Raw genomic sequence first — 252,054 nt, 5'->3', positions numbered from 1 at the left:
GATATGTAAGCTCTGGTAATTTTTTTTTTTAGATGAAGTTTCACTGTGTTGCCCAAGCTGGAGTGCAGTGGCATGATCTCAGCTCACTGCAACCTCCACCTCCTGGGTTCAAGTGATTCTCTTGCCTCAGCCTCCCAAGTAGCTGGGACTACAGGCACGTGGCACCTTGCCTGGCTAATTTTTTGTATGTTTTAGTAGAGACAGGGTTTCACTATGTTGGCCAAGCTGGTCTTGAACTCCTGACCTTGTGATCCACCCACCTTGGCCTCCCAAAGTGCTGGGATTACAGGTGTGAGCCACCATGCCCAGCCAAGCTCTGGTAATTTTAAAAGTAGAGTAAATGTCACCATAGCACAATACATACGGTACTCCACCAAACGCTGTAGAGTATGGCTGTACCCCTATTGTTTGTGGTTTGTGGATTAGCAGGGCAAAATGATGAGCACAGCATGTAGTCTCTTTTGCAGTCCCACAATCTTGCTATTTGAGTGTGAAAGCAACCAGAGACAAAACATAAACAAATGAGACTGTGTTCCTATAAAACTACCTATGGACCCCAAAATTTGACTTTTACATCACATCATGTGTTACAAAATATTATTATTCTTTTTTTAAAAAAAACAACTGAAGATCTAAAACTGACTCTTAGTTTCTGGGCCACATAAAAACAGGCAACAGGCTGGATTTGGTCTATGGGCCATAGTCTCTCAACCCCTGGTCTAGGGCAATGTTTAGGATATGGGTACATTTTTCCACTGGAATCAACTTAAGATAAATTAGTAAATGATGGTATGGGTAGTATTCATATACAGCAACAGTTGTACAGGTGACAGAGGAATGACTAACATTTAGAGAACACTATACAGGGAAACAGAGTGGAATTACCCCGCACTGCTGAGTAAGCCCTTGAGGTTTATGGTCATGATTTTAAAATGAAATCAGTCAGCTCAATTGTATGATTTTTCTCCTATATGTTTCAATTGTTTGAGAAAATGGAACATAGTTACCTTCAACCAAGGTCAGGGTTACGCCAGGCAAGTAAGATAGAGAGAGGAACAAGGTAATTGATTTACGAGGGAGTCATTATAATGATGGCTCATGGAATTTAAGCTGGATAGTAAAGAAAATGAAGATAGGGAGAAAATAAAGGAATATAAGAGCTTGAAAAAATAGAATAGGATCAGAGACTGAGAGGTCCTGATGAGGTCAGAACATTGTTGCAATGGGGCTATTCCAGTGAAGTGAATTGAAAAGACAGTAGGTGGTGGTCAGAGTAGGATGCTTAAAACCAGAGATAGTGCAGTTCCTGTTCTAGGCTGTAACCATGGGAACAGGTGGCTCCGTTGAAATATTGCAAAAAAAATCACTGATTTTGAGGGATGTCATCAACGTACTGAATGGCCAAGACTTTGGATGGGTCACATAGTTGGACATCGATGTCACCAAAGATGTTGATAGAGGGAGACAGCTAAGAGCAAAAGTCTTCAACAGATGTAGTACTTAAAAATTAGGGCTGGCCGAGGTGGCTCACACCTTTAATCTCAGCACTTTGGGAGGCTGAGGCAGGCGGATCACCTGAGGTCAGGAGTTTGAGACCAGCCTGGCACACATGGTGAAACCCCGTCTCTACTAAAAATACAAAAAAAAAGTAGCCGGGTCTGGTGGCAGGCGCCTGTATTCTCAGCTACTTGGGAGGCTGAGGCAGGAGAATCACTTGAACTCAAGAGGCAGAGGTTGCAGTGAGCCAAGATTGTGCCATTGCACTCCAGCCTGGGTGACAAGAGCAAAACTCCACCTCAAAAAAAAAAAAAAAAAAAAAACTAGAACAGATCCACGGAGTTGGCAGCTTTTTCCCACACAAAAACTAGCCCTCCTTTTTGGTAGCTGAAAATAACAGATTGCCCAGTGAAATTGTCGTGGTGTAAAACATTTTCCCTGCTTTAACCAAGTTGCCAATCACACCCTTAATTTAAATTGGATTATAAATGAGATCTTGTTTCATATATATGAAAACAAAAACCAGAAATACATGAAGTATATGAGAGATCTTGTTTTCTTTTTTTTTTGTTTTGTTTTGCTCAAGAACTACAATGTCCTTTTTAAAAAATACTGAAAGTTGGCAAGGTGTGGTTTCTCACACCTGTAATCCCAGGGCTTTGAGAGGCTGAGGTGAGAGGGTAGCTTGAGCCCAGGAATTCAACATTACAGTGAGCGAAGATTGTGCCTCTGCACTCCAGCCTAGGCGACATAGGGAAACTCTGTCTCTAAAAATTAAAATTAAAAAACCGAAAGTGAGGCTGGACGTAGTAGCTCATATCTGTAATCCCAGGACTTTGGGAGGCCGAGGTGGGAGGATCACGAGGTCAGGAGATCAAGACCATCCTGGCTAACACAATGAAACCCTGTCTCTACTAAAAATACAACAACAACAAAAAAAAAATAGCAGGGTGTAGTGGCATGCACCTATAATCCCAGCTACTCGGGAGGTTGAGGCAGGAGAATTGCTTGAACCCGGGAGGCAGAGGTTGCAGTGAGCTGAGATTGAGCCACTGCCCTCCAGCCTGGGCAACAGTGTGACTCCATCTCAAAAAAAAAAAAAAAATGACTGAAAGTCCTTGGCTTAACCCTGGACTTGAAGGCCCTCTAACAGTGGTTAAGTAGACATACCCTGGAGTAAGCGTGCCTGGTTCAAATCCTGTCTTTGCCATTTCTGAATTCCCTGATCTTGGGCAAGTTTCTCAACCTCCTAGGGTCTGTCCCTCATCTGTAATATAGAAGTAAATAGCAATCCATGCAGTTGCTTTGAAGATTAAGTTATTTAATATATGTAAAACGCTTAGTCTGGAACCTAGGACAAAGTACAAAGTAAGTATGAGCTATTAGCATTACTCTTCTAAAACAAAGTGGAGAATTCCCCAAAAGACACTACAAAGAAGGGCTAGAAAAGCAAAGTGTTTACTCTTACTCTAAATTACTCCAAGCTTTGGAAGATCATTGGCTTAATTTTCTTTTAAGTACTCAGCATGTAAGAATAAACTTTTAAAGCATTTTCTTTACTTTTGGAAAATAGGAATTTTAGAAAGGGGTTGGAGAAACAAGTGGTGCCTTGCCTCCAGGAGCTTAGAAATCAACTGGCCTCCGGGCAGGCGTGATGGCTCACTCCTGAAATCCCAGAACTTTGACAGGCCAAAGTGGGAGGGTCACTTGAGTCCAGGAGTTTGAGGCTGCAGTGAATTACGATCAGGCCAGTGCACTCCAGCCTCGGTGACAGAGTGAGACCCTGTCTCAAATAAATATTAAATTAAATCAATCAATCAATTGGCCTCTGGGCCAGGCATGATGGCTCATGCCTGAAATCCTAGCACTTTGAGCGGAGTGAACTATGATCAGGCCGTGGCACTCCAGCCTCAGTGACAGAGTGAGACCCTGTCTCAATAAATAAATAAATAAATCAGTTGGTCAGTCAGTCAGTCAATAAATCAATTGGCCTCATATGGTTAAACCAAAGCGGATATATGCCAAACATCTTATAAAGACATGCTATCTCCCCCACCAAGACAGGAATTTAACTAACTATATTAACACGTATAAGAAAAGAATTTGATAATCACAAGACAGTTATTCCACAATGGAAGCTGACTGGGAATGGGGAGGTTGAGAAGACAGTGGACCTCAAATGCCAATATCTTGTCCATTTGATAGCTTAGTTTCTCACCTAAATTAATAAAAATCAAGATTTCACCCTTCAGCCTACAAGCCTGTGGCTACAAAGCCCTCCCCAGGACTCCTCTTCCCTCAGGCTCCCTGTGCAGTCACAGGATGTGCCCAGGAGTCCACAGAACCAGATATTAAGGTCGCCATTACAACCATTGTGATGGCTAATACTGAGTGTCAACTTGATGGGGTTGAAGAACCCAAAATATAGATACTGGGTGCGTCTGTGAGGGTGTTGCCAAAGGAGATTAACATTTGAGTCGGTGGGCTGGGAAAGGCAGACCCATCCTTAACCTGGGTAGGCACCATCTAATCAGCTGCCAGCAAATATAAAACAGGCAAAAAAATGTGAAAAGCCTACACTGGCCAAGCCTCCCAGCCTACATCTTTCTCCCATGCTGGATGCTTCCTGTCCTCAAACATTGGACTCCAAGTTCTTCAGCCTTGAGACTCAGACTGACTTCCTTGCTCCTCAGCTTGCAGATGCCCTATTGTGGGACCTTGTAATCTTGTGAGTTAATACTCCTTAATAACTTCACACATACATATGATAATCACAAGACAGAGTATTCCACAATGGAAGCTGGTTCAGGGAGGGGAGACTGAGAAGACAGCAGACCTCAAATGTCAGTGTCTTGTCCATTTGATAGCTTAGTTTCTCATCTAAATTTATACACACACACACACACACACACACACACACACACACACACACATATCCTATTAGTTCTGTCCCTCTACCCTGTTACAACCACCAAGGCGAGATTAGTCAGGATTATTCTAAGGTAGCAATGAGAAAATGATATTGCTCCCACAAGTTGAAGTTCTAGAAAAACTACTGTTAAAAATTCCTCAACATATCATAATTTGCCTAAAATTCCGCTAAAATCAGCTGCAAAAGCAAATGTGGTTTCTAAATGAAGGAAAAAGACAGCTTCTTCTGAATCTTTAAAATACCCTTATTATTTTAGAAAATCTTATGGCTTTGGGTGGTGGTGGATTTAGTGTGGGATTTTCCTGACCCCATTTTAGACATGTGTTAGGTTTCTTTTAAAATTGCACCAACTTTCTTTCAAAAAGCAACAAATACTTCTTGTTTTTAAAAGCTGAGAGCGATGACTGTTTCTCATATGTACTTAACTGCCCTGGGTTCTCAGTGTTGATTCTAACTTCCTGCTGAGGTTTCACAAAAGCATTCAAAAACATTTCAGTAAGTCAGTAAGTTTTCTGATTCAGACCAGGCTAGATTTTTATTACCAGTTAAGGTCTAGCCAATTTTAAATATATATATAGTGATTCTCATCTTCCCCCCTTCAGAAACATCATCGTCCTAAATTAGTCTAATTTTTGGAAAGAGGCTTTATCTTCTGCTGATTTCACAGATTTAACCTCAATTAAAATACCCTATTTATAAACTTGCATTACTGGCCATAAATTTATTTGGTCTGTAAAACTTCCTCTTAGAAAAGAGAAAGAGAAGGAAGCAAGACACAGGAAGCTGAGCAATCAGCTAATGATTTTTTTAAAAATGCACACCTCAGCCTTCCCAGACACAGATGTGCCTTGAGATAGCTCCTAAAAGTGTTATCACTAGACACAAAATGCTGATTTAAGAGCATCAACTGCTTCTATTTCATCTGATAAATCAGCCTGCTGAATACAGAGCACTGATCAGAGGGTACAGTGAGTTAAAAAGACAGTAAAAGGTACTGAACTCTGTCTTCAAGTATGTTCAGATTAACAAGGAATGATAAGATTTGTAAAAGGGAAAAAACAAAATCCTCCCACCTTGGCCTCCCAAAGTGCTGGGATTACAGGCATAAGCCACCTCACCCAGATGACTTTTTAATTTTTTGTAGGGACAGGATCTCATTATGTTGCCCAGGCTAGTCTCAAACTTCTGGTCCTAAGAAATCTTCCCACCTTGGCCGCCCAAAGTGCTGGCATTAGCCACTGTACCCAGCCTAGATCTTTCTCCTTTTAAAGCCAATGAATCTTTGTTCAACTGGAGTCTTTTTCAGAACCCCGGTATTTGGAACAGATCAATTTGGAGATCCCTCTGTTGACCTTGGTAACAAGGGGTGAGGCTTTAGAGTCCCACTAATGTGCTTCTCCATGACCTCCATTGCTCATGCCACCCAGCATCTCCCAAGAACCTCCATGGAACCCCGGGTGCTCAGAAAAGGACAGGTTGAAAACCAGTGACCAACAGGACAAAGTGTGTTTCCAGAGTTGCATTTCTGATCTCTGGGAGATCTTACTATTTGTCCTTAAATAGTAATTTCTGGGACCACAGAAAGGGCAGAAGACTTGGAAGTCATTGGGTTCAAGGGCCAAGTCAGCCACTTACTACCTGTGTGGACCTTATTGAAGCTCTACTGCCTCACAGATCAAGTAAGTGTAATAATACCGATGTCATAGTGCTCTTGTGGTTTGCATAATGTATTAATTCTTCGATAAAGTATGACATACTTTGCAAAACATATGATAGAATACTATTTTTATGGGAGGCGATGTAGGTGGTCAGAAAAACGGTAGGCTGGGACCTCTTGACCTTGTTCAAATACAGGTTCTGCCATTTGTTACCACTGGCAAGTGTCTTATTCTCTCTGCATCATGTTATTTCATGTGTAAAATGCAGTAAATAGAGCATTGCAAGATAAATCTTTTTATTCCAGCTCTTTAGAGAATCTAAAGTGACCTTAATGGACAGTGGAAGAAATCACAACGTGGAATTCCTCTAATAAAAATTTACTGACTTTAAATAATTTTGGCTAATGTTACATATACACAATTTTTTTAAAAAAAAAGCCTCTTTACACTGTTAAAAAGAAAAAAAAAAAAGAAAAGAAAGAAAACCTCCAGAGGAAGAAGGGGGATATCTCTTTTCATAAGCTTTTTTATAAGAGCAAAAAAAAAAAGCTGGGTGCAGTGGCTCACACCTGTAATCCCAGCACTTTGGGAGGCTGAGGCAGGCAGATCACCTGAGGTTGGGAATTTGACCAACATGGAGAAACCCTGTCTCTACTAAAAACACAAAACTAATGGGTCATGGTGGTGCTTGCCTGTAACTCCAGCTACTCAGGAGGCTGAGTCAGAAGAATCACTTGAACCTGGAAGGCAGAGGTTGCAGTGAGCTGAGATGGCGCCACTGAACTCCAGCCTTGGCAACAAGAGTGAAACTCCATCTCAAAAAATACACACACACACGCACACACTCACTCATAAAATGTTTCCCAGAAGCTTCCAATCAGCTTGCCTTGGCTAGAACTGCATCCCACTCACAAAGCAATCATTGGGAAGCAGGAGTAGTACCAACATGTGGAAGGATGCTCAGACAAGATGGTGTCTGTACCAGCAAAAGGCAAAGAAAAAGACTTTTGTATAGTCATTCAACAATGCTGACTTCAATTTCTACCCTTGGAGTCCTGCTGCTAGGCTAAACCCCTCCATGTTACAAAATATTCCTCCATTCCATGAAGAATTTCTATATATAGTGTCAACCGTTTACAATGTGAAATTGTTTCAGTGGATTCTTTTTTGTTTTTTTTTTTGAGACGGAGTCACTCCATTGCCCAGGCTGGAGTGCAATGGCGCAATCTTGGCTCACTGCATCCTCTGCCTCCCAGGTGCTGGTGATTCTCCTGTCTCAGCCCTCCTGAGTAGCTGGCATTACAGATGTCCACCACCATGCCCAGCTAATTTTTGCATTTTTAATAGAGACAGGGTTTCACCATGTTAGTCAGGTTGGTCTCGAACTCCTGACCTCAGGTGGTCCACCTGCCTCAGCCTCCCAAAGTGTTGGGATTACAGGCGTGAGCCACTGCGCCCCACCAATGGATCCTTTTACCCAAAAAGAAGTTCTGGCCTCTTGTTCTTCATTACTAATGCATTTAATTATATCTTCAGGATTTGTCTTATAGAAACCATTTTAAACTTTTCATAAAAGGGATAAGCTTGCAAAGGTATGTCACTGTATAAGAGACACCACCAACCTGCTCAGTGTGGAGGTGGCAGTCATCATCTTATGGATGGAAGTCAAGATGGGACTTAGCCAATACTTCAATGAGTTAAACAGATTAGCAGAGAGAAAAGGAGTTTTCCATGAAGAAAACAATGACATAAGCTAAGTAGGAAGAAGGAAGTAGAATTTTCTACAAAGATAAAGAGCCATCTTTTGTGCACGATCAAATAGGATTGCTTGGTACACAGCAAAAAGCATAAGCAATTAGATCCTAAAATCACACACAGAGCTAAAAGTGAGTTTTCTGCTTATATGTAAGGACATTAGGTAGCAAAATGAATGAAAAGCTAGCCAGATTTTGTGACCTATCTTCCAATGACATACTTACTTAGTAACAGAGCTGGGACTGGAAGGACCCTTGTCCAAGTTACTGACTCTTTGAACCCATCTCAATAATGGAAGTAGCTGATGATTCTTCTCCAAGACCACAGTTATTTGGGTTTCAGTGGTTCAAATCACATTCCATTTGAGAAATGATAACCAAAAAAAAAAAAAAGAAAATTAATACATGCTTTTACAGATTAATGTAAAGTTGTACCTCATTTAATTTTGGTTTATCAGTAATGTTATCAAAGATCAGGCAGGAATTAGATTAATTTATATAAGTAGAATTTTGGATTTCAAGTTGAGAGCAAAACACAACTTTTCTATCATCCATTTGGTTAGAAGAGTGAGCCTGGTCAAATTATTTCCATCTGTTCACAAAAAGAATTTCTCTTGAAAATCTTACCCGCTGGCTTCCAGCTGCTTGGTGGCCTGAATCATCCTTTTCAATTGTACAAAAAACTCCTAATAATAAGGTTAAGGATGACTAAAGCCTTGTACACATGTGAAATCTTCTGTTTCTTTTAAAGATCTTTTGAAGGCACGGAGCTGGACAGGAAAGGCTTAGCATTAAGTGAGATTTGAGATGGGAAGAAAAAGTACACTATAATGCATCTCCTCTTTGCTTCAAAAAAAATAAATAAATGGGCCAGTGCGGTGGTTCACGCCCGTAATCCAGCATTTTGGGAGGCTAAGGTGGGTGAATCATTAGGTCTGGAGATTGAGACTGTCCTGGCCAACATGGTGAAACCCCATCTCTACTAAAAGACAAAAAAATTAGCCGGGCATGGTGGCACATGCCTATAGTCCCAGCTATTATGGAGGCTGAGACAGGGGAATGGCTTGAACACGGGAGGTGGAGGTTGCAGTGAGCCGAGATCCTACCACTGCACTCCAGCCTGGTGACAGAGCAAGACTCCATCTCAAAAAAAGAAAGGAAAAGAATAGAAAAATATTTCAAGGCTGGGCGTGGTGTCTCATGGCTGTAATCCCAGCACTTTGGGAGGCCAAGGTGGGAGGATCACTTAAGGTCAAGGGTTTGAGACCAGCCTCACCAACATAGTGAAACCCCATCTCTACTAAAAATACAAAAAAAAAAAAAAATTTGCCAGGTGTGCTGGCATGTGCCTGTAATCACAGCTACTGGGGGCACTGAGGCAGGAGTATCACTTGAACCTGGGAGGTGGAGGTTGCAGTGAGCTGAAATGGCACCATTACACTCCTGCCTGGGCAACAGAGCAAGATTCCATCTCAAAAGAAAAAACAAAAGAAGAAAATATTTCAAACATTGTAATGCATTACCTATCAATCAATCATTCATTGAGCAACTACTGTGTTCAATTGTGTGCAGGACAAATACACAGAAGACACAAGAAACATAAGACAAGTGAAAATCAACAAGCTAGAGGTGTCTCCTGTATGAACTCTGACGTTCCCTTTTATTTTCTAAAATGTTTAACAATGGGGTGAAGTAATAGTAAATAAACTGAAAGCAGAAAATGTGCCACACCAAAGAAAAGCAAAAAAGAAAAGTTCAGGTTTTACGGAATATTCAGGCGGCCACCAGCGGATGCCAGAATGTTAGTACCTTTCAGCAAGTTTGCAGTTTCCCTCGGGTAATCTGTAGGATTGAATGTAGTTCAAATTGACCAGAATTAACTTTTCTTTTTCCAGCAAAATCGTAAGATTGTGACTCAGGTCACATTGTTCACAGGAGACTGTGCTATGATTTGAATCTATCCCCTCCGAAATTCATGTGCTGAAACTGGTGGCCAATAGGATGGTATTAAGAGGAGGGGCCTTGGCCGGGCGCGGTGGCTCACGCCTGTAATCCCAGCACTTTGGGAGGCCGATCACGAGGTCAAGAGATCCAGACCATCCTGGCCAATATGGTGAAACTCCTTCTCTACCAAAAAATACAAAAATTAGCTGGGCGTGGTGGTGCATGCCTGTGGTCCCAGCACTCAGAAGGCTGAGAAGGAGAATCGCTTGAACCTGGGAGGTGGAGCTTGCAGTGAGCCGAAATTGTGCGACTGCGCTCCAGCCTGGGCAACAAAGCAAGACTCTGTGTCCAAAAAATAATAATAATAAATAATAAAATTAGCCAGGCGTGGTGGTGCACACCTGCAGTCTCAGCTACTTGGGAGGCTGAGGTGGGAAGATCTTTTGACCCTAAGAGGTTGAGACTGCTGTTGAGTGCACCACTGCACCCCAGCGTGGGCGACAGAGAGGGACCCTGTCTCAAAAAAAAGAAAAAGCCTTAATGGTATGACTCTGCTTTTTTATTTTAGAAATGTAAAAAAAAAAAGGTCTATACATAAAGAAAAACAGAAATATATACAGGGGTATTTGGAGATGATATTACACCGTTGTTTTTCTGAGTTTTCCCTCTGCTGCATTCATTTGCTGTAATTTCAAGGTATCACTTAATGCTTACCATGAATGTCAGACATTGCATGAGCACTTTATTTAGGTAATGACATGACCGCATAGAAGTGTTCAAAGTCTTCTCCACTCCCAATCTAGCAAAAATAAAAGAGCTTAGCGAGAAAAAGAGGAAAAAGTATGTTTTGTGGCAGACGAGGCTTGGCATTTGGGCAGAGAGGGCTGTGTTAGAAAAATGAGTGGCAGTGGAAATTTTAATAAGAACTTTGACCTGTGTTATCAATCCACTCTGGGTTTTTTTTTTAAATGCAAATAAAGGTTTAAACTGTGTTGCTTTTTGTGGCTGGTGCGTTTTCCTTTTATAGAAACATGACCTTGAGAATAACCAACTCGGATTCTGGCTTTATAAAGGTTCAAAAACATGACTGCATTTTATCAAACACAAACACTGCCTCGAATTAGTAAGAAAAGCTGAATCATGCCAACAAATCTTGTCCACTAGTTGTTTAATAAAAACACCATCTTCTGCATAATTATTTACGTGCCCTCCAGCTACATTTTCATCCAAATATACCTACAATACTATGTCTTGATCAGAATGTATTGCATTAAATTTATAAGCTGCACTGAGTTCATATGTAAGTGTGGTAACACTTTAGAAACAATTGAAGATGCTATTTTGGGAAAGTTTTCCAAGGCTGCTCAACTCTTCAGTTGAGCATCCACACCCATCCACACCCCAGAACCTCAGCTTTCTCACTGTGCTCCTCTGCAACCACGCCAAACGTGTAGGTAACATTTGTTCAGGTGGAAACAAATGTGTTGGAAGCAAGATGGGGAGAGTGTTGAAGGGGGCTGAAAGAAGGTTGGCAGAGCCCTGTCCATTTGGTTTCTCAGTCCCTCACTGTAGAGACCCTTACGAGGATTTTAAGCAGCTCCAAAACCAATGTTTTGCGATAAAAGTATTTATCCAAATTTAAAACTTTTGTGCTGCAAACTGGTATCATCAAGAAAGTGATAAGACAACACACAGAATTGGAGAAAATATTTCTAAGTCATAAGTCCAATAAGAGATGTGTATCCAGAATATATTTTTTAAATCTTATAACTCAGTAAGAAGATAATGTTTAAATGGGCAAAGGAATTGAAGACATCTTTCCAAAGAAGATACACAAATGGCCAATAAGCACATGCTCAACATCATTATTCAGTAGGGAGAAGCCAGTCAAAAGCATGAGTTCCTATTTTGCATGCAACAGTTCAGCTCTAATAAAAAAAACACAGATAATAACAGACCAGGCGCAGTGGCTCACACCTGTAATCCCAGTGCACTCTTGAGAGGCCGAGGCAGGTGAATCACTTGAGGTCAGGAGTTCAAGACCAGCCTGGCCAATATAGTGAAATCCCATCTCTACTAAAAAAAAAAAAAAAAAATACAAAAATTAGCTGGGCATGGTGATGCGTGCCTGTAATCCCAGTTACTTGGAAAATTGAGGCAAGAGAATCATGTGAACCCAGGAGGCAAGGTTGCAGTGAGCCTAGATCACACTACTGCATTTCAGCCTGGGCGACAGAGCAAGACTCTATCTCAAAAAATAACAAGTGCTGACAAAAATACGGAGGAACTGGGGCCCTCATGCATTGTTGGAAGGAATGTGAAATGGTGCAAACACTTTGGGGAAAGTATATAACAGACACTCAAAACATTACACAGTTACCATTTGATCAAATGTGAAGTGCTTTCTCCTGCTAAGCACTTTCACTCCTAGGTATATACCCAAAAGAAATGAAAATATATACAAATCTTGTGCATGAATGTTCATAGCAGCATTATTCCTAATAGTCAAAAAGTGAAAACAACCCAAATGCCCATCAATTGACAAATGAATAAAATGCAGTATGTCCATACAATGGAATAGTATTTGGGCCAGGTGCAGATCACAACTGTAATCACAGCACTTTGGGAGGCCAAGTGGATTCCTTGAGCCCAGGAGTTGGAGGGCAGGCTGGGCAACATGGCAAAATCCCATCTCTCTCTCTCTCTCTCTCTTTCTCTCTCTCTCTCTCTCTCTCTCATACACACACACACACACACACACACACACACAAAGTATTCAGCCATCAAAAAAGTTGAAGCACTTGAGTCCTACATAGAGTTGGGATTGACACATACAACCGATGAAGCTTCAAAATAAGCTAGTCACAAAAGACCACCTATTTTGATTCTACTTACATATAATGTCCAGAATATTTAAATTTATATGCTGAAAGATGAGTGGTTGCCAAGTGCTAAGGATAAAGGAATGGGGAATGACTATTAATGGATACTAGTTGGTTTTAGTGGTGGCAAAAACAACAACCCTGTGAATGTACTAAAATACTGTACCCTTTAAATGGATGAATTGTATTTATATTTCAATAAAGCTGTTTTAAAAACTCAACAGGTGAGGCTGGGCACAGTGGCCTTGCCTATAATCCTAACACTCTGGAAAGCTGAAGCCAAGAGTTTGAGACCAGCCCTGGGCAACATACTGATACCTCATCTCTACAAAAAATAAAATTAGCTGGGCATGGTGGCACACACCCATATTTCCAGCTACTGAGGCTGAGGTGAGAGGATCACCTAAGCCTGGGAGGTCAATACTGCAGTAAGCTGCGATCATGCCACTGCATTCCAGCCTGGAAAACAGGGCGAGACTGTGTCTTCAGAACAACACTACACATTAAAATTTAAAAATCAACTGGTAAAAACATTGGTAGGCCCTTTTCCTCCTGCTAAGCACTAAAAAAAATTCCACCTTGACCTGACTTCCTCTTCCTCAGTGCCACCTTTCCTGCACTAGTTTGCTTCCTTGCTCTTTCTCATGAGAGAAGGGGGGTGCTGAACTACTTCCAGTGCCGGAGCTCACACGGTGGCTATGAAGTCAACCTAAATATACAACTGGTTCTAAATCATCAAATGCCTATACATAATTCTAATACAGAAGCATTTTACAAACATACTCTTTAAAACAGGCACATGAAGGCGGGCACAGTGGCTCACATGCCTATAATCCCAGCACTTTGCGAGGCCAAGGCAGGCAGATCGCAAGGTCAGGAGTCCGAGACCAGCCTGGCCAATACAGTGAAACCCCATCTCTGGTAACAATGCAAAAAAAATTAGCTGGGCGTGGTGGCATGTGCCTGTAAGTCCCAGATACTTGGGAGGCTGAGGCAGAAGAATCACTTGAACCCAAGAGGTGGAGGCTGCAGTGAGCCAAGATCACATCACTGCACTCCAGCATGGGCGACAAAGCAAGATTCCGTCTCTAAATAAATAAACACCTAAATAAATAAATCAGGCACACATGTGGATAAACACACATGTATATAAATGTACAGCTTTATATAAACGTTTTCCAAAAAAAAAATTTTTAATACTTAGCAAGAGCACAGACTAATAACCTCATTTATAAATGATATTATTTAATAACTGCTTTTGGTAACATCTATAATACACATTATGAGTTTCTTATTATATAAATCTCTTTTTTAATCTTCCTTTCTTGACTTTTCACCACTGGAAAATAAAACCAATGAGATTTTCAATATAATTCACTTTATTATTTTAGTGCAACAAAACATTTTGATTTATTCCCAATTTCAGTTTCAAAACAAACTGACGTGAAATTTTTAGTATTTAATATCTGTGACAATGACCAATAAAATGTGCAAGAATATAAAAAATAAATTCATTCATTGTTGGTATATACACCAAATTCAATGCATAAGAAAAGAATCTTTTCTATCTAAAGCATTTTCCTAAAACTGCAAACTAAAAATCGTCTATTTCAAACATTTATGTGGTAAAATAATCTGATTTGATTATGGATATCATAAATAGAATATAAAAGATACTGTATTTCTTCAAATACTATTTGTTTCACTGCATTCAATTTTGAGTTTTCTAACATCCACACTACAGGTCAATCAAAATACAAAGGCGTGCAAATGAAACAAGCTATTGAAATGAAATAAAATTCAAGAAAAAAAGTTAGAATTAACTTATGAGGTAACCTTTATGTGCGCAAACATCCCAGTTGTAAGAAATGCCTCTCTTTACAAAGTCATTAAGATGTGCATTTTCATAGAGCCATCGTTTCACGAGCCCACAGTCAAACTAAAATGCCATGCTCCCTGGAATATTAAATAGCATGTGGTGTATTATTTAAGAAAAGAATAGGGTTAACTAACCAAAAGCACAACTCACTTATTTTTTGCTTTCTAGCCAATTAAAAATAAGTTAATCAAAAGCCCTTGATATTATGCATTTAACCCGAAAAAAAGCTGCTAAAATTCCAATATAAATGTAAATATCTGTAACTAGCTTCACCCATCTACCCCCAAAACAGTGTGGTGGGGCAAAATGTTCAAAACAAAAATCATCGAGCGTATGCAGATGGGCACCAAGAAGCTAAGCTTCCCAGAGCGCATCAGAGCTGCCAAGCGACTAAATTCACGTGCTCCTTTTCTGGGGATGAAAAGATCTGACAAATACACAACTGAGATTGTGTATTTGTCACATCTTTCTACACAACTGAGAGATCCTAAATCAAGTCAAAGGGGGCCATTGTACTGAAATATTCCGTATTTCCCAGTGGTCCACCAGCTGGGCTCAGAGGCCATAAGCTGCTCCCCTTGCCCAGGCTGCAGACCAACCTGAACTTCAGCTTTTAATGTTCTTATGGCACAGAGGGGTGCGGGATGGAAGCCATTCAGAGCCTGATGAAATGGAACAGAAAACTCCCATTTTCTGTCACCTGTCAACTTCCTGTAATTCAAATCACCCTTGAATAAAATTAAATGTGCCTTCTGTAGTTCAGCATATAAGTCGGGAGCAACCTGAGGCATTGCACAGTACTCATGAGGCAGAGTCCAAAATATATGATCGTGGTAAACCCATTTACCCATTTTAATATAGTCTTCCCAGTCGGCCCCACACTTGGACATCCATTTATGATTAGCATGTTTTACCTGTTCAATTAACCAATTAAAATCATGTACAGTAGTATCAGAAACAAACCATGGAATCATTTTTCCATAAAAATGAACCTCAGTAGCCAGTTTCGAGGACAACAAGAAGTTGGCTAATATTAAATCTGTAACAAGCTCAAATCCAGAATTATCGAGAACAATATACACACTAATAACAGAAGCTTTTTCTCTTGTTTTCTTGCAATTCCTAAGCAATGACCAAAGATGTTCCACATCATTCACTAAAATGAAAGGTTTTAGGTCTTCCAATGAATTGACTACATCAGTCTTCTGAGAACTACCTTCTCCAGCTGAGAGAGACAGATCACACTTATTTCCCCACAGTGAAATCTGAAAAAGAAAAAGTACAAAATATTCACCCTTCTTCTGAATAGCCAACAAAACTCTTATGTGTGAGGGGGTGTTGCTAAAAAAATAATAAATTATGTACAAAACTCTTTAAATGCCCATCAATTCTATACTTTCTCTAACAATACATAGACTTCGTTTCACATGATGCTGATTAACAAGATAAAACTTTGAAAACTTCTTTAAGCCATCAGTATGTAATGAACTTAAAAATGGGTTTTAATTATTTTAACGCTCACATTGTTTATTCAGAATAAAAGTTTTTGCAGCTTGCAGATATTAGAACATCATCAGATGCTGTGTAGAGGCTCAAAGCTGACCACATAATCCAGAGTCAAGAGAAAAAATACAAGTGTGTTTTTTCCTCCTGGTCCCTGCAGAACTGTCCAGTTTCTTTTGCCAATTGCGTAACCTTAGGACATGATCTCTGTCTGGGATTTAGTTCTCTCATTTGTAAAATTTTAAAATCTGTTTAAGGTAATATCTAAAGATGCTACTCTTTAAACAAGGTCATGTTAACTAAACACCCATTGTAATCAACTGTCTTATTCAGCTTTAAACTGAAGTAATACTCAATTATATTTTGCAGAAAATAGTATGTAGGCTTTTTTTTTTTTTTTTTTTTTTGAGATGAGTCTTGCTCTGTTGCCGAGCCTGGAGTACAGTGGTATGATCTCGGCTTACTGCAACTACTGCCTGCCAGGTTCAAGCAATTCTCTGCCTCAGCCTCCTGAGTAGCTGGGATTATAGGCACCCACTATCAGGCCCAGCTAATTTTTGTATTTTTAATAGAGACGGGTTTCACTATCTTTGCCAGAGTGGTCCTAAACTCCTAAACTTGTGATCCACCTGCCTTGGAGTCCCAAAGTGCTGGGATTATAGGCGTGAACCACTACACCCAGCTGTAGGCCTATTTTTTTTAAGCCATAAAATTAAACGTTTAAGACTGCAGGCTCTGGAGTCAGAAAGACCTAGGTTCAAACCCAGCATCTTCAATTTGTGATCACTGACAAATTACTTAAGATCTCTAAGGCTCAAGACCTGCAACTGAAAAATGAGATACTACTACTTACCTCACAGAATTCTTAGAATTTATATAATGCATGTAAATAATGTACCAAATACCTTGCATATAGAAGTACTCAATATACACTAGCCAAAACAGACTCTACTCTCATTTGTGATTTTTTTTTTTTTTATTAAAGATGGGGTCTCACTGTGTTGACCAAGCTGATTTCCATCTCCTGGCCTCAAGCAATCCTCCTGCTGTGGCCTCCCAAAATGCTGAGATTAGAAGCATGAGCCACCTTGTCACGTCCTCATGTGTGATTCAAAATAATGAGAATGCATGTTTCAATCAATAGGTTTCTTTTGGTTTTGTTTTGTTTTGTTTTTTGAGATACAGTCTCCCTCTGTCACCCAGGCTCACAGCAACCTCTGCCATCCAGGTTCAAGCAATTCTCCTGCCTCAGCCTCCTGAGTAGCTGGGATTACAGGCATATGCCACCATGACCAGCTAATTTTTGTATTTTTAATAGAGATTTTGTATTTTTGTATTTTTAGGGTTTTGCCATGTTGGACAGGCTACTCTCAAACGCCTGACCTCAAGTGATCTGCCCGCCTCAGCCTCTCAAAGTGCTGGGATTATGGGCATGAGCCACCATGCCTGGCTGAATAGTATTATTTTAAAAAGAGATAAATGAATAATTTTTTTAATAAGGCTTAAATAATAACTAACATGTCTAAGGTCACCCTTTTCTAGAGTTTGCTGAAGAAATACATACAGTGGTGGCCACAATGGCCTTCAGCAACTGAGAGCAGGTTCTGTGCTACCCTCCTGTACTTTCCCTTCACTCCGTCTTCCAGTTTAATGACAGTTCTTTGTGCAACTATGTGATTGACTATATTCCCTCAAAATTACAAGTCTTGACAGGGAGGATCAGCCCGTTTTGTTTTGTTTACCACTACATGCCCAGCACCCAGAATGCCATCTGACACAGTATCCCCAGAAATGTGCATGTGGACAGTGGGAGAGTGCTCTGACTTTTGAAAACAGATCAATATTCTCTGCAAACTAGAATGTCTTCAAGCTTCCCTTGAGATGTTAACCTGTGGCTCACTGTGGACACCAAGAGGAGGCTGAGGCAGGGGAATCACTTGAACCCAGGAGACAAGAGGCTGCAGTGAGCTGAGATCACGCCATTATACTCCAGCCTGGGTGACAGAGCAAGACTCTGTCTCAAAAAAAAAAAGAAGTTCTGACAATTTTTCTTCTGAACTAAAAATATGCCTTTTTTGTGACTTTGCTTGCCCTTGAAGCCTCAACAGGGCATTGTTACCACCTAGAATCTGTCAGCAAGTTCTGTGGCTTCTATGTTCAAAGAACACTCAGGCTCTGGGGATGTCGCTACCTCTTATGCTACTATCTTGGCCCCAACCTACCTCCCCAAGTTATTTTCACACATTTTCCCCACTTTCACCCTCCACCCTGGCAGTCTATTCTCAGAAACATTCCTTGAAATAGTTAAATAGCATTACCTCTCTGCTCAAAACCCTCTGATGGCTTATTTCGATTTTAGTAAAAATTTATTGAATACAAGCCACTCTGTGTCCCTTCCACCCTCCTCCCTCTCAGCAACTACAGGGTTCCCTGTGATTTTTCTCACCTCTCTATGTACTGCTCAGACATGCACCTGACTTACTCCTTCCCCACTTCAGGTCTGTGGCCTCGGCCTCCACAGCCCCTTCCCTGGCAGCCCTGATCCCCTTCCCCCACATTCCCGACGCCCTTTTCCTGCTTTATTTCTCTTCATAGCACTTTCAAACATTTATTTTTGAAAGTCTTTTTTTTTTCTGGAAAATATGAGAGCTAAGGATATTGCTATGTACCACGTTTCCTAATAGTTCTAATTCTAATAATGTGTTGTAAGTTTCAGGATGTTTGCATGAATTAAAAATTAAACTTAATACTAAGATAAACAAAGAAATGTAATGAAACTATATTAATGGGCCAACTGACTACCCGACTATTATCACCCACTGATAACAGCAGGCTGTAGCCCAGGCTCTGTGCTCAGTACTTCTCATGCAAGAATCTGGTGGAATTCTCACATCGGATCACAAAGTATACATCATCCTCCGCATTTAACAGAGGAGGAAACTGAGGCCCAGAGAAATTAAGTGACAGGCCTCAGGTCCAAACACAAATTAGCCACAGAGCCAACACAAAGCCAAGTCAGTTGGGAGACCAAATTACTCTCAAGTATTCTTTCAAGCATGATGAAAGCTGAGCAAATTACTATGAAATATTCTCTTAAGTATGAAAGAAGCTAGGAAGTCAGCTAACTTCTTTGTAACTAAGATCATGGCCAGTCAGAGCAGAAAATTTCAAACCCATTTCTAGAAATTAAATGGATTTTCATCTGTTAACACCATTATATTAGATAAAAAATGATCAATTATAGCGAAGAGAAATATTTATACATTTTCTTGTTAACTGTAAAGCAATTTATTTTCTGTTTAAATAAAGTACACTCAGAAGATTAATAATCATATTTACCTGCAGAAGTTTAAAGAACTCGTCTTTCAGCTGATTTTCATCTAGGTCTTCAATAGCTTTTATCAATTTTTGCAGGTGAGTACATAAAGCAATGATAGATTCCTGAGATTCATAGAAATTTTGCTCTTTTGATTCTTTAAATACATCAAAGTAATTGATTGGTGGACTAAAGTAGGAGAAAAACAAAAGTGAAACATTTTAGTATGCACATTTGGATACATGCAGTTCTTGAAAGAAAATATAGCACCATACAGTCTTAACAATTAGTGCTAATAGAAACTAGACATAACATTTATCTAATTGACTAGAAAAACTTGATTAATACTAAATAATCAATTACATGAAAATCTCTCAAACTCATTTTAGTTGTCAAAAGCTCCCCCGAAATCAAGTGTTTTTCTGCAAATATTAAATAATGATAGTGACTATGTTCATAATTATTTACCCAGCAGGGATTCCAGACAAAAGGAGGAGAAAGACAAATTTCAAGACAACTGCTTTAGTTCAGCATTTTTTTTTTAAGCGCCCAATGTGGCAAAATTCTAGTAACAAATTTACGAATATAAACACAATATATGTATACAATGCAGCAATCATTAACAGAATCAAACACAGAGTATGATGGAAATATGAGTACTTAGATAAATCAGACTTAATACTATTGTAAGTTTTAAAAGAATGATAATTTTTGATCACTAATATTTAGGTATTTTGGGGCAACTTTAACCAAAGGTGATATAGGGGCCATGGCTACACCTTCATGTTTTCCAATATGAGATTAAATCATATTATAATGGTCTAAGAAAATCACAACTAAGAAAATATAAATACTAATATAATAACCTTTACATAATTGAATATAAAAGATATTCAGAGTATTGGGTCTTCTAAATTAGCTACTTTTTCCATGGGCCATTCATGTTAGGGTAAAAACAATGTAAGACTGATGTAATGGGACTGATTTGATTTATTTATTTTTTTTAAATAACATACCAGTATTTAAACATCTGAATGATGGCTGCCTCCTTCCGGCCAGTGAGTAACCTCAGAAAGCTACACCCTTATTCCAAGGGCACTGCCATTGCTCAGAGCACTTTTGGAATTCCTCTTTTGGAATTTTCTTCAGAACCTGTGGCACATCATTAAACCTCCTGTCAGTGATCACATATCTTTATCTTTTAGAGTCAATTTATTTTTGGAAACAGCCAAAAGTCAGTTGGAGTGATTTTAGTAGAATGAGATGTGTGATCGAATTGAATAAAAACTTTTTTTTAATCAAAAACAAGTAACTAAAAAAACAGTAAGACTAATTTTCTTTCTGAGGCATGTAAACTGGCTCTGAAAGAAATTCCATATAATTCAAAGATGTTTTTAGCAATGGTAGCACTGCTGAAATCAATCAGTCTCTCAAGGTGACTTAAACGGGTAAAAATCACTCAGATGCACAGACCCAATCCAGCTACCACCTGTTTTGTCTGACTCACCATGCCGGGCTAATTTTGTATTTTTAGTAGAGACAGGGTTTCTCCACATTGATCAGGCTGGTCTGGACCTCCCAACCTCAGGTGATCCGCCCGCCTCAGCTTCCCAAAGTGCTGGGATTACAGGCGTGAGCCACCGTGCCCGGCTGGGTTCTGCCTCTTGATCTAGGCACTGAGTACACAGTATGTTCTTAAACACATAATGTGCATTTTTCTATATGTATATTACACTTTATTATTAGAACTTCTGATCTAAAAGCAAAATGGGAGGCCAAGGTGGGTGGATCATCTGAGGTCAGGAGTTTGAGACCAGTCTGGCCAATGTGGTGAAACCCTGTCTTTAACTAAAAGTACAAAAATTAGCCAGGCATGCTGGCGGGCACCTGTAATCTCAGCTGCTTGGGAGGCTGAGGCAGGAGAATTGCTTAAACCCAGGAGGTGGAGGTTGCAGTGAGCCGAGAGCGTGCCATTGTACTCCAGCCTGGACGACCAGATGAAACTCTGACTCAAAAAAAAAAAATCTGAAAAAACCCACATATTTTTAGATTATTATGTTACAATAAATACAGACTGCTTAATTTATCTGGGGTGGGGCCTAGGTATCAGTTTTTCTTTTGGCAGCTCAGGGAGTGATGATATCCACTGGTTCAGCAAACAGTTTGCTGAACTGGCATAGAGGAAAAAATGCAGCTTTAAGTTCCAGAAACTAGAATGTTACACAGTCACAGATGTAGAACTCTTCCCAGAGCGATTTTTGTGGCAGATAAAGAACCATCTATATGGAACTAGCACGAAAGTAGTTCTTAAATGTCTATTTTTCAGGTTCTTGTTCAGGGATTCAAAATTTATTTTATTCTAGAAGTCTTTATTAGAATCTTTAATTAAATCATACTTTATTTATTTTATGGAGACAGAGTTTCACTCTGTCACCCAGGCTGGAGTGCAGTGGTGCAATCTTGGCACACTGCAACCTCTGCCTCCCCGGTTCAAGCGCTTCTTCTGCCTCAGCCTGCTGAGTAGCTGAGATTACAGGTCCGTGCCACCATGCCCAGCTAATTTTTTTATTCGTAGTAGAGACAGGGTTTTATTATGTTGGCCAGGCTGGTCTTGAACTCCTGACCTCAAGGGATCTGCCCACCTTGGTCTCCCAAAGTGCTGGGATTACAGGCATGAACCTCAGGGCCCAGAATTTATTTTTAAATTTATCCTTTTACAATTTCAGAAACAGTATAAATTAAACATTTGCTAGTTGACAATTACATACATACCTCTGGATAATTGCTTCATGAATTCTACGATACATGTAACATTCTACGAACAACCACGGTGAGTAGAACCATCTTGATTTTCCATCACTTTCATTTATAAGACTCTGTTGATATTCTAGGTACTGATTCCATATATCAGTATCAACAAATTTCTCAACCAAGGGGATAATTGGTTTATCTGTTTGTAATTCATTTCGTAATTTTGAAAGGAGAGAGATAGCTTTTTTTTCAGCTTCCACGCCTTCCTGCAAAAATACAAGAAAAATAAATTATGTGTCTGCATGTGTCTGTGTCTGTGTGTGTGCATGTGCAATTCCTCTAGGGTAACATATTTTTACAGACCTAAACTTAAGAAGGAAAGAAAAATGTTCAAAACTATATTTTATATCCTTAAACATTACATTTAGAACTTTTTTTTTTTTTGAGATGGAGTCTCACTCTGTCTCCCAGGCTGCAGTGCAGGGGCGCGATCTCAGTTCACTGCAACCTCTACCTCCTAAGTTCAAGCAATTCTCCTGCCCCAGCCTCCCAAGCAGCTGGGATTATAGGTACCCACAACCAGGCCTGGCTAATTTTTTATATTTTTAGTAGAGACAGCGTTTCACCATGTTGGCCAGGCTGGTCTTGAACTCCTGACCTCATGATCTGCCCACCTCAGCCTCTCAAAGTGCTGGGATTACAGGTGTGAGCCAATACACCCGGCCAAGAACTCTTAAACTGAAAATCAACAAACACACACAGATCTCATATCAACATAATCATGCCTTATCTACCTAAGTTCTGGCCTTTCTGTATCTTCAGGGGGATGACAGTTACCACAGAGGGAAAGGGACCCCCACTAGATTTTCCATGTCTTTCATGCTTCCATATGTATTCTTCTTTCACCACTGACACCACTAGAAAAGGAATTGTGGCCTTCTGGGTTTCTTTTGGCAGCTCAAATATTTTTTTTACTTGTTTTCCACCAAGTTCTGGCTAGGTGAGAGATATGCTAACAAGGTGCTAAATATTATCTCACATAACAGGCCAATCGGAGTGGGGGCAAATGTAATGGGATCAGAATGAAGTGAAAATTACTTGGCACCTCTGGTTTTACAACAGCAAGATTCCTGCCTGATTTTTTTTTAAAAAAAAAGAAAATGTAAGCCTAAAAAACATGTATATAATAAAATGTAGGAAATAAAATCAAGCCTGAGTATTTTTATAAAATCACTTTTATCATGTTGATATGCAGTCCCTACTTTCAGACCTATAATTTTCTCAACGTAAACATCTCTCCAATCTTTCTTTTGTTCCAAGTAGAATTTATTTTGCTGCTAGAACAAAAGATTGAAGCTTTAGAGATTCTGCAGGTTCAGAAATAGAAGAAAAGAAGTTGTGGCTGAGTTTTTTGAGAGGAACTCCCCCTCCTCCAAATCTCTACCCTAAAGTCTTAAATTTCAACTATTTTACTATAAATTCTAACAACTGAGATTTCATAGGGTTTCAGGCACCAGGTACCCTTTTACAGAAGCATATACCTATAATGGCTAATGGATTAAGAGTTATGTCACTGCCAGTTTGTTCGCTTACTTGAACTGATTTCAAACATTTACTGAACGCTGTATGTGCCTGACACTAACCTCAGGGCCAGAGAAAGATGAATATAGCCTGGCCCTTTCTCCAATAGATACATATCTGCCAAACCAGGTAGTCTAAGGGGATGCACGTTTGACCACTGAGATGGAGGAAGAGAGAAAACTGTGTGGCATGGCTCCTTTGGAGACAAGCCTGGTCCTGAGATAGGTGGGAGCTTAGGGAGCTAGGAGAACACATGAAGCCCAAGGAGAGTGGCCATAGGCAAAAGAGAGGTATGGAAAAGGAGACAGAAAGGCTACCAAAAGCAGACTTCACCTGTGTCAACATTTCAGTTACATCTTGCTCTGTGCCCAGTAGAGTGTGAAATGGGGTAGGACCAGAAGGAAAATAAACTCTGTCTTCTCACTCTTACCCAGTACAGTCACAGGTTATTACGGGCATACAAGCCAAACAGCTATATACTAAGACTTCATTAAGTACTACATTCTAGATAACTCTGGTAGAAAAAACTGAAATTACAAAAGCATTCTGTGGCCAGGTACTGGGATCACTCAGGGTGGCTGGCAAAATATTAGGAAAATATTAGGGAAAGTTAGAAGATCATAGTCTCAAATCTTTTGGAAGGCCAAAAGGTTTTAATGGAATGGGCTGAAGGCAACCAGTTCACTACATTAGAATTTTAAATTGTAGGTAAGATTAGGATAATAAAGCTTCCCCAGTTGTCTGTTTACTCCACATTTCTTTGTCTCGACTCTGTTTACTCATGCAAACTTGGTGCTGATGGCCCTCTCAGGGGGAGGTGGAAGGGGAATCACCCACTAATAGTGTTTATACTGGGCCCTGAAACCAAGACCTTTTATCATTCATAAAACCACTCTTTTAACCATGTTAATTATCCACAAGCATGTTCACTTAGAACCTCTGTTATTAAATCTATACTGAATAAAAGCAAGGAGGAGACGGAATCATGGTCAGTTAGTTGCAATTACCCTGTGAAAGCAGCTGACAACCATCCCTACCCCGCTCAGATTCACTGTATTCTGGTGTGTGTGAGTGCATTTATTCATCCAGTTGTTAGGTCAGGGTCTGCAGGACACACCTCTGCAGGAGGTGATCAATGTCTCAGGTGGTGACCCTGACGTGATCGAGGTCTCAGCCAGGCACAGTGGCTCACATCTGTAATACTAGCACTTTAGGATGCTTAGATGGGAGATTTGCTGGAATCTAGGAGTTTGAGGCTGGAGTGAACTCTGATTGCACCACTGCACTCTAGCCTGGTAGAACAAGACCCTGTCTCAAAAAACAAAACAACAACTAAAACAAAGTATTATGGTAATTTGCTTACATATATGACCAATTACTCAAGTGAACTATCCAAAGGAGGTTAAATTATACTTGTGTGATAAAGGTGTGTCATTAATCAAAATTACATTTATGTGACAAACATTAAAACCATTCATCAATGGAACTGTCAGTGTCTAAATTAAGCTGGATTTCAGCAATAAGGAATAGGTGATCCCTGTGTTATGCCAAGATTAGTTTCAAAGAAGCCAATATAAAAGAAGTGGAAAGAAACAGAACATTACACTCAAACTGCCTATGTGTTGTCTTGCTCCATTTCAATTGGGCCAAGGAGAAAAGACCACCAACCATTTCCCTAAATCTTTGTTTTCAACTCTTTAAAAAAATGTACTGGTGTATGGATACTCTTTTACAGCCTACTGTGTAACAGAAAGATTACTGAACCTACAAGTTTAAAGACCTGTCTCTAACACAATACAGTTATTCAGATTTTTCCTCATTCATTAATTGAATGGACAAAGTGATTTCTAAAGTCATATTCTGTGCTGAATTCTAACGAGTCCCAACTTTAATCAGTGCAATGCATCCATCGATTATAATTCATATCACTGACCTTTGCATACCAGTTTGAGCTTCCAGGACTCAAGATTTCAAGTTAATAATATAAATACTGCAGCTCAAACTAAATTAGAAATTTAAAAAGCTTTTCTGAGCAACTCAATTGCTTAGTCACTTGACTAAGTCATTTGCAAGTCTGTTGTCTACTCACCAATTATTATTTTTATTTATTTATTGAGATGGAGTTTCATTCTTGTTGCCCAGGCTGTAGTACAATGGCACAGTCTCGGCTCACCACAACCTCCACCTCCCGGCTTCAAGCAATTCTCCGGCTTCAGCTTCCTGAGTAGCTGGGATTACAGGTGTGAGCCACCACACCTGGTTAATTTTTGTATTTTTAGCAGAGATGGGGTTTCTTCACGTTGGTCAGGCTGGTCTTGAACTCCCAACCTCAGGTGATCTGCCTGCCTTGGCCTCCCAAAGTGCTTGGATTACAGGCGTGAGCCACCATGCCCAGTGGAGACTAGTCACCATTTATAACATTGCATATATTAGAAAATATATTCTGAGGTCTAAATAACTAACAGAATTAATTGTTGGAATATAATTATTTTCTAAATTGCAGATTGGCTGTTCTATCTTCAACATATTACATTGAAACCAAATAAATACTTGGTCCACCTATTGATTTTTACATTTAAAGGAAATCTAGTACCTTTGATAACTATTTATTACATTTCTGTTGAGAAATTAATAAAAAAAAGTTGAAAAAATTCTTACCTCTCCATGTTTCTCAAAAAATTCACTTTTATGTCGATGCAATGTATCAATAACCTTAGTCAAGATTTGTGGTATTCTGTCTTTCACTGTAAGATATGCAAATGACCTAGGAAAAAAGTCACATGCAATTTATTACTTAATAGCATCAATACTAGAAGACTGGCCATCTTTTACTTTCTGGAACATTTCATGTATATTAAACTGCTCATACAACTATTAAAAGGTAGACAAGTATTGTGTGATTACTACGTTAAGACATAAAAAAACCTGAAAACTCATCTGGTATGTGGTGGAAGCAAAGTAGTCTTGGTGCCTCTCATCCCAGATTCTCCCATGGAGTCTGTTTAATCATTCTTTTCTTTCCTACTCTGTTCCTAAATCAGAAACTCCTTTAGCAATGTGATAGGATAGGGAATGGATTAGGCTCAGAAAACAAATAGGCTCTTGTTCCGGGCTACTATCTACTAAGTCACCTGCTTAGAAAGATGAAGTGGCCAGGCAAGGTGGCTCACACCTGTAATCCCAGCACTTTGGGAGACCGAGGTGGGCGGATCACTTGAGGTGGGGAGTTCAAGAGCAGCCTGACCAACATGGAGAAACCCTGTCTTTACACAAACTTAGCTGCCGTGGCACATGCCTGTAATCCCAGCTACTCAGGAGGCTTAGGAAGGAGAACCTGAGGGGAGGAGGTTGCCCTGAGCTGAGATCAAGCCACTGTACTCCAGCCTGGGCAAGAAGAGCGAAACTCTGTCTCCAAAAATAAATAAATAAATAAATAAATAGGAATGGAGCAATGCATCTAAAAATTTCCTGAAAGTGTCTAATGTGCTTGAACAACATAAAGAATTGAAGGAACTTAAAGCCTGTTTCCCTCGATTCTCTGTCTATATTCTAACTCAATTTTAATATTTTTCAAAGGTTTTCCCCTTCTCTGCCTTCTCTATTTGCAGACTCCTTCCATCCTATTCTGTCCCTAAGCAAATGAAGGCATGCTCCTCTCTCCCAGTCAAAAAATTAGAAATTTTATAGAAGTGTTCAAAGAATGAAGCAAGCGGGAGATGAAGAAAAATTTAAACCTGCATTAAAAAATTAAAGATATTCTTGATTTTATACATACAAAACCCAAGACTTACAAATTATGATTTTACATTTTAAGAAAATACATATAATTCAATTAGGAAAAAAACAAGCTTTATTTGGTAGTGAAATTCTGTGCAGTTTTAAACATAGAGCACAGAGCGTAGCTGACTAGCGTTTTTATCTTCGAATCTCAAGAGACAATTGTTAAATTATTAGGTTGTGGCCCGGTGCGGTGGCTCACGCCTGGAATCCCAACACTTTTGGAGGCTGAGGTGGGCGGATTACAAGGTCAGGAGATCATGACTATCCTAGCTAACAAGGAGAAACCCTGTCTCGACTAAAAATACAAAAATTAGCTGGCCGTGGTGACATGTGCCTAGAGTCCCAGCTACTCGGGAGGATGAGGCAGGAGAATCACTTGAACCTGGGAGGCAGAGGTTGCAGTGAGCCGAGATCGCACCACTGCACTCCCGCCTGGCGACAGAGAGAGACTCGTCTCAAAAAAAAAAAAAAAAATTATTAGGCTGTAACTTGAGCACTTCTTCAAAAGGTTTCCTGAAATGACAGCTATAGAGCTTACTTTCTGACTCTGAGGTGCTTTCAGTCTCACCTAGAACAGTCATTAGGTTTTAATGTGCATAATAACTACGTTGATTAGAATTTAATTTTTAAAAATCATTAATAAAATTAATCACTAACACCTCAGAGGGTGGGCAGGAACATTAAATCAACTGTCACTTGAATTTTCCCAGGCAGCAGATACAGTAAGTCGTTTTTTGAGATTTTACTTTAATCGGAAAGTACTACTGTTTTTCTAACTACTATATTTCCTGCACCTCTGGAGTAAAGTTTCTGGCCAGGACTGGAGTAAGGCCACAAGCCCTAGGGCACAAAATTGAAGGAGACACTCTCTATACTTGCATGACCTGAGACTGAGCGCCTGCTTCAATTTTGGGCCATTGGCGCTACTTCGGTGGCCTCAACCTACTTTCTGCCCAGGTTTATTTTCTTCAAGTGTTCTTGTCTTTTGTAATATTTTGAAGTACGGACCAATTTCATATATAAATTTGGCCATTCAATTTATGCAAACAGATGTTATTTGCACAGTCACCCACAACTTTACCCAAGAATCTGCAGCGGGACGACGATAAAGCAAAAAACTACACACATTTCTTATTGTGAGATTATGATCTGATCAACAGGAAGAAACCCGTTTCTTAATAGCTCTGAGATCCCCAACTCTTACGGAGAATTTTAACGGGCCCAAACGGCGTTTACCAAGTGAATAAGTAAAAGCTAACAGCCGGGAACAGACTGCGAAGCTGAAACCTGTCCTGATCCTTCCAAGCAGCCGCCGCGGGCGGACTCCCTCCCCGGGGCCGCCTCCCCACGCCTCCGAGTCAGTTCGCGAAACCCTCAAAGGCGTCCCAGGAAGCCGCGCCCGGCGACGGGAATGGAACAGCCGAATCCCCTGCAGCTCGCCGGGGAGTGGGCGCCCTCCGCTTCGTTCCCACAGGCTCCAGGCGAGGCCCGGCTTTCCGCAAAAATTGGGAGGAGAAAAGTGAGACGAACCCCACGTCCTGTCCTGATAGAGACGCCGGGACGCCAGCCATCACGAACTGCGATGCCGGCCGCAAAGCTCGGCGTTCAACCGCAACAGGAACAGAGGCGGTACCGCCGCGAAGGAGGAGCTCAGAATGGGGGTGATGAGGCTTTAAAAAAAAAAAAGTGCTTTTGAATAAAGAAACTTTATTTAGTTCCCGTACAAGCGGCAAACAGTGGCTGGCCAGAGGACCCAAACTTCCGGGGACGAAGGCGGGGACAGCGGAGGGCAATTAGAGGAGCGAATATGAAAGCGAGCGGAAGGCGGAAGCAGGCAAGGACCGGGAGGTCCCAAGGCCTAAGGAGCGGAAGGGGTCGCGGCGGCGCGGTCACGTGGTCAAATAGTCACGTGGCCAGAGTTGCTCGCACCCCGTGGGACCGAAGTTCAGTGCGCCTGCGCAGTATTGGAGCCGGGAGGGAGCGTCCTTCCGGGAGAGGGGGTGACTGTGTTAGTGGGAGGCTGCTGCTGCGGCTCTTTTCCTGCAGTCCTGCCGAGGAAGCGTGCGTCCCTGGTACTTACTTCTTCTCTTCCGGCGGAGAGGTTAGTGTATAACTGCCTTTCCCTAGCAGCTCCTGTGGTCCGGCTCGGAGGTCTGTGCCGTGGCTCCTGGCCGCCCGGAACGTGTAGCGTTGCGGGTTACGCAGTGCGGCTGTGACCCCTAGCCTCTTACAGTGATCTTTGGTAGACTTCGCTGGGAGTAAAAAGCACGCAGTCAATTCGTGAACCCTTTTTTTGAGCCAGTGCACCGCGATAACTGCAGAAATCGATAGAATAATTTTGGGTTTGAGGAATCGGACCGCATGCCCCCAAATATGAGCGCCACTTTTCCCTTAAATCATAGCCTAGCTGTAACCGATTTTCATAATTGGTATCATTGTTCTCTAAAAGTTGAAATGTTCCCGGGAACTGAGTAACTGCCTTATGTTTCATTTTAAAAATTCGATCGAATGCCTGCTATATGTTGGGCGCTATTGTCAGGAGATACAGTAGGAAAAAAACGCAAAAACACCCTTCATTCTTGAGGGAAAACCCACAGATCTGCCCTTTTCCTCTTTTACGGTTTTCCTTTATCGTTCTCTCTCCCATATTTTACTGATTTACCACGTTTTTGTCTGTCACTCCCAATGTAATGTAAGGTTCAAACGGTAAGGATTTTTGTTTTATTTGCAGCTATATAGGCAGCAACCAGGACAATGCCTGGCGCATGGTAAGAACTGAGTTCATGTTTGCAGTATCAATTAATAAATTAAAAATTAATGGTATGCAAGTGATGTTAATGGAGAAATGCAAAGTGGACGAAGATAGAGAATGGGTGCTGGTTGTGTGTTTTAAATGTAGTGGTTGGGGAAGGCTTCACCAAGTAGAAGGCATTTTAACAGACATTGAAGGAGGTGAGGGTGTGAGCCTTTCAGATCCCTGGGAGAAGAGCATAAGGAACAGTAAGTACAAAGATCCAGAGGCCAGAATCAGGAGGATAATAAGCAAAGAAGAGTGCTGTCAACGTAGTGATAAAGGGCGGGAGAATGTAGTGCCATGCAGCCCATTTTGGGGGCTTTGGCTTTCCCACCACCCCTAGACGAAGTCGCACACTGTTGCCCGGGCTGCCACCTCTGCCTCCCGGATTCAAGCGATTCTCCTGCCTCAGCCTCCCGAGTAGCTGAGATTACAGGCGGCCGCCACCACACTCAGCTAATTTTTTTTGTATTTTTAGTAGAGACGGGGTTTCAACATGTTGGCCAAGCTGGTCTCGAACTCCTGACCTCGTGATGATTCACCCGCCTCGGCCTCCCAGAGTGCTAGGATTACAGGCATGAGCCACCGCGCCCGGCCTTTTTTGCTGTTGTTCAGGCTGGAGTGCAGTGACGCAATCTCAGCTCACTGCAACCTCTGCTTCCCGGTTTCAAGCAATTCCTGTGCCTCAGCCTCCCGAGTAGCTGGGATTATAGCCCCAGGCCACCATGCCCGGCTAATTTTTGTATTTTTAGCAGACACCGGGTTTCACCGTGTTGGCCAGGCTGGTATGGAACTCCTGACCTCAAGTGATCCCTCCCACAGTGCTGGGATTGCAGGCCTGAGCCACCATGCCTGGTCGGAGGGCTTTAGCTTTTGTTGTAAGTGATCCTCAAGCCATAGCCAGATTCGGCTTGAAAGGATCACTTTGGTTGCTGTGTTGAGAAGAATCTGTAGGGGGACCAAAACAGAATCAAGGAAACTGGTTAAGAAGCTATTATAATAATCCATGGAAAGGATAGCGGTTTGGAACACGTAGTATTATTATTGATGATGAGCAGTGGTCCAGATAAGGCTTGTGGGATTTACTGACAAGTTGATTATGGAGAATAAAGAGAACAGTCGAGGTGGACTCCACGTTTTTGGCTTAGCAGTTATAAAGATGTTAATTAGTGCTCATGAATGGGGAAGACTGGAAAAAAAGGTATGCAAGGGATTCTAGGTGTGTAAGAGATTTCGATGGTAGACCATGGAATGTAAACTGGGTGTGGAGGAAGTGAAGTCATGAGGAGTCAGAGTGAAAAGGTGGTTGGATCATTGACTTGTGGGTCCTGTTGGGGTTGAAGAATTGTTGAAATTTAATAATAGAAGGAGTGAGATGCAAAGATAGGAGATAGAGTTTAGAGAGTAGAATGCATGAAATTGAGATGGGGAAGTCACATAGTATTGATAATGAGAAGAGAGCCCCATCTGATAGAAAAACAATGAAAGCCACAAATGTAATCTTAAGCTTTCTAGAAGCTGCAATGATAGTAAGAATGGGCTGGGTGCAGTGGCTCACGCCTGTAATCCCAACACTGGGAGACCTGAGCGGGAGGGGAGGGATCACCTGATATCAAGAGTTCAAGACCAGCCTGGCCAACATGATGAAACCCTGTCTCTATTAAATACAAAAAATTAATTGGACATGGTGGCAGGCACCTGTAATCCCAGCTACTTGGGAGGCTAAGGCAGGAGAATCGCTTGAACCTGGGAGGTGGAGGTTGGGGTGAGCCAAGATTGAACCATTGCACTCCAGCCTGGGCAGCAAGAGCGAAACTCCATCTCAAACAAAAAAACAGGTAAAATTTATTTGAATAATGTGTTTTATTTAGCTTAGTACACCCAGACATATTATTTAAACAAGTAATTGATGTAAAAATTGAGATATTTTACTTTAAAAAAAATTAAGGCTCAATTTATACAAGCCAGAGTTCAGTGGCTCAATAGCGATGTGAGTTGTCTAGTGGCTACTTTACTTGTTAGAGGATAAGGACCATGGGCATGAGTGGCTGAGGAAGAATGAAAAACAGGACCATTCAGAAAGGGAGATCAGGGAACTCAGAGGCCAGGGTATTGGAAGAATCATCCCAGCACTGATCAGCATGGATATAGAAATCATTAAGAATTATCACAATCATACTATTATCTGATTTTTTACATTCATTGTAATAGTGCTTCATGAAGCCTCCATATTAAGGCAGTCATTAAGAGTTTTGAGGTAAAGAATTTAGTCAAGGAGGTCAGGTGCAGTGGCTCATGCCTGTATTCCCAGCACTTTTGGAGGCCAAGGCGGGCAAATCATTTGAGGTCAGGAGTTGGAGACCAGCCTGGCCAACATATTGAAACCCCATCTCTGCTAAAATATATATATATATATATATATATATGTGTATGTATGTATTATGAATTAGTTGGGCTTGTAGGCACAAATGTGTAATCCCAGCTACTCCAGAGTCTGAGACAGAATTGCTTGAACCTGGGAGGTAGGGGTTGCAGTGAACTTGAGGTGTCACCACTGCACTCCAGCCTGAGTGACAGAGTGAGACTCCTCATCTCAAAAAAAAAAAAAAAAAAAAAATAGAATTTATTCAAAGAGAATGAAAGAATACAGGACAGTAGACAAATTTCTAAAATATTTTATAGTTAGGTTCTTCAGAATTAAGGGGTTCAACTGCATGGAATGATACCAACTAAAGGTGAACTACAGTAGCCAATTGGACTAGAATGAATGAAGCACAGAATACCAACTTTTGAATGGATTTTGAAAGCAGCAGGTTTTACCTCCTAAATAGCACCTCGGAATCATCTTTGTCCTTATCTGGAGAGAGGTAATAAATACAAGCTGATGGGTAAGAGTGCTGACTTTGGAATTGGGAAAACCTGGGTTTTATTTTAATTACATTTCTGCAGCTTCTTAACGGTAAACACTCAGCCTCTTTAAACCTCAATTTCGTACTCAGTGAAATGGGATCATTGTGAGGTGAAGCCGAGTCACTTGAGTGTAGAAAGCGCTCAGAGTGATGTCGGTGTCTCTCTCGTTTCCTCCTGCACATCATCACCAAAAATTTGTTTCATGAACATACATTTGACCATGTGAGTCTCACAGCTGAAAGCTCAGCTTTCTCCCCACCTGTGGAAACTCTTTAGGATGACTGTATAGATCCTTCGGTGATCTGGCCACCGGCTCTTTTTCGGTCTTTGTTTCCTGCACCTCACTCCTACCTTCCCTGAAATTGCACCCTGTTTGTGAGATACGGAACTTTATGCCTAGGGTGTTTGACTTGCTGATCCGTCTTGCCCTTTCAGGACTCAGTTCACATGTCACCTCTGTGACTTGGCCACACTCCTCACATGCTCCTTTCTCTGGACTAGAGCAGTTAGTGCATCTGATATTTTTCCTCTGCTAGGCTTTGAATTCTGAGATCATTAATTCATGTATCTCTAGCACATAACATGTTATTTTTAAAAAAGAATTATGGATTACTATAGTTTAACTTTTTTGGGGGCGGGTGGGCAGGAAACAGAGTCTTACTCTGTTGCCCAGGCTGGAGTCCAGTGGGGCGATCCTGGCTCACTGCAACCTCTGCCTTCCTGATTGAAGAAATTGTGTATCTCAGCCACCTGAGTAGCTGGGATTACAGGCATGCACCACCGTGCCTGGCTAATTTTTTTTTGTGTTTTTAGTAGAGATGGGGTTTTTGCCATTCTGGCCAGGCTAGTCTTGAACTCCTGGCCTCAAATATCCCCCCCCCCCCCCGCCGCCCCGACTTCAGCCTCCCAGAGTGCTGGGATTACAGGCGTGAGCTACTGTGTGTAGCCTACTGTAGGCTGACTTTAACACATTTTATACTGTAAGGGGGAAATTCTGTTTCCCTTGTCGGGAATATTCATGTGTGTATCTGACATGCCTCATGCACTCCCATGGCCAGCCACAATCTGAAAAGCCCCTTCCTCTTCTAGAATCAGCTTAGAACCTTCTGGGAGCCTTTCCTGATTTTGTTTTCCCTGAGACAGAAAAAAGCAGGCCTAGAGTGCAGTGGTACAATCATGGCTCACTGTAGCCTCAATCTCCTGGGCTCAAGTAAGTGGATATGCTAATGAAGTAAATGAAGTGGTCCCATCACTATTTTTTTTAAGGTTCTTGTTATGTCAGTAACTTTATAATCTTATAATCTTCCAGGAAGAAGACTAAATAAAGGCAAAGTGGCAAAAACATTGTACTTATTTTTTCAACCTTGTTCTTTTTTAGCTTAGGATGTATCTGTTTTACAAATTGCAGAAATATGCCTGTTACCTAGAGGAATATTATGTATGTTTTAAACATTAATTTAAGAACTTGAACTCTGAATTCCTTTTCTTTTAGCTTGGGATGTGGTAATGCCAGCCAGACTTCTCAGAGCTGTGGCTGGATCTCACCGCATATTATCAAAAGCACATCAGGGCCGAAGAATCGGTCATCTGACATTAAAGTCAGTTAAGGAATTTGGAAATACAACATGCAGCACACTGACAATACGTCAAAACTTGGATTTGTTCCTTCCTGATAAAACAGCTGGTGGTTTGAATAAGTCTCACATCCTGGAAATGAACCAGAAAAAATCAAATACAAGCATGCTCTCTCCATTAAATGCTGCTCATTGCCAAGATGAAAAGGCACACTTTCCGACCATGAAATGCTTTGGTACTCACAGGAGAGTGACCCACAAACCAAATCTATTGGGTTCTAAATGGTTTAGAAAAATACTAAAGAGGCATTTCTCATCTTTATCAACGGAAACATTTGTTCCAAAACAAGACTTCCCACAGATCAAGAGACCACTAAAAGCATCCAGGACCAGGCAGCCATCCAGGACCAACCTTCCAGTTCTGTCTGTGAACGAGGTAAATTTGGGGTGGCTGTGGCTCTTCTGCTCAGTGATCATTGCTCATGCTAAACAGTGTGTACTGCACCCCAGCCTTACCACCAGTGTAAGAGAAGTGGCAGTCAACTCAGACTTCTTCATCAAGATCTTTAAAGCCTAATAAATATCCAAAGGGATTCAAAATCTTAATTTTTGTTGTTTTTGTTGTTGTCAAGACAGTCTCACCCTGTTACCCAGGCTGGAATGCAGTGGCACAATCTCAACTCACTGCAACCTCCACCTCCCAGGTTCAAGCGATTTTCCTGCCTCAGCCTCCTGAGTAGCTGGGATTACAGGCATGAGCCAGTATGCCCGGCTAATTTTTGTATTTTTAGTAGAGACGGGATTTCACCATGTTGGTCAGGTTGGTCTTGAACTCCTGACCTTGTGATCCGCCCGCCCTGGCCTCCCAAAGTGCTGGGATTACAGGCGTGAGACACCACGCCGGGCCTGCCAAAATCTTAATTTTTAAGAATTAATAATAGATACAAAAAATACAGGCAATAAAACATGAAAATATAGTTTATGAAAGATTTAGTTGTTGGTCTAAGGAAACTGAAAATGAGGACTAGTATTAAGTCTAGTCTAAGAATGAGACTGTAGTTAAAAACCCATTAAAAAAACAAACTAGAAATTCTTCATCAAATTTAAGAAAAAAAATTGTAACTGCAGCCAAATCAGCCTTTTTTAGCCTGTGGCAACTGTGCATAGGGTGGTGAAATGACATGCTAGGATAAACTCCAAAAGTAGTGGTGGGGGGGGTGGTTGTTTTTTTATACTCTTCAGGTGTAAGGGCATATTTTTTTATTCATCTTTATGGGGTTTCTAGGAATTTTTCTGTTACAATTTGCATTTCTCCTTGAATAACAATTCAAGGGTCAAGTTAAGCCCTTGGTAACCTTTGTATCTTGCATAATACCTAGAACTGTGCCTTGTACTTAAATGCTTATTAAATTGGAAAGGATCAAAAAGAGGCAAGAGGATCTTTAATGTCCGTAGTCACCAACATTAAAGATATTTGAAACTTGATGAAGACGTCTGGATCTGTCAGAAAACGGGTTTGAATGTCGGTCTTCAAGTCTTGATTCTGAAAAGTAGCCCCTGAGCCTGTTGAATTTGTGCTGTGTTTTTATTACTGTGCAGCTGACATCCCTTGGAAAGGTATACATTACCTTTACTCATCCGCAGATTCTGAGCTAGGAATTAACACGTGGTTTTTGTGTTGGATTCTGGAATGGTTTCAGTTCTTGTGTGGTGTCTCTGAACCCAGGATGTGAAGGATGGAAGTGGGGTGCAGCTACTGCTGCCATTTCCTTCTGCTGGAGCTTTGGGATAACCTGGGAAATTCAGTATTTAGGTGTCCCAGTGCCAGTAAGTATGAAAACCTGAATTCATGGCAGATCCAAAAAAAGAAAGCTCAACTCCTTTGTTCTTTTGTTACATCTAGCAGCACAGTGTTTCTTAGGAAGAACCTGAGAGGGTCAGAGAAGCAGACTGTTTCTCTGGGCCATCCTTAGACTTGGAAACAATGTTCCTAAATACCATTTCTTATTTTTCTTTAGGATTTTTTTTTCTACTTTTTCCAGGAAAGAATTTGAAGTAGATTTTTAACATTCACCGTAGTTTCAAATGAGATAATAAATGCTTTACATATTAGAGCAAATTGTTGACATGAACAGAGATATGAATGTTATGAAGTACCTGAAATGAATAATGTAGTTGAACATTTTGTTTTGAGAAGCCCAGTAATTAAAAGAGGAAGTCCTCCTGGGATTTATTGTTGTTTATTGTTGTGGGGGAGACGCAGTCTTTTTTTTTTGGGGGGGGGGATGGAGTTTCGCTCTCGTTACCCAGACTGGAGTGCAATGGCGTGATCTCGGCTCACTGCGACCTCCGCCTTCTGGGTACAAGCAATTCTCCTGCCTCAGCCTCCCGAGTAGCTGGAACTACAGGCGCGCACCACTGTGCCCAGCTAATTTTTGTATTTTTAGTAAAGACGGGGTTTCACGTTGTTGACAGGATGGTCTCAATCTCTTCTTGACCTCGTGATCCACCCGCCTCGGCCTCCCAAAGTGCTGGGATTATAGGCGTGAGCCACCACGCCTGGCAAAAAATGTCTTAAGAGAAGTAACTTTTTCCAGCACTGAAATGAAGGAGTCAGTTATTTCCTGGGTCCTGTTATAGGAGACATTATGTAACATGATAGACAATGACCTCAGTTGGAGTTTGGCAAAAACAAGCTATATTCTGTCTTTCTGAAAGCACAGGAAAGTAATAGAAAATCATATGTTTCTGGCCGGGCAGTGGCTCACGCCTGTAATCCCAAAAATTTGGGAGGCCAAGGCAGGCGGATTACTTAGGTCAGGAGTTTGAGACCAGACTGGCCAACATAGAGAAACCCTGACTACAAAAATACAGAAATTAGCCGGGATTGGTGATGCGCACCTGTAATCCCAGCTGCTCAGGAGGCTGAGGCAGGAGAATTGCTTGAACCCAGGAAGTGGAGGTTGCAGTGAGCTGAGATCATGCCTACACTCCAACCTGGATGACAGAACAAGACTTTGTCTCAAAAGAAAAGAAAATCATATGTTTCTAGAGTGATCTGAGATAATATAATTTTGGAACATCATTTCATCATTGTTTGAAGATTTTACTTTTTTTTTTTTTTTTTTTTTGAGATGGAGTTTCGCTCTTGTTACCCAGGCTGGAGTGCAGTGGCGCCATCTCAGCTCACTGCAACCTCCGCCTCCTGGGTTCAGGCAGTTCTCCTGCCTCAGCCTCCCGAGTAGCTGGGATTACAGGCATGTGCCACCATGCCCAGCTAATTTTTTGCATTTTTAGTAGAGACGGTGTTTCACCGTGTTGACCAGGATGGTCTCAATCTCTTGACCTCATGATCCACCCTCCTCGGCCTCCCAAAGTGCTGGGATTACGGGCATAAGCCACCATGCCCGGCCAAAGATTTTACTTTTAATAGAGAAAGCAGTCTTGGCGTGACTAGGTAGTATGTTCCCAGGACCAAAGACTGACTTTCATCTGTCTTACATTGAGGGCCACTCCATGTTCATATGGCCATCATAGGGCTGGTAAACCCTTTATACTACTCTTGACTGAGATGAGAAAAAGACTGCCTTGGGTCAGAAAGCATGTGGCCTTTGTTTTATTCCCGTAGTGGCACCAAGCTCATCTTTTTAGCTCTACAGAGCAGCATGCGTCTGGAGTTGGCCAACTGAGGTTTCAGTCACCCTCTCTGTTGGAATTCAGTCCTTACCTGGTCTCATTTTACAGTTCAGAGTCTGAGATATTCAACCCACATCCCATTTGCTTACAATTGCTAAAAGCAATAGTGAGTGCAGTGGCTCATGCCTATAATTTCAGTGCTTTGGGAGGCTGATGCAGGAGGACTGCTTGAGGCCAGGAGTTGAAGACCAGCGTGGCAACACAGTAAGACTCCCATTTCTAAAAGACTTAAAATTAGCCAGGCGTGGTGGTGTGCACCTGTAGTCCTAGCTATTCAAGAGGCTGAGGTGGGAGGATCACTTGAGCCCAGGGGTTCCAGGCTGCAGTGAACCATGACTGCACCTCACTTCATCCAGCCTGGGCGACAGAGTGAGACCCTGTCACTAACAAACGAACAAAAAAAGCAATAATAGCAGCACTTCTTGTTAATGTCCTGTCTTTAAAGAGAACAGCAGAGGATGGGAACGGCGGATCTGAGTGGCAGGGAGCCTGACACCAGGGAGAGTGTTTTCAGGCTAATGGCACAGTGTATTACAAAAGCACTAGTGGATTGTTAACCATTTTTTTGAAAAATGAAATAGAATAGTAAACAGAATACAAGGCCGTGCATGGTGCTCACGCCTGTATTCCCCCGCACTTTGAGAGGCTGAGGCAGGTGGATCACAAGGTCAGGAATTCAAGATCAGCCTGACCAACATGGTGAAACCCCGTCTCTACTAAAAATACAAAATTAGCCAGGCATAGTGGCATACATCTGTAATCCCAGCCACTTGGGGAGGCTGAGGCAGGAGAATTACTTGAACCCAGGAGGTGGAGGTTACAGTAAGCTAAGATTGCCCGATTGCACTCCAGCCTGGGCAAAAAAGAGTGAAACTCTGTCTCAAAAGAAAAAAGAAAGAAAACAACAGAATACATTGCTTATTAATAAGTTAAATACTGGTTTGTGACGCTTTTGTGGCAATTTTGGTGTGTCAGCATAAATTTGTATACGTACTATGTATAGTGATTTCTTACAGGTTATAGTCAAGAAAACTTACAAGATAAAACATAATACTGGTCATGTAAATTGTATCTGTCTTTTTATAGCTTTCATCTCCAATCAGTACATTGGAGGAGAAAAGGTATTTTCCTTAGTGTGATCTACTCACGGTACTTCTGACACCAAATATGTAGGGGCCTTTTCCTCCTCACCCCAGCCTGTTCTCTAGTTCTCCAGACACTAACAAGGTGTCCTGCAATTCAGTTCGATTCCAGCATTAGTCAGTTAGTGCGGACCCCACAGTTAGTTAAGCTCAGCCCCAGAAGACTGCCCTCCCCATTGACACCTATGCTTCTGACCAACCAGCTCCATGGCCACCATGCCCTCTTCAGGTTTGATGATTTGCTAGAATGGCCTGCAGAACTCAGGGCATCACTTTATTTACCTTTACTGACTTTATATGAAGTATACAAATGAACAGCCAAATGAAGAGGTGCATAGGGTGCAGTCTAGAAGGGCCTGGAACTCAGGAGCTTCTTTTCCTTGTAGAATCGGCACGTGGATGCATTGATCAACCCAGGAGTTCTCCAGACCCCATCGCTGAGGTGTTTTTATGGAGGTTCATTGCATAGCCATGATTGATGATTAACTCATTCTCCAGCCCCTTGCCTTTCACCAGAGATTAAGGAAGGGGCTGAAAGTTCTAAGCTTCTAAATCAAAGTTTGGTCTTCTGGTAACTACCCCTCATCCTGAAGCTGTTCAGGATCCCACTGAGAGTCACCTCGTTAAAACAAGAGATGTTCCTAGCACTCGTGAAATTCCGAGGGATTGAGAAGCTCTGTGTTAGTAACCAACAGCAAAGATCAAATATTACAACCAAAAATGCCCCTGTCACTTAGAAAATTACAAAGGTTCTAGTAGTCTGTACTGGGAACCAGAACAAAGACCAAATTTAAATTTATTATATCACTATAGAAGCAACATTGCTATAATACACTAATTTTCTTCAGTAATACAGTGTAAATAAAAATACCATTAAAAAAAAAATGTTCTGATCAGAACATGTGATGCTACTAAAATGAGAATCATATGTAGATTTCTAGCCCCATCTGCTGGAATGTGTCTTCTGTAGCCAGAAAAAAAGCAAACATACTAAAATACAGTGGTTCGGGGTTTTTATTTTTTGGTTTTTACAAAAACATTTTGAAGTAGAAAAGCCCTAAATCTTATAACTATTATTGGTTGGTTTGGCACATCTATTTAAGAGCAAGTTGTTGATCCCCATCCTGAAACCCAAAATAGGCTTTATATGCATGTAACTAATGCCCAATAAAGATTCACTTTAAAAATCCAGAAAAAGATGTATAGAAAGGAAAGCTTCTCAGAAAGCAACAGCATTGTTAATAATAATTTTTTAAAAAAGCAGATAAGACATTCCATGGTTCTTTTTCCTTTTACCGAATAGACTAAAATAAAAACTTAAAGAAAACAAAACCAAAACAAAATGTCTAAAAAGTCAAGTTCATCTATTAATAGAAAAAGCCCACAACTGAAAGAGACTCAGATCTAAGAAGTTTAAGGAGAATACAGAAAGCCGTGTGGCAAACCATGTAAGCTGAATGACACTGGATAGAAACTTTTTGCTTAGGGAGATGCCAGGAGAAGGAAAGGGGACAGTTGACAGTCTAGAAAACCTACAGCAAAGATGCTTAGGATGGCTGAGTGAAAACAGATTGTGTTTAAAGATTTATTCATAATCTATTTGGAGCTTAGAATATATTTTCTTATAAAAATAGTGATTGAATGGCTTGCCTTGACCCGTCCTTGAGAGTTCAAAATAGTATGCATTCTCAATTTGTTGTTAGTTTCTGAATATTCACATGATTTGAAATTCCAGATTGCCCAAAACTCAGTTCTGAATATATTGTGCCCTTTATTTTTTATCTCCCAAGTGGCAGTTTTTAAAATTGGCCTTTTACCTTGATTTAAAATAACAGTGCCTGGCCAGGCATGGTGGCTCATGCCTATATTTCTAGCACTTTGGGAGGCCAAGGTGAGCAGATCACCCGAGGTTGTATGTTTGAGACCAGCCTGGCCAACATGGCAAAACCCCGTCTCTACTAAAAATACAAAAATTCATCAGGCATGGTGGTGCCTGCCTGTAGTCTCAGCTACTCAGGAGGCTGAGGCAGGAGGATTGCTTGAACCCAAGAGGTGGAGGCTGTGGTGAGCTGAGATCGCACCACTGCCCTTCCACCTGGGTGACAGAGGGAGACTTCGTCTCAAAAAAATAGTAAATAAAAAAATAGAATAAGATAATAGTGCCTGCCACCACCATCAGACAGGCCTTGTACTCTAATGCCAAGCTGTATATGGGACAGTTGCTGGCATGCCTTCATTGGCACTATAAAATGTGGCCCAGAAGACAGGCGCTGAGAGTAAGCAGTCTGTGTTGGTTAGGAGTAACCTTGTCCTGGCTCTGGTATAAAGCTCTCAAATGTGACTGTGTGAATCCAGGTACGATAATGGACACAGCTCTGTCCACAAAATGCCATTGTGCAGAGAAGCACACTAATGGATATGCTGTAAAATATAGTAGCTGAAATTAAATGCCACTATTTCAGAGGTGAATTAATGGACAGCCTGGTGAAATTCAAAGCTTTTTGATGTATAAAACTTGATAAATGGAACTATTCCATCAATAGGCAAAATATAACAACCTGTCTACATGGATAGTATGTAATTTCAGCACAAGTCTCTGTTTAGTAAATATATCACTGTGTATCAATCTGGAATATTGCTCCAATAAAGGAACTTAAAGTTTGTTTGTTTTGTGAGATGGAGTCTCGCTGTGTTGCCCAGGCTGGAGTGCAGTGGTGCAATCTTAGCTCACTGCAACCTCTGCCTCCTGGGTTCAAGGGGTTCTCCTGCCTCAGGCTCCCAAATAGCTGGGATTACAGGCATGCCCCACCAAGCCTGGCTAATTTTTGTGTTTTTAGTGGAGCCAGGGTTTCACCATCTTGGCCAGGCTGGTCTCAAACTCCTGACCTCAAGTGATCCGCCCCTCTAAGCCTCCCAAAGTGCTGGGATTATAGGTGTGAGCCATCGTGCTTGGCCAAGATTTTTTTTGGGAAAAAATAAAAGTAGTACACACATTTAGCGCAGATAGACTTGGCCAGTAACACATGATGGTGAAGCAGATAGGAGACAACAGGGAGAGGCAGAGACGGGGTGGGCTGGAGACCCTGGGTCCCCCACTCTATTCTAGTCCATTGTTGCCAGATCTTCCACTTGGTCAGAAGATGATGGAAACCTGGATTTTGTGTGAAATCTCTCCGATTATTGTTGACAAGTTAATTCGAATTTTAGAAATGTGATTAGGTCAGCTCTTGAGTTGGATGATTCTCTGAGCTGCCAGTTTACAACTCTGATTCTAGCAAAAGAGACACCTCTGCCATTTTCAGTACATCTACGAGAAGATCCTTATCTCCTTTTTGTGCTTCCTCCTCTTCCCACTTCAGATCAAACTATGCACATCAGCTACAGGGATCATAGAAGTAATTCTGACATCTTAATGTACTGTGATTTTCCCTAGCAAGCTTGAGTGAATTTGTCAGGTCTTGCAGAGTGGAGCCTGCCTGATGTCTCGCCTGATGCCCCCTGCTAGGATTCCTTTCTTTCAGCTAGCTGAATCTCTACACACATAGCATGTCAGCTCTTTTTAACTCCTTGGAGCCTTAAAAAGAAGTAGTGCTCACAGGTCTGAACCTTAAGCACATAACCTCTTCCCTGTACTCTGGTAACTCCTGATACATTTTTATTTGTATGTCCCTGTGTTCCTACTTTCTTTGTGACTATGGCAATTAGCTAATTTGGATGGGATTAGCAGTATCTGCTCATAAGGAGGGTACTGCATCCGCTTATCTCCAGATTCCCCAGTAATTTCAGCTTGTCTTTTATTTTTTCCTAATTGAATTAGTCTCATTTTGCTTATGAGTAGATACTTTATTGATTTGGGATTTTTCAGCTTGCATGGATCCTCAGGTTGCCTGTTATCCCTCTACCTTTTTTTTTTTTTTTTTCTTTTTTTGAGATGGGATCTTGATCTGTTGCCCAGACTGGAGTGCAGTGGCATGATCTCAGCTCACTACAACCTCTGCCTCCCAGGTTCCAGCAATTCCCCTGTCTCAGCCTCCCAAGTAGCTGGGACTGCAGGTGCACACCACCATACCACTGGCTAATTTTTGTATTTTTTAGTAGAGACAGGGTTTCACCATATTGGCCAGGCTGGTCTCAAACTCCAGACCTCGTGATCTGCCCACCTCGCTTCCCAAAGTATTCCTCTGCTTTTAAACCAGGCATCAGAGCTGTGGAACAGATTGAGGAAGGGCAAACAGGGTCAGGCCATTTCATGAGAAAGAGCCAGGAGTTACCAAATGGAGGTGGGAGAAAGGAATGAATGAATATATACTTACCCAGAATTTCATACTGAGAATGTAACAGAACGGGAAAGAATTGGGGAGCTGAGATGAGTAAGTCCTGAGAATAAATGTTGATTTAGTGACTCATAACTTCTTTTGGCCAACTAGGATGCAACAACCGTTGAACACTTGTGTTAGCCACAGTCCTGAGCAGTTTATATTTATTAGCTTATTTAAACTTTGCAACAACCCCATAAAGTAGGCATTCTTGTTATTCTGATATTCTTTTACAATTGTAACCAACTTCTGTGCCTAAAATCTTAACTCTTATGCCAATAGCTTTCAGACTTCATCGACCACATCTCCCAGTGAGAAATATATTTAACATTTTACATACATAGCGACCTGGAGTAGACATACAGATGCATATAACTGACAGAAAACTTTATAAAATAACATTTCCTATGAATAATGTGCTGTAATATTTTCTATTTAGTTTTACTAAAAAGCTGTTTTGGCCAACTAAACTGATAACAGAACTCACTAATGTGTCGTGACCTACAGTTTGAAAAAACACAGCATTGAGCCCTAGTGCTTACCATCTGTATATTGTATAGACACAACATGACTTTCCTCATATGTACACAGGCAAGATGGGGCATGAACCAAAGTACTAACCAAAACCAAGACCCATGCTCAGATTTACAGACCCTTTTGTTTAATGCTAACCAGAGTAAAAATGCTATAATTCCTTTGGAGATGTAAAGGAATCTGCCTGTACAAGAGTAGTTACAAATTAGAAAATGACCTCACATACCAACGTTGCTTTGAAAAAGAGTCATGGAGCCGGTGCAGTGGCTCACACCTGTAATCCCAGGACTTTAGGAGGCTGAGGTGGATGGATCACGAGGTCAGGAGTTCAAGACCAGCCTGGCCAACATGATGAAACCGCATCTCTACTAAAAATACAAATAATTACCTGGGTGTGGTGGCACGTGCCTGTAATCCCAGCTACTCAGGAGGCTGAGGCAGGAAAATCGCTTGCACCCGGGAGGTGGAGGTTTCAGGGAGCCATGATTACGCCACTCCACTCCAGCCTGGGCGACAGAGCGAGACTGTCTTTTAAAAAAAGGAAAAGAGTCATGGAAACTCAGGGTTGGAGAGACTTAACTATCATTCCATCCAGTCACCCATGTGATGCCTTAATCATCTCTGTATTTTTCATTCTGTTTGTGCTTGAGACACTACCAGTTGAGAATGGCTTCCCTTTCAGAATAATCCATTCCATCTTTTTGGCTGGTGGGAGGGAGGGAGCAAGTTCTTTTGAAGATTGAGCTGAAATTTGTCTGCCAGTAACTTCATTCTCTTTATCTTCATCCCATCCCTTCTAATTACCCTTTGAGGTGTTTGAAGAAAACTCTGGAGTTCTAGCTTTGCAGAATGGTGTCCCATAGGGCACTCAGCAGCCATCATGGATGCTTCAGCCTCTTGGTAACCTATGTTGTGCCCATCTCCCTGGAACAGGACCTAATGCACTGCACAGCCTTTGCAACGGCAGATGAGTATCATCTGGGAAATCTGTCTCAAGATCTGGCCTCCCACGGATATGTTGAAGTAACAAGCTTGCCTCGAGGTACTTCTTCTTGAACCGGGGGCCAAGTATGTTAAAATGTATTGGATAATTTTCCTATGATACTATCTTAAGTATGTATTTGTTTGCAATACATTTTCTTTTGAAAGGATTACATCATAAAAGTGGGTGTTGAATCTCTTCATACAGATGACAAAGATAAGAAAATAAAATGTGTTTACAGAGAACTTCTCATTAAAATCAGTATGATTTATTATTATTACTTGAGGTGGTCAGAGGTCGTACTATTCATTTCTATCACACTAAGAAGTTATTTTAGTATTACAGGGGAATCATGAAGTTGATAGACATGGGAAGATCTGTTAAGAAAAAGTTAACCAGCTCAATCCAGTACTTTAAAACAATTAGTTAAAAGATAAAATATGAAAAATAAGAAAATTAAAATGAAGTTAATTGAGGATTTTAGGGTGGTATCAGGAAGGATTCTTGAGAAATAGCTTGCTTTACATTAATTAAAAATAATATAGGCCTTGTGTGGTGGCTCAGGCCTATAATCCCAGCACTTTGGGAGGCTGATGCTGGTGGATCGCTTGAGCTCAGGAGTTCGAGACCAGCCTGAGCAACATGGTGAAACCCTATCCCTATTAAAAATACAAAAATTAGCCGGGCATGGCACAAGCCTGTAATCCCAGCTACTTGGGATACTGAGACACAAGAATCGCTTGAAGGTGGAAGGTGGAGGTTGCAGTGAGCCAAGATCATGCCACTGCACTCCAGCCTGGGCAACAGAGAGAGACTCTATCTCAAAAATAAATAAGTTACTTAGAACATTTTGGTGAAGAAACTTCTGCAGTAAAACCCAGGATAGCCCAATGCTCAGAACATGTATTAATTTACCTCGGAGTAGCAAAACTAGGTTGAAAGCCTTCCTACATCAGAAGAAATTCTTAAGAGTCAGTCCCATAGAAGATAGTTGAAGTACTGTGTTTTTTTGGTCTTGAGAATCCAAACAGACTGTGTGATTAGGTGACAAAACAAGCATTGTTGACTGAGAAGACAGAGCTATGTCTGTAGCCCCTTAGGATGAAAATTTGCTTGAAGGTATTATTGGCTGACTCTGAAGTCTGCCAGCTGTGTGGTTGATGCCTCTCAGGATTGGGGGCTTCACTGCCCTGGGTTTCAGTCAATTTTATTTTGCTTTTGGCTGCATTAGGCAAGCTCGGTCCTATGTAGGATGTAGTAATCAACAATTTACCAAAAAAAAAAAAAAAAAATCATAGTTTTGGTCTCGGTCTGAATTGCCCATCACCCACCCTTTACCAGGAATTTCTGAAGCTTTGAAGATCCTAATTTTACATTAAGTGATTACACATGACTTTTTGCAAGTTAATAATAGTATATTTGGCTGGGCACAGTGGCTCACGCCTATAATCCCAGCACTTTGGGAGGCCGAGGTGGGCAGATCACAAGGTCAGGTGATTGAGACCATCCTGGCTAACATGGTGAAACCCCATTTCTACTAAAAATACAAAAAAAAATGAGCCGGGCATGGTGGCACACTCCTGTAGTTTCAGCTGTTTGGGAGGCTGAGGCATGAGAATCGCTTGAACCCAGGAGGTGAGGTTGTGCTGAGCTGAAATCACACCACTCCAGCCTGGGCGACAGAGCCAGACTCCCATCTCAAAAACAAAAAAATAGTATGTTTATTTATTGATATATTAACATATTGGTTATAATTTATATTGTGGAATATATGCTTATGATAAATATCACTATAATATGTAAAGCAACTTCTTACGATGAATGTTGGTATGTTAGTATATGTTTAACAATACTTAGGCCAGGCCCCCTGGCTCATGCCTGTAATATACTTTGGGAGGCCAAAGCAGGCAGATGGCTTGAGCTCAGGAGTTCAAGACCAGCCTGGGCAATATAGTGAGACCTCATCTGTACAAAACATAAACAAACTGCACATGCCTGTAGTCCAAGCTACTTGGGAGGCTGAAGTTGGCAGGGGGTGGCCTTGAGTCCAGGAGGTTGAGGCTACATTGAGCTGAGATCATGGCACTGCATTTCAGCCTTGGACACAGAGCAAGACCCTGTCTCAAAAAAAAATAAAAAACTTTTTTAAATAGTTGCAGGTGGCTGCAGTAGTAGCCCTTGCGGTGGTTAACCTTGAAATTAGACATGTTTTGAAATGGTCAGTATCTTTATTTCTATGTATTTTCTATTGCCTTACTCTTTACACTTTAAAATTCAGCAGAAGGAGTAGTTTTGGAATAGTAAAATTACATTATTAATAAAATAGTATTTAAAGGAAGAGAATATATTCAAATTTTAAATTAATTTCATAGAAGTTTAATTCTTGAAGCTTAGTTGTATCGAACCTAAGACTTTGATAATTATCTGGACTAGTGTTATTGAATCAAAATGGGTATGAATGAGCTCTGATAATATCACAGGTTGAATGTTTTATAAACGTAATTGCATATTATTCTTTTGGTGTTCATATTTGCATTTTTATATATTAAATCCTTTCAGAGGCCTTAGTAAAAAGATGGTGATTGTGTTACAGAGCACTCCATGGCATATAAAGAAAGAATCTTAAGTAAAGTGTTTATAGGTGATTCTTACAGCTTGTGTTAACTTGACAAGCTTTTATGTTCATTTATTTTAAATCACAGATGCAGCAAATATTTTGGTGATAGGTATAGAAAATTCTGCAAAAGAAGGTGATCCTGGAACGGTATTCTTCTTCAGGTAAGAAAAGAAAGAAACCCCATTAGGTGATGGGTTGGGTCAATTAAGTGTGGTCTTTAAAGGTGCAGGCGCACCTTTCTTAACAGAATATGTATTCAAACTGTATTTGTGATTTAAGTTTATCATTTAATTCTTTTTTAATCTAGGAGAGTTTGTCACTTTTAGGAATCCTCTGGTAAACTCTCTTATGAAGTAAAGAGTTTTTCAAACAAGTGAACGATCTTCCCTTGTGTGTCTTTCTTTGTAAATATGGATTTTCATGGACTAAATTCCTGGAAAGCAGCCGATTTCCCATTCATCTTCAGAGCCCCTGGTCAGACTCTTGCCCCAGGGAAACTCCTGCTACCTCCCTGCTGGCTCTTCTCTCCATTTTCTTTCTTTTCTCCCTTCCCCTTTGGAAGCTCTTTAAAGTTTTAGCTTACCTCTCCAGAGGCTTTAGAGTAAGAGACTCATAAACACACTTAATCCTTTTATCTAAAGGCTGACTCAATACTAAATACTCCACAGTAGCTGCCTGGGAATGATAATGATGATAGAACCATGTGAAATAATCTCATTTATCCTCACCAAACTCAATGAAGGTCTGTTATTCCCATTTTGCAGCATAGGAAACTGAGGGCCATAGGGACTAAGTGAATTACTCATAGTCATGAGACTAGTACGTGACAGAACAGAAACACATGGAACATCTGTTGTGAGAATCAAAAGCTGAGTCAAGTTTTTGTGGTCATAATCCTTATAGTTGATGAGAAGTGGAAGTTCATTTTTCCATTCAATGCCTACCTTCCTTTTGACCCCATCTTTAAAGATAATCAAGATTCCAACATTTAATTCAAGTAGAGTAATAGCACCCCTGTTGTTCCATATCTGAGGGCCTCTAGATCAGCACAGTTCAGTAGAAATATAATGCAAGCCTCATATGTACTGATACATTTTCCAGTAACCACATTTTAAATTTTTTTTAAAAAGATAAAATTAATTTTGAACAACACAAATACGTTTCTTGAAATTAATTTTAACAATGTATTTTATTCAACCCAGGCTACCTAAAGTATTATCATTTCAACATGTTACTAATAATATTTCTTCACTCTCTATAGTAAGTCTTTGAATTTTGCTATGTATTTTACACTTACAGTGCATCTCAGTTTGCACCAGGCATGTTTTGAGCACCCAATAGCCACGTGGTTTCTGAGTGGGAAAGGGAACTGAGTACCATGTTGCATAGCACAGCTCTAGATGGAGGAATACACAATTCACCAGGCCTCTCTTCTGCCTGGAAGGGATTCTCTGAACTGATACTGTGGCTGTGGCTTGAAATACCTCTCAAATCCATATCCTGAAACCTTCTCCTGGCCTATTGTAACAGCTTACTTATTGTCTCCCTGCCTTCCTGCTCACCCACTACCAGTCTGTCTGTCTGTTGTAAGCAGGGTCATTCTTCAGTGGGCATTTCTGACAACTACACTCTCCTGCCTAAATTTCCATGGAATATAAACAAATTCTCTATCACTGCATAAAGTTCCCTTCAGGATTGGCCTCTACTTGCCTCTTTAACCTGGTTGCCCACTACTTGACCACATCTGCAGCCATGCAGCTACTGGCTGTTTCTTCTAAGATGCTGCTCTGCTCCCTCCCACCTGCTCTCTGAGCCTGTGTTTCTCCTATGCTCTGTTGTCTCCTTGTTTTCTCATTTGGCTACCTCTTCTAGTCCTTTGGCAGAGGGGTCCCTCTGGTGTACATTCCATAGTATACTCTGCATGCTCTTATAGCACTGATCACACACTATTGTAATTGGTGGTCTAAGTGCCAGTCCCAGTCTTTTCTAGATTGAGGATAAGATTGCAGTCATACTCATCTTTCTATCACAGATACTGAGCATGGACCCACACATATACTAAGCACTTTACTTAGAGATGTTTAAAGAATGACATGGGGCTATTAATTTTTTACCTTGCTTCTGTTTCCTCTTTTCCTTTCTCCAGTGCAGTAGCCCTGAGCCATAACTCCTGTTTTCATTTATTGCCTAAAATAGCTTCAACACATCAGACTTCAGAAATCAAAACAAGTACATTTATAGTGTTAGACCCTAAATAATGTCAAAGCCATAATCGGATTCAGAGGGTTTCCTATGGCTTCATTGTAGTTCTGTTCAAAGCACTATGAGCATGGGTAGCATTATTCCATAGAGGCTTTTAACCATCTGACACTTATATTAGTCTGACTAAAAGCATAACCCTTGGCCAGGTGCGGTGGCTCACACCTGTAATCCCAGCACTTTGGGAGGCCGAGGCAGGTGGATTACCTGAGCTCAGGAGTTTGCCACCAGCCTGGGCAACATGGTGAAACCCCGTCTCTACTAAAAAATATAAAAAATTAGGACTGGGCGCGGTGGCTCATGCCTGTAATCCCAGCACTTTCGGAGGCCGAGGTGGGTGGATCACGAGGTCAAGAGATCAAGACCATCCTGGCTGACATAGTAAAACCCCGTCTGTACTAAAATATAAAAAATTAGCTGGGCGTGGTGGCGCACGTCTGTAGTCCTAGCTGATTGGGAGGCTGAGGCAGGAGAATTGCTTGAACCCGGGAGGCAGAGGTTGCAGTGAGCGGAGATCGCGCCACTGCACTCCACCCTGGCACCTGGCAACAGAACGAGACTCTGTCTCAAAAAAAAAAAAAAAAATATATATATATATATATAAATAAGCTGGGCACAGTGGTATGCGCCTGTAGTCCCAGCTACTTGGGAGGCTGAGGCAGGAGGATTGCTTGAACCCAGGAGGCAGAGGTTGCAGTGAGCCGAAATTTCGCCACTGCACTCCAGCCTGGGCGACACAGCAAGACTCCATCTCAAAAAAAAAAAAAAAAAAGCATAGCCCTTTATTCTTTGCCCATTAGTCTGCCTATTGAGAGCTAAGACAAGGTCTCAGAACTTCCTTACTCTGATTTATGTGGATCAGAACTGAACCAAGTGTGAAAGAGTCTACACACACGAAGTTGTATAGTATTACAATAATAGCTATTTATTCTGCAAACCATGTGAGAAATCATAAATTTTTGGGAGGTCAGGTTTTATCAAGAATTTTATTTTAGCTCTTATATTAGCAAGTTCACCTAAGGACCATAATCTTAAACTAGTAAGTACATCATATTTTGAAACATTACATCTTGTATACATTCTAGAAGTTACATAGCTTTTTACATGACCCTAAAGAATGTATTCTACCTGTATCTTAGTGGATTCTTTTATTTTTTTGAATCAGGGAAGGAGCTGCTGTGTTTTGGAATGTGAAAGACAAAACTGTAAGTGTGAATAAAAATGTGAAAGTATAAAAATTTAGTTTTGTGAGAATGAATTGTTAATTAGCACTACTCAATAAACTGAAATATTAGAAGAGAAATTAATAGATAATGCACAACCTATTTGCTCTGCAAAACTGATATTTATCTTACCAGTTTTATCTTCCAAAACATATTGTATTTTGGGTTAAGAATTCCTGCATTTTCCATTCTCTAGACACACACTAATTTGTGTAAAATCAGAATCATCCTAACTATCCTGCAGACAGAAGGAAGTACTGTAGACCTTGAATGTTGTACTATACAAAATATATACACAGTTAATTGGATGCTGGTCGCATTGGGTGTTCTTTTAGATCAAGTTGTCTACAACTTACTACTCATGGGAAATAATATTTTCAGTATCCAAATCAAGATTTGTTTAATACAAACATTTTAGAGGCAAACTGGTAGTCTACATTAAAGCTTTATATTTAACCCCAGCAATTTTACACCTAGAAATTTATCCAAAGGAAATAACTGTAACTATTCATGATGATTTATGTACAAAAATGTTCATCAGAGCAATATTTATAATGGCAAAAATTAGAAATTACCAAAATACACAGTAATAGTTTGTTACATACATCCATATACTACTGTTATACTATAGATCCCCTTAGAAATCATGTAAAAAATATCTATTTCTGGGAGATTACCTACATATATAATATAGTTACATTAAAAGAGCACATTACACAGCTAGGTGCAGTGGCTCACGCCTGTATTCCCAACACTTTAGGAGGCCAGGGCCAGCAGATCTTTTGAAGCTAGCAGTTCGATACCAGCCTGGCCAGCATGGTGAACCCCATGTCTACTAAAAATACAAAAATTAGCTGGGCATAGTGGTGTACCTGTAATCCCAGCCAGTCGGGTGGCTGAGGCACAAGAATCACTTGAACTTCGGAGGCAGAGGTTGCAGTGAGCCAAGATCAGGCCACTGACTCCAGCCTGGGAGACTGAGAGAGATACTCTGTCTCAAAAAAAAAAAAAAGCAGGTTACAAAATATAACCAATATAATCTCAGAACTGGTTAAAAAAAAACATGCTTTATATTATACAGTCCCAATTTTACTAAAAGGAAACACAGTAGGGAGTGGGGAGGGGAACTTGGAGGAGAGAAAATACAAATGACCAATAAATATAAGAAAATACAAGTTGGCTATTTGAAGTTGCAAAGATATAAAAAGCTGATAATACCCCATTTTCTTAAGAGTAGTTTCATAAATGTTTAGATTTCTACATTTGGAAAAACTATTTTGGAGAGCAGCCTAGCAGTATTGTAAGTGTGGGCCAGGTATGGTAGCCACACCTTTAATCATACCAATTCAGGAGGCTGGGGTGGGAAGATTGCTTAAGCCCAGGAGTTCCAGACCAGCCTGAACAACACAGTGAGATCTCATCTCTACAAAAAGTTTTTAGAAATTAGCCAGGGTTGAGGTGCGTGCCTGTGGTCTGAGGCTGATGCAGGAGGATCGCTTGAGCCCAGGAGTTTGAGGCTGCAGTGAGCTATGATTCCATCACTGCACTGCGGCCTGGGTGACAGAGTGAGACCCTGTATGTTACATATACACATATTTTGTAAGTGTGCATATCTTTTGATCTAGCAATTCCTAAAGAAATATTCTCACAAGACCATGAAGATATATGCACAGGTATTACACATTGCAAAATAGTAATAATGGAGAGTAGAAAAAAAATCCCCTGTGGAGGACATCTAGGTTGGTTAAATAAATTGCAGTTCCTCTGTTAAGGAAAATAGTGTTGAAAATGTTCATGTACATTATATCCTACTTTACATAAAAGCCACATAAATAGGTACATATATACAGATAAAAAGTCGGGAAGAATGTGCACCAAGTTTAATTATGGTTTGCTGTGGGGATTGGGACTTCAGTAGAGCGAAGAGAAAGAGATGGTCATTTTCCACACCTGTGTGGCTTAATTTTTTATAAGTATTTTGGGCTTTACTTTTTTTTTTTTTTTTTGAGATAGGATCTTGAGGCCAGGCGCAGTGGCTCACGCCTATAATCCCAGCAGTTTGGGAGGCCGAGGCGGGTGGATCACGAGGTCAAGAGATCGAGACCATCCTGGTCAAAAAGGTGAAACCCAATCTCTACCAAAAATACAAAAATTAGCTGGGCATGGTGGTGCACGCCTGTAGTCCCAGCTACTTGGGAGGCTGAGGCAGGAGAATTGCTTGAACCCAGAAGGCAGAGGTTGCGGTGAGCCGAGATCGTGCCATTGCACTAGTCTGGGTAACAAGAGCGAAACTCCGTCTCAAAAAAAAAAAGAGAGAGATAGGATCTTGCTCTGTCACACAGGCTGGAGTGCAATGGCCTGATATGGGCTCACTGCAGCCTCCACCTCCCAGGCTCAAGCCAGCCTCTCAGGTAGGTGGGACTACATGTCTGTGCCACCACTCCCAGATAATTTTTGTATTTTTTTGTAGAGATGGGGTCTTGCCATGTTGCCCAGGCTGGTCTTAAACTCCTGAGCCCAAGTATCCACCCACCTCTGCCTCCCAAAGTGCTGGGCTTATTAAAGAGATTTAAAGAATACAAATTATAATATCACTAGTAATTTTCTTTGGGTTGTAAGATAATGATAACCTTTATTTTATTCATCCTCATCTGTGTTTTCCAAATGTAAAATGAACATGTCATCCTAGTTTACTATCACAAAGAATTTGCCTTTTCCTTAACAAATAATGCAACACAAATAATGCCTTTAAGTGGAATGAAGACTGTTAGAAGCATCAAAATCATAACATACTTGAACTGAGGGAGTTATGATTTCAGGTTAATCTTCCTTTTCTTCTAGATGAAGCATGTGATGAAAGTTCTAGAAAAACATGAAATTCAGCCCTATGAAATCGCACTGGTACACTGGGAAAATGAAGAACTTAACTACATAAAAATAGAGTAAGCAACTTTTCATCAAATTTATGAAAGGGGCACTTGGAATAAATTAGGTAAAGCAATGGAGGAGATATGCGTATGGAAACTTCATTTTAAGAAAAAAGTTGCACAGTACAAAGTCTAACCCATAATACAATAAATATTAGAGGATAAGCATAATTTTTTGAACTTCTCAGGCTATTTACAAGTTAAAACAAGTAAATAGTATAGCCTCCAAATGGAAATTTTAAGTTTCTAAGCAGCCTAATCCAATAAAATAGTATGCATTTATCAAGTGAACCTATCAAATTATTCCAGTAAATTTTTCTCCTGAGTAAATCCAGTTGTTTCCCCTTGATTTGGGGGAGGTATAAAAAGGAAGTATAGTGAGGGGCAATCTAGGAGACCTACTTGTAGAAATGTGGGTGCTGGAAGAAGTGGGACCTGGTATACCATTTTCAATAGGATATATGAGTAGGCAACAGACTAGTTGATTTTCCTGACTCAGCAAGAGGGAAAAAAATGAAGATATATTAGAGCTGAGACAGAGGCAGTATGATAAGGATAGTAGGATCTTTTTCCTCGTCGAGTTACCTGTCTAGTGGAATATGAGAAACACAGTCTTTGTAGGTTCTTAAGAAAGGTAGTGTTGGCCAGATGCTTCTGTGTTTTCCAAATATAAAAACAAATGAACATGTCATGGAGTAGCTCACACCTGTAATCCCAGCACTTTGGGAGGCCAGGGTGGGAGGATCACCTGAGGTCAGGAGTTCAAGACAGTCTGGCCAACAGGGGGAAACCCATCTACTAAAATTGCAAAAATCAGCCGGGTGTGGTGGCCCATGCCTGTGATCCCAGCCACTTGGGAGGCTGAGGCAGGAGAATTGCTTGAACATAGTAGGCGGAGGTTGCCATGAGCTGAGATCACACCACTGCACTCCAGCCTGTGCAACAGAGTGAGACTCCACCTCAAAAAAAAAAAAAAAAAGCGTTGAAAGCAGAGCTTTGGGAAGACTTGGAAGAGAGACAGAGAGACTAGCTGTAGAAAGACCAGATGGGGATAAGAGCTGAGTAATCTGTACTTAGCACCAGTAGGGCCAGTCACGGTTTTCTAAAGTGCCTTCCATGCATTATTTCCTTTAATCCTGAGAAAACCCCTATAATTGCAGCTAACTGGCTTTCAAATGAGATTTACTGCATCCTGTCTTGCCAAAGGGCACCTGTGAGTCAGCCTGAGCCCAGTGGTGGCTGCAGTCAGAAGTAAGGATATAAACCTCAGAGAGACAGCAAATGAGCAGCCTGTAGAATTCAGTCTTTAGCAATTATTCAGCCCTTGGCCTGAATAATTCATAGGATGGCTCCTATGAAGCCCTTTCTGTGTTCTATCAGGTTTACATTAAAATGGCAAAAACCGTGATTACTTTTGCACCGAACTAATACTTCCATATCAAACTATTGCTAACTAGGCCCTTGTGTGTGTGTGTGTGCATGTGTGCTTATCCACACACACATGTTACTCTACAGTGTGTGAGGAGTAAAATCCTTAATGCTTAGGATCCTAGAGTTGGTTATTTCGTTTCATCAGAAAGACTGTTCTGGCTGCCACCTACGTGGTTATTATGTGAGCCCTGTGAAATTCCAGGGATCTTCTCAGCTCTGTGGCATGGGCCGAGCTGACTCATAAAGCCCCTTATGGTCAGGCACCGTAGCCTACACCTGTAATCCCAACACTTTGGGAGGTCAAGGCGGGCAGATCACTTGAGGTCAGGAGTTCGAGACCAGCCTGGCCAACATGATGAGATCCTGTCTCTACTAAAAATATAAAAATTAGCTGGGTGTGGTGGTACACACCTATAATCCCAGCTACTCAGGAGGCTGAGGCAGGAGAATCACTTGAACTTAGGAGACGGAGGTTGTAGTGAGCTGAGATTGAGCCACTGTACTCCAGCATGGGCGAAAGGGTGCGAATCTCAAAAAAAAAACCCTCTTGTGACTGCTGTCTTTGCTTTCCTTCCTTTATCTGAGGTTGTCATAGCAGATGCTTCCTCACAGCCCTCCATCGGGCCCCTGTCCTCTTCCCTTTGGCCGTCTCTTGTCTGACATCTTTTGTGAAGGTTTACCCTGTGTTTTTTCCATTGACTTGTGATGTTTATATTCACACATTCCCTCCCTTCCCCCATCCCCTGTCTAGAGTCCCCCACAGTCACACATTCATTTTTCACAACTTCCTTGTCTCCCTCCCCAACCCCACCAGGTCAGTGAGATTTTAGATTACACTCCATATATAGTTTTATATGCAGCATTTTTTTCATATGGAAATTTATTGTGAACGTTCTCTTTTTTTATTAACTATCCTTCCAAAACACACTTGTAAGTTTTTCTTGGTGGAATGACTATCACTGGGCCAACCCCTACTGAACATTTGGTTTCTTTCCTAATTTTTTACTCTTAAACACTGACCATTTTTTTAAAAAGTTTTCAACCAAGTGTGGTGACTCACAACTTTAATCATAGCACTTTGGAAGGCCAAGGTGGGCTGATCATTTGAGGTCCAGAGTTCGAGACCAGCCTGGCCAACATGGTGAAACCCCATCTCTATTAAAAATACAAAAAAAATTAGCTGGGTGTGGTGGCGCATGCCTGTAATCCCACCTACCGGGAAGGCTAAGGCAGGAGAATCGCTTGAACCCAGGAGACTGAGGTTACAGTGAGCTGAGATCGTGCCACTGCACTCCAGCCTGGGTGGCAGAGTGAGGCTCCGTCTCAAAAAAAAAAAAAGTTTTCTTGTACACAAATTTTTCTTTGCATCTTAGATTATTTCCTTAGGATAAACTCCTAGAAATGGAATTACTTGGACCAAAGGATGTTAGAACTTTTGTAACACTTGATAGAAATTGTCAAAATTACCTCCAGAAAGATGATATGATTGGTTTTTAAGATTTAGAAGGTATTTTTTTGCTTTTCACAGGGGACAGTCAAAACTTCACAGGGGGGAAATCAAGTTAAATTCAGAGCTAGATTTAGATGATGCCATTCTAGAGAAGTTTGCTTTCTCCAATGCTCTCTGCCTTTCTGGTAAGTTACTGCTGCTTATGGGTTAGGGTACTATAGTTGTCATTTCACTGAGGGAAGTTTAAATATTTAGTAACCATTTTGGTATTTTTTCAGAATACTCAACAAAGCCTCAGCATTCGTTTTTTTGTGTTTTTTTTTTTCTTCATCAGAAAAAATGCCTAGTATAAAAGATAGTACTGTGCTGAAGTTACTCATTCCTTATTAATTGTATTAATAAAGCTTACCCTCTCCAAAAATATTTTTTAGATGATGATTATTAGAGTCTTTGTTTTTCTCTCTTCTCTCTATGCGATTGTTATTCTTCAATAGTCTTCACTCCAGAGAAAGCCCAGCCTTGTGTGACTGGACGCAGGTCCCTGTGTAGAGAAACATACTCTAGTGTTTCATAGGAATGGGAGCCAGAGTCACAGAGGCTGTGTTTCTTCTGAAAGATCCATGTCCCAGAATCAAACTATAGAAATTCTTTAAGCATTTCTTTTGCCAGCAGTCTACATTAGGTAGCTGCTGCAGTGGCCTGTCCGTACCATTCTGAGGGGCTTTGGAGATTTCTGAGGTTTACTCCTAGTCCTGAGGAGTAAAGGGGAGGCCAGGAAAGTCTTAGTCCCGCCTCATCTGCAGAGCTACCTGGGGTATCAACATGTACCCTACCCTCCTCAGTTTCCGAGATGGAATATTACAAAATCAGGAATTCTAAATGTAGCTGTGGTCTGTCAACAGGGCATGGAAGTGATTCCATTTCCTCTGTCCATTTTAGTTCTGTCCTTTAGGATAATTAACTATTCTTAAACTATATTTTCAAGGTTTTAGTACTTTTTCTTAAACTCCTGTTGAAATGATGGTGAAGATACTGTGCAATGATGTATTTTATATAAATGTGAATGTGATAAAGAAATGTTCCATTGTTAATTTTTTTCCCAGTAAAACTGGCAATTTGGGAAGCATCTCTGGATAAATTTACTGAATCTATTCAGTCAATTCCTGAGGTAATTACATCAATTTTATGCTTATTCAAGGATTGATTTTTATATGGAAAAAATATGAATTTCCCAATATAACAATATAGAGTTGTCCCTCAGTATCCATGGGAGATTGTTCCAAGACCCCTGTGGATACCAGCATCTACTGGTGCTCAAGTCCCTGATAATCACATTTGCATATAAGCTATGCATATGCTCCTGTGTACTTTCAACCATCTCTAGATAATACCTAATATAATGTAAATGCTATGTAAATAGCTGTCATACTGTATTGCTTAGGAAATAATAACAAGAAAAAACAGTTTGTACATGTTCAGTACAGATGCAACCATCCTTTTTTCTCTACATACTGTCAGACTGCAATTGGTTGAATCTGTGGTTGCAGAACTTACAGAGGGCTGATTGTTAAGGAGTACGTAATTATAAACAATAAGAAAGCTACTTACTGAACTTATGCAAACTAGAACACCCAGTTACATATAAAATGACAAAATAAGAAATTTCATATTGATTAGTTTTTGCTTTTTAAAACTTCAAATTGGTTTCCTCTGTTGGTGCAATATACTTTTTTAAATTATTAATATAATTGAGATGGGGTCTGGCCATGTTGCGCTGGCTGGTCTCAATAGTTTTTACTTTTTAAAACTTCAAATTGGTGTCCTCTGTTGGTGCAATATACTTTTTTAAATTATTAATATAATCAGATGGGATCTGGCCATGTTGCCCAGGCTGGTCTCAAACTCCTGGGCTCAAGTGATCCTCCCGCCTCAGCCTCCCAGAGTGCTGGCATTATAGGCCATGAGCCGCTGTGCCCATCAGTTGCAGTATTTCTTAATGTAACTGGATTAAAGAAAAGAGTGAAATGTTTCCTCTCTAAGAAAGGAAATTATGACTACTTTTCATGACCTAAGAAAGTGTTTTGCTAAATTGTGAGAAAAATCATGACGTGAAAATACATGTGAAGTTATATTAGAATTTGAGTATACCTTAAAAATCATTTTTATGGTAGTTAACCGTGTCTTTATTGTGAACGAGTAATCTAATTATACTTCGGAAAGGAGGCCCTGCTTTTCCACTAAGAGATTAGGAATGTATGTATCATATGAAATGCTGATGAGAAGGGAAATGAAAAGGAATATACTATTTCTACCTAATAAAATTTAAAATGTCAAGGTGATTTAAGACATAAATCTGGGAGCCAGCCATCCTAAAAAATATTTACATAGGATCAAAATTTTGCCACTTCATATTTTGCCCTGTTGACCTCATACTTACTAGAAAGAGAGATACATGGCTTTTTGGTTTTTCGATTCCCTCCCAAATAGGCTTTAAAAGCTGGGAAGAAACTGAAACTGTCTCATGAAGAAGTTATGCAGAAGATGGGTGAACTCTTTGCCCTAAGGTAAAACTTTTCTCTCTAAATAAAATATTTCATCTATTTAACGGTCTCAAGAAAATGTTCCCATCATTCTGTGGTAAAGAACAAACATTTACACCTTTTTGAGAATTGCAGCTCTTTTCAGTTCATTGATTATGAGCAGGGAGATCTCTTACCCCATTAGAAGTAGCTGGGCTATGTTAAGACAGGACTGAAGGAAATCATGCATGTGCAAAAGAGATCACAATTCATTTACATTAAACCCACATTATAGAGCGTGGTGGATGTTCTTTGAAGGTAGAAAGATACATTTCTGAATTTGGTTAATGGGAATTCTCTGTAAAGATATGTCACTGCATCATAATGCTAAATAGATCTAATTGCTACCGAAAAGTTTTTTTGAATCTGAGACCCCAGGATGCCACAGAAGAGAAAAACTGCTGCCCATTCAACTATGACAATACGTTTTTTAATCAGAGAATTAAAATTTTACATTTAATGAAATAGCTTTTAGTCTTGGTTGGATGTAGATTAACTCACATCGCCTCCTGGGCATATATGCAAAGGAAAGCATAAGAAAGTCCATTATTTAAGGCAAAGGCAAGTAAGTGTCACCCGCCACCTGTCAGACACCATTCATTTTAAGATGCCTCGAGATTTAAAAAGGGACTATGTCTAAAAACTGATGAATCATTTTAAGTAAGTGTCTGGAAAGGTTTTCAGTTTATTTTATTCTTGTAGCTGTCCTAGAATTTATGGAATGAAACGTCCTGATGTTGGTGTTTTCCTCACAGGCAGCATTGTCCGGTTTATCCCTCTAGCATATGGAATGAGTTATCAGAGCTCATTGCGAATGTTCACCCAAGACCTGTTTTTCCACGTTCTCCTTGGACGCTCTACCTGGAGAGCAGAAGTGGTCAAGGGTTTCATTGTCTGTGTATCTCTCATAGCTCAGGACCTCTAGTTCAGGGTACCAACAAAAAGCAAAAAACCTCCTGCCTCACCCTCCCGAGTAGCTGGGACCACAGCAGTGCACCACCACAACCGGCTAATTTTTTAAATTATTTGTAGAGACAGGGTTTCCCTGTGTTGCCCAGGCTTGTCTCAAACCCCTGCTCAATCCATCAGGAGCATCCTGCAGCAGATCTAAAGCCTCACATTCTCTGAGAAGTAGGGTAGAGAGATGCTTCTCTCCTGTTCTCTTGGTAATGCAGGCAGAATTTGACACAGTGAATTATAATATCCAAACTGAATAGTTAGGATAAAATATACATAGGTTTGTGAATAGTTTCTATAAAGGCTTACTTTTATCCTGTTTTCTTACCTGTACAATAAAAATACTTATGTGTTAATATAAGGACTATAATAGATCTGTGAAAATAAACATGGCAAATTATATTAGGTTAAAAAGTCTAAATTTATATAGGGTATGATCCCATTTGTGCAAGCAAATAAAAATATTCATGTTTATCTTTATATACATACATAATGTACACATGTTTGCTTGCACACACATGCATGCATGAATACAGAAAGATCTGGAAGGACACAGCAAAGTGTCTCTACAGGCCTGTCCTTGGGGAGAATAAAAGATTTGAGCTGTGTGGTAGCATAAGAGGGCCTACCACTATTTTTTTTTAATCTTCCTCTAGGGTAGTTTCCTTTTTTTTTTTTAATCGTGAATAAGTAGGTATGTTTTACTTTTTTTTTTTTTAAGACAGGGTCTCACCTTATCACCCAGACTAGAGTACAGTGGCACAATCATAGCTCACTGAAGCCTTGATCTCCCAGGCTCAGGCAGTCCTCCTGCCTCACCTCCCAAGTAGCTGGGACCACAGCAGTGCACCACCACACCCAGCTAATTTGTTAAATTATTTGTAGAGACAGGGTTTCCCTGTGTTGCCCAGGCTGGTCTCAAACCCCTGCTCAAGCAGTCCTCCTCTCTTGGCCTCCCAAAGTGCTGGGATTACAAGCATGAGCTACTGCTATATCAGTTTATATGTTACTTTTATAACTTAGATTTTTATTTAGTTAAAAATTTAAAAGTAAGCGTAAGACCAAGCACGGTGGCTCACACCTGTAATCCCAGCACTTTGGGAGGCTGAGACAGGTGGATTTCTTGAGGCCAGGAGCTTGTGACCAGCCTGGCTAACATGATGAAACCCTGTCTCCACTAAAAACACAAAAATTAGCCAGGCATGGTGGTGTGCACCTCTAATCCCAGCTTCATGGGAGGCTGAAGCACAAGAATTGCTTGAACCCAGGAGGCGGAGGTTACGAGCCAAGATCATGCCACTGTACTCCACCCTGGGAGACAGCAAGATTCTGTCACAAAAAAAAAAAAAAAAAAAAAGCCGGGCATGGTGGCTCACTCCTATAATCCCAGCACTTTGGGAGACGGGGGTGGCAGATCATCTGAGGTCGGGCGTTCGAGACCAGCCTGAGCAACACGGAGAAACCCCATCTCTACTAAAACTATAAAATCAGCCAGGCCTGGTGGTACATGCCTGTAATCCCAGCTACTACTTGGGAGGCTGAGGCAGGAGAATTGTTTGGAGACCAGGAACTCCTGACCTTGTGATCCGCCCATCTCAGTCTCCCAAAGTATTGGGATTACAGGCGTGAGCCCCTGCGCCTGGCCAAGAGCCTCTCTCTTACAAAAAAAAAAAAAAGGTTTTCAAAAAGCACCATGTAAATATTAAATATAATAGAAACAATGATTTTTAATTCAAGATAAATAAAAAGTTGTAATTTTCCCTTTTTTAAAGGCACCGTATAAACTTGAGTTCAGACTTCTTGATTACTCCTGATTTCTACTGGGACAGAGAAAACCTGGAAGAGCTTTATGATAAAACATGTCAATTCCTTAGCATTGGCCGAAGGGTTAAGGTATGTATGTACTTTTACACTTTATCTTAGCCAAAAGGCGGAGAAGTGATGTATTTTGTACTTTTAATGGGAGAAAAAGACACATTGTTGCCTATAAATTAAGTGAATATGTTTAACTGCTTTCAGGGAAATAATCTTGTTTGACTTCCACTCAAATCTCTTTATATTTCCCCTTTTTGTCCTCTGTACAGTCACTTTTCAGTTCTTTACGTCAAAGGATCTTCTGATTTTAGCTTCACAGACTTTAAGGTCGATGAATAAGATGAGAATTTGGAAACCTAAAAGTCCATTAGGAAGTTCTTACCAAGTTTCAAGCAAGAGTTCCTGACTGCTCCTGATCTAGGCCTTGGAGAAGGAAGAATAAAGGACGGATGACTGAGTTTTGCCTGGAGGTGACAAGTAGAAAGGTGGCAAAACAATGAGAGGTCAGAGAGGGGAGGTGACAGACTAAATCGGAGATATGCTGAGATTAGAGGAGCAACAGGATAATCCAATTAGCTCTGTCATGCAGGCATATAGAGGGGCAGAAGCAAAGTCGAGAAAAGAGATGTGTATCAAGGTATAGTGATGGGGCCAGGTGCTGTGCCTCATGCCTGTAATCCCAGCGCTTTGGAAGGTCGAGGCAGGCAGATCACCTGAGGTCAGGAGTTCAAGACTAGCCTGGACAACATGGTGAAAGCCTGTCTCTACTAAAAATACAAAAATTAGCCAGGCATGGTGGTACTGAAGGAGGCTGAAGCAGGAGAATCACTTGAACCCAGGAGATGGAGCTGAGGTCGTGCCACTGCACTCCAGCCTGGGTGACAGCATGAGACTCTGTCTCAAAAAATAAAAAAAAAAATGAAAAGACAAAATGTTTTATCGCCACACCTTCTCCCTCATGCCACCCTGTACAGTCACACCACCTTCCCCTCCCCGGACTGTCCCTAACTCCTGGCAGAGTCATGTCTTCTCCATCTCCATAATTTTATCATTTTGAGGATGTTATAGAGTCATACAGTATGTGACTTTTTAGCTGGCTTTTCTCACTGACCATAATGCCCTCAACTTGGATCCATGCAGGTTGTGACTCGTATCAATTCCTGTCTTCCTGTGGCTCCTGAAACGTTTTTCGGTATTTCATTTTGATGTTATTTTTTAGTATGTCTTTGCATACATATTTAGTAGTTGCTCTGGTTATTCCATCATATATATAACTTACTACATGCTACTGATTTCAACATCTTGCAGATTAAATGAAGTATAGAATCTTTATTTCCCTAATGGATGATTGGATGCAGAAAAGAAAACCCTTACTTCTTTTATATTCCTTTATGCTTTCCTGTTTATAATGTAGTCTTAACTGTTCTTCTGCAGACAGAGAAACCTTCATCAGATAATGTTATAATTTTTGCTTCACCCATAAAATATAACTTAGAAAACTGAGAAAAGTCTGTTGTATGTACCCATGTTTTTATTCTTTGTTTTTTCCTTCTGATCTTAAGATTTCTTTACTGTTTTGTGTGTGTGTGTGTATGTTTTCAAGAACTTTATTTAGCTATTCTTTTAAAGTAAGTCTAGTGAGACAGATTTTCTTAGTTTGTCTTCATCTGAGAATGTCTTAATTTTCTCTTCATTCCTGAAGAATATTTTCCTAGAAATAGGATTCTGGGTGGACAGTTTTCTTTCTTTCAGCACCTGAAAAATGCTGTGTCACTTCCTTCTGACCCCCAGGGTTTCTGATGGGAAATCTGCCATAATTCTATGACATGTATGTTTTAATCTTTTATTATAATTTCACAAGTCTTTGAGGCTCTGTTCACTTCTTCTGCAGTATATTTTCTCTCTGTTAAGATTGGGTAATTTCCTCTGTCTGATCTTCTAGTTAATTGATTCTTTCCTCTGTTACTTTCATTTTGCTGCCCATTATTGAGTTTTTTATTTTATTCATTGTATTTTTCTGTTCTAAAATTTCCATGTTTTCTTCTTTGTATCTTGTTTCTTTGCAGAGACTCCCTGCTTTTTCATTTGTTTCAAGTGTGTTCAGAATTGCTTGTTGAATCATGTATATGATAGTTACTTTAAAATCATCTGATAATTCTAACATCACATACCTCTTGATGTTGGTATCTACTGATTGTCTTTTCTTATTCCAACTAATTTTAATACCTCCAATTTCTCTTATCGCCTCAAGTGTTCTGGCTTGATATACAAAGTCCTTTCTATTGTATCCGTTTTTCAATCATATTTCCTACCAAATCCCCACATTAACCTTGTATCTCATCAAAAATAAATGATTAGCCTGGGAAACAGTGAGACCTCATTTCTACTGAACAGTTTTTTTTTTTGTTTTTTTTTTAATTAGCCAGGTATAATGACAAGTGCCTGTAGTCCCAGCTACCTGGGAGGCTAAGGCAGGAGGATTGCTTTAGTCCAGAAATTTGAAGCTACAGTGAGCCATGATCATACCACTACACCCCAGTCTAGGCAACAGCAAGACTCTGTCTCAGAAAAATTAAAGATTTATAATTTCAAAGACCATGGTTTGTTGAATGCCACAGTCACTTCAGCATCTGCATTTTTTTTTTTCTCTAAGCTAGACACCACCCTTTTCAAAACCACATCAAAGGTATCTGCAGTTGTCACTGATCTGGGTACCACCTGTTCCTCTGTAGGTGTCTTCCAGCACAGGACAGTAGAGGTCATCACCACTGGTCAGGGCAGGAAAACCAAGCTATGTTGCTTTTAGCTGACACAGAAAGATTGATTAGTGATGGTTTAAGAATCAGATTCAGTGGACTTCCATCAGCATAGTTTTAGATACCAAAGGTCTAATTAGACACTGATTTGACAGTTCAATTGTCTCGTCAGATATGAAAAGCACGGACTTTCCTGGTTGTCGACTGTACACACAGGCAGAACTAGAGGAGGTAAGGGAGGGATACTAAAAGCTTTACACAGATGAGGTATATATTGTGATTGTGTGAGCTACTGCTGTGTAACAAATTACCCCAAAACTTGGTGGACTGAAACACCACTTACTGGCTGGATGCAGTGGCTCAAGCCTGTAACCCTGGCACTTTGGGAGGCCGAGGCAGGCAGATCATTTAAGGCCAGGAGTTCAAGACCAGCCTGGCCAACACGGTGAAACCCTGTTTCTACTAAAAATACAAAAATTAGTCTTGCATGGTGATGCACAGCTGTAGTCCCAAGTAGCTGGGAAGCTACTCGGGAGGTTGGGGCACAAGAATCATGTGAACCCAGGAGGCAGAGGTTACAATGAGCTGAGATTGCACCTTTGCACTCCAGCGTGGATGATAGAATGAGACTCCATCTCAAAAATAATAAAAAGAAACACCACTTAATATTTCAGTTTTTGTGGGTCAGTAATTGGTGTGGTTTAGCTGGGTCCTCTGACTCTGCATTTCTCACAAGGCTGCAGTCATCTCAAGGATTCACTTCCTAGTTTAGTTGTGGTTATTGGCTGGACTTGGCTCCTCTCAGGCTATTAGATTGAGGCCTCAGTTTCTCATAAGCTGTTGTCTAGAGCCCTCCCGCAGCTCCTTGCCACAGAGGCTTCTCCATAGAGCATCTCACAGCATGGCAGCGTGCTTCATCAGAATGAGCAAGTAGGGGAGTGATAAGGTTTGCATCTGTGTCCCTGCCTAAATCTTCTGTTGAATTGTAATGTCCCATGTTAAAGGTGGGTCCTGGTCAGGGAGTGACTGGATCAAAAGTTAGATTTCTCATAAGTGGTTTAACACCATCCACTTGGTGCTGTTCTCATGATAGTTAAGGTTGTTTGAAAATTTGTAGCACCTGCATCTCCCCTTGCTTGCGCTCTCTTGCTTCTGCCATGTAAGCTACCTGCTCTCCCTTCACCTTCCACCATGACTGTAAGTTTCTAGAAGCTTCCTCAGAAGCCAAGCACATGCTAGCATCATGCTCCCTGTACAGCCTGCAGAAGCGTGAGCCCATTAGGCCTCTTTTCTTTATAAATTACCCAGTCTGGGGTATTTCTGTATAGCAATGAGAGAATGGACTAATAATGAGAGCAAGAGGGCTCTCATTGAGGGCATGGTGGTGGATGCCTGTAATCTCAGCCATTTAGGAGGCTGAGGCAGGAAAACTGCTTAAACCCTGGGGGAGCGGAGGTTGCAGTGAGCCGAGCAGGAAGAGAAGGCTAGTAAAACAGAAGTCACAGTCTTTTGCAGCCTAATCACACAGGTGACATCCCATCACTTTTGCTGTGCTCTCTTTGTTAAAAGCAAGTTAGGGCCAGGTACAGTGGTTCATGCCTGTAATTCTAGCCCTTTGGGAGGCTGAGATGGGAGGATCACTTGCGGCCAGGAGTTTGAAACCAGCCTGGTCAACATAGTGATACCCCATCTCTTTAAAAAAATAAAAATAAAAGTAAATTTTTTTTTTTTTTGAGACGGAGTTTCGCTCTTGTTACCCAGGCTGGAGTGCAATGGCGCGATCTTGGCTCACCGCAACTCTGCCTCCTGGGTTCAGGCAATTCTCCTGCCTCAGCCTCCCGAGTAGCTGGGATTACAGGCATGCGCCACCATGCCCCGCTAATTTTTTTTTTGTATTTTTAGTAGAGACGGGGTTTCACCACACTGACCAGGATGGTCTCGATCTCTCGACCTCGTGATCCACCCGTCTCGGCCTCCCAAAGTGCTGGGATTACAGGCTTGAGCCACCGGTAAATTTTTTTTTAAAGCAAGTTATGGCCAGGCATATAATCCCAGAACTTTGGGAAGCCAAGTTGGGTGGATTACCTGAGGTTAGGAGTTCAAGAACAGCCTGGCTAACATGATAAAACCCTGTCTCTACTAAAAATACAAAATTAGCTGGGCATGGTGGTGGATGCCTGTAATCTCAGCCATTTAGGAGGCTGAGGCAGGAAAACTGCTTAAACCCTGGGGGAGCAGAGGTTGCAGTGAGCCGAGATCGTGCCACATCACTCCAGCCTGGGTGAAACAGTGAAACTCCATCATAAAAAGAAAAAAAGCAAGTTATTAGACCCAGCCTACTCTTGAGGGCAGTGGATTACACACAAGTGAACAACCAGGAGGTAGGGAGTCTTTGGGCATCATCTTAGGGATCTACCACAGTGGTTTTGAAAAAGGAGAACATTCTAGAAGCCTACTTTATGACCACTGACCCACATGATCCTCATACTACCAATTACTTTACTAGTTAGTTGACAGCTTCAGGTCGTAAAGATGGTGGAACCATTGCTGATCTCGTGTTCAGAATCGTCAGCAAGCCAAATGCCACTGCTCATGGCTTGGACAAGAACATTAATGCCAAAATTAATGTTCTAATCTTTGACCCCAATGGCATTTTTTATCTGTCCATTCTCAGTGTTCAATATGGAATTACTGAAATCATGTCTACAACTAAGGATTCCCACCTGAGTGAAGGATACCTTGACAACTAAGTGGTCACCTGTTTCATGGCTAAGATCAATGGCAGGTATCGAAAGGATGCCCATGAGAACAGGCAGGCTGCCCAGGCCCCTTCTGCCTCTACTGAATGTCCTCTTCATTCTGGTATTGAGGCCAGTTTGAGATTGAGTCTCCCCATGACAGGTTCACATCTATACCTCTGTGCACATGAGCAGCTGGAAAAATCTAAAGCCACCCCAAGTCCCTGTGGAGAAAGCCATAAGCAACGTCAGCTGAACACATCATCAGTGCTTCACGGGTGGCTCTATATCCCTAAGATTTAAAATCTCCTGTAGGGCCAGACGTGGTGGCTCATGCCTATAATCCCAGCACTTTGGGAGGCCAAGGCGGGCGGATCACTTGAGGCCAGGAGTTCAAGACCAGCCTGGCCAACGTGGTGAAACCCCATCTCTACTAAAAATACAAAAAATTAGCTGGGCGTGGTTGCACATCCCTGTAATCCCAGCTACATGAGGGGCTGAGGCACGAGAGTCACTTGAACATGGTAGGTTAAAGTTGCAGTGAGCTGAGATTATACCACTGCACTCCTGCCTGGGCAACAGAGTGAAACTCATCTCCCAAAAAATAATTAATAAATAAAATTAAGTCTCCTATAAGAAGAACAAAAACTGAATTTATTTACAGGCAGCATGATCTTGTATGTAGAAGACTCTAAAGAATCTACAAAGAAGCTACCAGAACAATGAGTTTATCGAGGTTTCAAGATCAATATATAAAAACAGCTGCCTTTATACTAGCAATACACAATTGGAAAATGAAATTTTAAAAATACTGCTTATAAATAGCACCTGAACCTTGAATTAGGTTTGAATGGAGTGATCCAACTATTCCAGAATAATATGAATCAATTGGAGTAATCTGAACAAGCTAATTGTTCTTTATTTCATTCCCCAGTCTCACTCTGGGACATCTTTTTTGGTGTTAAGTCTTCTGCATGAGTTATGAAGCAACCTAAAAGGTCTCAAACTACACTTCTCAAGAGAGTTTTCTCAGCATCCCGAAGGCAGTTCAGACTCATTGGATTATGTGAAGGTTATTAAGAAGAGCTTCAAAGAGTTAGGCTCAGCATTATGCTGGCATTATACATAATACAAAAGAAAAATAACTGCCTGCAGCCAGCTTTACAGTTTTCCAAGAAAACAGATGGAACAAAGAAAGAGCGATGGTAGTGCTAGGAGAAAGTTGGTCCTTGCTTCCCCCTGCAAAGGACAAAAGAAAGTCTTGAGAAAGTAGGGGTGAGTAGGCATAAGACGTGGTAAAAAGTTGAGGGCAGAGGTCCAGATGCAGAGGGCAGTTCCACAAGCGTTATGGGACAGAAAGTAGTTGGCAGTGGATCCCTCACTCCATTTTCTCACATCAGTGTCCCCAAAGTCCTGTCATCGAGGCTTCTCTCCCGATGCCATGTACTCCACGAGCACTCGTTTGTTGTCATGACTTCTAGTCCCACCTTCCCCTGGTGACTTTCAAATGTCTCTCTAATCCCAGTCTCTCATTTGCCTTCCAGACGTTTCCAGTTGCCTCCTCAATCTCACATATCTTCCTCATTTACATATCTCATAGCATCCTTTTAAAAATTGTGTGTCCACCATTTCCTACTAGAATGTAAGCCCCATGAGATCAGAGACCATGATTATTTTCTTGCCAGTTCTTGGCAAAGGCCTTACATACAGTATGTCCTCGAAAACATTTGCAGAATTAGTCAGTGATTACGATTGCAGAATGAAACTCATGGTATTCCCCCCATGAAAATGTTAAACCTTTTCTGTTCTCTATTTCAGCTCATAGAAGGACCTGCTAGCCTCACCTATTTAGTCATTCAACTAGAAACTTAAAAGTCATCTGGGTGTCCTTTTTCTCCTTCACCCTCCACATCCACTTAAACATTCTTTATTTTCCTCTAAGTATCATAGATTCATTAGCAAACATTTATTGAAAGCCTATGTGAGAGGCCCTGGGCTAGTGAAACAGAGGCGTATCATGTGACTCCTGCCTTTGGCACCTATTAATGTTCATCCCCACAGCCCCTCACCTTCCTTTCCTACCTGGTCTTATCTAATTCCTTCTTCACTGTGTCGCCAGACTGGACCTTTTTCCAGTCTCTGCACCCTTTGGCTGGAAGGCAGAGAGAGATGTCTATTTCACCATTCTGTCTTCTCTGCCCAGCACAGTACAGTAAATGTCATACTTCCAGATTGAACAGAGGCCTCCCAGTTACCTGCAGAATGAAGTTCAGATATTCTAGCATGACAGACTAATTGCTGCTGTAACAACTTTCACAAACCTAGTGGCTTAACAGAAACTGTTCTGTAGGTGGCATGACCTCAAGTTAAGGTGTGATTCCCCTTTAGAGACTCTGGGTGGAATCCATTCCTCACCTTTTCCAGTGACTGGAGACCACCCACATTCCTTGTTCATAGCCCCTTCCTCCATCTAGCAAAGGCCAGTGGAATCCTCATATTGTATCATTCTGAACCCATTTCCACTTTTAAGGACTCCTGGGATTGCACTGGGCTTTTGGGCTTTCCCAGATAATTTGCTGTTATCTCCCCATCTTAAGATCTGCTAATAATACTTACCTGACAGAGGAGATACCATGATCACAAAGGTGGTTTTCCCAGGGTGAGGCTTATCCATTGCCCTCCAGATGTGCTGACCCCTGTGATTTCCCTTTTTCTATATTAAAATTTTTTTTAAAAAAAGATCAGCTAATTAATAACCTTAATTTCTTATACAGTAATCTTAATTCTCCTTTACCACATTATATTCACAGGTTCCAAGAAGTAGGACATAAGTATCTTTGGGGTGTGGTACACAGTACCTCTCACAATCTGGTACTAACTTACCTTCTTTTTTTTTTTGACACGGAGTTTCCCTCTTGGCACCCAGGCTGGAGTGCAATGGCCTGGTCTTGGCTCACTGCAAACACCGCCTCCCAGGTTCTAGCGATTCTCCTGCCTCATCCTCCCAAGTATCTGAGATTACAGGCACCTGCCACCACACCCACCTAATTTTTGCTTTTTTAGTAGAGACAGGGTTTCACCATGTTGGCCAGGCTGGTCTTGAACTCCTGACCTCAGGTGACCCACCTGCCTTGGCCTGTCAAAGTGCTGGGATTACAGGTGTGAGCCACTGCCCCTGGCTAACTTACCTTCTTAACCTTACTTCCAAGCACTTCTAGGTTGACCACAATCTAGCTATGCTTGTCTCTATGCTGTTTGCTATGCTTGAAATGCTCCCTTCATGCCCCCATCCCTCCCACCTTTTCTTCGTGTCTGCTGCCTTTTAAAGCCTAATTCGGACAGGTGCGATGGCTCATGCCTGTAATCATAGCACTTTGGGAGGCTGATGTGGGCAGATCATGAGGTCAGAAGAGCAAGACCATCCTGGCTAACATGGTGAAACCCCATCTCTACTAAAAATACAAAAAATTAGCCAGGCATGGTGGCACGTACCTGTCCCAGCTACCCAGGAGGCTGAGGCAGGAGAACTCCTTGAACCTGGGAGGCAAGGGTTGCAGTGAGCCACGACTGCACCACTGCACTCCAGCCTGGACAACAGTGCAAGACTCCATCTCAGGAAAAAAAAAAAAAAAAAAAAAAAAGCCTAATTCACATTGCCTACCTCTGTGAAGCCTCTCCTGTTTTTTCTTTGTTCCCTTACCTGCAAGCACAGAGCATACAGGCCTCTATACTTTTTAAATGAAATAGAAACCATGCCATAGTGGTAGGAACTCTTGCTTGCACTTTTCCGTGTGTGATCAGACGCATGGGTTAAGTGAGGTTCGAAGCCAAGTTGTTAGACTTAGTAGGACACTTGGAGTGTTTAGGAGAGCTGTGGTAATATAAACAAACTCTAAGGAATAAGTTGGGTAATGTGGTGCAGGAAGAAAACATTGCCTGTTCTTTGCCTAAATCGAAAGAAAATGGAAAAGGGCTCAATCAGTAGTTTGAAAAGAAAAGCAAGCTTAAAGATGAACATTAAAGACCAAGATCAAGCAGCCAATATAATCAGACATTAAGAAAGGGCAAGAGGAAAAGAAAAGAGGAAGGGGAAAGAAAGAGGCATGCTTTAGACATTTATACAGATTAGAAATTACAGAGTGACTGAGATCTGGAAATAGGGGCAAATGCTGATGAGTGTGGTTCAGTGAGTTAACCCTGTGGTTCCCTAAGGCAGGTTTTGTTTTCTTTTTTGGAGACAGGATCTCACTTTGTCACCCAAGGCTGGAGTGCAGTGATGCAATCTTGGCTCACTGCAGCCTTGACCTCCTGAGCTCAAGCGATCCTCCCACCTCAGCTCCCCCACCCCCAAGTAACTGGGACTTACAGGCATGTGCCACCATGCCTGGCTAATTTTTTTGTAGAGACGTGTGTTGCACAGGCTGGTCTCAAACTCCTGAGCTCAGGTGATTCTCCTGCCTCAGCCTCCCAAAGTACTAGGAGTACAGGCATAAGCCACCGAGCCCAGCGTAGTAACGCAGTTTAATGCTACGTGCAAAAGTCTTAACAGGGTGAACGAACACGTACCTGTGATTCGTCTCTTAATGTTCACTGACCAACCTGAAACTTCAGCGTACCCCATGAGACAAACTATTTTAAAATTTTGCTTCCAGGATTTCTAATTTCCAGATGCAGGTGATATATAGAGATATTAGGTATATATGTAACAGTTGTCACATCCAAGTTTTGAATTCAGAAACGTTTATTTTCTTTGAACCCCCACAGCCAGCTCGTCTTGAGGCATCACAATTTAAAACTGTTGCAGTTCAGTTAAAACCAACGCCATCTAGTGGTGTGTGTGCGCAGCAAGTCAAATGTCAAGCATGGGTTTTGTAGTAGAAATTATCTTTAGGTCTTGCTAAAAAAAATTATGTTTCAAGTTTGCCTTTTTTAACTGCTAAAAAGGGCAGCCACTAAAAACTAGGACTCCAAAACTGTATTTTTAGTTCTTCCATCAAAATCTTACAAAGAGCTTCAGTATGCAAAGTATTTTTTGCAGTTAAATCTGTGCATTACAAAATGTCTCTGGATGGATTCACAAGAAACTGATAACGTTGCTGCCTGCCTTTGGGGAGAGGACTGAGGAGCAAGATTTTTTTCACTGTACAGTTGTAGAATTCTTATGTGTATGACCGTATTGAATTGTTTAAATATAAACATGTTACTAAAGTTTTTCTTACACAGGTCATGAATGAAAAACTTCAACACTGCATGGAACTAACAGATCTAATGCGGAATCACCTGAATGAGAAGAGGGCACTCCGCTTGGAGTGGATGATTGTCATCCTCATTACCATAGAGGTAAGATGGAAATGCTGTGTACCGTAATGTTCCCCTCTTCACAAATACCGGGGCTATGCTAATAAGATAGTTTGAGATAGAAAATTATTAGCAGGAAGAGGCTTTGTTACCATTACTATTTGGAAGTTTCAAATGATTGTTATTTTGCAAATGCACCGATAGTAAATTTTGAAAAGGTTCCACTTTTTAAAATGTTAGAGTAGACCTCAAGGTTCTACATTTTTAAAGACAGCATTTGGAGAAAGTTCTAGTTGTAAATTTATAATATACAGCCCAACATCAAGTCAAACACCTGTGCCTCCAGTTCATAGCCTGCCATGTATTTACCTTATCAGGAACTCAAGTATTTACCTTATCAGGAACATTTCTCATTGGAAGTCATTGTAGTTTGTACCCATAATTTGCCTGTCATGAAATTAGTAATTCTCACTTTTTATCCTAAGGTAATGTTTGAGCTGGGACGAGTATTTTTCTGATCAAGTGAAACCAAAGTGTCACTGCAAGAGATGAATTCAAGTTCTACAATCAAAAAATAAATGTTTGACCAGGTGCAGCAGTTCATGCCTGTAATCCCAGCACTTTGGGAGGACGAGGCAGGTGGATCATTTTAAGTCAGTTCAAGACAAGCCTGGCCAACACGGTGAAACCCCGTCTCTACTAAAAATACAACAAAAAAAAAATAGGCACGCCCGTGACCTCAACTACTCAGGAGGCTGAAAAATCTCTTGAACCCAGGAGGAAGAGGTTGGAGTGAGTTGAGATCACGCCACTGCACTCCAGCCTGGGTGACAGAGCGAGACTGTCTCAAAAGTAAAAAATAAACGTATGTTCACTACTCGATCACTTATTTAATAAGCATTTTTTAAATCAAGAAATTGTTTCAGCCCCCGATATATTGTGAATAAAATATGAAGAATCTCGTGTTTGCTTCTACATCACTGACAATTCAAAAAGGAAAATATTTCAGTTAAGAACTTTGGAAAACCTTAGCATCTAGAAATCTTGGTAAATCTTAGCAGACGCTTCTTAAAGCCAAAGGGCTTAGATTTTAGACCACATCTTAACCTATCCCCAAGGAACAGGTTAATGGCCCTGGCTAAGAGAACCATACAGGAACTCAAGTGTTGACATCAATATATAAAATAAGACAGGCTTCTGATGGCAGAAATGAATCTTAAATACCTATTTTAGATGGTATGATTTGACTATGGCTGTTCACTGGCACCTTTTGTCAGTCAATGCTTTTTCCTTTCACCAAGTCAGTCACAATATTCTTCCCACAGACGTTTGTTTCACACGTATTCTGGGGAAATTTAAAAAATAACAAGCACAAAGAATCTAAATATCTATGTATTTACCTCCTTGGGTTGACAGTATTTTTTTAAAAATCAACTCTTTATCTACATTGCCTTATTTATAAGCATAACCGCCCATGCCCCACTACTACAGTCCTAGCCAACTCTTTTTCAGGCATATCCTTTCGTTTTGCAACTCACTTAACTGCTACAGTGTTATACCAAAAGAGTACATTCATCTGTACTAACTGATGGACACATATTTGCAATAACAGTGCTAAGATAAACATGTTATCTTCCGGCAAGAGTTCTTCAGTAGCTGTCTTCCATTTGAAGTACCTGTATGCCAAGAGTACCCAAAAAAACTCCAAGGAGAATATAGGTATAGATTTGCTTTCTAGGATGGGCACGGTGCCTCACACCTGTAATCCCGGCACTTTGGGAGGCCAGGGTGGGAGCACTGCTTGAGCCCTGTGACACACTCAAAATAATTTAAAAACTGCTTTCTAGATCAAGTTCCTTCTGATTTTCATAAAATTAACAAACTTGGTACACACCTGCAGTGTATCCTGTTCTTCCCATCTTCCCTTATCACACTTACACAAGACAGACAACTCTCACCCATCCTCAATACTTTGGTCCACTATATTCAATAACCTTTAAAAATACATTAAACCTATGTTTCAACATTTTTGGGGAACCACACAAAAGGACAATTTGAAAGATTGGTAAATGCAAACTTTAATTGAAGCCATTATGTCTTCTCCCATTTTTTAGGAAATACACTTCCAATAAAATTTTACTCCAAGTGTCAATTTATACAATTTGCTGTTCTGATCAACTAATTAGTAGAAACAATGTGAAATAATCCAGAAAACACCATGAACATTTGGTGCCTTATGGCTACAGTATATTAAACATTTCAAGTTATATAAAAAACTTACAAGAAATGAAAAGATTATCAAGAGATTCATAAACATTTATTAGCATAAAGTTTTGTAGAGGAAATGTATCACAAATACATTTTCAAGAGGAAAAACATTTGCATAGTTCGCCTATGTTTAAATGGATTATAGTGGACATTAGCTCAATACACTATTACAATGCACTAAATTACAAAGGTTTTTCTTAAAAGTGATAAAACAGCTTATTTTAAAATACCAGTATTTACAATACGCTGGCAATTACATCTTTTTCAACTAATTTTATGATGTAAAACTTCAACTTAGGAAAGTTTAAAGAATTGTTTTAGTTGTAATGTAAGTAAAAACTTACTTTCAGGCCGGGCACAGTGGCTCACACCTGTCATCCCAGCACTTTGGGAGACTGAGGCGGGCATATCATCTTAGGTCAAGAGTTCAAAACTAGCCTGACCAATATAGTGAAACCCTGTCTTTAAAAAAAAAAAAGTACTTTCTTTTACTTAATAAAGTAAAAACTTTATTAAGATCACCACCTCTCTAAGAACAAAATGACCAACAAATTACACAGTATGTAAAGCCTAAAGTAAGTACATTCACCACTGGCTCCCAAAGTTATCAGAGTGGTATCTAATTTCTATCACAGGAGGGCTCACTGATTAAGACCAGTATGGATTTGAATTCTTGCTTCACCACTAATTCTTGCTGTTACAACCTTGGGCAAATCACTCAACCTCTTCGGCCTCACTTTCCTCATCTGTGAAGTAGGTTTAATTAAACTATCTCATAGGTTACTGTGAGGATTAATGGAGTATCTGTGAACAGGAGAATTTATTATTAACCTATCTCAGAGTTACTGTGAGGATTAACTCTCAGATGAAATGGAAGCTGAATCAAATTCCCAGGATCCATCTTTGAATCTTTAAGAAACATCATAGACCAGGCGCAGTGGCTCACACCTGTAATCCCAGCACTTTGGGAGACCGAGGTGGGTGGATCACGAGGTCAGGAGTTCAAAAGCAGCCTGGACAAGATGGTGACACCCCATCTCTACTAAAAATAAAAAAATTAGCCAGGCGTGGTGGTGGGCGCCTGTAATCCAGGGCTACTCAGGAGGCTGACGTGAGCTGAGACTGCACCACTACACTCCAGCCTGGTCAATAGAGCGAGACTCCATCTCAAAAAAGAAACATCGTAACTCAGACTTTGGAATACAAGGGTCAATTTAAATATAATGCAATCTTTTCACTGTATAAAATGGGTTGGCTCCTCAGTGCAAGCCCACAAAGGCTTTTTTAAACTACACATTTCTGCATATACCAGACAGCAGCAGCCAACAGTTTTTCTGGGGTGCCTTCTTGGATAACCACAGCAGTCAGAAGCAGACTTCTTTTTAAATACATAAAATCAGTATCTTTCTAGTTTTATCATCTTAAAAACAAACTATATTTGTCTATTTGAAATAACTGTCCTGTCTTTCTACTACCTAAAGCAGTTTTTCCAAAGCATCGTCCTCAGACCAACTGCATCAGCAAATACTCCAGACTGTCCATTAATACTACTGACTCCTGAGTTCTACACCACAGTAAATCAGAATGTCTGGGGCTGCAGATAGGAAACATGTTTTTTCTAACTCTTGGGGAGACTCTTAGGTGCTCACTAAACTCTTAAGCAGCACTAACTTAGAATCTATGTATTGGTTTATACTCAGGTTACAGATTTTAAATCATTCATTAGCACTCTTGCTTACTAAGTACTAATCTCAAGTGACTCAGTTCTCCTCTTTCGCCAAACCAATTTCCTCAGACCCTGCTCTATGGAGAGGGAGGGAGAGGGAGAGGGGAAGAGGGAGGGAGAGGGACAGGGAGAGGGGAAGAGGGAGGGAGAGGGACAGGGAGAGGGGGAGGGAAACACCAGGAGAGGGTGATGTGGATCAAAAGTAGAGATAATTTTTCCAAATCCAAATCTACTCTCACTTTCAGCTCTCTCCTCTGGTTCTGAATTGCCATTTTTAAGGAAGGTTTAATGTCACCATACTAAATTCCCTTCCCTTAAAAGAGGGTTAATGAAACAAAAATTTTTAAAGACCACATTTTCACTTCCTCTGTGAAACAAAACGTGGACTTTTAAATGTTTTAAAAACAAAAACTTTCCACATCTCCTAGACTGTTAAAATAATCTGGAAAGCATGCAGCACTCTAAAACCTACTCATTCTTTTTTTCATCCAATTTCATATTTATTTACTAGAAATTAAAATGCACTACTCTAAGCTCTAAGACACAGCGGTTAAGATGCCACATAGGGCCCCTGGCTTTCAAGAAGCTTACATTCCAATGAAGGCAGCAGGAAAACAATCTGCTTATAGACAGATGCTCTATAAAGAAATCTGTAAGAGGCAGGTGGTGTGAAAAGTCAGGAAAATGGAGCAGACTAGTGAAGTTAAAATCTACTTGAGGTTTAGAGGTCAGTTGATTTTAAAAACTGAAAACAGAAGACCCTCTGGTTAAGTGGAAACTTGACTTTCAATCCAGCTTTTTCACACAAGGCTTGGGAAGCTGCTTACTCTAACAATTTTTTTTTTTAATTGCTAATTTAAAAGGATTAACTTGAGTGCCTCTAGGAATCATCAAATTAAAACTAACCAAAATTAATTCCAATAAAATCTAACCCTCTAGCCACAAAACTTTAAATTCAAGGTGTTGATCTTAATTTTAAAAACCTCACATGGTTAGGGTTCTGGTTACCTTAAAGATTTTTGACTCTTAAGCACACTGACGGCAATTTAAGATTAGCTGAAATACTTGGCCGATGGTTCACTACTGAAACCTGATGAACTGGAATCCTCTGATTTTGTGTCTCTTTTCAGATAGGGAAAAGAGTCCTAGCAATCATGCTAAGTCTGACTGGGACCAAAGGGTTTCTTAGGAGCAGCCAGACTTCCGCTGCTAATACTGGGCAAGTCCTGGGCAAACCAGGACTGATCACACTATCTTTGGGGTTGCATTTTAGAAACTGATATTTAAACAGTCACTTTTTCAACTCTGGACTTCGCTGCAACTCTACAGATCTTTAATATGGATCAACTACTAAAAACAAGAACGTTCCCTTCCAATGATCAAAATGACAATTTTCATAAAGGGTGTTAATTTCACACACAGTTTTTATCAATCAGGTGGAAGTAGTAATTCTCCCTATAAATTTTATCATTTTACTTTTAAACATAAAAATCTTGAGCCAAACACTACTTTAAGAACTGTTTAAGAATTCAGATTCACATTTCTTTTAAGAAATAATGCTTCAAAATTACAATGTGTTTTTTTTGTTTTTTTTTTGATGTCTTTAAAGATCGGTTTTGAAATACTGATAGATTTAACAACTTGGACAAATCACTCTCAATCTGGCTGAGTAAAAGAAGCCAGTCTGCAAAGGCTACAGACTATATGATTCCATTTATGTAACATGCTAGAAAAGGTACAACTAAAGCCAGGTGCAGTGGCTCACTCATGTAATACCATCACTTTGGGAGGTCAGGGCACGCAGATCACAAGGTCAGGAGTTCGAAACCAGCCTGGCCAACATGGTGAAACCCAATCTCCACTAAAAATACAAAAAATTAGCCAGGCGAGGTGGCACATCTGGAGGCTGAGGCAGGGAGGCCAGGGAAGAATAATCGCTTAAACCCAGGAGGAAGAGTGAGCTAAGATGACGCCACTGCATGCCAGCCTGGCCAACAAAGCAAGACTCCACTTGAGAAAAAAAAAAAAGTAAAACTACAGTGATTGACAACGGATCATTCATAGCTAGGGGATGGGGTGGAAGCAGCACAGGTCTATAAAAAGACAGCAAAATAAAGTGATAGACCTGGCCTATATTCTCATGATGGTGACTAGACAAATACTATGTTAAAATTCACAGAACTGTATACTGAAAAAACAAAAAAGTCACTTTTACTATATAATTCTAATTTTTTTAAATCAGTGATTATTTCAAAATATATCATTTACTGAGGTACTGTGCTATGCCCCCCTCCATATACTGTTTTATTTTCTACTCACCCGATGCTAGGAGGTAGTAATTATTATCCCTATTTGAGGAAAAGGAAAACTTGTGGCTCTGAGGTTAAGTAACATGCCCAAGCCATACAGTCTAAGGGATGGACCATAATTCTAACACAGATCTGATTCCAAAGGCTATATTCTCAACCACTACAAACCACTACTCTCTCCCCCGACTGTTCATAAATAACCAACCACTCTGTCCCTCCTAATGACATTATTAGGAGGCTATTAAGTTTCCTAATTCTATTCTGAACTCAATACGTTACTGATAACGTGAAAACAGGGAGAGAAACATGATTCTAGAGCAGTGATGTCCAACTGAACTTTTCTCCAATAGTAGAAATGTTTTGTAACAGGGAGAGAAACATGATTCTAGAGAGCAATGATGTCCAACTGAACTTTTCTCCAATAATAGAAATGTTTTGTATTATCTGTGCTGTCCAATATGGTAGCCTCTAGCAATAGGTGGCTACTCAGCACACATTACTAGTGTGACATTAATTGGACAGCACAGTTCTAGAGAAATAACATGACAAGAATATACATGCCACAGAAAGAAGCAATTTATTAAATTATGATGGTAACTCACCAACAATAAAAGGAAAACAAAGGAGACATATAATAAAGGAATGAAGCTAAGAAATGCCCCAGCCCCCCAAGCACATCACAAAACTAAGTCTATCTTTTAAACACCTGCTCACCCTCCAAGATTCAGCTTAAATATCAACCTTATCTACACACCCACAGCACTCTGCACATCTGCAGTATAAATTGTGTATTAGATATCTGTGTTTTTCTCCCCCACTTGACTGTGAGCACCTGAAGAGCAAAGATTCATATATGCATCACCAGCATCTAATGCCTATCCCCAGATGCTTTCTGGAACAATCAACAGTTTTTTCATTCAGTTGTAGTAGGAAAATGATCACTGTCTTAGGTCCTTTAACTACAAATTCAATTCTGCAAGCATTCAAGCACCAGAGTACATATAAAAAGAACTCCCGTCCCTCAAACAGCTTACAGTCAGAGTGAGGGATACAAGATATAGGTAGACAAAAGGGGGAAACAGGGGAGGGGCAGCGGCGGGTGGGGAGTTGGGGAAGGATTAACATGGGGAGAAATGTCACATATAGGTGATGGGGAGGAAGGCAGCAAACCACATTGCCATGTATGTACCTATGCAACAATTCACATGTACCCCAAAACCTAAAACGCAATAAAATATATATTAAAAAAAAAAAGATATAGGTAGACAAATAACAAGTAGAAAGGGTAATCAGGCTGGACACAGTGGCTCACGCCTATAATCCTACCACTTTGGGAGGCCAAGGCTGGCGGATCACGAGGTCAGGAGTTCAACACCAGCCTGGCTAACATGGTGAAACCCCATCTCTACTAAAACACACAAAAAATTAGCCAGGCGTGATGGCACGCGCCTGTAGTTTCAGCTGCTCAGGGAGGCTGAGGCAGGAGAATCGCTTGAACCTGAGAGGTGGAGGTTGCAGTGAACCAAGACCATGCCACTGCACTCCAGCCTGGGCGACAGAACAAGACTCTGGCTCAAAAAAATAAAGTGTAGGGGTAATCAAAGTAAGTGTGTACAAATAGGGCTTTAAGTCAGAATAGAAAGAATCAGAGTGGTAAGAGAAAATTGAAAAGAGGTTTAAGTAGCCATTATCCCATTCTGTAAAGCAAAAGGTGTAAGATAACTTATTGTATCCCAACCTATTATTCAGAAAAGCCTAATGGATTAAAAAACATTTTTAAGTAGGTCTTTAGAAATTTATCCTGCCTTCGCTCACACTACCAACGTCAGGTCCATCCTATTCCTCCTATCACTAAGCTGAAACTAGTCTTAGAACAAAATCCTTCCAGATCCAAAATTGCTAAGAAAGAACACTTAAATTCTGACCATCTTTAAGTCACAACATCCTCTTTTGAGTCTCAAAATGTGATAACTAGAATTAGTTTGCATAGTACATCTCATGGTGAGTACACAGACAGCATCTGCAATGGTCTATTGAAAGTAGTTTGAATTCATTTAATGAGTACCTTTGCTTTTTCCTCTAAAAATCAACAAGAGGTGTGCCAGTATGAGGAATCTAGACACCAAGCATTATCTGTAAAGTATATTATCATACAGAGTTCTGCAAACTGGAAGAATGGCAAAGAGTTCTACAGTATAATTTCTTTTGAAAAAAAATTTACCAACCAATTTTCTTATTTTTATCAGCTTACATATTATTAATGAGAAAGGTCACAGAGAAAATTTGTGAGGTTTTCCTAGACTGAATGACCTTGGGCTGCTTAATTACTCAAATTCTTTGAGCCTGCTTCCTCAATGCCTTCAGAGAAAAAAAACTGACTTAATTAACTAAGATAATTACTTACAGATTGACTTCAGCATGGCTTTTGGTTCAATCCGAACTCACCTATAAAATGGAAAAACAGAGGCCAGGCGCGGTGGCTCACGCCTATGATCCCAGCACTTTGGGAAGCCGAGGCGGGTGGATCACAAGGTCAAGAGATCGAGACCATCCTGGTCAAAAAGGTGAAACCCCGTCTCTACCAAAAATACAAAAATTAGCTGGGCATGGTGGTGCGCGCCTGTAGTCCCAGCTACTCGGGAGGCTGAGGCAGGAGAATTGCTTGAACCCAGAAGGCGGAGGTTGTGGTGAGCTGAGATCGTGCCATTGCACTCCAGTCTGGCTAACAACAGCGAAACCCCGTCTCAAAAAATAATAAATAATAAAATAAAATAAAATGGAAAAACAGGCCAGGCACAGTGGCTCACACCTTTAATCCCAGCACTTTGTGAGGCCAAGTCAGGTGGATCACTGAGGTAGAGTTCGAGACCAGCCTGGCCAACATAGAGGAACCCCGTCACCACTAAAAATACAAAATTATCCAGGCATGGTGGTGGGCGCATGTAATCCCAGTTACTCGGGAGGCTGAGGCAGGACCTAGGAGGCTTGAACCTAGGAGGCAGAGGCTGCAGTGAGCTGAGATCACGCTGATGCACTCCAGCCTGGGCGACAGATCGAGACTTCATCTCTAAATAAATAAATAATAAAAGTGTAAAAACATGTAACTGTGGCTGCCATTAAACTATGTCCATAATTCTTTGATATTCATCCCTTAAGTTTGGGCTGGACTTAAGTGACTTGTTTTTAATAGAATACGGCATAAGTGATGATGTGTGGCTTCCTCTCTGCTCTTGCTTGAATCACCTGCTCTGGGAGTAGCCAGCCTCCGCCATGTTGTGAGGACACTCAAGCAGTCCAATGGAGAACTTTCATCATCAGCCATAGGTGACCTGCCAAATGAGAGCCACCTTGGAACCCCATGAAAAACTCTGACCCAGAACCGCCTAACTAAGCTACTCCGAGATTCCTGACCCACAGAAATCACATGAGAAAACACACGTTTATTGTTTTAAACCACTGAGTTTTGGGTTAATTTGTAACACCAAGAGAATACACCAGTGTTTTTTAAACAGTGGGTCCTGACTTATTAGTAGTTGAATAAATCAATTTAAGGCAGAAATATCAACTTAAAATAATGAAATAGAAGATAGCATGGTATATCACTCTTAATACAAGTACTATTTCCTAAAAATTTTGTTAAATTAAAATGTTTCTTACAAGCACAACTGAAAACATTAAAACCCACAACTCTAACAAGTAAATATAAAACGAAAAGCTCCCTAGAGCATAGGAAATCCCTTGAGGGACTCGTCTCAGTAACAACCAACTATAAAACAAGCATTTTCTATAAACTTTATGACCAAACCAACCATGTAAGACACCCTCACACTACATCTTTTCTGATGTATATGCTAAGTTTCATAACACACAGGACATGGTATCTACCCTAGATTTTAACATCTAACACACAAAAGCACATCATTCTCCTAATTTAAGAAGTTACTCAACAGGACTGCCTTCATAAAATTAGTGAAAAATGCTGCTTTGGACCCAAAGCACCTTTATTATTTTTTTCTACTACTACTTTTCTTGTCAATGTTAAAGGAAATTCCATCTTCAACCTAAGCGCACACACTCACACAATAGATCAAGTACAGTCTTATTAAATTGTTTTCTGCTCACTGTCCAACTCTCATTACATAGAGGTCTGCAAATTGGAAGACAGCAAACAGTTCTACAGTTTAAATTCTTTAAAAATAATTTACCAGTCTTCTTCAGAACACAAGCAAGTGTGTATTTTTGTGGCTGTGTCTCAGCGGAACACAAATCAAAACTTTCAGCAACACCGGACTCTGCAGAATATTCATGTATAACTTTTGATGAATCCACTCAGACTGCCTGCACTGTAATTTTCTTTGAAGTAGAAAGTGTTACAAACTATTTTTGAATTCCTAATTTACCAGATTTTCAAAATACCAAAATAAATTGGCACATAATTAAACAGCCATTTAACTCTTTTTCTTCTTAGAGACAGGATCTCACTCTGTTGCCCAGACTAGGGTACAGTGGTGCGATCATGGCTCACTGCAAAACTAATTTTTTTTTCTTTTTTAATAGATGTAGTCTCCTTATATTGCTCTGGCCGATCTGGAACTCCTGGGCTCAAGAGATCCTTCAGAAAGTCCTGGGATTACAAGTGTGAGCCACCATGCCCAGACTTATTTTATTTATTTATTTTTTTTTTTGAGACAGAGTCTCACTCTAACACTGCTGCCCAGACTGGAGTGCAGTGGCGAGATCTCGGCTGGCTGCAATCTCCGCCTCCCAGGTTTAAGTGATTCTCCTGCCTTAACCTCCAGAGTAGCTGGGATGACAAGCGCCCACCACCACACCCAGCTAATTTTTTGTATTTTTAGTAGGGACAGGGTTTCACCATGTAGCGCAGGCTGGTCTTCTTGAACTCCTGACCTCATGATACGCCTGCCTCCGCCTCCCAAAGTGTTGGGATTACAGGCGTGAGTCACCGCACCCGGCCTATTTTTCTTATTACTGTACTAGGGACCTTTGCGGCTCTCCCAAAACGAGACTTACTAGACAACTGACGCTTTCCTTGGCCCTATCCTGAAATACACTAGCTCTTCTCTGCTAGGACTACTGTTTTCTCCTCAACCTTTGCAGATTTATTTATCCATCTAAATGCTTCTATTTCAACAAGCTGTAGAAAACACACGGTCTGTATAGCTCTCGTCATAACGCTATTAGTTGATGATTGTGACTACAAGTTGGAATAATCTGCATACTTGGCAAAATTCAAGTGTGGCTGCATATGCCTTGAGAGAATAAGCAGGAAACAGCCCAGTCCTAAATTCCAGTAGCAGCTCTTGAAGAGAATAGATGCTCTTGATAAGACTTTCTTTAGGACTGGTACTCAGTTTCTGGGCTTACCCCTGGGTTTATTTCTATAAGCAAACCTACATAAAGAGTGCAGCACTAGGAAATATTCAGTGATCTTAAAAATAAGCATAGTTACTTTGACTCAAGACCAATTACTATACACATAGGCAAATTTCTGCCCAATAGTCTCAAGTTTAGCATTAGTTTTGCCCACTTTTCCTTTCTTTCTTAAAACAGTTTCATTCTTCACATGACCACTTCCACCGACATAAGGTTGAAAATTTTCAAAGTCCAAAAGAATTAAGAACTTACAGATCTCTAATTATGATTCTCTACAAAACAACCAAAATCATTTTAGTCCCCTAATATGATGAGACAGACCTCATTCAATACTCAAGTCAATCCAAGGAACCAGGAATGCCTATCTGAAGGCTACCTTTGATGTTTCTGTGATAGCGGTGCACTGGGATACCATTTAGATCAGGGTCAGAATTTGGTTTTGTAGACAGACATTTACTCACTAAAGTCATTTGTCTAGCTGATCAAAAAAACAGGAAAGTTCAAGGCAAGTATACACTGAATCTACCAGTGAAGCTATACAGCTGCTTATTTTGTCTTCAAAGAAGGAATTAGTCATCAGTACCTGCAGGTATAACTGGATTGCTAAATCAAACTCAGGTTTTTAGGAGGGGACACTTCTACGTATTAAATTGTCTTAAGAGAGTAAGCCTCCCTTAAATGATTTGTAAACTATGTGCCAGACATTCAACCAGACTCGGTTAGATATCATAACCAGGTTAGCATGTCTTGAAAGGAGAGTATCCTCGAAACTACTGCCTCCATTTCCTTAGGAATAAAGCCATATCCATATCCTTCCCAAATCTCAAAAAACTCCTACATGTGTAAAATAAAGAAATCATTAAATTGTAGTCCTCAAAGAACTAAACTGTACTTCCCCAAAAAAGACATGAATCCTAGAAAAATGGCAACAACCAAAAAGTAAACGTCAAAATGTTTAAAATGACCATCAGGAAATTCTAACTTCCCTGCCATGTTTGCATGTTTCAGGATCTCCCCGTTAAAAGATGTTCCATACCTCTAACAGAATAGCCAACTCTGGAATCCACACCTCAAACACCAAAACCTAACAGGAGAATAAATTCTTAACATGCATTACAGACTTTCATTTTTGGGGGAGACCAAAACTTCAAAAACGAAAACCCAGTTGCTGAAACAACCATCTAATTCAACCCTGACAGAAATATCTGACATCACTCAACTAGTTTGTCACCACTGGTGACAAAAAGATACTGGTGGTTTACAGTATCTCCCCGGTTCTGAAGGCCACTCCATTTCAAGATTAAAAGTGAAACACGGAAAGTCGAGGGACAAAGGTAAGGGCCAAAAGATCTCAAGCAAAAGCCAGCAGAATGCGAGCAGCGGCTCTCCTTCCGTACGGCGAACACCTCAATGACTTGTCCTACCTAAATACTTTATGTAAACAAGGGGCTTGTGACTCAGGCCTCCAGCCCCAATAGGTGGAGAGAAGTTTCCTCGCCTCGCCTGCACATGGTCTGCAGAAGTTTGGCTGGAGCAGAGCGCGGAGCCTGGGTGGGAGCGGCAGTGGAGTGCTGCAGGCGGCGGCGGCGGCGGCGGCGGCAGAGCAGCAGGAGGCGGAGGCGGGCGGGGGGAGGGGAGCGGCTGGGGGGGGCGGAGGGGGCTCTTGCCGCCACTGCTCTCTCGCCGCCTCTCCCCCCCGGCGGGAGCCGCTCGCAGCCTCTTTGCACTAGTCTCTCCGCTCTCTCGGTCATGTGACCTTAACGTAACCGGACAGGAAAAGCCCCGCCGCCGCCGCCGCCGCCGCGCCGGAGACACCGACCGCGGCGGCAGCAGCAGCAGCAGCAGCGAGAGGTAGAGGCGGCGGCGGCGGGGAGGACAGTACGGCCGAGGCTGCCCAGCGGCGCCTCCTCCACACCCCCCGCCGCAGCAGCACCGGCGACAGGTAAGCGCGCACCGCCTCCGCCTACCGGGGCCGGTGCCCACGTGCCACCCCCGGCCCCGGCTCCGGGAAGGCGGGGGGGGGCGGGGGCCACCGGAGCTCGCAAACGGTTCCGACAGCGGCGGTGGCAACAAAGACGACGAATGACCCGCGTCCCAGAGCTCCAGGTGCAGGCAGGCGGAGGGCCTGGGCCACTCGGGAACCCGGTTCTGGGAAGCGAGGGCAGGGGCGCCTCGTGGGGGCGGCGGCGGCTGCGCCTGGCGCCCGGGCTCTGGCCGCCTGACAAAACCATCCCCCGGAGCCAGGCGGCGGCGAGTCGGCGGCGGCTCCATCCGGGGCCTTGCGGGAGGGGGAGGGGACGGAAGCCGAGAGGGCGGGCGGCGGATCGGAGGGAGGGAGGGAGGAAGGGGAGGGGGGCGATTCGCGTTCCGTTCCCCGTGGCCGGTCCCTCCCTTCCCGCCGCCACCGCGAAGTGCGTCCCAGGCGGCGGCGGCCGGTGAGCGTCCCGCGCTGGAGTCCTGGGAGGCGGGCCCGTCAGGTGCGTAATCCTTCCGACGCCTCGCCGCCGCCTCCTGCTGCTACCACCGCTGCTGCTTCGGCGGCAAGGCCGCGAGCTGCGGAAGTGGGTTTGGGGGAGGGGAGGGAGAAGGGAGGGGGAGGGGAGGGATCCGGTCCGACCGGAGCAGGCCCGGCCTCTCTGGCGCTTCTCCCAGCTGCAGCGGCTCCTACAGCTGCTGCCGCTACTGCTGCGGCTCCGCCTCCCGCTCGCGGGCGGGGGCGCGCACGCGCGCTTCCGGCCTCCTCGGGTCTCGCGCTGTCTCCGGCTCTCGCGCGCGCTCATCCTCTCTCCCTGTCTGGGCCACCCCCGCCCCCGGCGCCGGGCTGTTGCGCCGGCGGGGCGTTGCGCACGGCGTAGGCGTCGGCATTGTGTTAAACTCCGCGGGACTTGGGGCGAGCGCGCGCGCGCACGCGGGACTCATGGAAGCGGCGAGCGTGCGGCGCGGCCGGAGTGCGTCGCCCCTCCCTCCCCTCAGCCCCTTGGGGACGAGGACGGGGACGGGGACGGGGGCGGGGCCGGCAAGACCGGAGGGGCCCAGAGGGCCCCGGAGCCGCGCCCCGCCCCTGCCCCTGGCCGGGCCCACGCCCCCTGGGGCGGGTGGGGCGTTGTGGCCGTTGCGGCGAGCTGGGGCGGGCAGGGGACGTGTCGGCGTCTGTGGCGCCGCCCTTGTCGCCCGCTCGCTGCGGCTGCAGCCCGGGCCCCAGGCCGGGGTGCTGAGCGCGTTGAGCCGGCGGCCTGGAGCTTCCGCCCGACGGGCGATCTGCGCCTGCGATAAGGCCCGGGCTGGCCGGGAGCGCGCTGTGGTTTCGGCTGCTTAGCCTCGGGGCGTGGGACTGCGCGGCCCTCACGCCTCGGCCCGGCAGGCAGCCTCTCCGAGTCGGCGTCGTTTTCTCGGTGCAGCAAAACCCTTAAACTATTCTTGTTTAAACAAAGCCGCCAGAGAGAACTGTTTAGCCAGAAGCTGCAAAGGAAGTTGGGTTTATGCTGCTTTTAGCTGGTAGTAAAAAAGGCAATAAAGAAGCCAGGGTAGCCGAGCAGGCGAGTGCCCGGGCCGGGGGAAGATGCAGCCACGCCTTTTACTGCAGGAACTTACACCCGAAGACACGAATTCCTAATTATGCCTTGGGAATATAACCCAGCTCTCGCTTCCCGCCCCCACCAGCGCATTGTTCATTAGCTCTTTCATCATACAGTGGGCCCACTGAGTTTGTGAGTCTTGATTCTATTCATTTTCGCAGGGTATTGTTTTAGTAAAATAAAGCGTAAAGGAGGTCAGAATTACCAGAAATCCAGGGGGCTCTGGGTTTACAGAAACGTGCTGCCTTGTCCTTGCTAATGTGGAGTATCTATACAGACCTTGTTGCAGCGCCAGGGCGAGATGTGCGCACTAAGCGTTTTAGTGTGAGAGCCCCCTGAAAGTTACGGAACTGGAAGTATGCTATTTTAATTCTCATTTGTCTAATCTGTCACAAACCAAAATTAAATTGGTAAGGCAAATTTCACTGCATTCTGAATGATTTTGTTGTGTATCCAGGATGTTTTCAAACTGTTTTGGGTTTTGTTTTTGTTGAGACGGGGTCTCACTCTGTCACCAGGCTGGAGTGCAGTGGCGTGATCTCGGCGCACGGTAGCCTCCGCCTGCCAGGTTCAAGCGATTCTCCTGCCTCAGCCTCCTGAGTAGCTGGGATTACAGGCGTACGCCACTACACCCGGCTAATTTTTGTATCTTTTTTTTTTTTTTAATTACTTCATAGCTTTTTTAATTTTTGTATCTTTAGTAGAGACGAGGTTTCACCGTGTTGGTTAGGCTCGTGATCCGCCCACCTCAGTCTCCCAAAGTGCTGGAGTTACAGGTGTGAGCCATCACACCTGGCCAAAAAGGTTAATTTTTAAGAGCATTAATTTACCACTAGTAGTACATCCTCTTAAACTGGGCGTTTCTCATTTAATAAACGTGGTTTATTTGCTAGACAAAGAATTGGTCAGTTATTGAAGTACAAGTAGAAGAAGTGATATGCCGGGTCCTCTGATAAGTCAACAGTGAAGGAGTCGTCTACACTGCAGTGGAGTGTAGCAGTCCAAGTGCGCACTTGCCAGTTTTCAAGCTTCTCTGCAAAGGGGATGCTCAGCAAACTACCACCAGCAGTAGAGAATAAATACTAAGCATGTTTTCAGTTACAGAATAAAAGCTGCCACGGTGACACCTACTTTTTTATCTTAAACTTTAATGTGAACTTTTCAGTAACCTCCAAAATCTGCACTTTTTAGAAAAATGTGTTCATGGCCAGGCACAGTGGCACACACCTATAATCCCAGCACATTGGGAGGCCAAGGCTGAAGGATTGCTTGAAGCCAAGAGTTCAAGACCAACCTGGGTAACATAGACCCCCATCTCTATTTAAAAAAAAAAAAGAAAATGTATTCACCCTAACCCTATGAAAAGATGTACTTTGTAATCCTGTGATTTGACGTTCACATGGCATGTCCCAGAGTAAGTGGATATGCTTTCCCCAATTTGAGAATTACCAAAATAGAGAAGGAAACATCTAAAGCTCATCTGCAGCATTGGCCTGAGATCAGCTGCTTTAGAGGTGGCCACTGTCCTGCCAGCTCTGATTGTTTCTTTGAGCTTCATCCCTACCCCCACTAACCTTTCCCTGCAGGAATTTGGAAAAGCTGGGCAAGTCTTGTGGCACCAGGCTGCACAGGAAAGGAAGATTGAAAGAACTGGTTTGCTGGTGATTTTTTACCGTAAAATACCAGATGGAAGAGGTCATTTATCAGCACTTTTCCTATTTTTCTATGCTCTTTGAGTCTCCAAACATGACCCTGAAAACCTAAAATGGAGCTGAACATTTTTATTTCCCTGAAGAAAACAAAATGTAAACATTCTAAACCTCAGACTGAGAATATTTCTAAAGCCTTCTTTATGTTCAAGTAGATTATAATTTTTACTAGCAAATTAAACTATTAAATAATTAAAATACTACTTTGAATTGATAGCAGATAAGATTCAGTATTTTTACAATGCTGATAGAGCCATTCAGATACGGAATCAGTAGCCATAGAACCCTTGCAAGGAGTTGGCAGCCCAAGACATGTAGATCCATTTTAGGAGCCAGTTTGGAGGCTCGTATTTATGCCCAAACTCATAATCCCCGGTTCACATGCTTGAGGTGTATACATCACATGCCTTTGAGTGTCACTTTAAGAAAGTTCAGTGTTCAAAGGTAGGGAATTTGAAAAACACTTCTATGTATCTGGCTAAATATTTAGGGAAACGACTTTTTTACTTTTGTAAGAGATTTTAGTATACTATTCTCTTAATAGTGTGCCCCACTAAGTTCTGCACCAAGCAGGGTAAGCGTCAGAATCCTCTGAAATGATTTCAAAGTGTACGTGTTCTCCTGCACCAGGATAGTCATTTAGATTTTTCTGAGTCCCTAAAGTGATTGTGAATGGCGGATGTCTGCCCTAACACAAGTGATGTATATAACTCACTTGTGTTATATCCTGAACTGTGGCCTGCAGATCCTTTTGAAGTCCCAGGATCCTTTGAGGATTCAATAGGGTCAAAACTATTGTCACAGTAATGTAATACTATGTTGTTATGGTCTTTTCCACTGTGTTGACCAAATGTGTTGACACTGAGAAGATCTGCTTAATTCAATGAGCCGATATTTTCCAAATGACCAATGGACGATGTCAAAAATCATGAGTGGATGCTGGGCACGGTGGCTCACGCTTGTAATCCCAGCACTTTGGGAGGCTGAGGAGGGAGGATCACAAGGTCAGGAGATTGAGACCATCCTGGCCAACATGGTGAAACCGCGTCTCTACTAAAAATACAAAAATTAGCTGGGCATGGTGGCTCGTGCCTGTAATCCCAGTTACTTGGGAGGCTGAGGCAGCAGATTCACTTGAACCTAGGAGGTAGAGGTTGCAGTGATCCAAGATTGCACCACCGCACACCAGCCTGGTGACAGAGCAAGAATCTGTCTCAAAAAAAAAAAAAAAATCATGAGCGGGTAAATTATCCATTGAAAGTGGATAGATGAAGAAATTTTATTGTAATAGAGTAGGAAAAGTTATTATCTAGTTCTGTATTGCACAACCAACTTTTAAGAAAGTTCCACTTGTCAAGTTTTGGTATAATATCAAAGAAGACTATCCACAATTACCTGAAACGACTATCAAAATACTTCTTTTTCCAACTGCATGGGTAGGTGAGGCTGGATTTTCTTCAATACTCAACCAAAACAGAGTAAGTTGAGGAGTAAATAGAAAATTCTATTAAAGAGAATTACAAAAAATATAAGAAGACACCATTTTGTTGTTTTTAACTGAATTAAATATTTCTAAAATTTCTTCATTTTAATTTCTAATATGGTAAATATCAATAGTTAAAATCCATATAAACATATAACTGATGTTCTTAATAATTTTTAAGACCCTTAAGGGATCCCAACATCAAAAAGTTTGAGAAGCTCTGCTGTAAAATATGGAAACATAAAGACTTCGAGTTAAACACATTTGAAACTCACTTGTGTTATACCCTGAACTACATGTGTAGGTGATTATATTTTATTCAAATTAATTTTACAGCTCATCATGTGGTGTATGAAAAATGCAGGCAATCTCTACTCTGGTGGATTATTAGAAGCAGGTTCGTTTTTTTTGGTTTTGGTGGGTTTTTTTTGAGACAGGGTCTCACTGTTGTTCAGGCTAGCATGCAGTTGTACGACCACGGCTCATAGCAGCCTCAACCTCCCTGGCACAAGCAGTCCTCCCAGCTCAGCCTCCTGGGTAGCTGGGACCATGAGTACCTGCCACCACAGTCAGCTAATTTTCTTTTTATGGAGACAGGGACTTGTCATGTTGTACAGGCTGGTCTCCTGGGTCTCCAAGGCCCACCTTGGCTTCCAAAAGTGCTGGGATTACACAGGTGAGCCACTGTCCCCAGCCCAGATTAGTTTTTTAATTTTGCTGTGTGTAAGCATTTGTAAGTTTCCTTCAGGTTGATTGTAGCATAACGCCTTTAGAATTATTACTTTAATATGAACCCTTTATTAGCCGTAAAGAATTGCTTCCTTATGACCCCAACACATTTGGAAACTAAAAACTAATTTAAGTGTAAACATAAGGAAAATATAATTGAAAAGAGGAGTATTTTACAGATGCAGTGCTTTTTAACATGAAAAGAAGTGCTCTTAGTGTATACCCCTCTCTTTTCTAATTACTGTGGAAGAGGGTTGACTAAGGAAATGTTAAGAGAAAAATGCCAATCCGTGGTCATAACTAAATAAGATGCATTTTCTACCTTCAAAATAGAGTTTTAAAATATATTAAAATTGGGCTGGGCGCAGTGGCTCATGCCTATAATCCCAGCACTTTGGGAGGCCGAGGCGGGTGGATCACGAGGTCAAGAGATCGAGACCATCCTGGTCAACAAGGTGAAACCCCGTCTCTACTAAAAATACAAAAATTAGCTGGGTATGGTGGTGCAGCTACTCAGGAGGCTGAGGCAGGAGAATTGCTTGAACCCAGAAGGCGGAGGTTGCGGTGAGCCGATACTGTGCCATTGCACTCCAGTCTGGGTAACAACAGCGAAACTCCGTCTCAAAAAAAATAAAAAAAATAAAATAAAATATATTAAAATTCAAATGACCAGCCTCATTCAGGTTTACCTCATGGGCCCTTCAATGTTAATTATTAATAATAGTAATTGAAAAAGCAGCTTTTCATCCTGGTAAGTGGTCTAAACTACTTGAAAGAATCAATCTTATTTGTGGGTAATGCTTCTACTGTTACTGATTGTCCTTTGCATTATAATATTCATTTATGCTTTACTTAAATAAAATCAAGGACTTCAGAGGACCCTTTTAGTGCCCTTAAAATGGGTAGTGTAAGTGGTGTTGAGTGTCTTAGAACAGCTATTATCTTTAAAAACTGAATCAACAATTTCCAAACGCTGTTTTGGTCTCCTGTTCTTACACTGAAAACGAAGGAGGAAGTTAGGTTGTCAAAATATAGCATGATTGTATGTGTCCCATTCTGCACCTCCAGAAGGGTGAGTGACTTGCTTACGGATCAGCCCACCTGTGCTCTGTGATAGAAGCCGAAGGCAAGTGACAGCTAGGTTGTCAATGTCCCATTATCAATGTAGGAAACAGTGGTGATGTTGAAAACCAAAGCAGTAAAGAATCTAAAAGGCCATTTGTCTTTGGCTTTAGGAAGTGTTTTTTAATTTTTTTTCAACATGAGTACGTCTTATAGTCTCTGAATTTACTTAAGGAAAGTAAAAGCTTCGTACACATACGTCGCAGAAAGAAGGCATTCCATGAAAACCCATTTATAGGCACTGCCTCTTCTCTCCAGTGCTACTTTTCTTCAGGTCCTCTCAGCTCACTATTCTAACTTAGGAAAGAAAATTACTTTTTTTTGTTTGTTTGTTTTTAGTGGTTTTTTTTTTTGTTTGTTTATTTACAGTGTTAAATGGTTGGGGGTTTTACATGGGTGTGCCGTTTCATGTTCTGGTTGTTGGTCCTTTGTGACTAAGATCAGTAAGAACTTTTAGGAATGCTCTGTAGAGCAAGGTGGTGGAGTGGAGACAACATGAACTGTATGCCCAGAAGACCAGAGCTCAGTCCTGACTCTTACTCGTTGAGAGTTTTAACCTCTCTGAACTACAGTGTAGTGATTTAAGGACATGACTTTTCCAAAGACTCAGACAAATCACAGTTAGGACTTCCAAGCTCCAGACCAGTGTAACCAACATGTACTGTGCATCTCCACTTGGGTGTCTCAGAAGTATCTCAAACCCAACGTGTGAACCTAACCTCCTGCTCTTCCCCACCAAACTGGTTATTTGCCCTGTGTTCCCTCCTGTCGGAGAAGACCAAGATTAGTTATGCAAATAAGAAGTCTAGGAGTCATCTTGGACACTTTGGTCTTCTCCATTCTTCTTCATCTGAGCCATCAACCAGGTCTGTTGATTTGTTGTCTTCTAAATATCTTTTGAATCCTGTCAGTTTCCTCCATCTTCCTCAGTACCACCTGGTCCATCATCTGTTTTGTAGACCACTAGCAGTTGTCCCATCTAGACCCCTTTCCAGCAGGTCTTCACTTGCCCGCTCGTTGCGCCCTCCTCCCCAGTTTGATTAGTTCTGCAATCTGTACATTGCAGAGATCTCATCAAGTCATCATGCTTAAAATCTCCTTGGGTGGCTTCCCATTGCTTTTAATATACGGACCAAAATCCTTAACATGACGTCTATCTCCATCCTCATTCTTCTCTGGCTCTTTACCCTTCAAGGTTATTGTGAATTATAAAGCACTATTTAGAAATTAATCGTTAGCATGAAGAAATACAAGGTAGTATTTTTAAATTGAAAAATTATTCCAAAATCTAGCAGGTGCTAAATTGATGATAATTTTTTAGGTCAATCCTGGATAACTAGAAACTTACCTTTTACCCCCAGTTACCCCACTGTTGGAAGGCCGAGTCTTGGCTGGAACTCAGCACTCCTTCTGGAAATCTCCTTATTAATTTACTTAACAAATACTAAACCCTAGGCTTTATGCAAAGCCTGTGGAATAAAATAGTAAATGATAAGGAAGATTTGTTGCCAGCTTCCCAGAAGCATCCGCAATGTATATAAACTGGCTCGTTCACAGATGCTCCAGGGCAAGGAGAGCATGAGGGGCAGGGGCAGGGGCAGGGGCAGGGGCAGGGTGGGTGGAGGGGAGTCTCATGGTCAATTCCTCTGAAAGCAGTGTGTTCAAAATCCTGGAGCAGAGGTTCTAAGCCTGTGTTCAGATGGCCCCCTTCTGCTGAACCTTCAGAGCTCAGGGTGCTGAGATGCCTAGCCTTGAGAGTTAAGCTTTTGAGCAGTAAGTACGCTGTCAAGAGCCAAATCATCACCAGGGTGCTCAGGACCTTCTAGGAGAGGAAACTCCCATTCCTTAGCTTATCCAGAAGTCCCAAAGTAAGTGAAATAACATCTTTTTGTCTCCATTATCAACATACTCAGATGAAACTGGATTTTTAATAATGCTTGTATTTCAAAACAAGCTGGACCCTTTATCCTTTTGTAGAAACCACCAAACCGACAATCTCATATCACGAAAACAATTAGCTGGGCAAGGTGACATGCACTTCTAGCCCCAGCTACTCAGGAAGCTAAGGTGGGAGGATCACTTGAACCCAGGAGTTCAAGACCAACCTGGGCAACATAGCATGACCCCATATTAAAAAATAGATAACAAGCCAGGCACGGTGGCTCATGCCTGTAATCCCAGCACTTTGGGAGGCTGCGGCAGGCAAATCACCTGAGGTCGGGAGTTCGAGACCAGCCTGACCAACATGGAGAAACCCTGTCTCAACTAAAAATAGAAAACTAGCCAGGTGTGGTGGCACATGCCTGTAATCCCAGCTACTCAATAAGCTGAGGCAGGAGAGTCGTTTGAACCTGGGAGGTGGAGGTTGCAGTGAGCCAAGATCACGCCATTGCACTCCAGTCTGGACAAGAAGAGTGAAACTCTGACTCAAAGAAAATAAAATAGATACAATTTAATGTATTAAAGTAAAATTTTATGTTGTCATTTGTTTGCATTAGAAAATTTTTTTCTGGCCAGGCATGGTGGCTCACACTTGTAATCCCAAGCACTTCGGAATGCCGAGGTGGGTGAATCACAACGTCAAGAGTTAGAGACCATGCTGGCCAATATGGTGAGACCCCGTCTCTACTAAAAATACAACAAAATTAGCCAAGTGTGGTGGAGCACGCCTATAGTCCCAGCTACTCGAGAGGCTGAGGCAGGAGAATCACTTGAACTCAGGAGGTGGAGGTTGCAGTGAGCCAAGTTCACGCCACTGCAGTGCAGCCTATTGACAGAGCAAGACTGCATCTCAGAAAGAGAAAGAAAAATATTTTTTCAGGGCTGGGCGTAGTGACTCAAGCCTGTAGTTCTAGCACTTTGTAAGGCAGAGACTAGTGAATCACCTGAGGTCAGGAGTTCAAGACCAGCTTGGCTAACATGGTAAAACCTATCTCTACTAAAAATACAAAAAATTAACTGGGCATGGTGGCAGGTACCTGTAATCCCAGCTACCCGGGAGGCTGAGGCAGGAGAATCACTGGAACCCAACCTAGAAGGTGGAGGTTGCAGTGAGCCGAGATCGCGCGCCATTGTACTCCAGTGTGGGCAAGAGTGAAATTCTGTCTCAAAAAAAAAAAGAAAGAAAAATATTTTTTCATACAGTCATGTACCCATAATAACATTTCAGTCAGTGAAAAACCACATACACAACAATGGTCCCATAAGTTTATAATACAATATATTTATGTACCTTTTTTGTGTTTAGCTGTTTAGATATACAAATACTTACATTGTGTTATAACTGCCTACAGTACAGTAACATGCTGTCCAAGTTTGTAGCCTAGGAGCACTAGATTACTGTATAGCCTAGGCCTATGTAGGCTATACCAACTAGGTTTGTGCAAGTACCTTTATGATGTTCACACAGTGACAAAATTGGCTGACGATGCATTTCTCAGAACATATCTCTGTTGCTAAGCAAGGCATGACTGCATTGAATATAGAGACACCTGTCCTTCCTCCGGGGGGATATGCTGACATTATGTCATTTCTATTCATCTATGTATAAGAGCCTCCCTGTCCCTACCAGGTTTGTGAATATTTCATGTCTTTGCTGGCAAAATAAAGAGGGAGCAACACTCTGTTGGAGCCCTAGTTTAGAGGTTTGTTTTTAGTAGGTCTGTGAAATCAGAAAGCCTAGAAAGCATTAATTTAGGTTAGCCCCAGAGCATGGGATGCAGAGTAAGCAACCACTAGATGGTGTGGGACCCTGGAAGAGGTACAGTGGAACTGGGGTTTTAGCCTAGTGGCAGTAAGGAACCACAGGAGCGTTTGATCGATCCATCGATCGATCCATTGATTGATTTAAAATGGAGTCTCTATTGCCCAGGCTGGAGTGTAGTGGCACCATCTCGGCTCACTGCAACCTCCACTTCCCAGGTTCAAGCGATTCTCCCACCTCAGCCTCTCCAGTAGCTGGGATTACAGGCATATGCCACCATGCCAGGCTAATTTTTATATTTTTAGTAGAAATAGGGTTTCACCATGTTGGCCAGGCTGGTCTCAAACTCCTGACCTCAGGTGATCTGCCTGCCTCAGCCTCCCAAAGTGCTGAGACTACAGGCATAAGCCACTGTGCCCAGCCCACAGGAGAATTTTAAGCAGGTGACATCAGGTTTACCATTTCGAAAGGTCATTCTGGCTACTGTGTGGTAGATGTTGGAAGGAGGCCAGAACTGGAGCCAGAGAGATGAGTTGGGAGGTGAGGCTAAAGTGAGGCAAGAGGGTAAGGAGTTTCAGTTAATGGCACTTAGGGGCTGATGTGAGGAGTGAGAGAATGGAGGCCAAAGGATGAACTGAGATTTCTGGCTTGGTCAGAGGGTGGAAATGGGGCCCTGTACTCGCCAGGAAATACAGAGGGAGCAGATTTGTGTCCCTGGTTTTTATTGTCCTTTTGGGTAAATGGCAGTGAGAGGACAGGGAGGAATTGAGTTGAGTTTTACCTAAATCAAGTTTGAGGTTCCTGTGGGACCGCCAAGGAGAAGTGAAAGAGATCACCAAAGAGAGGCTGCAGAATGAGGAGTGGGCTGGGGACCAGGCGCAGAGGAGACCAGTAAGAGGAACCCTGGATGGGGATTAAAATAGAACAGCCTGTGGTGAGCCCAGAGAGCAGTAGCCTGAAAGCCAGAGACCAAAGATTGATCAAAGCGGGAGGAAGAGTTTGAAATCCCGCAAAGAGGTTGAGTAAAAGTCACTAAGTCCCTGAGGCGGGGAGCAAGATCCTCAGTGACCTTGGCGAGCAGAGCCGGGCAGGAACCAGCCTGGAGGTGGGAAGAGCAGACAGACATTTCCACAAGAGAGGGCCAGCCTAAGCTGAGCCATCCGCCAGAATGCCAGGGCCCCAGCCAGCGCATTTTGGGCCAGTTAAGCCTCATGGAAATGAGAGGGAGGGCGTGATGAGCAGAGGAAAGACGGATTTTAAAAAAGGCAGTGCTGTCGCTGGACAGGGGCCGGGTAGAGCCTGTAGTGCCTCCTCCACCCTTTTTGCCCCATTTCCTCAGGGAGTTCACATATGGAACAGTCTAGGGGTTTTGATTTTGGTTTTCTTTTTGAGAAAGGTTTTCTGGTCTCCAAAATAAGATTTTTTTTCAAGTTGATCTGTGTGAATTTCCCCCTTGTGAATTTTCAGCATGCGACTCGTTCTGATTTTCTGCCTTTTCATTTGTTCTTCATTTCTCTGAGTCATGCACATGTATTCTTTCCTCTGTTTTGAATACTTGTGTTCAGTGTGTTTCCTTATCTAGAAGATGTTCCTAAATTAACATTCTAAAGTAACTGGTAGACTCCCTTAAAAAGCATTGAGCAATTCTATCATTCTTCATTCTTATGGTCTGAATAGAATGCTTATGTGAGTTTATTTATGGAAAGAGAGGGAGCCATATAGTTTGCTATATCAAAAGAAATAACATATACCCATTAATGTAAAAACCAAAACCTTAAAATTCTCCTATAAAATATCGATAAATTCCATGGCATTAAAACATAAAATTATATGTCAAAATCTCTATATATGCAAAGAAAGTGAGAAAATTATTAGCAACATATGTGACACAGGGCCCATTTTCCTTATATACAGGGTTTTATAGATTTCTTTCTTTTTTTAAAGACGGGGTTTCACCATGTTGGTCAGGCTGGTCTTGAACTCCCGACCTCAGGTGATCCACCTGCCTTGGCCTCCAAAGTGCTTGGATTACAGGAGTGAGCCACCACGCCTGGCCTTTTTTTTTTTTTTGAGTTGGAGTCTCGCTTTGTCACCCAGGCTGGAGTGTAGTGGCACAGTCTTGGCTCACTTCAACCTCTGCCTCCCAGGTTCAAGCGATTCTCCTCCCTCAGCTCCTCAGCCTCCTGAGTGAGTAGCTGGGATTACAGGCACACACCACCACACCCAGCTAATTTTTTATATTTTTAGTAGAGATGGTGTTTCACCATGTTGGTCAGGCTGGTCTTGAACTCCTGACCTCAGGTGATCCACCCGCCTTGACCTCCAAAGTGCTTGGATTACAGGCATGAGCCACCTCACCCAGCCTTTTTTTTTTTTTTTTTTTTTTTTTTGAGACAGAGTCTGACTCTGTTTCCCAGGCTAGAGTTTGTGGTGCTGACACAGCTCACAGCAGCCTCAACCCCCTGGGCTCAAGTGATCCTCCCACTTCAGCTTCTGGAATAGCTAGGGCCACAGGTGTGTGCCACCGTGCCTGGCTATTTTTTAAATTTTTTGTAGAGATGGCGGGGGAGATCTCTCCCTGTTGCCCTGTCTGGTCTTGAACTCCTGGGCTTAAGCAGTCCTCTCAACCTGGCCTCCCAATGTGCTAGGATTAGAGGCATAAGCTACCACACCTAGCCTGGTTTTATTTTTTTTTATTTTTTTATTTTTTATTGGATTTTAGGTTTTGGGGTACATGAGCAGAGCATGCAAGACAGTTGCGTAGGTACACACATGGCAGTGTGCTTTGCTTCCCTTCTCCCCTTCACCCACATTTGGCATTTCTCCCCAGGCTATCCCTCCCCACCTCCCCCTCCCACTGGCCCTCCCCTTTTCCCCCCAGTAGACCCCAGTGTTTAGTACTCCCCTTTCTGTGTCCATGTGTTCTCATTTTTCATCACCCACCTATGAGTGAGAATATGCAGTGTTTCATTTTCTGTTAGCCTGGTTTTGTTAAATTGATAAGAAAAAGACAATCAAATAGGAAAATGAGCACAGATCATGAAGAGATACTAAAGAAAATACAGATGGTCAATAAATATTTTTAAAAAAGCTTTATTTCATCATTAAAGCCATACAAAGTAAAAAAGCCATATTGGCAAAGAATACCAAGTATTAACTAACTAGAGTATGGAGAAAAGAATTAGGGTAAAGGTGGATAGAAAAATATCACATTTTGTGTGTCCATAATATTTGAATCTTTTATAGTGAGTATATATACTTAAAAGCAGCAGCAAAAATAATATTAATTTAAAACAAACACACACACTTTCATATAGCACATTCTAGCTAATCAAGTGAATCCCAGTTTAAAGTCTGCTTATTGAATGTACTGGTTCTGTAAGCTTGGGCAAGCCACCTACCCTCTCTCACCCTGTTTCCTCATTTATAAATATGGGTGGTAATACTTCAGATATCTCAACTAGGTTGATGTGAAATTAAATTAATTACATATGTAAATCATGGCCAATAGTAGCACTCCATAAAAAACAATTCTTGGAAAAAAACAATCCCATCAAAAAATGGGCAAAGGATACAAACAGACACTTCTCAAAAGGAGACATTTATGCACCCAACAAACATGAAAAAAAGCTCATCATCACTGAGAAATGCAAATCAAAACCACAGTGAGAAATGAAAATGAAACCACCATCTCACGCCAGTTAGAATGGTCATCATTAAAAAGTCAGGAGACAACAGATGCTGGAGAGGATATAGAGAAATAGGAACGCTTTTACACTGTTGGTGGGAGTGTAAATTACTTTATTGTGGAAGACAATGTGGCAACTCCTCAAGGATCTAGGACCAGAAATACCATTTGAACCAGCAATCCCATTACTGGTATATACCCAAAGAATTATAAGTCATTCTATTATAAAGGCACTGTTTACAATAGCAAAGACTTGGAACCAACCCAAATGCCCATCAATGATAGACTGGTTAAAGAAAATGTGGCACATATACACCATGGAATACTATGCAGCCATACAAAAGGATGAGTTTATGCCTTTTGCAGGGACGTGGATGAAGCTGGAAACCGTGATTCTCAGCAAATTAACACAGGAACAGAAAACCAAACACCACATGTTCTCACTCATAAATAGGAGTTGAACAATGTGAACACATGGACACAGGGAGAAGAACATCACACACTGGGGCCTGTCAGTGGGTGGGGGGCTAGGGGAGGGATAGCATTAGGAGAAATACCTAATGTAGATGATGGGGTGATGGATGCAGCCAACCACCATGACACGTTTATACCTATGTAACAAACCTGCATGTTCTGCACATGTACCCCAGAACTTAAAGCATAATTTAAAATAAATAAATAATAACAATTCTCATTATCATGAGATCAAGTAATGTGTTCCTGTACTTGAAGCTACTGTTGATGAGTGTGACCTCTGAAACCGTGGGACCTCAAGCTGCCTAAATATATATGTACACATGATCAGAGTCAGAGGACATGGCAGGGAGCATTTCACAGTTGGGTCTCAGAGGATACTTTTTTTTTTTTTTAAGAGAAAAGCAGATTAGTAAGATGGAAAAGAAGTATTCTGACACTTCACAGAGAATAACCTTGAAGACAAGCTTCTAAGTTATGTCTTGATAGAGGTCAGGTTAGAGTGATGTTTCTCTGAAATCCAGGTTACTTTTGCTACTACCCAGCAACATCTCTGACTTTCATCATGAACCCCATGCCTTTTCTGTGCCTCCCCTTCCTAACCTGAGTGCTTTCACCTTCTCTGACATACATAGAAGGTAGTGGGGAAACTGATCCATACCATCTGTTTGCATGAGACAACAGTCTAGGTCTTTATACTTAAATGAGTTGCAAAATTGGATGACTCTTCTATCTCAGGCTTGGATATGACTCATGGTAGAAAATATAAAATTTGACAATCTGGATTCTTGATTTGTGACCTGATCAGTCTCTTAAAGTATTATTCCATTACATTTGTCTATTTTAGGGCATACTTGTTAATTTCTGAATCTGCCTGAACATCCCTAGAGCAGGAAGGAGAGTAGGAAGTCCAGCATCTGCTGATTAAGAATGGCTGTGAATGGCTGGTCCAAAGGTAGTGAGTTATCTCAATTGATTTTTGAGTTATAGATCAAACTCCTTTTTCTGCTTTATTCTCCCTTCTCACTACTACACTTGACTAGTCTAAAAAACAAAAATAAAATAATTTTTTTAAAGTTGCTGTGGGTCTGCTTTCATTCTTTAAAGCTTATTGATCATGCATTCTCCACAGTGCATGCTTAACTCTGTGGTTAAGCATACTCACTTTTTAAAAATGTAGTCAATTAATTAATGTATAGTAGGCTTTTAAAAATTGAACTTGGCCAGGTGCAGTGTCTTACCCCTGTAATCCCAGCACTTCACCCAACACCCCCAGAACTTTACCTTAGAGTGGAGTAATTCTATCACTCCACCTCGGAGTAATCCCAGCATTGCACCTTGGAGACTGAAGCGAGTGGCTCACCTGAGGTCAGGTGTTCAAACCAGCCTGGCCAACACGGTGAAACCCTGTCTCTACTGAAAATACAAAAAACATTAGCCAGTTGTGGTGGCAGCCATCTATAGTCCCAGCTACTCAGGAGGCTGAGGCAGGAGAATCACTTGAACCCAGGAGGTGGAGGTTGCACTGAGCCAAGATCGCATCACTGCACCCAAGCCTGAGCTACAAGAGTGAAACTCCATCTTAAAAAAAAAATTGAACTTGGTTTTGAGATCATTACAGATTCACATGCAGCTGCAAGAAATAATACAGAGATCCCATATACCCTTAACCCAGTTTCCCCTAATGGAAACATTAAGAGTATCACAGCCCGGATTTTGACCTGTAGAACATTTCTGTCACCACAAGGATACCTCATGTTGCCCTTCCATAGCCATGCCCACCCCCTACCCCACATCCCACCACCACTAGTCTGTTTTCCATTTCCATAATTTTCACAAATATTATATCAGTGTAATCACACAGTATATAATCTTTGGGATTGGCTTTTTTCAGTGAGCATAATTCACCCAAGTTGTTGTATGTTATCCGTAGGTCATTTCTTCTTCATAGCTGAGTAGTTTTCCACTGCGTGGGCATACCATAGTGTGTTTATGCAGTCATTGAAGGACATCTGAATTGTTTCTAGTTTTTGACTGTTAGGAATTAAGCTGCTATGGACATTCCTGCACAGGTTTTTGTGTGAACATAAGTTTTCATTTATCTGGGATAAACAGGAGTGCAATTACTGGGTCAGGTGGTAATTTTTAAAGAAACTGCTAACTCTTTTCCAGAGTAGCTGTACCATTTTACATTCCTACTCGCAGTATATGAATGTTCCGGTTTCTCCACTCTCTTGCCACCGTGTGTTATGACTGTTTTTTATTCTAGCCATCCTGATAGGTGCACAGTGATGCTGTGGTTTTAATTTGCTTTTCCCTAGTGGCTAGTGGTTTCAAACATCTTTTCATGTGTTTGTTTGCCATCTGTGTATCCTCTTTGTGAAATGTCTCAAGTCTATTACACATTTTCTAATTTGATTGCTTTTTTACTGTTGAGTTTTGAAAGTTCTTTGTATATTCCATATACTAATCATTTGTCAAAGGACAAGCTTGCAAAAGTTTTCAAATATTTACTCCTAGTCTTTGAGTTTGTGTTTTCATCCTCTTAATAATGTCTTTCAGAGAGCAAAAGTTTTTAATTTTGATGAAGTCCAGTTTAGTTCTCATTTTGTGGATTCTGCTTTTGATGTCAGGTGTAAAAGCTCTTTAACCCTAGATTTTAGGTTTTCTTACATGTTGTTCCTAAAGTTTTATAGTTTTGTGTTTTACATTTAAGTCTATTATCCATTTTGAGTTGGTTTTTATATAATGTATGGGACTTAAGTGTCAAGATTCTTTATCTTTTTTTCTTTTTTGCCTCTGGAAGTCCAGTTGATCCAGCACCATTTGTTGAAAAACTTATTCTTCCTCCACTGAATTGCTTTTGTACTTTGTCAGTCATCAGTTGTGCATATTTATGTGGGTCTGCTTCTGGGTTCACAGTTTTGTTTGTTCCATTGATTCGCTTGTCTGTCCCTCTGCCAATACTACACAGTCTGGAATACTGTAGAATATACTACGTATTGAAATTGGGTAGACTGGTTTCTCCCACTTTATGGTTCTTTTTTAAAAATTATTTTAGGCCGGGCGTGGTGGCTCACACCTGTAATCTCAGCACTTTGGGAGGCAAGGGTGGGTGAATCACCTGAGGTCAGGAGTTCGAGGCCAGCATGGCCAACATGGTGAAACCCCGTCTCTACTAAAAACACAAAAAAATTAGTGGGGCTTGGTGGCACGTGCCTGTAATCCCAGCTACTTGGGAGGCTGAGGCAAGAGAATCACTTGAACCCAGGAGGCAAAGGGTGCAGTGAGCCGAGATTGCACCACTGCACTCCAGCCTGGGCAATGAGAGTGAGAACTCTGTCTAATATATATATATATATAATTATATAAAATATATTTATACTCAATATATAATATATAAATGTATTTTATTTATATATAATTTTATTATATATATAATTTTAGCTATTCTAGTTCCTTTGCCTTTACATGTACATTTTAGAATAATTTTGTCTATATCTGCAAATAAATCTTGCTGGGATTTTTATGGGAATTGTATCAAACCTATATGTCAGTTTGGGAAAATTGATACCTTTACCATGTTGAGTCTTCCTATCCATTATCATAGTATATCTATCCGTTTATTTAGATCTTTTATTTCTTCTATCAGTGTTTTACAGCTTTCAGTGCAAGTCCTGCACATGTTTTATTAGATTTACACCCATGTATTTCATTTTTTGAATGATTTCAAATGGTATTAACTTTTTAATTCAGTCGACATGTTTATTGCTAGTATATAGAATTACAGTTGATTTTTTTTTTTTGGTATGTTTATGATTTGCCAAACTCATTTATTAGTTCTACGATAGATGCCTTGGGACTTTCTGTGTTACAATCATGTCATCTGCAAATAGGGACAATTTTATTTTTCCTTTTTTTCCATATGCTTTTTATTTCCTGTCTTGCTTTTTTGCATGAGCTAGTACTTCCAATGCTGTGTTGTATAGCGAGAGGGGACATCTTTGCCTTGTTCCCAATCTTGCAGAGAAGGTATTCACCCTTCCTTACCATGAAGTATAACAGTAAATATAATGTTGGTCTGTGTGTAATGTCCTTTTATAAATGCTCTTTGTGTAAAAGGAGTAGTCTAACGATTTGATGAACCATACAATGTCAGGCTGCCTCACTATTGTAAATAGACTCAGGCCAGTGGGGTTTGCTAGGGTCAGGTGTGAATAATAAAAATCATAGAATTCAGGAAACAGAACAATCACATTTAAATATTGATCCTCCCACCTTTTGGCTAGAAGGCCTGGGGAATATTACTTATACTTCTCAAAACCCATTTCCTCCTCCACAAAAAAGGAGGCAGAGCCCCAACCCCACTTTGTTGGTGAGTGCTAAGGGTCAGGGGTGATGGGGCTGTTACATCATCAGAGGAGCACACAGCAGGAGCTGGATTCTTTAGACTTACTGATTCTCACCCCACCCTGCTGGGACCCCACCCCAACACCTTCATTTATCTCTCTCTGAAAGAATTGATGAACTCTGATGCATCATTAGAATTTCCGCTTGGAATCTTAAACTAAAAGACTCCATTTGCATCAGGAATTTTAAACTAAAAGACTAGATGGCCGGAATCCCAGCACTTTCAGAGGCTGAGGTGGGCGGATCGCAAGGTCAGGAGTTTGAGACCAGCCTGGCCAACATGGTGAAACCCTAACTCTACTAAAAATACAAAAATTAGCCAGGCATGGTAGCACACACCTGTAATGTCAGCTACTTGGGAGGCTGAGGCAAGAGAATCACTTGAACCCGGGAGGCGGAAGTTGCAGTGAGCTAAGACCATGCCATTGCACTCCAGCCAGGGCGACAGAGCAAGACTCCATCTCAGAAAAAAAAAACTCAATGGTCTAAGATATTTGCTGTCTGTCTACAGGACTTGATGCTTAAATTAAGGCAGATCACCTGAGTTCATTTCCTGGCTTCTCATTACCATCTGTGTAAGCTTGGGCAAATCATGTAATTCCCTAATTTACTCTAAATGACATCATTTGCTTAAAAAAAAAAAAGAGCATAATGACATAACTACTTCAGGTCACTGTTAGGAAGACCAAATGAGTGAATTTATGTAACGTTTTTAGCAGTGTCTGACACGTTAGCTATGCCGACATGTTCACTATGATCGTGACTGTTGGTGACTATAAAGGACACATTCTTATTTGTGAATCACGTTCTTAAAAATAAAATTGTTTGCTTTGCAGATTTTTTAAAAAATGGATTTGGCCAACCATGGACTTATTCTACTGCAACAGTTAAACGCTCAGCGAGAGTTTGGTTTCCTGTGTGACTGCACGGTTGCAATCGGCGATGTATACTTCAAGGCACACAAATCAGTTCTTGCTTCATTCTCCAATTACTTTAAGATGTTGTTTGTCCATCAGACCAGGTAACTAAAGTGGTTGCTAATAACCTAATAACTGTGGACTTCTTAACCTCCGTGTCCCTGGCCCTCATCAAGGCCATGGGTCTCTCTACCTCTCCTAGCTCCCAGGTGACCTGCTCCCTTGTGGCCTCACTCACCCCCTACCCTTCTTGTTACGTGTGCTTTCAGTAGCACTTGAGAATCACTGGACCTGCCAGCTCTACACAGCCCCTCCACCTCCAGGTGCCCTCACTGGGTGTCACCTGCATGGTCAGGATCTCTAAGATCAGGTCCATTATAAAGCCAGCCACCCAACCTCAGTGAACCCTTCCAGTAGTAATCTTTTCTGGACTCAATACCTAAGCCCTGTCTCTCATTCCTCTAGTCCCAGTCTCCTGAGTACCTCCTGACTTTCAGCATTTATTCTTGTCTCCTCCTGTAACAAGAAAGCTCGAGGGCATGAATTTCCCCAGTTTCCCTCTTTTCTGTCTTAAAACATCTCTATCTTTCCTCAGTTTTGTTTTCCTTCTCATCACTCCTATCTTGAGAAAAGGGCCTCTCAATGTCTCTGGAAAATGATCTCCCTCCCTCATGCTGCCAGATCCCACCCCTCGATTTTCATTCTGTTCTTTTTACGTAATCTGTTTTCATCCCTCCCTCCCCAGCCCATGCGGGATCAGCACATCCTCAACACTACGGTGTGCGTCTCCTTCGCTTTACTATGAAAGCCCTTAAAAGGGTAATTGAGGTCCTTGCCTGCAGTCTCTTCATCCCACACTCTTCCTATCAGTGTGTGCTGTGGTTTCCTCCCCTCCTTCACTCTACTGCAGTCTTTTCTCAAAGGTCACCCCTCATGAAAACCACTGCCCTTCTCAGTGTTGTAGCATCCCGTCCTCCAGCATCTGCTCCTTCCTTCTTAAGTGATTGTCATCTGCATTTTTATAGCTGAATATCCCTTGGTTTTCTGCCCTCTAAAGCTGGGCCTTTGGTGAATTTTGTCTCTTGCACTCTCCCTTGGGTGGATGTCTTTTTCCTAGATCTTGCCTCTGCAGGAAACTTTAGTTTATAGCTCTGGCCTTGACTTTTCTGTCTCCAGAATTCTCTTCCCAAGGCCTGGGGCTACATGCTGGACATTTAGAGTTGAATGTCTCCTTTTGTCTCTTTGAGGATGTCTAAAACTGAATTAGACCTTCTCCAAAATTCCTCCTGCCTATTTTCTTATCTTCAAGTATCCCAAGCTTAATTCTCTTTTGAATCGTATCTTATCAGTCCCCAGATCATGTTTTCTTCAAATTACCTTTCACATTTGTCACTTCTTTTCCTTTCTTACTTCCATTACCTCATAACCCATTTTCCACGTTACTATCAGATTAGTATTTCCAAACACTGCTTTGACTGTAGTGTTTGATGAGAAACCTACTATATTGCATTATTCCTTGGATCAGAAACTTAGGGGATGCCCAGTGCATATATAACACAGAGGCTTCTTATTCTGTCACCCAAGGCCCCACAGGCTTGGAGCCCAACCTCCTCCTAGCCTCATCTGCGACTGGGCCCGCTGGGACACCCCACCCCTCCTCTTCACCTTAACCAGACCTACTTTCGTGGCTTCGGCTCACCTGGACCACATTTTGGTGGTCCCCTGCCCACTCCCTGAGTCCCAGCTCATGCAGCACCTCTTGTGTGACCCCTCCCAGTCAAGTGAAACCAAACAAATGACAGTGACCACATCCTCACTCATGGCTTAAAACACTTTCTTTGTGCCCCTTTTCCAAGAATGCACATTTGTACAAGAATGCAAATGTGCATATTTCCCCTATGCTGTTATTATTTGTATACTTACCCCCTTCTTCACTTGTAAGTTTCTTGAGGGCAGGGACTGGGTTTTACAAATCTTTGCAAACACCAACACACAATAGAATAGCCACTTGATCACTCTCTGGGGGATCAGATGGGACAACTGCAGAATAACGCAGGAGGGGTGGCTCATCTGGCAACACCAAGGATGCCCCCTCCAACTCCAGTGTGTCAGAGACTTCAGGCCTGGTGGGGGTTTTTACTGGGCAGTCTCCACACAGTGAATTAAATGGTACTGAAAAGGAGGCAATTTTAATTTGGGGAAGTGCAAAAATACTATGTAATGAGTTTTAATTCAATGCAGGAAACCCACCTTGAAGTATAGGGCACTAAATGAATGCCTTTCTAACAAGGCAGTGTGATATTTGTGTAATACAACAGTGTGACTCAAATGTGTGTATGACTGTACCAGAGGTCACACATGCCTAGTGGCCAGCTTTGCCCGCCTCCTAGTGCAGAATTCAAGCTCACTGAGGCAAGGCAAACGGGGCAAAGGCCAGGGGCGCACTTTTCAACCAGCACCTCCTCTGTGGGGCATGACAGACTGCCTCCCAACTACTCAGGCAAAAATACAGTCCATTTTTTCAAGTTTGGCTCCAAGGGTGATTTCTGGCTGTAGTTACCACTAGATGGCCCTGTCTCCTGTCAGCTACTCTGAATGGTACCTTTAAATCACAGACAACTGCAGACTTTGAGCTGTCAAAAATAAAACCACTGAGGGAGAGGCTTTTCTAATACAACCTTCTGACAGTGCTAATGTTATTCAGAAAAGCTTATTTTTAAAGTTGTTTAAGCCTATCATTTCTTTTAAAATTCGATTGAAGGAATAATTGGAAATGGAAATTACTATGGAAGTTTGTACTGTAAAACTACGTTCATCTTTTTCCTACATAAAAGTGTTATGTCGACCAGCCTGACCAACATGGTGAAACCCCATCTCTACTAAAAATACAAAAATTAGCCAGGCATTGCAGCATGTGCCTGTAATCCCAGCTACTGGGGAGACTGATGCAAGAGAATCACTTGAGCCCGGAAGGCGGAGGTTGCAGTGAGCTGAGATTATACCACTTCACTCCAGCCTGGGCAGCAAGAGCTAAACTCTGTTTCAAAAAAAAAAAAAACTGTTATATGTCAAACATATCTGAAGACCACTTAGATGTGAGTCCTTTCCAAAAGACTGGGAAAAGACCAAAATCTGGCCCAGAGCGAGCTGAGTGATTGACAGAGGTCAGCTGCTTGGGAATAAAAGCAGTTGGAGAGGGAGATAGCTGAAATATGCAGTAAGGAACTTGGAAAAATTCCACCCTTTTTGTTTTTTTGAGACAGAGTCTCACTTTTGTTGCCTAGGCTGAAGTGCAGTCCCGGTAGCTGGGATTACAGGCGTGAGCCCCCGTGCCCGGCCTCCACCTGTTTTTTAGGTGTATGTGTGCACATGTGTTTCTGCTTTAAAAAAAAAAAAAAGTTAAGGCTGCATGCAATGGCTCGTGCTGTCATCCCAACACTTTGGGAAGCTGAGGCAGGAGAATCTCTTGAGCCCACGAGTTCAAGACCAACCTGGACAAGATGGTGAGACCCTATCTCTACAAAAGTTTAAAAACTAGCTGGGTGTGGTGGCATATGCCTATAGTCCCAGCTACTCAGGAGGCTGAGGCAGAAGGATCAAATGAGCCTGAGAGGTTGAGGCTGCAGTCAGCTATGATTGCACTACTGCACTCCAGCCTGGGCCTACCAAGCAACACCCCATCTCTTAAAGAAATTTTTTTTTAAATCAAAATAAATTGGTGTTTGGAGACCTCCCTGGACCCTGGGATCCCTGGCTGTAAACCACAGGGACTTGCTGCTTTCTTTTCCTTGGCCCTTTGGAGTCCTCCCTCCAGGCCTGCCTGAAGCGTGGGCCAAGGTCTCCCCAGCTATGTCCTTTTTTTGCCATCAGAGAGTGTATAGAGTTCTTTCAGATTTGAGAGGCTTACTGTTGAGTCACCATTCACAAGTGATAGACAGGACAGCCTATCCAACAATGAGAAAAAAAAATTATAAAATTTACACCAAAGTCAGCCAGGCGCAGTGGCTCACACCTGCAATTCTAGCACTTTGGGAGGCTAAGGCAGGAAGATCACTTGAGGTCAGGAGTTCAAGACCAGCCTGGCCAACACGGTGAAACCCATCTCTACTAAAAAATATACAAAAATCGGCTGAGCGTGGTGGCTCATGCCTATAATCCCAGCACTTCGGGAGGCTGAGGCGGGTGGATCATGAGGTCAAGAGGTCGAGACCCTCCTGGTCAACAAGGTGAAACCCCATCTCTACTAAAAATTAGCTGGGCATGCTGACACGCGCCTGTAGTCACAGCTACTCAGGAGGCTGAGGCAGGAGAATTGCTTGAACCCAGGAGGCGGAGGTTGCGGTGAGCCAAGATTGTGCCATTGCACTCCAGTCTGGGTAACAACAGCGAAACTCTGTCTCAAAAAAAAAAATATATGTGTGTGTATATATATACACACACACACACACACACACACACACACACAAATTATCTGGGCCTGGTGGCAGGCACCTGTAATCCCAGCTACTTGGGAAGCTGAGGCAGAATCACTTGAACCTGGGAGGCAGAGGTTGCAGTGAGCCAAAATTGTGCCACTGTACTTCAGCCTGGGCAACAGAGCAAGACTTCATCTCAAAATAAAAAACAAAAAACAAAGTTGTTCTGGAAAGGGACTCTGCTTGTTAGTACATTTCATGGATGCTAAAAATCAAAGCGATCTTTGGATTTCTACCTTTCCTTTTCTTTTTTTTTTTTTTTTTCTCTGAGAGAGGGTCTCGCTCTGTCACCCCAGCTGGACTGCAGTGGCATGGTCGTGGCCACAGCTCACTGCAGCCTCAGCCTCGACCTCGGCTCAAGCCATCCTCCTGCCTCAGTGCCCCCAAGTAGCTGGAACTACAGGCATGTGCCAGTACACCCAGCTAATTTTTGTATTTTTCTGTAGAGATAGGGTTTCGCCCTGTTGCTCAGGCTGGTCTTTTTTTTTCTCCCCATTTATTTGTAGAGGTGGTCTCGCCATGTTCCCTGGGGCTGGTCTTCAGCTCCTGGGTTCAAACCTTGGGATCCTCCCGCCTTGGGCTCCCAAAGTACTGGGAATAAAGGCATGAGACACAGTGCCTGGCCCCTACTCTTGCCTCTTTAAGAGGGAAGAGAGTTGGCTGCAGGCTCCCTACTCTATCCCCTCCTTCTCCCTTGAGGAATGTTTCATCTCAGCAGAAGAAAGGATGTAATTTACATCTCTAAGGCCTTTGGTTTCCCAATTCCTCTGCCCACCTGATCCTAGAAAAGTTTCCCCTGGTCATTTCTTCACTTGGGAGTTGATTATTTACATTAGTAAATTTTTCAGCACTCAAAATCCCTGAAGCCCTGTTTTGAATATTGAACTTCCCCAAGGCATCTAAATGTGTTGCAGTATACACATGGTATTGTTGAAAGCCATCCGAAGACTACCTGTATTTGCATTCCTATTTAAAGGGATATAAAAGGACTCCAAATAAAAAAATGAATGATCTGTGTGCGTGTGTGTGTGTGTGTGTGTGTGTGTGCGCATTTTTTTTTTTTGAGACACAGTTTTTCCCTTGTTGCCCAAGCTAGAATGCAATGGCGTGATCTCGGCTCACCAAAACCTCAAACTCCTGGGTTCAAGTGATTCTCCTGCTTCAGCTTCCTGAGTAGCTGGGATTACAGGCACACCACCAAGCCAGGCTAATTTTTTGTATTTTTAGTAGAAATGGGGTTTTGCTATGGTAGCCAAGCTGTTCTCGAACTCCTGACCTCAAGTGATCTTCCCACCTCGGCCTCCCAAAGTGCTGGGATTACAGGCATGAGCCACCGCACCTGGTCAACTTTTCTTTTTTTAATGGAATAAAAATGTTAAATTTAAAAGAGTGTGATATGCTGTTAATATTTCAGTATATTGAAAATATTGGCCAAGTGCAGTTGCTCACACCTATAATCCCAGCACTTTGGGAGCCCAAGACAGGTGGATGACCTGAGGTCAGGAGTTTGAAGCCAGCCTGGCCAACATGGCGAAATCCTGTCTCTACTAAAACTACAAAAATTAGCCAGATGTGGTTGCACATGCCTACTACATGTGCTGGTAATTCCAGCTTCTCGGGAGGCTGAGGCAGGAGAATTGCTTGAACCTGGGAGGTAGAGGTTGTGGTGAGCTGGGATTGCACCACTGCACTTCAGTCTCTGTCACTCAGTGACATCTCAAAAAAAAGAAAGAAAAGAAAATACTTGTTAGTAAAATGGACATGATTGCTAAAAGAGCCAAATAAAGTTACAATACAAAACGTAGTATCATAAAAGAAAATTATAAATTCTAAAAGCATTCAAGGAAGCTGTCTTTGAATTTGAAATGCATTATCTATAAAATATCCACTCAGTGGAAGATAATATCTGTCTTGTGATATGTCGATATAGACCTCATTGATTTCTAATGATGCATTGGAATTTGTTAGTACCAGTGGCCTGGGAAGAGTTCTTGGGAACCTCTTCATCATTGCTGCTTCATCAGGATGATGTTTCTGAAATGATAGAAGCAGTCGAGTCTAAAGCTGTAAAATCAACAGCATCATCAACTGCATTAGGTGCCTTAGATAAATCACTCAACTTTTTGGGACTTCAGTTTCCATATCTGTCAGATGGGACTTAATAAATCCACCTTATCTACCACACAGTATTGTTTTGATTCTCTAAAGGATCTTGCTGTAGTGGCTTTGGAATTAGACAAACAAGTTCAAATACCAGTTCCACCGCTTACCAACTACGTGATACTGAGCAGCTTATTAACCCCTCTAAACCTCAATCCTTTCCTGTAAAATGAGAATGAATGACAATCCAGTGAGAAAGAATCCCTGTAAATCCCAGAAGCAGTGCTGGTGTTGATGGTGGCATTTGATAAGGAACTCCTGAAGTTCCGAATAAAAACAGAGTGCATAATACTTAATTTAACTTGGCCAGGCGCAGTGGCTCACACCTGTAATCCCAGCACTTTGGGAGGCCAAGGCGGGTGGATTGCTTAAGGTCAGACCACCCTGGCCAACATGGTGAATCCCTGTCTCTACTAAAAATACAAAAATTAACCAGGCATGGTGGTGGGCGCCTGTACTACTCGGGAGGCTGAGGCAGGAGAATTGCTTGAAACTTGGCAGGTGGAGGCCTCCAGCCTGGGTGACAAGAGCTAGACTCTGTTTCAAAATAAATGAATAAATAAAAATAAAAGATTAATTTAGCTTACTAGGAGAAAAACTGCTCTACGAATCTGTGGATTACAATGTCACATTTATTTAACATGAACTTCATCTCTTGATTATTTCAACCCATTTCATGAAACTTACTAACAATGAAGGATAGGAAATGTTCTTGTTTCCTGTGTTTTTAAGTGTTCATTTTTTTTGGTCAGGCTTTGTATTATCACTTAGAGTGGCATTTACTCAGTTTTTTTACTTGTTTCTTTCAGTGAGTGTGTCCGCTTGAAACCAACTGATATACAGCCCGACATCTTCAGCTATCTCTTACACTTGATGTACACTGGGAAGATGGCACCTCAGCTCATCGACCCAGTTCGATTAGAACAGGGGATCAAGTTTCTGCACGCTTACCCGCTCATCCAGGAAGCCAGCCTCGCCAGCCAGGGAGCCTTTTCTCACCCTGACCAAGTTTTCCCGCTGGCTTCTTCATTATATGGCATTCAGATTGCAGATCATCAACTGAGACAAGCCACCAAGATTACTTCAGCACCTGAAAAACTTGGGCGAGATCCAAGGCCACAGACCTCCAGGATAAGCCAGGAGCAGGTCCCAGAGGCCTCACAGCTTTCCCAGCTGACTTCAAACCTGGCCCAGGTAAATCGGACAAATATGACTCCCTCAGACCCCCTGCAGACCTCACTGTCTCCAGAACTTGTTTCCACTCCTGTTCCTCCCCCTCCTCCCGGGGAGGAGACCAATCTGGAAGCATCTTCCTCTGATGAGCAGCCTGCAACCCTCACGATAGCCCACGTCAAGCCGAGCATCATGAAGAGGAACGGGAGCTTTCCAAAGTACTACGCCTGCCACCTGTGTGGACGGCGCTTCACCCTTCGGAGCAGCTTACGTGAACACCTCCAGATCCACACAGGAGTACCTTTCACATCCAGCCAACAGGGAGAAAGTCGTGTCCCCCTGACTCTCTGTAGCAATGCAGCGGACCTCGGGAAAGACGCCATGGAAGTGCCTGAAGCCGGGATGATAAGTGACAGTGAGCTGCAGCACATCTCCGATTCGCCCATCATCGACGGGCAGCAACAGTCGGAAACCCCACCCCCCTCAGACATTGCTGACATTGACAACCTGGAGCAGGCCGACCAGGAGAGAGAGGTGAAGAGGCGGAAGTATGAGTGCACAATATGTGGACGCAAATTTATCCAGAAAAGCCACTGGAGGGAACACATGTACATACATACCGGGAAGCCTTTCAAGTGCAGCACTTGTGACAAAAGCTTTTGCAGGGCCAACCAGGCTGCCCGCCACGTGTGCCTCAACCAGAGCATCGACACCTACACCATGGTAGATAAACAGACTCTGGAACTCTGCACATTTGAGGAAGGGAGTCAGATGGACAACATGCTGGTGCAAACCAACAAACCCTACAAATGCAACTTGTGTGACAAAACATTCTCGACTCCCAATGAGGTTGTTAAACATTCATGCCAAAACCAGAACTCGGACGTCTTTGCCCTAGACGAGGGGCGATCCATTCTCCTTGGCAGTGGGGACTCAGAAGTAACAGAGCCTGACCACCCAGTGTTAGCTTCCATCAAAAAGGAACAGGAAACCGTCTTACTAGACTGAATGTCACTTACCTTTTTAGAAAACTGTCATTTTTACAAAGACTGTCTTCCTTCCCTTCCCTGAATTCAGAACCATAGTTCTCCATGGCATGAAACAAACAGGTCCTTGTTCCCTTCTCCTCTTCCCCTTTTCCGCCTCCTAGCCCCACCTCTGTCAAGGCTTTGTGCATTATAAACCTGGAATGTATCGACTTTCATGCAGGGGATATTTGAAAGATAATGGTCATTATACTTATAAACTCAAACAGATTTTGACAGGTTTTAGATAATTTAAAAGCATACTTTGAACTAATGAAGGGTATACAATAAAACAGCTGGAATCCAATTTGGTAAGTTAAAATTATGACTTTCCCTGGGTAAAAAGTCTTCTCAGAAAAACAATGTCAGAAAATACAGCGTGCTTCTCAGAGATACAGCTGGTACTCTGCAAAATCTAGAAGTACTATGCAAAATCTAGAAGGTGTGGGGAAACTTTTAAACCCAAGAAAACATTCTTAGTATTCCTCCTGCAGGTGTCTTACTTCAGAATGCGTCCTTTGAGATTATGTCTACTTAAGAAAAATCATTACTTAAGAAATCCACTTTAACAAAACACAAAGGAGAAAGAGTAATAATGTGATGGCAATCTTAATTTTTGCAGAAACATGACAAGCTGTGAGTTTGCGTGTTTGTAAGAGAAAAATGCGTGGGTGCTTGCTCTAAACAGGTGAATGAATGCACTTGCCTTATCTCATTGCTGGCTTTCCAAGTTGAGCAACAACAAAATGCTGTATTTTCGTTTCTGACAAATTTGTTTTAAAAATCAAATTTGAATGTACAATTCAAAAATTGTCTTTCTGAATAGAAAATGACCTGCCATTTTCTAGCCGCTGCCAGTGATAATTTGTTTTACACTAACTTTTAAATCAGTGCATATACTTCAGGGAAAGGATATAGGAATATTCATCTTACAGGGGAATTTGTGAGCAGAAGATGTAGTAACTGATGACTGAAACAGTCAATGCTGATAGTTTACTGGCAACATTAATTGAAGCATCAAAAATAAATGGCAAAGAGAAATCAGGACAAAAAAAATCTAATTGCTGTTTGGGAAAAATACTTGATTTTGATGTTTACTCTCCAGGTTTTTTGTTTGTTTGTTTGTTTTTTAATGCCTGAAATTTTCTCCACTGGCCCAAAAGCAGTAACAATTGTTCATTAATCTTCCCTTAGGCCAATAAAAGAAGGGCCTCACAGGACAAAACAGGAGCCAGAAATAAGGACTGAAGGGGAAGGGGAGTAGCTGATAGCTATACTGTATGTATATGTTAAAAACTGAATATCCCGTCATCCTATTTCATGTATAGTTGAGTTCTCAAAATTTGTAAGTTTTTATACATCCTTTCATTGAATAAACATTTAATTAAAAGAGTGTATGATTTCATCTCTATCTCTTTGTCAACCCAAAGAGATACAGGAAGGGGGTGTGTAGCAGTGCTTGAGGAATCATTGCTGTGTCTTCTCTTGTCTGCAGAACTTTGGGCAATTGCTCTAACCTGAGTGGTATTTTCCATACGTGTAAAATGAAAATGTTCTTAACTGCTTTGGGTCATAAGTTTGTTGGAGTCAAATGAGTGAACTCTGTAAAGATGCCGTGATCACCTTGCCGCAACATTTTTATTTATTTATTTGTTTGTTGTTGTTGAGATGAAGTCTCACTCTGTCACCCAGGCTGGAGTGCAGTGGTGCAATCTTGGCTCACTGCAACCTCCACCTTTCCGGTTCAAGTGATTCTCCTGCCTCAGCTTCCCAAGTAGCTGGGACTACAGGCGTGCACCACCATGCCCAGCTAATTTTTGTATTTTTAGTAGAGATGGAGTTTTACCATGTTGGCTAGGATGGTCTCCATCTCTTGACCTCATGATCCTCCCGCGTTAGCCTCCCAAAGTGCTGGGATTACAGGCGTGAGCCTCCTCGCCCGGCTATTTATTTATTTATTTATTTTGAGACAGTCTTACTGTGTCACCTAGGCTGGAGTGCAGTGGTGTGATCTCAGTTCACTGCAACCTCTGACTCGTAGGTTCAAGCGGTTCTCCTGCCTCAGCCTCCCAAGTACAGGTGGCGTGCCACCACACCAGGCTAATTTTTGGATTTTTTTTTTTTAGTACAGGGTTTCACTGTGTTGGCCAGGGTGGTCTTGAACTCCTGACCTCGTAATCTACCTACCTTGGCCTTCTAAAGTGCTGTGATTACAGGCTTGAGCTACCATGCCTAGCCTTATTTTATTTTTGAGACGGAGTGTTGCTCTGTAGCCTAGGCTGGAGTGCAATGGCACAATCCCAGCTACTTGGGAGGCTGAGGCAGACGAATCACCTGAACCCAGAAGGCAGAAGTTGCAGTGAGCTAAGATCCCACCACTGCACTCCAGCCTGGGTGACAGAGCAAGGCTCCGTCTCAAAAAAGGGCTTTCCACTATGTCTTTTTTTTTTTTTTTTTTTTGAGATGGAGTTTTGCTCTTGTTGGCCAGGCTGGAGGCTGGAGTGCAATGGCGCGATCTTGGCTTACTGCAACCTCCGCCTCCCAAGTTCAAGCAATTCTCCTGCCCCAACCTCCTGAGTAGCTGGGATTACAGGCACGAACCACCACACCTGGCTAATTTTTGTATTTTTAATAGAGACAGGGTTTCACCATGTTGGTCAGGTTGGTCTTGAACTCCTGACCTCATGATCCACCCGCCTCAGCCTCCCAAAGTTCTGGGATTACAGGCATGAGCCACCATGCCCAACCATTACGTCTTTTTTAGTAAACTGTTTCACATCTGTCAAATGACAGCCTTGTGCCAAGCTGACCTTTCTGAATATCTATGAGAGGGTAAATGAGAGTGTGCCTCTGTAGCCCTCCAGGACGCCCCAATGCAGCCTTGAAAAGACACAAGGTGCAGCCAAAGGGCAGGGTCTTGGAGACCAGAAAGTTATAGGGATCACAAGGGATAGTGGTGGGTGAGGGCAAGATAGCAGCCAGCCCCATTTCTGCTCCCCAAGTTGATGGATGGGGAGGACAGGCATTGTGTTCATCTGGTAATCATCTGTGGAATCAGGGTCTCCTAGAACCAGCTTGTGGCCCCCTCCTCCACCAAGGCAGACATGCAGAACTCCAGGTTCCTCCCAAAGAGAAGAGCTACCTGCAGATACTGAAGCCCACCCACCCCACCCTGGAATCCCCAGTGCCTATTCCAGTCCCAGGGGTATAAATTTAGCAAACTATTCTGAGTTTGGGATGGTACTAATTTAAACAAGCTTTGGAAATTCCAGGTGATGACATAAGCAGCACTAATCTGAGCTGTCATTCTTCTGGTTCTACCTCTTATTAACACACTGGTGCTATTACATTTCCTCTCACCAAGAAAACAATCCTGGCCAGGAGCGGTGGCTCAAGCCTGTAATCCCAGCACTTTGGGAGGCCAAGGCGGGTGGATCACCTGAAGTTAGCAGTTTGAAACCAGCCTGGCCAACATGGAGAAACTCTGTCTTTATTAAAAAAAGAAAAGAAAAGAAAAGAAAAGAATCCATAGTGGCTCACTCATTCAACAGATGTTGCTAAAAAACATCGTATAGAGTACTATAGGATTTTTACCATAGGAAATAGGGCTTTAGTGGGAAGAAAGCATGGCCATTAAAAGGTAGCTTTGGATAATGATTTAAAAATGGAGAGTAGAGTGGACCTCAACCTTCTCCTTGTTACAGGTGCTAGCCATTGGTGCTTTTGAAATTTTACCTTGCAAGAAAAGGAAGACCTGAAGCATCCAAATAAACCCTTCAGTTCCAAATTTCAGGTCTCAGTCACAGATTTCAGGTAAAATACAACATTGCTATGTTTAAGAAGATCTAGGCATTTAAGAAGGAGGATGGGCCAGGCGCCATAGCTCACACCTGTAATCCCAGCACTTTGGGAGGCCGAGGCAGTTGGATCATGAGGTCAGAAGATCAGGACCATCCTGGGCAACATGAGGAAACCCCATGTCTAATAAAAATACAAAAATTAGCTGGGCGTGGTGGTGCCCACCTGTGGTCCCAGGTACTCTGGAGGCTGAGGCAGAAGAATCACTTGAACCTGGGAGGCAGAGGTTGCAGTGAGCTGAGATCAGGCCACTGCACTCCAGCCTAGGGACAGAGTGAGACTGTGCCTCAAAAAAAAAAAAAAAAAAAAAAAAAAGGATGGTTGGGAGGGTGGTATATATGGGGACCTGCTCCTGCAACTTGGCTGGGAATTATGATGGGGAAGGGGAAGCCCTCTTTTCACTCTTCACTGGGAGTGAATTCTAAAACAAAATTATCTGTAGGCTGGGCATGGTGGCTCATGCCTGTAATCCCAACACTTTGGGAGGCCAATGCAGGCAGATCACTTGAGGTCAGGAGTTTGAGACCAGCCTGGCCAACATAGTGAAACTCCACCTCTACTAAAAATACAAAAATTAGCTGAATGTGGTGGCACATACCTGTAGTCCCAGCTACTCAGGAGGCTGAGGCGTGAGAATCACTTGTCACTTGAACCCGGGAGGCAGAGTTTGTGTGAGCTGAGATTGTGCCACTGCACTCTAGCCTGGGTGACAGAGCCAGACCCTGTCTCAAAAAAAAGAAAATTATTTGTAGGTAGAGTGTAGTTTATTGTAATGGAATGCAACCTATTCTTCAAGTTGACATTTGCATCTTCATGACAAATTTCAGAACCTTCCAAATATTTAAATTGCATTTTGCTTCGTTTTACTCCTCTGTTTTGATCTAGAGCAAAGGATTACTCTAGAGCATTTGCAAGAAAGCAAGATTTAAGGTTAGAAGTCTTTAAACAAATAAAAAGTTGATTAAGATACAGATCAATTAATTCTCCTTTTCTAGAACTAGCTCCTTTAACATAACAGTAAGAATATTGACTGAACTTTTAGCAAATCTCTAAATAAGATAAAAATTAGGCTGTGACAATTTTTAGTGTGGAAAAAAATGGACCAGGATGAAATGATATTATTTGGTTTTGTTTTCGGGCAGATCAAAATATTTTTGAACATAAAAAGGTTATTCAATTTGTGAATCAGGCTTATGCTATTCTCTGGAAAATGTGCCATACCCACCCTGCTAAACTTCCCCAGCTGTTGGGAAGATGGATCCTTGTGAAGAAGGCACTGTCAACTGAAAGGCTGAATGGGAGGGAAGGCAGAGCCCATATTGGGTGTCTGCCTGCTATGCCTGCTATGTGCTCTCATTTATTTATTTATTTATTTATTTTTGAGATGGAGTCTCTCTCTCTTGCCCAGGCTGCAGTGGCACGATCTCAGCTCACTGCAACCTCTGCCTCCCGAGTTCCAGCGATTCTCCTGTTTCAGCCTCCAGTGTAGCTGGGACTACAGGTGCATGCCATCATGCCCGGCTAATTTTTTTTTTTTTTTTTTTTTTTTTGAGACGGAGTTTCGCTGTTGTTACCCAGACTGGAGTGCAATGGCACAATATCGGCTCACCGCAACCTCCGCCTCCTGGGTTCAAGCAATTCTCCTGCCTCAGCCTCCTGAGTAACTGGGACTACAGGCGTGCACCACCATGCCCAGCTAATTTTTGTATTTTTAGTAGAGACGGAGTTTCACCTTATTGACCAGGATGGTCTCGATCTCTTGACCTCGTGATCCACCCACCTCGGCCTCCCAAAGTGCTGGGCTTATAGGCGTGAGCCACCATGCCCAGCCGAATTTTTTGTATTTTTAGTAGAGTTGGGGTTTCACCATGTTGGCCAGGATGGTCTTAATTTACTGACCTTGTGATCCGCCCACCTCAGCTTCCCAAAGTGCTGGGATTACAGGTATGAGGCCCCATGCTCAGCATTTTTTTTTTTTTTTTTTTTTTTGAGGAAGAACCTCACTCTGTCACCCAGCCTAGAAAGCAGTGGCGCAATCTCCGCTCACTGCAACGTCCACCTTCTTGGTTCAAGTGCTTTTCGTGCCTCAGCCTCCGGAGTAGCTAGGATTACAGGTGCGTACCACAATGCCCGGCTAATTTTTGTATTTTCAGTAGAGACAGGGTTTCACCATGTTGGCCAGACTGGTCTCAAACTTCTGGCCTCAAGTGATCTGGCCGCCTCAGCCTCCCAGATTGCTGAGATTACAGGCGCGTGCCACCCGACGCACCATGTCTCATTGACTCCTAAGAATCCTGTCGAACATGTCTCCTTTTCAGATGAGAAAACTCAGGCCCAGAGAGGCTAAATAACTTTTCTGAAGTTACCGACAAATAGAAACAGCCAGGATTCAATTTCCCATGTGACTCACTATAAAGCAAAGCTCTTCCTATTACTTCCCAATATTATTAACACCCAATATATAAAGTCTGAGCAGTACTAGGCAATTAACAGGTCCCCATGGCCAGGCGTTGTGGCTCATGTTTGTATTCCTAGCACTTTGGGAGGCTGAGGTGAGTGGATCACTTGGGCCTAGGAATTTGAGACCAGCCTGGGCAACATAGTGAGATCTTATCCCTACAAAAAGTAATGACAGGCCGGGCGCGGTGGCTCAAGCCTGTAATCCCAGTATTTGGGAGGCCGAGGTGGGTGGATCACGAGGTCAAGAGATCCAGACCATCCTGGTCAACATGGTGAAACCCCGTCTCTACTAAAACAAAAAATTAGGTGGGCATGGTGGCGCGTGCCTGTAATCCCAGCTACTCAGGAGGTTGAGGCAGGAGAATTGCCTGAACCCAGGAGGTCGAGGTTGCGGTGAGCCGAGATCGCGCCATTGCACTCCAGGCTGGGTAACAAGAGCGAAACTCCGTCTCAAAAAAAAAAAAAAAAGTAATGACAATTAGCTATGTGTGATGGTACGTGCCTGTGGTCCCAGCTATTCAGGAGGCTGAGGTGGGAGGATCGCTTGAGCCTGGGAGGTCTCAAGGCTACAGTGAGTCATAATCACACCACTGCACTCCAGCCTGAGCAAGAGAGTGAGACCTTGTTTCAAAAAAGAAAGAAAGAAAGAAGTGGGGAGGAAGGAAGGAAGGAAGGAAAGGAGGAAGGTAGGGAGGGTTTGGACACAGTGGCTCACACCTGTAATCCCAGCACTTTGGGAGATCAAGACTGGCAGATCACTAGGTCAAGAGATGGAGACCATCCTGGCCAACATGGTAAAACCCCAACTCTACTAAAAATACAAAAAGTAGCTGGGTATGGTGGCATGTGCCTGTAGTCCCAGCTACTCGGGAGGTTGAGGCAGGAGAATTTCTTGAACCCAGAAGGCGGAGGTTGCAGTGAGCTGAGATCGTGCCATTGCACTCCAGCCTGGCAACAGAGTGAGACTCTGTCTCAGTAAAAAAAAGAAAAAGAAAAAGAATAAAAAAGGCAAGCGAGAAGCCTTTCATTTCGCAAAAAAAGAGAAAGCTCGGGCAAAAAGTGTAAGGCAAGGCTTTTCTTGTTCATCTGGCCTACTTACTTACGTTTGGCTTTAGATCTAGTTTTGTCCAAACTGTGTTGAAAAGGAAAACATATTTTCCCAAATACGCAAGCATTCCTATGAGCTAGAAGCAATAGCTTCTGCTTCTTCACTCTGCTGCCCAGGCGAAGGAAAGGGGGAAGGAAAAACGTTTTTTGTTTGTTTGTTTTTTTGAGACAGTTTCGCTTTTGTTACCCAGGCTGGAGTGCAATGGCGCGATCCCGGCTCACTGAAACCTCCGCCTCCTGGGTTCAGGCTATTCTCCTGTCTCAGCCTCCTGAGTAGCTGGGATTACAGGCACGCGCCACCGTGCCCAGCTAATTTTTTGTATCTTTAGTAGAGATGGGGTTTCACCATGTTGACCAGGATGGTCTCGATCTCTTGACCTCGTGATCCACCCGCCTCGGCCTCCCAAAGTGCTGGGATTACAGGCTTGAGCCACCGCGCCCGGCCCCGGAAAAACGTTTTTACCTCTTAACCTCTTTATTCTGTCATTAAGGAAATTCACTTATTATATCCTTTCTATAGCTTTATATTGCCACAGTTTCGAACAGGTTCCTGGGTGGCGCTGATGCCCGGAGCCATACTTTGAGCAGCGCAGCCTGGCTGTATCACTTCTGCTATGATGCAGGTTCCTGGGTGGCGCTGATGCCGGGAGCCATACTTTGAGCAGCTCAGCCTGGCTGTATCACTTCTGCTATGATGCAGGTTCCTGGGTGGCGCTGATGCCGGGAGCCATACTTTGAGCAGCGCAGCGTGGCTGTATCACTTCTGCTATGATGCAGGTTCCTGGGTGGCGCTGATGCCCGGAGCCATACTTTGAGCAGCGCAGCGTGGCTGTATCACTTCTGCTATGATGCAGGTTCCTGGGTGGCGCTGATGCCCGGAGCCATACTTTGAGCAGCGCAGCCTGGCTGTATCACTTCTGCTATGATGCAGGTTCCTGGGTGGCGCTGATGCCGGGAGCCATACTTTGAGCAGCGCAGCGTGGCTGTATCACTTCTGCTATGATGCAGGTTCCTGGGTGGCGCTGATGCCGGGAGCCATACTTTGAGCAGCGCAGCGTGGCTGTATCACTTCTGCTATGATGCAGGTTCCTGGGTGGCGCTGATGCCGGGAGCCATACTTTGAGCAGCGCAGCGTGGCTGTATCACTTCTGCTATGATGCAGGTTCCTGGGTGGCGCTGATGCCCGGAGCCATACTTTGAGCAGCGCAGCGTGGCTGTATCACTTCTGCTATGATGCAGGTTCCTGGGTGGCGCTGATGCCCGGAGCCATACTTTGAGCAGCGCAGCGTGGCTGTATCACTTCTGCTATGATGCAGGTTCCTGGGTGGCGCTGATGCCCGGAGCCATACTTTGAGCAGCGCAGCCTGGCTGTATCACTTCTGCTATGATGCAGGTTCCTGGGTGGCGCTGATGCCGGGAGCCATACTTTGAGCAGCGCAGCGTGACCATATTGCTTCTGTCCTGTCTTGGCTCTTCTTGCTTCTCAGAATTCTAATAACCAGAGGAGCTCATGAAGGGCTGCGAAGGCATTTGTGCCGACTGTGGTGTGATTATTCCTTTGTGGCAAGGGCTCCTTAATGAGCTGTGGGCACGGTGCGGATCCATGCATGAACTCTTAGAAACAGTCCAGGTGTGGGAAGCTCTGGGATTTATTCTAAATCTCCCTGTCTTTTTTTCTCAGTGCCTTCGTAATCTGCCAACACAAAATAAAATGTAGCAGAAAGTAACAAATACCCTAAATCATTATTATTTATTTATTTATTTATTTGGAGATGGAGTTTCGCTCTTGTTACCCAGGCTGGAGTGCAATGGCGCGATCTTGGCTCACCGCAACCTCTGCCTCCTGGGTTCAGGCAATTCTCCTCCCTCAGCCTCCCAAGTAGCTAGGACTACAGGCATGTGCCACCATGCCCAGCTAATTTTTTTGTATTTTTAGTAGAGACGGGGCTTTACCATGTTGACCGGGATGGTCTTGATCTCTTGACCTCGTGATCCACCCGCCTCGGTCTCCCAAAGTGCTGGGATTACAGGCGTGAGCCACCACACCCGGCTATACCCTAAATTATTTTTAAAGAGTCCACCTGTATGCTCTTCCTTATTAAAAGCAAGGATCCTGATGAAAAGATGAAATGACATTAGGTAATTTGCCAAGGTCACACAACTTGATTTTTTTCAGATAGGGTCTCACTCTGTGCAGTGGTGTGAACATGGGTTCACTGTAGCCTTGACCTCCCTGGGCTCAAGTGATCCTCCTGCCTCAGCCTCCAGAGTGGCTGGCACTGCAGGTACACCCCACCGCAGCTGGCTAATTTTTTTATTTTTTGTAGAGACGGGGTCTCACTATATTGCTCAGGCTGGTCTCGGATTCCAGGGCTCAAGTGATCCTCCCACCTTGGCCTCCCAAAGTGCTGGGATTACATGCATGAGCCACAGTGCCTGGCCTTCACACAACTTCTTAGTGGTAATTATAGAGTGCAAATTTCCCAATTCCAGGGCCCTTTCTGCTACCATCATACTGTGTAGGAAACTCTTCCTAGCATTTTGCCATTTCTGTTTTTTTTTCTTTTTTCTTTTTTTTAACAAAAGTAAATGGGCTGGCCAGGTGCAGTGGCTCATGCCTGTAATCCCAGCACTTTGGGAGGCTGAGGTGGGCAGAGCACCTGAGGTCAGGAGTTCAAGACCAGCCTGACCAACATGGAGAAACTCCCTCTCTACTAAAAACACAAGAATTAGTCGGGTGTGGTGGCACGTGCCTGTAATCCCAGCTACTCGGGAGGCTAAGGCAGGAGATACACTTGAACCCAGGAGGCAGAGGTTGCGGTGAGCTAAGATTGCGCCATTGCACTCCAGCCTGGGCAACAAGAGTGAAACTCCATCTAAAAAAAAAAGAAAAGAAAGAAAATGAACTGAATAATTTTTTTCTCTTTCCAGTTAGATAAGAGATGCAAATAAGGCAAGGTCTGAAGGCAGCCAGCCAGAGCGAGCCAAGAGCTGAAAAATACACCATCTGCTGTTTGACCCCCGCCCAACTCCAGTCCCCCTCCCCACCTGGTCCCTCCCTCCCTCTGGAGATGTGCTAGCAGGCAACAAATGCCCCAAAAGCAACATGGAGAAGCAAGAAGTGTGCATCACACACAAAGTGGATATTAGCTTCTAAATAAGAGCATGTGTGAATACCATGTAGATTTGGTTAATTCTAAGAAAGATCAGTGCCGTTACTGTGAATCCACCAAAATTCTCAGGGAGACAGTAGCAGTCATCAGCAGTGACTAAGTTGTTCCTGGTGGAAAGTTTTACCAAAATTTGCCTTTTTCTTGCAATTACTGATATTAATGCTTTGCAGTATATTTTGCATCCTCGTTTATAAAACACTTTCACAATGGGAAAATCGTGTGAAGTCGTCTTTAGTTCCACATTCTGAAATGATGGATGGCTGAGACAGGGCAGGTGAACTCTTTCTCAGTCACCAAGCTGAAGTTTGCACGTGAGATACTAAGAAATGATGCAAGAAATGATCCTTGATCTTGTAGATGGTCTTCTATGTGTTTCTAAGGACACAGAGAAGGCAAAAGAGTTGTTGATGTCCCTCTGTTCCGAATTGTCTGTGAGACCCATATACTGAGCTGCCAACTCCACTGACCCTTGGATATTAGGCTTCTCAATTGCCCCCACGCTCATGTCAGTATGTGGCTCCATATCCAGGTTGGCAATACGGAAACTTCATTCTTCACCTCACAGTTCTCACAACAGAGAATCAGGTATTGTATCCTGTTGATCTGCCTCCTAACAGCTCTGGATCTCACCCATGGATTTTCAGCCAAACTGCTCCTACTTTATTATAGGCCATTATCAGTTCTTGTCTGGATTATTATTATTATTATTATTATTATTTTTTTTGAGATGGAGTCTCCCTCTGTTGCCCAGACCGGAGTACAGTGGCACAATCTCGGCTCACTGCAACCTCCACCTCCCGGGTTCAAGCAATTCTTCTGCCTCAGCCTCCTGAGTAGCTGAGTCTATAGGGATGCACCACAATGCTTAGCTAATTTTTGTATTTGTAGTAGAGACGGAGTTTCACCATGTTGACCAGGCTGGCCTCTAACTCCTGACCTTGTGATCCACCCTCCTCGGCCACCCAAAGTGCTGGGATTACAGGCATGTGCCACCCCGCCTGGGTTTATTCTCTTTTTTAAACTATTTATTAATTGGATTTTTTCTTTTTAGAGACAAAGGTCTCCCTGTGTTGCTTAAGCGGATCTTGAACTCCTAGGCTCAAGTAATCCTCCCACCTCAGCCTCCTACATAGCTGCCACTACAGGTGCATGCCACCACACCCAGCTCGCTTGGATTATTCTAACTGTGTAACCAATCTCCTCTCAACCTCCAGGCCTCAATTCTCTGCAAGCTAGATGCCACTGGCATTTTAGGTAGAAACACCTGTTTATAAAGCACATACTCATTACGTACCATAACACCCTGGCCATTATGGAAATCAGACATGTGGCAGCACAAACCTGGGCGGAGAGTAGGACCTTTCACTAGCCCAACACTGAGGATCACTACTATAGGAGGATTGCGTCTGTTCCCAGCTAAACCATTTCAATGACTTTGTAGGGTAAATCTCACGTCTTGAAATGGCCCTCTGGCCATCTCCGCAGTATCATTTCTGTAGTCTTTTTTTTTTTTTTTAGATGAAGGTTCACTTTCGTTGTCTAGGCTGGAGTGCAATAGTGCGATCTCGGCTCACCGCAACCTCCGCCTCCTGGGTTCAAGCGATTCTCCTGCCTCAGCCTCCCGAGTAGCTGGGATTACGGACATGCACCACCATACCCACCTAATTTTGTGTTTTTAGTAGACAGGGTTTCTCCATGTTGGTCAGGCTGGTCTCGAACTCCCAACCTCAGATGATCTGCCCGCCTCAGCCTCCCAAAGTGCTGGGATTATAGGCCTCAGCCGACACGCTCGGCCTACTCATTTCTTTAAGAAGGACCCTAGTTATGTTTAGATTTCGAATTCTGGAGGCAATTCCATCTGCTTTTCTGGGAATTAGGTAAGCCCCTGAGGCTAACAGGGATAAGTAGGATCAAGCATAATGTGGTTTTAAAATTAGCCTTATTTAGAGTATTGCCTCTTTGTTCATTAATTATACCTCGTTGTGTGAGATTATTAGAACAAATAGAAAAAATAGCACAGGGTTAAGAATTTGCACCAGGCTTTAGCACTCAATATTCTTTTGTGGGCAAATTAGACTTAGGTCTTTATTTCATCATTTAGGTATTGTTACTCTACCTCTGGTCTCTAAACATGGGTGTTACAGTCAGTGAAGCTTCTCTTGAGATATTACGTTAAACTACACTTCTGTTAAAACTTTTGATGTCAGCCGGGCACAGTAGCTCACCCGTGTAATCCCAGCACTTTGGGAGGCCGAGGCGGGTGGATCACGAGGTCAGGAGTTCGAGACCAGCCTGGCCAACATAGTGAAACCCTGTCTCTACTAAAAATAAAAAAATAAATAAATAAATTAGCTGGGCATGGTGACTGACACCTGTAATCCCAACTACTCAGGAGGCTGAAGCAGGAGAATGCTTGAACCCAGAAGGAGGAGGTTGCAGTGAGCCAAGATTGCGCCACTGCACTTCAGCCTGGGCAACAAAGACTCCGTCTCTGAAAAAAAACAAAAAACTTTTAATGTCAGCAAGTGATAGAAGAATATGCACAGATGCAAGATGACCTCACTCATAACTGCGGAACACTAAAGATGTCTATTACAGTAGGGCACCACGGCTCACATCTGTAATCACAATATTTTGGGAGGCTAAGGCAGGAGGATGGCTTGAGTCCAGGCGTGGGAGACCACTAGCCTAGGCAACATAGGGAGACGTGGTCACTACAAAAGCTTAAAAATTAGCTGGGCATGGTGGGGCATGCCCATGGGTGTTGTAAAGGCTGAGGTGGGAGGATTGCTTGAGCCGAGGAGGTTGAGGCTGCAGTGAGCCATGACCGCATGCCTGCACTCCAGCCTGGGTGATAGAGCGAGACCCTTTCTCAAATAAATAAATCATGATTATTTTCACCACCATGCTATCTTCAAATCCTGGTTAGCTTAGCCAAACCTGTGTTATCACTTAAAAGTCTCAGCTTTCTCACATTAAAATAAGGGCTCAGCTTATTTTCCTAATTCCAGATATACAGGTTGGAGGCAGTAAGCAATCTGTTAGGAGAAACTTGCATGTGTATAAAAGTTGTACCAGGTTGTCTGTAACCAGCAGGTCCATTTCCAGAATCCCATTAGAAATGAATAGTCATGGCCGGGCGCAGTGGCTCATGCCTCTAATCTCTCAGCACTTGGGGAGCCTGAGGTGGGCAGATCACTTGACGCCAGGTTTTCAAGATCAGCTTTGCTAACATGCCAAAACTCCATCTCTACTAAAAATGCGAAAATTAGCCAGGCATGGTGGCAGGCACCTGTAGTACCGGCTATTCGGGAAGCTGAGGTGTGAGAATTGCTTGAACCTGGGAGGCGGAGTTTGCAGTAAGCCATAATTGAGCTACTGTACTCCAGCCTGGGTGGCGGAGTGAGTGCATTAAAATGGACAATTTCCCCTGCATCTTTGGGTCCTCATTCTGAAGGCACCCATGTACACATTAATAAAATTTGTACTTTTTTTTTTTTTTTTTGAGACGGAGTTTCACTCGTTACCCAGGCTGGAGTGCAACGGTGCGATTTCGGCTCACGGCAACCTCCGCCTCCCAGGTTCAGGCAATTCTCCTGCCTCAGCCTCCTGAGTAGCTGGGATTACAGGCACGCACCACCATGCCCAGCTAATTTTTTGTATTTTTAGTAGAGACGGGTTTTCACCATGTTGACCAGGATGGTCTCGATCTCTTGACCTCGTGATCCACCCGCCTCAGCCTCGCAAAGTGCTGGGATTACAGGCGTGAGCCACCGCGCCCAGCCTAAAATTTGTACTTTTATTTAAAATAGAATAGAGCCAGATGTGGTGGCGCATGTCTGTAATCCGAGCACTCTGGGAGGCTGAGGCAGGTGGATCGCTTGAGTCCAGAAGTTTGCGACCAGCCTGAGCAACGTACCAAAACCCCAACTCTATTAAACATATATGTATATAATTCTCTATTCTTGACTAGGACTTCAAAATAAAAGAAAAATATAGAATACCCTTTAGGGGGGCCAAGACAGGAGGACTGTTTTAGGCCAGTAGTTCGAAACCAGCTTGGGCAGCATGGCAAAACGCCATCTCATGGTGGCACATGCCTGTAGTCCCAGCTACTCAGGAGATGGGAGGATCCCTTGAGCCCAGGAGTTCATTACACTGAGCTCTGATGGCAGCACTCTATTCCAGCCTGGGTGACAGAGCCAGACCCCATCTCTACGAAATAAAAATAAAAGTTTAAAAATTAAAGAAAAAAAAGTAATAGTCATGTAGATTTGAATTTATATGACACTGATTTTGTGTTTGGGTTCCAAGCTCTACTATGTGGGAAGTGTTGGACTGCGTCCATTTCTTACAGGGTTGGAGAAGAGGTTCTAACTCTGGTTCTGGTTATTGGTTGGCATTTCAGAGGTTTGTGTGACTATCGAAAAACTGCACATGAAACTTTATGCTGGGAAATCAGAGGTCAGCTAGAAGCGTCATGAGATTCTAATTAAAGGAGCCCAGGACCCAAAAAGCTTATGATCATGAATAGAGATTTTTGTGCATTTGCACCTATCCCAGATATATTCATTTCAGACTCTCATGATGCTCTATGAACAAAGGGTGCTAAGTAGTTGAAAGTAGAGCTTAAATGTGTGATGAATATCACAACCGACAAGACAAAGGCGATCGAAACTGAATCACAGTGAAATTAGAGAAAGAAAATCCATGGCATTTAATTAGATTGCATTTTATTTCAATGAAAATCTGCCCCAGACAGAACTAGGAATCAGATATTGTCTTGGACTAGAGGTAATTGCTAAGCTGGAAGCTTATATTGAAAACTAAAATTTTCAGCCCTTGACTATCACAGTTCCAAGCATCAAAGGAAAATACTGGAACAATGTATCTATGTACAGAGAGAGGCAACTCATGGGTATCACCTTAAGCGAAATAACCTGAGGGGGAACATTTTATATTCCTCAATTACACTTGGCGAGAGTTTACAAGTCTTGCATTGCTTTCTATTGTACATGGCTCTGTAGTAACGCCCAAAATAACAAAATGGAGGCACTTGCTCTGACTTCTGCAGTTTACATTAGATTATTATGTCTTCATAAATGAACAGCAGCTTTAGAATTATAAAACAGCATTGTTACTTCATGCTACTGTTGGTGTTCCTCTGGTTAAAATAATGTTCTCAACAGACATATAGAGCTTGTACAGGAACGACTCTGGGCACACCCAGGTAGTAGTAGAAGCACGTCGTGAAGCGGCTACTCATGGAATCTCAACTGTGAGGGCCAGCAGGCACCTGACCACAGGTGGCAGGAAAAGACAAACACACGTGGAATTTAAACAAAAACATCCACTCTTCCCACAAACTACACAAATCTTTAATCTGCTCAAAATAGCACAGAATGTCTTCCCGCTGTAGAGAGGGAGTCAATATAAACTAGTTATAAATTGCTGTCATTTCCAAAACTTTTAGTTCCTCTTCAAAACCTGACACCAGCACTTGGATTTAAATCTCAATTGGCGATCAGGCACAGGAGGCTAACGCCTGTAGTCTCAGCACTTTGGGAGGCCTAGGTGGGTGGATCACGAGGTCAAGAGTTCAAGACCAGCCTGGCCAAGATGGTGAAACCCCGTCTCAAAAAAAAAAAACAAAATTAGCTGGGCATGGTGATGCTACTTGGGAGGTTGAGGCAGAGAACTGCTTGAACCCGGGAGGCAGAGGTTGCAGTGAGCCGAGACTGCACCACTGCACTCTAGCCTTGGCGATAGAGCGAGGCTGTCTCAAAAAATAATAATAATTATATATATATATATATATATCTGAAAGGTTTTTTGAATTTGAGGATTTTAATAATTAAGTATGGGTAGCTATTATAAAGATTTGAGAATGATTCCTAAAAGATGACTTCCAACTACAAACAAGCCTACACACTGCTCTCTTGAGGTGTATCTTTTACTAATACTGCCAATTATGAATGAAGTTAGGTTTGCTAGCATAAAAGAAACTACTTTCAGTTTTCAAAGCAAACTTTCTTTCCACTAAAACTAGGCTTTCCAGCTAATCAGTAGTCAAAATTTAAATTCTCAAACTGGAGTACCGAGTTTGAGTAAAATCTAGAAAGCTATACGCCAGGCCGGTTCTACATGTCAAGAGTAGGTGACACTGCTCTTTGTGTGACAATTGTCTGACAAAACTCTTAATGTATTAGCATGACTCATCGTTTTGACATTTAAAAAATTTTTCAGGCCAGGTGTGAGCCTGTAATTCTAGCACTTTGGGGTCCAAGGCAGGTGGATCACCTGAGGTCAGGAGTTTGAGACAAGCCTGGCCAACATGGTGAAACCCCCATCTCTACTAAAAATACAAAAAATTACCCAGATGTGGTGGCAGGTGCCTGTAATCCCAGCTACTCGGGGTGTGTTAGGGGGTGCTGAGGCAGGAGAATCATTTGAACCCAGGAGGCAGAGGTTGCAGTGAGCCGAGATCACACCACTACACTCCAGCTCGGGCAACAAGAGTGAAACTCCATCTCAAAAAAAAAAAAAAGAGAAGGAAAAAAAATCCAAGATTACCTTTCAGGAAAGGCATTTTCACTATTAAGCCTTCTTAAAATTTCTTTCTAGAGACATTTGTTATTGTTTGAAAACAAAAATATTAACACACACAGAAAGACAGGCATTTTCAGGAATTACCAGATGGTAGAATTGTGCTAAGGATATCAGTCTGAAAAGCTACTGGTTTATTTCAGGAAAAGCATCTCTGCAGTGACTTCCCGGGAACACACAACTCAAACCAGTGAAAAACATTTTCATGTAATGACTACATTAGAAAGTTCTAGCTTACCAATTATTATCTTTATCATCCTAAGGTAGTACACATATATCCCAGGCTTCCTGTTATCTAATAAAACCAGCAAATCTAAGTGAAGCAAATCTTTTATTTAAATCAGTCGTCAAATCACAACTTATCCAAATGAATGTGTTGCAACAGTGTTCTTAAAATGGCACAGATATGGCACAGACACAATCCAGTATCTATCAAAATACCATTTGTAAAGAACCTGACTTACTTCATGCCATGTGTGAATGCAGTCCAGCATATAAGAGTAGAATCAAAAACTTACAACAGTGAATTCTTTTCTTCATAACATATAAAACATTTCACTACTCTGCCTCAGGATTAAGAATACTCATCGGTCCAAATAACCATAACAAGTAGGATGTAAAAAGGATGGAAAGGAAAGTTAATCTGCTACCAGAATAAAACTGCTTTCTATCCTCCACTGGGTTAGAAAGAAAAATTTCCCAATGACAAGAGAACATTCTGCATGTTTCAAAAGGCTTTTTAGTTTTAGCACACTGTGTGTAATAAGAAAGCAACTCATTTCAGAGTGCCACTAAATATGGACCTAATGGTTAGTGAATTTTAAAGAACTGTACCTTGATCAGGAATGTTATTTCTAGGAAGCTCTGTTTTTTGCAGGTTATAACTGATGCTTAAAGCTCCCCAAGGCTGCTCTATGGCACACGCCCCATCATATATTGTGTAACACAAAAAGCATGTAGTATCCTGCACATTTCCTTAAACATTAAGACAAAAATATACAATAGATACAGAAGGAGGATTACTTAAAACATACATATAAATACATAAAGAACGATAATCCAGTTTGAGAAGTAGAACTAGGTATTGCCAATGCCAACTCCAGTTCCAGGTTAAGAATTTAGGACGTTAACTCAGAATTTCTATGCTTATCAAGGGGAAACAGTAGGGTGGGCTTGAAAAGAGGAAATGTTAAATGGCTCTAGCTCCTGATGAAGCCTCAGGATTGTCAGGGGCTCTCTAGAAATGAGATCAGTTGATGTGCCTGCTCTCCGAGTCTCAAAGTTCTGAAATACTGGTCTTCAGTCTCAGCAGCAGCGTTCATTTTTTTCTACTACTTGTCTTCACATTCTGGTCTTCCAAACAGACAAAGAGTTTAACTGTAGAAGGAGGAAGAATCAGCGTAAATAAAAATCTCCTTTTCCTCTCTCATTTATTAACAACAGGATAGTTGTCAAAGTGACCTAATAATATCACAGTTTAACTCCGCTAAATAAACAAAGATGGGGCCTGGCACAGTGGCTCACGCCTGTTATCCCAGTACTTTGGGAAGGCGAGGTGGGAGGATCACTTGAGGTCAGGAGTTCGAGACCAGCCTGGCCAACATGGTGAAACCCAATCTCCACTAAAAATAAAAAAATTAGCCGGGCATGGTGGCATGTGTGTGTAATCCCAGCTACTTGGGAGGCTGAGGCAGGAGGAACACTTGAACCTGGGAGACTGAGGTTGCAGTGAGCCGAGATTGCGTCACTGCACTCCAGCCTGGGCGACAGAGTGAGACTCTGTCTCAAAAACAAAATAAAACAAAACAAAGATCAGTACAGTGGCTTACAACTATAATCCTAGCACTTTGGGAGGCTGAGATGGGAGGATTTCTTGAGGCCAGGAGTTTGAGACTAGCCTGGGCAATGTAGCAAGACCCCTGCCTATACAAAAAATCAAAAAAAGGACCAGGAAGTGGCACACGCTTGTAGTCCCAGCAGCTACTCAGGAGGCATAGGCAGGCGAATTGCTTCAGCCCAGGAGGTGAAGGCTGCAGCAATCCATGATTGTGACACTGCATTCCCTCTGAGTGACAGAGCAAGGCTCGCTCAGAAAACAAACAACAACCACACAAAAAAAAAGAAAACAAAGATGGGGAGGGTCTTGTATTGTATTCTCTTACACTGCTGCAAAACTAGTGACTGTAAGTGGCTAACACAGTGAGGGTCCCTCATTATATGCACTGGAAAATTAAACAAAAAAAAATGCTCATTACTACTGCTAGGGAAAAAAAATCCGTTTTTTCCAAAAGAGCTGTAAACCATATTTCAGGCAGTTTAGTATTAACCCACTTTGGGCCACTAGTTATTTTTATAAAAACTCAACAAGCTAGTCGAGTGAACACAATGTATTTCTTATGCCTTAGGGTCAAACACGCACATGTGCACACACACACATGCCCTTTCATTTTCTTCTAAAGCAGTCAAGGTAGGGGCTAAAATGAAGCCATTATTTTCATAACACTGATAAGACTAAATGGCATTTCACATAAAAGGGAAAAATATCTTAGAAGAAAAGGAGGCTTACTTGCACAATGTTTTAGGATTCTGTAAGTTCCGATTTTGTAGATTCTCTCCCTTGTTTCTGCATCTCCTCCTGTGTTTGGGTTGTGATCGCTTTATCTGATTCACTGTGCACTTTTCCTTCCTGAAATTCTACTTCCTGGGCATCTTCCTTCTCTTTCTGTTTTGGTCCATTTGTATCTGGGGACTCTTTGGTTAAGCCTCCTGAGGCATCAGTATCAGCCAGGGCTGAGTTCTGGTTTTCAGGGTCGACATCATCACCTTGTTCATCGTCTTTGGGTTCAACGCGTGACTCCTCTATTCTTTCTGCTAACAAGGCATGACCCTCATCTTCTGGCACAGACTTTGTTCCAGCTCCATCTCCCTCTTCCTTGGATGGGAGGATGACCTCTTCCAGCTGCTGATCATTTACAGTGGAACCTTTTACCTCCACAGTCATGGTCTTTTCCGAAGCTTCACTCGTGTCTTTGGAAGCATCAGAATGTGTCTGTCCCACTGCGGTTGGCTCTGACTCCTCTTTGGCTGTAAGAGTTTGTGGTTCGTCTTGTGCAGAGGCCTGAGGTTTGCTTCCTTCTTTCTCTGTTACCTGCCCAGCGTCCTGCTTGTCAGCTTTTATCAGGTGAGCTTGCGTCTGTAACTCAGACGTAAACATTTCGGTGGCTGTTTCTTCTGTATGCACAAACTGGTCAACGGCTGTCTGAATGATGTTTTGGACAAGTTTACTGCTTTGGGTCTCAAGTTCCAGAATCCCATGTTCAGGCTCTGAATCCTCCGTGATTGCTACCCTCACTTTGACCTCCTGGCAAGCAACCCGCTCATCGGCTTCATCGGACTTCCACTTCAGTGAGGTGGTTCTCTCTCCATCCAGGTCGGAACGTAAGCTTTCTTCAGTACCGGCAGACCCTATCCCCGGTATCGATTTGGCCTGACCCTCGGGCACTGTGGGCACAGCATCTTCTCCTGGATGAGCAGTAAAGTCTGCATTTTGTTCAGAGGATTTCTCTTCCAGAACTGAATGTGCACCTGCAGGCTTCAGCGTTTCACCTGTTTCTAAAATGCTGACAGTTTCTCCTAAGACCTTTTCTTCCTCTGCAGCAGCTGTTAGAGTTAGTGATGCCTCAGAGCTCTGACCTTGAGTTTTGGTGCACGCTGCCTCCTCTTGACCTAGGCAGGGAGGAGGGCTTCCTTCCAAACTGCTGACTTCCTTTGCCCCATCTATGACGGGCACACTCACTGTCTGGACGAGGTGCTTACTGACCTCTTCAGATATGGTAACAGCTGTTTCGTGCTCAAGCTTCTCTTCTTTCACGTGAGTTGGCTCTGCTTCCATTTTCTCCCTTTCGACCTGAACTACCATCTCTCTCTCCATGGGGGACAGAGCAGACATCATGTGACTCTGCAGTTCAGTAGCATCATCCTTTTGACATTCAGCTTCTCCTGTCACTTCCTCTTTAAGGGCAACTTCAGCGACCTTTTCCTGACTGACTGCTATGCCTGCGTCTATAGACACCTCCAGTCCTTTGACAGATGGTTCATCTTTGGTTTTCTCATCTGCAAACTGGCCAGCCTCTTGGGTCCCCTCCATCTTCGACAGAACAGGTCCAGCTTCCGCAGACCCCTCTTCATGTGTGTGCTCCAGTGTGTCTTCCATCTTTGATTGTTCTTTAGTTTTTTCCTGGAGCACAAAACTGGAAGGTGCTGGGGGTCCCTCTGTCTTTGCAGGAACTGCCTCTGCTTCTGCGCCCCCTGACTGGGTACCAGATGCGACCTCATTCTCCTCTTGGATTTCCACAATCTTGTCTTTCTGGGTTGTGTCTAGTGCATCAAAGTCTGCTACGGGGGTGCTTCCAACGGTCTCACTGTCTGTAGGGGTTTCCGCCGAGTGAGCGGGGAGAGCCTGTTCCATCACCATCTCCTGTGATTTTCCCCCAGCTAAGGTCTCGGCGTGACACGTGGTTGCAGGCTCACTGGACTCTCCATTCTCTGTGGCTGGAGGAGCTTTTTCAGAGCTTTCCGGGGAGGTCTGTCTCATCGTCTTCCCTTGCGTAAAAGGCTCAGTTTTCACCTCCTGAGCATCTACTTTCAACGCTACATCCGTCTCTTTCTTCAGATCCACTGCTTCAGCATCCTCTTCAGATCTTTCTGCCTCTGCTCTCTGCCCCGGCTGAAGCGTGTCTTCTGGCCCACTGGTGCCAGGCAGCTGGGATTCCTCTTTCACTTTTTCTGCAACCGCCTGGAGGACCTCTTGAGTCCGTCTCTCTTGCTCTTCCATGTCGGGTACACCACCTTCCACCTCCTGCACTGGGGTGGCCTCCTCTGTGGTGTCTGGGGAGTCGGTTAACTGGGAGACTGCTGACACCATTTCTGTGGTCTCTTCAGCAGCAGATGCTTCGGCTCCTTCTTCAGCACCCAATGGCCCTGCAGTTTCTGCCGCTCTTAGCGCTTTGGAAGTCAATTCCACCTCGCTGGTGACCGTGTCACCCTGGGCCTCTCTGTTCTCTGGCAGAGGCTCAGTAACCTCAGGGGTTTCTTCTTCTGCAATGACTTCTCTTTCCAACATCTCCCCAGTTAACGGTGTGGCTTCAGGTTCTACTTGTTCAAGGGGCTCTGTCACTAAAGCAGATATCCAAGAAGGAGACCTTTCTTCCTTAATGGCAGCTGCCCTGGTCCCATCAATGACAGCTGCCGCCACCATATGACCCTGACTGTCACTGAGCTCCTTGGACACCTCAGCAGCTTCCTGGTGTTCGGGCTGCTCTATGCTTTTCTGGGCTTGCTGTGCCTCCATTTTCTCCCTTTCTACAGCGTCATACTCTGACAGAGGGACCACGGCTGGGACATCAGAGTCATCTTCGTTGGCGCCTGCTGGCCCTGCGTCTTCAGCAGGGACTTGTTCTTGCTTCCCATCTGGCCTTTTCTTCCTTCGTCCAGGAATAAACTTCTTGATTGAGACCCAGGATTCTTCTTTCCCGGGTTCAGCATCTGGAGTGGAATGTTCTACACCAGACCCAGCTACGGAGTCTTCGTTTTTCTCTTCCAGCTTGGACTTGGATTTTTTTCTTGGCGTGACTAACCTTTTAAATGACTCCCAGGTGGAAACACCCTCCCCTTCAGTAGGGCTTCCAGCTTGCTCAGGGGATGAACAGCCCTGCCCGGGCTCATGTTCTTGGGAATCCGCAAGGGTCCTGTCTGTCCCCGTCTCTTTGTCTCTTCCGGGCTCATCTGTTTTCTGGTGGTCTCCTCCCATTGTTTTTGGCCCCCCTTCCTCATCAGAGGAGGACCCTTTCCTTGCTCTTTTCTTGGATGATCCCACACAAATTAAAGCTTCCCAAGATACTGAGGTATCCACCTTGCGCTTCGGTTCTTCTGGCTTTTGCTCTTCCACGCTCCCTTTCATTTCTTCTTGCATTTCAGAGGCTGCGCTCTCGGTGGAAGACAAGGTAGCGCTCTTGACCTTGTCCAGCTCATCTTCTTTGTCACTTTCCGAAGGCCGTCTAACGCGCTTCTTGGGTGTCACCATCTTTTTGAATGATGCCCAGGGAGTGACACCTTCTCTTTTTTTCTCTCCATCGGAAGTAGCTCCTTCTTCAGCTTCCCCGTCCTGGTGCACCTCGGCTAAGCCCTTCTCCAGACACGTGATCTCCTCGGGCTCCTCGGGGGACGAGGCCGAGCTGTCCCCCTTCTGCTCCTCGTGGCTGTCCGGAGAATCGGCGGGAACCTGAGTGTGCTCCCCTGAGTCCTCATCTCCGCCTCCTCTTTTCCCTTTCTGTTTCTTTCCAGAAAGCTTTTTTAAGCCAGTGCTGGTAAAAAGCTTCTTGAGTGGACTTCCCTGCACCTTCATTCTCTCCTGTGATGACAGCAGCTCCACCTCACTCACAAAGCCTTCGGGGGGCTTGGACAGTGCCTTCTCATCAGGACTGAGGTCAGCTCCCTGCACAGGGTCCACTCCGGAAACACACGTGTCTTTGAGTTTCACCAGCTCCTTGGCAGGTTCGGCTTCCTGAGGTTCTGCATTCATTTCAACCAATTCTTCAGCAGGTACCGACCCTGCCGTTTCTTCCACCTCTGCTTCCTGCTCCTCGGTTCTCTCCTCTGCGGTGCTGATGTGGACATCGGCCACAACCTCTTCCTGGTGGCCTTCTATTTTCTCATCAAACACTTCTGTCGCCAGCGGAGCGGGTTTCTCTTCAGAAGGTCCCTGCGAGCCACTGACCTCCTCCTCCGAGGGCAGCTCAACTTTCTCATATTCAGCTGATAACCGGGGCTCGGGGGTGCTATCCGCCATCTCCTGTGGCTGAGCCTGCTCGGAGGAGGCCTCTGCCTTTCCGTTTTCTTCTGCGTCTTTTTCTGGCTCTTGTTCCTTTTTCTTCTCTGAAGCTTCCAGTTCATCCTCCTTCGGCTTCCTGAAACTGGTCTTTTTTCGCCAGCCGGCCCAACCTTGAGTGAAGAATTTTTTGAAGGTTGATGCTGTTTCAGTCGTCACGGGACTCGCTGGGGACTCTGCAGACTTGCTGGGTTCTTTTTCTTGTTTCTCTTCTCCTTCCTCTTTGCATTCCTCCACGGCTTGGCCAGCTTCGGCTGGAGGAGAAATTTCAGCGTGGCTTTGCTCGTGCTTCAGGTTCTCTTCGGGTTTCTCTGTGGATTGTTTGAGTTCGCTTTCTTTGGAGGCTGCTTCTCCAGCCCCCGCGCTGGGGTCCTGGTGATCGCCATCCCCTGCTGCTCCTTCCCCTTCATCTTTTTTCACAGTGAGTAGCTGGACAGTGTCAGGCTTCTCTGTCTTATCCTTTTTCACAGTGAATTTAAAGCCGACAAACTTAAACACCTTCTTAAATCCAACATCATTAGCCTGGGACTCTGTAGATTGTGTTAGCTCTTCCAAATTGCTTTCTGAAGAAGGAATCTGGTCGAGGATTTCGGGGCTCTCCTCCTGCCCGTCGTCTCTGACGTCTTGATCAACTGTTGACTTAGCAGCCATCTCCTTATCAGAGTCTCCTTTGCTCACATCTTCAGAGTCTCTCTGCCCAACTATTAACAAAAAGCGGGGTGGGGAGAAGAGAAAAGATGATTACAATTCAAGAAAATCGTTTTTCTGAGACAGGGCGCGACTCTGTTGCCCAGGCTGGAGGGCAATGGTGTGGTCTCCATTCACTGCAGCTTCAACCTCCCAGGCTCAAGCAGTCCTCCCACCTCAGCCTCCCGGGTAGCTGGGACTACAGGCACATCCCACAATGTCCAGCTAACTTTTTATTTTCTGTAGAGATGAGATCTCACTATGTGGGTCCAGGCTGGTCTCCAGCTGCTGGGGTCCAGCAATCCTCCTGCCTTAGTTTCTTAAAGTGGTGGGATTATAGGTGTGAACCACTGTGCCCAGCCCACGAAAATTAAATATCTTAAAAACACGACCAATTAATATTTTCTTTAATGACAGGCAACTCGAGGACAAAGTGAGATCTCATGGAGATGTGTAAATCTTTTTTTAATATTGAGATGGAGTTTCGCTCTTACCACCCAGGCTGGAGTGCAGTGGTGTGATCTCAGCTCACCGCAACCTCCGCCTCCTGGGTTCAAGTGATTCTCCTGCCTCAGCCTCCCAAGTAGCTGGGACTACAGGCATATGCCACCAGGCCTGGCTAGAGATTTGTAAATCTTAATAGATTAATGTCTACTTCCTTCCAACGACCTTTAAAAATTCAGGTTCAAAGAGAATCATCTGCTCTTACTGTAGCCTGTTAAAGGGAAAGTCGACAAACTTAACTATCAAAAAATTAGTTTCACGTAAGTAGTCACGGCACCCCTAAGAGTGAGTCAACCAGACAGTGTATCTTCCGTTGCAATGTAAGATGGAATCCCACATCACACCCATATATTTTTTTTTTTTGAGATGGAGTTTCGCTCTTGTTACCCAGGCTGGAGTGCGATGGCATGATCTCGGCTCACCGCAACCTCCGCCTCCTGGGTTCAGGCAATTCTCCTGCCTCAGCCTCCTGAGTAGCTGGGACTACAGGCACACACCACCGTGCCCAGCTAACTTTTTGTATTTTTAGTAGAGACGGGGTTTCACCATGTTGACCAGGATGGTCTCAATCTCTTGACCTCGTGATCCACCTGCCTCGGCCTCCCAAAGTGCTGGGGTTACAGGCGTGAGCCACTGTGCCCGGCCCACATCCATATTTTAAACAAGAATCCATCAAGTTTTAGATACAACTTCCCACTTAATAGGAAATATAGAGTTTGAGAAACAAGCTAAAGAACAAACAAGTATCCACACAAATCCAAAAGAGGGGACATTCTATGTGGTAACTAAGTCTCAACAGGTCCCCATAAGGGACCAGAGCTCTTTGGAGAAATTCCAGGCTGGGTCATAGGGTGTATGAAAAATATTTTCTTGTGACTGAAAGAAGATGCTCAAAAGCTGACAGAGGTATGTCAAAAGGACACAAGAGCTGGCTTGAAGGGGCTCCCAATGCCCAAACTTTGAAGCATAAAAAAGAATAATGGATCCTTGATAGTTCACGATAGTGACGATTGGGTGTTCACGAGCATGTGTGAGACTGTGCCACCCTCAAACCTTGTTACGACGATTGTGCACATCACTCACCTGACATGAAAATGAAAGAGAATAATGACATTGATGAGTTACAGCACATTGAATAAAAAAAGAATCCATGAATCGAGAGTGATACGAAAAAATGTAAATAGGGAGCAGGGAGCACTTTCTTAAGGAAAAAAGGTCAATAAATATAGATATAACTTCCACTTTGATCCTCAAAGTCATTATCTTAAAATTTTAGATTTAGAAAATCACAATTTGCAAGCACCATTTTAATAATTCATTTATTCAGACTGGTGCTAAGTGCTGGGATTACAGGGCGCAGTGGCTCACACCTGTAATCCCAGCACTTTGGGAGGCCGAGGCAGGCAGATTATGAGGTCAAGAGATCGAGACCATCCTAGCTAACATGGTGAAACCTTGTCTCTACTAAAAATACAAAAAAATAGCCTGGCATGGTGACATGCTCCTGTAGTGCCAGCTACTCGGGAGGCTGAGGCGGAAGAATTGCTTGAACCCAGGAGGTGGAGGTTGCAGTGAGCCGAGATAGCGACAGAACAAGACTCCATCTCAAAAAAAAAAAAAAACACAAAAAAACTCATTTAGTCAAGGATCACAGACTGCTAAAGCCATCGGGTAAAAGGCTGTCAGGAAACATACATTCAGCGTACCGACACACACATTACTTAATTTCACAAGAATGACCTTGACAATGGAGAAATCTGGCAGGCACCACCTTAACCAAGTGATCAAATTTAACATCCTCAATAATGGGACAGATTGCATTTCGATTCCCGGTGTGAGGCACTCAGAAGGACAAGAATTCATCTACGTCCTGACCAAAATATTTAACAGCATCTCATCTCATCATGAGGACACAAACAGACAAATCCACAATGAAGGACGTTCTGCAAAATGACTAGCCTGGCCTGAAATAACAATGTCACGGAAAAATGAAAATCAAGCAGAAACACAAAAAGGATTGTCTGCAAGTAACTTTCAAATAGCTTGGTGGGGGTGGTGGGCGGATGATGTAGCTCTCCATAAATGGTGAATTAGGTCAAGTGCACAGAAGTGTTTACTATGTTTTTCCAGGTTTGTAATTTTAAAATCATTGAGGGGAAAAGTCAAGTCAATGTGATTTAATGGGGGGAGGTGGAGGAGAAAGTACTGTGTTAATTAAGAGATTTAAGGAACACAACAACCAGAGGTGCCCAGCATGATCCTGAATTGGATCGGCCAAAGGACATTTTTGGGTCTTCCCGGGAAAAACTGAATATGAGATTTGGGATTGGATGAGATGAATTTTAACTGAAATAAAAGGGTAGAGATTTGACTGCAGAAAGCAGGTTACCAAACAGTATATACAATGACCTCATTCTGGCTTAAAAACAACTGTCTCTTTTCTTTCTCTCTCCCTCTCTCTCCCTCTCTCTCTCTCATAACCCCCGCCCCAACCCATACACACACCCTTCACGTATGTGATCTCTGGGGGATGCAAATGTCATTTATTTTAGTTTTGCTTGTCTGAATGTTCTAATTTTCTTTTCTTTTTTAAGACAGAGTCTCACTCTGTTGCCCAGGCTGGAGTGCAGTGACATGATCTGGGCTCACTGCAACCTCTGTCTCCCAGGTTCAAGAAATTCTCCTGCCTCAGCCTCCTGGGTAGCTGGGGCTACTGGCAGGTGCCACCACACCTGCCTAATATTTGTATTTTTAGTAGAGATGAGGTTTCGCTGGTCTCAAACTCCTGACCTCAGGCGATCTGCCTGCCCCGGCCTCCCAAAGTGCTGGGATTACAGGCATGATGAGCCACTGCACTCAGCCTCTAGTTTTCTTTTTCTTTTCTTTCTTTCTTTTTTTTTTTTTTTTTGAGATGGAGTTTTGCTCTTGTTGCCCAGGCTGGAATGCAATGGCATGATCACAGCTCACTGCTGCAACCTCCGTCTCCTAGGTTCGAGCAAATCTCCTGTCTCAGCCTTCTGAGTAGCTGGGACTACTGGCATGTGCCACCATGCCTGGCTAATTTTTGTATTTTTAGTAGAGAAGAGGTTTCACTACATTGGCCAGGCTGGTCTCCAACTCATGACCTCAGGTGATCTGCCTGCCTCGGCCTCCTGAAGTGCTGGTATTACAGGTGTGAGCTACCACACCTGGCCTCTAATTTTCTTTTCTTCTTCTTCTTCTTTTTTTTTTTTTTTTTTTTTTTTTTTTTTTGAGATCGAGTTTTGCTCTTGTTGCCCAGGCTGTAGTGCAAGGGCATGATCTCGGCTCACCGCAACCTTTGCCTCCTGGGTTCAAGCAATTCTCCTGCCTCAGCCTCCTGAGTAGCTGGGATTACAGGCGTGTGCCACCATGCCCAGCTAATTTTTGTGTATTTTTAGTAGAGACAGGGTTTCACCATGATGGCCAAACTGGTTTTGAACTCCTGACCTCAAGTGATCTACCCGCCTCGACCTCCCAAAGTGCTGGGATTACAGGCGTGAACCACCCACCCAGACATCACAAAAGAATTTTTGCAAACACTTCTAATGCAATGTAAGAGATGTGACTTTCCTTTTGAAAAAGTTGGATAAAATCATTAGAAATATACTAGAGAAAAAAAGAAAAATTCCAATAACAAAGCCTATTCTAGTATGATTTCACTAATATGGAATACAAACAAAAATTACGTATCCTGCCAGCAAGCATGTGATTAAAAACAAACATTCATCAACCTCCCTGCAATCAGAAAATGCAGATACGTTACTAATGTAGGAGGAGAAAGCTGGGGTCACACATACTATTTCCCCTCACTATTTTCCCTCCACACTCAAATCTATGTTTCCATTTGAAACACTTCTTTCCGTTTCTGTTTCATTCTGGAAGGGCTGGAATGTTTATAGTCAAAACTAGGGAGGTAACGATTAGTGAACAAGCTGCCAGCAGGCAGAACAAAACAGCCATTGGGCTGGGCAAGGTGGCTCACGCCTGTAATCCCAGCACTTTGGGAGGCCAAGGCAGGCGGTTCACTTGAGGTCATGAGTTCGAGACCAGCCTGGCCAACATGGTGAAACCGTCTCCACTAAAAATACAAAACGTAGTAGCCAGGCGTGGTGGTGCATGCCTGTAGTCTCAGCTACTCAGAAGGTTGAGGCAGGACAATCACCTGGGAGGTGGAGGTTGCAGTGAGCCAAGATTGCGCCACTACACTCCAGCCTGGGCAACTGCCATTGGTATCTGAGGTAGTCGTTACTGAGAAGCTATTGATAGTTCAGTATAGCTCAGAAATAATCAGATATTCTCTTTAAATAGAGTGAGGTATGATTTGAGCACATAATAAAACGTATATAGAAAAACTTTAAGTCATAACTGGTCAACTAGTCTATAGTCTCTTTTGACCTAAGTAATCCTAAGAGCTACAATTGTCAGAACAATCTTCTGGCACCTCTGTGCTTTGTGCTTCACCTGATTTTGGCCTCCAAGTACCCTCTGTACTGGGGCCCTCTACCCACTCCATCCTGGGAGGCCTGCTTCCTAAAACACCGTTGCTGTCATAGCACCAGGCTGTCGACTCCTAATGGCTCCAGGGCCTAGAGAATATTCTGACCTACCTAGCCTGGCAGGTGCCTTTGCCTGCACCTGCACTGTTGAGATTAGATCCCGACCCCTACACCCACACAATCCTGTGGCCACCCACTGGGCTTGGAGTCTGCATGAAGCCTAGACCCTACTCCTCAGTCCCTGTCTCATCACTGGGCTCCTCTCCCCATGTGGCAGCTCAAGTGTTGAGTACTGTTGCATTCTGTTCTGCGTCCAACACTGTGCTGGCCCTCAGGCCCCCCAGTGAGGGCAACTTTGCTAAATCCTGGTGACTTTTTGAGGCCTAGGTCATCCTAGAGCTGCCCTGCCACCCACTTTCCCCGGAGACCGCAGCCACAGCCACATCCATTCCAACCGCCCAAGCCAGTCTTCTGGGCAGTGTCCTCTGGTGGGGGAAGTGGGGCCCGCCCTGAGGCATCCCTGGGACTGCGGCTGTATTAAAGTGTTTCGCTCTTGTCTCTCTGTAGGAGGTAGGCTGCCAGCGCAGAGCGTTTTGGCACCTGCGTCACGGGACCCAGGACGAGGCGTTGCCTCTCTGGGGCTGGGGGCCTGGGGCAAGATGACGGAAGCGGGCGGCAGCCTGGGCCGGGATGCCACGGGCGCTGGCTATTCCCGACCTGGCCCTTCCCGACCTGTCCCTGCGCAATGTGGCCAGCAGCGAGGCTTTCCCAAACCTGGGACGGGAAGGGAGGAGGCTGAAAACGCACACACTCCTCTCGGGCCGTCCTAAGGGATCCTTGGCCCTGGGGATTCGGTGTCCGCTTATCGCCGCGGGGCAAACGACTGCTGAGGGGCGCGCGCTACTCACAGCAGAGGTTACCCCACCAGGGCATGGCGCGTAGTGCCCGCCAGGAGAGGCAGCCCAACAGCGGCCCGCGAGGCCCTGAGCCCCTCCGGGCTGCTATCGCTCGCGGGAGCCTGGGCCCGGGCGCTGGCCGCGAACGTCACAAAGGACGCAGCCTTCCCGCGCCGGGCGCCTGCCCTCGGCTGAGCACCGCCCCAGTGGGGTCTCTTCAAACCCAAGCCCGCGGAGGCCGAAAACCATCCTGCTAACTCACTGCCAAGCCGCCGCTGAACATCCCTGACACTTAATTTCAAAAAAAGGGCCTCGAGGCCCGGCGTGGTGGTTCACGCCTGTAATCCCAGCACTTTGGGAGGCCCAAGAGGGCGGATCACCTGAGGTCAGGAGTTCGAGACCAGCCTGGCCAACATGGTGAAACCCCAAATCTACTAAAAAAAAAAGAAAAATTAGCGGGCGTGGTGGCTCCTGTCTGTAATCCCAGCTACTCAAGAGGCTGAGGCAGGAGCATCGCTTGAACCTTGGAGGTGAAGGTTGCAGTGAGCCAAGATCTTGCCACTGCCCTCCAGCCCGGGATACAGAGCAAGACTGTCTCAAAAAAGAAACGCCCCCCAAAAAAACCCCACAAACAAAAGCACCTCGATAATTGAGAAATCTGGCAGGCACCACCTTAACCAAGTGATCAGACTTATCCTCGATAATGGAACAGATGTTATCGTGCCTCCTGATGTGAAGCACTCAGGACAAGAATTCATCTTTATAGCACTACTGATCAAAACGTGTAATGGCATCTAATCACGAGGAAACAATCAGACAAATCCACAACCAAAGATGTTCTGCAACACAAGCAGCCCGGCCTGAAATGTCAATGTCACGGAAGGACGAAATCAAGCAAAAACACAAAGGGGTTCTGTCCGGCAGTGGCCAAGGTGTGGCAGAACCTGCTTGTGGGTCTGCCTTGGTTGTAAAGAGCTTTAAGTTCTTGAGTATTCGTACAAGAACGAGGGTATCGCTCAAGTTCCCATTACAAAGCCATCACTTACAGTCTTAGAGCCTTAAGGGCTAGAAGATGGAACTCACCTGGTCCCTCTAACTGGGACTTCAAAAATAGTCATCTGTGAGAATGCAAACGGCACAGCCACTTGGGAGGACAGTCTGCGGTTTAACACTAAATGTGCTCTTACCATGTCTGGCACTCATGGTCCTTGGTATTCAACCAAATAAGTTGAAAATTTATGTCCACACAGAACATCTGCACACAGATGTTTATAGCAGCTTTATGCATAATTGCCAAAACTTGGAAGCAATCAGATGTCCTTCAGTAGGTGAGTGGATAAATTGTGGCACACCAGACAATGGAATATTATTCAGCACTAAAAATAAATGAGTTATCAGGCCATGCAAAGACATGGAGGGAACTCAAATGATATAACTAAGTGCAAGATGGCATTCGGAGGAGGATACACAATGTATGATTCCAACTCTATGACATTCTGAAAAAGATAAAACTGTGGAGACAGTAAAAACAGTGGTGGCTGCCAGGGGTTGGGGGAGGAAGGGAGGAATACGTGAAGCAGAGATGATTTTTATGGCAGTGAAGCCATTCTATATGACGCTGTAATGGTGGGTACACATCACTGTGTATTGGCCCAAACCCACAGGATGTACACCACCAAGAGTGAGCCCCAATGTAAACTATGGACTTTGGGTGATAACCATGTGTCGATGTAGGTTCATTGATTTTAACAAATGACCCATTCTGGTGGGGTATGTTGATAAGGGTGGAGGGAAGCCATGCAGGTGTGGGGGTAAGGGATATAGGGGAATTCTCCGAACTCTCCACTCAGTTTTGCTGTGAACCTGAAACTGCTCTTAAAAATAATATATTTTTGGCCGGGCGCGGTGGCTCATGCCTGTAATCCCAGTACTTTGGGAGGACAAGGCAGGCGGATCATGAGGTCAGGAGATCGAGACCATCCTGGCTAACATGGTGAATGAAACCCCATCGCTACTAAATACAAAAAATTAGCTGGGCAGGGTGGCACATGCCTGTAATTCCAGCTACTTGGGATGCTGAGGCAGGAGAATCGCTTGAACCCCGGAGGTGGAGGATGCAGTGAGCCGAGATTGTGCCACTGCACTCCAGCCTATGTGATAAAGTGAGACTCTATCTAAAAAAAAAAAAAGCCCATTTCTAAAAACAGTCATATGACTTGACCAATATCATGAATGTGTGTGGTATCCCAGGCGGGCCAAAGGCTGGCTGGGGAGTCCTTAGAGCAAAGGAGCAACATACACAGTCTGTCTTTTTGAAAGAAGTCAATTTCATACCCTTTTAATGCATAAACATTCTTATTTTCCAGAAATCATTATAATTTTTATAGTTCACAAGTGCCACTTATGGTAAGAACAGTACTTCAATATGTCAACTCCCACACTTAGTTGGAAAGACTGCTTTCTGTCTAATGTGGACAGCCATTTGAATCTATTTCAGTGTGAAAGGAGAGTTTATTCATAGTGACAGTCGTGCGTCTTTTTGAAAAGTGAAGAGTACATACATCCTGCCCGCCCACTCATGGATAGTGATTCAAAAGATCACCTGATGTCATTTTACAACCATCAAAGTGAAGGCTGGATAAAGCAAGAATCAATGGGTGCCAAAGTGCTAAACGGAGGAGAGAGCCGGGATATTGACATGCTTATTGTTGAAAGGGAGGGAGAAATGCCTAATTCTACAGTGGTGAAATCAGACAACGCCTTAACATCAGCCTACGAGGGACCGACGGACACTGCGTGCAATACCCTGAGAAGGACACACCACTCTGCAGTATTCTGGCTAAGAATGAGTAACCTATGGCCAGGTGCAGTGGCTCATGCCTGCAATCCCAGCACTTTGTTTTATTTATTTATTTATTTGTTTAAAAAAATTTTTTTTTTGAAGACGGGGTTTCACCATGTTGGTCAGGCTGGTCTTGAACTCCCGACCTCAGGTGATCTACCCGCCTTGGCCTCCAAAGTGCTTGGATTACAGGCGTGAGCCACCACACCCGGCCAATCCCAGCACTTTGGGAGGTCGAGGTAGGCAGATCACCTGAAGTCAGGAGTTTGAGACCAGCCTGGCCAACATAGTGAAACCAATTTCTACTAAAAATACAAAAATTAGCCAGGCGTGGTGGTGGGCACCTGTAATCCCAGCTACTGGAGAGGCTGAAGCAGGAGAATCGCCTGAACCTGGGAAGTGGAGGTTGCAGTGAGCCGAGATTGCACCACTGCACTCCAGCCTGGACAACAGAGAGAGAGACTCTGTCTCAGGGGAGAAAAAAAAAGAGCAACCTAAATTGATTTAGCCAACACAAACATCAAATAAGGAATGGGTAGAAATGGCGAGAGGAGAATTTACGCTTTGAACATATCAAAGTCTAAGAGACAAAAGCTGTAGACATGTTCCAGATTAAAAGAAGCTAAAGAGACATGATAACACGTGGTCTCTGACCCTCGGGTGGATCTTGTAATGCAAAGAGGGACGCTTTAAAGCGGCCATAATTAGATTAACTGACGAAATTAGAAGCAGATTATAGGAAAGTTCTGTAATAATGTAAATGTGTGATACTGACAACCATCAATAATTGTGCTATGGTTATGAGAGGGAATATCCCTAATCTTGGAAAATACAAACTGAAATATTTAGGGGTAAAGGACCATGACGTATATAATTTACCTTCAAATGCTTCCCTAATTTTTTCTTTTTCTTTCTTTCTTTCTTTCTTTCTTTTTTTTTTTTTTTTGAGACAAGGTGTCTCCCTATTGCCCAGGTAGGAGTATCATGGCACGATCTTGGCTCACTGCAGCCTCCACTTCCGGGCTCAAGTGATTCTCTAGCCTCAGTGTCCTAAGTAGCTAAGACTACAGGCATGAGCTACCAACACCTGGCTAATTTTTGTATTTTTAGTACAGACAGGGTTTTCCCATGTTGGTCAGGCTGGTCTTGAACTCCTGAGTTCAAAGCAATCCGCTTCAGCCTCCCAAAGTGCTGGGATTACAGGCATGAGCCACCGCATGATTCCACCCTGAAGTTACCATTAAAAAAAAAATCACTTGGAAGAAGGCACTCAGAATTGCAGATAACTATTAAAAATTATAGAAACAACAAAATGGGGAGTGATTACGTACTTGATCTGATTTTAGAGGAGGACCTCAGATATTCACTTCATATCACATACCATGATATAAATTTTATCTATGTATTAAACAACAGGAAAACGACTTAACTTTCCCCCACCAAAGAGAGAAAATGAATTCAGGCAGAGGGGAAGAAAATTGAAGAGCAGAAGTACTGGGGACAGACTGGTGTTTAACTTTTCGCTGTACCACTTGCTAGCACCAGGCCCTTGTGGAAGTTTCTTTGCATCTCTATTGTTAGACATTTCTCAAAAGAAGGCACACCATTGGCAAAGAAACATGAAAAAATTCTCAACGTCACTAATTATCAGGGAGATACGAATTAAAACCACAACCTTGCACCAGTCAGAATGGCTTTTATTTATAATTTATTTATTTAGAGACAGTCTCGCTCTGTCTCCCAGGCTGGAGTTCAATGGTGTCAGCTCGGCTCACTGCAACCTCTGCCTCCTGGGTTCAAGCTATTCTGGCTCAGCCTCCCGAGTAGCTCGGACTACAGGCGCACGCTACCACACCTGGCTAATTTTTATATTTTTAGTAGAGACAGGGTTTCACCATATTTGCCAGGCTGGTCTTGAACTCCTTACCTCAGGTGATCCACCTGCCTTAACCTCCCAAAATGCTGGGATTATAGACATGAGCCACCGCACCTAGCCAGAATGGCTATTATTAAAAAGTCAGAAAAACAGCAGATGTTGGCATAGATATGGAGGAAAGGGAGCATTTATACATTGCCAGTGGGAATGTAAATTAGTAAGAGAGCTACAGAAAACAATATAGAAATTTCTCAAGGAACAAAAAATAGAACTACCATTCCACACAGCAATCCCACTATTCGGCATCTATATAAGAGAAACAAAATCAATTTATCAAAAAGATGCCTGCACTTGTATGTTTCTTCCGGCACTATTCACACTAGCAAACTCATGGAATCCACCCAAGTGTCCATCAAGGTTGACTGGATAAAGAAAATGTAATCCATATACACCATGGAATACCATGCAGCCATGAAAAACAATGAAAGCATGTCCTTCCAGCAACATGCGTAGATCTGGAGGTCATTATCCTAAGTAAAATAACTCAGAAACAAAATAAAATGCTGCATATTCTCATAAATGGTGACTAAACAATGAGTACACAGGGACATAAAGATGGAAATAATAGACATTGGGTACTCTAAAAGGGAGGGTGGGTGAAAGGGAAGTGAGGGTTTAAAAATGCTATTGAGTATAATGTTCCCCACTTGGGTGATGGGTACAACACTAGAGTCCAAACCTCACCACTGTGCAATAGATTCATGTAACAAACCTATACATGTATCCCCTGAATCTAAAATAAAATTAGGCAAGGCACAGTGGCTCACAGCTGTAATCCCAGCACTTTGGGAGGCCGAGGCAGGAGGATCACTTTGGGGTCAGGAGTTTGAGACCAGCTTTGGGCAACACATTCAAACCCCTACTAAAAATACAAAAATTAGCCAGATGTGGTGCTGCATGCTTGTAATCCCAGCTACTTGGGAGGCTGAGGCAGGAGGATTGCTTGAACCTGGGAGGTGGAGGTTGCAGTGAGCTGAGATCGTGCCACTGCACTCCAGCCTGGATGACAACAGAGTGAGTCCCGGTTTCAAAAAAATAAAATATAATACAGTAAAATAAAAATAAAATGAAAATCTCTGTTCTAGTGTCCTCACCTATAAGTCACTACCAGTGTTTTTCCTGAAGGCTGGTTATGAGGATGAAGTATCAGTTGGCTTTCTATAAAAATAATAAAAACTTTAATTTTTTTTGCTTTTCTTCAGAATAGAACGACTTGTTTTTCATTACTTTTTGACAAGTCCAAATATTATCAAATTTAGAAGACTTTAAAATAGAGAATAGGGAAAATTTTTCATTAAGGACAACATCCAGAGACAATTACTATTTGTGTTGTTTTCTGAATAAAGTCTTCAAAACTAAGACTTGATGGCTGCACAATTTTTTTTCTGTCCCCATGGTTAGACAATGTCCAATGTTCGCCATCACGCTGTCACAAACATTTCCGAGTGTAAGATCATTGTCTAAATGCCTGAATGAGTTTTGGACAGAAGAGGGCAGTATTGAACAGCTCTCAGCTCTGCTGAACCAGAAAGCTCTTGATTTTCAGGACCAAAAGTCACCAAAAATCACCAATACAAAAAGTTGAGATGCACTTTCTTTTTTTTTGAGATGGAGTCTTGCTCCGTCACCCAGGCTAGAGTGCAGTGGTGTGATCCGGAATCACTGCAACCTCCGCCTCCTGGGTTCAAGGGATTCTCCGGCTTCAGCCTCCCCTGTAGCTGGGACCACAGGCGTGCGCCACCATCCCCAGCTAATTTTTGTATTTTTAGTAGAGCTGGGGTTTAACTATGTTGGTCAGGCTGGTCTCAAACTCCTGATCTCCAGTGATCTACTCGCCTCAGCCTCCCAAAGTGTTGGGATTACAGGTGTGAGCCACTACGCCCTGCCTGAGAAAGTATTTTTACATGCTCTCGGCATGCTGGTTCTGAATGAGTTAAAGATCCTAGCTTACTTAGTGAGCACAGCACCAGGCTGTTAAATGCATTATTATTATAAAACAGCCTAAAAGATTTAGGGGCGGCAGGCAGGAGAGGCTCAGACCAGAGGCTCAACCCACCTCCACGGCTGGGAGTGAAGGGAGTAAGTGATTGATAAGAGGCCTTAAAAATAATGGAGGGGGCCTCCAGGACCGGCAGCCAGTGCTCACCAGTGCAGACCTGGAATGGTGGAATCCATTCGTAACGACACTTCATCACAGCCTTCCGTTAATGCCTTTTTCTATTTGGGGACAGAGTCTCGCTCTGTCGCCAGGCTGGCGTGCAATGGCGCGATCTCAGCTCACTGAAACCTGCACTTCCTGGGTTCAAGGTATTTTCCTGTCTCAGCCTCCTGAGTAGCGGGGACTACAGGTGGGCGTGACCATGCCCGCCTAATTTTTGTATTTTTAGTAGAGACGGGGTTTCACCATGTTGGCCAGAATGGTCTCAATCTCCTAACCTCGTCATCTGTCCGCCTCGGCCTCTCAAAGTGCTGGGATTATAGGCGTGAGCCACTGTGTCTGGCCTAGCGCACTTTTAATGTATGACTTTGAAACTCCTACGGAATTTTCATTTGCCTTAAATTTTTCCAACTGGCTACAAAGAGGAAAATCAAAAAGCTTGATCTTTGATTCGGGATCAATTCGGGATCACTGATAATGGCGATGCACTTTCTGGTGCCCCCAAAACCTCCTTCCATAGAAACAACTGCTTTTGCAGTGGCCTTTCCACACAATGTATAATTTAACTCAAGTGCGACTGAATGATCACGACATTTTGAAAAACACTGCTATCCACCCAAGTCTCTCAGATGCCCAGAGAGTCCAATCACAGTGCTCACATACTCCTGGTGCTGAGGTTCAGCTAGAAATGACTCCACTGTCCCACTAGGTCACAAAGATGGCCAAAATGTCAAAGGGAGTGGTTGGTGTGTCCCCTGTAGAAGCCTCTGGAGCCCGAGTTCACAGGCACCTCTGTCTCTGTACTGTCCTGCCAGTCACGGGTCTTCTCCCGCCCTGTAGACACTTCAAAGGGCAGGAAAAAGACTAATCTTCCAACAGGCCACAAACTCATATGTGGTACATGTCTAGTATTGACAGGTCTTTCGACATCAACCATTAGTGAAAACAACACCACAGATGCCTTGTTTCTCTAGAGCCTATTGCTACAGAAACCAAATATTTCTGTGTCCTTCTTCTGGGTGGAGACACCAGTCACATGCTTGTGTGAGACAGGGTCAATCTGCTGAAAACATTAATTGGAAAAGAAAAAAAAGTTTTTTTTGAGACGGAGTCTTGCTCTGTTGCCCAGGTTAAAGCACAGTGGCATAGTCTCAGCTCACTGCAACCTCCGCCTCCTGAGTTCAAGCGATTCTCTTGCCTCAGCCTCCTGAGGAGCTGGGACTACAGGTGCCAGCCACCATGCCTGGCTAATTTCTGCATTTTTTTTTTTTTTGAGACGGAGTTTCGCTCTTGTTACCCAGGCTGGAGTGCAATGGCGCGATCTCGGCTCACCGCAACCTCCGCCTCCTGGGTTCAGGCAATTCTCCTGCCTCGGCCTCCTGAGTAGCTGGGATTACAGGCATGCGCCACCATGCCCAGCTAATTTTTTGTATTTTTAGTAGAGACGGGGTTTCACCATGTTGACCAGGATGGTCTCGATCTCTTGACCTTGTGATCCACCCGCCTCGGCCTCCCAAAGTGCTGGGATTACAGGCTTGAGCCACCGCACCCGGCCTAATTTCTGTATTTTTAGTAGAGATGGGGTTTCACCATCTTGGCCAAGCTGGTTTCAAACTCCTGACCTCATGATCCGTCCACCTTGGCCTCCCAAAGTGCTGGGATTACCACTGCCCTTGGCATAAGAAAAGATAATTTTAAAGAAGATGTAGAAAGAGCTTTCTTTCACTTAATTTTCTGAATATACCAGAAGGAAGGATCTCTGCCTGGATATAAAACATGTAAGACGCAGGGCTGGGCATGCTACTCAGTAGGTCCCAGCTACTCGGAAGGCCGAGGCGGGAGGATCCTTGAGCCCAGGAGTTGCAGGCTGCAGTGAGCTATGATCGTGCTACTGTACTCCAGCCAGGCGACAGAGATCCTGTCTCCTAAAAACAAAACTTTTACAAAGATGCAGCAAAAATAAAGGCTGGATACAGATGAAGCTACTTCATGCTACAACTTCAGGAAGGAAAAATAATTTGAAGTCATCACTGCCAAGAACTTGGGTAAGCTTTTTGCTTTATGTTTATCTTAGATAAATAAAAGTTACCTTAAATATTAAGTGTGAAAAGTAAAACAGAGAAAAGATATGGAGCGAACACCTCTCACCTTATTTTTAAGAGTATAAACTATCTTCAAATACTACATTGTAAAAAAAATTATAACCTATCTTTAATAATAACAAATTAGGTGCTTTTTAATATTTTAAACAGCTTTGTCATAACAAGCCCTTTTGAAGTTAAAAAAAAAAATCCCGGCCGGGCATGGTGGCTCACACCTGTAATCCCAGCACTTTGGGAGGCCGAGGCAGGCGGATCACCTGAGGTCGGGAGTTAGAGACCAGCCTGACCAACATGGAGAAACCCCCGTCTCTACTAAAAATACAAAACTATCCGGGTGTGGTGGCGCATGCCTGTAATCACAGCTACTCGTGAGGCTGAGGCAGGAGAATCTCTTGAACCCGGGAGGCAGAGGTTGCAGTGAGCCGAGATCACACCATTGCATTCCAGCCTGGGTAACAAGAGCAAAAGTCCATCTCAAAAAAAAAAAAAGTTGGCCGGCGCGGTGGCTCAAGCCTGTAATCCCAGCACTTTGGGAAGCCGAGGCGGGTGGATCACGAGCTCAAGAGATCAAGACCATCCTGGTCAACATGGTGAAACCCCAACTCTACTAAAAATACAAAAAATTAGCTGGGCATCGTGGCATGTGCCTGTAATCCCAGCTACTCGGGAGGCTGAGGCAGGAGAATTGCCTGAACCCAGGAGGCGGAGGTTGCAGTGAGCCAAGATCACGCCATTGCACTCCAGCCTGGGTAACAAGAGGGAAACTCTGTCTCAAAAAAAAAAAAAAAATTCCTACAAAATATTAATGGAGTCAAATAAATGTGAAAATGAAAATATATGAAAAGTTGCATCTTTAATGACGTAGTAAGAAACCAAAACTTGAAATCATTTCATGTACAAAAATCTTACTTTGGCCAAGAATTACTGAAGTGTTTCACATTGAGGTGTTACCTGCTATTAACCCAGGTTTATCTCGATAAATGTTCTGTGAATCTCAATTTATAAAATCAATCTCCAGGTCTTATAATATGTATGTGCAAATATCCATTTTCCTTTCGAAGACATCCATAATCTCCCCCCACCCAGAGCTGCAAAGGCTCCGTGATCCCAAGAAGGGCTGAGCTACAGTGGTCCCTGCTGGCTGTGTGCTCCCTGCCCCCCAAGCTCCACATGATGTAGATATAGCCCGTGTGTTCAAAACCTGCAGCACCCCCTTTCCTTTCTCACTTTTCCAAATACTTAGCGATTAAGAGATAAAGTATAACTTGTTTTCTTTTACTTTACAGGCTTACAAGACAAAAAACAAAACAAAACAAAAAACCAAAAAAAACCCCTTAGGCCAGCCCAGTGGCTCACACCTGTAATCCTAGTACTTTGGGAGGCCAAGGCAGGTGGATCACCTGAGGTCAGGAGTTCGAGAACAGCCTGACCAACAAGGTGAAACCCTGTCTCTACTAAAAATACAAAAATTAGCCTGGTGTGGTTGGCAGAAGCCTGTAGTCCCAGATACTCAGGAAGCTGAGACAGAATTGCTTGAACCTGGGAGCTGGAGCTTGCAGTGAGCCGAGATGGTGCCACTGCACTCCAGTCTAGGAAAGAAAGTGAGACTCTGTATCAAAAGAAAAAAAAAGAAACCTTTAAAGAAATATGCTGATTATATATTATTAAATGTTAATGTTTTTATCCCAAACTTAGCTATCAGGTTTCAGTGACAACCACCACCATCATTTTTGATAGAGAAAAAGAAGTGCGAAATTGCAGAAACGGCGTGTTCATTTTTCAGGCTCCCTGTCCCCAGGCACATCAGGACAGCTTACATGACATCTGGAACTAGTTAACTTTCCCCAAGATTCGCAGCACTGTCCTGGAATTTTTCCAGGAATTCTCTGCATTCTAAATGCACCCCCATATGCTACACACCCAACTTCCCTTGTTCTAAAGCTCATTAACCACACAGCCTCCAAGCGGAGATATACTCAAATTTGGAGAAGCAAAAATGCCATACAGAAGCATACAGGTGACATCATCATTGGACCTGGTCTTTTTGGGGGCTGGGGTAGGGATAGGGTCTTGCTCTGTCGTCCAGGCTGGAATGCAGTGGCGCAAGTGGTCCTCCCACCTCACCTTCCCAAGTAACTGGGACTACAGGCATGTACCACCATGCCCAGCTATGTTTTTAATTTTTTATAGAGAGAAGGTCTCCTCTATGTAGACCATGCTGGTCTTGAACTCACTGGCCTCAAGCGATCCACCTGCCTCGGCCTCCCAAAGTGTTGGCATTACAGGAATAAGCCACCGTGCCCAACTCCATCCCTGGTCTTGATACTGATGTTTTATGATCCCTTCCTTAAACATCTGCGCAGGCATGTAAGAATGTGGACGTCACTAGACAGATATTAGCATCTTTACAACGAGAAAGAGGTCTTTTGCAAGGTACTCTACCATTAGGCTCTTACTAGCTGTGAAACCTTGGGTAATTACCAGATCATGAGAAGCTTACTTTCATGATAGAAACGGGGTTACACAACCACTTTCTGCAGGAGTATTGTGAGGAATAAATGATCATGTCCAAAAGTGCTGAATAATACCTGCCAGACTAGGTGCTCAGGAAGTGGTTATTAATCCAGCAGTTGTGAAAGGATCAATTTCATGCCTCCAAAGTCTTTGGACAAGGAATCTGTCTCCATAGCAGATTTGAAATAGCCATGTGCAAGGTATTTTTTTTTCTCTTGTAAAAATTATCTGCATAGGGAAGTGCATTATAAATAATCTAGAACTAACAAGAATGTTGGAGGATTGATTCTTCCCAGTTTCTACTTTAAAGAATAATGTCCCTATTTCTCATGATACTCTACAGTTTGCAAAATATCAATATTATCAGTTTCAGTAATGTGGGTGACTTAGAGAAAACAGAAAGATGATACTTGCTTAATTCAAAAGCATTTTTTTTAGCTAGGTGTGGTGGCTCATGCCTTTAATCCCAGCACTTTGGGAGGCTGAGGCAGGTGGATCACCTGAGGTCAGGAGTTCAAGACCAGCCTGGCCAACATGGCAATACCCCATCTCTACTAAAAATACAAAAATTAGCTGGGTGTGGTGGTAAGTGCCTGTAATCCCAGTAACTCGGGAGGCTGAGACTGGGAGAATTGCTTGAACCCAGGAGGTGGAGGTTGCAGTGAACCGAGAGTACGCCACTGCACTCCAGCCTGAGTGATAGAGTGAGTCTCTGTCTCAAAAAAAAAAAAAAGAAAGGAAAAAAAGCTTTTTTTTTTTTTTTTTTGCTGGCATACCATTACCCTGTGAGTGGGGAAGGGGATGATCATCATGATTTCACATCACTTATTTCTTGTTTCCAAGCTAACATATCGCAAATGGGATGTGAGAGAAAGAGACCTCAAGAATGGCAACAGTATGGAATGTGAATAAGCAATCATTTCATCATTCCATTTCCACTGCATTCATTTTAGTGGTTTGTGTAAACCGGATTGTGTGTGTGTATGTGTGTGGCGGGGGGGGGGGTAACAGTATGAAGGGAAAGCTTTTCCTTACTTTCAGAAATGCAAACTCGTTCCTAAATAATTACTACAAAATGCCATCATTCCTGTTAATGAATTGCGAAGTTTAAACCCAGGCCTGCCAATAATCCTCCATAGTATTTAAATGAGTCATCTCAAAGATGCAAGAGGCTTTGAGTATTTCATTAAACCCTACTGTCAATTTTTAAAGCACTCATGGCTTTTCAAGAATCTGAGCAACTATTTAAACATGATGACCATGAATCTTCCCCGTCGGAATATCTTGCAGAGGAAAAAAACAAATGGCAGCTGAAACTCCCTTTCATTTTTACTTCTTCCACCTCTAAGGTTTTTTGCTGTTAAATTTTTGGAGTTAAGATTTTCTGTACACTTTCTTATTACCAGGAAAAAGTGCAAGATTTTGCCACATCCTCCACATGCACATTGTGAGAAAAGTAAATTCAGTTAACAATAGGGCCAATTACCTGATTTTGCCTTAAAAATTGGTCCTTCCAACTATTTCTATTCATTTGTCATTCCACTGGGATTAACTGAGCCAGCTCATCAAAGACCCCTCAAGTGCTCCAAGTTTATTAACCTTTAATTACTGCTAAAACGACCACCTTCTTTTACCGTAAGAATCTCAGTTTGATTTGCAGTAGAACATAAGAATTTTTAAAAAAAGAATCTCAGTATGCAACTAATGGACTAGTGAATATAATAAAAATCGTATTGTACCCAAAGGGTACTCAGAAAAGTCATGGTCTCAGAAGCACCACCCCCAGCTGTGACTCCATACAATACACATTTGCTATTTCATTCATAGAAAAATTAACCGGTGGAAAAATGGAGATTTTTGTGTTTTAAATTCTTTCATTTTGTACAGCCTATTTATTAATAGCTTCTAGATACAGCATAAACTTTCAAGCTAGGTAAATGGCAGAAAGGTTAGCCCAGTCAACGTGGGGGGGCAATTTTAAGGAAATCTCAAAGTAAACAAGCTAATCTATAAGAAGTGAGAGACACTCGGTTTTGCTAAAGTTTCACATTCTTTTAAAATTCCACAGGAGCACAAGGCTTTGCAGGAGTAGTTGCATTGAGAAAATTTTAAGTCCTATAAATTCTACAGTTGCTTTTTTTTTTTAAATGTAGATTTGGCAGCAATAATCTCAAATATTTAAAGAAGTGCTGTTTCTATAAAGTTAAATTAGCAAATGGAGTTTAATTTTCTTGATGGAAGGAAGAGAAAACTCGAAGGTTAGGGCACGGTATGATGGCGTTAGACTATCATATGTCAAGTTAGAGGAGCTGTAAGAGCATTCTAAAAGTTTGATGCGTGTAAGTTATTTGCTAGAAGTAGGTATTGAATATTATAATTCCTACTCACTGCCAGATTCTTAGAAAATAAGCTAAAAAAACATACTTTTTTTTTTTTTTTTACTATTCATTGCCTAAATGGTGTTGCTTGCTAGTCACCAATTTTATAATAACGATGGCTTTATTAAAACCACCACTTAAACCAGAGCTAAATGTTAACTCCCTAAACCACCAAGTGTACCTTTATTTAAAGTTCCTAATAAATCAGTCAAAATGCAAACACTTGTAATTTCCCCAGAAGAATGTATTTGATTAATGACTACGGCGGGAGATTAAGCTTTCACAACCTATTTCCAAATTCACACACCTGACATATTTCTAACCAGTCGTCTGCTCTTGTTTCTCCCCGCATCCTCTCTCCCTAAGGGGAAAGGAACAACCCCTCACAAAATACACCCACAGTCTCCCCTAGGCACAGTTAAGAAGATTCCAGCTCAGACAAAAATGAAACGCTGAGGTTCTTTGATTCTTGCTGAGCCCAAGAGAGAATGCTCTTCTGATGAAAAAGTCAGCGCGCGGACAGAAATAAATGCCAACAACGGTCCAGCCACTGATCTCCGGGCTCCCCACCAAACGCTCATCATTCGGTGGAATAAAAAGCCCTTTCCTCGCCCCGCGCCTGCCGTCGGAAGACAAAGGCGACCTGGCTGGTGCCTTACCTGTGATCGTGATGGTCCCCAGCATAGTTTAAGGAGCGCTACCGCACAGGAGACGAGCTGAGCGGGTCCCTGCCCTCCCCGGCAGACGCCTCTTCTCCTTCCCGCCAGCCCCAGGTGGTCTCGACGGGATCAGAGCGGACCGAGCGCCCAGCCGCCCCTGGAGGATCGGGGAGAACCCGAGTGCCCTCTGAGCTGCCGCTGCGAAAAGCGGAGAGAGGATACGTTTCCCCAGCTAATTATAGGAGGACCCCGCCCCCCACCCCGCCCCCCACCCGCGGGCTGGCGCGGGCCCCTCCCTCGCTGCGCTCCAGGACTTCGGGCGCGCTAACTTCCCGGCTCCGGCTGCACAGGCGGGGATCACGTGTTTCATCCTAAAGCCGTCCCTCGAGCTGGGCTCTGTGCGCGCTCAGCGGCTCTGCAGAGTCCCGGGACGGTTTAAAGGGTGCTGGGCATCAGTTCGAGGCTAGATCCGCGGCACTGGTTCTAAACGGTTACTTGCTTCCTGGCACCGATTTGCTAATGCTTCTGTATCTCAGCTTTTTAAATAATTTCAAGGAAATAGCCACACAGACATTGCATTCTCCCTCCGTTTTTAAGGCTGCATTCTGCATCCTTGCGTTTGTTCAAAGGTTGGTGTGGTGCAAAACACCGTCCCTTCTTGGCATCTGTAGCATTTTATATTTTCACCGTCTGTGTCTTACACCTACACACACGCTGCACTGATCTGAGGATTGGCGACTCTCAGTAGCGCTGTTTCCTAAACTCTTCTTTTTTCTTTCTTTTCTTTTCTTTTTTTTTTTTTTGAGAAGGGCTGTTAGGAGTGAACTATCTTCAACATTTGACCAAGACAACTTTTAAAAAGCAGACTTGAGGCCGGGTGCGGTAGCTCAGGCCTATAATCACACCACTCTAGGAGGCCCAGATGGGTGGATCACCTGTCAGGAGTTCAAGACATGCCTGACCAACATTGTGAAACCCTGTGTCTACTAAGAATACAAAAATCAGCTGGGCGTGGTGGCAGGCGCCTGTAGTCCTGGCTACTCGGGAGGCTGACGCAAGAGAATCGCTTGAACCCGGAAGGCGGAGGTTGCAGTGAGCCGAGATCGTGCCGTTGCACTCCAGCCTGGCTACAAAGCTAGACCTGTCACCCCCCCCCAAAAAAAAAAAGCAGACTTGAGCATGAAGTCTTTTCTAAATGGCAGAAGTTAATCTTTTAGATCAAACTATGCCATATTCCAATCTTTAGACACGATCGCATCTCTAATATGCAAGCGCACAACTCAGAAATCAAAGGCTATGTTAAAAGTTCAAATTTCAGGCAGCCCTAGAATACTTCACTTCTTTCTCATTGAAGTTTCAGGTTGGTTCTGTATAAAGACACGACTGATGAATGAGATGGTGTGCTCTCACAATTGTAATACACTTTTCTTGTACACCAATTTTTTGTTAGGGTAGGTCCATCAGGTCCCTTGGGTTTGTCCCCATCTTTCATCATTTTCCTATTTATCACTTCATGCCTTCCCTGCCTGCCTGACCCCGTTTACACCAGCTCTTCCCCTTCCCCTATGCAAACAAAAAGAAAAGTTTTACTATTGCACTTCTCTTCAGAGTTCAATGAAGATTTTGTTCATGATTGCTTAGGGCAGGGAGGAGGGATGGGAGCCTCGGCGTGGACCACAGTGGGCACAGCAAAGAGAAAGGTGGGCGAGGAACAGGAGAATTGGAAAAATTGAAGTCCAGGAGAGCTGGCTGGCATGGTACGTAGTTGCACCTTTTGAGCACCAGGGGGCGCGATGCACCACACTGGGGTCCAGAGTGAGAGGCTTGAAGGCCGCTTCCTTGCTGGCAAACGAACCTTGTTAAAAAAAAAATCAGCTTCAGCCTCTCCAAAAACCTGGCTTCCGTTTCATATCCCGGCAAATACCCGGCCTGGCGGGAACAGGGAGTGATGGGCCTTGTCCCGACTCAGTGAGATAGCCTGGAAGCTGCCTCCCAGACCCAGCCACTAAGCGGCTTCCTAACCTTTTATCGTCTCTAGAGAAGTCTCAACTCTAGTTCACAAATTGCTCCAATAGTAATAATGAGTCTGGTGTGTGTGAAATGCTGCTGGTACTGACCATCCCTCTGGAGTCCACAGAGCCAACGCGGCAGGCAGCTCCGCCATTCCTCTCCTCCCAATCCCCAGACCCCAGAGGGTCTTGGCTGTGCAGATCACGGATAAAGACGACTTGAGATGTTGTATCAGGGTCTACATTAGTAAGTCCCTTCCTCAGAGATGCCCCAGGAGCGATGGGTGATCTGGGATCTCAGGGCTCAGCTCTGCATCATTTCTCAGCACCAGCGACTGGGGACCCACAGGGCTATCATCTGGTGCCTCTTCTGAAATCGAGTCTGCCCTTGCACAGCTAAATGAATTTCCAGCTTCTCCTTTCTATCAGCCCAAATTCTAACAACGGGACAAGCAACAGCTATTCCACCGAGCTGGATAAGAAAAAAAAATTAAAAACACACAAAAAGTCAATTACACATTTAATACCCTATACAACACTTTCAAAGGTCACTGTACTGCTGTTCAATGTTGGCACTTAAACATTTCTTTTTATAACATTCATGAATACACTAACACATCTGATTATATATATACTTTTTTTTTTTTAATTCAGAGTCTCACTCTTATTGTCCAGGCTGGAGTGTAATAACACAATCTCGGTTCACTGCAACCTCCGCCTTCCAGGTTTGAGTGATTCTCTTGCCTCAGCCTCCCCAGTAGCTGGGATTACAGGTGCCTGCCACCACACCCAGCTAATTTTTGTATTTTTAGTAGAGACTGGGTTTCACCGTGTTGGCCAGGCTGTGTCCAACTCCTGACCTCAGGTGATCCGCCCACCTCAGCCTCCCAAAGTGCTGGGATTACAGGCCTGAGCCACTGCGTCCGGGCTGATATTCTTAAAGAGGCAATTAAAATTGCAAGGCAGAGCAATAGATCATGTGGCAAGTTGTAGACTCTCTCAGCCAATGGGTCTCCTTTGATCTCTGCCTCTAAGAACGATCAGGGACAGGGTGTGTGGTGCATCTGCCCAGCGAGCCTCTGCGTGTCTGCATTCACGAAGAAACGTCATCAATCAGGAAAAAAGCAGGAGTGGAGATGAGACCTGAGGTCACTGTCCAATGCAGGCGACTTTCGTCTATCATTTCCATTTTGTTCCGCTTTGTTAAATCAGGATTTTTAGAGGAAGACATCACTACCCAAAGCAAGAATTATAGGAAAAGTTTTGCTGTATAATACATAGGTGGATGACAAAAAATGTGTTTTCCCAAATCTGAAGAGTTCACTCACCAAAATTTTTTTTTTGAGACGGAGTTTCACTCTGTCGCCTAGGCTGCAGCGCAGTGGTGTGATCTCAACTCACTACAACCTCCGCCTCCTGGGTTCAAGTGATTCCCCTGCCTCGGGGTAGCTGGGACTACAAACACACACCACCACACCCAGCTAATTTTTGTATTTTTAGTAGAGGCAGGGTTTCACCATGTTGGCCAGGCTGGTCTTGATCTCCTGACCTTGGCCTCACAAAGTACAGGGATTACAGGCATGAGCCACGCAGCTTGGCCAATTTTTTGTATTTTTAGTAGAGATAGGGTTTCACCATGTTAGCCAGGATGGTCTTTAACTCCTGACCTCGTGAGCCACCTGCCTCAGCCTCCCAAAGTGCTGGGATCCAGGTGTGGGCCACCGTGCCTGGCACACTCAACAAATATTTACCAAGTTGTTGCTCTATATTTATTATTCAAAACACCCAGGGATTAATCAGATACTGTCCCTTCCTTGGGGAGCTCAGTCGTGGGTGGTGGATATACTCAGGGGCAGGAGTGGGCAGCTCCAGTTTGGCTGACCTCTGAGATAACCTTGGAGCTGGTGTCTGAAGGGATGGGGGGACATTCCCTACCTGGGGCACAAAGGAAGGTGGCCCAGAGTGAGGAAAGGGCATGGGCAGAGATGCGAAGAGCAGGACATCTGGGCAATTGTGAGTGGGTTCCTTACATCTATGAGGCTCGGAGTCTACTTCAGGAGTTTTGGGGGATTCGGGGGGTTACGGGGAAGACAATACCGGAGATGAAACTAAAAATATTTATCAAGTGTTTTGAATGACATGTTAAAGGCTTTGTCAAATTATCCATTAAAAGTGAGCAAACAATCTGAGTAGCCATTTTTCTACAGAAAATACACAAATGACCGATGAGCACATGAAAGTATGTTCAGCGTTGTTAGCCGTTAGAAAAATGCAAATCAAAACCACCTCACCTCTGATAGGATGACTATAATAGAAGAGAAAAAAGAACAGGCTGGGTGCGGTGGCTCATGCCTGTAATCCCAGCACTTTGGGAGGCCAAGGTGGACAGATCACCAGAGGTCAGGAGTTTGAGACCAGGCTGGCCAACATGGCAAAACCCCATCTCGACCAAAAATACAAAAATTGGCTGGGTGTGGTGGTGGGCACCTGTAATCCCAGCTACTCAGGAGGCTGAGGTACAAGAATTGCTTGAACCAGAGGGGTGGAGGTTGCAGTAAGATGGGATCATGCCATTGCACTCCAGCCTGGGCAACAGAGTGAGACTCCGTCTCAAAACAAAAGACAACGACATAAAGCTGATGTGCCTGGTTTAAAAAATGGGGACAGGTGGCGGGGGCAGGGAAGACCACAATAACGACGAATGGGGAAACTGGAAGCCTCGTACATGGTAGTGGGGAGGTAAAATGGTACAGCTGCTTTGGAAAATAGGCCGGTAGTTCCTCAAAATGCTAAACATAAATTTACTATATGACCCAGCAATTCTCCTAGACATATAACCCCAAAGCAATGGAAATGTACACCCATACACACACACAAATTTCATCAATGTTCATTACGGCATAATATTCCTAGTAGCCAAAAGTGGAAGCAACCTAAACATCTATCAACTCATGCAGGGATAAATAAACTTTCGTTTATCTAATGGAAATGGGTTAGTAATAAAAAGAAGGTACTGAAACATGCTGTAACACAGATGAACATTGAAAAAGCTTTAAGGGAAAGAAGCCAGTTACCAAAGAGCATACGTTGTTTACTTCCATTTATTTGAAATGTCTAAAAGAGGCAAATCTAGACATAAAGTGGTTAGTGGTTACCTAGGACTGGGGGTTTGGGCGGGAGAGGGAGTGACAGCTAACCAGGATGCAGTTTCTTTATGAGGTCATGAAAATGTCCCGGCTGGACATGGTGGCTCACGCCTATAATCCCAACACTTGGGAGGCCAAGGCAAGCAGATCACTTGAAGTCAGGAGTTCGAGACCAACTTGGCCAACACGGTGAAACCCCATCTCTACTAAAAACACAGTATTTAGCTGGGTGTGGTGGTGCATGCCTGTAATCCCAGTTACTCGGGAGGCTGAAACATGAGAATCGCTGGAACCCAGGAGGCAGAGGCTGCAGTGAGCTACGATTGCGCCGTTGCACTCCAGCCTGGGTGACAAAGCAAGACTCCTCTCAAAAAGAAAAAAAAGGAAAGAAAGAAAGGAAACAGAAAATGTCCCACAGTTGATTGTGGGGATGGTTATACAACTCTGTGAATATACTAAAAACCACTGAATTTTGTACTTTAAATGAGTCAACTGAATGGTATATGAATTATAGCTCACAACAGTGGATTTGTTTCTTTAAAAAAGAACTTTGTGCTCTTGGTTCTGAAGATTACGGGCAACCACTGGAGGCTTGAGGCAAGGGATGGTGGTACCGAGTTTGGCTGTGATTTAGAAAAGACAACCGGCTGGGATGACGGGAGGAAGAGACTGACAGAATAAAACAGATGGACGTGGTGGTGACGAAGCTGAGGGTGGAGTCCAAAATTATGGCGCCCATGAGATGAAGGATGCAACTCGACTCTGTGGGATCATCCAGATGGATTATGTCCATGAAATAAGAATGGCCTGGAATCCTGAGGAAGAAGAATCTGAAAAAGGACCCTGAGAATGGACAGGGATTGGGGCGATCAGGGAGAAAGTGGCAGCAGATGCCACATGGGGAGAGGATTAAAAATGGAAGCAGCGGTCCACAGTGGCAGCACAAAGCAGTGACACAGGCTGGGCGAGATGGCTCACACCTGTAATCCCAGCACTTTGGGAGGCCAAGATGGGAGGATCGCTTGAGGCTAGGAGTTCGATACCAGCCTGGGCAACACAGCAAGACCCCATCTCTATAAAAACAGAAACTAAAAACAAAGAAGTGACACAGGAAGAGAATGGGAGAGGCCTCACAGTGGCAGGACCAGCAGACAGACAGCTGCAATAAAGTGGGCTACTTTCCTCTTCCTTTCCTGAAAGGGAGGGGATGGGGACCATGACACCAGAATTCAAACCAGTATTAGGCTCTTCAACTTCCTCCAAGGATGCTTAGGTATTTAACCCAAATATGGGTATCAAGAATGGAAAATGGACTTGCACACCAAATTCAACCCTCCCTGGTCTCCTCCTCTCCTCTCCTTTCCTTTTCTCTTCAAACTGGCATTACCCTTGGAGGAAAATCAGCCAAAAACCAATAGGGTCTCTTTTCTTCTTGCTGGAAAAGTACAGATGAAATAGAAGGGAGAATCTATGCCATTGTTATTCCTTTAAATGGACTTTGAGAGCATGTTTGGAGGTTCTAACAGGGTAGCGCAGCTACGTGTATACCCTTGACTGTTAGAAGGGTCCTCATCTAACGGGGATGGTTGTCCTCCTCGACCAAGTGCACAGCTGCAGGAGGGACATACGTGGAGCAGTGAGGGAGAAGGGGGGCGCCCGCCTAGCCAGCCTGGATCAGCCAAATCAACCCTGGCAGTCAGTGGGGTGACAGATGTTGCAGCCAGATCGCCCTCACCTCCTGTCATTTCTTAAAATGCTCCAAGGTAATTTAAAGTTGAGTGAAATATAGCTCCAAACTGGATAACTGTAAAAGAGAAGATATATCTGGCTAGGTATGTTGGCTCACACCTGTAATTCCAGCACTTTGGAAGGCTGAGGCCAGGTGGATCACCTGAGGTCAGGAGTTCGAGACCAGCCTGACTAACATGGTGAAACCCCATCTGTCCTAAAAATACAAAATATTAGCTGGGTGAGGTGGCACACACCTGTAATTCCAGCTACTCCCGAGGCTGAGGCAGGAGATCGCTTGAACTCAGGAGGCAGAGGTTGCAGTGAACCAAAATCGTGGTACTGCACTCCAGCCTGGGCAACAAGAGTGAAACTCTGTCTCAAAGAAAGAAAAAAAAAAAAGAGGACACATAGCTATCTAGATATCTATATCTGTAACTAGATATCTATCTATATCTAAATCAATGGGTGTAGATAGGTAGATAGGGATCTATCTGTGTCTATCTATCTGTACATTCTCTGAATGTAAATGACACTGTCAGGCTATCTATAGGATGGGCAGGCTCTCCTGGATTCAGCATATTCCCAGCAGGTCTCTACTGCATTCAATGCACATAGATAAATATCAGCTAATTGAATTTTATGGTCCAGATGAATTGGACATGTTTGTATAGACATGGTTATTTCTATTCAAAATCCAAGATAAATACTCTGAAGAATAGTTTCTCAAAGGAATTGTTATGATACAACAGAAACACTAAAGGAGAATTTTTAAATTACTTAAAAAATGGGAAAATAAACATGAAAAACTCAAATAATAAAAGTGATGTAGAATAAATATTATTTCTCTCCTTATTGAGTCCACATATATTTATTTCTTTACCTAGGCAATACCATATGAAAGGTGATTTATGTGTAAGTATGTTTACTGTTTAGAATGTATAACATGTAAAGAATCTGAGTGTTCTAACATGAAGGAAATAGTATACCTGTCTTTTCAGTGGAATTTAAGGCAAAAACAACATGTTTGAAGCAGTTAAAAGGACAAAGAGGGAAATGGGGAAAAAAATTTCCCAGAAATGATGTATATGACCTTTCCTTTTCTATTCTTCAAGATGAGGTCTCTCACTCTGTCACCCAGGCTGGAGTGTAAATGGTGAGATTCACTGCAACCTCAACCTCCTGTGCTCAAGAGATCCTCCTGCCTCAGTCTCTGGAGTAGCTGAGACTACAGGCATGCACTACCACACCTAGATAATTTCTTTATTTTCATTTTTTTGTAAGAGACGGGGTCTTGCTGTGTTACCCAGGCTAGTCTCAAACTCCTGGGCTCAAGTGATCCTCCCACCTTGGCCTCCCACAGCACTGGAATTACAGGCATGAGCCACTGCACCCAGCCAAGTGCATGAGTTTCTAGACTGAAAGAGCTCATAAGAACCCAGAAAACTGAATGGAAATGGATTCAAGTGGAGGGTCCTCATCACAAGACATGCAGAAGACCGAAGACTAAAAGGAGTCCACGAGCTACACAAGGAATGAAGAATCAAAAGGGCATCAGATTCCAACAGCAAGACGTCTATTAAGGCGACACCGACAGAGAATCCTAAGGTATTTGAACACACTCAATAGAAATTGACTCAATGAGGGGAATAGTCAGGACCAAGATTTTGACAAGCATGAGGAAGACATTTTGTTCCCTGTCCCAGTCCATTCGGGCTGCTATAAAAGCACCATATAAACCCACGGCTTGTAAACAATAGGCACTTTTATTTCCCACAGTCTCAAAGTCAGAGATCAGGAGGCCAGTGTGGTTGGGATCTGGTAATCCTGGATTCTTCTGGACTGCAGACTGCTCCCTGTAACCTCACATAGCGAAAGGGAAGTGGCGCCTTTCATAAGGACACTAATCCCATTCATGAGGGTTCCACCCTCATGACCTAAGTATCTCCAAAAGGCTCCATCTCCAGATACCATCACCTTGGGGTTAGGATTTCAAATGTAAATCTGGGGAGACACAAACCTTCAGTCCATAATGCTGAGCTTACACAATGAGGCCACAGGGCTTAGGGCTAAGATTGGCAGGCGGTGGCTCGGGAGCGGGTCCTGGCTCTGCTACCAGACTATTTGGTTGGACATTCTCAATCTGCCACTTCATTTACAGATAACAGTTATTTGGAAAGCAGGAATTCTCTTGCTCTAATCTCTGGCTACTGTATTGTGTAAGGCTGTATGCTAATCATCCTGTCGAGGGAAGTATCAGAAGGGTGACTGATTATTTCAGTGTTAGAAAACCATGTCAACATATATTGATGTTTTCTTCATTTCATTTGACTTTAGCTCATTTTGCATCGTCCTTGAGATAAGGGACTCCCTTATGCCACCAGTCACATCCTTCAGTATCAATTGCTCACATCCTCCAGTCAATTCTTTCAGTATATAATATTTAGCTTAAAGCAAATGAAGCTGTTCTCATGTTTTAAAGAGTCCGAGAAATACACTGTTCTTAAAACTGGGGATACTGAAATTGAAACCCAGTGATCTTTGGCAAGCTTCCATCAAGCACATTCCTATCTGAAATATATATAAGCCCTGGCATTTTTCTTTTAATGTGAGACAGGTTATTTTCTCGGGAGATGTTTTGCCTAGAGAAGAAAAGATTAAAGGAAAGACATGATAAATGTTTTCAAATACTTAGAGGGCTGCCATGTGGAAAAAGGTGAGTTTATTCTGTGTAGTTCCAGAAGGCAGCCCTGGGAACAGAGAAGAGCAGTTGGAGGGAGGCATATTTGAGCTCCAGGGAATAAATGGCTTCCTTTTATGGAGAAAATGCCGCAAACCTTCAAGTGGTTAAGCAGAAGAGCCTCCTGCACCGGGTGGGCTCCTGGTTCAGAGAACCTCCAAGCTCTTTTCTGCAAAGGCTTCTCTGGTCCCAAATCTGACTTTCCAGTGGGTCCATCATGGAGGTGGTGTTATGAGCTGAACTGTGTCCCCCACAAAATTCACATTTGAAGTCCTAACCCCTGGTATTTCAGAAAGTGACTGCATTTGGACACAGGGTCTTTCGCGAAGTGATTAGGTTAAAATGAGGCCATTAGCCTGGGCCTTAGTCAGAACAGGAGTCCTGGCTGGGTGTGGTGGCTCACATCTGCAATGCCAGCACTTTGGGAGGCCGAGGTGGGCTGATGACTTGAGGTCAGCAGTTCAAGACCATCCTGGCCAACATGGTGAAGAGTAGAGTCCCATCTATACTAAAAATACAAAAATTAGCCAGGCATAGTGGTATACACCTGTAATCCCAGCTACTCGGGAGGCTGAGGCAGGAGAATCACTTGAAACCAGGAGGTGGATGTTGCAGTGAGCAGAGATTGTGCCACTGCACTTCAGCCTGGGCGACAGAGTGAGACGATGTTTCAAAAAAAAAAAAAAGAATAGACATCCTTTTAAGAAGAGGAAATTTGGACACACCAAGAGACACCGGGAATGTGCACATGCTCGGAGGAAAGACCATGTGAGAGAGGCCTGAGGAGGAGCCACACCTGCAACACCAGGATCTTGGAACTCCAGCCTCCAGAACTGTGAAAAAATAAATTTCAGTTGTTTAAACCACCCAGTCGAGTATTTTGATATGACAACCCTAGCAAATTAATAGTGAGTTAGTGACCTTGTGCTTGGGGTTGGTCTAAATAGTGCATGTCCATGTTAAGATGCATGAAAAGCAACCAGTTCACTCAATTAATGAAATCTGGCACATATCACTTTTCATCTGAATGACTAACGCATGCACTGGTTAACACTAGAGGTCACAGGAAAACTACCCGGTATTGGGCTGTACTGACACTTGAACTACAGAGCAATTTGAAAAAAATTCAAAGTGTGGTATGCAGGAATAAATCTTGATAAACAGGCTAAACAGTTGCTGAATTTTAAGTCCAGGGAATATGTCTTCAGATGTTATCAAAGCATCCTTTTCTATATGATCTGGTTTGGCCATGTCCCCACCCAAATCTCATCTTGAATTGTAGTTCCCATAATCTCCATGTTTCCTGGAGGAACTCAGTGGGAGGAAATTTAATCATGGGGACAGTTACCCTTATGCTGTTCTTATGATAGTAAGTGAGTTCTCATGAGATCTGAGATCTCCCTTTTGCTTGCCACTTCTCCTTCCCGCTTCCATGTGAATAAGGACGTGTTTGCTTCTCCTTCCGCCATGATTGTTAAGTTTCCTGAGGCCTCCCCAGCCCTGCAGAACAGTGAGTCAATTAAATCTCTTTCCTTTATAAACTACCCAGTCTTGGGCAGTTCTTTATAGCAGTGTGAGAATGGACCAATACACTATAATATAGGGGCATTGTCTTCTAGACTATATCACTGCCTTAACCATAAAGTAGTTACTATAAATTAGGTGACACTGAAGCTGTTTTATTCTCAAGGTAAGTCAGTCCTTGAGAAAATAACTAAAAGATTTTCATTCCATAAATAAAACAGCTACTACAGTCTGAATGTTTGTGTCCCTCCTGACAAAAAATTTCGTATGTTGAAACCTAATCACCAAAGTGATGGTATTGGGGCGGGGGGGGCCTTTGGGAGGTGATCAGCCCTGGGGTGGAGCTCTCATGAATGGGATTAGTGCCCTCTTAAAATAGGCTTAAGGGAGTTTGTTTGTCCCCTCTGCCCTTCTGCCACATGAGGACACACAGATGGCACCATCCAGAGAAAATGGGCCCTCAGGAGACTATGATTCTGCTGGTACCTTGACATGGGCTTTCCCACTTCCAGATCTGTAAGAAATCAATTTCTGTTGCTTATAACTTACCCAGTCTCAGGTATTTTGTTACAGCAGCCTGAATGAACTATGACAATAGCTAAAATAATTGCACATTTGCATTAGTGGCTTAGTGACAATCAGAGAGCCACTCCTTGTTGACCACCTCAGTCCCTTCAAGGAAAAGGGCCTAAATCTTTTTTTTTTTTTTTTTCCCTGAGACTGAATCTCATTCTGTTGCCCAGGCTGGAGTGCAATGGTGTGATCTTGGCTGACTGCAACCTTCGCCTCCCATGTTCAAGAGATTCTCCTGTTTCAGTCTCCTAAGTAGCTGGGACTACAGGTGCGTGCCACGATGCCCACGATGCTAAATTTTATATTTTTAGCAGAGATGGGGTTTTGCTATGTTGGCCAGGCTGGTCTCAAACTCCTGACCTCATGATCCACCCACCTTGGCTTCCCAAAGTACTGGGAATACAGGTGTGAGCCACCACGCCCGGAAGAAAAGGGCCTAAATTTCAGACTGTTACTTGGGCAGACTTGCCTGGCTTTTTCTCAGATGGGCCAGAACATGGACCCAATTTGAAAGTGGACTTGAGTGGCCTCTGAACTATAGAGATTTATAGGTAACATCTCCAAGGCTGACTGAAAGTCTTTAGGGCAAGCAGTTATGGCATTTATCAACTTCTCTCCCCATCCCTGGCTATAACCAATCCCTGTTACATAGTTCCTAACCGCCAGTCATTCAGCAGAACACATAAGGGAGGATGTGAGGGTGATGTTTGGTGGCCACATTTGTGAAGGTATCTATCTTATTCTTTGACACCAAGAGGATTTTGTTTCAAGATATTCTTGAATGAAATTCCCTCCTTGAACTTTTTGTTCAAGTATATTAAAAGTTCCAATCTAGAATGGCTTTTAAGATCAGATTAGAGGCCGGGTGCAGTGGCTCATGCCTGTAATCCCAGCACTTTGGGAGGCTGAAGTGGGTGGATCACTTGAGGTCAGGAGTTCAAGACCAGCCATGGCCAATATGGCAAAACCTCATCTCTACTAAAATACAAAAAGTTGGCCAGATGTGGTGGTGTGTGCCTGTAGTTCCAGCTACTCAGGAGGCTGAGGCATGCGCATTGCTTGAACCCAGGAGGCAGAGGCTGCAGTGAGCTGAGATTGCGCCACTGTACTCCAGCCTGGGAGACAGAGTGAGACTCTGTCTGTTAAAAAAAAAAAAAAAAGATTAGAAAGAAAAAACCATAAAAGTATTTTTATAAAAAGCCATAACGGAATTACCAAGTGGACTGCTGCCTGCCTCAGGTCGCTTGGGTCGCTAAGGTCTTTGCTCACTAATCTACTATTTTATTTGTAGTGTCCATATAACTAGCAATATTGATATCAGCCACAGAATTCTGGAGGTGGGTAGGGATGCTCATTATAGATGAAAACTGACTTGCAATGAGATAAAGAGATATATTTAAATCAAGGTCATGCAGAAAATAGTAATTAAAGCAGTCTTAGCTGTATCTAGCCCCCTAAAATTAATTGATTTATGAAAGGGAGGAAGGATGAACAGAAGTCTTGCTGTCCTTCTTCCTTGCCCCTTTTGTCAGGTCAGAAGGAAAAAGCAAAGTTCACTGCACTGTCAGACTTGAATGCAGTTCAGAGGAAAACATCTTGACTGCTGATTACAGAAAAATAAATCTGTGTTTCTTTAAGGATGAAGGCAGTGAAATACTTGTACTAGAAATTTGTCAATGACATAAGTAATTTCAGAGCAGCCTCGCTAAACAAAAATTGCTTTGGAGCAGGAGAATGAATTAAAACCAGTTCCCAGAAATTGCATACCATATACTTTTACCTAAGTTCAAGGCCTGTTTTGTGTGCGTTCCCTCCAGTTTTCAAAACATGACAAAACAGGATACAGCTTGAGAAAAAGTCATGCAATAATATTGTATTTGAAATACCAAAGTGTGTGCGAGGGACCCCTCTCTTTGTCTGTTGGGCACTTGTGTCTGATAACGTTACTAGGAATCCGCATTGAATCACATGCAGGTCAGGGTCTGATTTCGTGTTTCCAGGCAACACCTGGCTAACCAACAGCAAGCACCTGTGAGAACCCAGAATGGTGCAGTCCTGAAAAGGACCTGGCTTTGTCAGTGATGATGCAACAAAGGAAAGAGAGCCTTGGATAAAACGTACAAAGCCACAGTATTTAACTACAAAGGAAATGAACGGATACAGAATTAAAGCCAACAGATCCTCCTCACCTCGATGATTATAAATGTAATACTGTGAACTCCGCATGAAAATGTGTCTTCATTTATCCAAATATTTGCTGAGCACTTCCTCTGTTCCAGCTACTGGTCCAGGATTCAGCACTGAACAAGACAGCCCCCACACCCCATCTCCTGCCATGGACCACCCTCTGGATCCCCATCCCAAGAAATTTCTACCCTCAAGATTCTTATGTTTTGTTTTATATTTTGAGATAGAGTCTCAATCTGTTGCCCAGGCTGGTACAGTGGTGTAATCATGGCTCACTGCAGCCTCAAACTCCTGGGCTCAAGTCAAGTGATCCTCCCACCTTGGCCTCTCAAGTAGCTGGGAATACAGGCATGCACCATAATGTCCAGCTAATTTTTTAAAGTTTTGAGAGACAGGGGTCTCACTATATCCCTCAGGCTGGTCTCAAATTCCTGGGTTCAAGTGACCCACCCTCCTTGGCCTCCCAAAGCTCTGGGATTATAGTTGTAAGCCACCGCACCTGGGCTTGACTCTTATATTTTAGCAGAAGTAAGGGTGAGAGACAGACATCGAATGCCAGATGCGAACAGCTGGTGTGGAGAAAAGTGAAGGAGAACAGGAGGGCTGCGATGTGGTAACAGGTGCATCTAACAGGATACCAATTCTGTCACAATTGAAAATGGAAATAGAAAAGGAATCAACTCATAAAAATGGTCCTTCTGGGCAGAGAAAGCAGCCTCTTGCAGAAAAACAGGAATGGGGTCGGGGGGAATCATCTTTAGAGACTCGGAGTAGGTCTTAGAGTGCCTGCTCTACGGATAAAGTTATTAAATGTTCAAAGCAAAGAAGAACGACTTTTAACTCCAGAATGGATTTTCTGTAAGGTAACAAGATCTGTAGGGACAGCTGGGATTATCTGGCGGTAACCTTTCAGCCTTTCTGCTTCCCCGAGGAACTGTGCACCAGGAGCTGGTGGGTTCAAATGGCAAATTAAATAAAAGCAGACCGTGACAGTAAGTGCCATTAGAAAAATGAAATTCTCCATAGTGTTGTATTTGTTACTATATCTAGGGGAAAATACTCAGATGTAGAAAAGTGGAATCCTGTAAAATGTTAAGAAATACACCGTTTCAAAGACTTCCGCTTTAGACAACAGTATTTTGGGGGTTTTTGTTTTTTGTTTTTGGGGGTGGGGAGTACGATCACAGCTGGTGTCACAGTGTGGTCCACGTGCGCATAACAGGAGCCGCTGCTAGACCACTCTCTGATTAGCGTAACAAGGCCTGGTTCATCTGATCACTGGCTGACAGTTTTAAGGCAGCTGGCCCCAGAGTGGCAAATGCCAAGGGCAGAGCACCCAGCTGCTTCCTGCTCTGTCGCTGCTGGTGTAAGTATCTTCAACTCTGGGTATGCAAAGAGTGTGAAGCCTCTGTGAACAAAAACTATTTAAGGCCGGCCTTGGTGGCTCACGCTTGTAATCCCAACACTTTGGGAGGCCGACGTGGGAAGAAGCTTGAAGCCAAGAGTTTGAGACCAGCCTGGACAACATGGCAAGAATCTGTTTCTACAAAAACATTTTTAAAACTTATCTGGTACAGTGGCACATGCCTGTAGTCTTAGCTGCTGGGAAGGCTGAGGCAGGAGGATCACATGTGCCCAGAAGTTTGAGGCTGCATTAAACCATGATTGCACCGCTGCACTCCAGCCTGGACCACACAAAAAGACCCTCTTAAAAAAAAAATTCTAAAGCTAAGGAAAAGACTGCCATTGTTTGTTTGCTCACAGAAACAAATGTGACCTGTGAAGGATGGTTTTCACATGCTTTAAAATGTTTGCTGTATGTACTCTGCAGAGAGGCAAATCTCAAAAAGAAGACAAGTGAGTGATTTATTTAAATGTGCCGGGTAAGTGATTAATTTAAATGTGTCGAGACCTGAGATAATCACTGGATTACTTGCATATGACAGTGAGTTCTGCAGACACTTTATTGCAAAATCAAATATGCTATTATCAAATTTAATAAGGTATTGCTTTTTGAGTAAGTGATTTTCCTCAACTGTTTGGGGGAAAAAAATCATCTACCTAACAGATACTAAGATTGAATTTCACATTTAAATTTCAAAGTTTTTCTAATTTGCAAAAGTTAAAAAATAATAAAAATAAAATAGAGACAGGGTTTTGCCATGTGGCTCAGGCTGACCTTGAAATCCTGGATTTAAGCAATCTGCTTGCCTTGGCCTTCCAAAGTGCTATGATTACAGGTATAAGCCACTGCGCCCAGCCTTCCAAAGTTTTAAATCTAAAATTGGCCTCAGCCCAAGATACAATTTAAAAATCATTCTCGTTTGTTTGTTTCAGACAGAGTTTCATTTTTGTTGCCCAGGCTGGTGTGTAGTGGTGCAATCTCGGCTCACTGCATTGTCTGCCTCCTGGGTTCAAGTGATTCTCCTGCCTCAGCCTCTTGAACAGCTGGGATTACAGGCATCCACCCCCAGACCCAGCTCATTTTTTTGTATTCTTAGAAGAGGCAAAGTTTTACCATGTTGGTCAGGCTGGTCTTGAACTCCTGAACTCAGGTGATATACCCGCCTCAGCCTCCCAAAGTGCTGGAATTACAGGCATGAGCCACCGTGCCTGCCCTTTTCTTTGGGTTTTTAACAAAGAGAAAAGCATACAAGCCATGGACTATAAAATGATTGATAATTTTGGGTAGGGAAAGGGAGCTTTTCTTTTTTCTTTTTTTTGTCTTTTCAGCAGGGCAATTAATATACATTTATTATATATGTATAATATAGATGCACATATAATAAATGTATATTAATTGCCCAAAACTAATGGCACTTGTGCAGCCTCTGTGAATGCTGGGAGAAGCACAGCAGGACAGAACTTTTGAGTTAGGGAGAGGAAGCCCAGCTGCATTTCTATATAAGCAGTTTGTATAAACTAAAAATCCCGAAGCTCAAAAGACAGGGACTGTTCTCTGAGGCTAAAGTAATTAGTTGTGTTTATTTTTTATGATAGAGAAATGTTTGTGTCCATGCCTCAGTGTGTATGTGCTTATAGAAGGCCACCAAATGACATAATCAAGCCCCATCCCAAAACCTACATATATCAGACCCTGCTGTACGGTTGAGACAATATTTAGTACACGATTGCTTCTTTCTAGCATTTAAGAAAGTTTATAAAGAAACAGAATTCTGTTTTCATTATAGGAGGAGGGTTGGTTCTGAATTACCAGTACTTCCAGTTTTAGAAAGAGCAAGTAAGTCAAGATGGGAAAAATATTTTCACCTCTGGCTTTGTCTAAATATTGTCTGCCATTGTACATTAAAAACCCACTGGCAGGAATGCCCTTTGTTCATTATTTTCTCTCATCAGCTGATCTTGCTATTTTATCTACAGCAGGACCAAATTCCACTGGGGGCTGATCCTCCCAGAAACCAAGATGGGCCAGTCCTCTTCTTATTTAAGTGGACGGTGGTAGAAACAAAGGTATCCCAAATCCTACAGTTCAGTGTTACATGCCAAAGCATGCCTTTGTCTATACTACAGTAAACTGTCACACAGAATTCTGATTTCTGGAAGCAACCATAAAACCTAATCATGAGCAGCCAGGCAGGTGGCTCACGCCTGTAATCCCAGCACTTTGGGAGGCTCAGGCAGGCAGATCACCTGAGGTCAGGAGTTCGAGACCAGCCTGGCCAACATGGTGAAACCCCTTCTCTACTAACACTACAAAAATTAGCTGGGCATGGTGGGTGTCTGTAATCCCAGCTACTCTAGAGGCTGAGGCAGGAAAATCACTTGAACCCGGGAGGCGGAAGTTGCAGCGAGCTGAGATCGCGCCACTGCACTTCTGGGTGACAAAGTGAGACTCTGTCTCAAAACAAAACAACAAAAACCTAACCATGAGCTATCACTGATGTCAAAAGCAAGGAAAAATGCTGTTTAATAATTTAACATGAAGATTCTGTATTTACATTGCCAGACTGCTAATTATCATATGCTAGGCAGAAAAAACAGAGAAAGAAAAAAAAAACAAAATGAGTATACCCGGTTGCCACAGAGACCCTGATAAATGAAGAGAATAGCAGTTGAAACTAAAATAGCAAAAGCTCACCCCAAAAATGAGATCTCCAGAAACGCTTCTGATGGGGAGCCTCTGTAGTCCTGGGCTATGGTATGGAGGAACAGCTAGCTCTTTTTTCCCAGAGGACAAGGCCTTTTCAAGATCTTGGGAAGGACAAGGTATATTAATTGCCTGGTCATGGAGGCTCATGCCTATAATCCCAGTATTTTGGGAGCCCGAGGCTGGTGGATCACTTGAGGTCAGGAGTTCAAGACCAGCCTGGCCAACACAGTGAAACCTCATCTCTACTAAAAATACAAAAAAGTACCCAGGCATGATGTACCTTGCAATGCACCTGTAATCCCAGCTACTCAAGAGTCTGAGGCAGGAGAATCCCTTGAACCTGGGAGGCAGAGGTTGCAATGAGCCGAAATCATGCCACTTCACTCTAGCCTGGGTGATAGAGCAAGACCGTGTCTCAAAATAAACAAACAACAAAAAATGTGTATTAATTACCACTTTTCTGCAGCTGAGCGTGATGGCTCAAACCTGTAATCTCAACACTTGGGAGACTGAGGCGGGCAGATCACTTGAGGTTGGGCGTTCGAAACCAGCCTGGACAATGTGGTGAAACCCCTGTCTCTACTAAAAATACACAATTCGCCAGGTCTGGTGGCACTGGTCAGCTACTCAGGAGGGTGAGGCAGGAGAATCACTTGCACCTGGGGGGTGGAGGTTGCAGAGAGCCAAGACTGAGCCAGTGCACTCCAGCCTGGGTGACAGAGTGAGACTTCATCTCAATATAGAAATAAATAATCCCCACTCTTCCTGCATGAGGGATTGGATATTTGCTCACATCTCCGAGGCCATGGTCAGAAGCCTGGGTCAGCTCAGGGAGACGATGGAATAGTCAGTCATAGGGGTGGGACTGAATCACTCACTGTAAAAATCAGCGTTTACCCACGTGGCTGAAATGTAAGAGAAATCACCTCTGGACTAAGGGAAGATAATCTTAAGACTGTCAGTAAACATGCCATAGATTAAAGAAAAAGTTCCATGCTATTTGGGATTCTATTAAAAAAAAAAAAAAAGTATGTCCCTGCCCCAACCCTCCCTCCTCTTATCCATCCTACAGATAAGCGAAGTCAAACAAGAAGCCTCTGGCACTCCCTTGGTGGTATAGTTCAGTGATCACACATTGTCCACTAAATACTTTCTTAAATACACTCTGCTTTCAGGGCCCTGTTATCTGGCCCCTTTTCCTTTCTGGGCTTTCATTCCACACCCTTCAACAGCAACGCTTTGCTGGGGCTGGGCTGTTCCAACACAGCAGCCTCCGAACCTGCCCTGCACAGTCAGAGCACAGTGGTTCAGCGGTTTTGGAATCTGCTGATCTGCATCTGCATCTTGGGAACAATATTACCTACTTCATAGGGTTGCTGTAACTATTAAAGGTGATAACGCTTTTACTTGTGATTCTCCTCACTTTTGTTGGCATTCCTTGTTTTGACACATCTAAATCCAGCCTCCCCCAATCTCCCCTCTGACCTCAAGTGACTGTTCCATCTGAGCCCTGCAGCACTCATCCCTTGAACAATTCATTTGGTAATCATCGAAGTGCCTTGTCTTAACCTTACCAACTTAGCCATAGTAAGCTCACATGTGGCTGGTGCTTGACTTGATTCAAAAGTTAACAGGGGAAGGACAAAGCATTGGGCTTGGGAACTTGAGCTGGGTCCATTCCAATCATTTGGGTGAAAATTATTTGAAATTCTCACACTAGGTCATGCAAATACTCCGCCTGTGAGACTGTGTATATTTCTAACTTTATATTACGCCTGTGGTGCTATATACAGATAAGTATTCCCACCAACTTCAAAAGCAGCTCCCTGCTTGAAGCAGCTCTGTGGGGGAATCAAACAAGAAGAAAAACAGGTTCCACATGTTTGAAGAATCTCATCTAAGTGAGGCGATGTTGAATCTCCTGTGAAAGGACTTTTCCCTTCATTTGTCTCTCTTATTCATATTACACGAATCAATTGACTTGCATGCTGAATCATCATTTTACAGATCTTTGATAGTGGTTATTAGTTATCCCCTCACTGATGATTAAATGGAACAATGCATTCAGCGTAGACAAAGGTCCTTCTTCAACATGCAGTCTTTCACTTTTCACAAGAGACTTACTGGTCCACATGCACTGAATTCTGACCTCAAGATATGGTTCCCCACCCACCCCCCATAGGGGTAAAGATCAAATTCCAATACTGTGTCCAAACGATCACTCTTCAATAACCATGCCTCAAAGATCTCTAGGCTCAAGAGCTATATAAAACATGCAGCACATCACCGGGTGCGGTGGCTCACGCCTGTGATCCCAGCACTTTGGGAGGCCGAGGAGGGTGGATCACCTGAAGTCAGGAGTTCGAGACCAGCCTGACCAACAGGGAGAAATCCCATCTCTACTAAAAATACAAAATTAGCTGGGTGTGGTGGAACATGCCTGTAATCCCAGCTACTTGGGAGGCTGAGCAGGAGAATTGCTTGAACTCAGGAGGCAGAGGTTGCAGTGAGCTGAGATTATCCCATTGTACTCCAGCCTGGGCAACAAGAGCAAAACTCCAACTCAAAAAAAAAACAAAAACAATGCAGCATATATCATAGTTTAAGCAAAGAGGAGTATGTACCTTGCAATGCACCTATCAGAAAAATGTGTGCAAGTATAGCAGGCTCCTCTCTAGAGGGAGAGATATTGACTCTTTTAAAGATACCATAACTTTTGCGTTTCCAACAAGAATTCACGTTCGACGCCAGAGAAGCAGTTAGGACAAAGCAACAATAATTTAAAAAGCATCAAGTTCCAGATAAGAAAGAGGAAACATAACTTCAAGGTCTAAGTATAGGGGCTATCCAAATGGTCAGACAAATACTTCCTTTTGTAACCAGTTGATTGTTTTTGCTGTTAACATCAATCCACCACCAGGCAGTATATGACAAGGGTATTTTCTGCTGAATTCAAAGTTTGCTGCAAGTGCTGTCTGCCCTGCAGTGCCTGGAGGGGCGGCTTACCATCTGCGGCAATGACTTCTTCCTCCTGGCCATTCAGGGCTCCTTCTTGACCTCCTTGACCATTCAGGGCTCCCTCCTGGAGGCTGAGTTCGTCTTGCTCAGCTAAGCCATTGATGGTGGACAGCTGCCCATTCTTCTGTAGGAGCTACGGGAAAGAGAAAGCCATAGAAACTTAATTTCGTTCCTTAAGACCAAGCCAGAAACAGACATTAACTTCCAGAATATAAATCAGTGAAAGAAGAAATAGAGAGAGAAGGAAGTTCCAAAACAATGAAGAGTTAGGTCTTACATTTGTCTGAAAGATCCAGCACCTTACAGGCAGCTAGGGAGGGCCTCATATCCGGGTCCACCCGTTAATTCCTGAATTGGAACACCAGATACATACATTCACCCTTCCGGGCCTATTTCAGACATAACCATAAATAAGTCAGATGTGTTTCCCACAGCTTTAAGCTTACAAAGTAGTATGGAAGGCAGACTTAAAAACTTTTTTTACTTTAAAATAATGAATAATGGGCTGGACTTTGGGAGGCCAAGGTGGGCGGATCACGAGGTCAGGAGATCAAGACCATCCTGACTAACGTGGTGAAACTCCGTCTCTACCAAAAACACAAAAAAATTAGCTGGGCGTGGTGGCGAGTGCCTGTAGTCCCAACTACTCAGGAGGCTGAGGCAGGAGAATCGCTTGATCCCGGGAAGTGGAGGTTGCACTGAGCCGGGATCACACCACTGCACTTTAGCCTGGGTGATAGATCGAGACTCTGTCTCAAAAATAAATAAATAAATATTTTAAAAATAAAACAATGAATAATGTTTCCTTGCGATTAGATGCAGGTTAAGCATAATTGATTGGACAAATCAGAAGGCAGACTTTTAAACAAATAATTACTAACTGCAGCTGTGGAGGCACACATAGAACAAATGACAATAAACAGAGCCCTTAAGAATAAATCAAGTAGGTTAAAAAACAAAAACAAAAACCAGCCTTAACTGAGGCTGGGGGTGTCCAGGACTTCTCTGAGGAAGAAGGTGAGACCTCACTTCCACAGGCAAGGGCTGTATGAGAAAAAGATAAGGGGATGCAGGGAAGGGAGACCCCTTGGTGCAAAGGCCAGTGTGCCCAGAGCCCAGCGAGCAAAAAGAGACATATAAAATGTGCATTTGGGTCACTGTTTCTTCCTGAAAAATATCACTACAATGGCCATTTGCAATTCTCCCCACAGGATGGTCTATACAATTGATGGTATCAGTTTCAAAATCAAGAGGGATGGCGGAGCTGGTGGCTCACGCCTGTAACCCCAGTACTTTGGGAGCCCAAGGCGGGAGGATCACTAGGTCAGGAGTTCAAGACCAGCCTGGCCAACATAGTGAAACTCTGTCTCTACTAAAAATAAAAAAAAATTAGCCAGGCGTGGTAGCACATGCCTGTAGTCCCAGCTACTTAGGTGGCTGAGTGAGACAGGAGAATCACTTGAACCTGGTAGGCAGAGTTGCAGTGAGCCAAGATTGTGTGACTGAACTCCAGCCTGGGTGACAGAGTGAGACTCTGTCTCAGAAAAACAAAAACCAAAAACACAAAATCAGTAGGCACATAGGCATGCCCTTGGTCATATCATATTATCACACTTTTTTTTTTTTTTTTTTTTGGAGACAGGATCTCATTGTCACTCAGGCTGGAGTGCAGTGGCGTGATCTCGGTTCACTGCAACCACCACCTCCCCGGTTCAAGTGATCCTCTTGCCTCAGCCTCCCATATAGCTGGGATCACAGGTGTGCACCACCACACCCGGCTAATTTTGTATTTTTAGTAGAGACAAGGTTTTGCCATGCTGGGCAGGCTGGTCTCAGACTCCTGACCTCAAGTGATCCACCCATATCAGCCTCCCAAAGTGCTAGGATTACAGGCATGAGCCACCTCACCTGGCCTGCCCTTGGTCATATTTTTAATCCTGAGAATATAGGTAAAAAAAAATGTTAAGCCAATGAAAAACAATAACCATTAGGAACCTAAATGTTTCAACAATATTATCCACAACAATGTTATATATACAGATATCTCATTTATCTTAAAACCAATGTGGGCAACTGCTATTATTTCCAATTTATAATAATGACACCAGGACTCAAAGCAATTCTGCTGGGGTAGGACTGTCTTGCCCCAGGTCACACAGCTCAGGAATGGGGACATCCTGGCCTGAAGCCAGGTCTTGCCATCAACTAATTCCAGGGTTTTTCTGTTTAAGGCTCCCAACATAAAGATAGGCACCACGTTTTGAAGGACCTGTTGCTACACACAATTATAAAATGACTTAAAGGGTATTCCATGGTACCAGACCTGAACAATACAACACAATCTCAGCTCTGCACGCCATCTGACTTCATTCCATCCTGCTTCCTGGCCAACAAATGACTCTGGTACACCACTGATTTAGATCCTGAACCCTGATGGGACAGTGGGTTCAAGACAGGGCAATCCAGAAGCCTTGAGCTGTGCTAAATTGATGTCACCTGGCTGTTCCCTGCACCCAGCAAGGCTGTCCTTCAACTGTATGAGCTTCCTCCTGAAATAATACCACTGTAGTTTAATACTTACACTACAGAAGGAATTGTTGGCTTCAAAATGCCCATGCTGAGTCCATTTATTAAACAGAATATACTCAGATTACATTTCCACTTAAAGTCTTCTCTTACCAAAATATGAAAGATGAGAATTTTAAATGAAACTTAAAGATAAAAGCCGGGGGTAGGGAATGGAGAAGTGGGTAATGTGTCTCCACAAAGCCCATCAGCAAAAATGTTGGAGTTTTTTTTGGTTTTTTTTGAGACAGATTTTTGCTCTTGTTGCCCAGGCAATGTCGCAATCTCGGCTCATTGCAACCTCTGCCTTTTGGGTTCAAGTGATTCTCCTGCCTCTGCCTCCCGAGTAGCTGGGATTACAGGAGGCTGCCACCACACCTGGCTAATGTTTGTATTTTTAGTAGAGATGGGGTTTTACCATGTTGGCCAGGCTGGTGTTAAACTCCTGACCTCGGTTGATCCACCCGCCTCTGCCTCCCAAAGTGCTGGGATTACAGGTGTGAGCCACCGCACCTGGCCAAATGTCAAAGTATTTTAATTGAACATCATTGAGTACGTACACAGGACTTAGATTTGATTAATAACGTGAAGAAGAGTTGGGGGAGGAAAACAGAAATCACATATTATCGTGGGCTACATGGTAATCCAATGAATCGTAAACCTAGAAACTTTTTACATACACAGTTTCATGATATGGCAAAGAAAACAGGGAACATAGAAAAGCCATTTTAGGCCAGGCGCAGTGGCTCACACCTGTAATCTCAGCACTTTGGGAGGCTGAGGTGGGTGGATCACAAGGTCAGAGATGGAGACCATCCTGGCTAACACGGTAAAACCCCGTCTCTACTAGAAATAAAAAAAATTAGCCGGGCTGGCGTGCACCTGTAGTCCCAGTTACTCGAGAGGCTGAGGCAGGAAAATTGCTTGAATTCAGGAGGCGGAGGTTGCAGTGAGCCGAGATCCTGCCACTGCACTCCAGCCTGGGTGACAGAGTGAGATTCCATCTCACAAGAAAGAAAAGCCATCTTCATGCCTCAATTTTAATGCAATAAACTTGGTCAGTTGTGCCTCTTGTTTAGGACCCGGAACTCTGAAGTCCTGTAGAGTTTAGGGTTCTACAAAGTACCTAAAATGATTGAAAAGGTTCTTATAATCCTTTGTGAATTGTCTAATCCGAGATATCTTTAGTCGGAGCTGAATTGAGTCTTTTTAAACATGAAAACTCTATAGCACTCAGGCACAAATTTCCATCTACTCTTTCAGAAATGTTACAGAGCTGGGCACTAGTCGAAGCTACTTGGGAGACTGAGGCAAGAGGACTGCTTGAATCTAGGAGTTTGAGATCAGCCTGGACAATACAGCGAGACCCTCATCTCCAAATAAAAACATAATTGAACAAAGAGATGTTACACATGCACAGCGAAGTCCGTCAGATGATAAAAAGAAGGAGCCTTAAAAACTGAGGTCAACCGCTAGACACCCTTAAATTCTAAGTATGGTAACAAATACATTATGAGATAGTAATTTCCAGTAACCACAGGGTAACTGTCCCTGCTTGAGAAAGGTACTAATACATTAACTTCGATAGAAAACAATGTATGACAGTGACGTTACTGAACCTGAGTTTTGAGTCTATTTTACTACGTGCACAGACTGTGTCCTGAAAGGGTACCCCAGCTTTGACCCCAAAGGTGACGTCTCAGGTGAGCTTTCAGAGCCTGTGAAGCATCAACACTCCACACAAAATGGGACTTCATTCTTAGATTGGCACATCCAGACAGGTCCCTGCTTTTGCAAATCCCGTGTGTTCTTAAAGTTGGATAATTCCCTTGATTTCACTCCAAATCGAAAGTGTTTTTATTTTTCTCCCATCTCCAGCCATCTAAATAATTCACAGCATTGTTAAAAGTTCAGGGACTTCTGAGAGTTATCAGTAAGTTAAAGTCACCTCGAATCAGAGGAAATCAGATCCACATTTCTTTAAGTCTTTTCTGTTTTTTCTTTCTTTCTTTCCTTTTTGAGATGAAGTCTCTCAGGCTGGAGTGCAATGGTGCAATCTCAGCTCACTGCAACCTCTGCCTCCCGGGTTCAAGCAATTCTCTTGCCTCAGCCTCCAGAGTAGCTGGGACTACAGGCACCCACCACCACACCTGGCTAATTTTTGTGCTTTTAGTAGAGATGGGGTTTTGCCATGTTGCCCAAGCTGGTATCTAGCTCCTGACCTCAGGATCCACCCACCTCGGCCTCCCAAAGTGCTGGAATTACAGATGTAAGCCACCGCGCCCAGCCTTTTCCTGTCTTTTCTACATATATATAGGCACACAAGCATTTACTTAAAAAAGTAATGAGGAACACATGCTGTTTTATGACCTAATGGTTTCATACATTGTGGGTGCATTTGTTTATCAATAAACACACACACACCTTGCTTACCTTCAATCAGTCTCTCTTTTCCCTGCAGCTCAAATGGCCACAGGAGACAGGATTTACACACAGCACTGCCCAGAGAGACTCTGAAAGATGCAGACACAACATAGTGGCACATGGGATTGGTGGAGCCAGATGGGATTCGAGGGCTGCCCATTGTAGGGAGGAAAGTAACATTGGGACTTAACTGTTACCAAACAAGGAAGGAAGAGAAAATGTGTATTTCACTTATGTGTATTTCACTTTTTCACTCCAAAGCTTCTTCACATAGTTTTATCCATCCACCCTGAACTGAACTTAGTTTTATAAATACAGTCATTTCTTTTGAGATGAGAACTAGACTTGAAAGACACGCTCCTTACACTTAAACATGGAAAGCACCAGAAAACCTATTTTCCCACTGGATTTGTGCTTCAAAAAGAATAAATACCTCCTTTGAACAAATCAAAACCCTAAATGTTTTCAAGCTTATATCCTTTGAGTGGGTCAGCCAGAGTTTATTCCCATGAAGTATTACCACATTACAACTAAACAAGCTGTTAAAAAAAAAAGATCCTAAAAACCTCAAATGCTTCCAGCAACAGTGTTTTCCTCTCATTTCTATAAGAACAACAACCAGGAGTGTCCAAGTGGTAGCCAAGGCACCGCAGAAAAACTACCAGACTTCTCCATCCCCTTCCTTCTCCACAGGATTCCACAACTGCTGGGGACCCCCTTGGTAGAGTAACCAACAAGAGTACCAGGCTCTTGAATGGAATTACAAAATAATGATGAGCCCTTGACAGCTGTCAGGACTCTGGGGGCAGAGGAGGTAAGCCACTAAAGCAACTGTTTTCACTGCAGAAGTGATGCTTCCGGATCTATATCCTCACTGGATGATGAGGTGCAAGTGGCCCAGCACCCCTGCAGTTCACACAGTAGACGAGGCTCCAACAGTGCAATTCGTCCCACCCAGGGCAGTACCACCAAGAGGCAAACCTGTAAGTGGCCTGCGTGGGAAGGAACCAGAAGTCAACATAACCAGGACACACCCACAAAGGATCAGAATTAAAAAGATTATCTGGAAGGAATTTTAAATCCCATGACAAAACTTGTAAAGAAACCTCTTCACTGTGTTTTTTTCCTTCATTCTAATAGAAAGTGTTTTGAAATTAAATCTTCAAAAATATCAAACAGGCCGGGTGTGGTGGCTCCCACCTGTAATACCGGCACTTTGAGAGCCTGAGGTGAGTGGATCGCCTGGAGTCAGGAGTTCGAGACCAGACTAGCCAACATGGTGAAACCCTGTCTCAACTAAATAAAAAATACAAAAATTAGCCAGGCGTGGTAGCTCAAGCCCGTAATCCCAGTTTCTCGGGAGGCTGAGGCAGGAGAATTGCTTGAATCCAGGAGACAGAAAGTGCAGTAAGCCAAGATTGCACCACTGCGCTCCATCCTGGGTTACATGATGAGACTTTGTCTCAAAAAAAGAAAAAAAAAGTCTAACAGAAAAAAACAAAAACCAGAGTATAAATCAGCAAACAATATCCCTGGAAGGCGATTTGGAAATAGGAATAACATTTTAAATATGCAAACCCATTAGCTGCACCATGCCACATATGGCATTACATATTTATGATGTGCAACACACAATCACTTATAAAAGGGTTGGGCATGGTGGCTCATGCCTATGATCCCAGCACTTTGGGAGGCTGAAGCAGAAGGATCGCTTTAGGCCAGGAGTTTCACTGGGCAACACTGGGCAACAAAGTGAAACCCAGTCTCTACAAAGGAAAAATAAATAAGTAACAAATACTTTATAGTGGCAAAAAACCTTAAATGTCTATCGGTAGAGGGGAGTAGTTAAATTATGAGATGTTCATATAATAGACACCATCAAAAGCTATGAGGTAGATTTAGACACACTGATGTGTGAAGATGTCCCCAGTTTAAGGGGGGAAAAAAGAAGCAAGTTGATGAGAACATTTGATTCTTTCATGTGTTTAAAACCAAATCAAACAAAATGACCCAATAAGAAAGAGGGAGAGGGGAGGAAAGGGAGAGAGAAAAGGAGTCAGTGTTTGTATAAGCATGTTTTTTAAGTCTGGAATAACGTGTACCGAATCTTTAATAATGGCTACCTCTATGGCACTGCTGTTGTCTGGTTTTATCTTTTTAGTGGGAGATTGAGAGAAGAGACATGATTTCCTTTTTGCTCATTTTATCATTGTGAAAGTGAAAACACATTAAACTCTAAAAGTCCTAGCTTCTTAGGATTCAAGCATGTTAAGAACCTGGCTTGCCAAGGCTCATAAATCTTTTTTTTGAGACAGTCTTATTCTTGTCTGTCAGGCTGGAGTGCAATGGCTCAGTCTCGGCTCACTGCAACCTCCCTCTCCCGGGTACAAGTGAGTCTCCTGCCTCAGCCTCCTGAGTAGCTGGGATTACAGGTGCCTGCCACCACACCCGGCGAATTTTTGTATTTTTAGTTGAGACAGAGTTTCACCATGTTGGCCAGGCTGGTCTCAACTCCTGATCTCACGATCCGCCCGTCTCAGCCTCCCAAAGTGCTGGGATTACAGGCGTGAGCCACCGCGCCCGGCTTATAAATATTTTAAGATCACCTAAGCCAACAGACCACACTGTTGGAGCTTTCACTCTTCTGTTTACATCACCTCCAAATGTAATTAGCATATTAATATCCTCAGCTAAGCCATTCATCAAAAACATTGACCAGGACAGAGCCCAGCACATGACAGTTCTACAGCAGGCCACCAGGCTCCTGACAGAGAACACATGTATTCTGTGCATTATGTACCCGTTTCACAAATGTGTTACATATACATTTGCTTCCACAGTAAGGAAGTTACTATCACCAGCTTGAGCACATTTCTAGCCCCTCGTATCTTCCCCATTCTGTGTAAAATGGAGTTAAGAATCCATTTTTAGGCTGATCTGATGGTAGTGGGTTATCAGAAACTGACATCAGTGTTACTAAAGTTAGTATACAACCCCACACTGCTAAACTTGACTGACTTTTAAAAAGGAAAAAAAAAAAGAATTCTTTTTTTTTTTTTCTATGAAAAGTGGTTCACTACAACCTCTGCCTCCCAGGTTCAAGTGATTCTCCTGCCTCAGCCTCCTGAGTCGCTGAGATCACAGGAAAGCACCACCACGCCCGGCTAAGTTTTTCTTTTTTTTTGGTATTTTTAGTATAGACAGGGTTTCACCATGTTGGCCAGGCTGGTCTCGAACACCTGACCTTAAGGGATCCACCTGCCTCGGCTTCCTAAAGTGTGGGGATTACAGGCATGAGCCACCTTGCCCGGCCAAGAATTCATTTTTAGACACCTCAAAGAATATTTGAAACATCACCAGGCACATATTAAGTTCTTAATAAGTCAACTATTAACATAAATTTTAGCTGTTTTTGTTATACTATTTGCTCTCAGTAATTGTGGTCTTGGGAATGACTTGCTCCACGTCTGAGTTTCTCTCTAAAATAAAAGCGCCAGGAGTTATCACCTGTGTTCCTGCTCTGCGCTCAACGATAACACCTGGCAAACAGCAAAGGCTTCTCATCTTTCTGATTTTCTAGGTCTGGGCAGGACAAGTGAGTAAAGGTGGTTTATATAAAGGTCTAAATGGAGGAGAGCCGCCTGCGATTTTTCTTTTCTTTTTTTTCTTTTTAACTATAGGAGGTATGGGGGAAACAGAAGACTGTGCAGCACATACACGGTCTTGGCTGGAGTCCAAGCTCCTCTCAGCTGTGGAACTTGACCTCTGAGCTTATTTTCCCAGTTACAAACTGAGACTAATACTCTGTTTTTGGATTGTGTGAGATTCAAATGAAATCATATTGGGGGAATTCTCTTTCTAAACGGGAAAGCACTCGGCAGCCATTTTACGAGACTTGGTCTATTTGAACAAATCAAGGTTGATGTGCTATCCTAGGACTTTCTAGCCGTTATATCCCACTAGAGTCGCCTTTTATACATGGTCCTCATGCTTCTGTTAAGGAGAGTTTCAAAGAAGGCAGCATTTGGTTTGAATCCTAGATGTGAAATGACAAGGGAATCCAACAAAATTAGACAGCTCGGTAGAAGCGACACATCTCACCACATCCCAAGACACACATTCACATGGGGCTGTACCTCGAGACAGGGGCACGGCTACTGGTCACATGGCCACGGCCTTGAAACCACAGACCTGGCCACAGGAAGAGAAAAGAAGACACAGTAGCCTTTTTTTACCCTGTGGTTCCTGGTTGGTTCAGATCCTCAGGTTCCAGGGCAAGTGATCCTACTGTAGAAGTGACACTGTGAATGACACCCCCCCACCACACACACACATACTCAGCTGTGTGGCGTGCATCAGTGAGCCCACCCATCAACGTAACTTCAGTAGCTATCATTAAGACTGATGATTTGTCTGGGCACGGTGGCTCACACCTGTAATCCTAGCACTTTGGCAGGCTGAGGCAGGTGGATCACCTGAGGTCAGGAGTTCGAGATCAGCCTGGCCAACATGGCAAAACCCCGTCTCTACCAAAAACACACACAAAAAATTAGCCAAACGTGGTGGTGCATGCCTGTAATCCCAGCCCATGCCTGTAATCCCTCCTAGGGAGGCTGAGGAAGGAGAATCGCTTGAACCCAGGAAGTGAAGGTTGCAGTGAGCTGAGATTGCACCACTGCACTCCAGCCCACGTGACGGGAGTGAGACTCCATCTCAAAAAAAAAAAGACTGATGGTTTATTTCATACAAGCCAATAGCTATAGTGCCAATTGGTGTACTCGCTCTAAAATTAAATACTTCAAATAGCAATCCAGACTGCCAAAAAAATCCCCCCTTTTATTTAAACCCAGGCACACAATGTATTTTCCAATGTATATTTAAATTTCTAGAAGTAGGCTGAAAATAAGATGGAGGCTAAATGCAGAAATGGATGATTCCATTGGTGATCCGTATTGATGAGAACTTTAGATGAACAATAGCCCTAATTTTTATAGGAAACTGGATTGAATTCTTTTTTTTTTTTTTAATATGAAGTTTTGCTCTGTTGTCCAGGCTGGTGTGCATTGGCACGCTCTCAGCTCACAGCAACCTCCATCTCCTGGGTTCAGGCAATTCTCCTGCCTCAGCCTCCCAAGTAGCTGGGATTACAGGTGCGCACCACCACACCTGGATACTTTTTGTATTTTTAAGTAGAGACGGGGTTTCACCATGTTTGTCAGGCTGGTCTCAAACCCCTGACCTTGTGATCTGCCCGCCTCAGCCTCCCAAAGTGCTGGGATTACAGGCTTTAGACACCGCGCCCAGCTGAATTATTTAGTTTCTCCATTCCTTCCCCTCCACACTCACGCTTTCCAAGAAGTTCAACCTGAAGATGCTGTGTCTCAGTTCTTTGAGATGCAGAAATAAACCTTATGAAAACATCAGTGTTAAAGTCATTTTAAAGAGGTTTTCTTTAAGAGTATAAAACATTACTGTTAATTCTGTAAAGAATGGCAAAAAAAAAAAAATGATTGTTGTTTTATTTTATTTTATTTATTTTGAGACAAAGTCTCACTCTGTCTCCCAGGCTGGAGTGCAGGGGCATGATCTCGGCTCACTGCAACCTCCGCCTCCTGGGTTCAAGTGATTCTCCTGCCTCAGACTCCTGAGTAACCGGGATTATAGGTGTGTACCACCACAGCTGGCTAATTTTTGTCTTTTTAGCAGAGACAGGGTTTCACCATGTTGGCCAGCTTGGTCTCAAACTCCTGACCTCAAGTGATCTGCCCACCTTGGCCTCCCAAAGTGCTGGGATTACAGGCATGAGCCACTGTGTTCAGCCATCAAAACTGTAATGCTTTAAATAGTAAAATGTTCCATCCCTTGGTAATGATGTAATTTTTTTTTTAAGACAGAGTCTCACTCTGTCACCCAGGTTGGAGTGCAGTGGCACGATCTCAGCTCACTGCCACCTCCGCCTCCCAGGTTCAAGTGATTCTCTTGTCTCAGCCTTCTGAGTACCTGGGATTACAGGCATGTGCCACCACACCAGGTTAATTTTTGTAGTTTTAGTAGAGATGCAGTTTCGCCAGGTAAGCCAGGCTAGTCTCGAACTCTTGACCTCAGGTGATCCACCCACCTTGGCCTCCCAATGTGCTGGGATTACAGGCGTTAGCCACAGCACCCTGTCAATGTGATTTTTAATTAGCTCGATATATACAGTTAGCACTGCTAAGGCAATCAGGAATATATGTTTATATTCCACGAATTTTAAAAATATTTAAGGCAATCTGCAGAAGAAAAATAGGAGGAGGCCTTTTAACTAGTAGGGTTTTTAAAAGAGAGAAAATGATCTGCTTATCGGGTTTCAGAGGTATTATCAAAGCATTGAGTCAAAAGATCTCTCCAACCACATGAAATTGAGGATGCATCCCGTGGCAGGAGTGACTGTAGTGATCTCTAAAAATAAGAAACCCTTATCTCCAAGAAATTGACCTCCAGGGCTCTCTTCCTGCTGCCAGTTTTCCTCAGGGAAGAGCAGCAGCCCCTCTTGAGGGTGGCGGCAGGTCCCAGGTCTTAACCTGCAGATGCCACGAAGCCGCTGATCTTTAAATAAAACCACTGCTGGTTTTAAATTTCATCTTATTTCTTTCCACCCATATATTCATTCAGCCAAACAAAACCAACAAACCAAAAAAATCCCCTTCCTGCTTGGTGACATCACTTTAAGCTCAACTGAGTGCATTTGAAGGACTCGGAAAAGGGGGTGAGCATCTCCCTACCATCACCCCGAGTCCCTCTGGCCCCTTCCCTCCAGCTCCACAGGACAAAAACAACAGGGCCCAGCTGTCAACCCCACGAGTCCTACCGCACTTATCCTGCAGGTCTTTACTTCTGAGATGGGATTTAGGGCCTACGCCACATCATCCCACCAACTGCCAAGTAAGAACTACTCACCAGACATTTATCCACTTTCAATACCTGATTGGCTTAGACCAGCTTTGTTAACGCTGTCACATTTGTTTAACTAACATAATTTAATCCTAGTGCAAAAATTCTATTTTTCAGAATGCCAATATTAATTTGATTTCGTGTTGAAATGGCAGGGCTTACTATTTAAGGAAGGTGGCCGGAAGGGTTTCTGAGCGGCACACGAGCTTGTGGGCCCGGGAGTGCTTGGTGAAGGGTATAAACACCAACCAGACAGACAGTTTCTCGCCACTGTCTACAAATCCCAGATGTTTTCTGTTTCTTATCATTTTCAGTGAAATTCATGAAAATGAGTTAACATAATTTCAGGAGAAATAACCCAAACTCATCTTTGGACATGAGAAAGAATGATTGCTAAGAGAGATCCACTAAACACCAGTTTGCTTTTAGCATGCAAAATTAATTCCATTGAACATTCATATTCAAATTGTTGGATGACTTAGAAAATAATGTATCTCACATTGCTTGTGGAAACCCCAAAGGACTGGCCACTACAGGTGAACTCATTTTATAAGGAATGTTGTCTACATATCAAGCCCCTGAAATCTCAAAGATTGGCATTTATCAAACTGGACTGAGAGCGTGAGTATACTGGGTGTATCAACACCAACATGCCAGCCACTATCTCAGAAGTGTTCTGTGCTCCAGGTTAGCTTGGGAACTCTGATCTAGACAGAGTTAAGCAGATTTACTGAGAATGTAAAGACTCCATTCTGAACCTCTAAGGAGGAAATCACTCCATTTTCTAAGATGAGTTGCTCACGGAACCCTCTGAGTCGCATCTCCTGACATTCCCCATAACTAAAGACACCATGGATACATGCCATATGTTTTAACACACAACACTTCGGTCAAGTATTCCCCGACTTTAAAAAGTTATAGTTGTTTTTAAAAGTATTAAAACTCCTGAGTTCTCTGGGAAAGTATGTGAAAGAAAACAAAGCACTCTAAATCTGGTTAGGTGGGAGATCAACTCTGCTGATTTCAGGCAAAGGGAATTTATAAGATCTCTGCTGGAGCTGGGGGCAATAAAAAGCACCACCTACCAATGACATCCATTCACTGCATGAAAATGGCCTGCCAGAATTCCGTTCTGTGGAATGCCTACCTTGTAATGCATTTGGGTCTTTGCACAGAGAAAAGCTCATTAAATCCAACTGGAAGAAAATCCTGTGAATCCGAGACCAAGTCTCTCACACAACCAGTATTTTCCTCTGTGTGAACACTGGACAGCAATTATAGGACATGGGGCATCCCTGGCGCCCCCCACACTGCCCCCACACCAAGAAATGTGTACCTCCCCTGGGGTGGTGATGACATTCCTGGTTAAGATCCACTACTCACAGCCTCATGGAACCAGAAAAGAACTCCAAAGACTGAACCTGGAGAATTGTATTCTTTCTTTCCCCTATCTACTTAAATATGCTGAATCCCCGATACAATCTATCCAACACAGATCTCAGGCAAGTGAGCCAGGGCTGCACAGGGTGTCCACTCGGGGAAGGAGACTATGTAATCCAGCAATTCCAGGGATTCTTGTGTTAAGGACAGGGAACAAGCCCAATCCCACGTTACTTACTCTCTCCTTAAGCTTCAAAGGAATGCTGGAGTTCCATGTTTAACAAAAAAGCACCTGACTTCTCTTGATTAGTTATTTGACTTTGGGTCCCAGATCATGTCAAGTTACACAGCACAGAATACAGACCCGTGGAGCCAGAGCTTTATGTTCTAGCATCATGACCTGCATCGTGAATGTCTAAGACAAGTTCCCCACCACCCACTGCTCTGAGCTGCTGCACCTTCAAGCTGTCCTGGGCAAATGAATTACCATCTTGACTTGTTGGACCTCCACAGATTCCAACTGCAAAATAAGCAAAATGTTATTGTGAAGAGTTAGAATAATGAAAGTAAATCACCTCAAAGCACATTTCTGACAGTTCCAGTAGTTCTCACGACTAGTTTCTTTCTGAGGCCCTGCACCAGCAAATTCATATTAGATTTTATCTACAGGACATATGGAGGTCAAGATCTCAGGTCTCACTTAATTCCTACATACCACTTCATACTCAAGTAATTACTCTCACGTTAAGTGGCTGCTTCTCGCAAAGGAATCCTCATTTGGTAGTAAAATAATTACATCACATCCTTACTTAGAAATCTGATAATACCAAATGTTTTGAAATCCACTGTGTGCCACAGAAAGGCTAAATAGTTTCTGAGTCCAAGAGATAAACAGTTTTGACAGAGGAGGAAACCAGCGTTTTTCCAAGTAAAGTCTCGATTTTAAAGTTCAAAAAATTTTAGAGGCTAAGATTACTTCTAATCAAAGGTGTGTCCCTAAGACAGGAGTATCGGAAACTTCACCGCGAAGGCAGTCAGATATGAAAAACATGCAGTGCCTAAACTCCGCACAACTGTCACCTGTTTACGGGGGAAAAGGCGGAGACAGGCAAGAGGAAGTCACAAGAAGTTCTCATAAAAAGCTCTTTTTGGCCGGGCGCAGTGGCTCAGGTTTGTAATCCCAGCACTTTGGGAAACTGAGGCAGGCGGATCATGAGGTCAAGAGATCAAGACCATCCTGGCCAAGATGGTGAAACCCCATCTCTACTAAAAATGAAAAAAAATTAGCTAGGTGTGGTGGTGGGTGCCTGTCATCCCAGGTACTCGGGAGGCTGAGGCAGGAGAATCGCTTGAACATGGGAGGCGGAGCTTGCAGTGAGCTGAGACTGCGCCATTGCACTCCAGCCTAAGCAACAGAGCAAGACTCAGTCTCAAAAAAAAAAATAATAAACCTCTTCTCCCATTCTGAGAAGGGATGCTTGTTTGGTTTGTGTTGAGCAGCCCTAGGGAGCACACATCAGCACCTCTCGAGGGTTCTTCACCGTGCTGACAGCTTCAACACAGGGAAATGGAGACAGAAGTTCACTCCAAACTTTGCCAAAACAGGCAGCGTATTACCATTCAATGAGGAGGATAGTTGAGACCACAGTCGAAGTGAAAAACAGTCAGCCTGCCACATCTGCAGTTCCCCATCCTGCAAACACTGTCTTTTCAATCCTCAGTTGGGTGAATCTGAGGATGGGGAACCTGTGGATCCAGAGGGCAAACTGTGGGACTTGAGCATCCTTGTATTTTGGTACCAACAGGGAGGGATGGGAGGGTCCTGGTACCAATTTCCCTAAGATACTGAGGGACCTCTGTACTACACACTGCCTGCAGACTTAGTGGCTATCCTGCCTTTGAACCATATTGCTTAAACTGATTGCTGATTTTTAAGGAAAAACCCAGTTAGAATGTATTCACCACCCCACTGCAGCTTCAATTCTAAGTCCATCCTCCATTTGATTGAAAGAGAAAAAGAACCAGCAAAATTGCTTGTCTCATTTTCAATAGAATGCACTTGATTAGCAAAGTTGCCCTAAGATAATGTGATTTAGCGGCAAATCAACAGTTGTTATCCTATTAAGTTCAACTCCAAATATTTGTAGCATAATCACCGAAAATGTAAGATACAGAATGAAAAAGCAGCGAATTTCAAATCCACAAACAACTGTCCTGTGTCTGCTAAAGAGCATCTATGGGAATGAGGAGATGGAGGCTGAATTCCAAACTGCTTTTCAATGGAAATGTCTGCCTCACCGGCTCCTTTCCGAAGCTTGCCGGGCAGAGGGTTTCACTGCCAGAACCTCTGCTGGCTGCAGCGTTAAGATATAAGGCACTGCACGAAGAAGGAAGGCGAAGAGGCTGCAAGTCAGCCAGCTGGGGTGAGCTATGTTAAGCCATCCCGAGGGACTTCGAGAAATGCCTCCTTATATGTGAAGAAAACTCAAGAAAGTTTCCTATACACTGTGGCATCCATCGGTTACTTAATAAAGTCATTAAACATTTAGCTCTGATAATGGACTTGCAGATGTCGCTGTGGAGAATCCATTTAGGGTCTGTGGATGTTTAATAGCAAAATTAAAATGATAAATTGAAATGGGTTTCTCTGACGTGTGTGCTTAGCTCTGTGCGCCACAGTGTACAAGCAGCCTGCTGCATACCAAAGTGAGTGACGCGAATCCAGCCCTGCTGCTGCTTGAGCACAGCCAGTGTTTATCAGTCTGTCCAGAGGAAGACAAGGACCTGCCTAGGCCCACTGATCCCTAAGGGGCAGGCAACGGCAAGACCCCTCCTTAGCTGGTACTGATGCTGCCGGGCTTCTCTGGATCCAGCATAGCCCAGGACAGTCAACAGAAAGAGCGTGATTTGCAAGCTCACCCACAGGAAATCTCAGCTGAGCCCCTCATGAGCTGTGAGACATGTGGGCAAATTTCATATGCTCTGAGCCTCGGTTTCTTCACCTATAGAATGAGGAATAATACTTTTGTAGGGCTGTTGCTGTGGTTATATTCTAACCCAATTAAGTCAGAATCTCTGGGAAAGGAACCCACATATTAGTAATTTCTTTTTTCTTTTTTTTTTTTTTGAGATGGAGTCTCACTCTGTTGCCCAGGCTGGAGTGCAGTGGCACAATCTCAGCTCACTGCAACCTCCGCCTCTCGGCTTCAAACAATTCTCCTGCCTCAGCCTCCTGAGTAGCTGGGATTACAGGTGTGTGCCACCACACCAAGCTAATTTTTGTATTTTTAGTAGAGATGGGGTTTCACCATGTTGGTCAGGCTGGTCTCGAACTCCTGACCTCATGATCCGCCCACCTCAACCTCCCAAAGTGCTAGGATTACAGGCTTGAGCCACCATGCCTGGCCCTATATTAGTAATTTCTAAGGCTCCCCCAGGTGATTCCCAATGGGCAGCTACTGTCTCAGAGGCATGATACTGACCAAGGGAAGCCGACAGGTGGTGAAGGGAACACTGGATTAGGTGATCTGCAGCAACTGGAGGTGAGCTCTCAAAAGGAAAGCAAATCAGAAAGCAGCTCTGTGAGAGAGGGGGAGTTTCTATGCAGGTAAGGTTACGGGGGAACCTAGAAGGATTAACTTCCAAGGAAGAGGAGGGGATTTGATGGGGGCAGGGGGTGAGAGGCAAAACAAGAATCTGGGCTGAACGAGGTGGCTCATGCCTGTAATCCCAGCACTTTGGGAGGCTGAGGCGCGTGGATCACCTGAGGTCGGGAGTTTGACACCAGCCTGAGCAAAATGGAGAAACCCCATCTCTACACAAAACACAAAATTAGCCAGGTGTGGTGACTCATGCCTGGTAATCCCAGCTACTCAGGAGGCCGAGGAAGAAGAATTGCTTAGACCTGGGAGGCAGAGGTTGCAGTGACCTGAGATCTCGCCATTGCACTCCAGCCTAGGCAACAAGAGCAAAACTCCATATAAAAAAAAAAAAAAAAAAAAAAAAATCTGGTGAAGGCTAGGAACCATCAATGAGGGGGATGGGAGAGGAAGCTGGCATGTGAGAAAGTCTTCAAAGAATCCTAACTGAACTTCAGGGCCTCACAGCCAGGGGTCAATCTGCTTGGCTTGAGATTTTTTGGGGGAACACTCAATGGCTTGGCTGTCTAAGTGGAGAACGATTGTAGCTGGGTGAGGGATGTGCTAGGAGAATGAGATGACAGAGTGCTTCTTCTCCATTCTGTCTGGCCCAGTCACCTGGGACTGGGCTCGTCACGGTGTCCAGCTGATTCCACTGTGGGACCCTCCACCCACCCTCTCTGTATGGTGTGCATCGAAGATGTTGGCCTTTCAGACACTGCCCAGTTTTCCTATCCTCCAAGATGGCCCTGATCAGGCCGCCTGAATTCAGTGGAGAAGGAATTTGACAATACTAGTCCCCACAGGCATCAATAGATGCCAGAATAATGTGTCCCATAAAGAAATGATGACCATTCTAAGAACAGATTTGTGTCAGTCCACACGTTTCTCCAGTCTCAACAGGAAGTTCCCAACTCGTCTTGTGCAGATATCCCTCTTCCCATCCGATGCTTTACCTTCCGAACAAATGAAAGTGAGTTAAAACAAAACAAAAGCAAAACTGATGCCATAACCATGCTGGTCATCCTGTTACTCACGGAGGAAAGAATTACAGTCCAGGGTCCACAACTGAAGGACCTGCAAGGGAGGCATCTCTCCGCCTTTGCTTCGAATGAGCTAAGAGCCAAGCTGAGAGTCAAGCTAAAACCTAGCAAGGGAAAACGGCATCTGGGAAAGCCCACCATCCTCCCTTTACAAAGTTAACCCGGCGACAGTGTCTCTATTCAAAAGCCCTGTGCTTCCTTTCTCTTACAGGCCGGTCTAGACTGTACGGATCAGGACATTCTAAGAAAGACACGTAACAGTGCAAGTTTCTTCTCTTTCTCATTTTCCTGTTTCACAAAACTACTCAATAAAACAATTACATTGCACATCTTGCAACCTTCTTATCAAGACGTTCCTCTACTGAGAAAAAAAAGGGAGAGTTTCTTAAGAGGTGAAAATGTACAAGAGGCAAAACCCTATGGAAACCACATCAACCACAAGGTGGGTTTCTGGCTTTTTGCTTTTTTGTTTGGTTGGTATGCTACCAAATCTATTTTCTCATACTTCTGCTTCTGAGACGTATAGGCTGCCCAAAATATTCACTACTACATAACCAAATGCTCTGAAAATCAGTGCCTAATTAAAAATACATTCACGGTCAAGCCAAGGATGGTGAATTTGCAGAGGACCTGGAAGCGGCATAACCATCTCTCTCAACATGAGGGCTGGAGAGTATCAGCTTGTATCTCCCTGTCTGTGCTAAGGGCTGGCTGCTGTTGGTTCTATGGGAGAAGGGTAGTGACATTAGTCTCTCACAGCATGTTTTCAACAATTCTGGTGGTTTGGAATTTGCTACAAATTAAGGAAAGAAAAACCTTTGTCCTATAATGTCTGCTAAAAACAAAAATCCTCCAGAAAAAAAAAAAACAAAACACAAGTCTGAGGAGAAAGTACTTGCAGTATGTACTGATTATGGCTTGAATAAATGATCTTATACAAATGCATTTGCCATTGTAACAGGGATCCATTAACCTAATTTATAAATCATAAGTTATAGCTGTCAAAATTGCTTTCAGAGCTGCCAGCTGTTATAGAGAGCCCTAGCGACGCCATTAATCCCTTAATTTTTAGCTTCATCAGTAATACACAGACCAGGCCTCATTCCCCACATAAGCACACTTGAAAAATGTCCTGATTTAGGAGGCAAAAGACATTAATTTGGGAGAAATTCATTCTGTCCTCCAAAAGCATAAGTTTTGAGTTCTGAACGGGGGTAGGGTAGAAGTGGGAAGAGTGAGAGGCAATTCAGATGTACCCAAATCCCACAAAATATGCATTAAATACTTCACGGGCTCTCTGTAATCCTTCACTATAATTCTATCAACTTTATTTTAGCACCTGTTTTTGGAAAGTCCGTTTAAACAATGTGCTTATAACAACACATGCACACACAAAAAAATGTGCTTATGACTTTTTTTCTATTTTTTTTTTTTTTTCAGCCAATGTCTTGCTCTGTTGCCCAGGCTGGAGCACAGTGATGCCATCTTAGCTCACTGAAGCCTCCTCCTCCAGGGTTCAGGCTATTCTCCTGCTTCAGCCTCCCGAGTAGCTGGAATTACAGGCACCCTAGTGGGTGCCTGGCTAATTTTTTTGTATTTTTCGTACAGTTGGGGTTTCACTATGTTGTCCAAGATGGTCTTGAACTCCTGATCCCAAGTGATCCACCCACCTTGGCTTTCCAAAGCACTGGGATTACAGGCGTGAGCCACTGCGCCCAGCCATAATTCTTTTTTTTTTTTTTTGTAATATATTTTAAGTTCTGGGATACATGTGTAGAACATGCAGGTTTGTTACATAGGTATATATGTGCATGGTGGTTTGCTGCACCCATCAACTTGTCATCTACATTAGGTATTTCTCCTAATGATATCCTTTCCCTAGCCCCCTACCCCTGACAGGTCCCAGTGTGTGATGTTCCCCGCCCTGGGTCCATGTGTTCTCATTTTTCAACTCCCACTTATGGGTGAGAACATGTGGTGTTCGGTTTTCTGTTTCTGTGTTAGTTTGCTGAGAACGATGGTTTCCAGCTTTATCCATGTCCCTGCAAAGGACATAAACATGGCTGCATAGTATTCCATGGTGTATACGTGCCACATTTTCTTTGTCTAGTCTATCATTGATGGGCACTGGGTTGGTTCCAAGTCTTTGCTATTGGAAATAGTGCTGCAATAAATGTATGTGTGCCTGTGTCTTTATCAATGATTTATAATCCTTTATAATCCTTTGGGTATATACCGAGTGATGGGATTGATGGGTCAAAAGGTATTTCTGGTTCTAGATCCTTGAGGAATTGCCACGCTGTCTTGCACAATGGTTGAACTAATTTACACTCCCACCAACAGTGTAAGTGTTCCTCATTGTAGGTGGCTCACACCTGTGATCCTAGCACTTTCCAAGGCCAGGGTGGGCAGATAGCTTCAGTCCAGGAGTTAGAGACCAGCCTGAGCAACATGGCGAAATCTCATCTCTACAAAAAATACAAAAATTAGCTGGGTGTGCTGACTCATGTCTGTAGTCCCAGCTACTCAGGAGGCTGAAATGGGAGGATCGCCTGAGCCCAAGGATACTGAGGCTGCAGTGAGCTGTGGTTGTGCCACTGTACTCCAGCCTGGGTGACAGAGCAAGACCCCTTCTCAAAAAAATAAAATGAAATCAAAATAGAAAAAGAAAATATATTTACTCCCATTGCTGCCACCCCAACAACTGTGGGACCTTGGTCAAGTCAACAGTGGTAGCTTTGGTTCTCCACTGATTGTTCTGTTCTGTAAAAGACCTGAACTCTCTTGAGCTCTGACCTTCTCTGACTCAGATCACATTCAGGACTCAGTCATGAGGGGCTAGTCACTCCGATTTGACACCTGGAGACAGAGTACAAAGTGGCTTGTTGAGTCCACATGTGCTTAAATAATTAACGACAGACACCTCAGTGGAACCGATTCATTGCTTAACCACTTCGTTCAAGATCCATAAGCAAACTAAATGATTTCCAGAAGTCTAGACTATAACAGCTAGTGAATCAGTCTCCAATACTCACATCTGAGTGACTAGAAAGGGAGAGTTTCTTTGTTTTGCTTTGTTTCCTAAGAATGCAAGCCGATGCCCCATCCAGCGAGGGGTGGCGCTTCCTCATGAAGCCGTGTGGGCTTCTGGGAAATGCCCCCTCCCTGCTGTTATGGATCTTGAACCTTGACAGCAAGCAAAGTAGAGCATATTTGTATAGTAAGAGCACAGAGATGGGGCAGACAGGTGCCAGCCTTCCTACCAGCTTTATTTGAAATGCAAACGAAGCGTGTTTAGCCTGATGCTATTACTAAAGCAAGTTTGTTTCTGAAGGAAAAAGGGCTTTCACTAAACAAGTGTCCCATCAGTGACTCACTCTCAAAATTGCTGTTGCCTTAATCTTTCAAGAAAATTATCACCTCCAGGGCCGGGTGCAGTGGCTCATGCCTGTAATCCCAGAACTTTGGGAGGCCGAAGCGGGCGGATCATCTGAGGTCAGGAGTTTGAGACCAGCCTGGCCAACATGGAGAAACTAAATATATAAAAATACAAAAAAAATAATAAAAATACTACTAAAAACACACAAAAAAATTAGCCAGACGTGGTGGCACCCCTGTAATCCCAGCTTCTTGGGAGGCTGAGGCAGGAGAATCACTTGAACTCAGGAGGCAGAGACTGCAGCAAGCCGAGATTGTGCCATTGCACTCCAGCCTAGTCGACAAGAGTGAAACTCTGTCTCAAAAAAGAAAAAGCGTATATTGGGAGGCCGAGGCAAGCAGATCGCAAGGTCAGGAGATTGAGACCATCCTGGCAAATATGGTGAAACACCATCTCTCCTAAAAATACAAAAAAACTAGCCTGGGGTGGTGGCATACACCTGTAATCCTTGCTACTCAGGAGGCTGAGGCAGGAGAATGGCTTGAACTCAGGAGACAGAGGTTGCAGTGAGCCGAGATCATCCCACTGCACTCCAGCCTGGGCAACAAGGGTGAAACTCTGCCTAAAAAAAAAAAAAAATCACCTCCAGAAGATAATCATGTGGTGGATGTAGATGAGCATAAAGCCTTTGCACCTTTTGAACCAAATACTGACTTACAGGAAATGATGTACTTTAAATTCACAGCATACACAGATTATCTTAGAAACTGGAAAATATATTTATTTCTTCATCAGACAAACTGTACAAATGACTTCCTTTCCCCTCCACAACTCACCCAAATGATAGACTGTAATACTTTAAACATTCTTTGTTTACATAATCCTCCCCGCTTTTCTGCATGAAATTGATTTTTTTTCTAACCCAAGATATTATAACCAGAGAAGTTATTGCAAAAAAGAACTTTGCTACAATACTCAGTTGTCTCAAACTTTCTGGTTATTCTTCTTAAAAAAAAATCATCTTTTCATCTTTTCCATAAACTCACCATTGAGAATGATAAGCTCTTGGTAGTCAGCAGTTTGAAAAAGACATACACACACATGCACACACAAACACACATCCATGCGCACACACACACACACACACACAGTGAAATGCAGTTCTTTGATGTGTACCTCCTGGCAAGGAAAAAAAATAGTCCAATGGAAAACTCAGTAATGTGAATCACTTCCAAGGCAGAAAAACATGATTTGGTATCCATTCCTATGACAATGGGAAAAATAGTTTTGAGAGTGAAAAGTTTTTATATCAATTAGATTAGACTATGTCTTCTAAAACTGTTTCCAGTTATTGCTTCTGGGGACTGAGGGGACAATATATTTGCTTTGATATTAAGTTTTTACAATGGATCATTAGTCTTACACTCCCCACTCTGTTGCTTCATAAATCATGTTCTTCGCATTAATTATTCCTAAGATAAAGTGCCTGAATCTTTCGGTCCAGACCCCACATGCTCATACTACATCTCACATTTCATCCTCTTTGTTGACCTCCAAGTTCACTCTCCAAAGCCTCTGAATGTTCATCATTTTGCAAAAGCTTCAGTTCCATGCAGGGTCCCCAAGCATTATTCGACACTTGATTAATCCCTCTGATGGGTTCCTATGTCATCTGGATACATCAAGTCAAAAGGAAGGGCCACACACGGAAGACAGCAAGTACTAAGACACATAGTACTAACAGGGAGTGGTCCCTGTCAGTTCCATTGATATGATCAAGTGGTCCAGGCACAGTGGCTCTTGCCTGTAATCCCAGCACTTTGAGAGGCCTAGGTGGGCAGATCATGAGGTCAGGAGTTCGAGACCAGCCTGTCCAACATGCTGAAACCCTGCCTCTACTAAAAATACAAAAAATTAGCCAGGCATGGTAGAGGGTACCTGTAATCCCAGCTACTAAAGAGGCTGAAGCAGGAGAACTGCTTGAACTCGGGAGGCGGAAGTTGAGGTGAGCCATTGCACTCCAGCCGGGTGACAGTGCAAGACTCTCAAAAACAAAAGAGAAAGTGTATGATAAAAAAGCTGAGTTTTGAGCTGGATCTGTACGGGCAAAAAGTACCAAGGGCAGATAAGAGAGAAAGAAGACACTGCCATGTGTTCTTTGTTTTTGGTTTGGGTTTGCGTGAGACAGGGTCTTGCTCTTTGCCCAGGCTGGACTGCAGTAGCTCAGTTATGGCTCACTGCAGTTTTGACCTCTCAGGCTCAAGCAATCCTCCTGCCTCAGAGCCACAGGTTACAGGGACTACAGGCACACACCGCCACACCCGGCTAATGTTTTTGCATTTTTCGTAGAGATGGAGTTTCACCATGTTGCCTAGATTGGTCTCAAACTCCTGGACTCAAGTGATCCTCCCACCTCAGCCTCCCAAAGTGCCGGGATTACAGGTGTGTTCCACCGCGCCCAGCCATGTGTTCTTCTTGATCTCATGTCAGGCAATGGCAAAGAGTGCAATGCGGGAATGATGCCAGGAGGGCTGGTAACGGCATGACTCAACGTGCAGGTTTAGAAGATCGCTACATACATGGCGAACAATGTACAATGCTGATCTGTGCAGACCGAAGTCAGACTGTGATTACCTCTTGGGGGGCAATAACCAGAAGGAGATGCAAGAGAGGCTTCTGGGGTGCTGGCCATGTTCTCCAGCCTAACCTGGGAGAGGATTACTTGCATGTACACTTAGGACTTGCTCGCTTTACCAGATATAAATTAAGCACAGACAGACCCTAAAAACCCCCAAACCACCAATCTGCCTGCAAAAGAGGAGCTGAAGGAGACCGAGCTGCAGGCAGGGGGGCTGCTGCTGTGTCCGTGCAGAGAGAGATGAAGCCAGGGAAGGCCTTGTGGACAGGATGAGTCGATGTGAAATATCTTTGGAGATGAGGACTTACCAATGGAAAAAGAATGACTCCTGGATTTGAGGCTGGGTTATGTCAGTGACAGCTTCTGAGTTCTCAGAAAAACACCTGACTATTGCTTTTAACAGTGGGCTTTGTCTTTTTTTTTTTTTTTTTTTTTTTTTTTCAAGACAAAGTCTCGCTCTCATCCCCCTGGAGTGCAATGGTGCAATCTTGGCTTACTGCAACCTCCACCTCCCAGGTACAAGCAGTTCTCCTGCCTCAGCCTCCTGAGTATCTGGGATTACAGGCATATGCCACCATGCCCGGCTAATTTTTGTATTTTTAGTAGAGACAGGGTTTCATCATGTTGGTCAGGCTGGTCTTGAACTCCCAAGCTAAGACGATCCACCTGCCTTGGCCTCTGAAAGTGCTGGGATTATAGGTGTGAGCCACCGCGCCCAGCCGGGCTTTCTGTCTTTGTACTGAATTCTGTCTTTCTGACTGTCCTTCTCTTAGGCATTCTCTGATCAGAACGCCTCACCTTGAGAAGATGCCCTACTTGTAAGGTTCCTTGACCTCTAGGTGCCTCCTTCCTCATTGATGCAATGGGGATTTATAATGTCTATCACAAGTGTACAGAGTGCTTAGGACAGCACCTGAGTCAGTACCGCCATTAGTATTACAGAGAACAAATCATTGCTTTTGTTACCGTGTCCCTCCATTTTGTGGGTCAACAGTGAGACCGTGTCTTTGCTTGATAATACTCTTTTTCGGGCAAAGAATTAACATCCTAGTTGGAAAAGCCTAGAAACCTGGAGATCGTCTGGGCTTTTCTGCATCTTGGTCATCCTCATGCAAAGGCTCCCTCAAGCCCTATCATTTCTTTTGTTTTCAATGCTGTCTGTACCCATCACTTGATTTCTGCCCTAGTTCACTCTTTAGCATTTCATGGTTGATTTAATGCAGTATCCTAAGAGCTGATCTCCCTGTCTCTGAGCGCCTCTTGTTAAGTTCCGTCTTAACGCTCAATCTGTCATGCTGGTCTCCTTTAGCTCCTAAAGTGTACCTCCTCACCATCATTAAACAGAGCCCAGCCTCCTTACACCAAGGCCTCCACTTTTCTAAAATCTCCTGCTACCCTCTTTCATAAAGGCTCAGTCCTGGGCTGAGAAGTAAGACAGAAATCCTGAATGTTCTTCAACAGTCATCTAAATTTTTTCACAACATGAGTGCAGGCTATGCTGTGGAAAATTAGCAAGAGCTAAGCCAAGATAAAAGTCTAAACTCCACGAAGATGAAGATAGAAACTTTCTTACAAACCTAGCGCTTTACACATAACACATATTATATAATTAATGATTTCAAGTTTGACCAGCCTGAACCTTGAGAGTAATCAGAAATGAATAAGCTGATAGGCAGACAGCAGAGAAAACATTATTAAATCAATAGACAAGAGAAATCAGAGAATAAGCAATTGCTTCAAAGAATCCCTACGAGCGGTGATCCCATGAGACCCAGGCAGAGCCACGCACTTCGGAGAACCCCATTCTGGCCCTCCTCTGGCTACATCCTTCCCCCGCAGCAACCAGAAGGGCAAACCTTCCTAAAATTAACATCCCATCTGTCCTGGGGGCCCAAGATTTGGAGCTGTCAGGGCTTATGCAAGCCTCTTCCCTGCGTACCTCTGGACCAAAGGGTTAAAGGGCATTTGTTTTGGTGAAGGTTGGATATGTGGGCTGGAAAACCCCCATGTGTGAGCTGGAGGTCCCTTAACATGTATGGACAGGCCAGGAATGGTGGCTCATGCCTGTAATCCCAGTACTTTGGAGGCCGAGGTGGGTGAGTCACCTGAGGTCAGGAGCTCGAGACCAGCATGGCCAACATGGCAAAACCTCGTCTCTACGAAAAACACAAAAATTAGCCAGGCGTGGTGGCACGTGCCTGTAGTCCCAGCTACTCAGGAGGCTGAGGCAGGAGAATCACTTAAACCCAGGAGGCCGAGGTGGCAGTGAGCCAAAATCATGCCACTGCACTGCAGCCTGAGCAACAGAGCAAGACTCCATCTCAGAAGAAAAAAAAAGATGTATGGGCAGCTGAGAGCAGGAACAAGAAGAGAGGACAGACCACTCTGGCATCACACATTCAGGCATGGGAGATCGTGCCAGACTGCACTTGCCTTGGGAGGCCAGGGTGGGAGGATCTCCAGAGGCCAGGTGCTTGATCAGCTTGGGCAATATAGGGAGACCTCACCCCTACAACAAAACTTAAAATTAGCTGGGTGTTGGGGAAGGGAGGGTATGGTGTAGGCCTGTATTCCTAGTTACTCAGGAGGCTGAGGCAGAAAGATCACCTGAGCCCTGGAAGTTGAGGCTGCAGTGAGCACCACTGCACTCCAGCCTGGGCGACCAGAGCAAGACCTTGTCTCAATAAACAATAAAACAAATGTGTGTGGAGAAAAGAATGAACCCACAGGAAATTGGGTCCTAACCTCACAAAGAATGCCCCAATTCCAAGTCTTAAAATTCTATATAGCATCATCAAGATACAATGGGTTCGGTTAGGATTTGGGGGCTTTACCTAGAAAGCTATTCCCTACATGCAGGAGAACTTCTTGCAAATGTCAAAATATCAACCATGAGATCTGAAGCATATAAGAAGACCCCAAAGACAAAGTGGGCAATAAATCTGCTCATAACCTGAAATTAAATTAGCAAATCAACACAGAGTTACGGAATTATGGTTAGCTATTCCCCTAAATTATAGAAATGCAAAAGTCAAAACAAATTTAAAACACCATCCTTCACCTGTCAAAGTAACACTACCAATATCGCTGGCATGGCCAAATCTCAACACTCATTTGTTCTCAGTAGCATCAAGATGAGCACAACTTGTAAACACATGTTCTTTAGCAACCTTCTATCCAGTTTGCAGAGGGAGGCTCGCAAGTTAAAAGTCACTTATCTAATGTAAGTGGCTGAGCTGGGGATTCAAACCCACATCCTGACCACCATGTACATGCCCTTTCCACGATGCATGAAGCCTAGATGTTTACCCTAAGGAAATAACAGGAGGAAAGCACAGAAACAAAGCCACTTCCTGCAGAATGGAAAGAAGCTGCCAATGTGCTCCCTGGCAAATGGAAAACATGGCCTTGATAACGGTCATTTATCTTTAGAATCACACACAAGGAATGGTAATTCTCTAAGTGAAAGCAAAATGGGAGTCTTTCAAGCTAACTGCGACTCGGTCAAAAGTCAAAGGTTTGTGAAATATGATTGCCAAAATGGGGCCTTGTGAGTAGTCTGTAAAGGATCTAATATTACAATTTTTTTTAAAAGAGCTGGGCATGGTAGCCCACAACTGTAGTCCCGGCTACTGGGGGTGCTGAAGTGGGAGGCTGATTGAGCCCAGGACTTAGAGGTATGATTGTGTCCCTCCAGCCTGGGTGACAAGAGAAGGATCCTTTCTCAAAAAAAAAAAAAAGAGAAAAGAGCGCTCATTTGGTTTGGCAGACACTAACATGGAAATGATACAGAGATTAGCACGGCCTCTATGCAAAGATGAGACCCAAATTTGTAAAGCATTCCCTATTTTTATATACAGTGTGTGCTATGAGCTATTGAAAGCTGAATGCATTAAGCATATTTTGATACTTAAGTCATTCTTTGATTAACAAGTGAATGTGTCAAATTTATCATATAGAAAAGGGTAGAATGGTGGGGTATTCCCTTTCAGCCAGGAATTAGGCCTATAGAAACATTTGCACGAGCATAAATGAATATTATACATAAGTTTCATTTTACATATGAAAGTTATATTTATATTATATATGAAAAGATGTTCATTTCAGCATTACTTGTAATAGGAAACCATCAGAATCACTTAAATGTCAATCAGTAAAGAGACTGGTTAAATAAATCAGAGTGTATCCATGTCACTGAACAGGTAGCCATTAAGCAGTGAGCCAGGTCTGTGTATACTGAACCAAAGGTGCTTATGATTTCCTACTGAGTGAAAAGGGCAAGTTGCATAATAGTATTATCTACATGCATATTTTTTTTAAAAAAAACAAACACCAGAGAGGATATGTTTGTGTGTGTATATAAGAAAACTCTCAGAAGACAATAACAAGAGTGAATGAAGGAACTATTTTTCTTATGTGGTGGCATTTGCACAATGACAATACACAACTTTTATGCTTAAAATTTTTTTTTTTATTTAAAAATGTTTCAAGTTTGCTTTCACTTGCTTATTTATTTACTTTTTCAACGAGACCGGCCTCACTCCATCATCCAGGATGGAGTGCAGTGGCCCAATGCGATCATTAGCTCACTCCAGCCTCGACCCCCTAGGCTCACACAATCCCCCCACTTCAGCCTCCCCACAGTAGCTAGGACTACAGGTGCATGCCGCTACTCATTGAGGTATTTAAATAATAGAAACAGGATGGAGACAATTGTCTCAATGAATGGTGTTAAATGTTTATTTTAAAAGAAAGAGACGGCTGGGTCAGGTAGCTCACACCTGTAATCCCAGAACTTTGTCAGGCCAAGGCGGGCAGATCACCTGAGGTCAACAGTTCAAGACCAGCCCGGCCAATATGGCGAAACTCCGTCTCTACTAAAAATACAAAAATTAGTTGAGCGTGGTGGCACGCATCTGTAGTTCGAGCTACTCCGGAGGCTGAAGCAGGAGACTCACTTGAACCTGGGAGGCAGAGGTTGCAGTGAGCTGAGATCACGCCAGTGCACTCCAGCCTGGGCAACAAAGCAAGACTCCGTCTCAGGAAGAAAAAAAAGAGAGAGAGAGAGAGAAAATAAATTTTAGAAATGTTTAAATAGAATGCCTCCTTCATGGTCAGATTTTTCCTATGTTTATCCTTTAGCATATATTTCTTGTTTCTTCTTGCATATATATTAAAAACTGCTATACATTTTTTCCTAGATCAAGGAGAGTTGTCTATAAATAAGCTCACCATTCTTAATCACACACACACACACACACACACACACACATATACACACACACATTTAAAACCCGAAGAGCTGTTCTTCAAGATCATCTAAAACAGTTCCTTCCATGACACTGATGAGACCAAGTCGTGAAAGGATGTTACTTGCCCAGAGTCACAGACCTGGTTAGGATTAGAAACCATACCAGAGAAATTCCTTCTCTATCCCTACTTTCTTTAAAAAAGATAACACTTTGATGAGACCAGGGAAGACAATCTTGTAAAGCACTAAAACCACAGTGAACGTCTTCCAAAGTCTGAATCAGGTTCTGGGCGTGACACTCCAGGTGTCTTCTCAATTTCAATCCACTGTGACTGCTTATTGAACAATTTATTCCAGGAATTTTAGAAAATACAAATGAAGTAAGTTTTAACGAAGAACACTTTAAAAGCCATTGTTCTAGGCTAAGTTAAGAACTGGACACTACCTTTTATTAATTGCAGTACCAATAACATCATTGCAGAGGGAAAGTCATCTCCAATACAACTGTGTTCAAAGAACAGAACCTCCCAGAAACTGGATGCCAACTAGATTTACGATGTTTTGATTCTTTTTTGATAAAAATACACGACACGGCCAGGCATGGTGACTCATGCCTGTAATCCCAGCACTTTGGGAGGCCCAGATGGGCAGATCATGAGATCAGGAGTTCGAGATGAGCCTGACCAACATGGTGAAACCCCATCTCTACTAAAAATAAAAAAAATTAGCTGGGTGTGGTGGAGCACCCCTGTACTCCCGGCTACTCAGGAGGCTAAGGCAGGAGAATCACTTGAACCCGGGAGTGGTGCCGAGATTGCACCACTGCACTCCAGCCTGGGTGACAGAGCGAGACTCCGTCTTAAAAATAAATAAATAAATTAATTAACAAAACAATTATCTGAGTGTGGTGGTGAGTGCCTGTAACCCCAGCTACTCAGGAGGCTGAGGCAGGATAATCGCTTGAACCCGGGAGGTAAAGGTTGCAGTGAGCTGAGATCATGCCACTTTACTGGAGCCTGGGTGACAGAGCAAACTTGGTCTCAACAACACCAAAAAAAAAAAAACCAAACAAAGAAAAAAACCCCACAACATCTGAATTCCCTTTCATTGTAAATCCATCCACATCAATACATTATAGACTCAAAGAAGGTTAATAAAAAATTAATTCATGAACTTTTTACCATGCTAAGTGGTTTTTTTTTTTTTTTGCTTTTTATCACATACCAAGTGATAACATTTTCATCATGGTAGATTTTAAATATAAAAGAGGACAAATTCTATTACTTCCCTTCCACAATAGTAAGACAAAACAGATCTTTCTGGCTAGAAAAAAATTAAACACACACACACATCTAGTAACTATTCCCTAAGGATCTGAAAAGGGAAGATGTAACATATCTTGTGTATTTCAATGATTAATGCTGTATTTAACATTAGGAAAAACACCAGCACCAGAAGAACCAATACAGTTGAAGAGTAAATCCTTACAAAATCCATACATTACTCTTAAAATTTGTTCCTGCTTATATTCTTATTTGCATTGAAAATGTCTTTTATATTTGTTGAAGATGAACAAAAGAAAAAAGCTAAATAAAAAAACAGAATTTATATTCCTATTAAAATATAAGATTACCAAAGAAAATGCTAAATAGGAGGCAAGAGTCTGCTTGCAGGTTTAAACCTGATCATTTTGTAAGCTCTAATAGTTAACTCATTCAATAAATATCTATTAAACAGCTATCATTTACCAAGCACCAAATTTTGAGGTAAAGGAATTTAGCATGTATTGTTTCCAATTATTTCAGTTCTACAAAGTTCTCCTATTGGAAATGTCTAGATGTTTAGAAACCCTTTTCCATGCATTTTGCATTTTAAAAACACCTCTTAAAGAGGAATAGAGAGAGAAACGAGGATTTTTGTCTATAGTTGTGGTTATCACTCCACTCCCGCAAAAGGTACAATCCAGGCTGTCTTTAAATCAAGAGCATACATATTGCTTAATAAGCCTCCCATCCAAGTAACATTCATAAGTGACAAAAGTATCTTGCAACCTCATTAATCAATAGCCATTTTCAGACATTTGCTCAAAATCTCCATCTGCTACAGTGGACATCTGGAGCCCCAGTGTAGAAACCCACCTTTAAACAGCTGCAGAAGTAATTACCCCTAGGAAAGGATGGATTCCTATTCATTTTCTTCGGTATCTTCAAGGTTGCATAGGTTGTTGTATTTGCCCTTAGGTTTGTTTGTTTTCTTGTTAACTAAATGACCAAGAGCGAGATTTGATTGAAATTGCTTCCATTGATTATTTGCCCGTGGAGATGCATACACAAAGAATTCCACCTCAAACTACCAAGAAAAACTCAGTCCTTCCATCCCATTCCATAAAAGATAGACTTAAAGGACAAGTCCCCTTGTATTCTTACTACTAAATAAATAAATCAGGAAAAAGGGACAGAGGGACCAATGGGCGAGATAAATCATTCATAAAAGCATACAATTGTGATAAAGCGCAATCAGCGAGTTGCTAGGGGGGAACAGGCAAATAAATAAATAATAAATACATCAGTTTCTTCACGTCTTGGATCCCCTGGTGTCTGGTGCTCCTGGAGCCACTCCCAGCTGCTCTGGCTTCTCTTTGTGCTAGGCTGGCAGAGCCTCCATCCACAGTGACTGCAAGGCTGGTCAGCACTGGAGGAACCGAATCCCTTTCTACTGCCAGACCGCTGACTAAGCAAAGTTACTCTAATTAGCCATCCTTTCTCAATACCATTATAGCCCTAAGCAAAAACCACAGACAGGTTTTGATGGGTTGATGCAGAAAAAAAAAAAAATCATTAAAAAACACAAACATGCAACCGAATGTACTAGCAGCTATGAAAACGCCTTCATCACTTTCCAACATGAATCAAATTCCTGGAGGAAGGAATCTAAATGTGCCACTCATTCCTGGCTCTAGTGGCAAGCACTTGCAATCAGGGACTACAACTGGCAGGACACCGTGTTATTAAAATGAACTTCGGCATCATTTTAGCTTTGCTACATTTAAATTTTATTCAAGATCTTTTTGTGTAGAAAAAGGTGTTCAGGAACGTGGAGAGATTTTTCCTTTCAGTACAAGACTTTTTGTTCTGTACTGAAATTGTATTTCAAGGTCTCTTTAGGCTCAACGCTATACCAGATGTACGTTTATACACAAATTTCCAGTCCGATTAATTTGTTAACCAACAACTGTTAGACCAAAGCAAACAAATGGTGGGCAGTGACATCTATTAACAATCATGTTCAATCTAATTTTTATTTACCAGCTATTTTCTTTCTGCAAAGATAAATGCTAACCAATTAAATGAAACCAGTCTAGATGTCTAGATGATAAGAACAATATTCCAGGTCAATGAGGGATTCTATTAATTTAATCAGCATAAAACCATTCAACAAAAATAAGAATTAAAGCAGCCTTTCTGCAATCCCACACTGGAGTGGAAATACAAAGGCAACACTTGGCGGCTAAGTCATACATTTGGTGGAAGGAAAATGATACGCAGGTGGTCCTGCTAACAACAGATGGTAGGAAAATAATTCCCAAAAACCTACTCCTTCCAGTGATCATGCCATCGTAGATTTCTCATTTTTAACATCCAAATTCCTGAATCAATGTAAAATGTATAAAGCCATTAGTACAAAAATAGACTGTCAGTGATTCATCCAAATGTCTTCTACAACAAAATATGAACGTGAGAAAGGCGATGTCTCCTATCACGGAATTTGAGTCAAGGTCTCAGTCACGCTGTTTTGTTGACCACCTCCTTGGAGGGTGGGTTTGTTTTTCATAATCCATTCTTCTACAGATTTTTCCCCCTTTTCTACATGGAAAATATATAATTTTAGGGCATCTATTACTCTGAGGGCTCAACATCCTGAAAGCAAATACCATTGGCAACCTCAGCCTTTTAAACTCCAGAGACACCTCCAAGCCCCAGCCTCTCTCAAATGCAAACCTCTAGCCTTTTAAATGTGTTTTCCAGACACAGTAAGCAAGAGCTGGGAGGAAAGATGGTTTAGATCCCTTGTTGGGGAGCAGAAACAGTGGCTGGGGAGGATAATCAGTATCACCACATCATCACATATGGGTCAAGACAGGTTTGTGAGAACAATTGCAATTTTTTTTTTTTTTTTTTTTTGAGGTGGAGTCTCACTCTGTCGCCCAGGCTGGAGTACAGTGGCATGATCTCTGCTCACTGCAACCTCTGCCTCCCATGTTCTAGCAATTCTCCTGCCTGAGCCTCCCAAGTAGCTGGAACTACAGGCACACACCGCCATGCCTGACTGATTTTTTTGTATTTTAGTAGAGACAGGGTTTCCCCATGTTGCCCAGGCTGGTCTTGAACTCCTGAGCACACCTGCCTCAGCCTCCCAAAGCACTAGAATTACAGGCATGAGCACTGTACCTGGCAAACAATTATAATTTAAAACAAAAAATTTTTTTTTTTTTGAGACAGGGTCTCACTCTTTCACCCAGGCTGGAGTGCAAGTGACACTCGGCCTCCAAAAGTGCTGGGATTATAGGAATGAGCCTAGCCCAGTGACAGTTAGAATTCTTACCTCCATTTTTATACTATTGTTTCTATGACCTTGAGTTTTTAAAAATGCCTTTGAAGTCAGCAACTGCCTATAAAATTGTGAAATGCCCCCAACTCACAAACACTCTTTTTTTCTAAGAACACACAAAAGTGATAATGGTTGTGTTAAATAGGAATTTGTTTTTTGTTATATTTTTAAATCTTTCTATAATTTCCAATTTCCATACTTATAATGCTTAAAGATCCCTAACCTTACTAAGGACAGAACTTTTATTTTTTATTTTACCAGACAAAACTTGTTTTTGCATAAGTTAATTCCTGACTTCTTCAGGAAAACATACCTGACAATATGTTTCTGATACATTTTAATGAAATCACGATCTATAACTTTAAACTACTTGCCTGCTACCCAGCCCCTCCCACCTCCTCCACCAACACCACACCCGCCAGGTGACCTTCAGAAACTGAAGGTAGGCGGGGTGCAGTTGCTCACGCCTGTAGTCCCAACACTTTGGAAGACGGAAGCAAGTGGATTTCTTGAGCCCAGGAGTCCCAGACCAGCCTGGGCAATGCGGTAACTCAATCTCCACAAAAAATACAAAAATTAGCAAGGCATAGTGGCATGCGCCTTTAGTCCCAGCTACCTGGGAAGCTGAGGTGAAAGGATTGCCTGAGCCCAGGAGGCAGAGGTTGCAGTGAGCCAAGACCATCAAGATCATGCCACTGCACTCCAGGCTGGATGAAAGAGCAAGATCCTGTCTCAAAAAAAAAAAAAAAGAAAGAAAAAAGAAATGAAGGAAACCATTTTGACCTCATTCCTTTAAAAAAATTTTTTTTTATTTTTGTAGAGATGGGGTTTCACCATGTTGGCCAGGCTGGTCTTAAACTCCTGACCTCAGGTGATCCACCTACCTCGGCCTCCCAAAGTGCTGAGATTACAGGCATAAGTTACCAAGCCTGGCCATGACCTCATTCTTTTAACTAGTCTGACAATAATCACCTAGCCACTCTTTCTCTAATAAATATGTCTACCAAAAGAGTCTTTGCTGCTGGAGGTCTCTTTCCTTAAGTTTGACATAAAAGTTGGAAATAGGCTTAATAACTTCATTGTTAGAAAAAGATGTTTAACTTTAAGGGGAAAACAAAGGGGGAGATGAGGGTAAAAGGAAAAAGCTCAGCTATACAGAAGAATGCCAGATAAAGAAATGTAGAAAGAATAACAGATGAGAAAGTCACCATTTCGCAATGATTCAGGCTAGTCATCATTGGACATAAAAATATTGGCAATGGAATCACCAGTATCAAACTACCACATTGACCCTGCCCAGCCTGTTCGATGCTTATAAGGGAAACGCATGCCTTATAACCATCGAACAGGCTGGGCAGGGTGGCTCATGCCTGTAATCCCAGCACTTTGAGAGGCCAAAGCAGGCAGATCACCTGAGGTCAGGAGTTCAAGACCAGCCTGGCCAACATGGTGAAACCCCATCTCTACTAAGAATATAAGAATTAGCTGGGCATGGTGGCCCATGCCTGTGGTCTCAGCTACTTGGGAGAAGAATTGCTGAGGCAGGAGGACTGCTTGAACCTGGGAGGTGGACGTCTCACCTCCAGTGAGCCGAGATCTCACCACTGCATTCCAGCCTGGGTGATGGGGCAAGATTCCCATCTAAAAAAATTAATAAATAAATAAAGCATCAAACACTAAGCTCAGCATCACCAGTTATGGGAGGGCCAGGCACTGTCTGTGACTGCTGGTGTGGTACAACAATAAGAACTCAACTATCACCGCACCATGACTCAGGTGGTATTCTTGCTAAGAGCGTCCAGCCTGCATCTAACCATAGATAAATCTGACAAATCCACTACGTAAGACAACTGGGCTCTTCATAAAAATAAATTTCATGGGCTGGGTGAGGTGAGTAATGCCTGTAATCCCAGCATTTTGGGAGGCCAAGGCGGGTGGATCACTTGAGGTTAGGAGTTAGAGACCAGCCTGGCCAACATGATAAAACCCTGTCTCTACTAAAAATACAAAAATGAACCAGGTGTGGTGGCAAGTGCCTGTAATCCCAGCTACTCGGGAGGCTGAGGCAGGAGAATTATTTGAACCCGAGAGGCAGAGGTTTCAGGGAGCCGAGGTTGCAGTGAGCTGAGATCGCACCACAGTACTTCAGCCTCAGTGACAGATTGATCCATCTCAATCAATCAATCAATCAATCAATCTATGTATCTATCATCTTATGAAAAACAGGAAGGCAAAGGGAGTATTCTAGCTTATGAAACTAGAAAAGAAACATAACCAAATGCAATTTGGGAACTTTGATCATATGCTGCACTCCCCTCCTTTTTTTTTAGTAGAGAGGGTCTCACTCAGGCTGGAATGCAGTGGTGTAATCATAGCTCACTGCAGCCTCGAACTCCCTGGTTCAAGGGATCCTTCCTCCTGGGCCTCCTGAGTAGCTAGGACTACAGGCAAGTGCCACTACACTGGGCTAATTTTTTGCATTTTTCTGTAGAGATCGAGTCTCATTATACTGCCCAGGCTAGTCTTGGACTCCTCACTTCAAGTAATCATCCCACCTCAGCCCCACAAAGTGCTGGGATTACAGCATGAGCCACCATTCCTGGCCAGGACCCAATTTTTAAAGCAGGTATAAAATATACTTAAGAATAACAGAGGAAGTTTGAATACGGACTCTAACTTAGATGATATTATTAAATTAATGTTGGACTGGGTGCGGTGGCTCGCACCTATAATCCCAACACTTTGGGAGGCCAAAGTGGGTGGATCATTTGTGGTTAGGAGTTCAAGACCATCCTGGCGAACATAGTAAAACCCCTGTCCACTAAAAATACAAAAACCAGCTGGGCATGGTGGCAGGCACCTGTAGTTGCAGCTACTCAGGAAGCTAAGGCAGGAGAATCACTTGAACTCAGGAGGTGGAGGTTGCAGTGAGCCAAAATCTCACCATTGCACTCCAGCCTGGGTGACAGAGCCAAAACTCTGTCTCAAAAATAAACAAATACATAAATAAACAAAATAAAAATTTTCAGCTGTGGGCCAGGGGTGGGGTATAGTGGCTCACACCTGCAATCCCAGCACTTTGGGAGGCCGAGGAGGGTGGATTGCTTGAGCTCAGGAGTTCGAGACCAGCCTGGGCAACATAATGAGACCTCATCTCCACAATAAATAAAAAAATTAGCTGGGGATGGTAGCACACACCTGTATTCCCAGTTACTCCAGAGGCTGAGGTGAGAGGATCATGTGAGACTGGGAGGCAGAGGTTGCAGTAAGCTGAGATCATGCCATTGTACTCTAACTTGGGTGACAGAATGAGACCATGTCTCAAAAAAAAATAGTTTCTCAGTTGTGATATCGGCACTGGGGGTAAACAGAAGAACGTAGGAATGTATTCCCAGGAGACAATGCTGAACTCTCTAGGAGTCAAGTGTCTGATATCTAACTTACTCTAAAAGAGTTCAACAACGACAAAAAAGATGCAAATAAGAGAAAGAAAGCAAAGGCGGCAACACGAAACTGACCTGTAACTAACGGAAGAAACCGCTTCCGCATATTTGGTGGGAAACACACATAACCATCCACCAGCAAACCTCCCCACCGCCACCCCTCCCCACCATGGAGACATTTTATTATTCTAGCAATTAACTCCCCAAACTAGAAGCAGTAATTCTTTATCTAAATACTAAATCAGGACTCTAAGAACTATTATTCAGAAGCCAGAGAAGTATGCTTCAATTACTGAGACTGCATGAGGCTCACTTGGATTCATCACAATGTCTGTGACATACACACTCATTTCAGAAGTCATTTTTAATTTTTAGCTTTACTTTGGTGTATGAGAATACCAGATATTTCATTCACTAAAATCAAAAGGGATCCACACGATTAGCCATCAGGGAAACGCACATCCATCCCACAATGAGATAGCACTTCACACTCACGAGGATGTCTGTCACCAGAAGGGCAGATAACAAGTGCTATCAAGGATGTGGAGAAACCGGAACCCTCATACACTGCTGGCTAGAATGTGAAAGGGTGCAGCTGCTTTGGAAAAGTCTGCTAGTTTCTCAAGAGGCTAAACAAACAGTTAACAAATAGCAATTTCATTTCCAGATAAATACCCAAGAGAAATGAAAACATTTATGTTCAGGCAAATTGTACACTAGTGCTCAGAGCAAGATTATTCATGATAGCCAAAAGGTGGAAACGATCCCAATGTTAATGTCTATTAACTGCTGCATGGATAAATAAAATGTAGGATATATCCAGACAGTGGAATAGTATACAGCAGTTAAAAAAACAGGATGGACTGATGTATGCTATAACATGGATGAATTTTGCAAACACTACAATAAATGAAAGCCAGGCACAAAAGGCCACATGTTGTATGATTCCATTTATATAAAATGTCCAGAATAGGCAAATTTGTAGAGAGACAGAAAGTAGCTCTGTGGTCACTGGGAATGAGGAAAGTGGGAAATAGAGTGACTACGAATGGGCATGGGGTTTCTTTAAGGAGTGAAAATGTTCTAAGGTCATGACAGTTACGTAACTCTGTAAACATGCTAAAAACCACTCAGTTGTACACTTTTTTTTTTGAAACTGAGTCTTGCTCTGTTGCCTAGGCTGGAGTACAGTGGCACAATCTTGGCTCACTGCAACCTCCACCTCCCAGGTTCAAGCAATTCTCTGCCTCAGCCTCCTGAGTAGCTGGGATTACAGGCGCCCGCCACCACGCCAGATAATTTTTATATTTTTAGTAGAGACGGGGTTTCACCATGTTGGCCAGGCTGGTCTTGAACTCCTGACCTTGTGATCCACCAGCCTCACAAAGTGCTGGGATTACAGGCGTGAGGCACCATGCCCGGCCTGAGTTGTACACTTTAAATGGTGAATTGTATGGTATGTGAATTATTATCTTAATAAAGTATCTGAAAAGCCTGGAACAATTAATCATTTTCCAGTAACTAAGACTAGGAAGATATCTTAGAGGCAAAAAAAGTGCTCAGAGGCAAAGTGATCCAGAGATATTTTCCTGGGGCAAATGTATCTGCTCCCGTATATTCATTTCCTATTAATCACAAACAAGGACTACAATGCCTCTTGAGTTGAGCAACAGTAAAATGTCATGACAAATCAGATTCAAGTGGTGTTGATTCCCAAAGGAAATAAAATACATTCTTTAATTATGAAATCCTCCCCAGATGTCTTGGCAAATTCTTATGATAGAAAGAAGTTCCTTTTCCACTAAACTTGGAAAAGACCTAACAGGATGACCCACAAGTCTGAAGTGCTTTGAAAAAAACTCTGTGCTAAATAATAAAAATTTTAGAAAAAAATATAATATGGAAACACACACACACCAACCTGAAAATGCTGCTGACATTTTGGGATTATCATCCATCCTTGAATGGGCCAGTTACGAACGGGCGACAGCTACATTAAAAAAAAACCTGTCCCCAAATTTTAAAAAAGCCACTGGTACTGTCTATATTCAAAGATCTGCAGAAAACTTTTATGAGAAAGATTTCACCTAAGACTCAACATCTTTCATCTTGACTATCAGATTTAATCATTAGATGTTAAATGTTTCTCACACTTGGTCTAAGCCTAATTTTCCATTTCCCCTCTGTAATAGTAAAGGAAGGCTTTAGATGTTGATTTTAAAAAAGCAAAACAAAAAACAAACCAAAAAACCCACACTGGGAGAGGTGGCTCAGGCCTGTCATCCCAGCAATTTTGGAGGCCAAGGCAGGTGGACTGCCTGAGGACAGGAATTCCAGACCAGCCTGGCCAACATGGTGAAACCCGTCTTTACTAAAAATACAAAAATTAGTCCGGCATGGTGGCACTGCCTGTAGTCCCAGCTAACTAGGGAGGCTGAGGCAGGAGAATCACTTGAACCCAGGAGGCAGAGGCTGCAGTGAACTGAGATCACGCTGCTGCACTCCAGCCTGGGTGACACAGTGAGAATCTGTCTTAACGAATTAAAAAAACCCAAACAAAAAAACCCCCAAAGGTCTTTTCCAAAATGGAAACATTACATAGAATTGAAGTTTCCATATAATATGGGTATTTGGTTAGAAGTCTTATCTTTCCTTGTAAGCAAAAAGAACAGATTCATGCTAAATCTAGTTTTATACAGCTGCCAAGAGTTATTTTTGCCTTAAATACATATATTTGAGAACATATAGTCACACTGTTTTAATAATGGTTACTTGTCGGTCCCATGAGGGTTCCTAGATCCAGCTTAGAAAAAGATAAAATGGGAGTTGGCGACGGAGGGGTGTGGCATCTGTCAGGCAGGAAGGTGTCGCTCAAGGAGGATTCGTAGGAGCCAGAGCAACTGAAGAGGGCGCAAGCTCGATGACCTCTTAGCTCACTCTATCAGCCAACGCCGAGAGAGAGACAGGTTTGGGTGCCTGATTTGGGAGGCCGAAGCGGGCAGATCACCTGAGGTTGGAAGTTCGAGAACAGCCTGACCAACATGAATAAACCTCGTCTCCACTAAAAATACAAAATTAGCCAGGGGTGGTGGTGCAAGCCTGTAATCCCAGCTACTCCGGAGGCTGAGTGAGGCAGGAGAATTGCTTAAACCTGGGAGACGGAGGTTGCGGTGAGCCAAGATTGCACCACTGCACTCCAGCCTGGGCAATAAGAGCAAAACTCCGTCTCAAAAAAAAAGAAAGAAAGGCCTTCATTAACAATAGTGATACATAGCTATGGTGTCTTTTTATGGCTGTGTTCTAGAAATATAATAGGTCCTGAAAACAGGGAATAGAAATGGTCAATAATAACTACAGACATAAAATCTTGTTTGTTCTACAGATCTATGACTGTCTTTGCCAAAATTGTCAGAGGAAATGAATTGGTGCTCTGAAAACCACCCAATAACCCTATTCCACACCCAACCCTCTCTCCGTTGGCCAGCGTTTGGCATTCTGGGGACTCTTCACACTGTGATGTGTGTGCTGGTGCTTTGACAGCTGTCTCTCAAATAACTGAAAATGTGCATGAGTCTTTTAAGGACCAAAATCTATACGTCTGACTTTAATGCAGCAATGCCTGACATTAAAATGTGCCTGTGAGAACTAAGTACAATAGTCCAGACAGGTGCAAACAACAGTATGGTGTTATTTCTATTAATTCAGCAGAAGAGTCTAGTTAAAATGCTCTGTATTAGCCACCCCCTCACAGTTGAGATTACAGTGAATATAAAATCAATGAAACTCCCAGCTTTTTAACCTCCTCGACTACTTACAGGCTAGATTCTCCCTCATCCTCAATTCCCTCCCCTGTTGATCCATCTGCTGGTTTTTACAAAATCTCAAGAGAGGAAAATGAAAGTTTTGAACAGATGAAATGATCTAAAACCCGGTCATTCCCACACCTTGTGATTTCCATGTTCTCTTTCAACCTTTAGCCACATACATGGATTTTTTAAATACAGTTACTATTGTGGAATACAGTTCTGCATATTTTCCCATTTCACAGCCATAGTCATTTCTCCAAGCAGCTAAAAATTCTCCTGTGCCCCTGTATGACGATGATCGGTGTATGTACCATGCATGATTCACTGAACTGATCTTTCAACATCTTCAACAAGGCTATGGTAAACATTTGTAAGAAACATTTGATGGAATGCAGTTTTCCTTCCCCTGTGTTATTTATTTATTGAATTTCCAGAACTAGGAGCACTGGAGCAAAGGATACGAACATTTATATGGTGAGACATGTTGCCAAATTGGTTTATAATTCAGTCTTCTAAAATGCACAGGAACCGATGCATTTCATCAGGGTGCTTTTCTTCTGGCCTATCCAGATTCCTTTTCCCTGTCCTTCCACTGACTCAGTGCCTTCCTCTTTCTTATACTGTCTTCAAGTCTGCTGCTCCACTGCCCTGAGAGCTAACGCTGTCTCTCCTCTTTATAACAAAATGCCAGCACCGTATCTAAGTTTTAAAAATATTTAAATAGGAGTAGTGAAAGAAATAAGCAATGACAGAACATAATTAATATTATTAAAGATGACAAGAAAGAAGAGAAAAATATGTGATCCAGCATTAGCTATCTATCCTAACTTTTCACTTTTTTTTTTTTAATCATTTGTCTCTTTGAGATATCTGTCTTCACTTCTCATGCAAGTTGATAAAGTATTGGCCCAGGCAAGGCCAGGTAGAGTTTTATAGCAGACACCTCTGAGCAGGAGGATCAATTACGTTTATTCCAGATACTTTTGACTAGTCCACTTTTAGGCAGAGCTGCTGAATCACTCAATTTTGTCAAATCACTTCAGTGAAATCCAGAATCACCATCATCAGTCCAGTCCCCCAAATCCTACAGTCCAGGAATCTGAAAACTACAACAAAAAGACCAACTAAAGGAAGAACAAAAAGAATATTACATAAATTTGATGGTTGGGTTCACCCTTAGTGAACCCACACTGACTCCTAACGACCACCAATTTCTTTTCTCACACAGTTGTTGAGTAATCAGCTATAGGCCAGGAAGGATATTATCATCACCATTAACTACGGTTCCTCTGGCAAGACACTGATGAGGGATGGATGGAAAAGGACACCTTTGCATGTACCATTAGATTTTTAACAAGCATTATTATTCTTGAATGGTAAAATCCTGAATTTAAACTAAGTGGTCCTTTTTTCCTAAAGGTATAATACTGTGTGTTGAAGTTTATTTTCCGTTTTTTTTCTTTGAGATGGAGTCTCACTCTGTCACCCAGGCTGGAGTGCAATGGCGCAATCTCAGCTCACTGCAACCTCTGCCTCCCGGGCTCAAGCAATTCTCCTGCCTCAGCCTCCCAAGTAGCTGGGATTACAGCCTTGTGCCACCGTGCCTGGCTAATTTCTGTATTTTTAGTAGAGACGGGGTGTTGGCCAGGATGGTCTCAAACTCCCTACTTCAGGTGATCCACCCACCTTGGCCTCCCAAAGTGCTGGGATTACAGGCATGAGCCACTGCTCCTGGCCAAGTTAATTTTCTTCTACTTTATTTTTTCAAGTTGATTTTCTTCTGTTATGTTTTAAATCTACTGGATTGAGATCAGTTTAGCTAATTGATTACCTGGGTCACTATATCCCTACAGCGACTATTTAAAGTTCAAATAGCAATAGCAGTTCCCTTCCTACATTTTGATTTTCGGACAATTTTTAGAATGGACTAGCTGAATTCCTGTGAAGGAAAAGTTTTGGGCAGTTGTATGAACATAAGTCAGACCAGTTAACAAATCTCTGCTTCCAGATGTTCAGTAACACTTTTCAACTAGGAATGCTTTGATTACTAAAACTTACTGATCTGTATAGTTTAAAGGGGTGAACTATATGGTGAGTGACATCTCAGTAAAGCTATTGCAAAAAAAAAAAAAAAAAAAGCCTTGATTTACAAGTATAAATTTAACTTTGTCCCTAAAACATAAACTTTTTTTTTTTTTTTTTTTTGAAGCAGAGTCTCACTCTGTTGCCCAGGCTGGAGTACAATGGCACAATCTTGGCTCACTGCCACCTCCATCTCCTGGATTCAAGCAATTCTCCCGCCTCAGCCTCTGAGTAGCTGGGATTAGAGCACCTGCCATCATGCCCAGCTAATCTTTTTTTTTTTGACCTCACATGAGCAGAACCCAGCTAATTTTTTGTATTTTTGTAGAGACAGGGTTTTACCAGTTGGCCAGGCTGGTCTTGAACTCCTGACCTCAGGTGATCTGCCTGCCTCGGCCTCCCAAAGTGCTGGGATTATAGGTGTGAGCCACCGCACCTGGACAAACCATTGGTTTTTAGATGCCAACCCTCAAGATGCAACTTGGGAAGTGAAGGATAAGGAAATGCACGGGTGCATGGCTGGAAGAATGAGTTTGGGAAAAGTCTGGGGGAGTATAAACAGAGGGTCCTAGGTCGCAGGGCTCCAGGGTGCTTCCACTTTCTAACTATCACATCGACAAAGCAGTCATGCACAGAGAAAAATGGAGTCAAAGGAAGACGGGTTTGAACTCCAATGTTGTGGCATATTGCACAGGATAATTAAATTTGGAGAATGAGGAAAAGATCTGAGGAGCAGAACTAGAACCAATAGTACTTCATGACTGGCTGGGAAGTGAAAGGAAGAGTGAGTGCCAGATTTCTAACTTGGCCAGGGGAAGGCAGTGACACCATTCTGCAAGATGATTCCAGCACTTTGGGAGGCCTAGGCGGATCACCTGAGGTCAGGAGTTCCAGACCAGCCCAGCCAACATGGTGAAATGTCGTCTCTACTAAAAATACAAAAAATTAGCCAAGCATGGTGGCGGATGCCTATAATACCAGCTACTCGGGAGGCTGAGGCGGGAGAATTGCTTGAACTCAGAGGTTGCAGTGAGCTGAGACTGCACCACTGCACTCCAGCCTGAGCAACAGAGGGAGACTCCATCTCAAAAAAAAAAAAAAACAATTTATGTATATACAGGCTGGGCACAGTGGTTCACACCTGTAATCCCAGCACTTTGGGAGGCTAAGGTGGGCCAATCACTTGAGCTCAGGAGTTCAAGACCAGCCTGACTAACATGGTGAAACCCTGTCTCTACTAAAAATACAAAAATTAGCTGATGTGGTAGCATACACTTACAATCCCGGCTACTCAGGTGGCCGAGGCAGGAGAATTGCTTGAACCCAGGAGCCAAGACTGTACCACTGCACTCCAGCCTGGGCAACAGAGCAAGACTCTGTCTTAAATAAATAAATAAATAAAATATATAGTTTAGTAGATATTTACGAAGAAGCAAGAATCGGTAGATTGAGCTATTTCTCTTTATATGGCCAAAAGTAATCTGACAAGAATAGCCCTACATTGATTTTTAGGTTTTACAAAGGAACAACCTTCTTAAAAGTTTAGTTTAGTTATAGTCTCAGAATACAGGCTGGGCACAGTGTATAGTCATTTGCTTTTCTATGAAACTGTCAGTGATTAGACTCGAGAAAAAAATAAATCAGTGTCCTTCTCAAGTTCTTCTCCAATGCTGAAAAAAGCCAGCTGGGCAGCTCACGGTCAAGGAATCATAAGCTTTGGGGATTTTTCCCTCTTCATGACCATAAAAAGCAACAAATTCGTGACATTTCCCTTTACTTCTATTTGCCAGAGGAAGAATTTGCAACTCCATTCAAGAAGGCTCTGTGTGACCTTCCCCTGATCTTTGTTCAAGTTCACATACAGTTACAATACCTCCAGTATTCACTGTAGGAGCGGCAGAGGGTTTGAGGAACACAATAATCTACAGCTTTTTACTCCACAGTGACCTGATTGTCTCTGGCCCCAAAAAATACGGTTAAGGGAGAGTTTGTAGGCATAACGTGGCTTGCCCCAGGAGGGTTAGACCTAGAAGCAATTATGTACCATAGAAATTAGTTCTATAGGCTGGGCACAGTGGCTCACGCCTAAAATCCCAGCACTTTGGGAGGCCGAGGTGGGAGGATCACGAGGTCAAGAGTTCGAGACCAGTCTGATCAACATGATGAAACCCCATCTCTACTAAAAATACAAAAATTAGCTGGGCATGGTGGTGTGCACCACCTGTAAGCCCAGCTACTCAGGAGGCTGAGGCAGGAGAATTGCTTGAATCCAGGAGGCAGAGGTTGCAGTGAGCCGAGATCATGCCATCGCACTCCAGCCTGGATGACAGAGAAAGACTCTGTCTCAAAAAAAAAGAAAGAAAAGAAATTAGTTCTATAAACAGTTGTTACTAAAGGCCAAAAAAAAGAAAAAAAGAACAACAAAATCTAATGCAAATTATCAGGATTATTTGAACAATGAAATCCACCCAAAATGTGCTCAATGCAAAAAAATTTTACTTACCCTCATTTTCTACTCCTTTTTCTCTTCCACCCAGTCCCCAAAGTATCAGCAAGTTACAAGAATGTAACTTCATAAGGAGATTAAAAATATGAAATATTTAATCAGGATAATCTGAGGCACTTCCCACATAATGTACATTTAAAAGTTGTGGGCTGCCCGAGGTGGCTCATGCCTATAATCCCAGCCCTTTGGGAGGCCAATACAGGCGGATCACCTGAGGTCAGGAGTTCAAGACCAGCCTGGTCAACATGGCGAAACCCTGTCTCTACTAAAAATAGAAAAATTAGCTAGGCACAGTGGGTGGCACCTGTAGTCCCAGCTACTCAGGAAGCTGAGACAGAAGAATTGCTTGAACCCAGGAGGTGGAGGTTGCAGTGAGTTAAGATCGTGACATTGCACTCCAGCCTGGATGACAAAGCAAGATTCCATCTCAAAAAAAAAAAAAAAAAAAAAAAGAAAGACAGACAAAAGATTGTGACATGCAGCCATAAAAAAGAGCACAATCATGTCCTGTGCAGCAACATGGATGCAGCCGGCGGTCATTATCCTATGCGAGTGAAGTCAGGAACAGAAAACCAAATACTGCATGTTCTCACATATAAGTGGGAGCTAGGCCAGGTGCGGTGGCTCACGCCTGCAATCTCAGCACTTTGGGAGGCTGAGGCAGGCGGATCACTTGAGGTCAGGAGTTCGAGACCAGTCTGGCCAAATAGCAAAACCCCATCTCTACTAAAAATACAAAACTTAGCTGGATGTGATGGCACGTTCCTGTAATCTCAGCTACTCGGGAGGCTGAGACAGGAGAAATGCTTGTACCTGGGAGGCGGAAGTTTCAATGAGCTGAGATCGTGCCACTACACTCCAGCCTGGGCAAAAGAGCAAGACTCTGTCTCAAAAATAAAATAAAATAAAAACAAAAATAAAGAAAGAAATGGGAGCTAAACATTAGGTACTCATGGGCAGAAAGATGGCAACAGCAGACACTGGGAACTATTAGAGAAGGGACAGAGGGAGGGGCAAGAGTTGAAAAACTACCTATTTGCTACTACGCTCAGCACCTGGATGACGGGACCAATTGTACCCCAAACCTCATCACCACACTATATACCTAGGTAACAAACCTACACATGCACCCCCTGAGCTTTAACTAGACTTTTCCTAGACTATTTTCAATCACTTTTTTTTCCAACAGGCTGAGGTTCTTTCCTGCCTCATTATTCAGCAGTTCTTTCTCTGGTGCATCTCCACTCTGCAGAGACTCAGCAGAAATTTCTCTATCCACCTTTGCTGGTACTCAGTATCTCTGAGCAATGTCAGGTTTGTGCCTCTTGTCCAGCACTTGGCTACAATTCATGCAAACCTGGTACATGAGCATGTTTAAGTCCACAGATGGCTGGGTCCCCTGCAGTGCTTAACACTGGCAGTGAAGAAAGAGCCCAAGTTCAGTTAGAAGGCACACTGGTTTTCCCTTCTTCCTAAACATATTTACACATCATCTGTCCATTAGCACTTGCTTTTTACTCTTTAAATAATTTTTTTGCTTTGTTTTTAGACAACCTGTTATCCAGGCTGGAGTGCAGTAGTTCAATCACGACCCACTGTTGCCCAGACCTCCTTGCTCAAGCGATCCTCCCACCTCAGCCTCCTGAGTAGCTGGGACTACAGGCACGTGCCACCTCGCCTGGCTAATGTCTTGTAGAAGTAGGGTCCCACTATGTTGGCCAGGCTGGTCTTGAACTCCTAGGCTGGAGAGATCCTCCTGCCTTGGCTTCCCAAAGTACTGGGATTACAGGCATGAGCCACCATGCCTGGCTCTTTAAATAACTTTTATTCCAGGATCACGCAATAAAAAAAACAACGTTTATCAATCCCATCTACCGTTTCTCGAGTCACCTGCCTATAACCCTAACTTCATTTGTATTGACGAGGGTACCGGCACATGTGGTGAACTTGTGACTTTCAGTCCAGCCCTCCCTCATAGAGGCTGGGAAGTTCATTCAGCCCCCAAATTTGCCTACAACTAAAGCATTCTGGGTGAGGAACAAGCGGGGTTTTGAAGATCACAGGGACTGCTTGAGAAACTTTCTCTGACAAATGTAGTACTTTAAACCATGACCTACTTCCCTGAATACTTAAGCATTCTTTGCATTCCTCCCTGTCATGGAGGGATTGTTTATCAGGCAGTTCCAGAAGTGACTTGAAATCTCTGTCATTGTTGCAATTCAAGATAAAATTGTAGGGCCTCTTCTGTCACCAGATTCTCAGTTTAGGACAAAAATTAAAAGACTTCAGTGAGTCTTTAACATATATCAAACGAATAACTGGTGTTTGTCTTAATCACAGCAAAACGAGCTTTCCATGTTATAATCAAAATGAAGACTGATCTAAGGCCGGGCACAGTGGCTCATGCCTGTAATCCCAGCACTATGGGAGGTCAAGGTGAGTGGATCACGTGAGATCAGGAGTTCGACACCAGCCAGAGCAACTTGGTGAAACTCTGTCTCTACTAAAAGTACAAAAGTAGCTGGGTGTGGTGGCACACGCCTGTGTGTCACCCAGCTACGTGGGAGGCTGAGGCAGGAGAATCCCTTGAACTCGGGAGGCGGAAGTTGCAGTGAGCCAGGATCACACCACTGCACTCCAGTCTGGGCAACAAAAGTGAAACTCCATCTCAAAAAAAAATACTGATCTAAAACTGCCATCAAACTGAGTTCAAACTAAACTTTAGTTCCTGAAGGTTTTATAAAGAAAATAAATCAGCTATAAAATCAATCGACTGGGTTTTTCCCCCATTATGGTCAACTATTTTCTATTTTTGTTTAAATTTTATTCCACTGCTTTTGTCAGTGGAAGAAAAAGATTGCAATGGTCAGGACTAATTTAGTAAACTTTCGTGGTAACATGTTCCACTGCTTTTCAGTAATTTATTTCATATAAAACAGAGCAGAACAAGAACAAAAATTCCCATTTAAGTATTTAGGTTAACAAAATAGGAATCAGGAACTCATGTCTAAATGTTGGTTAAATATGTCATTTCTGGCTGGGCACAGTGGCTCACATTTGTAATCCCAGCACTTTGGGAGGCACAGGCGGGCGGATCAACTGAGGTCAAGAGTTCGAGACCAGTCTGGCCAACATGGTAAAACCTCATTTCTACTAAAAATACAAAAAAATTAGCCAGGCATGGTGGCTTGCACCTGTAATCCCAAGTGCTCAGGAGGCTGAGGCAAGAGAATCACATGAACCTGGGAGGCAGAGGTTGCAGTGAACCAAGATCATGCCAGTGACCTCACTCTCTAGCGACAGAGCAGGACTCTGTCTCACCAAAAAAAAAAAAAAAAAAAAAAAAAGCCGGGCGCGGTGGCTCAAGCCTGTAATCCCAGCACTTTGGGAGGCCGAGGCGGGTAGATCACGAGGTCAAGAGATCGAGACCATCCTGGTCAACAAGGTGAAACCCCGTCTCTACTAAAAATACGAAAATTAGCTGGGCATGGTGGTGTGTGCCTGTAGTCCCAGCTACTCGGGAAGCTGAGGCAGGAGAAGTGCCTGAATCCAGGAGGCGGAGGTTGCGGTGAGCCGAGATCGTGCCATTGCATTCCAGCCTGGGTAACAAGAGTAAAACTCCGTCTCAAAAAAAAAAAAAAAAAGTCATTTGTGAAATATTTAAGAAAAAATCATCCCAGCAAAATTGGCTACTTCTTAGCAATCTCCCATAGATTACAATCCTATTCCCCCTCCCAGTTGCAGTGCGTATCAATGTTCAAAGCAGACAGGCCGTCTAAGGTTTCTATAGAATTCAATATATTATCGATGTTGAATAAGACTGTTTTGAGCCGGTGCAGTGGTTCATGCCTATAATTTTAACTTTAGGAGGCCCAGGTGGAAGGATCCTTTCAGCCCAATAATTCAAGACTAGCCTGGGCAACACAGCAAGAGCTGTCTCTTTTTCTTAAGAGAAAAAAAAATTAAAAAGAAAAAAACACTGTTTTACATATGTATCTAAATGAAAAACAATTTCAAACAAAAGTTTATAAAGAGGCATTATTTGAGCAATTTATAACTTTGTGAAAAATTATCAACAAGAACTAAAAACATAAAAAGGTTTCAAACTGTAAAATGCATCAGCAATCCTGTTTTATGTATCACAACAAAATTTACTTTACAGAGTAAAGAAAACTATCTAGGAGGCAATGAAGCATGTCTTTACTAAAGGTGGTCAATATCAGGGAGTGACAACAGAAATTCATCACTGTGGTAGGTAAAACCCAGGGCCTGTAATGGCTCAATTCAGTAAGAAATCATAGGCTTAACAGAAAATAAACAAACAAACAAAAAACAAAAAAGAAATCACAGGCTTGGGCACAAAGAAAAATAAATTGGGTCGGGTGAGGTGGCTCATGCCTGTAATCCGAGCACTTTGGGAGGCCAAGGCGAGGGAATCATGAGGTCAAGAGACTGAGACCAGACTGGCCAACATGGTGAAACCCCGTCTCTACTAAATATACAAAAATTAGCTGGGCATGGTGGCACGTGCCTTACTCAGGAGGCTGAGGCAGGAGAATCGCTTGAACCTGGAAGGAGGAAGTTGCAGTGAGCCTCAATTGTGCCACTGCCCTCCAGCCTGGAGACAGTGAGACTCCATCTCAAAGTAAATAAATAAAAATAAATCATGAATTGAGTTCTGAACAACAAACCAAAGAGCAGACACTGGAGATGGAAAAATTACGAAGAGAAAGTATCTTCTCTGGAGGGAAAGATATGCATTCCCCAAGCAACCTCATTTCTTTGCCTACAAATGGAAGGAATGCAGTCGATGATCAGGCCCTTTCATTTTTATGTGAACCCAGCCAGGATGGGATAGAAGAGTCACTGGCATGATGCTATCACGATCTGCAAATGCGCATGCAGAGGGATCGGTTTTATCTTGTTTTCTCATCTTTTTATTTTTTTTGCAGAGACAGGGGTCTTGCTATCTTGCCCAGGCTGCTGTCGAACTCCTATACTCAAGTGATCTTTCCACCTTAGCCTCCCAAGGTATTGGGAATACCAAGTCCACCATGAGCCACCATGCTTACCTCTAGTCCTCTCCTGTACTAACAATTACTTTTGGTTCCATCTACACTTCTCCATAGCCATTATTGGGTCTTTTAGTGTTTATCATCTCTTTTCCTAAAAAACTTGACTTTCTGGCCTCGAGCAGTGGCTCATGCCTGTAATCCCAGCACTTTGGAAGGCTAAAGTGGGTGGATCACCTAAGGTCAGGATTTTCAGACCAGCCTGGCCTACATGGTAAAACTCCACCTTTACTAAAAATACAAAAATTAGCCAGGCTTGGTGGCGGGCACCTGTAGTCCCAGCTACTTGGGAGGCTGAGGCACAAGAATCGCTTGAACCCAGGAGGCAGGGGTTGCAGTGAGCTGAGATTGTGCCACTGCACTGCAGCCTCAGTGAAAGAGCCAGACTCTATCTTAGAAAAAAAAAAAAGAAACGTGACCTTCAGCTGTGCCTCCCTTGCCCAATACCCCAAAAGCCTTGATACCCCAATGCCAGTGGTCTCTGCTCCGATGCAGACCACTATGAGAGAAATGCTTTGAGCTCATGGAAGCCCTCTGTCATTATCTAGAGAGTCTGCTGCAAAACTCTACTTTATTGAGACAGATTCTCACTCACTCTGTCACCCAGGCTGGAGTGCAGTGGAGCGATCTCGATTCAATGCAACCTCTCCTGGGTTCAAGGGATTCTCGTGCCTCCGCCTCCCAAGTAGCTGCGATTATAGGTGCGTGCCACCACACCTGGTTAATGTTTATATTTTTAGTAAAGACAGGGTTTCTCCATGTTGGCCAGGCTAGTCTTGAACTCCTGACCTCAAGTGATGGGCTGGCCTCAGTCTCCCAAAGTATTGGGATTACAGGCATGAGCCACCGTACCTAGCCAAACCTCTGCTTTACTTTAAAGTCCTAAGTTGTTATCATGAAGTCACGTTCTCTGTTCTAAAGGTGCCCTTAGTATAAATCTTTGGCATGGTTTATTACACAGTAGTAGATAACCGAAACCAACATCACGGAGTAGATGTTCTTGTCAGACTACTGGAGAAACAGAGGAACTCCATCTTCCAACTCCTGAAATCTTGTTGTTTGTGACTTACCCCTATGCCAAGCTTCTACTCTGTGCCAAATCCCACTGCCTACTGATAACTGAGATGTCACTATCACACTGTGAAAATGCTTGCCAACATAATCTCCCCGAAGTCGCCCTTTCCAGTCACACTTCCCACCACTTTACTGTGTGGATGTTATCTCTGCCTCACACAAGAGGGCATCCCAGGAGTTCTGGGTCCACTCACCTGGTATCTCTGTAACTTTGCTGTGTTCACTGTCAAAAGCTGGCCGTGGCTTTGTGTAGTCTCCTCAGCCCTTAACACTGATGGACTGCAACTTATCATCCTCTTTCCATTGTTTCCTTAACAACTACCAACTCCCGGCTGGGTGTGGTGGCTCATGCCTGTAATCCCCACACTTTGGGAGGCCAAGGCAGGCAGATTACAAGGTCAGGAGTGCCAGACCAGCCTGGTCAATATGATGAAACCCCGTCTCTACTAAAAATACAAAAATTAGCCGGGTGTGGTTGCTCGCACCTGCAGTCCCAGCTACTTGGGAGGCTGAGGCAGAAGAATCACTTGAACCTGGGAGGCGGAGGTTGCCGTGAGCCGAGATCGCCCCACTGCACTCTAGCCCGGGTGACAGAGTGAGACTCTGTCTAAAAAAAAGAATTTAGGTTTCTCCTTCTAGATAGAAAATAATATCTAGTGGAATAAAGATCTAAATATATGAAAAGGAGAACTCTAACTTTTTTAGAACTGAACTTCTGTTTCCCCAGCTCTTAGCACAGTTCCTGGAGTACAGAAGCTAGTAAAGAAATATTTATGAAATGGCCAGGCCTGGGTAGCTCATGTCTGTAACCCAGCACTTTGGGAGGCCAAGGCAGGAGGATTACTTGAGCTCAGGAGTTCAAGACCAGCCTTGGCAACACAGTGAGACCTTGTCCCTATTATATTAAAAAATAGAGAAAAGAAATTGAAATATTTATGAAGTCAAAATTGAATAGTAAACAAGTGGCTGAGAAAGCCAGAACTCTATTTTTCAACAACTTGGTAGGTTTTAAGATTTCTTTATAGATTTTTGGACCAGTCATATGCCATAAACTAAGCCCTTAGCTACTATCTACTTATCCAGCACAAGGGAAATTTTAAGTTCATAAATAAGGGCAGAGGGTTTAAGAGGCAATGCGATGGAAGGGGAACACAGATCAAGTCACAGTTTCAGGCTCAGTAAGGATAAGGGCATTTCACTGAGCACCTATTTACCCTGAACGACACCATCTATTTAGAAAAGCTTCCATTAGCAACCCACTTGTTAATATAGTCAAAGGAATGAAATTATGTGGAAGAAATATTTTCCTTTATTTTCTCCTGCAGATATGTGAAGGAAAATGCCTACTCTTCCAACACCTGAAACCTCACCTCTCACCCACACGAGTTCCAATCTCAGTGAAATCTGCGCACGCTATCACCCACCGTCACCTAGGCCTGAACCTCTCCCTGGTCCTTAATCAGCTCTTACGCCTACTCTTTCCCCTCCCTTAAGGTAATGGGGCCCACATCCCACACGTTAGAACATCTGATGAGCATTTCAAGACTACAGAATCCCAGCACAGTGGCAAGAGCTGGTAGTCTTAGTTACTTAGGAGGCCAAAGCCAAAGGATGGGCTGAGCCCAGGAGTTCGAGACTAGCCTGGGCAACAGGGTGAGATCCTGTCTCTCAAAAAAGAAAAAAATAATAATTAATAATAACAGCATCCCAAACCCTGAGATTGCCTGGGATTCTAATTCAATACGTCCAGGATGAGGTGTAGGGGTGTCTTTGGAAAAGCTCCCTAGGTGATTCAATAGCACCACCAGGTTTGGGAACAAGAAAAAATGTAATCCCTTAATACCCCCAGTTTGCAGTGTTTGCATATAACAAGTAGACAGTCAGGCAATAAACTGTAGTAATTAATCTCCCCTTCTTACATTATGGTTTATTTCATTTTGAAATCAAACATGAAACTGATGTTACCACAACTGAGACTAAGATTAGGCAGAGTGAAACTACAGGGTTTTCCCCATTTTAAAAAACATCACAGAGAAATCATAGGGAAGACAAAAAGCTTTAAACCTGAAATGAATACTTGTATTAAGAGGCGCCTAATGGTGTCCCAGATGGACTCTGGTTTCCCGTGCTTTGAACAACTATGTTTTTCTCGGAAAACGCATGTATACCGTCCAGCTAACAGAGCCAGGCTGTTTGTCGTGAGAACAGGAGAGGATCCCAGCAGAGTCTTCACCCTATTGTTTTCCCAGGAGGTGGATTTCTGCTGCTTCCAATCCCCGACCTCAACATTTCACGGATCATGAGCATAATTTCTGGCAACTAAATGACTGTCGACTGTTCCAAGAGAAGAAATTTTAAAAGTGATAGCTAAAGAAGCAGGTCATCCTCCAAGCAAATAAATTTAAAGACAGTTCACTAATTTGGAAAGAAAAAGGAGTAAAGAAGAGTAAGACAGCCCTTCCTCAGCTGTGCTTTTACTCTTGAACTTGCTTTTTTCCAATTTGAGTAATTTCTGGGGCAAAAGACTTTTTTTTCTTTTTTAAATACAGATAGGGTCTTGCTCTGTCACCCAGGCTGTAGTACAGTAGCATGATCATAGCTCACTGCAACCTCGTACTCCTGGGCGGAAGCAACCCTCCCACCTCAGCCTTCCAAGTACCTAGGACTACAGGTACACGCCACCATGCCCAGATAAATTTTTTATTTTTTGTACAGATGGGGTCTTGCTATGTTGCCCAGGCCACTCGTGAACTCTTAGCCTCAAGTGATCCTTTCTTGTTGGCCTCCCAAAGTGCTGGGGTTACAAGTGTGGACCCCTACACCTGGCCAGAAAAAAAAGGTCTTTAAAAATTAATTGGGCCAGGTGTGGGGCTCATGCCTATAATCCCAGCACTTTGGGAGGCTGAGGTGGGAGGATCACTTGAGTCTAGGAGGTCCAGACCAGCCTGGGCAACACAGTGAGACCTTGTCTCTAAAACAAATCAACAAAATTAGCAGGGCATGGCGGTGTATACCTGTAGTCCCAGCTACCTGGTGGTGTGCGCCTGTAGTCCCAGCTACCCGGTGGTGTCTGCCTGTAGTCCCAGCTACTCAGGAGGCTGAGATAGGAAAATCACTTCAGCCCAGGAGGTCGAGGCTGCAGTTAGCCAAGATTGTACAGCCATATTTTAGCCTGGGCAATAGAATGAGAGCCTATCTCAAAAATAAATAAATACAATTAAAAATTAAAATTAATTAACAATATGCTGATTCAGAGCATCTAGAAAAAAAAAAATTAAAAAAAATTAATTAACAATAAAACCAACCATAGCCTTTCACTCTCTGACAGCCAGGCCAGGGCATGATCAGATGGCAAGCACATGGCAAAGAAACGTGATGAGGCACCCAACTTCATAGTTAAAAACACACCAAGGAAACTGAGGTGCCATTCTTCACCTAGCACATTGGCAAGTATTGAAAAATCTGATACCTATGAAGACAAAGCATGGGAAAACGAGTGCAGATCCCCACAGTGGGAGTGCAAAGTGGTAGAATGTCTTTGGAAAAATCAATTTAGGATGGGTTAATTTTTTTTTTTTGAGATGGAGTCTCGCACTGTTGCCCAGGATGGAGTGCAGTGATATAATCTCTGCTTACTGCAACCTCTGCCTTCCAGATCCAAGCAATTATCCTGCCTCAGCTTCCTGAGCAGCTGGGATTACAGGCACCCACCATCATGCCCAGCTAATTTTTTGTATTTTTAGTAGAGATGGGGTTTCATCATGTTGGCCAGGCTGGTCTCCAACTCCTAACCTTGTGATTCGCCTGCCTCTGCCTCCCAAAGTTCTGGGATTGCAAGCATGAGCCACCATGCCCAGCTGGGTTAAATTTTTAAATGCATATAAAGCTTTCGATTCAGCAATTACACTTCAAAAATCTATCTTAGAGATACACATGCGTGCACACAAAGATAGATGAACTCAGATGCTGCCTGCATTGATTTATCATAGCAAAAGACTAGGACAAACTAAATATAAACCCAAGGAATTGCTTAAATCATTATAGGGCTTCAACCCGTAAAAGAAAAATTTATTCAGCCAAATTAACAAGAATGGGGGCAGTTATTGATGTCCTGATATGAAAAGACATCCAAAACCTAAAGTTACAGAATTTACATGTGATATGATCTTTTTCTTAAAAGGAAAATTTGGTGCCATTTTTAACTACTTTTATGTGTACGAAGTTTTTGAAAGAGTACGTAAGATGCCATCATATTGGCTTCAAACTATTACCTGAATTTGCAAGTAATTTACCCTATTTACAAATTTAAGTTCTCAAGTGTTAATATTTAAAAAAATTAAATGAACCTTGCTGTGCAATGATTATCAATAAAAATCATTTTAATAAGGGTAAACAAACGCTTTTCATCTTATTGAGCATTTACAATTCAAGATACAGATGTCATAGCTATAGTCAGTTTCAAATAAGTAAACTTAATTATTCATGAGAAATACAAAAGTATGTATCATTGGGTTTTATTACTAATTATTAATATCTCCACCCAAACCTTTTACTAGATATATGAATGAGAAGGGAACAAAAGGATGATTACAAGTATGAAATCTTACTCGTACATTCTCTGATAGGATTCTAATTTGCAGGAAAATGGACCAAGATCTAAATAGACAAATAAAAGAATTATAATTATAGATTTTTCAATAATTTATTGACAATAAGCATACATGTTTATTCGATATAATGTTTCTCTCTTCCCCCAGCTTTTTTCATATTTTTCCATTGTATTTTAAGATGAAACTTATTTTAAACTGTAATATTTGTTAAGTTATGAGAGAACTGAGAATGTGGTTCAAGCCGGGCGTGGTGGCTCACGCCCGTAATCCCAGCACTTTGGGAAGCTGGGGGGCAGGTGGATCACCTGAGGTCAGGAGTTTGAGACCAGCGTGGCCAACATGGTGAAACCCCGTCTCTACCAAAACACAAAAAATTAGCTGGGCGTGGTGGTGAGTGACTGTAATCCCAGCTACTCAGGAGGCTGAGGCAGGAGAATTGCTTGAACCAGGGAGGCAAAGGTTGCACTGAGCCAAGATTGCACCATTGCACTCCAACCTGGGCAAAAGAGTGGAACTCCACCTCAAAAAAAAGAAAAAAAAAGAATGCAGTTCAAGGAAAATTTAGTTTTTTTTTTTTTTCAAGAGATAAACATACTGGCTTAATTTTTCTTAGAATGCTTAGTGCTATAAATTCTAATTTCTAACTTCACAAATGACTCGTGCATGTAGAATTATAGAGACCGGGATGAATGCCATTTAGCTTGAGTTAAGGGTGTTCTCTAAGCACTGAATATGTATTAAAACTAACCAAGACAAAGGAAAATAAATAATTTCTTAGTATCTTTTAAAACAAAACATTTTATTTCCATTTTGCTATTTATTTTACAAGATCCAAACTAGAATAATCCTATAACATCAGCTTAAAGCTGTCAAGGCACAGAAATTAGTTGACCCAAAGAGGATATACATTTCAAGGCCTTTGCTTTGTAAAAGGAAGTATTTCAAGTGAAAATCTCCAGTGATCTTATTGATCCACTAGCCTATAAGCTGTAATGGATTTAAGGGAAGCCCTGTGATTCCCACAGTCTTTCAGCACCCTAAAGAATCACCCCCACATCCATATCGCTCCAATTTTTGGTCTCTGTTCTCATCAGAAAGTAGCAGCTCTTATAATCTGGTAAAAATCCACAGGAATACAGGTAGCCACACATACACAGAAACATGACTCTATTAGCAAACATGTAATTCTCACCTTAAATCCCGGCCCATTTGTGTAACACTGGTGATGTGGTCACTTTGAGGCCATCTTCATTCTCCATTTCCACTGTGTAAACAAGTGGCAAATGAGAGGAAGCATATGACCCTAGGTTACGGGAGGAATTATGAAATGCAGCTGGCCACCTCAATTGTCTGTTTTAATGCATGAGGGTCAAACACATCCTTAAATTTACGAGTCTGACAATGGATTCTTCTATTTGAATACATCTTTATGTTTTGGTGATTCACGGCTCTTGTAACCAAATGGAACCACAGCTTGTGGAACTACCAAGAGCCCCCACCTCCCCACCTGCTGGAGACAATGGCCTCACCCTGTTGCAACAGACGATTGTTCAATGTCCAGCATTGAAATCATTGATCCTGCAATAAATATAGAAAGGCTAATTCATTATGATTGTCCAGACTTAGCCTGGAGCCTAGCTACAGAAATCAAAATTTGCCAGAGACATGGAAGTCAGTTTGTCACTGGTCATCCCACCCTCTGTTGCCACTTGAATACAATTACTCTTTCAAAAACAAATTTTTAAAAACAAACAGCTAAGGAATAACGTGAGGTGTGAGGCTTTACTTACCATCAGGTCATCTAATATTCCTGAACCCTGCAGTGGCAAAACAGCCATGTCTCAAAATTAAACGCTGGCAGATAACTGATCTAGTAATTCCCCCCCAGCCCCACATCTTACATATAAAAATTGTAAAAGATTTCCTGTCTATCTTTGGATCTAAGGGAAAAAAATAAAGATTACAAAAGATTGAATAGAAGATAAAGATTCCTTCCATTTTACAGAAATGCACCCCTAGTTTAAAACCAAGCCTTCTGCTTTTGTGCATCTAAATGTTAAGCTTGAGGATCAAAAGCTTGTTTAACTCTCCATTTGACCTCATAGGAATGATAATTCAACCAGCGTACTGTCTTTTCAGATACAGGCACTTAGTGAGTAACTGGTAACTAAAAATTAGCGGGGTGGGGGGTCGTGAAAGTAAATCAAATTGCTAAACAGATAGCATGCAGGTGATATAAATGTCAGCTATTAGATAGAAAAATATCTGCTTACAACCTTTAATTAATGATCAGCATTCTATCCAAGGAGGAAAAAATGATGTATTAGCCTAAACCTCCCCAACTGTCCATAGATACATCAAGAAAGTCATAGACAGGTCAAGAAAGTTCAAAATGTAATTCATAAGTAACTCAGTGTATGAAACGGTCTCATTTGAGTCATATGCACTTGACACATTTGTCTATTTGAGGTAACAGCCAATCTGAAATTGCAATGCTAATACGCCACTTATATCTAGAGAAACAAAATCTAAAGCCCCCAGATCTGAAGTTTTTGGTCAAACTGTTCACTTGATCTGTTAATAAGGGAACAGACTGACTTGCCTTAGTCACCATCAGAATGAGTTTCACGTGATAATGAGATGGTCAAGGGTTAAACTGTAGTAAAAGCAGATAGGCCAAGGTATTCCTCAACTTGATGTTCTCCAATCAAAACCAAGGTGCCAATATTACCCCTTCCTCTTTCCAAAGGTATTCCTGAGAGCCGACTCCGTGCCAGGCAGCACACCATGCATGAAGGAGCACCGTTGGGGAGCACCATCAGGCATATTCCCTGCCCGAGAAGCATTCGGAACAGCCAGGAGAATACTAAACCCACACATGTGAAAACTGCTCAGACGGGTCCATGCAGCCATGGAGCCCAGAGTGCGGGATGGGATTACTTGGGAGGTCAGGAATGGGAGCTTAACAAGAAGAGGTGAAGCAAGAGCCGTGGTGCTGAGTCATTCTTAATTGGGGAGTCCCTTTGAAAAGACATTTGTGTTCAAAGCCTGAGTGATGCATTTTGCTAGTTGAAATAAAAACTGCATACATTCCAAGGATACACATAAGTGTATTGATTTGTCTCCAAATTGATAACTGGGCAGTGTGCCAACAAGTTCAATGATATTCTGGATGTCATTTAAGTGATTTTTTAAAAGGAGGTTGTTTGGCAACTTGGAAAGAGTAAAAGGATAAGATTGTGGAAGAAGGAAAAAGAGAGTGGAAGGAATATTTGTAAATAAATTCAAGTTTGCTGAGATTAAATCTCACAGTTCAGGGTGAACAGTAAGATCTGAAAGAGTAAAAAAGCCAGGGGAGAAAATGTCACCCAAATGCAAGTTTTAGTAGCTATACCTTCAAACTACTTTTATCTCTAGACTCTAAACACCGGTTACAGAACCCCTGCGTCAGTAGCTGGCATCAAGACATTATGTGCATACAGTAAGTATTAAAATGTGAATTGGATCAAAAGGATAGTACATTCCTCAGGCCAGAGGCTGAAGCATCTCTAAGAAAATCTATATAGAAGAGGCACAGTTAGTACTTAGTATCTTGGGACCATGGGTTTTACAGGTAGTTATGAATCAAAGACTGGAGGTAAAAGCTATATTATTAAGAACAGTCTTTCAGCCCAAACTAGACTAGGACAGCTAAGGAGGTCAAGGCAATTAGGTCATACTTGTAGATTCATTTTTTTTTTTCATATTGTAAACATCTACATCTCCTGAGATAACTCACCTACTCTATCCTCAAATTCGACAAATGGCAAATGTAACTATTAAGCATGGTTATCAACATCTTTCTACAAGGGTTATCACAAAACCAGTGGAGTGAAGCCTTGCTAAGGTACACACGCACTGCAAAATAGATCTAAAGCACCACGACCAGAACAAGCCACAATCTTGGCGGCTGTCCGGGCCCGGAAGAAATATTCCAGCCTTAAGAACTGAAGAGGATAAAATGCAGTATTTCAGCACTGCATCCAAGGAAGAGTACGGGGTACGCTCGCTGCCACCCTGACTGCACCCTTTGAGAACTTCTAGCCACTCCAGTGTGTTTGGCCAACTGAGTCCGCAGGCAAAGCGCTGCGCGAAGGCGAGGGCGCTGGCTGGTTGGTGAAACCTGTCATTCCTTCTGGAAACGCAGCGCCTGCCCAGGTTTTCCCTGGCTCCGAGCAAGCTACACCCCAGGCTTTCTCTCCCTCAGGAAGGCGGTGTCTGCTCGGGCCGCTGCCGCAGGACTGGGTACCAGACCCGCTCGCTCGCTCCAGTACCGCTAGCATCCACGGCGGTACGCGGCAGGGAACCCGAGGGTGGGCCGCCCGGCGGGCTCCACTACTCGCCCTGGTCTCACGGCTGATTTTCTGCATCTCAGAGCTCCGGGTGCCGGCCCGGGGTACATTCTCCACGGATCCCACTCCACTCCCACCCCATCCTCCCACCCTCCCCCCACGCCCCCCACGCAGCTCATCCTCCTCGGGCTGGATCGCTCCCACCGGAAGAGTGCGGAGAAAGGCTCAGCCGCGGTGGGCAGGGCGCGGGTTTTATGACTGCGGATGGCGCAGTCGCCTCCCCTGTAGACCCGCGACAAAGATGTAAGTCCCCCGCCGCGCTCGCCGCTGCTCTGGCCCCGCCCGGGCGCAAAAGACCCTGAAAAGCCTCCAAAGAGGGGTTCGCGCTCATGAGTTTGCAGATGGGCTGGAGGGCTAGGAAGTTCTCTCTGGCGGAAATCGGAGGGTCCCCCACCCCCACCCCAAAGACCAGCGCCTCCCCGGCGCAGGTGGCCCGGCGCGCCCGTACCTTGGTGGCGGGGTCCGCAGCAGCGATGGCGGAGTCCCCGGTGGTGTCTGGCGCCACCTCGGCCGAGGGGCCACCGCCGCTGGTCTCGGGCTCGGCCGGCGTGGAGCTCCCCTCGGGCGGCTGCTCCGGGCTGCGCTGCTCGGTTGAGCTCCCGGCGCCCATGGCTCCTCCGCACTTCTCCCGCGCCCAGCTGCCGGGTTACGCCTTCCACAAGCCGCAGGGACGCGGGCAAGAGCCAAAAGACGCGCGCCCGCGAGGTCCCAAGAGCGCCGTCCTTCGCCACTAGCCTCCTGCGAACGCGCCCAGCCTGCGAATGAAGGAGACGCGCTCGCCGCAAACTCATTAAAAGAAAAGGCGGGGGGGGGGGGGGAGGCCACCTCTTAGCCTCCGCCCCCTCCCCCTGGTTTTTCCCTCGCTTCATCACATGAGCACAGCCCCAGACACGCCTAGCAGCAGCATCTGCCCCCAGGCTGTCGGGACCAGAGGCGCAGCGACGCGCCAGCCCAGGTCCAGGCAGCAGCCCACCCGCCCTCCAGCACCTCCCGTTTCAGGGGGACAACCCAGGGCCCCAGAAGGCAGGAGAGCAGGGGAGCAAGAAGCCTGCCGGGGACACTGGATTCGCTGGGGTTTATTAAATGATGGATCACCCAAGGCAGGAGCTTCTGCTGCAGCCGACTTTTAGCTCGCCCAGGAGCGAGCCCGAGTCCCCACTTGCTTTCCTGCAGCTTGTGTTTAACTCCAAACATTTGTTCCAGCCTCCTCCCCATTAGCAGGAGAAAGCCACGCGCTCCCTGGCTCCTCCTGAGTCCGACCATATTTGGGCACCTCACGTGGCAAGAGCTGGGAACCGAGAGGTTAACGCAGTCAGGCCACGGATGAGGTGGGCCACGCGGCCCCACGCTCTCCTATCCTCCGGAACAAGTGATGTCAGGCGATGCCATCAGCAATACTGGCCGCCCCTTTCCCCCGGGGAACCGGGGAAATGAGGCTGTTACCGGAAATGTGCCTGTCCTGCTTTGAGGGCCTGTGCTGGAGGTTACCCATCCAGGCCGCCTCTGCCCCCCGCGATGCTGAGACATGATAGCATAGATCTGTTCCTTTGCCATCAGCCTTTCTCAAAAGATGAAGACTTTAAATAATATCAACCAAGTGACTGCATCCTTTCCTTTCCGACCCTTGAATATAATATTTGTTATATGAATATGGTAGCCAATCAATAAATATTTGAATTAAATTAAATTTGTAGCTGGATTGCTTGGTGCAAAGCATAAAGGATTTGGGGCTGAAAGACAAAATTTATCCCAGCTGTAACTGGCAACCGAGTGCCCCATTTTTCACAAATACTTGGAATCTCCATTAACAATAAAGAAATCAGCCTGGTAAAGATAGCGAGACCTCGTCTCTACAAAAAATTTAAAATTTAGCCAGGCGCAGTGATGCACCTGTAGTCCCAGCTACACAGGAGGCTGGGGTGGAAGGATGACTTCAGCCCAGGAATTCAAGGCTGCAGTGAGCTATGGCTGTGCCACTGCACTTCATCCTAGTCAACAGAGCAAGATTCTCTTAAAAAAAAGAAAGAAAAAATAACAAAAAGAAGAAACTTTTGGAACGTTGACACTAAATTCCAGATAAATATTGCATACCCAGATTTAGTACAATTTTGTAGAAATGTACTTGGAAGTACAAATGTAATAGAAGCAGTACTTGAGACTAGGATGTTTCACGCCTAATTAATTGCATGCAATCTGATGGTACCCTGAGAACCATAGGTTAGTTACCATCAAATTTATTTTCTGAATTAATATTTTTTTCTTTTTTTGAAAAGATAGGGTTTCACCATGATGGCCAGGCTGGTCTTGGACTCCTGACCTCAAGTGATCCACCCATCTCGGCCTCCCAAAGTGCTAGGATTACAGGCGTGAGCCACTGCGCCCGGCCTCTTTTTTTTTCTTTTTTGAGACAAGGTCTCACTGTGTTGCCCAGGCTGGTCTTGAACTCCTGGGTTCAAGTGATCCTTCTGCCTTGGCCTCCCAAAGTGCTGGGATTACAGGTGTGAGCCATCACTCTGGGCCTGTTTTCTGAATTGATTATTTTTATTTAAAGGACTACTTTGTGTAGTTTCTCCAGAATTTATCCAGTTTCTCCAGAATTTATCCCTTAAGAAACAGTATATTTGCAAAATACTTAGTTTTAGGAATTTATACACATTTCCCCTTTTTTTGACTTAAATTTTGACTACTTAGGAAACATTAGAATTCTTATTCTGTACCAGGCACTGTTGAATGCACTTTGCATAATCATCTTTACAATAACCCCATGGGATAGACAGTATTAATCTCATTTTACCAGTGGTAGGTGGGGTGGGGGGGGAGTAGGCCCAGAGAAATCAAATCGTGTGTCTGAGGTTTCACACCCTGGAGATGGAAGAGCAGGGAGTCCAACTGGCATCTGACTTCAAAGTCTACACTTCACCACTACCCAACACTTCCCTTCCCTTCTCAGTCAACTGTTTTCTCTTCTTAGGGATGTTAGTAAAAGTGGCATTTGGACCTCACTTAGGATTTTAAGAGCAAAAAGCACTATTAAAATCTGTTTGAGGCCAGGTACCGTAGCTCAAGCCTATAATCCCAGCACTTTGGGAATCCTAGGTGGGTGGATCACCTGAGGTCAGGAGTTCAAGATCAACCTGGGCGATACGGTGAAACCCTGTCTCTACTAAAAATACAAAAATTATTGTATTTTTTTTTTTTTTTGTATACACTCCGCCAGGGGTGGTGTTGTATGCCTATAGTCCCAGCTACTTGAGAGGCTGAGGCTGGAGGATCCCTCGAGCTCAGGAGTTCCAGACTACAACCTGGATTACATAGTGAGTCCCTGTCTCAAAAAAAAAAAAAAAAAAAGTGGTTACATTATTAGTTATCTCTAGCAATGACACACTGGGCGTGGTGGCGCGTATCTGTAATTCTAGCTACTTGGGAGGCCAAGGCAGGAGAATCACTTGAACCTGGGAGGTAGAGGTTGCAGTGAGCCGAGATTGTGCTATTGCATTTCAGCCTGGGTGATAGAGTGAAACCCAGTCTCAAAAAAAAAACCTATGCGAAAATGATTAATGTCAGCACATTTGAAAATATTTCAGTAAGTAGCACAATTATCAACATTTTCACATTCTGTGAGATTATATTCACTTGGTTCTTGGGAAATTCTTAGCAAAGCTTTTCATATCCACTAGCCTTTAAATTTTCAGAAAGGATTGCAAGGTCAACAGTGTACAACCTCCATGCTGAGGAAGACATCAGTATCTGCTTAGATTAGCAATTGCTTGCTTTTTGTTTATTTTCCAGGCCATGTAAATGTTCATATTCTTATTTGTAAAAAGTAAAATCATATTTTAGGAGATGTGCACATTTGAGTAGTCTGTCTGAAACAGCTCTGTCATAAGGGAGTATTAAGAATAAGAAATTCACACAAGACATATGTAACTACCTTTGGTTTCTGAACTGACCAAAAATCCCTTCTGTCTTTCTTAAAGACTAGGGAGTTACTCTTTATGTTTCTGTTTGTTTGTTTAAAAAAGTGATTATGGCCAGGCCTGGTGGCTCATACCTAATCCCAGCACTTCGGAAGGTTTAAGTGGGAGGATTGACACCAGGAGTTTAAGACCAGCCTGGGCAACACAGTGAAACTCCCATCTCTACAAAAAAAGAAAAAAAAATTAGCCAGGAGTGGTGGGGTATGCCTATAGTCCCAGCTACTTGAGAGGCTGAGGCTGGAGGATCGCTCGAGCTCAGGAGTTCCAGACTACAGCCTAGATTACATAGTGAGTCCCTGTCTAAAAACAAAAAAAAAGTGGTTACATTATTAGTTATCTCTAGCAATGAAATAGCCCAAGCTTTTGGATATGCCACTTAAGGCTTCAGAATGTTAAAGTTTCTTTCTTTCTTTCTTTTTTTTTTTTTGAGATGGAGTTTCGCTGTTGTTTTCCAGACTGGAGTGCAATGGCTAATCTCGGCTCACCACAACCTCCGCCTCCTGGGTTCAAGCAATTCTCCTGCCTCAGCCTCCAGAGTAGCTGGGACTACAGGCGCGCACCACCATGCCCAGCTAATTTTTGTATTTTTAGTAGAGATGGGGTTTCACCTTGTTGACCAGGATGGTCTCGACCTCTTGACCTCGTGATCCACCCGCCTCGGCCTCCCAAACTGCTGGGATTATAGGCATGAGCCACAGTGCCCAGCCCCTTCTTTTTTTCTTTCTTTCTCTTTTTCTTTCTTTCAGTAAACATTTATCAAGTGCCCATTATGTGCCAAGCACAAAGTTACCACTCTATTTTCCAAGGTTCTAAATCAAGTCACTGAAGTTTTCTTTTCTAGGGCTTCCAAGATGCCTTCAGAACTGCTTGGATTGGCATCAGGGGTGGAGGGGAGGCAGCTGTTCTCTATTTTTCACTTCTCAGTCCAAAGCTGTAGGTTACTTCAGTGTCTCACTGGCAGGTCAATTTTGCTCCAAAATAGCAGGATGCAGGTGTCCCCACACATCCTCTCCCATGGGACAGTCGTTGGTAGAGCTGTTTCCCTGAGAGGGTTAATTCTCTCGTAAAAACAGTTTGAGATTTCTCAAAAACAAATACATGCGGCCTGTGTAGCAGGCTGAACCTGTGCTTCACACACATACTTCTCCAGAAAGACTGGTCACATGAGGCTTAACACTGACATTTAGAGTCATAGTGGAGCGCCTTGTGCATGCACCAAAACATTTTCAAATGTAACATTAAAAGAATTCACAAATGTCAAAGATTTTACAAGTGAGTTCAGACACCCCCTTCAAAGTGCAATAATAATTATAATTATTGGCCAGGCGAGGTGGCTCATGCCAGTAATCCCAGCACTTTGGGAGGCTGAGGCAGGCAGATCATGAGGTCAGGAGTTAGAGACCAGCCTGGCCAAAATGGTGAAACTCTATCTCTACTAAAAAATACAAAAATGAGCCAGGCATGGTGGTGCATGCCTGTAGTCCCAGCTACTTGGGAGGATGAGGCAGGAGAATCGATTGAACCTGGGAGGCGGAAGTTGCAGTGAGCCGAGATCACACCACTGCACTCTAGCCTGGGCAACAGAGTAAGACTCCATCTCAAAAATAATAATAATTATTATTATCATTGTAATTATTACAACAGTTTAAAATCTACACTTAACTCTGCCCTAAAGGTTCATTCTCTAGTTACGAAGCCTTCACTGAGACTGGCAACTCTTGACCTTCACCTTTGAAACTGCTTCTTTCTTAATGATCACTTCTTTGTTTTCCCTGAATAAAAAGCCTACTTCTTCCTGAAGCAATTGTTCCCATAGAGATACGCAGTTATCTAAGAACCTAGTTCCCACTGTCGTATCTTGTACTTGTGTGAATTTGTTATTCTTATTACTCCCTTATCGCAGAGCTGCTTCAGACAGAATAGAGTATGTGAATGTGCACGTTTGTGTGTGTGTGTGTGTGTGTGTGTGTGTGTGTTTTGAGACGGAGTTTCTCTCTTGTTACCCAGGCTGGAGTGCAATGGTGCAATCTCGGCTCACCTCAACCTCCGCCCCCTGGGTTCAGGCAATTCTCCTGCCTCAGCCTCCTGAGTAGCTGGGATTACAGGCACACGCCACCGTGCCCAGCTAATTTTTTGTATTTTTAGTAGAGACAGGGTTTCACCATGTTGACCAAGATGGTCTCGATCTCTTGATCTCATGACCCACCTGCCTTGGCCTCCCGAAGTGCTGGGATTACAGGCTTGAGCCACCGCGCCCGGCGCATGGTCTTAAAATATGATTTTACTTTTTACAAATAAGAATATGAACATTTACACGGCCTGGAAAATAAACAAATAACCAATAATAATGTTATTATCCTCTTGAGAATTCTATGGAAGAAACTGAGTAGATCATTTGAATTTTACTTTTTATGTGAGAATTTGAAACTGATTATTTCAAAGTGTTAATTATAATTTGCTAATTATAAACTAGAAGGATTAACAGTTTTATTCAATTCATAAGTAATAATCTAAAATTCATATAGAAGGTACAGAAAATGTTCAATTTACAGATGAAGTTTAAAGCTCAGCCATGGCTGGGCGTGGTAGCTCACGCCTGTAATCCCAGCACTTCCGGAAGCTGAGGCAGGAGAATCACTTGAACCTGAAAGGCAGAGCTTGCGGTGAGCTGAAATAGCATCATTGCACTCCAGCCTGGACAACAAGAAGAGCAATATTCCATCTCAAAAAAAAAAAAAAAAAAAAACTTCAGCCGTTTATAGATATACATCACATATATAGAGGCCAATGCTTGTAACTCTTACGGAATTTATTGCTTTGGAGTTAAGTATAAAGCCAGCTGTTTGGATCTCAGTTTCATTTACCAAGGTTTAAGATTGGCTTCTGACTCAAATTCAGGGTTAAAGTAACAAAGAAGGGACTGGAACCAAGATAGAGTAAATGATGTGTCCAATATGGAGAGAGAAGTTCTCAGGATGCATTGCTGGAAGGTACCAGAAGGTATGTGGAAGGTATCTACATTCCAGGGTAGATCAAGTTGCTGTAATCCTCACAATGTCAAATCGCTTCTACAAAGGACCCTATAAGCTTCCAACATTTAAAAATACGTATTTTCACATATTGATTCAATAAACTTTCACTGAATTGAATGCCAGGCAAAATGCAGAGGACTTTTCAAAGTTGGAGACTTTGGTTTAATAAGTCAACATTACTTCCTCAAAACAAAGCTATTATACAATATGTTATACGATGTGAACTGTAGATTTTGTGTTCCTCTACCAACTTAAATTCCTTTGTGGCAGGGCATGGTGGCTCACGCCTTTAATCCCAGCACTTTAGGAGGCCAAGGCAGACAGATCATCTGAGGTCAGTAGTTTGAGACCAGCCTGGTTAAATGGTGAAACTCTGTCTCTACTTAAAATAAAAATACAAAAATTAGCTGGTTGTAGTGGCAGGTGCCTGTAATCCCAGCTACTCTGGAGGCTGAGGCAGGAGAATTGATTGCACCCAGGAGACGGAGGTTGCAGTGAGCCGAGATCACGCCACTGCACTGCAGCCTGGGCAACAGAGTGAGACTATGTCTCAAAAAAAAAATAAAAAAAAAAATCAGGCTGTGAATTGGTAAACACCTCAACTAGGAACACACAGAGGAAAGGTAGATAACCTTGCTAATATTTATTTTGTATTCCTTTAAGTTGGCTTGCTAATACTTTTAAAATCATCTTATAACAACAGTAATAAACCTATATAAATTTGCCCAAATGATTTTTGGCAAAAGTGCAAAAATAGTCGCATGGAGACGTCACTAGCAAAATAAATAAATACATACATACATACATACATACATACATTTTAAAAAAAGACAAAGCTGCAAGAGTAATTCAATGGTGGGTGACAGCCTTTCAACAATTGGTGCTGAAGCAACTGGACATTCATAGGCAAAAAGTTAACCTTGACTTATGTCACACACCTGATAAAATAATTAACTAAAAATGGACACAGACTGAGATGTAAAACATAAAGCTGTAAAACTTTTAGAAAAGACATGGGAGAAAAATCTTAGGGAGCTAAAGCTAAGCAGGAGAGTTCTTAGACTTGATACGAAAAGCAAGATCCATAAGACGAAAAACTCTAAGCTGGACTTCACCCAAATTTAAAACTTTTGTCCTACGTAAGACACAGTTGAGAAGATGAAAAAAAAAGCTACAGATTGGGAGAAAATGTTTGCAAACCACATCTCCCACAAGGGACTAGTATCTAAATACAGAAAGTATTCTTAAAATTCAGCAGCAAAAAAACAAGGAAACAAACAGAAAATCAACAAGAACACAGGCAAAAGACTCAAAGCAACATTTTATCAAAGAGGATCTACAGATGGCAAATAAACAAATGAAAATGTGTGCAATTTGGAAAAAGCAAATTAAAACCTCAATGAGATAGCACTACACATTGATCAGGGTGGCTAAAATGAAAAAAAATAGTGACAACACCAAATTCTGGTGACGTTGCAGAGAAACTGGATCACTCATACGTTGCTGGTGAGACTAATGTGGCAGTCACGCTGGAAGACAGTTTGGCAGCTTCCTTTTTTATTTTTGAAACTGAGTCTCACTGTATAACCCAGGCTGGCATGCGGTGGCAAGATCTCGGCTCACAGCAACCTCCGCCTCCTGGTTTCAAGCCATTCTCCTCCCTCAGCCTCCCAAGTAGCTGGGATTACAGGCACAAGCCACGCCCAGTTAATTGTATTTTTAGTAGAGACGAGGTTTCACCACATTGGCTGGGCTGGTCTCAAACTCTTGACCTCGTGATCTGCTCGCCTCAGCCTCCCAAAGTGCTGGAATTACAGGCATTAGCCACTGCATCTGGCTGTCATCTTCTTAAAAAAACTAAACAAGCCAAAAAAGAAAAAGAAACATACAACAACCATACCAACTTTGCAGTCACACCCCTGGAGCTTCACATAACAACTGATACATGCGTGTTTATAGAAACTTTACTTGAAATAGCCCCAAAATGAAAAACTTAGATGTCCTTCAACATTTTGGTTAAACAAACTGATCTGCCATACCATGAAATACTAGTCAGCAATAAAAAGAAACA

General features: G+C 43.1%; 4 protein-coding genes, 2 non-coding genes and 1 pseudogene across 27 annotated transcripts; 5 read left to right on the top strand and 2 right to left on the bottom strand.

Annotated features, from left to right (window-relative positions):
* Positions 1 to 14,028: 14,028 nt before the first annotated feature.
* Positions 14,029 to 29,093, bottom strand: DCPH1 (damage control phosphatase 1). Of its 2 annotated transcripts, none has more exons than XM_035296987.3 (5): positions 28,714 to 29,093; positions 26,356 to 26,461; positions 22,138 to 22,382; positions 19,389 to 19,554; positions 14,029 to 15,811 (listed from the first exon to the last, which is right to left on the bottom strand). In XM_035296987.3, exons 3-5 carry the CDS (start codon positions 22,170 to 22,172, stop codon positions 15,044 to 15,046), a joined length of 969 nt encoding a protein of 322 aa, XP_035152878.1. In that variant the 5' UTR covers positions 22,173 to 22,382; positions 26,356 to 26,461; positions 28,714 to 29,093; the 3' UTR covers positions 14,029 to 15,043. The 2 variants fall into 2 exon arrangements, with proteins under 2 accessions (XP_035152878.1, XP_002747160.1); XM_002747114.6 differs by having other exon boundaries at positions 29,008 to 29,093.
* A 334-nt stretch (positions 29,094 to 29,427) lies between these two features.
* Positions 29,428 to 74,438, top strand: RMND1 (required for meiotic nuclear division 1 homolog). Of its 11 annotated transcripts, none has more exons than XR_013534633.1 (14): positions 29,428 to 29,578; positions 30,209 to 30,245; positions 34,674 to 35,191; positions 45,377 to 45,485; positions 48,128 to 48,203; positions 51,467 to 51,506; positions 54,366 to 54,466; positions 57,411 to 57,517; positions 58,436 to 58,500; positions 59,820 to 59,896; positions 62,641 to 62,761; positions 62,953 to 63,186; positions 73,401 to 73,517; positions 73,961 to 74,200. XR_013534633.1 is itself a non-coding variant. In XM_008995246.5 (13 exons), the coding sequence occupies exons 3-13, from the start codon at positions 34,688 to 34,690 to the stop codon at positions 73,991 to 73,993; spliced, it is 1,350 nt and encodes a 449-aa protein (XP_008993494.3). In that variant the 5' UTR covers positions 29,428 to 29,578; positions 30,209 to 30,245; positions 34,674 to 34,687; the 3' UTR covers positions 73,994 to 74,438. The 11 variants fall into 11 exon arrangements, 8 of the variants coding, with proteins under 8 accessions (XP_008993494.3, XP_002747159.3, XP_035152877.1 ...); XR_004742158.3 differs by lacking the exon at positions 62,953 to 63,186 and adding an exon at positions 63,824 to 63,875 and having other exon boundaries at positions 73,961 to 73,993; XR_013534634.1 differs by lacking the exon at positions 30,209 to 30,245.
* On the top strand, positions 70,786 to 70,948 carry LOC118153423 (U1 spliceosomal RNA). Its single transcript, XR_004742650.2, has one exon. It is a non-coding gene; the product is annotated as a U1 spliceosomal RNA (small nuclear RNA).
* A 12,507-nt stretch (positions 74,439 to 86,945) lies between the features above and the next one.
* Positions 86,946 to 117,205, top strand: ZBTB2 (zinc finger and BTB domain containing 2). 6 transcript variants are annotated; one of them, XM_002747112.7, is made up of 3 exons: positions 86,946 to 87,114; positions 106,902 to 107,086; positions 114,427 to 117,205. In XM_002747112.7, the coding sequence occupies exons 2-3, from the start codon at positions 106,914 to 106,916 to the stop codon at positions 115,796 to 115,798; spliced, it is 1,545 nt and encodes a 514-aa protein (XP_002747158.1). In that variant the 5' UTR covers positions 86,946 to 87,114; positions 106,902 to 106,913; the 3' UTR covers positions 115,799 to 117,205. The 6 variants fall into 6 exon arrangements, with proteins under 6 accessions (XP_002747158.1, XP_035152873.1, XP_035152869.1 ...); XM_035296978.3 differs by lacking the exon at positions 86,946 to 87,114 and adding an exon at positions 87,187 to 87,278; XM_035296977.3 differs by lacking the exon at positions 86,946 to 87,114 and adding an exon at positions 87,479 to 87,649.
* A 16,128-nt stretch (positions 117,206 to 133,333) lies between these two features.
* On the bottom strand, positions 133,334 to 243,737 carry AKAP12 (A-kinase anchoring protein 12). 6 transcript variants are annotated; one of them, XM_035296970.3, is made up of 4 exons: positions 243,423 to 243,737; positions 182,123 to 182,267; positions 135,586 to 140,606; positions 133,334 to 134,396 (listed from the first exon to the last, which is right to left on the bottom strand). In XM_035296970.3, exons 1-3 carry the CDS (start codon positions 243,582 to 243,584, stop codon positions 135,598 to 135,600), a joined length of 5,316 nt encoding a protein of 1,771 aa, XP_035152861.3. In that variant the 5' UTR covers positions 243,585 to 243,737; the 3' UTR covers positions 133,334 to 134,396; positions 135,586 to 135,597. The 6 variants fall into 6 exon arrangements, with proteins under 6 accessions (XP_035152861.3, XP_035152863.3, XP_035152864.3 ...); XM_035296972.3 differs by lacking the exons at positions 182,123 to 182,267; positions 243,423 to 243,737 and adding an exon at positions 161,099 to 161,307; XM_035296973.3 differs by lacking the exons at positions 182,123 to 182,267; positions 243,423 to 243,737 and adding an exon at positions 146,522 to 146,639.
* Positions 142,080 to 142,185, top strand: LOC118153393 (small nucleolar RNA U13). Its single transcript, XR_004742631.1, has one exon. It is a non-coding gene; the product is annotated as a small nucleolar RNA U13 (small nucleolar RNA).
* On the top strand, positions 209,883 to 209,983 carry LOC118153309 (U6 spliceosomal RNA; annotated as a pseudogene).
* Positions 243,738 to 252,054: the final 8,317 nt, after the last annotated feature.

The sequence above is a fragment of the Callithrix jacchus genome, chromosome 4 (genome assembly GCF_049354715.1).
Source record: "Callithrix jacchus isolate 240 chromosome 4, calJac240_pri, whole genome shotgun sequence".
Taxonomy (NCBI): Eukaryota; Metazoa; Chordata; class Mammalia; order Primates; family Cebidae; genus Callithrix; species Callithrix jacchus.
The sequence above is the reverse complement of the archived record's forward strand: the minus strand, read 5'-3'. Positions and strand labels throughout refer to the sequence as shown.

Excerpts from the sequence above, each read along its gene's own strand:
- DCPH1 (XM_002747114.6), bottom strand. The coding sequence starts at position 29,048 with ATGGCTGGCGTCCCGGCGTCTCTATCAGGACAGGACGTGGG. Across the intron at positions 26,462-29,007 it reads CTATCAGGACAGGACGTGGG|GTCATTTGCATATCTTACAG; the intron begins GTTCGTCTCACT and ends CTTTTTTCCTAG. Across the intron at positions 15,812-19,388 it reads AGTTCTTTAAACTTCTGCAG|ATTTCACTGTGGGGAAATAA; the intron begins GTAAATATGATT and ends TTTCTTTTTCAG.
- RMND1 (XM_002747113.6), top strand. The coding sequence starts at position 34,688 with ATGCCAGCCAGACTTCTCAGAGCTGTGGCTGGATCTCACCGCATATTA. Across the intron at positions 57,518-58,435 it reads CAATGCTCTCTGCCTTTCTG|TAAAACTGGCAATTTGGGAA; the intron begins GTAAGTTACTGC and ends TTTTTTTCCCAG. Across the intron at positions 59,897-62,640 it reads GGTGAACTCTTTGCCCTAAG|GCACCGTATAAACTTGAGTT; the intron begins GTAAAACTTTTC and ends CCTTTTTTAAAG.
- ZBTB2 (XM_002747112.7), top strand. The coding sequence starts at position 106,914 with ATGGATTTGGCCAACCATGGACTTATTCTACTGCAACAGTTAAACGCT. Across the intron at positions 107,087-114,426 it reads TTGTTTGTCCATCAGACCAG|TGAGTGTGTCCGCTTGAAAC; the intron begins GTAACTAAAGTG and ends TGTTTCTTTCAG.
- AKAP12 (XM_035296970.3), bottom strand. The coding sequence starts at position 243,584 with ATGGGCGCCGGGAGCTCAACCGAGCAGCGCAGCCCGGAGCAGCCGCCC. Across the intron at positions 182,268-243,422 it reads CTGCGGACCCCGCCACCAAG|CTCCTACAGAAGAATGGGCA; the intron begins GTACGGGCGCGC and ends TCTTTCCCGTAG. Across the intron at positions 140,607-182,122 it reads AGAAGTCATTGCCGCAGATG|TTGGGCAGAGAGACTCTGAA; the intron begins GTAAGCCGCCCC and ends TTTTGTTAATAG.